This window comes from Dama dama, chromosome 9, assembly GCF_033118175.1.
Source record: "Dama dama isolate Ldn47 chromosome 9, ASM3311817v1, whole genome shotgun sequence".
NCBI lineage: Eukaryota > Metazoa > Chordata > Mammalia > Artiodactyla > Cervidae > Dama > Dama dama.
The window spans coordinates 50,164,883-50,453,240 of NC_083689.1; the positions used below are offsets into that span (position 1 = coordinate 50,164,883).

General features: G+C 42.5%; 3 protein-coding genes and 1 long non-coding RNA gene across 7 annotated transcripts; 2 read left to right on the forward strand and 2 right to left on the reverse strand.

The window, feature by feature from the left end:
* The first annotated feature begins 4,597 nt into the window (after positions 1 to 4,597).
* On the forward strand, positions 4,598 to 61,076 carry SMAD5 (SMAD family member 5). 4 transcript variants are annotated; one of them, XM_061151349.1, is made up of 8 exons: positions 4,653 to 4,751; positions 6,370 to 6,567; positions 29,541 to 30,112; positions 40,541 to 40,792; positions 44,881 to 45,000; positions 51,987 to 52,208; positions 54,306 to 54,562; positions 56,012 to 61,076. In XM_061151349.1, the coding sequence occupies exons 3-8, from the start codon at positions 29,710 to 29,712 to the stop codon at positions 56,153 to 56,155; spliced, it is 1,398 nt and encodes a 465-aa protein (XP_061007332.1). In that variant the 5' UTR covers positions 4,653 to 4,751; positions 6,370 to 6,567; positions 29,541 to 29,709; the 3' UTR covers positions 56,156 to 61,076. The 4 variants fall into 4 exon arrangements, with proteins under 4 accessions (XP_061007330.1, XP_061007333.1, XP_061007331.1 ...); XM_061151347.1 differs by lacking the exon at positions 6,370 to 6,567 and having other exon boundaries at positions 4,598 to 4,751; XM_061151348.1 differs by lacking the exon at positions 6,370 to 6,567 and having other exon boundaries at positions 4,613 to 4,755.
* Positions 61,077 to 65,296: 4,220 nt separating this feature from the next.
* Positions 65,297 to 72,280, reverse strand: SMIM32 (small integral membrane protein 32). The gene has a single exon (XM_061151352.1). The coding sequence runs from the start codon at positions 72,138 to 72,140 to the stop codon at positions 71,829 to 71,831; it is 312 nt and encodes a 103-aa protein (XP_061007335.1). The 5' UTR covers positions 72,141 to 72,280; the 3' UTR covers positions 65,297 to 71,828.
* An 86-nt stretch (positions 72,281 to 72,366) lies between these two features.
* On the forward strand, positions 72,367 to 93,249 carry LOC133062408 (uncharacterized). Its single transcript, XR_009694161.1, has 7 exons — positions 72,367 to 72,498; positions 73,023 to 73,273; positions 74,314 to 74,432; positions 74,578 to 74,676; positions 76,311 to 84,651; positions 92,421 to 92,516; positions 93,235 to 93,249. It is a non-coding gene; the product is annotated as an uncharacterized LOC133062408 (long non-coding RNA).
* On the reverse strand, positions 92,526 to 233,087 carry TRPC7 (transient receptor potential cation channel subfamily C member 7). Its single transcript, XM_061151351.1, has 12 exons — positions 232,806 to 233,087; positions 223,772 to 224,549; positions 188,727 to 188,909; positions 155,247 to 155,411; positions 146,541 to 146,757; positions 133,789 to 134,022; positions 124,732 to 124,996; positions 108,543 to 108,738; positions 103,029 to 103,250; positions 102,313 to 102,393; positions 95,332 to 95,407; positions 92,526 to 93,374 (listed from the first exon to the last, which is right to left on the reverse strand). Coding segments are annotated over exons 1-12 (2,589 nt in total). The 5' UTR covers positions 232,808 to 233,087; the 3' UTR covers positions 92,526 to 93,204.
* Between the last annotated feature and the right edge of the window lie 55,271 nt (positions 233,088 to 288,358).

The window sequence follows — 288,358 nt, forward strand, 5'->3', positions numbered from 1 at the left end:
TTAAAGAGCATTTGGGAGAAGAAGTTTCTGTCTCCTTCCCCTTTCCCCAGTTCCATAACACTTCCAGATTTTCACCTGCTGCTCTGGATTTGTGGCCGAGTGCACATGTGGTTTGGCTCATCTGAGACTATGTGTCTGAGGATGAAAACTGAGACTGTAGAACCGGGGAGGTCAGTTGAGTTAACTCAGAGGGCGTTTGCCATCAAGAGGAACAGATGCTGTTTAAGTCAGGAAGAAATGAGCGTTCACTCCAAGCCTCACTTTAGAAAGCCTCTTTGTTTTATGACTCTGGGTGCAGGCAACCCTTTTAATTTTGTGTTTTGGATTCCAGCCATAGGAGGCCTTCTTTAATGTAGCAGATGGCTGGAGACAGGCGAGCCTGGTTTCTACTCTCTGCATGAAGCAGCCTTCCCTAGAGAGGAATCTCCCAATTATGTTGCTCTGAAAAAAGAGAAGAAGAAAAGATAACTTAAAATGGACACATTAAATTTACACCACACATAAAATAACCACTGCTTTAGGCATCTGCAAACATTTGGAGATCAGGAAACCTTTTGAGAATCTGATGAAAGCTACAGACCTTTGCTGCAGAAGATTTGTATATAGTTATCTACACAGAAACGTGCATATTCATTCCACGGGGCTCATGGAGTCTCTGATATCCATTCCTGGAGCTTAAAAGTCTCTGGCAGCAAGATTCCTTTGCTTCCAGCAGAGGCAGCTATTACTCTTTTACTTTCCTTTTCTTTTTTTCAATACATTTTGTATTGATTCTCAATTTTGTGTTGTGATAATAAAGGGTCTGTGGAATATTAAGGGCTCATTTCACACAAGAACACTCAAATTTTACTGGAAAAAAATCCTTTCAAAATTTGGGTAAAGTCATTTTAGTGTATTCTCTGGTTGGCACAGAACCTTGGCTTGCTCTGTTAAACACTAATGTGAAGTTTCTTTTGAAAATTGTAACATGATGTTTTTTTCTCTGTGGGATCTTGGGGTATGTCTCTGCACATTTCTTTAGAACTTCACTCTTCTCAGCACTTTTCCCAGTTTATCTCTGCCTGCTGTATTGTTTCCAATATTAAGGATGGAGGGTAGGGCTAATTTGTCCATTGAAGAGCATACAATTTTCAGAACTTGGAAAGATAGCTTTATTGTCTCCCAGACACTGTCCAGAGGGGTCACACAAACTTAGACATTTCTTCCTTTGATGTCCACTTGCCATGGCTGTGTGACAAAGTGAGATGTCTCTGAGGTGGCTACCAGATCTGTTTATGGATTTCTGTGATATCATTCATTGATCCCTCTACACTGGGCAACTCCTTGGAACATTACCACATTTTTCCAATTCTACTGGAGGTCCACTGATCATTTAGGGAGAACCTTCTGAGCTATAGCAAAGGGTCAAATTGAGATATATATTAAATATATTGAAACCAAACCCAATTTGCCTCAATTACCACATATTTAAAAATAAAAGTTTAAAAATATGGAAAGACTGAGTTAAGTATTCCAGTTCTTCTTGTTCCATATATGCTCTCACATTTCCTAAAAATTACCTCCTTATAAAATTCAGGATGTGAGTATGTCACTGACCAAATATTTAAGCTGGTTCTTTACATCAAATGAATAATTAACACAGTTATTGGAAAAGTTCAAAGAAAGGGCTCATTTTCTCCCCAAGCATCAACAGAGCTAGAAGGAAACTGTTTGGGACTTAAATCAGGGTTGTGAATTTCAGCATGATTGATATTTTGCGCTACATAATTCTTTCTTCGTTTCTTTCCTTCTGGCTGCTCTGAGTCCTCGCTGCTATGCGTGTTTTTTTCCCCTAATTGTGTTGGGCTGAGGCTACTCCTTGCAGCAGTGCTTGGGCTTCTCACTGCAGTGGCTTCTCTCGTTGTGGAGCACAAGCTTCAGGAGTCGTGGTGCGTCGGTCAGTAGTCGGCGCCCGTGGGCTCCAGCGCGCTGGCTCTGTAGTTGTGTCCCATGGGCTTAGTCATTCTGTGGCATGTGGGATCTTAGTTTTTGGACCAGGGATTGAACCTGTGTCCCCTGCATTGGCAGGTGGATTTTAACCACTGGACCATCAGGGAAGTCCTGGGCCAGATAAGTCTTGGTAGAAGAAAACTGTCCTGTGTATCACAGAATGTTTAGATCCCTGGCCTCTACAGAGTAGATGTCACCAGTACCACCTTCCTAGATGTGACAACCAAGATTATTTTCAAATATTGTCAAATGTTCCCTTGGGGCCTTCGGCACCCCCTGCTTGAGAAGGACTGGTGTGAGTTTTCCAGTGTTAAGCTTCTCTATAAGTAATACAAAATTGAATATTGAAGCTGCTTCAGTTTGACCTTTCTGGTCAGGTGAACGCTAAACTGAAAAGGCAGTTTGTCTCTTTTGATGCCCCACCAACTATTCTATCTGTTCAGATCGTCCTGTTCTGCATTTGCTTTTAGTCCCTGTCCCCAAAACAGGGACTTCCTTATTCCTTTCCTATGGCTCTGACAGTCCTGTTCATTTGCCATCTGATAGTCATTTTGACTATATAGATCTTTAATGATCTGATTTTTTTTATACCCTTTGAATGCTGGGTACTGTCTTGTTCTTTGGGAGGAGTTTCTCTTCCTGTATTCTATGTTATCATCTCTTTCAATTTAAGACCTAAGCTGAGCCTACACAACAATTTGGAGAAGTTTGAGTCTCTGGTTGATTTGATCAGTATTTGGACACACAGATCAGGAAGCAAAACTGTTGGCTTTGAGATTAACCTGAGATTGTGAAAGGAATCCTGTAATCACAAATTGTTCTTTACATATGTGCAGTGACTACGAGACAGCAAATTGTTTTGGGAAGGATTTTACTGCCTGTTTGAGGGCAGGAGTGGCTGAAGGGTACAAAATATTTAAACCACGTTTTTATGTCTTATAATGTTCAACAAACCTCTCTGCAAACATCAGTTCTGGGGGGAAAAAAAAAGGATCCTCCAACGCAGGGTTATGGGCACTTTGGGGAGTTGTAAAGCCATGCAGGCTCCAGAAATATGTGCCTTCCAAGGGCTGGAAACTTCTGAATTAACAGCAAATAATCAGTGAGTGTGACAAAGAGTTAAAGCACACAGACTTTACTTTCACAAACTTTATGATGTAGTAAAGAGTTTTAAGACATAGACCTGAGATTGCAAACTGATGGCCAGCAGGCTAAATCAGGACCATGGATTTGTTTTACTTGGCTTGTACAGGGTTGGCCTCCTGAATGTCCAAGAAAGAAAAAAATAAAGAATGAAAAAAAAGTTGCTACATACATAAAACTGACATTTTGTATTAAAGTCCAGATTTCCAGCTGTTTTTGAAAAATCAGAAGCTCTACCAAAACTGGGTCCTTATTTCCACATTTCCCCATGGTGACAGTTGGCTAGAGTGAATGAAATAGCAGCTGCCCCCTTTGAACAGAGGAGGCTCTCTCTGGTTCTGCACCCAGGCCTCTGTCCACATTTGAGATGACTATTCTTAATGCAGAGACTTGGACAACATTCACCATGCCTCTTTCCTGTGGAGAAGATGACTGAAGCCTGGAGCAAAACAGCTGCTTCTCACTCCATGCAGGTGAGATGACCCTGCCTCAGGGCACCACTGCTGGCCATAGAGGCAGTGAGCAGTGGTCAGATTTGGGATGTATTTTGAAGGGAAGATTTCGTGATGGTTTGGTTTAGAGAATGAGAGAGAGGATTTGAAAATGACTCCAATTTTGATTTCCATTTATTTTTAAAAGTAAACCTATAGCGGAATATTGGAAAGTCAGTATTGAATTTTTAAAATAAAAACAAAATTATTTACAAGTTTTTCTTCACTAGTACTCTCCAAATTGCATGCCCTAGATGGTACTACTATCATTTTCTGGGAAATGCCGACGCTCTGGGGAATTGGGAAGGGGGAGAACATTGAGAAGAGCCCCAGTAACTAAGAAAAGAGATTTCGGCTCCTGCCACGACATGGAGCATAGGGACCTCAGTCTTTGGATTGCCTCTGTGCACCTCTGTGTCCCCATGTGCAGGACGGTGTATCTTAAACTACAGGGGTGTCAGTACATGTGCAGCACCACTTCAGGGGCTACAAGGGCTGTCACTGCCAGACACAATAGTCTCCAGGAGTTCCACACGGGAGGGGTTTTAGGGCTGCATCCAGTAAGAAGATATTCGGAAGCTTGCTTTGAGGCTACTTTTTCACAGAAAGAGGACTCTCTTTTCTCAGATTTCTATTACAAATCACTAAAAGTAGCAAAGTTATATCCGACGATGTTTTTATTTACACTTTATACAGGACTGGGAAAATCGCCAACTGTCCATGTCGAAAACAATTATTTTATTTTATTATAATATGGGTTGATTTGGTTAGTGGAGACTACCAGTGGCTATCGTGGTGGTGGGAACTAGCCGACTGCCAGTCCTGGGCCCGGCCATGGACGCGAGATGCCTCTGGCAGATCGGAAGCCGGAGTTTGCGGGCGCCGAGCCAAGCGCGGAGGCTTCCTCCAACCGCGGGAGCCAGGCGGCCCTTCCCTCGGTCTGTCCCGCAGCGGTCACTCGGCCGCTTGCGCGCATGCGCCGACCCCGCGGCGTCCTCCCCGGCTCCTTCCCTCCTTCATCCGGGTCCTGGGCGAGCGGGCGCCGTGCGCGTGTCCCGCTGCCGAGCTGCTAATAAAGTTGCGCTGAGGAGAAGCGCCGCGACGGCGCCGGGAGAGCGCGCGCCGCCGGTCCGTGAGTGAATGTGGGGCCCCGGGACGGGCGGGCCAGTGAGTGGGACCGTGGGCTGCAGGCTTTGCCCGGACGCGGTTCTGCCCTAGCGGCCGGACTCGGGCCCAGGCGGGGGCGGGCGGAGCGGAAATCACCCGGGCCTGCGGGGCGGGAGGTAGGCCGAGACCCGGCCTGCCAGGGTCCAGGCGGGCGGCGATGGTGCGGCCAGTCCGGCTGGAGGCCTTGCCTGCCCCGGGGGCGTCCCGAGGCGGGGCCAAGGCTGGCCCTCGTCCGGGCTCCGCCGTTACCACCCGGACTGTGGCGGGAGGCGTTCAGGACGCCCTCGCGGGGATCCCCAGCCCCACTTCTGTCTTGGGGAGCGGTTTGCCCTCCCTTATGCGAGCGCCACCCTCAACACACACCCCTGGTGGGACTGCCGAGCTCGGCCTAGTAGCTTGGTCGGCTACATTGCAAAACCGTCCAGTGACTTGATGAATCCGTGCCGCCGCCGTCGCTTTGTGTTTCAAAGATAAGGATCCACTCTTATCGGTGGGAATTACACCCCGGTCAGTTGTGACCTGCTCCTGCACTCAGCTGGTAGTTAGACCCGGTTTCTGCCACTTGCCATGCCAGTTTCCACCATTGCAAAGATTTCTACTTTGTGTAAACTTTTGCTGCAAGGAAAACGACAAGCAGTATCTGTTTGCCTTCATCATATTCAACCCCTGCTGGGGTCTTTCACTCTAGTGTCAGGGCTCAGATTCATGTTCGGTCTGCCCCCTCCCCACGCCCTCCCTCTTTCCTCTCTTCCCCTTTCAGCTGCTGTTATTACGTGGAGTTTGGAGCCTAAGCTTTGAAAACTCCCATGTGGCGCCTGTCTTAAGTCGGAGCATGCTCAGTAGCCAAAACAGATTTTGGTTGCAAAAAAGAACTGGGGCGAGGATAGTCGGGTATTTGGACGTTCGCCCACTTCCTAACAAAATGTTCCAATTCTGGTTTGGATGGCATTGGAGACTGGAGCTGTAGGCCAGCCCAGAGGTGAGGAATGCCTGAACACCCCGGGCCAGATCTCTATCTTGATTGTAGAGACATTGTTTCCTGACCAGCTGGAGGTCTAGAGAGAGACCGGGGGAAAAGCATTCCTGGCTGCCCGTGTATTTACATGGGTGTGGTACTAAGTGTATCTTGTTTACCTTATCTTTCGGTGGAAAAAGGTTTGAAGTTTGGTCGGGTATGTCACATCATGCCCGTTGCCTAGTACCCCCCAAACTGTTCTTATTTAGCAAAAAGGCTGAATAGGTGGGAGGTTGTGGCTTGGCCTCACAGAAGTTGAGAGGAAGGGATACTGAAGTTGCTGTTTTCAAATTCTTTCGAAAATTCTGTTACTAAACTTGAGTAGTTAAATTTCCTTAAATTAGAGTACCTAAACTGTCCGCAGTGAATTAGTTTTTAAACTTTCATTTGAAAGCTAAATGGTTGAAAACCTTGGTCCCAATAAATTAGTAACGTTCCAAGCAGTTTAAAATTGTTCCTAGGTGCCAGTGTTGTGGAAGACAAAACCTAGACACAATGTGAACATTATTGATCTGAATATTTTTATGAGTGTGTTCCCAATAAGGAATTTTTTTTTTTTTATAGTTCTAAGGGCTTTCCTGGTGGCTCAGATGGTAAGGAATCTGCCTGCAATGTGGGAGACCCGGGTTTGATTCCTGGGTCAGGAAGATCTCCTGGAGAAGGGAATGGCTACGCACTCCAGTATTCTTGCCTGGAGAATTCCATGGACAGAGGAGCCTGGTGGGCTACAGTCCATGAGTTTGCAAAGAGTTGGACATGACTGTATGTGCAACTAACACACATATGTATATAGATCTAAACAAATTATTTTATATTTTGCCTCTTATTGGTACTTTGGTAACTTTTACCCCCTTCTAAGATGAATCCAAGATTACAGAAATACAAAACAGTTAAGAAACAAGTTTAAAAAGTTTAACTTTCATGAGAGTTGTGTTTATTATGTTTAGATTTTTAAAATTTAACTTTTGCATGATTGTCTCCATAGTATCCTCCTTTCTTCCCTCTCTACCTTGCTGCTCCCTCAGTGTGCCTTTCCTTTCACATAGCTGCTTTTATCACATAAACTGTACCTTTTTATTTTTGTTAATAAAATCCATCTGTCATTTATGCCTCCATTTTTTCAGATCACAGTTGAAAGAGACTCTAAAAGTTAGATGAACCTTCCCAACTGACTTTCTTCCTTTTTTCTTTTTTCTTCTTAAATTCATCCAATGATATAGTTTAGTTAAGAGAACAGTGAACTGGAAAAGAAAAGAATAAAATATTTTTGTAGGTTCTGTGCAGATTTGGTGGAATTATCTACTTGTCTGGTTCACAGGGTTAGGCGCCACAAAAATGGGTAGATTGGTATGTGCTACATTTCTTTCCCCTCTGGCAAAGTCAGTTTTAATTTCAGTGGGAGACTGTGGCAGAATGTTGTTACTAATGAGGTTTGAATCAGATTGTTTACTGGTTATGTAACATGTTGCTGGGAGTATTATTAAAAGTTGCCTTCTGTATCAAGGTAGAGGCAAGTAAATTCTGCTTACCCTCTTCACTGGGTTTTAATTCTTGGCTGAACCTGAAGCACATTAGACTATAACCATAATTATACCTGGGTAGCCTGTCTGTTTCCTGTTTGCATCATGAACCCAAACATTATGATTTGCAGTGATGGTCTTTTTTGTGCCTTGCGTTAAACGAGGCAGTATGTTTTCTCTTACTTCTGAAAAGAGATTTGTAACTTGGTCAAGTTAAAGGTACTAGCTTCTTGTCTTTTGAAGACTAGGCAGTAAAATATGAAACTTTTAAAAATTTCTTGGTAACTTGAAATACTATTCTTAAAAATCTATTTAATACATATTGTTTGAGTCTTTTTATGTAAATTTTAATGTTACCAGTAGTATGTAGAGTCTGAATAAGAAAGCCCTTTTTGTTTATGACTTATCAGTGTTTATTATTACCAGATGTATATGTTGACTTAGCTGACTTGAGAACTCTTTAGGATATAGCTGCCTTTATTCCCTTCATTATCGGTTTTCCCTGTTCTCTTTATTTCTAGAGTGACTGTATTCCTAGTCTGTTCGTGAGTTTCATACTAGCACAAAGAAGAAACTGAAATAGTTTATTTCTTCAAATGTTACAGCTCCCTTAGATCCTATAGGTTTGCTGGTATACTAATAAGGTCAAAAACAGTGGAGAAAACTTCCTTTTATAAGGGACAGTCTTATAAAAGCCTGAAGGATGATTCTTATTTCTACCAGTCTGGATATTTTGGAGAAAAGATTATTTGGGGGTAAGACCCAAGAAGACTGCACAGAGGTAGAATGTTTTTCCCACCAAAGATGATGATGAATGTCCTCACAAAGCCTGTCCATGTCTTTTTACACTTTGATTTTCTGCTTCCAAAGTTAATGGAACAATAGTAGTTGAAACTCTCAGTGCTGGCTTATCCAATTCATTGCCATTACCTAGAACTCTAAATTTGAGAGGTACATGTGCTATTTGGAAGGTTAAGATATAAAATTCTTTTTGAAAAATTATTAAAAGCTAGATTGTTGTTAGGACCAACTAGTTTTTCAGTCTTATATTCTAACATCTTTCAGTGTTTCACAACTTTGAAAAGATGGGGTAATTACACAGTTACTATTTTTTCATAAATAATCAGCTAGTTCTTCACTCTGCAGTTTTATACTTTTTTGCCCTGGGCACCTAGGTGGGGAGATTTTTGGCCTCTTTCTATTAGAGAAGTGGTATCATTGACTTTTCTTTCTGCTTTTATTGTATTCCTAACTTGGTTGTGACAGTATTTTAGAAGAAAGTATTCTTTATTAGATGGTTCCACGTGTGCGATACTGTAATTGTAATTCATTTTTGGAAGTGAGTTGTTAAAGTGCCTTTTGTAAATAGGATTTGCTTTTGAATTCTTTGGTACACCAGTCTCTGCTTATAATGTGTATATATATAAATTACAGAAGGGTATACTCTGGAAATTTGAAAATGGCCTAGTGAGGTTTAACTGGATTTTTCCTTTTTGATGTCCATATATGTTGTTTTGTTATTATTGAAAATAATATTAATAGTAAGAAAAAGACTGGTGTCACTTTCCTACCTTTCTTTGAACATAGTAGCTGGAGTCCTGTAAACAGTCTTACACTTTTTAAATTTAACTATGATCTCAGAATATGGCTGGTACTTTTTCAAGGCAAGCTTTGTTTTGATCACTTGTTTTCATGATATGTTAGGATCTGCTTAGCATCCTATCTGGTAGACTATAACTTGAGATCTAGTTATTCTGGTTTGTGTGTTTCTAGGAAAAGAGGGGCACTACAGAACTTTTTCAAAGCTAGTCTTTCATTTTCTTTGTCTTCTTCACATCTTTCTGCCCACTCAAGTGAGTAGATGAGCTTATCTGGAAAATGTCTTCATAAAGATTTGAAATATATGTGGTGTACACAAGTTAGCACTTTGTACTCCAGAGAGACATTTTGTAACGTACTGATTTGGTATCTGCTCTTGGTGATTTTATTATTTAAAGGAAAGCGCTGTAAAGATTGACCAGCTCTGTGTCTGTTCCTGTGCCTGCAAGCCTATGCAGGTATTCTCAGACACATCTGGTAGCAATGTCAGAAATCTTGCAGGCTCTGTGGGGGTGAGTGATACATCTAGATCAGGCCTAGCTTAATTAGAGGACTTAGAGAAGCAGGTGAGGTTTAAAGAGTGATTAGAAACTGGGAAACAGAAGTCTGGATGTGGGAGATAAAGACTCGTATGGGCACAAAGAGAGCCCAGGTGAGAGTGTTAGCTGTGAGAAGTGTCAGCCGTCATGTGTTCAGCTCCTGAACGGCTCTGAAATCACTATGAGAGCTTTGGATGTCTTTGGAAATTTGGGAAGCATAATTGGGAAAAGTGGTGATTTAAGTGTTTCTCTAGGAAAATGATTTTGATGCCTGTGTATTTCCTCTTCTTTCTAGATGATCTAGTAAGGAGTAGGTTCTCTGAATCTAGGAGACCTGGGGGGCCAGCTTGTTCCTGGTTTCTTTCTCTTATCTTCTTGCAGTCAGGGATGTGGCTTACGCATTTTATAGTGATTATATACCTAGGTCTAGGATTGGTTTGATAGTGATGACGGGTGTCCACTTTTGCTAATACTTGGTGACTAAAGATCTTAGAACCACAGTGGTAAGACATTTTTAAAGCTATACCCCCACCAACCAGGAAAAAGTTAACCTCTGAATGTGTATAGGCAAGTGACTTTCTCCCATTGCGGATGGTCCTGAGGGTCTTGGTTCTCAAATCTACTGCAGAATCTGGGAGGTAGGGCCCTGCTGTCAATGAATCTGAATTTTTGTGGAATGGTTATGAAGGATTTGTTTCTTTAAAACCCCCATCTGTAATTCTTCTGTATAGGTTTGGTTGAAGTGATGGTGGCTTTGACCCATATGCACATTTATTTGCGAGGGTTGATGTGGTCAGATTTCCTTTTGGCTAACGGTGTTGGGTGAAATTTTTGGGTTGGTTTGCTTGCCTTTTATTTTGGATTGAAGCAGTTAGAGAGACGTTAGAGCAGAAGGTGAAGGCACTGTTTCTTTGACTTTTCCTTTGACTCTGTGCCTGAGCAGTGTGTGTCTGTATGTCTGTCTGTCTGGGGCAGGTTTGTGTGTATGTGTTTATGGCAGGTCAGGAGGTTCTACTTAGGTAACTTGAAGTCAGAACAAGACTTGGTTTCTTGACATTAATAACAGTTCATTTGAATGGAAACCTGGCTAAGTGTAACAACATTTTCTTCATACATTCATTTTATGTAAAATCATCCTTTAGCTTCCCTATCAGCCTCCCCTAAATCAATCCCATTCTGGTAGCCCAGGTTGACACCTTGGAGTCCTTGGAGTTTTTGACTCCTCCATTCTCACATTCCCCTTATCTCTTCCATCAGGAAACCTTTTGTCTCCCAAAACATGTGAAATTGTTTATTTCTCACCACTGTGCTGCTATCATCCTGGTCTGAGCCACCGTCATCTCTTACTTAAATTGCTGCAACACTGAACTGATCTTGGTCTCCCTGCTTTCTACCTCCATCCCCACCCCCTCCCCATTCTGAACATGTGGGCCAGAGTGATTTTTTAATAATATAAGTCTGAAAATGTCATATCTTCACTCAGAGCTCTCAAGTGGGTCTACATGTCACTTATAGTAAAGGGCAAAAGTCCTTATGTTACTGCATGGCCCTTACCTGTTTGACTCCATTCTTTGTTTTTCCCCTTCTTGTTCACTATTATCAGTCTTCATGGTCTTGTGGTTACTTGAATGTGCCAGACATGCTCCCACTTTGGAATTTTCACATTACCCGTTGCCTTTGCTTGTACTAGTTTTCCCTGCCTGGCTCACTGTTTGGTGCCTTCTCAGTGAGGCTCAGCCCAGCCACCGTGTTTAAAATTACACTTCTTTCATAGCACTCCTGATCCACCTTCCTCTGTTTTAGTTTTCTCCATAGCATTTTTCACCTAACAGCTATCCTGTATCACTCATTTATTGTACTTTGTCTGTCTCCCTCCACTGGAATGCAAGCTTTATGAGGACAAGGATTTTGGTCCCCTTTTATTCACTTCTATATTCTCAGCACCTATACTGCTCAGTTCAGTCACTCAGTCGTGTCTTTGTGACTCTTTGTGACCCCATGAACTGCAGCACGCCAGGCTTCCCTGTCCATTACCAACTCCCAGAGCTTACTGAAACTCATGTCCATTGAGTCAGTGATGCCATCCAATCATTTCATCCTCTGTCATCCCCTTCTCCTTTCGCCATTAGTCTTTCCCAACATCAGGGTCTTTTCCAGTGAGTCAGTTCTTCTCATCAGATGGCCAAAGTATGGAGCTTCAGCATCAGTCCTTCCAGTGAATATTCAGGACTGATTTCCTTTAGGATTGACTGGTTAGTTGGATTTCCTTGCAGTCCAACGGACTCTCAAGAGTCTTCTCCAACACCACCACAGTTCAAAAGCATAAATTCTTTGGTGCTCAGCATTCTTTATCGTCCAACTCTCACATCCATACATGACTACTGGAAAAACCATAGCTTTGACTAGACGGACCTTTCTTGGCGAAGTAATGCCTCTGCTTTTTAATATGCTGTCTAGGTTGGTCATAGCTTTTCTTCCAGGGAGTAAGTGTCTTCTAATTTCATGGCTGCAGCCACCATCTGCAGTGATTTTGGAGCCCAAGAAAATAAAGTCACTGTTTCCATGGTTTCCCCATCTATTTGCATGAAGTGATGGGACTGGATGCCATGATCTTAGTTTTCTGAATTTTGGGTTTTAAGCCAACTTTTTCACTCTCCTCTTTCACTTTCATCAAAAGGATCTTTAGTTCTTCACTTTTGGTCATAAGGGTGGTGTCATCTGCAAATCTGAGGTTATTGATATTTCTCCCAGCAATCTTGATTTCAGCTTGTGCTTCATCCAGCCCGGCATTTCACATGATGTACTCTGCATATAAGTTAAATAAGCAGGGTGACCGTATACAGCCTTGACATACTCCTTTCCCGATTTGGAACCAGTCTGTTGTTCCATGTCCAGTTCTAAATGTTGCTTCTTGACCTGCCTATGGATTTCTCAGGAGGCAGGTCAGGTGGTCTGGTATTCCCATCTCTTTCAGAATTTTCCACAATTTGTTGTGATCCACACAGTAAAAGGTTTTGGTGTAGTCAACAAAGCAGAAGTAGATGTTTTTCTGGAACTCTCTTGCTTTTTCGATGATCCAGCGGATGTTGGCAATTTGATCTCTGGTTCCTCTGCCTTTTTAAAATCCAGCTTGAACATCTGGAACTTCACAGTTCATGTACTGTTGAAGCCTGGCTTGGAGAATTTTGAGCATTACTTTGCTAGCATGTGAGATGAGTGCAACGCGCGGTAGTTTGAGCATTCTTTGGCATTGCCTTTCTTTGGGATTGGAATGAAAACCGACCTTTTCCAGTCCTGTGGCCACTGCTGAGTTTTCCAAATTTGCTGGCATATTGAGTGCAGTACTTTCACAGCATCATCTTTTAGGATTTGAAATAGCTCAACTGGAATTCCATCACCTCCACTAGCTTTGTTCATAGTGATGCTTCCTAAGGCCCACTTGACTTCACACTTAAGAATGTCTGGCTCTAGGTGAGTGATTACACCATCGTGGTTATCTGGGTCATGAAGATCTTTTTTGTATAGTTCTTCTGTATATTCTTGCCACCTCTTAATATCTTCTGCTTCTGTTAGGTCTATACCATTTCTATCCTTTATTGTGCCCATCTTTGCATGAAATGTTCCTGTAATGCACCTCAATAGTTTTGGATGAATAACTTGAATGAATTTAAGAAGTTCTCTGAATATGCTTAGTACTGTTTTGTTTTGTTTTGTTTTTAGTACTGTTTTTTAAAGATTACATTCTAGTGGGAGAGTCGAAAATCAAGAAAACTAACACATACTTACAAATTGGTAGTACAGTGAAGGAAATTGACATAGTTTTAGATTAGAGATTGGGGAAAACCTACTTTATATAGAGATAATGGGTTGATCAGGGAAGGTGTCGGGGATGATAGCTAAAGCTGAAACCTTGGAGAGCTAGTTGGGGCTTGAAAAAAGTGGTCCAGACAAAGAATAGCATTTGTAAAATCTGTGAGGTACAGAAAATATTCTAGTACAGGAAGATAAATGCTTTTGAAAAATGAATTCTTACTCTTATTTATTGGAAGCCGAAAGTATTTGGCCCTATCTTTGATGGATTTTTCTTAAATTTCAGCCTCCAAATTTGTATAACTCTAAAATTACTGGAGAGAATTCTTTTGAAGTAAAAATGACTTTTATAAATCCTCTTTAGTAAGAATTTTAATATGGTTGAGATACATCTGCATTTCCATTTTAAAGTTGGTTTTCCCTGGTAACTATACAAGAAATTCATGTTTATTTTAAGATGTGCAGAATTGCATGAAGCAGAAAGTAAAAAGTATCCTGAATCCCTTTCCACCCCATGGCTAATTCCTTTCAAAAGCTTTGTATTCACATTCTCTTTGATTCATTGGACAAATACTTATTGAGCACATATATCATTCAGCTTACAGTGATGAGCAAAAACGGATACGGCTCCTCTCATTTACATTCTTGCCAAGTTGGACTGGTAAATATAAAAACATAGCTATGTTAAGTGCTGCAAAATAGAGATACGTGACAGAATAAGTGTGTATAATAGCGGAGTTTCACCTAGGCAAGGCAGTCTGGGAAGGCTTCTGTGAAGAAGGGATGCTTGAACTAAAATAGAAGTATGATGTGTGTGTGTGTGTGTGTTTTGTAATGTGATAGATTCTTTTGTAATGCATGATATCTCTTAATTTTATTGCTGAGGTGCTACTGTATTCTTTGGATTTACAAGGTACTGCTCTGTATTGTTTTTGTGTGGTTGATAGCTGCAGTTTTTCAGAAGAATTTCAGGGAACCTGACATACACAATGATTTCTGAAGCTCATAAGTAAATCCCAGTTTTCTTTCTAGCTGTCTGAAATGACAATACCCATCAACGAAAGAATCAGCTATTGGGTTGGTGCAAACGTAATTGTGGTTTCAGACTGTGAATTTTAAATCATTATAACTAGGCTCAAACACATCTTTATTAGTCAAAATAGGAACCATTATAATCGATGCATTTTTGCCAGTGAGAAATAAGTTTATTCCTGTAGCATAAAAATTCATGCCTCAAGATTCGACGAACTCTTGGAAAGCATTTTCTGTGTCCTGCTGGTTGTGGAAGCTTTTTCCCTGCAGAAAGTTGTTGAGATGCTTGAAGAAGTGGTAGTTGGTTGGCAAGAGGTCAAGTGAATATGGCAGATGAGGCAAAATTTCGTTGCCCGTTTCTTTCAACTTCTGAAGCAATGGTTGTGTGACATACAGTTGAGTGGTGTTGTGGAGACAAATTGGGCCCTTTCTGTTGACCAGTGCTGGCTGCAGGTGTTGCAGTTTTTGGTGCATCTCACTGATTGACGTCTCAGATGTAATGGTTTCACTGAGATTCAGAAAGCAAGTTTGGCTTTGGGAAGTGCTTTGGAGCTCCTTCTCAGTCCAACCACTGAGCCGGCTATTGCCAGTTGTATAAAATCCACTTTTCATCACATGTGACAATCCAATCGAGAAATTGTTGTTGCATAAAATAAGAAATGACACTTCAAAGCAGTGATTTTTTTAAATTTTCATTCAGTTCACGAGGCACCTACTTATCAAACCTTTTCACCTTTCCAGTTTACTTCAAATGCTGAACTACCATAGAATGATTGACATTGAGTTCTTTGGCAACTTCTTGTGTAGCTGTAAGAGGATCAGGCTTTTCAGGTGGCACTAGTGGTAAAGAACCTGCCTGCCAATGCAAGAGACATAAGAGATGTATTCCAATATCAAATGGCAAAGTTCAACAGTGCAAAACCGCAGTTACTTTTGCACCAACTTAATAGTCAGGTCTTTGTAAACCAGAGGTAAACTATAAAAAAGCCAAAGTAATAGCAGATAATGCGTTCACAGTTATTAAGTCCCTCCAAGTTGTAAGAAGTAGTACACATTCCTATCTACTCTTACTGGCCTTCTGTGCCTGCTGTATATATTCTTTATTCTGTTTTAATACTGCATCTCTGTTGACTTACCATATGAAAATCCAGAGGAAAGCTAAGTGATATGGGGCTTCCTTTATGGTCCAGTGGTTGAGTCTGCTTTGCAATGCAGGGGACAGATTTGATCCCTTGTCCAGGAGGATCGAATACGCTGCAGGGCAGCTGAGCCTGTGTGCCCTGGCTGTTGAGCCCAGGCTCTGGACCCTGCGAGCCACAGCTACTGAGCCCATGCACCACAAGTGCGGAAGCCTGCGTGTCCTAGAGCCTGTGCTCCACGACAAGAGAAGCCACTGCAATGAGGAGCCTGCACGCTGCAAATAGAGAGTAGTCAACGTTCACTGCAACTAGAGAGACCTTGCGCAGTAACAAGAGACCCAACATAGCCAAAACCAAATAAATACATTAAAAAAAACACCACTAAGTGATGTTCTGAACAGCACATGAAGCTCTTCATAGAATCTTCTCTTTTTTCTGTTTACTGTTTATGCTCTTTGAGAGTACAGATAGTGTCTTTTAAGACTTAGTTCCTAGTACAGAGTATTCCTGGCTTATTAGGTACCTGATAAATTTGTCTTAATCAAATTCAAATCTGACTGTTTGTATCATCCTCCAAATTTGTATATTTATTCCTTCTCTCTTGAGCTCTAATTACACATCTGCTTGGACCAGTACTTGCTTTCTTATACCCCTCCCCCTCCCCCATCACCTTTTTACCTCGTCTTGGCTGTAACCAGAATCCCCTTTTGGGGTGAGTGGTGTCTAATTCTTTCAGCTTTTAAACCTGTGCCTTCCTTAGATGGCCCTGTTTCTCTTCTCGGTGGTCAGCGCGTCCCGTGGGTGGGTTGTCTGTAGTGTCCCTCACATCTCTTCCGCACCTACCCCCTGGTCTGCGTACCGCCATCCTGGAGTGCCTTCCTCTCAGAGTGGGGTTACTAACACATTTTCAGTTTATGCTCTCTGCCCCTCCTGGTTAAGCCTTTACTTGTCTGTGTGCTGTTGCCGTTTTTGTCTTCCTGAAATGCCTCTTTGAACGTATCTTTCTGCTTAGATAGAACTGTACCCTGCACATAGGATTACTTCTAGCAGCCTGACCCCTTTGCTTTTGTGTTCAGTCTTTCCTTGTTTAGCTTTCATTCTGTGGTGGTGTCTTTCCCTTTAGCTTCACAGTCTAGCTGATTGTCTCCTCCCAGTCTCTTCTGCCTCATTTGGTTTAATGATACATGGGTTTTCCTTATTTCTGTCCTTTATTACCAACTGGGCCATGAGTTACAGATTGTCATATTCCTTTTTGGATCTTGTGATAGACATTACTAAAATTTGTGATGATATCATGAACTGTTATCCACACCTCATCTTTAAAACTTTCTTTTTTCACTTAGGTGGTGTGTGTGTGTGTGTGTGTGTGTGTGTGTGTGTGATAGACATTACTAAAATTTGTGCTGATTTCATGAACTGTTATCCACACCTCATCTTTAAAACTTTCTTTTTTCACTTAGGTGGTGTGTGTGTGTGTGTGTGATAGACATTACTAAAATTTGTGCTGATATCATGAACTGTTATCCACACCTCATCTTTAAAACTTTGCTTTTTCACTTAGGTGGTGTGTGTGTGTGTGTGTGTGTGTGTGTGTGTGTGTGTGTGTGTGTGTTTAGGTGGGGGAAACAGGGATCCTGGTTACTCTCATAGCTCAGTTGATAAAGAATCCGCTTGCAGTGCAGGAGACCCTGGTTGATTCCTCGGTTGGATTCCTGGGTTGGGAAGATCTGCTGGAGAAGGGATAGGCTACCCACTCCAGTATTCTTGGGCTTCCCTTCTGGCTCAGCTGGTAAAGAATCTGCCTGCAGTGCCAGAGACCTGGGTTCAATCCCTGGGTTGGGAAGATCCCCTGGAGAAGGGAAAGGCTGCCCACTGCAGTATTCTAGCCTGGAGAATTTCATGGACTGGATAGTCCATGGGGTCAGAAAGAGTCAGACACAACTGAGCGACTTTCATTTCACTAATTCCTTCTTAAGCAATCTTATTTATAACTGTGTAATCTTTCCACCTTTTCCTCCCCAATTTCCACTTATCTGGCGTAATTCCGCTTCCTTTCTGTTCATTTTAAGGTTCCCCTAAATAGAAGTTTGAAAGTGTTTGATCACTAGATTTCATTATATTCAAACTGAAATATTGATGAGATTTAATCCCTGGATTGAGAAGATCCCCTGGAGGAGGGGATGGCAACCCACTCCAGTATTTGTGCCTGGAGAATCCCACGGACAGAGGAGCCTGACAGGCTATGGTCCATAAGGTCGCAAAGAGCTGGACATGACTGAAGTGACTTAGCACACATGCAAGATTTACCTTACTCAGATTATCGTATGTATTTCCTAATGGAATGTTAGATTTGGGGGGATTCTGTGGGTTTTAAGGTAGAACTAGAAGTTCCCTGAAAGATATCTTAGGCTTATTCAATTTTTTGTTGGGGCAGTTTATTTGTTTTATTAACTTCTTTGTTAGTCTGCCATCTATTATTGTAAGAAGACTTGGCTTTTCAGGAGAAGGCTCAGTTTGATATTTAACATTCAAAAAGGCTGGGTTAGTGTGACTTCAGAAGGGCATAAAAGAGAAAACAGAGTTTGTCTTCTATCCCTGCTTATGCTATTGAAATGTCACTTTAACATTTACTAATAATAACTGTTTTTGAAAGAGCTTCTCCTTTTTGTTTTTGTTTTTTTTTGCAAAAGAAAATAATTCCATGATTTAAGTTCCATGATTTTGGTTTTCATAGGAACTAATTAAACCACATTTAAGGAGTAGTAATGGATATGTTGGGGGCTTCCCTAGTGGCTCAGACGGTAAAGCGTCTGCCTACAATGCAGGAGACCCGGGTTCAATCCCTGGGTTGGAAAGATCCCCTGGAGAAGGAAATGGCAGCCCACTCCAGTATTCTTGCCTGGAAAATCCCATGGACCACGGAGCTTGGTAGGCTATGGTCCATGGCGTCGCAAAGAGTTGGACACGACTGAGCGACTTCACTCACTCACTCACTCACTCAATAGATATGTTATTCCCAATGATGTACCTTAGGGTAGCTTTAATGTGTTAGGTGGCCCAGCATGACAGAGGCACACAGGATTTGCTCAGAAGCGAGTTTTCATGTGAATCTTTGTCTTATGTATCTGGGTTATCAAATACATCTTCTCTTCTCCTTAGAAGAAAACTCGGAGGTGAGCAAGCCCTGGTGCACATGAATATACCAAAGATACGAAATACAGACTCTCTGCTGAGTAGGTCCTTTGGGAGTTAGAAGAAACATTTATTTTCCTTAGATAGTTTATGCATCATTAGGCAGTAGCCAAGCTTCTCCAGAATCAACTGAGGAATGTGAGAGAAGCTTTGAGGATTGGCGAAAGGGGAGGCAGGAAAGGAGAATGAGCACAAGAGAGAAAAAGAGTAGTAGATGCTGGTGGGAAGTGATGGGGGAACATCCCAAAGTGCTGTGGGAAAGGGGGAAAGAAAAGGCTGCCTTATTTCTTCTAAGTTGTGTATTATTTTCACCTCATAACATCTCTGAAATTGGGATCTGTCTAATACCTTTGGCGTCGGAATATTGCTTTTCACTAGGTGGCAGTTTTGATGTTGTTGTCATTGCACATGCACGAAATCTGCCTCTGCTGTTTTATTGCTGTCATTTCTTTTATTTACACCCTCTGGGAAGATCAAACAAGGACCAGTATCAAAACTTGCAGGGTAGGTGTCAGTGGTTTGAACTATAATCCAGGAGTAATATTGGAACCTTCTTCAAACCTGCAGTATTGATGGCAGAAAGATGATATTATGAAGAAAAAACTAAGTGATGAGAAAACATGGTGTGACAGTTTAATTTACAACTTTCTTTTCCTTCAGGGTTCATAAAATAACGGTAGATTGACTTTGTATGTTTGATGAAATTAAGTAGCCCAACTGTGTATTTAAAAATCCTGATCCTGATGTAAAAAGAATTTCATGATTATTAGAACAGCAATGACTAGTTTCCCTTTGCTGAATATGTACTATGCCAGGCACTGAGTTAAGTGTTTATCTCATTTAATTATCAGGACTGATAGTCATTATACAAAATAGAAATAAATGGAGGTTTAGGTGTGTTAGATCCAGAATTTGAACCCCAGTTCATTAGACCTCAGATCTAGTGTTTTTGTGTGTTACAATACATATATTAATATCAATATTCCTGTGTTGGTTAGCCTTATTGTATATTTCTAGCCAGTTTTCTTGTTCTGCCACCTATGTTCCAGCAAACTGAGCTGTAATATTTTCCCGTCCTGGTAGATAAAGTCTGATTTTATGTCTTTACGGGAATAGCATTTATGCCTAAGATACAGCTACTTCATGCTTTTGTCTTCCTCCATTCCCTTCCCCCAAAGGCCATCCCCTGAATTTCTTTAACATCCTGTTCGCCCTAAGGATATCTGCCCTTCTCCATGGTGTATTGCAGAGAGGGATGGGCACTTTTAGTTGATTATTAACTTGTAATTCTTTACAGTTAAGTTCTGGGCCTGATATATCTTTTAGCCATTTAGCATCTAGTTTAGTGGCTTGCCCTTTTTAGGTATGCTTTAGTAAATAGCAGCAGCAGCAGTAAACATGTATTGGATAAGTAAGAGTATAAATCTGAGGTTAAGTGTAGCACGTTATTTGTGCCTTAGTTGACCCGGAAAACATTGTAGAAAGGGAGCACAGAAGACCAGATTTAACTACCCCACAATCTGTAACCCCTAAAGACTTAAGTTACTGAATGTAGCCTTTTTGAATTTTTCTCTATTACTTTGATAAGTTTAGCAATAGTATTAAAGAGTATTGTGGATGACTGTGAATACAATCAGCTGATTGAATTGAGGATGGGTGTTCTCAGTGTTTCTAAATTCATTTTATTTAGTGAAAGGTGAAGGGAGTGTGGAAAATTGAACTAACTTTTCTTTTTTTTTTGGCTTATGTAATTTTTTTTTCCATTTATTTTTATTAGTTGGAGGCTAATTACTTTACAATATTGTAGTGGTTTTTGCCATACATATACATGAACTAACTTTTCAATGAGAGATTTAAAATTAAACCTTTTGGGTACTAGAAAACCTAATCATACTCTAATTTTCAAAGGTATTGCAAGTTCACTTGGGGTTCATATTGCATATGCTAGAATATGCAAATCAAAAATTGTTATTTTAGTTTATTTTTGTATACATAATGAAAAAATTATTTCATAATGGAGGATTTTTGTGAGGATAGAGAATAAATCTATTGCTGTATCACAAGCACTCTGATACTTTTATTTCAGTTTATAAGCCAGTATGTTACTTTTAAATACATATTTTACAGAAAAGATGACAAGAGAAAATTGCTCTGTTACATGGATATCATAAACAGTTTCACCCACAGTATAACAATTTTCACTTAGAAATACAAATGCTAAGTATTAAGAAAGTGAATATGTGAAATACAGTTGGGCATATTCTTAGAGTGTTAAATGGAGAGTGCGGAATACCAAGCAGTGCTGTGTTAAACCTCAGTCACGGCCAGAAGTTGGGGAGACTAATATATATGCAGAGAAAAAAGGAAGTAAGTATACCAAATGTTAATGTAGTGATGTGGGTAAGTATATTTTATAATTAGAACATTTGTATTTAGAATAAAATGTTTTAAATGTAGTACCTTATTCCATCATTTCTAAGATAATTATGTTCTTGTGATAAATGTGGCAGAAATGTCCTAATGATAATTTAAAAGGCTTTGGATTAAGTCCGCTATAATAAATGTAAATTTTATACAATAGTAACAAATAGTAACTTAGATAGTCCTTTCCTACCTCAAGAGTGACTGAGTTCAACAGAGAGAAGAGTGAGTTAAAGTAGACTAAGAAGCTTAAGAAGCGGGGGAATTTGCTGTGTGACTCGGGGAACTGATGCTCTGTGACAATCCAGAAGGACGGGGTGGGAGGGAGATGGGAGGGAGGTTCCAGAGAGAGGGGACATGGGTGTACCTGTGGCTGAATCTTGTTGATGTTTGACAGAAAACTGCAAAATTCTGTAAAGCAATTATCCTTCCATTAAAAAATAAATAATGTGGCAAAAAAGAAAAATGGAAAGAAAATCACCAGGCCCTATACTAATGTATTTGCATGTGTGTATTAAAATGCACAGTTACGTGAATGCAAAAAAAAAAAAAAAAAAGTTGATGAGCTATGTTAAGTGGTATAAAAAAGTCAGTTTGAAAATGAACACATTGGATTATCCTTGGTTTCTGAAACTGTGTGGTCTTATTTTTTGATAACATGTAATGATTTGAATGTTTTGGAGAAGTCTAGGAGTTGTGGGAGGTATTAATAGTAGATCTTGAAGGGGAGAGCATTTCTTTGCAGGAGGCTTAGTGGGCAGTGTGTGCAGTCTTTAGGAACATAGGTTCTGGAGCTGGGCTGCTGGGGTTCAGTTCCTGACTTTGTTTCTTCCTATCTTTGTAAATAAACATCTAATTTATGTAAGTTACATCTAATTTCCTTTCACCTATTCTCTTATCTGTTAAATGAGAATTATGGAATTTACCTTATATGACTGTTTTGAGATTTGAATGATTTTCAGTTTATAGATGCTCCATAGTGCTTGGCATAGTGAAGTTTCAATAAATGTTAGTGGTATTATTCTTCTTATCAGAGGAATATTATTATCTGCTTTAGCAATTGCTTTTGTAGAAAGGAAACTGTTCACATTCTTAAAATAGCTGTATTCTTTCAAGAAAGTTAAATGTCTAAAAGTCTGCCTCTGTGGGTAACTTTTTAAGATCACTCATGCGCTTTTGTCTTTTCATCTGTAGCAGCGCAGCCCACAGTCTACACTTCCCTTAGAGGGTTTTTAGCATGACAGAGGTTCATAATAATAACTAAGTCATTAAGAAAAGCTTATGCTATATTTAGGTCTTCATGAGCCAATGATATTTGGTTCAGGAACGCACTCATTCAAAATGAAACCACTTTAAATACAGACCAGTATTTCATAGTGGATTGTGAATAAAAGGTCTTATTGGGACTTTATTTTAAAAAAACTAAAAATTTGGGAAATCATTAGGTTATAATTGTAAACATGCATTAAATCTTACAATAAAGAGTGAATTGAATGTAGGCCTAATTTTTCTCATAAAATAATTTAGTCGCATAATATGACATCCTTCATGCTTGACATTTGTGATACTAATATTAAGAGCATTTTTATTGTTGTGAAAATACTTGTAAAAATATGTATCGGTTTCCCCAGGGACTTCTGTTAATCTGTTTATAGTGAAGTTATTGTTTCCGTACAGAGAATAGACTTGCTTACTGATCACTATAAAAGTGGTGCACTTCCCAGGCTCACTGTTCATCACCAGTGCAAACCACTGGAGTACTAATGAAGTTGTTATGGACATGTACTTGCCTTTTGGTTGACATAGCACTTGTTTCAGTTGGATACATACCTAGGAATGGAATTGCTGGGTCATAGGGATCCATGTTTAGCATTAGTAGATGTTGTCAAACAGTCTCCCAAAGTGGTTGGGCTAATTTAATTTATGTTTCTGTTGGGCTAACAGAATATGTGAGAGTTGTTTTGATTATCACGAACATCTGCTTTTTTTTTTTTTTTTTTTAATTTTAGCCATTCTGGTGAATGTAGAGTGATACTTCACTGTTTTTTTAAAATTTTTAAAAAATTTCTTTGCTGACTAATGCTGTTGAACCCATTTTATCATCTAATGGCAGTTTTGATACCTTTTGTGAAAGTTCCTGATCAGGCCTTTTACTTATTCACTAGTGGATTTTTATGATCAATTTTGCTCCTTTTTTAACTTTGTAAGTTGAAACTTACAAAACAAGTACTTGGATTACTTGCGGCCCACACCAGTTATACAGTTTGGAAAGTTATAAAACATTTTTAAAAAGAATTCTGTTAAACGTTTAGTTTTTAATCATTCCAAATTTAAAGAGGTGAGTGCAAAGTTTGTCCCTTCCCCTTTCCCGGTGGTAGAGATTCATGTGTGAATAGCAGATTTCAGTTTATAAAACATCTATTACATGTATGTTTAAGTGTGTTTTTAGTACTTTAGGCACACATTATTTTATTACTTCAACATTTCAATGACTTAGGAACCATCATCCCTATTTTATAGAAAAATCAGTGGAGTTAGAAAGAGTGATACCTCATCATGGTCATATACCTAGTAAAGAATAGAATCTGATTCTCTTCTATTTTCATTATGATACTTAAAAAATTAAAATAGTGCATTTTTGAGTTATAAAATATTTGTACACATAGAAAAATGGAGAAAATAATATGCTGATGATTTGTCAGATTTTCTTCTAATGTAGTTTTAAAAGAAACACAGCTAAAGCTTTCCCATTCTTTCTTCAGCCTTCTTTCCCTGAAAGTAATCGATATTCAGTATCCTGAGATTGGTATATGTCATTTTCATGCATACTTTTATTCTCATCTGTGCATGTCTGTAAAGAACTATTTTTTTTTTTGTTTTAAATTTTATGCTGTTGCTCTTATAACGGTATTTTATGTTTTTTTGAATTGCTTTTTTTAAACTCTCTACTCATTCATTTAATAAACAAGCACTGTCCTTAGGTTCAGGGTTATATGATGATGGATAAGAAAGACAAGGCTACCTGCCTACTAACATTTTTGTGAGGAAGACATGTAGTTAATAAGTAAAATCAATATCATTATTATGAATGCCATGAGAGAAAATTGAGCTGGATCAAGGTATAGAGAATGATGTGGGAGTCAGATGTATGCTATTTTCGATAAAATAGCCAGGGACCTCCTTTTCAGGAGGTGACAGCTGAGCAGCTAAATTAATTGAGAGAGAAAGCCATGTTAAAAATCCGAGAGAGGAGAATTCCATAGGAGGGAACATCAAGTGCAAAGGCCTTGAGGTAAAAATGACTTCAGAGCATTTGAGAAATGAACAGCTTCAGGTGTGGTTAAGTACAAAGTTAGCTAAGAGAATGCTAAGAAATGAGATTGGAGGAGAAGCCACAGGCTCAATCGTGTAGGTCCTATAAAGCAACGTTAAATAATCTGGATATTGAGTGTAATGGGAAACAGCTGGATGATTTTTGAGCCGAAAGATGACATGGTTGATACACTGCCTTTAGCTTTTCTTTTTTTGGCTGTGGCTTTGCAGCATGTGGGAGCTTAATTCCTTGACCAGGGATCGAATTCATACCCACTACATTGGAAGCCCGGAGTCTTAACCACTAGATTGCCAGGGAAGTACAGTTTGATACACTTTTAAGATTACTGTTATACTGGAATTCTGTATATTAGAAAATAATATGAAAGCTCTGTAGAGATATGGAAAGATCTTGAGGATAACATTGTTTATACATTTTTCTGTGCCTTTTTTCAACATACCACTATTTATGTAAAAAAGGTTGTGATTATTTATATATCTGTATTTGTGTAGAATTTCTCTGAAAAGACGTAAAAGAGGGATTCCCTGTGAGAAGGGGAACTGAAGATGGGAGAAAAATAGGAAGGAAGCTGACCACTCTATACTTAAAATGACTGGAAAATACTTAAAATTGTAACAGAAATCATAGACATCTTCAGTATTCAGTCAGCCAAATTTTCACAGTGACTCTCGCATAAAATCACTCAGAGGGAAATGAAGAGCTTTGCCAGGATGGCAGAAACCCTCAAGTTTCCTTCTAGTCAGTGACTGCAGCTTTCCTTTTAAAGGGTAACCACCATCCTGAGTTCTCATAGTATGCGTTACTTTCACCTGTTTGTTTTTTTTTGTTTTGTACTGGCACTCTTAACTCCATTCTGTTCTATAGTACATAATAGGTTATCAACTATTTGTATTTTAGCATTGGGATTTTTGCAGAAACTAATACCTGTAGCCAACGATTTGTTATGTAAGTGAATATTGAAACACTCTGGTCAATAATGTTCAGGTAGCAAAAGAAGTATTAATACATCCCTGGTCTATAAGTTGTTAAAAGGTTAAAACAATACAGAAGCATATAGAACAAATCACGCAGGACCCCCTTTCTATTGCTTGTCTCCCATTTCATGCCTCTCCCTAGAGGTAACTGCAGTTGGTAATTTAGTGTGTAGCCTTTTAGTCCTTGTTCTGGGTTTATATACACAAATAACTTTCTCCCCTTTTTTTCTTGTTGGTAAATAATATGGTTAGTATTTAATAGTAATAGAGATGCTAGATTAGTAGTTAACATTTATTAAGCATGTTCTAGTGGTCTTCAAGCTCCTCTGCTTTTGTTTCCCTCTTCTTCAACGTAGCATTGCTTCGTACATGCTGTCTCTCATATACATGCACTACTGTAGATTGCCAGGAGAAATATCAGTAACCTCACATATGCAGATGACACCATCCTTATGGCATAAAGTGAAGAGGGACTAAAGAGCCTCTTGATGAAGGTGAAAGAGGAGAGTGAAAAAGCTGGCTTAAAACTCAATATTCAAAAAACTAAGATCATGGTATCTGGTCCCATCAGTTCAGTTCAATTCAGTCACTCAGTTGTGTCCGACTCTTTGCAACCCCATGGACTGCAGCACGCCAGGCTTCCCTGTTCATCACCAACTCCCAGAGCTTGCTCAAACTTATATCTGTCTAGTTGGTGATGCCATCCAACCATCTCGTCCTCTGTCATCCCCTTCTGTCATCCCTTTCTGATCCCATCACGTCATGGCAAATAGATGGGGAAACAATGGGAACAGTGACAGACTTTATTTTCCTGGGCTTCCAAATCACTGTGGATGGTGACTGCAGCCATGAAATTAAAATACGCTTGCTCCTTGGAAGAAAAGCAATGACAAACCTAGACAGCATATTAAAAAGCAGAGACGTTACTTGGCCTACAAAGGTCTGTATAGTCAAAGCTATGGTTTTTCCAGTAGTCATATATGGATGTGAGACTTGGATCATAAAGAAGGCTGAGCCCCAAAGAATTGATGCTTGGTATTGGAGAAGACTCTTGAGAGTCCCTTGGACTGCAAGGCAGATCAAACCAGTCAATCCAAAGGAAATCAGTCCTGAGTATTCATTGGAAGGACTGATGCTGAAGCTGGGGCTCCAATACTTTGGCCACCTGATGCAAAGAGCCGACTCATTTGAAAAGACCCTGATGCTGGGAAAGATGGAAGGCAGGATGAGAAGGGGGCGGCAGAGGATGAGATGGTTGGGTGGTATCACTGACTCAATGGACATGAGTTTGAGTAAACTCCAGGAGATGGTGAAGGACAGGGAAGCCTTGCGGCTGCAATCCATGAGGTCACAAAGAGTGGGATGTGACTGACTGAACAACAACACTGTCTAGCTTCTGTTATATTCTAGCATTAAGGAATTAAGATCTTAACCAGCCAGGCCTGTCTACTCTTTATCCTGGGAATGCCCTATTCATACCTGCCCATGTATTTTTTTATGTCCCCCTTTCCTTTGAAATTTCCCTTCTCATCTCAGACAACCAAATCATGCCTTTACTTTCTGACCCAGATGGCTTTTATCCTGTATCCTTAATGCTTCTACAACTGAAGTAAGCCTTTTTATACAGCTCGTTTAACTCGTAACACTTTACACTCTGTGACCTGTTCCTGAAACCTGCTTTGTTTTCTTGTTATATTTCCCTGGTTCAATGTAGGCAGTTTTGTTTTCCTGATGAAAATTATCCTATGAAGGGTTGGGAAAGACATACTGCCTAGGCTTGGGCATATCCATTCATGCATAAGGAGTATACCTTCACTTCCCTGGGGCATCCTTCCTCATATGGTTCTGGCACGCGGTCTTTATAGCCGCTGCTGAGCATGTCTCTCACTTCCCAGTGACACCAAATTACTTGGTGGGATTTGAATTTAGTGAAATGAGGTATAAGTTTTTCTCTGCACTCTGTGTGGTCTGGCCTTGCAAGTAGGGAGGAGTCAACCTAATTGAAGATTGTGCAGTTCCTAGTGACAGGTGCCAAGAGGTTATGATACACGTTTCTTGCGTGTGGTGTACAGTGAATAAATGCTTGCAGCTCTTGGCCCTTTTTTGATCACTGGAGCACTTTTTAATTAATATTTTTATTTCTAGAGGAAGAACTGTAGTTTTCTATAGCTCTACAACCCTTTTCTTCTAAAGAGGACTCAGTGCTCCTCTTTTTTTCCTTTTCTGGATCAACACCTAGAACAGTGCCTGGCACTTAATAGGCTCTTAGTAGGCACATGTTGAAAGAATAAACCAGTTGGTTCTTAACATGAAACTATTTGATACTATTTTTTTTTCAAGTACCATTATAACTATTCATAGTACATGGCACGTAACAAGCAATCAGTTCTCATTTGTTGAATTTAACTCTGTTTTATTTTGTTTACTCAGACTGTAAGTATCTGCCTGCAATGTGGGAGACCTGGGTTTGATCCCCAGCTTGGGAAGATCCCCTGGAGAAGGAAATGGCCACCCACTCCAGTATTCTTGCCTGGGAAATCCCATGGACAGAGGAGCCTGGTGGGCTATAGTTCATGGGGTTGCAAAGAGTTGGACATGACTGAGCAACTAACACTTTGACTTTATTGGACTGACTTATTGTATTTTTTGGCTGTGCTGGGTCTTGGTTGCTGCGTGGGCTTTTCTCTAGTTGTGGTGCAGGGGCCTCTCACCGCGGTGGCTTCTCTTGTTGTGGAGCACAGGCTCTAGGACACGCAGGCTCAGTAGCGGGAACTCCCGGTCTCTAGAGCACAGGCTCAGTAGTTGCGTCGCACAGGCTTAGTTGCTCTGTGGCATGTGGGATCTTCCCGAATCAGGGAACAAACCTGTGTCTCCTGCATTGGCAGGCAGATTCTTTACCTGTTAGCCACCAGGGAAGCCCTACTGGGGTTTTAACTGAGCACATATATTCTTTTCTGGGCAGATCACCCCAATCCAGAATAAGCTTGATGCTAGAATGTTCTGTTATTTGTCCAAGACAGAGTTGCAGCATTATTTATCAATTTTAGGTATAAGAAAGGAAGCATCTTTTGTTACTGACATCCTTCCAAGCATTACTCCTGCTGTTTCACTAGTAACTAATTGTGTGTGTGGTTGACTGTAGTAACCACAGGAGATTGTACCCACTCTTATCAGTAGAGTGCCGCTACATATCACTGCTTCAGGGTATACAATGGTGTTGTGCCTGGAGCAGTTTCAGTAACTTAACATACTTAAAATATCGGAGAAGGCAATAGGAATTATGAAATGATAAACTATTTTGGGGGGATTAAACTTTGGGTTTATTCTTTTTAAATCTAACTTTCTTCATTTTAAAAGTAGATACTTCCCATTTTTCTGCCAGTTGAGTGTGTTATGATTTATTTGAGGGCTTGGTATGTCTTATGACAACTTCTAATAAAATTTGCATCTAATAATGTGACTTGAGTAATACTGTGACTTTTGTGCAAACCTTACAAGTCTGTGAAACATTTTAAAGAAAGTAATGATCCTAGGGAAGTGCTAGGTTTCTCTTAAGACCTTTGTTCAAATCAGGATACTATTATGTTCAAAATTGACACAGCATATAACATGGATTTCAGTGAAAAAAAACTACCATCTTGGGGGCTGCTGATGGAAGGAAATAAAGGTCTAGGGCTGTTTTTTGTGGGGTGATAATGTGAATTGACTCATTGGAAAAGACCTTGATGCTGGGAGGGATTGGGGGCAGGAGGAGAAGGGGACGACAGAGGATGAGATGGCTGGATGGCATCACCGACTCGATGGACATGAGTTTGAGTAAACTCCGGGAGTTGGTGATGGACAGGGAGGCCTGGCATGCTGCAGTTCGTGGGGTCGCAAAGAGTCGGACACGACTGAGCGACTGAAATGAATGTGTAGAAAGTAGAGCACCCTACTTTGCTTTTGGTTATCATTTGACATTGCCAATGAGATTCATATTGTGAAGAAGGAAGTGAGTGGTCACAGGACTTAAGAGAAAATTTTTCTATCTAGACTTAGGTTTTTTGTTTTACTTGGTAAGGCTTTTCTGCTCTTATTTGAAAGTAACATACTTTTCAAATTATATTGGTTTAAATGTATGTAAATTGTATTTATTTAAACTAGGGATCTTATCCTTTTCACCTTTTCTCTTTCAGGGCTTGAACCAATGAAAGAAACTTATGGCACTTATGAAGATAAATGTCACTCCTTCCTTTTAAATTGCAACTTTTGCTTAGGGCCTGTATATGACTTTCCACCTGTGATCTGTATGTTCAGTAGACACTGACTTTGAATTGCAGAAAGGTTTCTGAAGATTTAAATCAAATGACGTCAATGGCCAGCTTGTTTTCTTTTACTAGTCCAGCAGTAAAACGATTGTTGGGCTGGAAGCAAGGTGATGAAGAGGAGAAATGGGCAGAAAAGGCAGTCGATGCTTTGGTGAAAAAATTAAAAAAGAAAAAAGGTGCCATGGAGGAACTGGAGAAAGCCTTGAGCAGTCCAGGACAGCCAAGCAAATGTGTCACTATCCCCAGATCTTTAGATGGACGCCTGCAGGTTTCTCACAGAAAAGGCTTACCCCATGTTATATACTGTCGTGTTTGGCGCTGGCCTGATCTGCAGAGTCATCATGAGCTAAAGCCATTGGATATTTGTGAATTTCCTTTTGGATCTAAGCAAAAAGAAGTTTGTATCAACCCATACCACTATAAGAGAGTGGAGAGTCCAGGTAGGTTTTAATTCCCCTGGGAAGAATTATAAAAACTTCTGCCTTCCTGATTTGCATTTGACTGAATTTAGTAATTAATAGGTTATTTTAGCTTTATGCTTCCTTCTTAAAGATTTTAATCTTGGAAGGAATACTGGACTTTGTATTTAGCTTAATATACAGGTGATACAGCTCCCAAGTGGCTTATTCTAATTCACTGTCCTCTGTAAGCAGCCAGTCGTATGTACTCTGCCATTCCTCTATTTTATTTAAAGTCTGAGTTCCATATGTGTACTGCATCCCACTCCTTTTTGTTTATTCAAGAACTTTGCTTCCACAGTTATTACCCTCTTCCCAGCATTTTATTTTCCTTCTCTGCTAGACTTTTTCTGAAAGCATCAAGCATGCTGTTATACTGCCCAACCTCAAATAAAAGTTAAGAAAGAATTTCTGTCCTGACCTCAGCCATGTGACCCCACCTCCAACCTACTTTGTATAGGAGTCTCCGTCTATATTATCTCTATATTACTGTTCTTCCTGTTCTTTGTTGACACCCACTCTTGTTAGTCTTTCTTTCCTACCTTTTGACTGGTCAAATTCACTAATGACTGCCTTCTTACAGATAGAGGGATCAGTCATTCTTAGTCCTCATCTTATTTGCACTGTCAGCATTATTTGATACAGTTGCTCTCCTTTCCTCCCACTCAAACTTTATCATATTGGCTTCTGAAGCACAGCACTCTTATAATTCTCCTCCCTCGCTACCTGTTTTTGTGTAGTCTCTTTGTTGGCTATTTTCCTGTTTTCACAGGACTTGGTCCCTTGACTTTTTCTCCATCTATATTTTTCCTGTAGGTACTCTTATGTTATCACATGTCTTAAAACCATCTCTAAATTCATGCTCACATTTTAAACTCCAGAGTCAGCGTCTCCTGACTCTATCCAGTTGCCTACATAACATCTCCACCTGAATGTCTAATAAACATACAAGGTTTAATGTCAGAATAGGACTGTGGATTTGTTTTTTCCCACCAAGTCATTTCTTCCTCCAGTTTTCCCTGTTGTAGTCAATGGCAGTAGCATTCACATAACTGCTCCCTAGAAGTCATCTTTTATTTCTCTCTGAAGTTCTGTGCTTAAGCCATGAGGAAATGCTGTTTGCTATACCTTCAAAATGTACTTTGATCATATCATCTCTCACCATCTCTAACACCACTACTCTAGTACAGACCATCATCATCTTTTACTTTAAGTAGTCTCCTAATTGGTCTCTCTGCCTCTTCTCTTTCCCCCAGCCCATTCTGTTTTCTGTTATAGCAGCCAGAGTGAGTGTTAGGAAGTATATATATCAAATCATGTCAGTCCCTGCCCAGAACACTTAAAGGCTTTCTGCCACACTTAGAACAGATTTCTACAAGGGTCTACATGACCTGTCCTCAAGCTTCCTCTGTTCCCTGGACTTGCCATACTCCTGCATCCAGGCTTTTTTCTCATGCTCTTTCCTCTACTTAGAGTACTCTCCCCCCAGCATCTTTTCATGTCACATTTTCTCATTTCATTCTGTCCTTGCTTAAATGCCTTGTCACTACTTGACTGTTAGGTATTCATTTTGTTTATTGACTGATGTGAGAAGGACCTTCCTCTGTCTCATTCTGTACTGCATTCCCAGTGCCTAGAATAGTTTTATTACCTGGAACTTAGGAGTGAGTACTCAGTAAATATTTTTTTTTTTGTATTGAATGAATTATATAAGCTGAGATACTAGTTGGGTGCATTACTTACCTATTGCTACATAACAAAGTGTCACAAGCTAAGGGGCTAACACACGTTAATTATCTCACAGTTTCTGTCAGTCAGGAGGCCAGGCATGGCTTTAGTTGGATCCTTTGCAAGGCTGTAAACTAGGTATTGGTCAGGCTTGGGTCTACATTGGAGGCTCAACTGAGAAAGGGTCTGCTTCCCAGCTCATGTGATTATTATCAGGATTCGGTTCCTTTCAGGCGGTTGGGGTTCTGGCTGGTTGTTGACTTCTTCATTTGCTTACCATGTGACCATCTCTGTAGATAGCTCACATTCATGGCTGCTTATTTCTTCAAACCCAGGAAGAAAGGGTTTTCTTGCTAGAAGAGGCATTGTGTTCTGGTGGAATGTTCGTATACATGTTCTGTTACTTTTGCCATATTCTGTTGCTTAGGAGCAAGTCACAGGTAATATACTCAGATGGAAGGGATCAAACAGGGTAAACACCCAGAGGCAGGAGTCATGACAGCCACCTCAGTCTGCTGGCCACACTAGATTCCACCTGGAGATAGTATATGCTGATGTGGTTAAAAACAGACAGACAGACAAACAAACAAACAAAACTGTAGCAATAACATTAGATGTGGAAACTAGCAAAAAAGAAAAAAAATAGGAGTAATGGTGCTGTCAGGAAAAGTTTGTTTTAAGGGCTTTAGAGCTGCCGGTTGGTATTTGAGGTGATTCTTAATTTCTTATTGAATCCAAGGAGAGCTGTAGCCAGAGGAATTGATGAGGAAAGGAAAATATGAGGATTTAAAAGAGAAGTATAGTCTGAAAATCCCAGGCTTGATATTTGCTAGAAGTTGTTGGCAAGAAAGAGAATTTAGTATAGTCCCTCATAACCAGGGTGTGTCTGATAGTCAATAGAAATGTCTTTTGTTATCTGTTTTCCTCAGCTGTGATTCATTCTGTAGAAAGGATTGGGGCTTAGGCCTGGTATGCTTAAGCAAGTTAAACAGCTGTGACACGGGATGGATTACTTTATAGTACCAGTATTGATAAAGTCATAATAATTAACATCATTGAGCATGTAAGGACTGGATACCCTTCATGAATCCCTGCTTTGTCGGGGCTGAGGGGCTTGCATAACCAGTGAAGCTGTGAACCGTGCTGTGCAGGGCCACCCAGAACATGACGAGTTCTAGCAAACGTGGTCCACTGGAGGAGGAAGGGCAGCCCACGCCATTGTTCTTGCTATGAGAACTCCGTGAACAGTACGAAAATGCAAAAAGATGTGACACAGAAAGATGAGCCCCCTTCGTCAGAAGGTGTCCAGTATGCTACTAGGAAAGTGTTAGTGTTAGTTGCTCAGTTGTGTCCAACTCCTTGCGACCCTGTGGATTGTAGCCCATCAGGCTCCTCCGTCCTTGGAATTCTCCAGGCAAGAGTACTGGAGTGGGTAGCTATTCCCTTCTCCAGGGATCTTCCAACCCAAGGATCAAACCCCGGTCTTCTGCATTGCAGGCAGATTCTTTACCATCTAAGCCACCAGGGAAGCAAAAATGCTGCTGGGGAAGTAGTGGTAGTGATTTAGTCACTAAATTGTGTCCAGCTCTTGCAATCCCTTGGACTTTAGCTTGTCAGGCTCCTCTGTCCATGGGATTTCCCAGGCAGGAATACTGGAATAGGTTGTCATTTCCTTCTCCAGGGGATCTTCCTGACCCAGGGGTCAAACCCATGTCTCCTGCATGGCAGGCGGATTCTTTACCACTGAGCCACCAGAGTCACAGAGAGCAATTACTAATAGCTCCAGAAAGAAGGAAGCAGCTGGGCCAAAGTGGAAACAGTGCTCAGTTGTGGATGTATCTGGTGGTGAAAGTAAAGTCTGATGCTGCAAAGAACAGTATTCCATAGGAACCTGGAATGTTAGGTCCATAAATCAACGTAAATTGGATGTGGTCAAGCAGGAGATGGCAAGTGTGAACATTGACGTCTTAGGAATCAGTGAACTAAAATGGACGGGAATGGGAAAATTTAATTCAGATGACCATATATCTACTACTGTGGGCAAGAATCCCTTAGAAGAAATGGAGTAGCCCTCACAGGTCTCAAGAGTCTGATATGCAGTATTTGGGTGCAACCTCAAAAATGATAGCATGACCTTGATTCGTTTCCAAGGCAAACCATGGAAACAAGTAATCCAAGTCTGTGCCCTAACCACTGATGCTGAAGAAGCTGAAGTTGAATGGTGCTATGAAGACCTATAGCACTTTCTAGAACTAACCAAAAAAGATGTCCTTTTTATCACAGGGGATTGAAATGCAAAAGTAGGAAGTCAAGAGATACCTGAAATAACAGGCAAGTTTGGCCTTGGAGTACAAAATGAAGCAGGGCAAAGGCTAACAGTTTTGTCAAGAAAACATGCTGGTCATAGCGAACGCCCTTTTCCAGCAACCCAAGATACGACTCTACACATGGACATCACCAAATGGTCAATACTGAAATCAGATTGATTATATTCTTTGCAGTTGAAGATGAAGAAACTCTATACAGTTAGCTAAAATAAGGCCTGGAACTGATTTTGGCTCAGATCATGAACTTCTTATTGAAAAATTTAGGCTTAAATTGAAGAAAATAAAGAAAACCACTAGGCTATTCAGGTATGACCTAGATCAGATCCCTCATAATTATTCAGTGAAAGTGATGAATAGATGTAAGGGATTAGATCTGATGGAGTGCCTGCAGAACTATGGATGGGAGTTTGTAACATTGTACAGGAGGCAGTGACCAAAACCATTCCAAAGAAAAACTGCAAAAGGCAAAGTGGTTTTCTGAGGAGGCTTTACAAATAACTGAGTAAAGAAGAAAAGCGAAAGGCAAGGGAGAAAGGGAAAGATGTACCCAGCTGAATGCAGAGTTCCAGAGAATAGCAAAGAGAGATAGAAGGCCTTCTTAAATGAACAATGCCAAGGAATAGAGGAAGACAGTAGAATGGGAAAGACTAGAGATCTCTTCAGGAAAATCGGAGCTATCAAGGAAAGATCTTGTGCAAGGATGTGCATGATAAAGGACAGAAACGGTAAGGACCTAACAGAAGCAGAAGAGATTAAAAAGAGGTGGTAAAAATACACGAAGAACTATACAAAAAAGGTCTTAATGACCTGGATAGCCACAATGGTGAGGTCACTCACCTAGAGCCAGACATCTTAGAGTGTGAAGCTGAGTGGGCGTTAAGAACCGTGAACTGTGAACAGAGCTATTGGAGGTGGTGGAATTCCAGCTGAGCTGTTTAAAATCTTGAAAGATGATGCTGGTGAAGTGCTGCACCCAGCGTTTCAGCACATTTGAAAAACTCGGCAGTGGGACAGGACTGGAAAAGGTCAGTTTTCATTCCAGTCCCAAAGACAATGCCAAAGAATGTTCCAACTACTAGACTGTTTTGCTCATTTCACATGCTAGTAAGGTTATGCTCAAAATCCATCAAGTTAGGCTTCAGTAGTATGTGAACGGAGAACTTCCAGATGTACAAGCTGGGTTTCAAAGCGGCAGAGGAACCAGAGATCAAATTGCCAACATTCGTTGAATCGTGGAGAAAGCAAGGGAATTCCAGAAAAACATCTACTTCGGCTTCATTGATTATGCTAAAGCCTTTGACTCTGTGGATCAGAACAAACTGGAAAATTTTAAAGAGATGGGAGTACCAGACCACCTTACCTATCTCCTTAAAAACCTATATTCAGGTCAAGAACAGTTAGAACCAGACATGCAACAATGAACTGGTTCCAAATTTGGAAAGGAGTATGACAAGGCTGTATATTATCACCCTGCTTATTTAACTTCTCTGCAGAGTACATCATGTGAAATGCCGGCTGGATGAATCACAAGCTAGAATCAAGATTGCTGGGAGAAATATCAACACTTCAGATATGTGGATAATACCATTCTAGTTGCAGAAAGCAAAGAGGAACTAATGAGCCTATTGATGAGAGTGAAAGAGGAGAGTAAAAAGCTGGCTTAAAACTCAACATTAAAAAAAATATATATATATATATATATATAAGATCATGGCATCTGGTCCTATCACTTCATGGCCAGTAGAAGGGGAAAAAATGGAAACAGTGACAAATTTTATTTTCTTGGGTTCCATAATCACCACAAATGGTGACTGCAGCCATGAAATTAAAAGATGTTTGCTCCTTGGGAGGAAAGCTATGACCGACCTAGACAGCATATTAAAAAGCAGAAACATCACTTTGCCTACAAAGGTCCATATAATCAAAACTATGGTTTTTCCAGTAGTTGTGTATGGATGTGAGAGTTGGACCATAAAGAAGGCTGAGTGCCAAAGAATTGATATTTTGGAACTGTGGTGCTGGAGAAGACTCTTGAGAGTCCTTTGGACTGCAAGGAGATCAAACCAGTCAATCCTAAAGGAAATCAACCCTGAACATTCATTGAAAGGACTGAAGCTGAAGCTCCAATACTTCGGCCCCTTGCTGCAAAGAGCTGACTCACTTGAAAAGACCCTGATGCTGGGAAAGATTGAAGGCAAAAGGAGAAGAGGGTAGCAGAAGATGAGATGGTTAGATAGCATCACCAGCTCAGTGGACTTGAATTTGAACAAACTCTGGGAGATATAGTGGAGGGCAGAGGAGCCTGATGTACTGAGGTCCATAGTGTCGCAAAACTTCAGAGAGGACTTAGCGACTGAACAATGACAAGCAAGGACTAAACACTTTCCTAATCCTATGAGGTTATTCCTTCATGGGGTTTGAAAATGGTATGAACATTTTATGATACTCTTAAGTTTACCCGTAAGTTACAGATAAGGAAACCAAAAATTAATAAAAAAGTAACTTATAAAAGGGGCTTCCCTGATGGCTCGGTGGTAAAGAATCTGCCTGCCAATTCAGGAAACATAGGTTCAATCCCTGGGTTGGGAAGATCCCCTGGAGAGGGAAATGGCAACCCACTTCAGTATTTTTGCCTAGGAAATTCTATGAACAGAGGAGCCTGACAGGCTATATAGTCCATGGGGTCGCAAAAAGAGTCAGACACAATGTGGTAACTAAAAAACAACAACTTATAAAAGATCACGTAGTTAATATGTAGTGGAGCCAGAAAATATTGCAAAATTGGAAAAAAAAGAGTAGAAAATAGTTGAAAAGTGATAAAAGAAATATAGAGAGCCAGCCTAAGTGATTCAACACTTAATAGTGTTATCCATTGGTTAAGATTACTTTCTTGAACCAGATTCTCTGGATTTGGATACTGACTTCACCAGTACTATCAAAATGACCATAGGCAAATTAATTAACCTGTCTGTGACTTTGTTTCCTCATCTGTAAAATGGGAATAATAATACTTACGTCAGGAGAGTTATGAGAATTAGATGAGTTAATGTGTGAAAAGTGTTTAGATAAAACATTAACTGGCTCAGGATAAGTTTCAAATTAAACATTTCTATAAAATAATACATTCTTGAAGCATTGGAGATAATGGGAAAGAGAAAATTATGAAAGAAATACTATTAGAACAGTTCCCAGAACTGAAAATTGAATGGGCCCAATGATTGAGTAACCAGAAAAAGAGAAAAAAGACCCATACATGAAATTTTAGCATATCATGGATAAAAAGATTTTTAGAGCTCCCAGAGTAAAAAAGATAGGGCACATAGAAAAGACTGGAAATGAGAACACTGGATTTTTCAATGCAGTTTTGGATTCTAGAAAAAAATAAAGTGGTGCCCCATACATTCAGAGAGAAAAAGGTTATTCTGGAATTTGTCTGTAGATAAACATAAGACAGGTTACTTTCATATAGCAAAGACTCAAAATTTATCTTCCTTACATCCTTCTTTAGTAAACTAATAGAGAAAGAGGTCCAGGAAATGGGATCCAACTGGAGAGAAAAGAAGAGGAAGTCTAAAGACCTTGAATTTGTAGGGGACTTAAATAGCAAACTATGGAGGATCCAGGGGAGAAAACTGAACCAATAGATTGTTTATTTGTGGCACCTGAAAAATAGTATTGGTAGGAATTTATTAGATCTGTTGGACTTTGGGAAATTAGTGGTACAAACTTAAGATTAAGCAAATGAAAGACCAAGGCAATAATTAATAAAAAAACATTGTTCAAGAGAAAATATAATACAAATTTGGCTTTAGCAATGAATTGTATTTATGTAGTTTACAAAATATATAAACTATCATAAACACAGGATATTGAGTTAACCAAATTTTTATGTGACTTTATTAGGAAGAGAATGGGGAATAGAATGATTTAAGAAATCTACTTCATTTGCCATAAAAGTAAGTCTAGAGATAATGTCTTGACAAAACAGTAACAGCACTGTAAGCATTATTATTTAGTAGGGCACAAAGTGTATGTTAGAGGAAATGGATGAGAGTTTAAATTTGTTGTTTCTGGAAGCAGTTTGGTAGGAGGCTTAGAAATTGTTCTTTTTGTTTATAATCTCTTGTAGCATCTATCTTTTTAAACTATCAGTGTATTATTATTAATTTTGAATGAAAGTAATTTCTTAAAAAAAGTATGTGTATAGATAATATACAAGTTAAAGAGAAATTAGTGATTTTAGTTCTGTCCCAAAAAAATCCTTACTGGAGTGAATTCCTAAATGGTTATTTCACTAAATCTTTCAGATTGCTAGAGAGCTGAACATAGACATTCTCAGTGTCTCATGTCCTACTGTCCAGTGGCAGCTGCCCATCATTTTGTAAGGGAAACAGCAGTTAGTAATACATAGAAAAAAGCAGTCATATTCAGATATTAACTACATAGTCACAATACTAATTCAGTAAAATGAAAAGAGGTAAAAAACAATAAAAATTACAGAGCTTCCTTAGCTTCATCCCTACTTCAGGGAAGAGAGATACAGCCTAGTTAATTTTAAAACAGTTTAATTTTGTCTTTTGTCACTGCTGACTTGGGAAGATCCCCTGGAGAAGGGAAAGGCTACCCACTCCAGTATTCTGGCTTGGAGAATTCTGTGGACTGTATAGGGGTCTCAAAGAGTTGGACATGACTGAGCGACTTTCACTAAACAGTTTTAGTGAAACTAAATGTTTCACTAAACATTTCACTAGATGTTTTACTCTTTAACTCTGACTAGATGTTAGAGTCAAAGGGAAATTTTTGAAAGTGAAATTACACTGATAAATACAAAAAAATTATGAAAGAGATGAGTAAGTACCTTAAGAGTTTAGAGAAATGAGATTTTACAGTTTCCTCTTGGGAAAGGTGATCAGATGTTATTGATCACTTGAGGTTTTAGAGAAATTGAATGTTTGAATAAAGTGGATCTGTTAAAAAAAATGTGTCTTTAAAACTGTTAAGTGAAAGTCGCTCAGTTGTGTCTGACTCTTTGTGACCCATGGACTATACAGTCCATGGAACTCTCCAGGCCAGAATACTAGAGTTGGTAGCCTTTCCCTTCTCCAGGGGATCTTCCCAGCCCAGGGATTGAACCCAGGTCTCCTGCATTGCAGGTGGATTCTTTACCAGCTGAGCCACAAGGGAAGCCCAGTTTAAAACTGTTTATACTTGTGTATATTTTTGTTAACGGTTGTGTTTAGAAAAAATCATTTTGAGTGGAAGACTTCTATCTAGGAATTGTTACTGTTTTCAATTGGGGAAACTTTACTGAAGAACATAAAATACAAGATCTCTCAAATAAAGAAAGAAGAAATGTTCAAAATTGGAAACATGGAGGCTTTCAGGACCTATACATAGCTGATTTCAACTTTATTCTCTACTCTTACCTCCCAGTTTAGTGCTTAGCCCTCTGACTGTCCTTTCTTGTATCTTTCCAGCTCCTGCTCTACACCCTTGACACTCTCCACCCTTAGCACTTGCATGTGAAATGCTTCCTGTTCTTTAAGGTCCAATCAGATGTTGTCTTTTCCACAGTATTTTGTTTGACTCCTTGCTAGCTGGGAATACTTACCCCTGTTGAACTCTCAGTGCATTAAATTCTCTATATTATGGCTGTTTTCGTCTATTTTTCAATTAAAAATTTTAAAGTTATATTAGCCCACTATTTTATTTCAGATTCATATGAGTACCTTATGAAAATTACAGTCTTGGACGGTAAAGAGCAAAACATGAAGAGAAGTAGAAACAGCTATCTGGACTGCACACTAAGGGATGAGATACTTTGGCCCACGTGGTTTAGGATGTGTTCCCTGTTTCATACAGATAAAGCGAGACCAACAGCAGTAACATCTAAGGAGATGATGGCATATTTGCCTTTTTTTTCTTTTCTTTTCTTTTTTTTTTGGTATCATTGACATATAATATTATATTAAGTTTCAGGTGTACAATATGGTGATTCATAGTTTTTAAAGGGTTAGGGTTATATACCAATTGTAGTTTTTGTAAAACATTGGCTTTATTCCCTTTGTTGTAATTATGGTTGCTCTTAAATATGCTTACTCTCTTAGAGAATAAGAGGGATATCTTCTCTGCTTGGGTATTCTGTCTTCTAGAGTATTTTATATAGGCTGAATGCTTAGAGAATGTTTGGTTTAATTATTATGTAAATACAGATTCAGGGTTCTACAAAGCAGCCCTTCCTAAAAGTAAACTGTTTTAATAGGTTTACACTCTTCCCTTAATCCTTTCTTATCTGTCCCTTCTATGAGTTGTTTTAGTCGTTGCTGACAGAAAACTTTTGATTTTTGTCTTTCAGTCTTACCTCCAGTATTAGTGCCTCGTCATAATGAATTCAATCCACAACACAGCCTTCTGGTTCAGTTTAGAAACTTAAGCCACAATGAACCGCACATGCCACAAAATGCAACGTTTCCTGATTCTTTCCATCAGCCCAACAACACTCCTTTTCCCTTATCTCCAAATAGTCCCTACCCTCCTTCCCCTGCTAGCAGCACATATCCCAACTCCCCAGCAAGTTCTGGACCAGGAAGTCCATTTCAGCTCCCAGGTAAGAATTTATTTTATTGATACAAAAAATAACTCCTAAGAATTAGCATTTGTTCTAATACTGCTGATCCTCTGGGTCAACTGTTAATATGCCAGGAACTAACTATTTTTGACTATTCTTTGGTAATTGTTTGATTTCCAGAAGAGTTTTGAATTTTATTTTGCCAAGCGCCATATGTTTAAAAATGCAAGTAGGTATATTTTTCACAAAATATAATAGTCCTAAAATGTGTATGGAACCACAAATGACCCAGAATAGCCAAAGCAGTTTTCAGAAAGAAGGGCAAAGCTGAAGGCATCATACTCCCTGTTTTCAAACTGTATTACAAAGCTGTAATAATAAAAGTAATGTAATATTGGCATACAAACAAACACATAGATCATGGAACAGAGTGTCGAGAAATAAACTCATGCAAAAATTGTCAAGTAATTTACAACAGAGGAGCCATGAATGTACAAGGAGGAAGGACAGTCTCTTCCATAAATATGTTGGTAAAACTGGACAGCCACATGCAAAAGGATGAAATTGGACCATTGTCTTACACCACACACAAAAATTAACTCAGATAGAGTTTAATGTAAGACCTCAAATCATAAAACTCCTAGAAGAAAATATATGTAGTAAGCTCCTTAACCTAGGTCTTGCTGATGATTTTTTAAAAATCTGACACTAAAAGCAAAAGCAACAAAAGCAAAAATAAAGAAGTGAAACTACATCAGACTAAAGCGTTTCTGCACAGCAAGGGAAACCATGAATAAAATAAAAGGGCAGCCTACTGAATGAAAGAAAATTTTTGCAAATGATGTATCTGATAAGGGGCTAATATCCAGAATTTATAGGAAGAACTCATAGGACACAGTGGGGAAAAAAAAATCTGTTAAAAAATGGGTGGAAGAGCTGGATAGATAATTATCCAAAGAAGACATACTGTTGGCCAATAGATACATGAAAAGATGCTCTACATCATTAATTGTCAGGGAAATGCAGGTCGAAACCACAGTGAGAGATGACCTTACCCTCATTTGTGTTGTAAGCTGAAAAGAATGAGAGTCGGAGAGTAGATGTGCAGCAGTCTCTTCTGAGGATAGCAAGGAAAGTAGACGTTTCAGCGGTGCCTCTGGATTCGCAGTCTGGTGTGGACATTTGGAAACAAATGTCCCCAGGTCATTCACCTTAAAACCTAAATAAACAAGCAATCGGCCAGAGGTGTAGAATCGTTATAGAATTCAAAGACTCAAGAGGCAGTTTCCTGTAACAGGTTAACCTGGGGTATCCTGTAATGCACATTATTGAAGTCTCTTTTATGTACAGTTGGGAAGGTCCCCTGGAGGAGGAAATGGCAACCCACTCCAGTATTTTTGCCTAGAGAATCCCGTGGACAGAGGAGCCTGGTGGGCTACAAGTCCGTGAGGTCGCAAAGAGTCAGACAAGACTGAGCGCCTAAGACTAATACTTTATTACAGTGACTGTTTATCAGAAAGGTGGAAATAACAAGTGTTGGAGAGGATTTGGAGGAATGGGAATTCTTATGCACTATTAGAATGAAAATTAGTGTGGCCAGTTTTGAAAACAGTATAGAATTTCCTCAAAAAATAAAAAATAGAACTGCCATGTGCTTCTGTAACTCTACTTTTAGATACTTATCCAAAGAAAACTAACTCAGGAAGATATCACCCCTCTCATGTTTATTGTGACTTTATTTATAGTTGCCATGATTTGGAAGCAGCCTAAGTGTTCGTTTATGGATAAAGAAGATATGATAAACACACACACACACACACACAAATATTATCCAGCCACAGAAAAGAATGAGATCTTGCCATCTGTGACAACATGGATGAATCTTGACAGCTTTATGCTAAGTGAAATAAGACTGAGAAAGACAAATACGTTATGATCTCCGTTACATGTGGACTTAAAAAAAACAGCTAGGCTCATAGATACAGAGGACAGCCACCTCTGGTGTTTGCCAGAGGTGGTGAAAAACCAGTTGAGGAAAGTGGGTGAACTGTTTTTATTTTTTCAGTTTACATAAATGGAAGTTTTTAAAAAAGCAAACACAATTTGGGGGAGATTGGCGATTACCCTTTAAGAACAGTGACAATAAGGTAGATAAAATTTAAAAGTTGCACTCACTTCTCCAACCCACCTTCCCTATCTCATTGCTTGATCTTTCTCTATGGCATGTATTACAGTCCAGTGTAGTATATTTTGTCTTTACTTATAATCTGCCTCTTCCCCCTCCCATCTTGTCTGTAAACTCCATGAAAAAAGGGATTTCATAGCATCTTTTGTTTATTGCTACATCTCCAGTACCTATGTCAGAGTCTAATATGTAGTAGATCCTCCAGTAAATATTTGTTAAATAAATAGATGAAATTACAGCAACGTATAAATACATTTACTGCTAACTATGTAGATATACCTATATGTTAAGTGGTTACCAGTGCAGATGGAGAGTTTGAAGCCCAATGGTGTTAACTTGAATGATTTCATAGAGAGGAGTCCTATATACAGTAAAGGCAGAATGTAGTAAAAACTTACCAAATACAGAAAGACAGAAAATGACTCTGTCTGATGAATGTGAAGGAAAGTAGATAATCTGGAAACAAAGTGTTGTTAGATATCAGTTGGCCGTGTATTGGACCAAATGACTAAATCTATGTATGCCACTAGGCATTACAATTAAGTTCTATCAAAGCAACAAAGGAAGTAGCTATATATTTGACTTAAGTTAAATATTTTCATAAAGATTTTACTACCGAATACCATTTATCAAGTGCCTTTTGTATAACTAATACTGTGATGAAAGATATCACATTAAACTTAATCTTCAGAACACTCATGTGAGATAGATATTATTGTTATTTTACAGATGGAAAATGAAACTGGTATTAACCCCAAGAGTTTAAGTACCTTGCTTAAGGTCACATAGCTAATAAGTGGGGGTCAGGCCCAGGTTTCTCTGACTCTAAAGTCTGTGCTGTTTTAACTTTGCTACATTGCTTGTCAAATCATTTTATACTTTGGTAGGTTAAAATGAACTCCAGTTATCTTTAATTAGACAACTGATGTACTGATTTGCCTGGAGAAGGATCATAAGCAGATTTTTAAAGTGGCTAAATTTTATTAATGGCATGCATGTCTTGAATGGTTAAATCATTAGAAATACTGGAATGCCTACTATTGCAGGCAGTCATATGTAAATGTATACTTAGTGGTTTCTCTATTGCAGTGAAGTGCCAATTGATGAAGTTTTGTTTTTTGAAAAGAATTTAAGTTCCAACTGTTTAATTTGCTGTTAGGTGTCTTTTCAAAAACTAATTTTCATCCTTTGTACTACAGTCAGTGCTGGTTGGTAGCTCTGTCTCAAAATACATCTTGTACAAACCTTGAGGTAAAAGACAAGTTGTATATTCAGATATATGTTCAGTATTTATTGTTACTGAGACAAAGAAGTATAGCTATAGCTTTTGTAAAGGTTTGCAGCCAGAAATGTTTTAACTCAAAAGATTTTGTAGTTCACTTTGTTTCCTTAGAGCCATTTAATAGGACATAATGCCATTGTAAAACCTCGCAAAAGAATTAGATAGCTGCTGTTAGTGTTGTTGGCAAATTTTGAAAGAGCATGGTTTTATTTTCCAGTTTTAAATAACAATACAGTGTGTGATGATCTTGATAATTTAAGAATGTCTCTAGATATCCGAATGAGGATAATCTACGCCCCTCAGATTGACTTGCAGTAGTTGCAGTTTCTCTGAGCATGTGATTCTAAGCAAATAAAGGCAAAATTCATGACCTTAAATTCTATTGTAGTGAATTTTAGCAGTGATGTTACTGTGCTGGATTGGACCAAATTCATGTGGACTTGTAGTAGGTTTCTGGTGGCTAAGGGGTATGCTGTCTTTTCTCCTTTTGCCTTTCCCTAAGGTAGTGTCCAGCATTTTTGTGTGTCTGTGATTTTCAGTAACGAATACTACTGGCAATCTTTTAAGAATTTTCTGATGCATTTAGATTTAATTTTGAGCAAGGTGAAGATTTTAACTATTCTTTTGGGACTCTAACTTGTCTTATTTTCTTCCTGTTAGCTGATACTCCTCCTCCTGCCTATATGCCACCGGATGATCAGATGGGTCAAGATAATTCCCAGCCCATGGATACAAGCAATAATATGATTCCTCAGATTATGCCCAGTATATCCAGCAGAGGTAAGAAGTACAATGCTTATTTTGTTGTTTTTGCTTTTTTTTAAAAAAAAAAAACAAAAAAACTTCTCATCCACTTTTAGAAGCCAGCTTTATTGAGTTGTAGTTTATATGCCATTAATTTATCCATTTTAAGTATATGATTCAATGATTTTTAAAAAGTGTATAAAATTTTACACTGTTACCATGATCTAGTTTTAGAACAGTTTTACAATGCTTTAAAAATATCCCATATGCCTGTTTGCAATCTATTCTGTCATACCCCCAGCTCCAGAAATCTTCTAATCTGTTTTTTGTACCTGTAGATTTGCCTTCTCTCATTTCATATAAATAGAATCACAGAATGTGTAGTCTTCAAGATTCATCAATTTTGTACCATGTATCAATACTTTATTCTTTTTCACTGCTGAATGTGGTGTATGGATACACCACATTTGGTTTACCCATTTATCAGTTGATAAACATTTGAATTGTTTGTAGTTTTTTGCTAGCATGAGCAATGCTGTTATGAATGTTTGCAAATACTAAGTCTTTGTTTTTATTTTTCTGAGTCATATGGTAAATTTAAGTATTTAAGAGAAACTGCCAGACAACTATAAATGGTAGTACCATTTTTACCAGTACCATGTGAGTGTGCTAGTTTCTCCTACCCTTCTGACACTTGTTATTGTTTATCTTTTTGATTGTAGTTATTCTCTTGGGTATAAAGTGGTGTCTCCTTTGTTTTAATTTGCATTTCCCTACTGAGGAATGATTTTGAACATTTTCAATGTACCTAGCCATTCATATATCTTCTTTGGTTTATTTAAATCTTTTGCCTTTTTTTTAAGTTGAGTTGTTTGTCTTATTATTGAGTTGTAAGAGTTCTGTATATATTTTGGACAGAAGTCCTTTATCAGACATATGATTTGCAAATATTTTCTCTCACTCTTTGGATTGTCTTTTCATCTTATTAATGGTGTCCTCTGAAGCACAGAAGTTTTTCATTTTGATGAAATTATCGTTTTTTTTTTTTTTCCCCTGGATTATGCTTTTGGTGTTGCATCTAAAAAACCTTTGTCCCAGGGTCATAAAAATTACTCTTCTGTGTTTTCTCCCAGCAGTTCTTTAGCTCTTATATTTAGGTCTGTGATTCATTTTGAGTTAAGCTTTTTGTATGGTAATGGTCTGAAGTCATCTTTGTTCAAGTAGATACCGAGTTGATTCTAGCACTGTTTGTTGATAAGAGTATCATGTTGGCTTCTCTTTTAGGAATCAGTTGACTATAAATATAAGGATTTATTTCAGGATGCTAAATTTTGTTATTGATCTGTATATCTTTCCCTTACAGTCTTGATTACTAAAATTTTACAGTAAGTTTTGAAAACAGGAAGTGTTAGTCCTCCAATTTTGTTCTTTTTGAAAATTGTTTAGCAATTCTACATTCTTTGCCTGTTTCCATATCATTTTAGTATCAATTTTTCAATTTCTGTCCCCCTCAAAAAAATTCCTCCTTGGATTTTGATAGAGGTCACTTTGAATCTTTAAATCAATTTGGGGAGATATGCCATCATCTTCTAGTATACGGACATGGATTGTACTCTGTACTCTCCATTTGTTTAGGCCTTCAACTTCAGTATAAGTCTTTTACTTATTTTCTTTTTAAATTTATTCCTCAGTGAGTGGAATTTTTTTAAATTTTGCATTTGGATTCTTCATTGATAGAAATAAAATTGACTGGATGAAGGCTGTCAAAAGGGACAAACTTCCAGCTATAAGATAAATAAGTACAAGTGACATAATGTACAACATGATAAATGTAATTAACACTTCTGTGTGTTATATATGAAGTTGTAAAGAGAGTAAATCCTAAGAGGTCTCATCACAAGGAAAATGTTTTTTTTTCCTGCTTCTTTAATTTTGTGTCTATATGAGTTGATGGAGGACCTGCCTGCCGGTGCAGGAGGCGCAGGAGACCACAGATTTGATCCCTGGGTCAGGAAGATTCCCTGGAAAAGGAAATGGCAAACCCACTCCAGTATTTTTGCCTGGGAAATCCCATGGACAGAGGAGCCTGGTGGGCTACAGTCTATGCGGTCGCAGAGAGTCAGACACGACTGAGCACACATGCATGATTTGATGGATGTTCATTAAATTTATTGTGATAATCATTTCAGGATGTATATACGGCAAATCATTATGTTGTGTATCTTAAACTTAACAGTGCTGATGTCATTTGTATCTCAAGAAAACTGATGAAAAAGACTTATTTTTTTTTTTTAATTAAAAACTACAGTTGTCTGCATTGACAGGCAGATTCTTTACCCCTGAGCCACCTGTCTTCTGAATTTGCTTATTCTAGCGACTGCATCTTAAGTGGAATCATATAATGTTTGTCCCTTTGAGTCTAGCATATTTCACTTAGCATAATGTTTTTAAGGTTTATCCAGGTTGTAGCATGTATTAGAATTTCATTCCTCTTTAAGGCTGAGAAGTATTCTGTTGTAAGCATATACCATGTTTTGTTTATCCAATTATCAGTTCATGAACATTTGGTTTGTTTACACCTTTTGACTATTCTGAACAATACTGCTAAAAACATTGATATACACGTTTCTGTTTGAGTCTCTGTTTTTTAATTCATTTGGTATTATATACCTGGGAGTAGAATTGCTAGATTTTATGGTAATTCTGTTTAGCTTTTTTGAGGAACTGCCAAACTGTTTTCCACAGTGGCTACATCATTACATTTTCACCAGCAATGCAGTGGATTTCCAATTAAATCTACTCCATATTTTTGCCAACATTTGTTATTTTCTTTTTTCTTTTGATAACAGTATCCTAATGGGTATGAAGTGGTATCTCAATTATGGTTTTTAAAGTCATTTTGTTTTGAGACCTTAAACTTATTAATTTGTCACAAGTTTACATGAAGTAAGGTACTGCCACTTTAGTTTCTTGAAAGAATGGTGTCCTTGTGTGTATTGTATAGTGTTTGTGATGATATGGGATGACTGTATGTCCCATAAGCCCCGCATTCCTAAGAATAAATTTCAGGCCCCCTAATAATAATCTTGTTAATGTTTAAATAATACCTTGGCTTTTTCAGGATTAGAATTTATCTAGGAATTTTGTCATATTAATTTGCTTAATATTCATAGTATCTACCTTCATTTAGAGCAAACTGTCTCAGAACATGAATTTCTGGATTTGAATTCCTGCATCTCTACTTATTTGCTTTGCAGCTTAGAGTGGCTTTTAAAATATATCTAAGCCTAAATCTCTCCCTTTGTAAAATAAAGAGATAATAAATACATAGGAGTTATTAGTATGTTGATTGAATTTGACTGTATTTATGATGATCTTAGTATACAGCATCAGGTAATTCCCCCAAAATGGTATTATCATCTTCTTTCTAAAAATTTGGAGTACGTTTACCCCATCTATCATTTTCCTTCTTTCTTTTGATTCTCCAGAGATCAGAGAGTGCAGTTTAGTAGTGATGTATGTTAAATATTTCTTGGATTATAGTTTCTTAGCCAAACAACTGAGTCCCTTTAGAAGAACCTGGCACTCAAGTCTTCCCACCCTCCTAGATGTTTTTTTTCACCAGAGTTTCTTCTCACTTGGGAAATTAGAGTTAAATTGCAATGCCATGAATCACCAGTTAACAAGATGTCCTTTGCCTTGAGCAGAGTCGCAGAGCTTTTGATTTTCTTCTTTTCATTCTAACCAAAATTGTCTTTTTTGTTTTGCTTATCTTGGCTCTAGTCTTTCATGACACTGTTATAACTTACTGCTACTCATCTATATATGTGTTTGATTATGAGTCCCTCCTTGTTCCATCTTTCATATAAATTTCTTTAAAATCTGAGCTCTTAGAACTTTGCTTTATAGGTCCTCTTTTTTTTTTTTTTTTTCCTGTACCTCCTCATCTGAATTCTTTGCAGTTGAATAATTAAAACTGAGTTTTAAAAGTCAACCAACTCTTTTGTGGTGTCTACATAGTCAGTGTGACTTACTCTTAACGTTTTTCTTGGACGTTTTAAAAAATTTCTGCCTTTCTTGAAAGAAAGCTGACAATTCATGACTTCTCTTTCTGATATCAGCTCCAAGACAGACACTCTAATAGTGCTGGATGCAGAGCTTCCATGTCTCTCTTCCATCCATTGCGTCCATTAGGAATTATTGATTTTTAATACTGATAAGAATTTGGCCAGTGTTTTATATTTTATACAAAGCTTTTTCCGTACACTGTTCTGGCACTTAAAGCTTCAAATGTGTACCACCTTTTACCCAAAGGACACTCATTTGGTCGTGTTTTTTCTTTCCTTCCTTTTTTTTTAAAACTATTTTTTAGATTCACAGCAAATTTGAGTGAAAAGTACAGAGTTCCCACATACCCTTTCCCCCTACACACATACAGCTTCCCCCACTACCTGCACCAGAGTGATACATTTATTACAATCTATGAACCTACATTGATACATCACTATCACCCCAAATGTATAATTTACATTAGGATTCATTCCTGGTATTATACATTCCTTGAGTTGTAACAAATGAATAATGGCATGTAGCCATCCTTTATAGTATCATATAGAATAATTTCACTGCTTTAAAAATCCTCTGTGCTCTGCCTGTTCATTCTCCCTCTTTCCTAACCCCTGGTAACCACTGATCTTTTTATTGTCTCTGTAGTTTTGCCTTTTCCAGACTGTCTTATAATTGGAATCTTATAGTATGTAGCCTTTTCTTCACTTAGTCATATGCACCTAAGTCCCTCCCCTCCATGTCTTTTCATGGCTTGATAGTGCATTTCTTTTTCGTGCTGAATAATATTTGGTTGTCTGGTGTACTACAGTTTATTTATCCATTCACATATTGAAGGATATCTTGGTTGCTTCCAAGTTGCTGCCATTATAAATAGCTTCTGTAAACATCTCTCTGAAGTTTTTGTGTGGACCTAAGTTTTTTACTCCTTCAGGCAAATAGTGCGAAACACATTTGCTGGATTAAGAGTTTGTTGCTTTGTAAGAAGTCAACAAATTGTCTTCCAAAGTGGCTGTACCATTTTACATTCTCGCCAGCAGTGAATGAGAGTTTCTATTGCTCCCCATCTTCACCAGTATTTGGGATTGTCAGTGTTTTGGATTTGGCAATTCTAAAGGTTTTGGTAATTCTAATGCAGTAGTATCTCCTTGCTATTTTGATTTGCATTTCCCTGGTGACATACAGTGTGGAGCATCTTTTTATATGCTTATTTGCTTTTATGTATATCTTCTTCAGTGAGGTGTCTGTTCATATCTTTGACCAGTTTTTCTCATTGGCTTGTTCATTTTCTTATTGAGTTTTAAGAGTTCTTTGTATTTGTGCAACAGTCCTTTACTAGGACTTGTCTTTTGCAAATATATTCTCCTGTTCTGTGGCTTGTCTTCTCATTCTGTTGACAGTGTCTTGAAGAGTAGAAGTTTTTAATTTTTAATGAAATCTAGCTTTATCAATTATTTCTTCAATGATCGTGCCTTGGTATTGTATCTAAAAAGTCATTACCATATTCAAGGTCATCTATATTTTCTCCTCTGTTTTCTTGAGTTTTATAGTTTTATATCATATCTCTGTGATCTATTTTTGAGATGATTTTAATAGAGTGTCTACTATAGTTTTATAGCCAGTTTTTAAGTTGGATGGTGTTAGTCTTCTTGGTTTGGTTTTCAGTATTGTGTTGGCTCTTCTGGGTCTTTTGCCTTTCCATGTAAACTTCAGGATCAGTTTACAAGATGATTTGCTGAAGTTTTTATTGGGATTTCATTCACTCTTAAGTCATGGTGGGGAGAACTGAGGCTTCCTGCACATGATCATAGACTGTCTCTCTATTTATTTAGTTCCTTCTTTGAATTCTTTATTTAGAATTTCATAGTTTCAATATATATATCTTACCTGTTTTGTTTGTTTTTTACGTAAATATTTCATTGTTTGAGTGCTGCTATGAATGATAATGAATTTTATTTCAAATGCTACTCGCTTATTGCTGGTATAGAAAAGTGATTGACTTTTGTATATTAACCTTATATTCTACAACTTTCCTATAATTGCTTATCAGTTCTAGGAGGTTTTCTGTCAATCATCTCAGATTTTTTGCATAGATAATCTTGTCACTTGTGAACAAAGACAGTTTTATGTCTTCCTTCTCAATCCATATAACTTTTATTTTCTTTTCTCTTACTGCATTAGCTGGGATTTCCAATATGCTGTTGAAAGGGAGTGGTGAGCACATCTTTGCCTTGTTACTGATCTTAGCAGAAAAACTTCTAGTTTTTCACACTTAAGTATAACATTAGCTGGAAGTTTTTTTGTAAATGTTCTTTATATCAAGTTGAAGAAATTACCCTCTATTCCTAGTTTGCTAATAGCCTTAATTTTTTAGTCCAAATTTTTGTTTAAAATAATTTTACAAATGCTGGTATAGTTGTCTTTCAGTTTGTTGAAACAGAGCTTTTATCATCTCAACTTTAAACCTGGATTCGATTCTGCTTGAAAAGCAACTTAAAATGCGATGTTGCCCATCCTTGTATATGTATAATTTTTAAAAAACTTTTATGGTCAAAGCATTTCTGGGGAATTTCCTGGCAGTCCAGTGGTTAAGATTTCACCTTCTGATGCAGGGAGGGTGGGTTCGATCCCTGGTCAGGGAGCTAAGACCCCATATGCCCCCTGGCCAAAAATCAAAACATAAAAGCAACAGAAGCAACAAATTCAATAAAAATTTCATTGTAACAAATGCAATAAAGACTTTTAAAATGGTCCATATCAAAAAAATCTTTTTAAAAAAAGGCACGTCTGTTGTTTGTTTTTTTGATACAGACCGAAAGCCAGCAATGAGACGTCAGTGAAATATCTGAAAATTTTCTTTTTAATATAGTGCTTGAGTTGGGTTAAAGGAAACACCAAAATAGTTTTGAGTTTCTGGTGATCATTAAACATTGTTTTTGTGTCTGGTTTGTTCACAGATGTTCAGCCTGTCGCCTATGAAGAGCCCAAACATTGGTGTTCAATTGTCTATTATGAATTAAACAATCGTGTTGGGGAAGCTTTTCATGCATCTTCTACTAGTGTGTTAGTAGATGGATTCACAGATCCTTCGAATAACAAAAGTAGATTCTGCTTGGGATTGTTGTCAAATGTTAATCGTAATTCAACAATTGAAAACACTAGGCGACATATCGGAAAAGGTAATTTTGTCATTTTCCTACATTCAGTTGAATTCAGTTGTTTGTTGTGCTTGCTATGTACCCTGCATTATGTAAGGGCATACAAAGAAGCTTAAGGCATGGTCTTGCCCCAGGTTGCAGATACAGAAGAATGTATTAAGTAGAGATGTACTCAGACTTATTTTGTTTATCCTGCCTATTTTTCTTCATAGTACTTAGGATCTGAAGTCATACTATTCTATGTTTTTTCATTTTCAGTCTTAACTGAAATACAAGCTAGACAGAAATTTGCATTGTTCATAACAGTATCTTTAGTAATTAGAACAATGCCTGGCTCATAGTATATACACAAGAAATATTTGTAAAATATATGAATGCTAGTGAAGGATTAAAATTTTTGAATTATGATCTTTGTGGAATATTTTGGGTTGAGATGACTTGTAAGAATTTCCATTATGATGGAGAAACAGGGTTACTGGTAGGAAATCCAGTTTGAATGACGTAAGTCTTCAGTGGCTTCGCTACCACTCTGCCCACCTTTTAAATTCAGGTAACAGGGTTCTATTTATAATTCATCCTCCAAGACAGTTGCCACAACAAACAAGGAACTTTTCACATTGCATTGAAATTGTCTCATGCCTTAAGTGGTCAGAGAGGAAACCTGTCCCAGGAAGGGCTGTTTGCCTATCTTTGAAGTTTTGTTTTTACTACTTTCCACTTTTTGCTTCTTTGACCTGAGAAGGTCTTAGGAACAGAAGGTAAATAACTTTAATTGTAATGTGATTTCTTACAGAAGAGACTCAGAAAAATACTGTGTCCAAAAATAAATTGGAAAGAAAGTTTCCATTCTTTTCTGACTGAACTATTAACTTGCTATGATTTTTTAGGTAAAAATGCCCCACTTCTATGCATTGATTTTTCATTCTACAGTAGGATAATTTAAGAGAAAGCTTGGTGAATTCTTAAATGCTAGACTCATTTTACCCTTTTTTTCCCCAGTATATAGTTCTAGGAGCCTTTCTTCCAGGGGTCATTTTTATTTGCTCAGAAACAGAACATACTTTTTAATGTCATAGCCTGATACCAGTCTGTGAATCACACATATGTACTACAATGGTCTTTTTACTACATGCAGTAGTGAAAAGTTGGGAACAACTTAAGCTTTAGCTATATAGTTTGAACTTTTAAATAGTGAACATTCATATATTATATATTTTTTAAAATAGCAAAAACATTTTTTAAAGGAAAATAAAGTAAATCTGCCATTTAAAGACTCTTCCTATAACCTGAAATTCTATGACTTAGCTTGCTTTCTTTTTTTTGTCAATGGTGCAAACCCTTCCATTAGCAAAAAGAGTGCAAAACTCTTTTGCCAACCAACTATTCATGGTAGTTGATAGCACTGAACATTTCTTTGAAAGGATTCATCATAAGGTGCCTTCTTGGGGGATTTTTTTGGTCATTGTTTCTCTCATAGAGATAATGAAAGATTGTTGGAAAAGGGGGAAAAAAAGAACTCTGAGAACTGATAACCTAATATGCTGCCAACCTGAGACTTAATCATTTTAGATTTAAGCAGACACTCAGTTCAGTTCAGTCGCTCAGTCGTGTCAGACTGTTTGCGACAGTCCTTCCCTGTTTAAGTCTTAAGTCTTAGATATTTGAGGATCATTTTAGATTTAGGCAGACACTCAGTTCAGTTCAGTCGCTCAGTCGTGTCGGACTGTTTGCGACAGGCTTCCCTGTCTATCACCAACTCCTAGAGCCTGCTCAGACTCATGTCCATCGAGTTGGTGATGCCATCCGACCATCTCATCCCCTGTCATCTCCTTCTCCTCCTGCCTTCAGTCTTTCCCAGTGTCAGGGTCTTTTTCAATGAGTCAGATCTTCACATCGGGTGGCCAAAGTGTTGGAATTTCAGCTTCAGCATTAGTCCTTCACATGAACATTCAGGCAGACATTAGCCTCGACTATCTTCAGCAACATAAGGCCATCTAGTGGTAGTTTCTGTTTGAAGACTTGCTCTATAGTAGCTATTTTGTCTGTACCTCATGCACCCTCTTCAGTTTTATTATACTGCTTTGTTAAGTTGACTCTTGTAATTCCTGTATTTTTAAGGTGTTCATCTGTACTATGTTGGTGGAGAGGTATATGCAGAGTGCCTCAGTGACAGCAGCATATTTGTTCAGAGTAGGAACTGCAACTTTCATCATGGCTTTCATCCTACCACTGTCTGTAAGATTCCCAGCAGCTGCAGCCTCAAAATTTTTAACAATCAGGAGTTTGCTCAGCTTCTGGCTCAGTCTGTCAACCATGGATTTGAGGCAGTATATGAGCTCACCAAAATGTGTACCATTCGAATGAGTTTTGTCAAGGTGAGTGGGTTGAGACCTGTAGCTTAATTTGAGTCACTGTAACATGTAACAGATGTATTATATGTCTGTAGGTTATAATTTTTAAAAGTCTGTGTTAAATGAAATATAGTAATTACTTCTGACCTGATTCAACTGGTTTCTAAAGAAAATTCTTAACTTTATAACTTAAACCACATGATTGGTTTGTGATTTTATTTTATAATTCAGACATTATAATAAAATGCTTGATATTGGTATTGAATAGGGGCTGAGTTTATAAAGAATTTCAGTTAAATTTTAGCTAAATTGCTAAGAAGTATTTAATATTAAAACTGCTTTTTAAGTTCCTTTACTTTCAGCAATTTCAATTATTACTAGATCCCTTAGGTTGACTTAAAGAATTCATCACCATAATAAAATTATTTTTCCTTGTTTTAAGCTCTGTTATTAAGGATTTGCAAAATTGAAAGAACTTTTCGAATTTATCATTTGCTCTTGGCCTGATTTTATTGGCATTGCAAATGATCATTCATGAGCAAAATTTAGAAAGAGTTTTAGTGATCTCTTTTAGCAACCTGTAATGTATCCACTTGTTCCTTAAGGATTTAGCCAAAGAAGAGTAATTGTCAAATGCTCTGTGTAGGATTTTTACTTTCTGGCCCACAGTCCCACAGCCCAGTGTTCCTTGCTGCTTGTTATAGGCCTTTTTGTTGCAGCAGTTTATCAGTAGCCCTGAAGGCATTTCCCTTCCCTGTTATAGAAACATGGCTTTGCATATTTAATCTAGTTCCCCACTCCATCCTCATCACACCCCACTTGATTTTCCTAGGCAAGGACTACTGTAAGCAGTAAAGTAGAGAACTTAATACATCCAGCAAATAAAAGTGAAAATTTCTGTTTTATTCTTTGGAGTTTTAGGCTACAGTGGTGCAGTTCAGTTCATCCCAGTAGTGTCCCATCTTAAAGGATGATGATATATCACTGCCACTTTAACTGCGTGTGCATGCATTGATCAGTTTTACAGTGCCTTATCTGATGTTTTTAAAAAAACCTAAAAATTAAAATTTTTTGTTAACAAAATCTGATGTGAACTTACATGAGGCTACATATGGGTTTTATTTATCCATTAGAGAGAGCCTATAGCTCATTGCAGAATTGTTAATGTTTTAATTATGAGATATTGCACCATTACTAACTTTCTAAAAATTAAAAAAAAAAAAAAAGAATTCTGGAACGTGTCTTGCCTCCAGGATTTCTGTTAAGGGATTATATGTTGTTATGATGATGCAGCTGTTGTTTTGCTTTTAATTCCATGGTGAATACTAAGATTGGTTTTGAGAGTTTTCCTTTCAGGTTACATTCTGTATATCTCTAATGTTAAAGTTTATTTTTTGTTAGCGTGTGAAAATTGGTTTAGACTGGTTAATGATTTAAAAAATGGCTTGTTGTTTTATCTGTTCATTTTCATAGGGCTGGGGAGCAGAGTATCACCGGCAAGATGTTACCAGCACCCCATGTTGGATTGAGATTCATCTTCATGGGCCTCTTCAGTGGCTAGATAAAGTCCTCACTCAGATGGGCTCCCCCCTAAACCCCATTTCTTCTGTTTCATAGTGCAGAACTATTCTTTCTCAGTTATATTATTAGTGGACTTGTTTTAATTTTAGGGAAACTTCCAGTACAGATACTGTGAGCTTACATGGAAAACAGATTTTACAGCTTATTCTTTTTCTACATAATTGTGACCAATACATTTGTTTTTATGATGAATCAACATTTGTTTGTATTCATGTTCATGTGATTAACTCTCAAAAGTGTTGTGAAAGGTGCAGAGTAAGTATTGTGCCCTGGTTTAAAAGTTTGGCATTGATCTTAAACTGGAACATACTTTTGCCTTATTGTCCCAACAGTTTTTTTATTTGTGAAATTTTTTTTGGAAAAGTAATGCATCACATGATAAAGAATTTTAATAGTATAAGATGGTGTCCAATGAAAGTCTTCCGTTTTAGCCTTGATTCTGAAGAACCGTGCTTTTACCAGTTTCTTAGTCCCACCAACTTTAAAAAAGTATATATCATTGTTTTATAAAAGCATATGGTAGGGACTTGAAACTATAAAAAGTCTTTTATTTGAAGGAACACTATGCACTGCTCTAACAAGTAGTGTTCAATAAAAGCCGAGTGATAATTTTCTAAATGACATCATAAAATTTACATTTAATACAGCTAAATGTCGTCAGTGTGTTGTGACTCCACTCAGTATATCTTTTGTAAAACTTTTCCTTTTTTAAAAAAAGTTACTGCGAACAGCAGATCTCCATTATATGTCATTTACTCACGTCGGTTGTGAGTTCTGCTTCATAGCTGGTGACAGTGTGCGCATGGCCTTGTTCAGCTGTGTTTGCTGCTTTTGGCCAACATTGCAAGAACTCTAATTTTGACATGCATTAATCTTTTATTTTGCACTTTGATGGGTGACAGTTTTTAGTGTAACCTTTGTGAAACACACTCTAGTGACTTGGACTTAAGTGCTCATCCTTGCTTCCTTGGTACCCCTTTTGTATTAAACACTGCAATTTATAGATTACAGTTATAGAAAGTTATTCTTTTTCTAGCTTTTGTTGTATTTTCAACCTAGATTATTAGACTGTTATCCTGTAGCTCCAATTTAAGGTTTCTTTTTAATTCCCTGCAGTTTTATGGATGATATTAATATTGGAAAATCTACTTAATCCCATTGCTGTTAACTTACATCAGTCTCCCATGCAGGAACCTGTGTCTTATAACCATAGGAGCCTCTTCAGTCTGGCCCCAACAATGAGGCCACCTATCTGATGTATGAATCAGTCAGCAGTGGTTATTGAGCTAGCTGGTTTGAAAACATTCACATATCAAAGAATACAGACTGTTCTCTCAGTTACCATGCATGCTCTTCCATTTTTTTAAGAACCTATGTGGATGCTAGTCTCAACAATCCTTAGGGAGGAAAGACACAAAAACTCTAAAATATTCTTTTAATCAGCCATACGTAAGGGCTTTGAGTGAAGGACTCATAACCTCTTTTCCTAAGAAACAGTACAGTGGACACTTAGTTATGGCATGAAGAACAAAGATGTTACTTTGGGGAGGAAAATCACCTAATTTACTTACTAGAAGAAGCTTATTTTCCAGTGTCTTTTAAAAATACGTGGAGCCATGTTCATCTTCTTTTTAAAATGTTAGTTTCATTAGACTTTCTTCTTTGCCCTTTCTGCTTTTATGAGGAAAAAAATGCATTTTTGAGGAAAGGAGAATGCAGTTTTTTGTTTTCCATAACATTATTTACTGCTTTTATAAAGTGCAGCCAACGGATGGTTTAGTTTTCTCAGATGCAGTGCCATTCACGTTTCAGCTCTCAGTCCTTTGCTAAGTGAAAATCTCTTGACAGTAACCTGAGCCTTAAACATCAGTTTTATATGACGCGCATTCTCAGTCTTCCAGAACTGTGTCAGCCACACAAAAGAGGATTATTTGCTTAGTGATAGAACTTAGCCATTTACATCATTGTAAACTTAGCCAGGTTCATGGCACAATCTTTGAAACACATTTGTAGAAAAACCACCTAGGGTGACTGGCATATGCATGTAATCAGCATCAGTGGGCCTGAACTGATGGAAACTGTTGTTTTTATTGATGCTTTCAACTGAGTTAATTAAAAATTGTTTTTATTCATATAGCAACCTTTAGAGTTAGCAAGATTTTATGTGATTGGCTTTTTCTGTGTTTTCTCTAAGGCGTTGTGTCTCATGAATGACAGTACTGAAGCTATTAACTGATAAGAGTTTCATGGAAAAGTATCAGCCTGTTGTATTTCCTAAAAGCTGTTAACTCCACACCCCTGGGTTTTACATGAAAACTTCATTCAGTCCAGCTGATCCTGTAATTCTTGAGGATGCTCAGTACAGGAATGGATGGAAAATAAAAATTAGCCAGTGAGATTAAAAAAACTAAAATTTTACCAATGAGAAAAGTACCTCTGAAAGAAACCATTTCATAAAATTACAATTTTAAGTTTTTATTTAATCTCCAGAATGGTTTATAGTCAAATTTATGAAAGCATCATCACACCCAGAATAATCTTATTTTATAGCATTACAACATATAAATATATGCCAACTGAAAAGACAGAGTCTGGGAATAATAAAACTACAACCAGTTTGGTAAATGCAAAAAAGAGGAATAGAATCAAAATTAATCTCAGTAATGTATTAAAGCAACAAAAATATACTGACTGGAAAAAAAATGACAGAATTAAGAGGTGCATTTGACTACTATATCTCTACATAATTACCTGGCTTAAGTTATGGAATATAAACTAGTAGGTATGTTATTGATCTACTGAAGTGAACTTTTTTTCTTTAGAGAAAATTTAAAGAAAACATCGATCTAAATGTCAAATGTTTACAACAGAGTATAAATCATTTTTTCCATTCTCTTGTTATATAAGTAAACTATGATAATAGAATTGGCTGGGTTTCTGAGGTGAAATCCACAGTAAGATTACTAGATAGTTCAGTAAGTTATACCTAACAGTATGAAAAGAGAGTATAGCTATTTTATACTTTTCATAACATTTGAGAGTAAGACATTCTTTTAGGATGGAAAATGATCAGTAAGTATTTAGATCTGAAGTCTATTGTCAAGATAAGGACTGGGGCTCACGTTATATAACCTTCAGTATTATCTTAGAGTACCTGGAAGAAACAGTTCCCCTGTCATAGTGTTCTTTTAAAGGAGAAAGTTTATGCAAAAGTGAAATCATGCCAGTAACAGAGAACCTCTAAATTCAAGTTTGATAGTACCTGTTTGAGTGTTGTACTTGCGTTGCAGAGAGCATCTAATATTCCGGTTTAGATCCATTTCTTTATACTTTGTCTGGTTGCTTGCTTAATGTTACTTTAGGTCATTATAACTCTCCCACTTAAAATATATTAATATCTTTTATATTTTCTGAAGAACGAAACATCTTTTTATAATTGTTAAATTTAACTTCTAGTGATAATTAAAATTTTGGACCTACTAACTTAGAAGAGGCTCAGAGCTTTTCCTTATTATAATAGATTCTTACTTAAATCTCTCTGGTAGGAATTATGAATGTGTCCTCGTTATAACCCATCAAATAAGCAAGAATCTTTTAAGATAGTAGACAGCCTGATGGTTTTAGAAGTTTTTGGTGATTTTTATTGGCGGGAGTTTTCCTAAGTATTGGTTTATGGACATTTCTTCAGATACTAACACAGCATTTCTTGGGTGGTAATCTCGGGTTTGATGCCTGTCACCCTCAGAGAGTAGCATTTTCCTCACTAACACAGGTGGGACCCTGAGGAGGTTTTCTTCTCATAGAAGATGCATGTGTGGAGAGAGAATCTGAGGCATTTCTTCTGCGTAAACAGTTCTACCTGCTAAACGGAAAGGTGGACAGTTCTTTGCAGTTCACTGGATTACAGTTTAGCATGTCCTAATTACAAGAGGTAAGAGTATTTGTCAAGCCTTTGTTATATTGGATTTTTCATAATAGAAACTTCTCTTTTAAAATGAATTATTGTAATTGAATTGTTACTTTAAAATTGGATGATTTACAGAAACCAGTGAGAAGGATTAAGTATCAGTTTTTTTTTTTTTTTTAAAGAAGAGCTTATGCTGTAATATTTGCTGGTAGTAATTGCTGTAAAACAAGTGATGAGTTGTTTTACTGAAAAGATCCAGGCTCAGAGCAGGATTCTTCTGTTATTTATGACAGAGTGAAAAAGGTCTGTTTGGTTCTCATCCAAATAATTCAGTTCTTAAAATTCTTAAAATTTTAAATTGTTGTAAACCATGGTCCTTTAAGGATTTATTTGAGGATACTGTTTTTTAAAAGTTTGAATTTTTGTGTAGAGGTAGTTTTTTTTGTTTGTTTTTACCCCATTGATAGATAGTGCCTTCTTAATACTAGCTGGTGTTAGCTATAACAAAACTCCAGTGAGGCCAAACAATCCCAAATAAAGAAGAAATCTTTTATTAGAGTCAGAAATCTTTTATGATAGTCTAATACCATTGAAGATGATGTTGCTTTGATTTATTCATAAAGTATTTTAACTGTAGGGACTCTTGAAGATAATAGTTGGGCAAGTGCTTTTCTTTTCAACATGGTTGGTTAAAGTTGCATTTTGAAAATCGCTTATATTAAAATTGAGTAGGATTGTAATCATGAGAAGTGGGTATATATATATGTAATCCTGCCAGTGTTCTCTTAAAAAGATACTTCATATGAGGATAATAAAGACCAAACCAATGGCTGCACTATAGGTCTGCTTCTTACTTGTCCTTGTTCTCCTTCTGTTTATGTTGTAGAAAATGAAATTATAGCAACATGCTTCAATTCTGTTATCATTTTGATACTTAAAAATATGTATTAGGTTTTACTATATTGCGCTTTTCAAAGCCATAACTCTTTTAAGAACTTTGTTTTTGCATATTGTTTGCTAATACTTTATTTTAATAAATCTCAAAATCTGCTTAATGTGTGTTTTTGTTTGTTTCGGGGGGCGCTTCTCTTTTGATTTGACATTGTTTTGTTGAGTGGAGTCTTAGAAACAATGAGACTCAGTTTCTGTGACCAGCTGTGTTATCCGTGTTTGTGCACTAGTGATAGAAAATGAATATACAAACCTTTCCAGCCAGCTTGAGGTTTGCTCGGAGTAATCAGTATGTTTTATTCTGTTTATAAGAAAGTTGATGTGTTTTTCTTTGTTGGTTTAGTTTTGTTTTGTTTTGAAAAGGGATTTGAATCTAGAGTCTGGGATTTTTTAGTTTAACCACTAATTTCCCTTCTCTCGCCCTATCTAAAATTAAAGGTCTTGACCAGATGATTGAGAGAGAGAATAGCTCTTAGCTTTGGAGTCTGCCTGCCTGCATTTGAGCCCTGGGCCTCAGAGCTTTTTTAACTCTGTGCGCTTAGGCAGGTTGCTTAACCACTCTGTGCCTCAGTTTCCTGATCTGTAAAGTAGGATTTGGAGGAAGATTAAATAAAATAATACAAATAAAGTTTTTAAAACAGTGCCTGCCACATAGGTACAGTTTTATCATCATCGTCATCATCATCATCTCTTAAATTTCTGCTACTTCTTTGAATCAGAGGAATTATTTCTGATGCTACTTGACCTTAGTATTGGACAGGCCAAAAAATTCATTTGGTTTTATTCTGTAAGATGGCTCTAGTAGTGCCTGTCTTTAACGTCATTCAAAACAATTTTGTTAGATTGTATTGTGAAAACTGTCATATCAGCATGCATTTTAAAAAACTACTTGTAGGATTTGGAGGAAGATTAAATAAAATAATACAAATAAAGTTTTTAAAACAGTGCCTGCCACATAGGTACAGTTTTATCATCATCGTCATCATCATCATCTCTTAAATTTCTGCTACTTCTTTGAATCAGAGGAATTATTTCTGATGCTACTTGACCTTAGTATTGGACAGGCCAAAAAATTCATTTGGTTTTATTCTGTAAGATGGCTCTAGTAGTGCCTGTCTTTAACGTCATTCAAAACAATTTTGTTAGATTGTATTGTGAAAACTGTCATATCAGCATGCATTTTAAAAAACTTACCAAAATTGGTAAGATTTTGTGTGAAGTGAAGGTCACTTAGTCGTGTCTGACTCTTTGCAACCCCAGGGACTATACACAGTCCATGGAATTCCTCAGGCCAGAATACTGGAGTGGGTAGCCTTTCCCTTCTCCAAGTGATCTTCCCAACCCAGGGATCAAACCCACGTCTCCCACATTGCAGGCGGATTCTTTACCAACTGAGCTACCAGGGATGCTGAAGTTTTTGTGTAGCTATTTTAATATTGAAAATGGATGGGGAAAAGCAATGTTTTCAGTGTATTATGCTTTATTATTTCAAGAAAGGTAACTTGAAAATGCAACTGAAACACACACAAAAAATAATAATTTGTGCAGTGTATGGAGAAGGTACTGTGACTGATTGCACTTCTCAAAAGTGGTTTGTGAAGTTTCGTGCTAGAGATTTCTTGCTGGATGATGCTCCATAGTTGAGTGGACCAGGTGGAGTTGATAGAGATCAAGTTGAGACATTAGTTGAGAACAGTCAGTGTTATACCACCCGGGAGACAGCCTACATACTCAAAATATCCCAGTCAAGCATTGAAAATCATTTGTACCAGCTTGGTTATGTTAATCACTTTGCTGTTTGGGTTCCACATAAACGGGAAAACAAACAAACAAACTTGACTTTATTTCTGCATGGCAATTCTCTACTTAAAGGAAAATGTTCATTTTGAAAACCATTTGTGATGGGCCATGAAAAGTGGATACTGTACAGTAATGTGAAATGGAAAGAGATAGTGAGGCAAGTGAAATAAACCACCACCAACCACACCAAAGTATGGTCTTCATCTATAGAGGTGATGTTGTGTATATGTAGGATTGGAAGGGAGTCCTCTCCTGTGAACTTCCAGAAAACCAAGTGATTCATTCCAACAAATACTGCGCCCAGTTAGACCAACTGAAAGCAGTGCTCATGAAAAGCATCCAGATCAAGTAAAAAGAAAACATAATCTCCCATGAGGATCACACAAGACCATGTGTTTCAAGGATGACCAGGCAAAAGCTGTGCAGCTTGGTCAGCAAGTTCTGATCCATCTGCCATATTCACCAGACATTGAAACTTCCGTTATTTCAGTCTTTACAAAATTTTCTCAATGGAAAAAATTTCCATTTCTTAGAAGACTGTAAAGGGCATCTGGAACAGGTCTTTGCTCAAAAAGATAAAAAGTTTTGGGAAAATGGAATTACAAAGTTGCCTGAAAAATGGCAGAATATAGTGGAACAAAACTGAATATGTTGTTCAATAAAGTTCTTGGTGAAAATGAAAAAGATGTCTTTTCTTTTTACTTGAAGAAGTGTTTCGGCCAGCCTAACAGATTCATTCTGATTTCCCACTTTGTGAATTAGCCTTTTCTTTTTCCTTAATTTTCTCCTTTGGAAAGAAATTCAGAATCACAGATTAGTTTTGTCATCCCCACCAAGTGCCTACTTTTTAACCACCTTCTGTATTGTGTATACAAGAAATATAAATTCATTCTAATTAGAAAGGGATAGTGAAAATCCATGTGTCCCCACTAGAAAAGCCCAAACTAAATGTTTTAACCCAAAGGTATAAATATAAAAGCTCTTATTATTCTCTTTAGAGAAAAGCCTTCATCAAAAGAATCCATATCTGCAAATCAATTTCTTCTTTTTTAAAATTTTAAGTGTAAGGCATTAGTAAGGTATTTATTAGCAACTTCAGTGGCTGTTTTAGAAGCATATTTTGAAAACACTTCTTCTGGCAAAAAATAGTGAGAGGTGCTGGCATCTCTCAGATTTAAGATAATTTTCAAATTGCCATAGCTAAAACAGTTTAGGTGACAGAGGGATCAGTTGTGACATCTACTTCAATTTTCTTTTAGACACTAGACTCAAGGACTAACTATTGCTATTCTATATTACAGTAGTTTTGACGCAATTCATATTTTATAAATATTTATAAGGCAATCAGTGGGCTTTAAGAAAGTAACTTCCCACCATTTAACATTTTAAATATTACTGTTTTTTGTTGTTAAATTTGTAAGCCTATTTTTATTAAACTGACTTGTTAAAAAAATTGTGTTCTTTTTATCTAAATCACTTTTTGTGGTTGTATTTTAAAGGGTATGGGGCTATAGGGGAAATATAAAGAAGAGTTTTTAGCAACTGGCTTAACCATCTTAAAATTGCATGGGAGTGGACGGAGAATTTAGGTTGGTGGTTAAGATTATTATCCATATTGTTCCAAAAGGATGTGTGTATACTTCCCATGAGAGGTGTTTCTTGAGGCAGTTTTTTGATTTGGGGATGGATTTTGAAAGCCTTCTTACACTTTTTCTTAATCTCTTACCCTTTTCCTATCACCTGCTATTTCATTTAAATAATACTTTTATCTGAGATAAATGCTGAGTATTTCAACAGTACAGAAAAGTATGAACTAAAAATCCTAAACCAGTAGTAAACCACTAAACATCTATTCGTGTATCCTTGCAACCTATTCAGGTAGTCATTCTATATCAGTCCTGTCCTTTTCTTTGACAGAAGTTTAGTTGATTGTGGGTGACACTCTAGCTCCTTCTTGGAAAGAGTTCTCAGAGAAACTGATTTGGCTCCAAAGTTTTTCTTGAATTCTGTATCCCCAAGAGAGCATTGTCCTCTGAGCTATCTCTTATTTTGTTGAATGGCAGAGCTTTCCAAAACGTATTACATCAAGCTTAACTCTCCAGATATTTTAATGAAACTGCTGAAGTGACAGAAAAAGCCAATTGGGATTAATCTGGGAATACTTTCAAGAAGGAAAATAAAGACTTTGTAAGAAAAGGAGAAAGAAAAAAATCTTTTTTCATTCTCCATCGCATTTATCACCATCTAACATCCTACATGTTTTATTTTCTTACCCTGTTTATAGACTGTGTCATCTCATGGGAATGTAAGCTGCAGCCAGACATGTGTTCCCACTGCTAGGACAGTTTTTGATATATCACAAGCACTCGAATATTTGTTGAATGAATGATAGTACTGAAACCAGATGTGATTTTTTTTAATACTAGAATTTAGCTTTAAATTATATAATAAGACAACACTTAATTGAATGCACTGGAGCTCAGCACTTTATTAGATCTCTTTATTACACACCTCATAGGAGAAGAAAGGGGGAAGCTCAACTAAGAACACTCCTATCTGTTCTTTCTCTTTGAGCTTTTGGACCTTTGCCCCAAAGTTATCAGGTTCCTGGATTGTTGCTTAGAGAACCTACAAAATTAACAGTCAACTTGGGGCTTTAACATGTTGACATTTAATATTTTCCCAGAGAATCGAAAGGGCACAGTTTCCTTGATGTATTTGACAAGAGAAAACAATGACAAGAAAAGTATACTTTTTAGTTCATAATTTTATAGGGTGGCAGTGTTAAGAACCCTGTAGTTTGATTTTAGTGCCCTGGTTTAGAGTCTATAATATCACCCCTAACTGTTGGACCTAAAGGTCAGGCCTGTAATTGCTTTCAGGTGGGGCACCCCCAAGCAGTGCCTTTGAGAGACAGAACATAGTGATCTGTGTTTGTACTTCAGAATAAAAGATTAATTTTGCTGAGGAGAGTGCATGTGTGATTCTGGAGGCGGGTGGGGGTGGGGGACAGAGGAGGGTTTGAAGCACTGTGCAAACATTAGTTAAGATTAATAGTAAATGTTCCTTCATTGTCTTCTCTTTACATAACATTCTGTGAATTTTACAGAATTTGTTTAGGCCAAATTAATGATGGCAGTAAAGGCAAAGGTAATGAATGCAAACACAAACTTGTTATGTATAAACGCAAGCCTGCGAAGGGGATCTTCATGTGAAAAGAAAGGTGCTTTCCTTTTACTGTCTGTTTAATGAACTGCTAGAAGTTTACCATACCCATTTTCTCTCTCCTTAATCATTGAACACCTCTGTCCAGCTGCTTACCATGTTCCCCAGCTCCCTTTCAGCTGTAGATGGTCATGCAGCTAAGTTCTGACTATTAGCATATGAGCAGAAATCATACATGTCATATTGGCATAATGCCCCACAGAGGAACACTCGCCCTTTCCCCCTTCCCTGTGGCTAGAATGTAGATACGATGGTAGGAACTAGAGTCATATCAAAGTGGACATGGGAGCCAAGGGGTGAGGGTGATAGAATTGTGCTACTCTTGGAAGGTTATGTGAAAAAGACATTGGATGGATATGGGGAGTATTCTTTGTTGTAACAGTGCAGGCTGTAACCTGGCTAATCCTTACTTGCTCCTTCACTTAGTCTCACCAGACCTTTATTTTGTGCTCACTGCAAGTCAGGCTTTATGCTAAGCAGCAGAGCTGTCACAGGGAGTCATTCCTGTTCTCACGGAAAGCGAAACTATAACATAGTTCAGTGGTTTCAGTCTCTATCTAGTTAGGGTTATTTGATCAGCTTTAGAGGGTGCAGGAGGGGCAGAAATGGAGAATCAAGAAGAACTTTAGACTGTTCTTGTTTTTCTGAATACCTGGATTTTCTCTGGTCCTGAGAAGTATCAAGATTGTTCATTTGTTCAACTAATATTTGAGGGTCTATTAGATGTCAGACTGAGGACAAACTACATAAAAATACATTCAAGCATCTTCATTGTGGTTGATACAGACACATAATGAGATAAATATAGGATAGTGGTAAGTTCTAAGGAGAAAAAGTAGGAAAGGAAGATAAGAAATGTCAGGGGTGGGAGAAGGAAGGTGGCTGATGGTTTTGATCCAGAAACCAGAGAAGATCTCATTAAGAAGGAAATCTTTGATCAAAGTCCAAGAAGAGGTGAGGGAGTCAGGGGTAGTGACTTAGTTGTTATTTAGTTGCTTCTTAGTCAAGGCAATTCAGGAAGCATGTGAATGATATGGTAAAGATCTCAGATTCCCTGCAGGAGAAGGAGTAATTCAAGCAGAAATAGCTAAAGGTACAAACTTTTAAATTGCATGTTCTTTAGTCTCTGCAGGAGCTACAATAATAACTGAGGTGTTACACAGATGGAGACAAGAAATGTCAGTTGCTAACAACTTTGTGGATTACCACCTCCAGGAAATGGGCCACTTGGAGGACCGATCAATAGGGAGAGTTCAACTCAATATTTCATCTAATACAAGTTTAGTTTACGGCAGAAAATCAAAGGTGAACTGTTCGGATGAAGAACCTACAGGCAAATTTACCTTAATGTCTAGCTCTGTCTCTGTTATATTCCATTCAACAAATACTTATTCAGTGTCTGTTTTGTGCTTAACACTGTGCTGGGCATTGGGAAGGCAGCCGTGAGCAGGCAGATGTTGTCCCTGACATCCAGCTTATATGTTAGTAGGGGGAGAGAATTTAGGCCATGAATTAAACAGTTATTTAATAGCTCTGACAAGGGAGTTGATCAGGGGCTGTGGATGAATATAACGGATGGCTGATCTCCTTTGAGAACTCAGGCAAATCCATTTTGAGGAAGAGGTATTCAGACCTGATGGATAGGAAGGCATTAGCTGGACGAGGGAAGGGAGACAAACACCTTAGGCAGAGAGGCCCTAAGGATTGAAAGGCCACTATATCTCAAGCATGGAGTACAAGAGAAGTGTGAAGAATTGAGGCAGGAGAGGTGGATGGGGATCAGAAGAGGCTGCATCTTGGAAGCCAGCGTTAGAGTTTTTTTTTTTTTTTAATCCCGAGAACAGGGAGACACTATTGGGGTGGAAGCTGGGGCTGGAGGCAGATACTGGGATCAGATGTGTGCATTGATTGGAGAGAGGCAAGTGAAGGCTAGACTTTGTATTCAGGTGATATTGGTGGAGATGGCTGGGGAGTAGATGGAGTAGAGTGGTGTCTAGGAGGTGATGGATTACATATGGGAAGATGAAGAAGAGTTTCGGGTCAGGAATGAGTGTCAGTGTGCATTTTACTTCAGGCAACCAGATGATGGCGCAGTTTACAGAGATGGAGAAAACTGGAGGAAGATGTAATTTATCTGAAAAGGTAGAGTTAGTCATGAGGGAAAGCAGTTTCTATTTTTGCTGTTGCAAACACTTCTGAACTGGTCATCCTGGTTAATAATAACGATAGCTCACATTAAGACCACCTACTACATATTAAACATGAGCTGAACACTTTACCTGCAGTGTTTCCCACAATGTTGAAAATCCCATGAGCCAGGTACTATTATCATCTCCGTTTTACAGATGAGGAAGCAGGTTTTCAGAAATCCAGAAGCATGATTGTGGCATAGAGCGGATGGTCAAGGTCAGGTTACTTGGCTCCAGGATTCTTACATTTATGCTGCTTCACCCTAGCTCCTGACATCTGCAACCACTTTCCCTAATTTCCATCTTACCCACCCTCTTACCCCCCATCAGAGATGTGTTCTTAACCCTCTTGCCTGCTCCCAGTGACTGGTTATGGCACAGCTGCCCAAACACCTGTGTCATGAATCTCATTCCTCTTTTCACCCTGCCAGGCCCAGTTCTCCAAAGATAGGTCAAAGGCATCATGGGCTTGGTAGACGAACAAAGGGCAGGAGGATGTGTGTATATAGACCAGCCTTCCTGATACCATCTACATGTTCAATTACCACATTATAGTCCACTTAACTTGCATATCAGCAGAAGAAAGACATGAACTCAGCCACATCCTTTCCAGGGGAGAATCTAGGGTTAGGTTCCCCATGACAAAGGACCCATTACTGCCCAAATAGGCAAACACTAGCCTCGAGATAGGTATGAAATTATTTAGGGTCCCAGTGCTGGCAAAAGGCAGAACTCAAGTCCAGTTCCTCTTACTGATCCTGCTTGATTTCTAGATTCCAGCTCTACATAGGTCCAATTAGTTAGGGCTTTCTTCCAGAAGTATCTATTCAACCCTGTAGATACATCAGAAAGATGGCTTCCAAATTGTCTCCATCTTAGCATTTTTCAGCTTTAACTTCTTGATGCCTTGGGACAGTATTTTATTAAGGCATCCCAATAGCCTCCTGGATCACTCTGGCTTCAACTGATTCTGGTCCAGGAACTTCAGGCGGCCTCTAAGCCAGCTGACAGTGCCCCTAACCCTGGCATCTTTTGTGAGTCAGCTTCTCCCTTAGGCAGTGCTGCCTCAAGCCTTAGGCTCATTTACAATACAACTAACACTTGAGTGCTAGCATGTTAACACTGGTTATGTCATTTGACAGTCAACCCTGTAGGGCTAGGTGATATAATCCCTTTTCACAGTTGAGGAAACAGACCAGTACAGATTAAGTAATTTGCAGTGTCACACAGTCAGTGAGCAGTAGAACTGGGATTTAAGGCCAGACAGACTCCAGAGCTGAGCACTCTGCATGCTGCCTTGAGATCTCTCCATGGGGAGATGTAGAGGAGGAATATACTAGGCTGCCTCTGTGTTAGTCTCCTATCCCCTCAGCCCCCAGATTAAAGCTGAAAGATCCCCCATATCAGCAGTGTGTGATTCCATTATGCCAGTCAGGGCTCTCATACCCTCCTTAACATTTATTCCATTTAGTCTTCTCCATAGCCAAGGGTCACACAGATTAGCTGAGTTACCATTACTGTAAGTTAGAAAGGTTTAGCTGCATTTCCAAAAACCAAACTGTTGTATGAGGCTATTGTAGAATTAGCTCCATTAGGGCTTGGTTGGTATTAGCTCTCTAAGATATGGAAGTCTAGCCCAAGATGAACTGTCAGATGCTCATCTCTGCTGCTTCATGGGATAGGAGCAGGAAGAATCTTGGGCACTTCCAAGGATCCTTCCTTGGGAGTGATGAAGGAGGAGAAATGGTGGTAGGGAGCTCTGGCCTAAGCCTGGAGCTCTAATAAGTCTTTTCTAAGCCTCAGCTTAGATCCTTACATAAGCTTCAGTGTCCGACAACCCTCACAAAAAGTTTGTAGAATTGTGTGCCCGTATGCATTCGCCAGACAAGCATCCTTAGCATTCTTCAGAGTCTCAAAAATCTGAGTGACCCCTACATGGCTTAGAACTACTTGATTAAATAATCTACCAAATCTCCTTTTAGTCAAATGTTCTCTAAGCTCTAGTGCCCTAATGAGCTAGGTAACTTCTGAAACTATTTTAAGCTGCCACAAAGAGACTCCCTAGAATTAGGTTAACTTTGAAAATGGTCAAGGTTATTACAATTCTTTCTATTCCCTCCCAGGTTCTTTGAAATCAGCTCCTCCAAGCTAGGCTTATTCATCCATTGCTTTCCTGCCGTGTTCTCCAGAGCTGGCCTCTTGTCTACTTTGGGAAGAGATACTAAACAGCTGCCCCCATCACCTGACCCTCAGGCCCCTGCTTCACAAGTTGGTTCTGGTCCAGAAATGACTCCTGGAAGGGCTTAGGCCCAGAGAGCCTCTAAGAGCCATAGAGTGGACGCCTGGTGGGAACGACTGCCCCACAGGGAAGGTCTCCATAGAGCCCTGTTACAGGGAATTTTTTTTTTTTTTTTCCCAGCAGATGAGGCAGCAATTCTTCTCTGAGGTCGGCTCTGAAAACAACTGATTGACTCTGGGGAAAGGTGAAGCTGCTGCTGCTGCTGCTAAGTCACTTCAGTTGTGTCCGACTCTGTGCGACCCCAGAGATGGCAGCCCACCAGGCTCCCCTTTCCCTGGGATTCTCCAGGGAAGAACACTGGAGTGGGTTGCCATTTCCTTCTCCAATGCATGAAAGTGAAAAATGAAACTGAAGTCGCTCAGTCGTGCCCGACTCTTAGCAACCCCATGGACTGCAGCCTACCAGGCTCCTCCATCCATGGGATTTTCCAGGCAAGAGTACTGGAGTGGGGTGCCATTGCCTTCTCAAGGTGAAGCTGGAGAGGAGCAAATGTCCGTTAAAACTGACCTGGGCCACTTGGAGGTGGGAGGAGGGCTGTGCTTAGGTCAGCCTGCTCAGGCTCCCCTTTTATGCCCCTTTCCCAAGTGGCGCAACCAATGACCAGAGCATCCTCAGTACTGGGTCTAATTCGGCGAGGTTTTATTGTAGAAATGCGGCCCCTGTTGACCCAGGACACCCTGATCACAGAGTGCTGCAGGTGGGACCCCACCTCTAGACCAGCTTCCCCTTCCTGCGTGCGGGCAAAGAAAACTGGGTCCTCGGACCTGGGCGGGACCTATTTAAACTCTGCGTCCCCTCACTTCCCACCCCAGGGACGAAGCCTCGGAGAGCCATCATTCCTAAGTCCAGCTGAGTTCACACTCGGATCCTAGTGGGACTCTCTAGTGCCAAAGAGTGGGAGAGGCGGTAGCAGCCGCAAGAAGACGGCCACAGGGCCAAGGAGTCCGGACAGGCAGCTCAAACCTAGCTGCGCTCGGCTAGCTGCACGCTCCTCTTGCCTGCCCCTTGGGCAAAGTAAGGAAGTCAGCTGGCGGCGAGGAAGGCTCCCTGGTCCCGGCGGATGCGCTGTCTTCAGGAAGGCACCCCGGCTGGTCCCGCTGCCCACGGAAGAAAACCTCCACCAGAGCAGCAGCACAGTTCCCCGTGACCAGGAGGATGGGGACCCTCTGCAGCCTTCTAACGCCTCCGACTCCCTTGATGCACACGGTGCTGCTCGAGGGCGGGAAGGGTGTGTGTGTGTGTGGGGTGGGGGGTCAAAGTGCAGTGTTCCCAGGGGCATCAGGTGCACCCTGTCCAGTTCATACCTACTGCTGGTGGCGAGACCGAGACCCGGTGCAGCTACACCGGCCGCATCTTCCAGGGCGCGCGCGCGTCCCGCAGAGAGCGGTCGTGGGGCAGAGCGGCGAAGGCCGAGTGGCGCAGCTGGCAGCCGATGAAGAGGATGACGAGCGCCACGGACAGCAGCAGCAGGAAGAAGAGCAGCAGGTAGGTGGGCAGGTCGGGCTTGGCGGCCGCGCCGTCCCGCATCCCGCGCGCGGTGGCCAGCTCCAGCGGCAAAGCGCCCTCCGCCTTGACCGTGGCTGCCAGCGCCAGGGCGCCGCCTACCGCCGCCTCGGGGCTGCCCGTGGTGTTGAACACGTCGCCGTACATGGCCCGCGGGGCTGCCGACCCCCGGCCGCCTCACTTCGCTTCCATGGTGCGCCCTGCCTGCTCCTCTACGCGCGACCGACCGCAAGCCAGGTGCCTGCGGGACCGCCGGGACTGCGAAGCCCTGGACTGCTTCCTCGCCACCCCACTCAGTTGCCCTCTCCGCGGGGTGGTGGACCCCAGCGCTCCGAGCTGGACGGCTCGGCACCCGCGATCCCCGGACTTTTCAGGTCTGTCACCGTCGCCACCCACGGTCCTGAATCGGTCACCTGGGTTTACGGCCGTCCTTTCAGTTCAGACCCCAGCTCCGGCGAGCTCCGGGCTCCAGGACACCCCTGGGCTACGGCGGCGGCGGAGCGAGGTGAGTGGTGCGTGCGGCCGCAGCGCGGGGTTCCTGCTCTGCACCTCCAGACACCAGTGCACCGAGGGCTCAGTCCGGGAGTCCCCCGCGGCCTCCCGCTGCCGAGTCTCAGAGCAGTTCTGCAGCCTTGAATCCCCGCAGAGACACCTGGTGTGCGGCGAGCCTGTCCCCGCTGGCTCCAGCTGCTGCGCTCCAGTCGAGAGCAGGAGACTGAGCTCCGAGGCGGCCCCCCGAGCTCCGGTCCCGGGCGGTGGGGGGCGGGTCTGGTGGCGATTGTCCCCGGGGAGCGGCTGCGAACCAATGAGAGCGAGAGAGGACAGGGCTGCGCCTGCCCCCGGCCCGGCCTCACATCACTCACGGAAGGAGGGACACACAGGAAGGGAGGGAGGAAAAACACAGGGTCACGGAAAGACAGATGGATGAAGAGCCGATTACAGACCTATGAACAGAGCCACGCAAAACAGACAAGATGGACAGCAAACCGATTCTCTCTCTCGTCCTTCTCATGGACATTCTCCCTCCAGGCACAGCCCGGCTGGCTCCGAGCCCCAAGACTGAGTAGTTCTGGGAGGCCCAAGAGGCTGAGCGCAAGGGCAGAGGGTCCCAGAGGAGCTCAGGCTGCTTCCTGGGGACGCGCTCCTCCGCAGTGGAGGGCACCTGTGAGCTCACCTTTTCAGCGCACCTGAGCTGCAGTGTTCTGACACAGAGGGCCGGAGGGAGATGTGGCCCACCTGCCTGTAGCAGCCCTGGCAAACGCTTGCTGGCCAGGACAGAGGTGAGGGGTCAGCAGGACCAAGGGGGTGTCCCCTTTCCAGAAGCCCACACTGTTCACCTCCTTTGGAAGTTTTCCAAGCCTCCCAGATTAGAATGGGAACCAGCACCAGCCACCATGGCCCCTGGGTTCTTCAGAAGCACTGACTGCCCTGGGCTGTCATGGTCTGGCGCGGAACGGAAGGAGGCACTTGCCCCCAAGATTCTGAAGGAGGCACTCCCTTACCAGCCAGGGGTGATGGTGCTTCCTTCGCTTTCGCACCCAGGCATCTCACTTCTCACCTGAACCCCAGCTCTGAGACCCCCACAGGGTGAGCCAAGGGCACAGCTCTGTCTCCCCCATACCTTCTTCCCCCATCAAGGGGTACGGGACATGGGAGAGCTTGGTGAGAGCTGGCTGCAGGAACCGGTGGGAAGATGAGTTTATTATTCCCCTCTCCCCAGCTGCACCTCACACCTGCCCACAGGCTTAATTAACAAGAACTAGTAAGGTGTGCAAGGCTGCCCTTGGCCAGCACTCATTCCCTTAAAGCCCAGCTCAGCTCAGGAGAAACACCTCTGCAAGCTCTTTGCCTAACATGAAAATTTGTGAGCCTAAGCCCTGACCCTACAGAGAGTCTGACTGCTTGCTCTGTGAGATGCAGCTCCAGTGCCCCTCTTCAGTGTTTGCCTATAGTTGCATAGATGGGCCTGTGGGGTGCTTCCCTGGGCGCAGAGGGGGATTGTGTGTGGCGTGGGGAGGAGTGGAAACTGGCGGGACTCAGCATGATCCCATCTGCCCATTACGGTCCTGGGGCACTGCCCAGAGTGCTCCAAGGGCATAGGACTTCAAGCCGCTGTGCCTGGCTTCTGCTTAGCCCAACTTCTCATTTTCCAGATGGGAAAGCTGGCTCTGAGAGGGGCAAGACTTTGTTCATGTTAGCACAGGGCAGCCTCCACATAACAGTGTGCAGCAGCCGTGGATGTGGGCTACTCAGGAGAGGGGCAGAGTCCCTTTCTCTGAAGGCCTGAGCTATTTGAGACAGCATTCTATTCGGCCAGCAGGATCCTAGGGATCATATGTGAAACCTGGACAAGCCTCCTCAGGGCCACTGTCAGCCACGGGGAGAGTCAGCGTGTGGATTAACAGAGAGGGGTTTATCCAGGTGAAGCCCCTGCTGTCGGTAAGTCCCTGGGTTCTTTGCTTGCTTTTTAAGGTATAACAAAATTATTTTTAGTTGAATATTAATAAATTCTTTTTCATTAAAGATTGTGCCCATCTGAAATATATACAATGAAGGAAAACATCGAAATGTTTTTGCTTTGTAGCCTCAATTTGTGGTTTGGCCTGGAATTTCCTTCATGTGTTTGGGGAATCATGGTGGCCCTGCTGACCCCGCGTCCTCTCTGCTCTGCCCCCAAGGTCAGGTAAGACACTAGGCAGTGGTGGGAAGGCTGGGTGGCTTAGTTGGGAGGGCCTCAGCAGAATCAGGGACAGGCCTCTGTCCTGTATATAAAATAAGGGTTTATGGTAGGTGATTTCTGGCTCTGAAGTAGTGCTGTGTTCCCCCAAGAAGTGAGCACAGAGCAGGGGGTGTCTGCAAGAGGGTTTGGTGTGGATAGAGAGTTCCCACGGCTCCATTGCTTATGGTAGGAGCCGAGAAATCTCTAGAAATGCTCATTTGTCCTCAGAGCTGGGGCTTTTCATCATCATATTGCATTTTGCAGAAGTAACACATGCAAGGCCTTGCAGCCTGTGATTGGAGGAGCTGGGACTTGAACCTGGACAGTGGGCTTCTGTGTCCACACACTGAACCAGGACTGTGGGCCACCTCCGATTTAGACCAGTCCCAGCAGCCATGGTTCACAGACCTCCTCTTTCCCCAGGCCAAGCACTTGCTCCTCACAGCAACCTGTGAGATGGACATGCTAGCACCTCCATTTCTCCAAGGAGCAGGCTGCAACCTCGAGAAGCGGTGTCACCTTCCAAGGTCACATGGCTGGGTCTGGGCGCCAAGGAGCCTCAGACTTGGCAGCTTGAGCTCATCCACTCAGTTTTTTTTTTTTTTTTTTTTTAATGGACTTAGAGTCTGTACTCATTTTGTTTTAATAATTGTATTTATTTATTTTTGGCTGTGCTGGGTCTTCACTGCTGCACGGGTTTTTCTCTAGCTGCAGAGAGTTGGAACCACCCTCTAGTTGTGGTGTACAGGCTTCTCACTGCGGTGGCTTCTCTGGTCGCCTGCGCTTCAGTGGTTGCAGCACTCGGCCTCGGTAGTCGCTGCTCCCAGGCTCTAGAGCACAGGCTCGGTAGTAGTTGTGGTGGAGGGCTTTGTTGTTCTGTGGCATGTGGGATCTTCCCATCTCAGGAATCAAACCCATGTCTCCTGCACTGACAGGCAGATTCTTTACAACTGAGTCCCCAGGGAAGTCCCCACTCAGTCTTAAGCTGCTTTTTCTACTGAGAAACTTAGCAAAGAGGGTATGGTCAAACTGCCTTTCCTTTTGGTAAAGTTGGAGGAGGTCTTTTGCCCTTTTGGGTGGGGAGGGGGGGTCCTTTGGTCCAAAAGTGGGCACTGTTTCTTTTTGGAAAGTTGCTCAGAGCCCTGGGAGGGCGGTCAGGTTCCCTGAATATTCCCCAGCAGGAAATGAAACAAGACTGGTGCTGGGTAAATGCAGAGGTGAAGTTTACACAGCTTTTTACACAGGCCAGAGCGACCTTCCATTAGGGAGCTTTGTGTGTACCCATACATCTAAGTCGGGAAAGATTACGAAGGGGCTCGGAAGTAGGCTTTGACAGGCAGAGGCCGCAGGGCTGGGACCCCGGCAGGACCTCTTCCCCATTATGTGGTCACTGAGGGACACAGGCTCCCTCCCCGCTGGCCTGTCTGCCAAGAGACCAAGAGGCGATGGTGCCTTTCCTGCCGCGCTGGGGCTATTTGCTAGCTGTTTAATGGAAACTGGGGAGAATGCAAAGCATTGCAGCCCCAGGATTTCATAAACTGTGCCTCTCCGGCCCTCTGTGCCTGGTGAAGCTGTCTTTTTTTTCTTCCTCTTGCTAGGCGAATTATTATTAAAGCACTCAGCATCACCAAGAGGCTGGGGTGAAGATCAAGGCTGAAATGTTGCCGTCTTAAGTTGGAGTTCATTGCTGCCGGTGTGGGTCTCCCTGTGAATACTGCGTGTATTCAACTGCTGTGGACTGGCCTCCGCATCCTCCGTGAATGCTGGTGAAGCTGTTGCTCACAGACCTCTAATTCTAACTATCACCCCGGCAACGTTTGGTTTTGCTGTTTTGGTTTTGTTTTTGAGATGACTTTGGCAACTGTTGTGGTTGGTAACTGAGGTTGCTTTTTAGAACGTCCATTTTAGGAACTAAATAACAAGTAGGCCAAGCCCAAGCTCTGAAATGAAGTGATTTTTCCCAATGGAAACAGGCAGCAGTGGGCTTGGAGAATGGTCAGGTCAGGCCTTGTGAGGGCTTGCAGTCTGGTTTGTGGAGCGGGAAAACTGGAGAAAGGATGGGGAATGAGGGAGAGATGACTCTGGAAGGAGAGAGCTCACTGAAGGGATCGGATCCCAGAAAAGGGCATCTCTACCTCTGTCCTCTGGTCCCACGGGCCTGCCAGTCTCTCAGGATCAGAGGGTGGGATGGAGAGTCAGTGAAGCAATCCCTGGGCTGCCTGGGACCTGACGTGCAGGCTGGGGGTGCTGTCTCTGACTCTGGTGGTGGGATGTCTCTGGATGTTTTTTGGACAGCCTCACTGGTTAGTCGGAGAAGGCACTGGCTCCGCTCTCCAGTACTCTTGCCTGGAAAATCCCATGGATGGAGGAGTCTGGTAGGCTGCAGTCCATGCGGTCGCTAGGAGTCGGACATGACTAAGTGACTTCACTTTCACTTTTCACTTTCATGCATTGGAGAAGGAAATGGCAAACCACTCCAGTGTTCTTGCCTGGAGAATCCCAGGGACGGGGGAGCCTGGTGGGCTGCCGTCTCTGGGGTCGCACAGAGTCGGACATGACGAAGTGACTTAGTGGCAGCAGCACTGGTTGGTGCCTCAACATCCTTCTCTTTGGTCTCAGTGACATGTGACCTCACCTGCCTTTCTGGGTCCCTGGGTAGCCTCCAGCCAAGCGGGTTCCAGTGACATAAGACTTGCAGGTTACTGGGACATGTTGCCATCCCTGGGGCCCCATCACCTAGACTCCTCTGGGAAGGTCAGGGGTTTGCCTGAAGGTGAAACTGAACTCCTGCTGCTGCCTGGCCTAGCTGGATGTTGGGTGGAGTCACCAGTTGGGTCACTGCATGCTAAGGAAAGACCACTGCTCTGGTCAAGGATGGGAAGCAGGCTGAAGCCAAGTTGGAGCCAGCATATGCCGAGAGGGACAAGACTGTTGTTTGAAATCAGTAACCAGACTCAGGGACACCTGGGCTGGTGGGGTCCCATGGTCCCTGTTCCGGTATCATGGCATGGGGTACTTGGCCTGTGAGGTTACACTTGGAGGGACACTGGGGCCCAGAAGTTGTGACAGGCAGCAAGGCTGGGTGGGTGTATGTTCAGTTAATGAAGAGGCACCCCAACCCACCCCACCTGTGGCACGTTGGAGAACTACTTCATGGACGGGTCTGGAACTTGGTGAGGCCAGGGCAAACGAACTCGGTCAGGAAGGGCTGGCTGCTTTTTAATCGCATGTCCTAAGGTTTAGGACGCACTCGTCAAGTGGGGTGCAGGATTATGTTAGATAGCACAGGGGTGTGGTATTAAACAGCATTGAATCACACGATGCAAAAATTACTGTCTTGTAATCACCTTTAATTATTCTGATGATGGCAAGAAGAAACATTGATTTTGGTCCTGGGTCAGTTCGGATCCTCTGAGAAGCACGTGCAAGAGATTTATGGGTAGAAATGCCTGTGATGGAGAAAAGGCATGGGAGCTGGAGTTGCTGGAAGAGCTTTAGGTATCAGTGCAGGTCTGACACCTCTAAGAGGAGAGGGGGAAGGAAGGACTTGGTAAGAAGCACCTCTAACTAAAAATGTCTCATCCAGGCCAGTGGGGCGGTGGTGGTGGGGAGCATTGTCAGAAGAGCCCCTTCAGGCAAGATGTGTGCAGATGTGTGCGCAGCGCTGGGCTCAGAGGATGGTTAAAGGGTCATCTGTCTGGGGCTGGGGCTGGTGACCCTTTACACAGGGCTCCTGAGGCCTGGAGGAAGGGGCAGCTGCCAGGGTTGAAGTCCACAGCAGACTCATCTCTCCTTGGAAGACCCCTGCCTAACCCCCAGCCCTAGCTAACTCTTTCCCTCCGGGCTTTCTCCTGGGTGGGTGAGACCAGGCAGCCTCCAGCTGTTTTCTGATGGCTTTGATGGGTGCCTCAGATTCAGTCTTCCAAGGATGAGAGTTACACCCTCCGAGTCTGGGCCAAGGTCAGAGCCCAGGGTCTCAGCCAGACCCCCTTGAAGCCAGTGCTTTGTGTGGTTTTTGGTATCAGTTTATGCATGTCCTGGGCAGCCTATTGTGGCAGGATCTTTTCTCTCTAGTTGTCTTTGGACAACAGTTGTCTCTGTCTAGTTTCCACAGGAGTTCCTACTACCCCATGCTATCTTCTGTGGTCCATCCTTAGGGGCAGATCCAGGTTTTGTGGAGCCTGCAGCTGTTACATCTTAGGGGCCCTCTCTGAGAACAACAGCACAAAATTAGATTTTAAAGTAAATATTTATTTAGAATGAGAAACTGAATCAAAAGAAATTTTAAAAAGCTGACCAAGATCTAAAAATACAAGAAAACAATCCAGACTGGCTTCTGGGGCCATACCCTTCCATCCTCACATTCCTTGGTACCTGGTGTGGGGTGACAGCTCCATACAGGGTCCCCTCTCTGATCCTGCACCTTTGGGTCTAGACTCCAGTGAGCTGAGGCGGTGGGAGTGTTCCTGAGATCCCCAGTGGAGAGGGCTGACAGTACCTTGCTTCCAAAGTAACTGGCAACCCCTTAGTTACATGCGCTAACACTTGGAGGAAATGTATTTCTAATTCAGCCTCCTCTTGGCTGGATCACCCAAATTTCCATGGTTTCTTCAGCACCACACCACCCGAGGAAAAATGTAACTGGGGAATTTGGAGGGGAAAACAATAGTCTTAGCTGTCGCTTTTGCAAACTTTATAAACACACAACAGGTCAGCATGAGCTGGGCGGGGGCCTGAAGCTTAAGCTTCATAGCCTCATGGTAAACCCAGCTGAAGCCATCCTGAATGTGTCCCTTGCCAGAGGCGACCCGTTATCCTTAGATCTTGCCTGAGTCAGTGACGTACAGTGGCTCCTACTGAGCTTTTTGAAATAAAACTCATTCCCCTTAATTTTTATTCTGGTTGTAAAAGTAGTATTTGGGCATTACTGAGAAAATACAGACAAGGGTAAAGGAGACAGTGAAAGTCATCCTGGAATAAAACCAGTTGGCAAACAGTAACAATTTAGAATTTCACTCTTCTCCCAGCCCCTCCCAGGGGTTTGACATGACATTGATGTTGACAGGTTGGAACATCCAGACATCAGCATGTCATGGGCTTGCATTAAGTTCCTCCTTTCGGTCTGACTGGTTGCTCTAGAACATTCTTGATTGCCAGACTCCATTATTTTTCCTACCCAAAGCCCTTTAAGGCTCAGATGAGGGCCTGACCAGAAGTTGTGGCACAGCTGGGGGTCTTGATGAGCTAGATGCCTATTTTGGCTGCAGCACATTTGAGAGGGTGGGAAGGGGTCTCTGCTTGTTCACAGACCCAGATCTGTGAGCTGAAGGCTGGTCCTGCTTCCAACTCTGTCTCAGATACCTGGTATAGGGTGTGGGCAACAGTAGGGGCAGGGGATTTACCACTAAGAAGAACTGGGAAGGGTCATTAGGCATAACCTTAGGGTTCAGGTGTGGCTGAGCCTTTGCCTGGAAGGTATAAGGGATGGCTCAGGTGATCTGTAACCCCACCCATGGCCGAGGGCAGCACTAGCTAGAAAGACTTGGTCTGAGTCAGCAAGAAACTCTGGGTTTGGGGCCTGCAGGGAGGCATGTCTCCAACTCCTATCATCAGTATATCCTTTTCTCGGCTTCCCCAGAGTAAGCCTCCTGGGCAACCTGCAGGGAGGCTGGGCTGGGGCTGGGGAGCTTCAGCTCACTGTGCCTCCAGATTCTGCTCCAGAGCTGGGGTCCCAGGTGGGCACTGAGGGGCTGACTGTCCTCTTAGGGGTTGAGTCCCAGCTCTGCGTGGACAGGCATGCCTCCCTACTACCCTCCCATCTCAAGGGCCAGGCTGCAGACCTGGTTCTCTTCTAGAGGAGACTCTTCCATGGTGGCGGGACCCTGGCAGCTGGTCCGGGCTTCCCACAGACCCTGTCTTCATGGACACAGATCCTGAAGCCACTTCTTAAGCTGACAGGAGGTGGGAAAGAAGAGACATCCTCTGACAACTTTTTCCATCCCTGACTAGAATGAGGCAGAAAATCCAGGTTTACACAATTTTGAAGAGTACTCTTTCAGAAATAATTAGAAAATTATTTCTAAAAGATTATTCCTAATTTCCATAAAAGATAATTATGTTTTCATTTTTTTCTTCCAAAGTTTTAACAAAACAAAACAAAAAAAACAACTAGGTTTCTCTCTCATGAAAGTCCTGGGGATCCCAGTTATCTTAATTTTGGAAAAGTCCCTCCCTACCGCCAGTCACTCCCGTTCTACAGCTGCCCCTCAGGCAGGACCCAGGGGATGTGGGAGATGGCTTTCATTTCTCCCCTGTCCTTCCACCTCTGGGCGGTGTCATCTTGTCCAAGATTCTGGTCAGAGACTATGGGCAGAAGGAACCAAGGATGTGGGGTCAGGCCAGAGAAAGGGCCCCTGCCTGAAGAAACAGCACATTGGTCAGGAAGAAATCTGAGAGAATGTCCTTGACGGCGAGGGAGGGATGAATATGTCCATCGCCTGATTCATGAGGAAATGTGATTATTTTAAAAAAAAGTTTTAAGTGAGAGAACTGACGCTGTCCTTTAAGTGGCATTTTAAAACCTAAATTAGAAACTACATTAGCATTGCCATTTGATGCTGAGGCGCAAGAAATTTGACCTGTTCCTTCCCTGGGGCTCAGGCTCCCAGGTCAGAAGTTAGGGGGTCTCCATCTGGGAAGGTTTCTCCTAGGGAGTCATGTGTGGTCCCTATACCCCAGTGCTCCTGGGGAAGGGGCTTCTCCCACCACTCCTTAAGGAGGCAGCCTGCGGGCTCTCTGCGAGATGGGAGACGTGGGCTGGATGACTGGGCATCATCTGGCCCCTCTTTGAGAAAGCCTTTGAAAATGACACCCCCCAAGATACAGTGTTGAGTGGGTTTTCTCAACTGGAACCAAAGAGAGAAAACAGGAAGATGCATGGGAGTGTTAAGGGCACTTGAGATACGCCAGTCCCCTGTCCAGCCTGGCTGGGTCTCGAGTTCATCCGCCCAGGCAAGACTGGCAGTGTCCCGCGCCGCCCATAAGCATTGCTGAGCTGTGCGGTGGTGTTCTCGAGAGACCCACTCTATTTCTCCTCATGGTACCCCTTCTCCCCAAACCCTTCTGAATCACCTGGGAGCTTTAAAAATGCAGGTCCTGGCCTCAACCCCAGAGATCTGAATCTAGCCTTTGGAGCTGGGAGTGTGTGTGTGGGTGCACGCGCATGTGTGTTTGTGTGTGTGTGTGTGTGTGGGAGAGAGAGAGATGTCCTCAAGCGCTGACCAAGGCGCCCCCCTGCGTGTCCTGACACCGGTGATCCTTGTGAGGCAGATGGCAGTCAGACTGTCCAACATGAACTGCCTCAGGGAGTGCTTGACAGATTTAACAAAGGAATCAAATGATCGGCTTTTGGGTTTCAGAAGTCGAGGCCTGGTTAGGTTTGGAGTAAGACATGATGAGGAAGGGGAAGGCTGGGGCCAGCACGCATGGTGCCTTTGGGTGAACTGTAAAGAGGTGTCTTTCTTCTTGGCAGGGCAAGGGCAGATTTTAGCCTCTGAGAGAGCCCTCACCCGCAGCAGGCCACACACATACACACACACACTGCTCTGCCATATGGGGTATTCCTGTGCAAAGGCAGATTTCCCCATCCCTGAAATTGAGAGATCTCCTTGATCTTGGGGCAGGGTCTGGTCAGAGGTGAGGCGAGCAGAGCTGGTGGGGAGATGAGGTGCTTAGATGTTTGGTGGGTCCCTGGGAGGGGGCACGGGGCCACTCTGCTTTGGAACAGAGAACAGAAACCCAGATAGTTTTGGGGAGCAGAGGGAGAGACCAGATAGCTTTCTTAGGTAGAGCTCTAGGGAAGAGGCAGAGGCCCCAGGATGCGGACGGCTCCCCAGCCCCACCGGGAGTGAGGCAGCAGAATGGCTCCTGAGAGCTCACCTTAGCACCCTGTGGAGGAGCCGGGGGTGGAGTGTGGGGCACAGCTCACTTCCTCCGGCTCCGCAGTGGTTTGGAGACTGAAGGAGGGCTTGCGTGCCCATGCTCTGAGAAGGCCACGAGAGTGGCAGGAGGTATCTGAGGCCGGCTTTTGGATGGGAATGAGGGTCTGTGGAGCAGGGACTTGCAGGACTGACCTTTCAGAAGCAGAGAGAACGGTGGCGGTGGACAGAGGACCACCCACCTTCAGCTGCAGAACTGAGCGCCAGGACCGTAGGTGTGGGGACTCAGGACTGAGACTTCTGTCACTTCAGGGGACAGAGCCTCGCAGAGATCAACTAATGGGAAAATAGCATGACATTCTAACCCACTTGAGTTTGTGGATTAAGAATGATAGACTATGCAAAGAAAATCATAAGTAAATACCTCCTAATAATGATCTCTCCATGGTAGGACTAAGGGCAATTTTCATTTTCCTCTTTTTGAGTGCTGCAGCTTTGAAAATTTCTCCAGTGACCGTGTTTGCTTTTTAAATGAGAATAATAATTTTTTTGAAAACACTAACTTGCTTTTTTCCCTCTCTCTCTTCTCTGGGGTTCTCATTCCTTAAGTGCCTCATCCATCATGCTTACTTCCACCCGTCTGACCTCCCCTCCTTGCCTGGGCCTGGTAGACAGTGGCTGAAGGTGGGGCTGGAGTCTAGGAAGGCAGTGGTTCTAGTCAGGAGTCCTAGAGTCATGATGACACTGATGATATCACCACCAAGGACACTTTTCCGTCCTCTCTGCAACCATTTAAGAGGGTAGCGGCCAGGGATGTGGGGGGAGAGATGCTCTCCGCATTTTTCTGCCTCGGAGAGACTGTCTCTCCATCCCCTAGGCAGGTTCAGGCTGAGCTCTGCTGAGCCAGACAGTGTGGGCTGGGCCTCTGCACTGTCCAAGCTCCCAAGTAGCACTCTGTCCCAAAAATCTGCTCCTCAGGCCCCTCCAAGCCCTTGCTCAGAGTCTCACTCTGAAACTGCAGGCAGAAAAGGCCCACGCAGGCCAATCAGGCCACTTCAAGAGAAAGGGAGATGATGACAAGCCAGTGGGGCCGGTTAAGGCATCCCCGCCTGGGAGGGGGGCGTGGATGAAAATAGAACGGAGGCAGGAGAGGGGGTGGCTTAGTGAGCTGGAGGGCGAAACATGCTGATTATTAAAGAGCGAATTACCTGGGTCTAATTACGAGTGCACTTAAACATCACATTGCCTCCTGATACACAACGGAAGTGGCTCAGATTCTATCACGAAGAGTCAGAAAGGGTGATAAAAATAAAAGATGGATCTCAGCCCTGTGTCCTTCCCCTCTCTTCCTTCCTGCCCGTCATTAGTTGTGGTAGGAAGAGGAATGCCCACCCCCCAGCTGACTTGCTCAGCCTGGTGGGAGCTTGGAGCTTTCTCCCTGTCCTCTGTTGGCAGAAACTGCCTACATAGGGATGGCAGAGATGGCACGATGAGGCGTCCGTCTCAGGTGGTCCAATGCCAGGACATCCAGGAAGCTTGCTGTCCTCACTGGGGCGGGTTGTGAGCTCAGAGTTCTGCTCTCTTATACCGGGTGGACCCTGACGTCCCAGGACAGAAAGGGAAGGGACCCTGCCTGTGGCCCTGTGCAAGCATGACGTTTCCTCACTTCCAGGAAACTGGAGACCAAATCCAAATGAGGCCATCCCTGGAGAAGGTTATTACTCCATCCCTTGTCAGTGTTTCTGGTCCCTTGATTGAGTTTTCACTTTGTAATAATGCTGTTTAATAATGGTTATGCAGCAGAAGATAGAGTGGTGTTGAGTTCCTCATCCCTACTCTTTTTCTTAGTGCCTGCAATGTTTTATCCCCCATCTTCTCTACATGTCCAAATCTTACACATCTTCCAAAGCTGGATCAGCCCCGCCTCCTTGGTGCAGACCAGAGAGCTAGCAAGAACACTGGATCATGTGTCCCGGCCCCATTCCTACTGCCCATCATTCAGGTAACTTGATAACCATGTTGTCTGGCAAGGGGATTTCTGTGACAGTGTCCTTCACACTCGGCCATCAGAGTCACCCAGGAGCATCTTAAAATACAGATTCCTAGGCTCCACTCCCTGTCTGTCCATCTACATTATCAGCGAGTATCCTGGGGGATGCTGAGGCAGGGGTCCTAGAACTGCACTGAGAAATGCCCTGCAAATTGTGTCCTTCCCACCCCAGGCTGCCTCCAAGGACAGGGCTTCCACACGCGTTGTCCAGCTGAAGGGCGCCCCTCCCATTCACCTGTGTTCATGGGCACCCACTCTGTACCCAGTCCCATTCACTGGGCTCGGGGCCCCCCTGCGGTTAAACTTCCACTCAAGGGGGCCCTTGCATTACATAAGCTCTTTCTAAGCAAATAGGGTAACAAATCCTGCCCTGCCCACCTGGCTGGATTGTTGTTTTAATTAAGTGAGACCAGGGATGTGAAAGTGCTCTGAGAGCTATAAGATTGGGAATCAAAGGCAGAGTTATCTATGCCCACTAGGCAATGATTCACTGACTGCCTTGTGACATTTCCTCTGCACAGGCCACCACACTTATTAAAAATCTCACAAATCTACTTAACTGCTCCCAGCTGAAGGCTTGGCTTTGTTGAGTGGCTGCATTCAGCTTGTTCAGCAAAGCCTGCCTCCTTCCTCAAGATGGCCAGGGCTGTTTTCTAGGTTTTCTATTGGTGGATAGAAACAGGATTTCATCCCAGGAGGGGCAAAAGTAATCCTGGTAGTTGGGAATCCTTGCTGTGGCTTCATTAACACCTGCTGACTTTCATTCTTGGGCGGTTTACTGAGGCCCCAGGAGTAAGTCATCCTCTTGAGATGGATGGGTACGGTTCCTCTCCTCTGGTGAGGGGTCCAGGCTGCAGTACCTCTGAGTTATCTGTTGCTTGGGTGAGACGCCGTCTCAAAACTCAGAGTCGTAAGGCAACACTTTATTGTTTCCCGTGATTCTGTGGTTGACAGGCTTCAGCTGGGCGGTTCTGCTCCCCGGGGCTGACCCCCTCCCCTCCAGCTGGGCGCTTGACCCCAGTGGAGAGGCCCAGAGGCCTCTTGTTCTCTGGGCTTCTGAGCTGTGCAGCCGAGCTTCTCTGCGAGGGCAAACCTGTGAGCACGGGCTTATGGAGCCACGGCTGGGGTGGAACTGGCTGCCCCGAGTCACAGGACCAAGCCTGGCGTCCACACGGGAGGCAGGTAAGGAAAGGCAGGCGTCCCCAGAGGCGTGTGTCCTGGGGGCCCTGATTGCTCATTCTCCACAACCTCACTTTCTTTCTTGGGAAGTCACCCCAATACGTGGTGGAGCAGGGCAGCAGCCAGGCCTGGGTTCACCTGCCCTCTTTCCACCGGCATCAGTGCTGCTGGGCTTGGAGGCCTGGGGTGTGACTTGGGGGAGGTTACGGACTCCCGCTCCTGTGGTCTGTGTCAACGGTATCTTCTGTCCCTGGGCGACCACAGCCTGCAGGGAGGAGCTTCAGAGGCCTGGCAGGTAAGCAGTGTCTCGGAACCTTCCCCGCTGCAGTAGCGCAGCTTCACACACGTGGCCTCTTTCTGGGTGTAGCCTACAGAGGGGCCTCTGGGAGCCCAGCACAGGTTCCCAGGCGCCATGAAGATGGAGCCAGACACACGGTCGCTCTCCACATCTGCTTGTGTTGCCTCAGGTCTCCACTGCCAGGGGACCCATGTGGCAGTATGCGTGGGGCTCTGCCTCTGCCTCCTCTGGCCAGAGTACTAGGGGCTTGGGCCCAGACCATTCTCCCCTCCAGATACCTCTCATCATGTCTCTGACTGAGTGGTGGGCCTCAGGGATGACCAGTGGAGGTCTTGGCATGCCTTGGGTCACTTCAGAGTTGTAGGTGTCTGGCCGGAACCCTGTGGGTAGACGCGTACCGGGGCTGTGTAGGGGCTGAGCGCTCCCTTGGTTTCCTCATTTTCTGTGCTTTTGTCTTAAACCAGCAGCTCTGTTTTCTGGAAGAGGTCCCTTCTGTTTCACCTCAGGCTGACTCTTTCATGTCATATGTATGCAGGGAGAGGACAGATGGGAAGGTCTTTAAGAATCAGCAAAATGGCATTTCTACCCTTTGGGAGAAAAACTGAGGATGTGTCCAGAGTGACTAGAATACTGATCCGTGCCAACCTTCCCCTTGCAGCCTCAGCACGGTGGGAGTCGTTCAGCTCTGAGCTGGTGCCCGGGGACCTGGAGGCTCAGAAGTGGAGGGGGTCGTCACAAGACACTCTGGCCCCCAGACCCAGGGCCTTTGCCGAGGCCCCAAATGCATATTCTGTTCACGGTGCTGGTGACAGACAGTGATGATGCTGGGAGCGCCTTTACGTGAAGACGCGTCTGAAAAAGCAACTAGGTGTGTGTGTGTGTGTGTGTGTGTGTGTTTCCCCCAGAATATTCACCTTCAGCCAGGCTGCACAGGATTTGGGGGCTTCTAATTTAGTTTGGCAGGCTGGGGAGCCACCAGAGACTCTACTTTGCTGGAGTGGCTGTCTTGTGATTGATTCGAGCTGAGAATGAAACCCTGCGGCTCTGCTCTGTTCTCTCACTGAAATGATCAGGAGTTACTTCCTCCCTTAAGGAGACTGACCCAGCTGGGGTCTGGGGTGGCCACTGCTCCCCTGGCACCACCGGTCCAAAAGATCTCACCGGTACAGATGCTGGGCTTCATGCTACTCTCCATGATCTAAGCTCACTGAAAGCAGGGCCGGTCCCCCACATCCAATATTCAGTGGTATTGATGCCTATGTCATTTGAGTGTCCACTTCACCAGCCTGTACCTACAAATAAAGCTACATTTCCTATTTACAGCAGGAACCTCGTCAGCTACAAATTGGTCATCCTCAAACTGTTTGCTGGTTATTTGCGGGCCTGAGTGGTAACTGCCTCCTAGACAAGGGTGATAACTGTAGTCACCATCTCTTCTCCCTTGTCTCCCTTTCTGCTTTGCCCTCCCCTCTTGGCCTCCCCACTATGCACTTCTGGCAAAGCTGTTGAGAGGCGCCCCACTGGGGCCACTGTCCACCACAGAAGTGCCCAGGGTATCAATTCTGGATCCTTCCAGAGTGAAGCCTGGGCAGAGCAGAGAAATGGGTCCTCTCCCAGTCCTGAGTTGCACCCATCTCCTGGTCACCAGAGCAGCCAGTAGGTCCAGCGTCTTGGGGTTTCACTCTTGAAGAGTTTAGCCAACCTGATGCCATCACCCACTGTCCAGAGCCTCACAGAGTCTCAACAGAAACAATCCTGGTAGTTTCTGGCCCTTGCTCCTCTAACTGCAGAATTGCAAAACAGCCCTGGGGGGAGGGTGGGACAACTACATACTAGAGTTCTTTCTGTGTTTATCAGGATTCTGAGGATGTAAATAACACCCAGAAACCCAATGCAAACTGGCCTCAACAAAAATGGGACTATATACGGCACCAAAGGGCTCAGGTGGTAAAGTGTCTACCTGTAATGCAAGAGACCCAGGTTGGATCCCTGGGTCGGGAAGAGCCCCTAGAGTAGGAAATGGCAACCCACTCTAGTATTCTTCCACAGAGAATCTCATGGACAGAGGAGCCTAGAGAGTTACAGTCCATAAAGTCGCAGAGAGTTGGACATGACTGAGCGACTAACCACCCATGCACAAAGCTGAGAAGGCTCCTGGAACAGGCCCCCAGGTGTCGGAAAAGCTACAGGAAGAGGGCATCAGGGCGAGAATGTGGCACAGCTCCACTCTCCACCTTTCCTCTCTTCCCTTCCCTCTTTTTTTCTCTTCTCTCCCACCTCCCTCTGACCTCTGCTTCTTCCATCTCCTTAATTTCTCATCTCTGGCCTTGCCGGCAGACAGCCTGTCTCTGTGTGGGGGGAGAAGTGTCTACCGGAGTCCCAGATTCACATTCTCCTGTTCAGCAACCTTACTGGGAAAAAGGAGCTCTCCTTCCCAGTGTGCACACGGATAGCCATCTCAGGGCAGGCATGTGATCGCCTTGCTCAGGGCTGTTTTGGATTCAGGGGCACGGGGTCCTCTGGTGGGTTGGGTTGAGGTTAGGGTGAGATCTGCTTCCAGCCAAAGAGGGGGTCACAGCCAGTACGAAGCCTGCATGACCCTGCCCTCCCCTACCCTGCATCTGCCTGCCCCTCTTCCTCACCCTTACCCGCCAGCACATGGGGCCCTGGAGGTGATTATGTGGAAGGGGCTCAGTTAGAAGCTGCGTGTACTGTGAGTGCTGAGTCTGCACCCAGACGCCTGAATGGGTCCTGGCATGCTTGTCTTTGGATATATGAGGGCTTCTTTGGCCTTCTGCTTCTCCAGTGCACTGCAGGGATAGGCAGACCATTGGCCTGGGGATGTGTAGGATCAGTGCCGTGGGACCACGGCCTCCCCTGTCAGCGAGCACAGCTGATGGGCTGCTGGGTCCAGTTATACCTGATGCAGATGCTCTGAGGCTGTGGAATCCACACTTTTTAATCATACTATAGTGAGAGTGCCCTCCTCCCTGTCTTGCTTGCCCAGGGGAGCCCCGTCCTTGCCCCTCCTCCTCTTGCCTCCCTGGATGCCCAGGTGGGGCAGGTGGGCAAGGACATGGCCTTCCGGCTGTGGTCCCATCTCTACGGCCAACTTGTCCTCCACAGACAGGGCCAAGCTGCCTCAGCCTCTCAGCTCTCAGACCCTCCCCTCCGTCCCTCTCACGACCCTTCTGGATGGGGAAGAGTCCTGACTCCTCAAATACCACTTCTTTCAAATTTTTTATTCTTCCTTCAATCCTCTCCTTTCTTTAAAGACTCAGGCCTTTGGGAGCCCAAGCCCTGGACACCTTTCTTTTTTTTTCTCCTGTCATTTTCTCCCTAAAATGCAGGTCATGGGCCATCCCTGTGGCTTGACTGTGGTGGGGAAGCTGAGGGAGAAAGCTGGGGCATTTCTCCAGGAAGAGCCAGCGAGGCAGCCTCTGCTCCCAGGCAGGGAGGAGGCCGGGGACCTGGGGAGCTTGCTGTGTCTGCAGGGAGGGTGGAAGGGGCTTTGCTCTTTGGTTAAGCAGCCTGGGCTGATTGACATCCAGGTGCTCCTCCTAGAGTCCCTTCCATCTACTAGTTCACCCTTCAAGGGATGAGGGGACAAGATGGGATAAACATAGAACGGGGCGTGGCCTCCCTGCCCCAGTGGAATCAGAACTCCTGTCAGCCTCCAGGAGCCTGAGCTCTACCCTTTACATAAGCATTAATGAACACTTTGAGGAGTGACAGGCTCTGGGGCTGCTGCTTATTTTTAACCAGACACCGAGTGGGACAAGGTGTCTCAGCCTCCCCCAGGCAAGCAGACCTGAAGGTGTCTTGTGAGGGGCTCCCCAAGCCCGGGGCTGCTAGGAGCAACTTCTGCAGAGTCACACCCGTGTTAGGGAGTCTCCCCGGGCCTGAGCTCTACTGGCCAGTTTTTCATCTCCGGGGCCTCAGTGGGACGGGGGGAGATGCTCTGTGATGGGCAGAGGGGGCCGGCTGTGCTTTCTCAAGTGTGTGAGCTCTCATCCTTCAGGAATAGCTTTGGACACTAATTGCGGGTTTTTGCCCAGGAAATGTTACTAGGATCTGTCACGTCCTACTAGCAACCATCAGATGGTGACAAGTCGCTGGAGAACTTGCTGCTTAACCACTGGTTACCCGGAAGCCTGGACAGGGCTACGTCTCCCAAGTCCCACATGCTCAGGTTACAAGCATACACTAAAGTCACAGAAATCTGAAGTCACAACTGACGGAAGTGCAGCGGGCTGCACGGGGACGGGTCGGGCACTTTGGGAAGGGTGAGTCTAGGGGCTTTTGGTTTCTTTCTTCTCCTCTCTGTCCCTGTGCCCTTCTCAGACTCCATTCTTCTGCCTCCTGTTTCATTTTTCCAAGAGCTGCTTCTCCTGCCTGGCTAGCTCCATAGGAGCCAAGGAACTGGGGGAAAGTGAGGGAAGTTGTCAGTGCCTGGAAAACCACTGCACGCCTGCACCTGGCTCCGGGTTGATGGCTCCGCCAGCCCTTGGTTCCCAGGCCTCCCCAACAGCCTTCCATGTAAGAGATGGCCCTCCCCCAACCCCTCGCCCCTACGAATCCGTTGGGTCCATTGAATCCTCTCCTCTGGCAGCCACAAATCTGTTCCTGGATTACCATCACCCCCAGACGTGGCAGCCAAAGCCTAACGGGTGCTGCTAGTTTTCCTTCCCAGTTTTCAATTACTCAGTGGGGCTTGTTTTCCTTTTATCTCCCGAAGGGGCACATTGGAGACTTAGGTTTGATAGGAAAAGGGCATCCCAGGATTTGAAAATGGGGTTGCTGGCTGTTGCTGGTAGAAGGCAGATAGGGAAATTGCATAATGCATCTTAAAATGTTGATTAGCATTTTGAAGTCAATCCGCGCAGTATCTGAAAGGAAATCGTCCCTGAAAGTGTTGGTCATTTGTACCCACAGTTGGGAGGCTGATGTGCTTTGTGGGAAGAGTAATTTATGTATCCTCCTCTGGACACACACATGCCCCATCCTTGGTACTTGTCTGGGGACTTGGGAAATTCTACTGAAGGGATTCAGTCCTCATCTGCAGGCTCTGAGGGCTAGGGATGAGCATTTGAGAAAAACCTCAGGTATTCTCTCCATAACGACACACATCACAAAGACAAGCTCCTGATTTGATGGGAACTTCAGGACTGGCAGGTTCTTTGAAGTCCATTCACGGACCTCACATGGCCCCCAGGTAGAAAACTCCTGGAGCAGAGTTTATGTCTGTAAGGGCCCCTGCACACACAGATAACCCTGGTCCCTGTTGGGTGCCTGTGTATCCTTCTTGCTGAGGGTTTTCTTGCCTGGAAGGCCTGGGTTGGAGTCACATTTCAGGACAGCTTCTCTAGTCACCCATGTTGGCTGCCAAGGTGCAACAAATGTAACCTTTCTCTCCCCCCATCCCCCAGCCCCTTAGAAATGGGGACGATTTAGCAAAACTGGGCCTGTTATTCCTTATGGCAACAATTAGCTGGGCTGGGTGTCCACGCCCACTTGAGGTAGGCTGTGGCTGTCTGGCTTGTCACAGCCTCTCCCTGACACCTCAATGCTGGAACTATTTCAGTTCTCTCTATCACACCATTTGGTCTGCATTGTTTTTAGAGCAGGAATAAGTAAACAATTTATCTCTGAAGATATACTGCATATCACAGAACACAGGCCCCTCATACGTATACATATAGGAAACATTCATAGTCACACACGTATACACACACCCTGGGTATCTGCAAGGCATCTGAATTTGAGACCTTGATCCTCTTCCTCTTCATAGGGTTGTTGTGAGGGTTCAGAGGACGGATGCCTGCAGAGTCCTCAGCAAGTGCCTGGTACTCAGCAAGTGCTCACTCAATACAACCAGCTGGTGTTATTAGTAAGTGATTCTTCCGGCCCAGCGGCATCTTCTCCAGCCAGCTCAGACTGGGCGTTGCTCAGGACCGGGGCGCCCTCTGGTGGCTACTGTCTTTACACACACACATCAGGTCCCTTTAGAAAGATTTGGGCTCCTTTCACCCAGATCCCCTCCCCTGCCACTCAAGGGGAGAGGATGAGAGGTAGGGTGGGGGAGATTGTTCCACTTTCCTCACTTCCTTTGTCTCCTTCCTGACCTCGGCGAGCTTGGAGGTCACTAGGTCTGGGGACAGGAAGAGATGCTTGGCGGTGGGGGTTCCTGGCTGCCTGACTCCCCTGGGATTGCCCCCCTCTCACCTGCTCATTCTCCTTCCAGGGCAGCCTCGCTCTGTGGACGCCCAAGGCCGCCTCCAGAGAGGACGCCAGACAGCGGGAGGGCAGTGCATCCAGAGTCTCCCCGGGCTATTATGAGGTAATTTTATTTCTTTCCATTTCAGGTAAAAATAGTAAATACAAGATAATTTTCATAAAGGTAAAAATACATCATTTGGATTTTGTTGTTGTTCTCTGAACAGTGCTACCTACAGTACAATTTTTGATTTAGGATTTTTAAACTTTTTTTTTTTTTTAATATAAACAAATAGAACTATTTTGCTAGTAGGCTATCTGTGTTCTCATCTGGCACTTAAGAATAGATCACAGGTGACCGCCCGGTTCTTCTGGGTGTGTGGGTCAGGGGAGGGAGTGAGCAGGGGTGTGTGGGGTGAGGTGGTTTGTCTTCTTGCACGCAGACAGCACGGCGGTCTGTGTGCGGTGGGAGGGCACGAGTGTGCATCCGAGATGGCCTTTTCCTGCGCTGGCCATTGGGACATATGCCCCATGACTGGACTGAAGGTGTCCCCACGTGTCAGGGGGCCACTTCCTCCATTCTTCCTGTGGTCGAGTTTCTCACCCAACAGCCTAGATTCACGATCATTCTGGGTCCAGGCAGGCCACTGGGCTGCAGATGCCAGCAAGGCTGGTCAGGACAGAGCCAGTGGGTCCCCTAAGAGTCCTAGAGGAGTGGGCCAGGACCCCTCCCTACCAGGGCTGGTGGCCAGGGCATCCCACCTGGCCTTGGAATGCTGGTAGAAGTCACAGGTGCCGATGGATGCAGGCTGCTAAATGTCTTTGCCCTTGTTCACCCGCAGGTGGTCTTTGTTTAAGTTCTTCCCAAACTTCTCACTGAGTTGTTGGATGAGGTCGGCCAGCTCTCCGGTAGCTTGAGATTTCTCTTCAAGGAGCTCGTAGCGCAGGCTGGAGATATCTTGCTTGATTTCCTTCAGTTCGCCTGCAAGGACAGAGGAAATTTCGGTGAGTATGAGCCTGCAGAAGGGGCTCACCCTAGAGGCATTTGAGGCTTGCCTTCTTCCAGCAGAATGTCAGGCTACTGATCCAGCCCCCCAGGGTGGAGGTGAGGCGACGGGAGGTCTGTTTCCACCTAAATCCCACCCAGTTCCTCCCACTAAAGGACATATTTGTCCGCTGAAGACCCTTCTCCCATTTCTGGTCAAGCTCTCCCTGAAGGGTTTGAGGTAGACAGAGGAATCAAGATCAGGGTGAACTGCTTGCACCTATTTTATCTTGATAGAACGTTGGTCTTGGAGCCATTAAAGGCAGATTTTAAGACTCTGAGCGGCACCCTTGTTAATTTTAACATTTCTTTCTCATCATGCTTCATGTTTTGTCTTGTCATCATTATTTGCAGGGAGGAGGAACTCCCAGGCATCTGAGGGAATCAGCTCGGCTGATCAGTGGCCATGGCTATGGAGCCAGGCAGCCTCGCAGCACCAGGGTCTGCCCAGATCACGCAAGCAGCATGCCTCACTGGAGCACCGCGGCAGGCCTGACGCCGCCTCCTTCTATGGTGCGGGGCCACTAGGTAGGGTTTTCCACTCATTTCCACAGTGAGCCACGTGGTTAAAGGTCCACATGGGCCTGGGCTGTGGGAATCTTCTCATTCGCCACAAAGTGGGGTTGAAAGGTTCTTGCCTGGTTTGGGAGATACTGGACTTAACTCTTGACTCAAGTGGGAGTCCACTGCCGGGGGACACATTAGCCATACCTATTTTCCAAGTATGCCTGACACACAGAAGATGCAGAAGTCTTAAAGCTATAGTCTGGCCAGTTTTGACAAAGGCATACAGCTCTTGTTTTCATGGGGGCTTCACTAAGCCCTAGTTTCATGCTGTGATCCCCATGGCATGAAACCTGGACAGCCCCACCTTCTCTAATCAGTTACATTCCTGTCAGTCACATTACACACTTCAGAGGGCTGGCTGCCATGGTACCTGGCTGTGTTGTATTTGAGACCCAACAGTAGGGTGGACACATGGGCTGCTGCTCAGCTCCTAGACAGTGTCAGCCCAGGGGTTGTTCGGTCATTGCTGATCTTGAGGCTGCACAGTGATGTCCCAGGATGAAGCAGAGGGACACTAAATGACTAGGCTCCTTCCAGAGGCCCCTGGGACCCTGGCAAGGGAAAGACTTGGTACCTTCACTCTTGGAAGGTAGCAAATATTTGTCCCAGGTGTCTCATGAAGATTAATTACCTGGTGTATGGTAATTCGCTTTTCACTTAAGAGTAGCTGCTTAAAATAGACTGGAAAATAACCCAAACAGTGAAAATAATGTAGTTGGCAAACTTCAGCGTGCGTCAGAATTAATGCCTGGTACTAGAATGCCTGGTACTTGTATCACAGGCAGACGCCCAGGCCATGCTGATTTATTAGGGGGGCAGGGGAGCTCTGGATCCGCTTTTATAGCAAGCACTTCTGAGGGGGTGGAAGGAATTCTTTGAGAAACTGCTGGTTGGTAGCTTCTGAGAGCCAGGATGCGAGATAGGATGGAGCCAGCCAGAACAGGGGCTGTCTAGGTCTGCCTGTCGGTGCGCTCTGGGGATGAGGAGCTCAGGGCTGTCCTGAGCTCAAGGGACAGGAGGTGACTTGTGTCAGCCGTGACTGGGGAGGCAGAACCATTCTGTGATTAGGGCTCCATGTCCTGGTGCTGGTGCTGAGGTGGAGGGCTCTGTGGTCAGAGCTAAGGGCAGCCCCAGCTGGCGACCAGCCAGGGAACAGAGACCCCAGTCTTGCAACTGTGTTCCCCTGCATTATTCTGCCAACACCTCCAGTGAGTCTCTCCAGGGTCTCCAGCCAGGGACTGAGCCCTGCCGCCGATACCTTGACTTTGCAGGCTCGGTGAGACCACATCTGGCTTCCGCCCTCCAGGAAGCAGATCCAGTCACTTACCTTCATTGACTTCATCATTTTCTCTGTCCACCTGGGCCTTCAGGACGTATCTTTTTATGAGCCGTTTCATGATTTTCTGAAACATGAACACAGGGAGGGATCAAACCAGCCCAGCCAAGCACAGAAGCAGCTTGCATCCTGTAGGCGTGACTTCTCCCTCCTGCAGAGTGCCTGGCAGAGTTGGGGACCCTCCCTTGCCTGATGCCTCGCTCTTGAGGAGTGACCTGACTAATGGGGAGGTTCCAGTCTCTCTGGATTCAGTAGCACCTGAGCCTGAATGTAAGAACGGGATACTCGCAGTGGCAGGAGGTCCAGCCACGAAGAGAGACAGAAACACCTGAGATCCACGTGCACTGTTTGAGGGTCCTCAGCCTGACTTTTCCCTGCCCCTTGTGACCTTAGCCCATCATGCCCTCTTCTCTGGGCCTGATTTCAACAACCGATGCAAACTGGGGGAGTAAGAAAGTCCTAGCTGGCCAGCCCAGGTAGAACTGTCTCCCATGGAGCTGCTATGCAGGAGAAGAGGTTCACTGAGCCCATAGTCAGGAACAGGCATGGAGGACCAGTCCACTGTACTTTGGAAAATTCCTACCAGAGGCAGAGACAGATACAGCCGAGCCTTGGGAGGTTTTGCCAAGATCCCGCTTCCCTGAAATCTCACCGCCCCCCCAACAGTCGGGAGTCACACTGGAGGTCCTACTTATTATGCAGATACCAGATCCTTTCAGCAAAGGAGGCAGGAACAAACACTGAAGAGCCACCGAGAATAGAGCCAAGTGTAAGAAAGACCGCAGGAGGTGAACTTTGGATTCTGCCAGCTAGTCGTTCCAGGGTTACTGCGAAATTGCAGGATTTAAAAATATTCTTGTGGCCGAGCCGTCTGAATCTGTAGGAGCCCAGCAGCACCGCAGAGGGGGATTCCCAGCTCCTCAGTATCCCTTCCGCTTACCTGCTCACCCTGAGGACTGAGGGGATAGAGTTGGCACTTGCTAGGCTGAAGGGCCCCGCATTCTGTCCTCGGCTTTGCTGTGTGAGGTCAAGCAGGGGGTTAAGTCCTCTCTGACATGGGCTCAGGAAAAAGCTGCTTGCAAGTAAAAGAGAAGTGAGCTTCCAGGATGCAGAGAGCTGGGGGATGGAATGCAGTAATATTATCACCAACTGGTGGCGCCTACAGGGCCTTTAAAGGTAGTGACCTCGCCAAGGGGGCATCTCTAGCTGTGATGCCATGGTTCACTCGGCCCCAGGAAAGGCTGTTCCCACTGAGCTCTGAGAGCTCATGGGGGCCCCTCCTATCCCCCCACTGGAGGTCTGCTGGGCGCTGTGGTTTGAGTCAGCCTCTAATTTCAGGCTGCACAGTTATAGAGTAAGTTGCCTTCATGCTGCTCCTTCTCTGAGAGGCCTGGGTCTTGCCCTGATGGTGGTTCAACTGCAATGCCAGATCGCTCACTGACACTCTTGTAGTCAATGAGGCAGGTTACCTGAGTTTTAAGAATCTATGCCTTTCGTGGGAGTCAGTGATGCTCTTTTCACTTTGAATTGGAGCAACAGAAACAAAATAAACTTTGTCCTGAACCAAGTTCTCATCGGGGGATAAAACCAACAAACCAGACACCCAAGTATCTAACACTCTTACTGAATAAGGAATTTGGAAATATTCTACTGCAGACTTTCAGGCTTACACAAGACCAGGGGATCTATCCATAGTTAAAGTTTGTTGTCATTTTAAAGAAAAAACATCAAGAACTTGAGACCCTTCCATTTCTGAATCTGTCAGTTAAAGAGACTATTTATTTACAATGTAAGATTATAAGCCAGAGATGGAAGTGAAGAGCTCCCTTTTCTGGGATGGAGCTGAGTGGAACGCGTTCATAGCTATGACGGTAACCAACTTCCTGGCTTCATGTGCACACTGTTTTAGTGCAACATGATTAAGCTGATCATTTAAAAATTTCATAGTATGTATTTATTATAAATACAAATGTATTGAGTCTCCTACAGTCCAGAAGCTGTGTTGGCCTCCTTGACAAAATGACCTCATGGAACCCTCCCAGAAACCAGAGGAGATGGGGGTTGTCATCTCTTTGTACAGAGGAGGTCACGAGGCTCAGAGAGAGAGGTGACTTCTCCAAGCTCATACAGCTGGGAAGTGGCAGATCTGGGATTTACCAAAATGGAAACTAAAGTTGGGGCTTTGTTCAAGCTTCAGGAAAAGACTAAATACATAATGGTTTCAGAGATGAGTTGCAGGAGACAGGCTCCCATTGGTCTCATGGGGTTTGGACCACTTCTCGGTGCCAGTTTATCCTTTAACAAGGCACAGAGTCTTTTGAGCAAGAAGAGGCCTCAGCTAGTTTTCAGAGAATGGATCACTGTCCCACAGAAGAGAGTGACTGGTAAAGCATCGTCCTGAATGCCCACGGCCCAGGCATGAACCCTGGGAGACTTGATCTGAACTGTGGTTTCTGCAGACCTGCATCTCCAAGGGGAGAGCAGCAAGGGTTTGCTTCTAAGCCTCTCATTACAGACGAGGATGTTAGAGGTTTAACGTGGAAGCAGGATTACATGAGCATGGCAGACATGCCCAGACCCTTTAACCTTCCTCTGCCGCCCAGTTCACTCCAGGAGTGACAGGCACCTTCGGGGACACCAGTGTGACCACCTTTCAGGTGCTAAGAGACTTCATGCCCTGATGAGGACCTAGCCTCCCCTCTGGCATATGTGTGTTAGACAACCTGGAATCTGCAGCAGTCTCATCCCCAGGAAGTCTGAAATGGTTAGAAAAAAGCCCAAAGTTCTCTTTAACATGGCTGCTACAGAGGATCTCTGTCTGCAGAAAAGATGGACATCAGGAGCCTCCCCTCTTTCACTATGTGGGGGAAAAGCATGGTCCTCTGGCATGAGTTTCTGCTCCCTCCTGCTTACCTTCTGAGGAGTTTTCACTTCGCAGAGATAATAAACCTTCCCCACACTAATATGTCCCTGTCGATGCCAGCTTGACCTGCTCTGCCCTGATGCACTTAGCAAGGACTGGAGATGACTGTATTTAGTGATCTTATTCAGGCAAAATAACTAATACTGAGGTACCTAGTGGATAAGAATGGTTGTGACATCGAGGCCCACGTCCCAGAAGAGAGGCACACAGTTCTCTGGCTCAGAGTCCGAGAGCCAGGTGGCCACTGCTGGTGTCCAGGGAGTGGGAGGGACCGCTCGGTGCAGCCAGGGAAGCTGAGGACAGAGACAAGGAAGAGGACATGCACGCAGAAGGTGTCAAGCCCAGCAGCAGCCAGAGAGGAGAAGTAATGCTGCTGCTCAGGAGCAGAGGAATTGAGGAACATTTGGAAGAAAGTGGACAAAATGGATCGCAGGACAAGTCATGCGTTAAACTGGGGTTTAGGAGACCCCAGGAGAGAAGAAATCAGCATTGGCAAGCTGTCTAACCTGTTGGCTTTGATCTCTGCAGAAAAGGTCATCTAGAAGGCAAGAAGGAGGATGCCCACTGGGTTTCAGGGGGAAGGGATTGCATCATAAAGAATTATTTCAGTGATGGACTGTGCCTGGATTTTACAGTTTGGTTGGGACACGGTTTATTTGCTTTGCCCCTGAAGGAGATACACCCTCAGAGAGTGAGGATATGAAGTGTACATACCCCAACAAGGGGATACATGTTAATCAGGTCAAATGTAGCTATGATAGGAAACATATTTTGGCCATTTTGCTGGCATCATGGTTTTGTTCCATTGTTTGGTCTCATGTCCACAGAACCCAGATTGGGAAAAAAGATTACAAAAACAAGGAACCAATTTGGCAAAAAATAACAATTCAGACCCCTGGAAGCCTAAGAAAAGCAAAGCACAGAGAACCTCTGAGATCTGGAGGAACTGTCTTCCCTTATAATGGAGAACCCTGAAAAGCTGAAGTGTTGGGAAGCTTAAACATCCAACATCTTGGACTGCAAGGAGAGTAAATCAGTCAATCCTAAAGGAAATCAATTCTGACTACTCACTAGAAGGGCTGATGCTGAAGAAGCTCCAATGCTTTGGCCACCTGATGCAAAGAGCCAATTCTTTAGAAAAGACCCCGATGCTGGGAAAGATTGAAGGCAGAAGGAGAAGGGAACAACAGAGGATGAGATGGTTGGGTGGCATCACTGACTCAATGGACATGAGTTTGAGCAAGCTCTGGGAGATGGTGAAGGACAGGGAAGCCTGGCACGCTGCAGTCCATGGGGTTGCAAAGAGTCAGACACAACTGAGCGACTGAACAACAAATTTTAAGTTTGAGCAACCAAGCAGATCCACTAGAGACACAAGGGAAACAAGCTTAACAACTAACATGCATATCAGTAATAGGGCTTTTATCTTGTTGGGATTGCTCCAGAATGTCTCAGCACCTCGACAATGAGAGGCTGATAGCATATGTGCTCCATGAGAAGGAGGCTCTGGGTATAGCCTGCATGGTGCGAAAAAGGGAGTGAATTGGGCTTCTCACAATTTCTTGGCATTTTTGAAAGATGCTTTGGGAGGAAAGCAGTGCAGCGTGGAAGGCCACCAGTGGGCTCAAGAAAAAGGCTGAGCTATTTTTAGATCCCTGCCCAATCCTTCCTTCTGTGATGGTTGCTGCCCTGTGATAGCAAAAGCGCCTTCTGTTCCTCACTTCCTTCCCCCAGGCTCAGACAGACCTCTTCCCCGGGCCTGTCAGACAGAGACAGGGCAGGTTCCAGGGAGGCCTGGGTGTGACGCTACAAAGAGCGCCAAGGGGCTCCTGCCGGGCTGCGTGGCGCGGTGCAGACAGACCTCACTTTAACCCGCCGGGTGACTGAGGTCCCTTGTGTGTCCAGTGGGGTTACAGGTCCTGCCTGTCTCACAGGCATGTGTGAGATTATACGTGCTCTCATGTCTAGTCTGCTCCCAGCTGTCCGCCTGTGCTGGCTCAAGGTTTACTCCTATTTGAGCAGATGTTGGCGCAGGAAGATGCCCAGACCTGACCTTGAAGGGCTGAGCAAAGTGCAAATGTACAAATGCTCCGTCTGCTCTCCTCTCAGCCCACTCCCTCTGATGCCCACGGGCCCAGTTTTTCTGTCTTCCAGTTTCTCTGTCTTCTTTTGGGTGACAACGATCTGAGTAAGTTGCCCCAGGCTTTTCTTGATGGATTCGAAAGGTAGAGGGTGGACCTGCTTTCCCAGACTGTCAGTTAGCCTGAAGCTGCAAACCGGCTAATCCAATCCGTATCATCACAGCAGGAAGCTCTGGGGGAGACAAGGTTGCAGGGACTTGGCCAGTAATGATGGAAGACAGAATAGGGATTGCTCAAGACCACCGTGGAGCATGGTTCCCTTCACAAATCATCTGGCTGTAGGACATTGACCACAGCAGCTGTCTTCCTTGATTGCAGCTGCTGATTGTGCTCAAAACCCAGGAGACATCTGCCCCTAACCCATTATGGTTTTCTATCTTTTCCGTGGCACAGATAATCTCTACTTCTCTCTAAGAAGCAAAGAAATATAAATCCTTTCCCTGACTGAAGGATTTGTCCTATAAAATAAACTCAAAGCTGATCACGCTGGGCAGGTCCAATTTAGCACACAATTAAATCAATACAAGATTTGCCCTTTGCCAATTTTTTAGTCCATGTCATCCGATAAAACTATAAGTACTACGAGGGATGAGCCATTCCTTAATTGTACACTTAACTCCTCCTAACTGCAGAGTTAGCTTCTGAAATACGGATGGAGATTCAATTAGAGACCTGGGTCTGGAAGATGCTGAGTCTGTAATGGCTCCCTTGGGGGATGCTGGCACCAGGGACATATCACCTTGGCCCCAAGGAACACTCAGGACAGCGTCAGATTTAGATCTGATAGGAAAGGTCAGTGTGGATAAAACCACTGGTCATCAGGGGCGGGAAAGCAGGAAGAGGATGGCCTGCACTTTTATAATCAATAACCTGTAGTGACTATTTATCACTGACTGATTCAAACTGATACAGAGATTGCATTAATTTCTAAAGCAAAGTGAGATCTGCAGGCATAAAAGACCTCCTAATTTTTATAATGACCGTGTGCAGGCTGGCAGTCTAAGGTCAAGTGCCTACTGAAGACATCGATGCCCACCTGGGAGCCGCCGCGGTGCCTGCCTCTCCCTACCCCATGCCTATTGGTTTGCATCCTGTCCCTTTGGCAATCCATCCAGAATGTATACTGAGCCAGTCAGCCTTTCTCCATCACCCTTCTTATGTTTCAAGTCACCAGTCTCTTGTGCCTGGACCATATCTTCCTCCCTGGTCTCCTTGCTTCCACTCTTGTCCCCACTGGTCTCTTCTCATTATAGCAGATAGGTAGTCTTCTTAAAGCATAAATAAAATTGTATCATCTTCTCCCTCCCCCAAGTTAAACTCCTCCCACTGCCTTCCTAGATACCTCAGAGTAAAACCCACACCCTGACCTTGCTTTGGTCCGGATTTGAACTCTGACCTCATGGCCTTCCCCTCCTCCACTGCTCATTGAGCTCCAGCGGCTCCCAGCGGCTCTGCTCTGGACCTGCCAGGCCTCTCCCCTCTGGCCTTGGCTTGCGCTTTTCCTCTGCCTGAAGGCCCCCTGTGGTTGCCTCCTTCTCATCTACCGGGTCTTAGCTAGCTGTCCTCTCCTTAAAGACGCAACTTCTAACCACATGGAAGCAGGGGCTCCCTGGTTTTCTCCATTTTTGCACCTGAGTTTTTTCATCTTGACACTTTGATCAATTTGAAGTTACATATTTAATTGCATGTTTACTGATCCATAGTGTCTCTCCCTCTATGTCTGGAAGTGCCACTGAGATAGGAACCTTGTCTGTATCCTCAGGAAGCAGCACGGTGCCTGGCATATAAATAAATGTTGACTGCAGGAAGGAATGAAGCTGTGTTCTAGAGGGAATGACTCAGCCCTTTGACGATACTGGTGTCTTAATGGAGTCCACTTCTGCCTGTACCTGGGAAAGGGGTGCTTACCTGGTATCTGGTGGGCTTGCTGTAAGTGTTATTTGCTGTCAGGCTTTCAGAATTCCTCATGCCAGCCTGGTATCGAGTCTTCTGGGAAAAAAAAAAAACCAATATACATAGTATGTGATACATATTACATAATACTTAATACATACCTACACGGTAAGACTCAAATAGCACCTGCATAGGGGGCTACCTCTAAAATGAGGACCCCCAGGAGGTCCCTGTATCCACTGTGGCTTGGCTTCCTGGAACATATTTCCTGGGGCCTCTGGCTCTGCAGGTTGTCTGTGGGTTACAGAATTACTGTTTGGTCAGCTTTGTTTGGAGAGCACTCAGTTAGAGTGACTGCCCAGGGATTTTTAATATGCTAACAATTGAGGATCTCCAGGAGGGGGAGATAATGGACTGGGAGCCTCCCTTCCCAGGTGTCCCAAAGGACAATCCAGCTACTTTCTGGGGAGAGCTATCTGCTTTCGAGTCCACTAAGGAGTCTCTCCGTGGGGTCCCAGCTCAGTCCAACAGGCAGAGGGGCCCTGAGGCCGGTTAGCGGCCCCTGCTGGTGCTGCAGCTGTGCTGAAGTGCCAGCTGACTAAAAAGCACGGGGTCCCTCCTCGGAGCTCCTGACTTGCCTGGTTTCAGGGGCATCCTGTGAATCAAAGACACACAGCTCCCCTCTCCCCCATCTGCTGCCCCTCCAGCCCCTCCAGCCCCACGCTACCTACCCTGAATTTAGAATTCAGCATGCCCATTTCAAGGTCATTTTCACAGCTTTTGGCCTTAGATTTGCAGAGTTTTATGAGGCACATCTTGATTCTCATTATGAGATAATAAAATGATTTAGGACTTGGCACTAGATTAAAAGGAGCAGGTAGAGTTCTTCCTTCATCAAAATAAGACAGCCAGAGCTTCGCTCGGGCAAACTTCCACTCCACGTCTGCATCTTCCTACAGGGCGAGGAAAACAACAGCACACCATCAGAGGCAGCGCCCGCCAGCAGACCCATCCCATCAGCCACAGAGGTGGACCCTGTGGGGGCATTTAAATGTTCTAGGAGTCATATAAAATGAAACAAGTGAAATTAATTTCAGTGATGTATTTTACTTAATGCAGTAGACCCAAAATGTTATCATTTTAGCATGTAATCATTAGAGAAATGATTCATGAGATAGTTTATATTTTCTTTGCATACCAAGTCTTCAAAATTGGCATGCCATCTATACTCACAGCACATCTCACTGTGGACTGGCCACGTTTCGAGTGCTCAGTACATGTGGTTTTGTGGCTACCATATTAGACATCACTGTGTATTTCCTACTAGAAAGTGGAATAGAGTGCTGCCAACAATGTTAAGAGGTCTAGCATAGGTCTAGAGAGCTGAAGAATTGATGCTTTTGAACTATGGTGCTGGAGAGGACTCTTGAGAGTCCTTTGGACAGCAAGGAGATGAAACCAGTCAGTCCTAATGGAAATCAACCCTGAATACTCATTGGAAGAACTGATGCTGAAGGTGAACCTTCAGTACGTTGGCTACTTGATGCAAGCAGCCGACTCACTGGAAAAGAACTTGATGCTGGGAAAGACTGAAGGTGAAAGAAGCGGGCGACAGAGGATGAGATGGTTGGATGGCATCACCGATTCAATGGACTAGAACTTGGGCAGACTCCAGGAGATAGTGAGGGGCAGGGAGGCCTGGTGTGCTGCAGTCCATGGGGTCATGAAGAGTCAGACATGACTTAGAGGCTGAACAACAACAGCTAGCGTATGTAATTCAAGGGCAAACCTGAATGTAGCTGGCAAGAGGCAGTCTGCTCGTCCCTGGTGGTGGCGGTAGACTTAAAGCCCAGATCTGTTACTTCGGACTTGGTGTCAATGCCAGAATGCTGAGTGGGTGCCCTGAGAGCTAGCGGGGGTGTGTTCTCTATAGGTGGCCTGGCTCCATGGGCCCCTGTCCTAAGAGGGCAGCCTGAGGCTAGGGGTTTGGAATCACCTGGACTGTTACCGGCTGTGTGATGTAGGTAGTAGCCTTGGGCTTCCTCCTCTGCTCATGGTGATCACACTGCCGGCCTCCCATGGCCCTGGGGTTGGCATTGATTACGTGTTCCGTGAGCAGTGGGTACACTTCAAGGGGTTGTGAGCCTAGCCAGGTCCCACCTGAGGCTGCTGGCATGCCAGGAGAGCATTAAGGTCACCACCAGCGAGCTTGACCAATTTGTCTGCTTTTGCTGAGACCCCATCAGCCCCTGGCCTGGTCTATGCGGACATGCTGAACAGGCCTTTTAGACCGGAAGCTCTGTGAGGGCAGGGTCATTTCTGATCTCTGCCATACGACAGAGAGGTGTAGGTGGGACACCCGACCTGAGAGGAAGGGTGATATGGTGGTGGGAGCACAGGCTCCCAAGCCTGCCTGGGTTCAAATCCTGCCTCTGTTCCTTACTAGCTGTGTCCCCATAGCAGGAGACTTCACTGCTCTGGGCCTCAATTTCCTCATCTATAAAATGAGGACAGTAACACCTACTTCACAGGCTGTTATGGGAATTAAAGAATGCATGAATTCAATGCATGAAAAACAATGTCGGATATTAGTACTTAGTAAACTCTCAGTAAATATTATTTGTGTCTCCATAGCTTAACCCAGTGCCTGGTGTTCAACCTTTAGTCACTCAGCCAACCTCCTCCTATGTGCCGACCTACAGTTCACCTACTGTATGCCTGGCCTGTGCTAGGGAAGCACTGGGTTTGGCAAACATGACCTCCTGGGACACAGAGCCTGGCCAGTGACATGAGTGTGTTAACTCATCAGCTGTTTGTATCTAGAACTGGGCTGACAGCTGGGGGAGATGCTGGGTAGGGGGGTCTGCCCCTGGGGGTCAGGGAGGGCTGCCCCAAAGGCTAGTGTTTCTGCTGAGATCCAAAGGGTGAGGAGTTCTCAACCAGGTCAAGTGTGGGTGTGCTGGGGTGGAGAAGAGTAGCAGTTAATTAGTGGAGAGGCAGTGAGAAGCATAAACAGCTCTTTGTGGGCAATAAAGAGCAGGAGAGAAAGAGGTTGAGAGCTGCAAAGTGAGGTGGAGGGAGGATTGTTTGTAGTTACTTTTTTTATTTTCAAGATCAAGAGATGCATTTAGATGCTGACAGGAAGGATTAGATAGAGAAAGCGAGGGTGAGGATGCAGGCGGGGAGGGCTGCTCCTGAGGAGGGGATGGCTGGGGGCCCAGGGACATGGGAGGCGCTGCTCAGGGGGAGAAGGCGTGTCTGCCCACTGGAGGGCCATGGCGGGGGTGGAAGCAGGCTCAGAGGCAGGCGCGTCTGTGCATTCAGATGTAGATGCTCAAGAGCTATTGAATAAATAAGTTCTCCTGCAGGGATTTACAGATTTACAGTGGTTTACTCCACCAGAGTTCAGTGTGACCACGAACACCCCGAGCACATCCCGGCTGCAGTCCTCAGGGCCCTTGTACAGGAGTCAGCGGTGAGCGGGTGGGGACTGTGCGCCCCCGCCCCACAAGGAGAAGCCCAGTGCCCAAGGGGAGGATGGGCTGCAGTCCACTCTCCCTGTCCCCTGGCACCACCCTATGGTGGATAACTTGACATCACGAGCCATGGGCTTGCTCACTCCTGTCCCCAACTAGTGGATATCCCCCTTGCCAGTCACGTGACTTCCCATGCCATATTCATTTGGACCAACACACCATGTGCTCCATAGGATGGGGCAGAAACCTGGGGCGGGTGCTCTAGAGACCCACGTATGTCAGGCACCATCTGGGGTCTCTGACACGTGGGGAAGCTGAGGCCCAAGAAGGTTAGTTAGCAATAGCTCATTATCCACATAGGTGACCAAGTGTGTAAAACACTTAGGTATATATGTTGTTTGTCTGCTGATGCAGTGCTGCCTTTTCCTGTAGGTGGCTGGGGTGTTAGAGCTGGGGGCTAAGACTAAGGCTTCACGCAGGTTCACCTCTTCCTCTCTCCTCTTGTCTTTTTTCCTTCTTCAGTCTACACTCTTGAGCGCGGAGCCAAGTATTACAGGCATGCTCAGTCGTGTCTGACTCTGTGCAACCCCAAGGACCGTAGCCCGCCAGGCTCTTCTGTCCACGGGATTTCCCAGGCAAGAATATATAGTGGAGTGGGTTGCCACTTCCTACTCCAGGGGATCTTCCCGACCCCAGGATCAAACCTGCATCTCTTGCATCCCCTACATTGACAGGCAAAATTCTTTACCACTGTGCCACCTGGGAAGCCTAATGTCAAGTATACCACATTGTTTGACCCTCTCTGCCTTGGTACATGCTGTTCCTACTGTATAGAATATTGTTTTTTGGAGGAGTTTTATGGACCAAAGCTTCCCTCTAAGATCCATATGTTGAAGCCCTAAGCACCAGTATCTTAGAATGTGATTGTATTTGGAAAGGGAGTCTTTAAAGAGGTAATTAAGGTTAAATGACACTGTAATGGTGGCGTCCCAATCCATCATGACTGGTGTCATCGTAAGTAGAAGAGACTAATGGAGGAAGGGCCCTGAGAGGACGTAGCAGGAAGGCCGTCATCTGAAAGCTGAAGAGAGGCCTCAGAAGAAACCAAGCCAGTAGCTTGACCTGGACCTTCTAGCCTCCAGGGCTCTGAGGGAATAACTTTGTGTTATTTAAGCGACCCAGTCTGTAATATTTTGTTGTGGGAGCCCTAGCAAACTAATACATGACAATCAATTATTTTCTATACACGAATAATTGTTTCTTATAAGAGATTTAAGTACCGAGGTATACCAAGCAAATGTGAAAGTCCCCCTTGAAAACTCCTTTCTTGTTTCACTCCCTTCCTCAAAGGGTACCATTTCCTACCTTTGCTTTCTGCATAGGCATATTTGTATTATTATGTAAATGATATTTGCCCAAGGATATTTTTCTACAGCTTGCGTTTTTCTCATTTCACAATATCACAGAGATTTACTCTGTCAGCACAAAAAAAGTCATATTGTTTATAAACAGCATTTTAACGTCTGTGCTATCTCAGTTTATTTAAACAAGTTGATGGGCTATTTCCAAGGTTTTCTTTTAATGAACATCTATGCAAAATCATATTTCTGCATAGAATTGTTGTATCAAAAGCATCAGTGCATTTTATTTTGTTTTAATGTTGAGTTTATTCATTTAACTTTTAATAGGTAAACAGTGATATGATTTTAAGCATGAAAGGGTTTAAAGAAAAAGCGTTTACAGCTATCCTGTCCTCCAACCCCCACCTCTCAACAGTACTCCCCTTCTTGTGCACACTTTCAGCTTATTTATCTTTTTCAAATGATTTTACAATCAAAAAGAAATATGTTTTCCTTCTTCTTCCTCTCTACGTAAAGAGAGTTCAATATATACATTGTTCTGAAGCTTGATTTTTTTCTACTTACCATTATAATTGGAGGTCTTTCTACATCAGAATATGGAGCAGGTCCTCATCTTTTATAAAAGCTGCACAGTATCCCATGGTTCAGATGCATCATAATCTACTTAACTAGATTCCTATTAACGCTCAGTTAGTTTGTTTTTTATTTCTTGCTGTTCCAAACAAGGCTGCAATCAATAGCTCACGGTTCATGCATTTTAGATTTTGATAAATTGCCTCTCGATATACTTTTGATGCCTTTGTCTGTCTAGCAAAATCAGTCTTTGAATGGCTTCTGCAAGCTTCCTCCCCACACAGTCGCTCACTCTCTGCCCTGCACCTCCTACACCTGCTAGGACTTCTCTGGGTGCACTGGCCCCGCTGCACGGTCGTGTGGTGGTTGGTGTGTACGTTTTTCCTGACTGTACCGAGTGGAAACCTCTTCAAGGGCAGAGATCGTGTCTTGGTCATCTCTGTATCACCAGGGCCAAGCACAGGCTCAGCATATAGTAGGTACTTAATAAATAACATAGGAGAGGCAGAAGTGAATGTGGGTAGAAATAAATAGTCATTCCGATTTGCCATGGGTCACCTGCATGCTCTCCTGAGGGGGTATGTGTAAAAGAGCAAAGATTCATGACCCCGACTCTTCTGCCCTCGTTGGGCCATTACAGATGTAGTGCAGCCATGCCTTGTGGCTGGTTGACTGGAAGTGCTGCTTGGAGCAATCCAAGAAGAATGCCTGTTGTTTGCCCTGGCTTCACATTTAAGAACACATGGGTTTCTAACATCATTACCCTCATCATCCCTCAAACAGGGATACAGATTAAACCCAGGGGGAGAGAGCATTTTCAATTAACTGGTCTTACCTCAATTTCCTGATACGAGTTGTTGATCATGGCTATTAGCATATTGAGCAGCACGACCACCATGGTGACATTATAAACACCGTAGAGAACGTAGCCGATGTTCTCGATGAATTTGTGGTCATATTTCAGCACCACCGAGATCACTTCTGACAAGCCAAAGATGGACCAAAATAAGGTTTTGAAGCTTTCTTCAACCCTAGAAGGAAACAGACTGTCCTCTTAGGCAGTTTGCATCAACTGGCAACTCTCACCGGAGAGTTGCCACCATCCAGACATCAGTGGTTACTCTGGAGTGGGGCTGGGGCTGCTGGCTGGTGCCTGATTCTCAAACCATGAGATATTCAGGTCCCTAAGAAAACTGAAAGGACACAGTAAAGGGCAGGCTCTTCTTTCCCGTTCAGTCCTTTTATTGGGGCTCTTGGCTACAGCAGCAGTTCTTATCTTGTTGCAATTACTTTAACATTTAAAATTAACTACCAGGGCAAATGTTTGTCCTTGTAGGTTATTAGCCTCAGAAAGCACACTCTTCCTTCAATAGCCTCTTGAGTGTCTCTTCTCAAACTATCCAGCCCCACAGGAAAGAGGATGGTGTTTGTGAATGGAGCCAGCATCATTGGTGACTAGGGCTTGCTGGTCACTGTCACTCTTAAGCCTCATGACCACCTCTTCAATGGGCTGGCTTATTACCTCCATTTGACAGATGGAAGGAGTGATTACAAGAGCTTTCCCTGCCTTTCCCAGGAGCACTCAGCTGGCAAGTGTGGGTACGAATCCAGGCCTGAGATTTTCAAAAGTAGGGCCTTCAAACCACTAAGCTTTACCTCGACCCTGGCTCTGGGTAATGAGGCCAGCCTCATATATTGGGTGCTCTAATCTAGGGATGAGTGTTTGGGAATGAGAGTTATGAGTCTGATGTGTCCATATTGATCAGATTCACCAGCTAACGGCCTAAACCTCCCCCTGCAGCTCAAGAGGCTGCTCGTGCTGTGAGGGCAGCCCAGGGGAGAGCTGGCTTTTAGGACACTGCTCTTTGATGCTTCTGAGATAACCAAGTTATCAAAATACCTTGGTTTTAAGAGTAGGGTTCAAGCCCATTTCATAGTCTATACTTTGTGGTCTGACCCTATATCAGGTTTGTGACACGTAATTCAATTTAAAAGCTGGGTTTTGGTTGGGTGCTTTAGAGAATGCATGTGTGTGATATCTGAAGGGTTAAGTGCAGGTATTTTAGTTTGCATCCAGATTTTGGGTACTATTATGAGAAAGCACTTTCTTTTTTCTCTTTAACATTTCAGACTTTTAGCACTCACCCACAAATGGCCAGGATTAGCTAGGTCTTGGGGAAAAAAACAGCATTTTTTAGAGGATTGGTATTTATTTGACAAGATGTACAAAAATACTAGTATTCGTCACTTGGGCTAAAAATCCAACACTGACTTGCATGAATTTTCAGCTTTCCTGTGTGTGTGTATGTTTGTGTGTGTGTGTGAGAGAGAGAGAAGGAGTGTGTGTGTGTGTGTGTGTGTGTGTGTGTGTGTGTGTGGCTGGGTGTGTGGGTGTACATGTTGGTGTGTCTAGCCAGCTGTTTGCTCATTCCCCGTGAATCCCAGAGTCTGAAGCCTGAACACTGAACTGAGTTTTTGTTGCCATTATCTGTTTCTGGTTTCTTTGAAATCTGTGAGTTTGGAATATTTAACTTAACTTGGTTTTAGTAAGAAGGAGTTTAGGGGTTCATCAATAACGACTGGGTATCGAGGGCTCATGTCAGAGCTCCAGCGCCTGATGCTAATTCTCCTCACATGAGACACAGCATCCGTTTTCTGTGAAAAAGATGCCGTTCAGCGTGTGGGCATGATTCACCGCAGGTGTTGCCTTCCATTAAGAAGCAATCTTTCGGTGATCGCCCTCGTGGAAGGGAACAGTGGCAGAGAGAATCTAAAACCACTGAATGAGCCACAAATCAAAATGGAAGGAGATGGCAGGATCTGATTTCTCTGACACTTGGTCCCTGCCTAACAGGGTCTGGTGGAAACCAGAGGACATGTTCTCCAAGGGAGGGGGGCTGGGCAGACAGGTACTGGTCCAGGGTAACGCACTTACTGGGAACAACTGAAGAAATGGATGATGCGTTTAACTGAGAGACACTTTACAGAAATTAATTTTCCCTTTCTTACCTTGAAAACCCCACCAACCTTTGGCTGTCATAAATGAAGTAGGCCATTCTGGAACACATCTGGGGAAAACCTTATGCATTTTGATTGGGAAAATGGCCTAGATTCGGCATGCATTTTGTTCTCATTTGCTTCTTGCTGTGAATTTTGTTACTAAGCTGTGATTTACCCCTGGTACCTTCACTTAGGCATTCTATGTTAATAATCTGGAGGAGGAAGAGATTGCTCACTAAGCAGTATGTGTTCCAGTAAGAGAAGAATATTTACAGATCCCTAAACCTCTGCCTTGGTCCCTTCTCTAACACCTCACCCCCCACCCCCAAGGCTTAGAATGCTGATCTGTTCAATTTGTTGTCTGGCTGTCAGACAGTCTTTACACCAGTTTCATTTCTATTCTACAGCTTTAGAAGTTGCCTCTGGACTTGAACTTGGCCATGACCTCCAGGAGAATCTAATTATAAGTGGCCTAGACTCAATGGGACTGCCAGAGTGGAAATGCACCCCTCCAAAGCAGTAAGCCTTAACGTTGGGCTGGGCAGGAAGGGATCTTAGCCAGACTATGCATTTTTAACACATTCTTCTAAGTTCTTTAGAGAGTGTCTGTAGCCCTTGCTTCCTTTCATCATGGAGCAGAAGGTGTTGCAGTAATAAGGATTTCCATTAAGGAAAAGCTGGGCCCATTGTCTCAATCATCTATAACGGCTAGATTCATTACTGGGGTCTCTTGAGTCTTTTATTTGTACTCATGGCCTGTGACGTGAACATTTGGTGGACTAACTGGATAGATTGTTTTTGCTGTTGTTGTTTCTCAGACGGGATCTTATGGGCTGAGTTTATGCCCAATTAGCTGGGTTAAGTGGTAAATGGTAAGCAATATAATATGTTGTCCATACATATAACTAAATTCTAAGTGGAACTGAACCATTTAATGTTTAAAAATTACATAGTCAAAAAGCCAGAATAAGATATTAATATTTATATAATCTTGGTCTGGGAGAAGTTTAAGAAACTAAAAAGGGAAAGATGGAAAGGCATGCAAACATAAAGCTTGACTTGTACATGTTGAAAACATATTAAGTAAAATTATAAGGCAAAAGACTGAGGAAAGGATTTGCGGCACATATGACAACGGCTGATGTCTTTCTGACATAAAGAGCTCTTATAAATTGATATGAAATGACAGACATCCTTGCTGGAAAATAAATGGGGGACACAATCTTCCATGAAAACTTGATGCTTTTTGTGGTGACAATAGCTCCACAAGTAACTTAATAGATCAGGTTAGTGGCATCTTCTGGTTTAATATGTAGTAGGCAACAAATGAAACTTGTCCTCCCTGCCCTGTGTTACCTTGACCTTGGAAACCCATAATAATGTATTCTTAGAGAGAAGGCCCCAAGATCTTGGGCATTGGAGCTAGCCCCAATGTCATGTGCGGTTATGATACTCTCTGAGTCATGTACCAATCATCACTCGTAATTTTCAGGAGCTATGGGGTACAGGGCATGGGGCAGAAGACCAGTCACTGCAGAGGTCTGGGGCTGTCTTTCAAGAAGAAAGTATCTTGTGGTTGATTTAGTTGATATTCACCATGAGGCCACTCCTTTCACAAAAAGCCCCCACTCTCAGATGGCTGGTCTCTAGGCTAAATTTGAGGTTCTTTACTGATAGGGGTGGGAGCTGCTAGTTCTTTATTTGCTCCCACCCACCCTGGCTATTTACCAAGCTCGCCACAGTTTCTTGCAGTTGGGTCAGTCACGGGACTCTTCACAGAGATGGCTGGAGGAGTGAGAAAGCAAAGATGCATGCCTGGCTTCGAATCCCAGCCCTGTTATGCACTGCCTGTAAGAACTTGAGCATGTTACAAAACCTGCTTGAGCCTCAGTTTCCTGTGCTATGAAAGGGATAGTGATGCTATATTATTAAGTTGCTGTAAGATTAAATGGAACAACCCACGTAAAGTGTATAGTAAGGGTCCAATAAATGGTATCTATTATTTTTATCCATGTGTTTATTTGCTGAACATTCACTGAACTCTGCTTACTTGCCAGCCACCCTACAGAGCGGGATGCATGATGCACAGAACTGGTTTGTTTTGTGGAGGTTCCAGGCTAAAGCAAGCCCCCTGGTGTGAGCAAGTGCTACAAGGCTGTGGGCAAGGATACTTTGGCCACCTTGCCCTACACAGGAACAACACGTACAAGTCCATCAACCCTCAGGGGCTTCCACACGCGGCTGAATGGAGTTAATCCAGCAGCATATTGACTTTTCTGAACAAGGTTCATTTTACTTGCTGTCTGCAAAGATCATCACCAACCCTTGATTTCATGCAAATGCTCCTTCTGATTTCTCCACCCTGTGCTGTCTTTGACTGTTTGACTCCTGCCTTGCTGTAGAAGGGGCTGAGGTTTCATCAATAGGTCACCCTAGCATAAAAAGTGCTTCTAACGAAGTCAGAGAGGAAGAGTGCCTGGGGGTGATATTGAGTAGACCCTGATTCACCCTTTTACTGGGCGGGGTGTGTGTGGGGGAAGGTTGGGGCTGACTTGTCATGCAGAAGGCAGGGAGGAGATAATCCGCTCTCTACCAGGCTGTCTCGCCTGGATAATAGGAATTTAATAATAGGTTGCCTGAAGAGGCAGTTGTGTCAGGGCCTCAGAGAACAAACAAGGCGAAGATTTGGGGTGATTGTTATGGAAATCACTGCTGCTTCAGAATACCACAAGGCCTTTCCCCCCAGTGTCATGGAACTCTGTTCCCCAACCCCAAACAGTTCAGTTTGGCTACCTACCCAAGTCTGCACGTGCATGCATGCGTGCATGCTAAGTCACTTCATCTGTGTTCAACTCTGTGTGACCCTATGGACTGTAGCCCGCTGGGCTCCTCTGTCCATGGGATTAAAAGCAACTTCAAATTAAGCAGGAGTTTCAACTCCTGAAAGGCTGTTTCTCAAGTTGGAAGACAATAGCTGGCCTTGAGCTAGAGTTCTGCTGAAGCAGGAACAATACTCACCTGCCTCCCAGTGGGGGCTGTGAGGTGCTTGGAATCCAGAAAGACACCACACGAGGGCTATGCCTCTCCAATGACAAGCTCTTGCACCAGGCTTGAGGGTGGTCAGGGCAGGAGAGTTCAGTGCCTGAGGAAGTCTGGACTGCACCCCTGCCATGCCCTCTGATTCACCTCTTGGTTTATCCTGGGCCCTGAATGAGGAGTGATTTAGATGGTCCAGTAGTTGAGGAGTCTGGCCCCAGAATCAGGGCTGAGGAACTGGGGTGCACAGAGCCTGGGTTGATTCATGCTGAGGGTCCACCTCTCTCCCTGGGAGCCTGGTTGCCCCTTGAGGGCAGAGCTTCCTTAAAGTCTTCCTTAAAGTCCCAGACCTAGTACAGAACTTGGTACAATGAAGGTACTCAATAAACTCAGGGTCCTTTGAATGAATGAGTCCCCGTTGCACATTCCGATTTCCTGCTCCTGATCCCAGTGTTGTAGGGAGGCTCTGGTGAAGCAGTCAGAGTGCAGGTTCTGTGTCTGACTGTGAGCTTTTGGCTAAATAATGTAGCCTCTCTGTGCCTCATTTTTTCTAGCTTCAGAATGGGAAAACAATCTCTACCTCATAGGGTTGTGGAGAAGGCAATGGCAACCCACTCCAGTATTCTTGCCTGGAGAATCCCAGGGACAGAGGAGCCTGGTGGGCTGCCGTCTATGGGGCTGCACAGAGTTGGACACGACTGAAGTGACTTAGCAGCAGCAGCATAGGGTTGTGGTGAGGATTAAATGAGTTAATGGAATGCTTGTGAGGTGAACAAAATACTGCTTGGCACATAACAAATATGCAATAAATGTGGCTACTGTTAGCATGGTCCCCCCTCTCCCCCAACCCTTAGCTGCAAAGGCTCCAGCATCACGTTGACTCTTGTACCCTACAATCAATTTTCAGAATAATCCTTTGAAACTATGAATCAGATCCTGCCTGTTTTCCTTAACAGCTTCCCATAGGCTAACAACTAGTCACTCAGCTGGGGCTCCCCTGACCTCATGCTGGCTCGCCCCTCACTCAGGGTCCTGTGTCCTTGTCCCTCTGCCAGGATCACCCTTCCCCTTCCTCCCCACATGGCTGTCCCCCTCATTCTTCTCAGCCCTTAAACTGTAACCTTAATTGTCACCTGGTCAGGTCAGCCTTCTCTGATCATATCTGAAGGAGGTCCTTTCCTGATTATTATCTCAGATGATAAAGAATCTGTCTGCAATGCAGGAGACCTGGGCTCAATCCCTGTCAGGGAAGATCCCATGGAAAAAGAAATGGCTACCCACTCCAGTATTCTTGCCTGGAGAATCCCATGGACAGAGGAGCCTGGCAGGCTATAGTCCATGGGGTCACAAGACACAACTGAGGGACTAACACTTTTGTTGCAGGAAAGAGGACCCCCTTCCAGGGTCCGAAACTGGGCTCTTGTCTAACACTCGGAAAAGAATTGTCCGAGGAGACACGTGCTGACAAAGCAAGAGATTTTATTGGGAAAGGGCACCCGGGTGGAGAGCAGGAGGGTAAGGGAACCCAGGAGAACTGCTCTGCCGCGTGGCTCGCAGTCTTGGGTTTTATGGTGATGGGATTAGTTTCCGGGTGGTCTTTGGCCAATCATTCTAATTCAGAGTCTTTCCTGGTGGCGCACGCATCGCTCAGCCAAGATGGATGCTAGCAAGAGGGATTCTGGGACGTGGACGGACAGGTAGTGTCTCCTCTCGATCTTTCCCGAACTCTTCCGGCTGGTGGTGGCCTATTAGTTCCGTATTCCTTATCAGGATCTCCTGCCATAAAACAACTCATGCAAATGGTTACTATGGTACCTGACCAGGGTGGGCGGTTTCAATCAGTGTGCTTCCCCTAACACTTTCACTTTCACGATGTTTCTACTTCCTTCCTAGCTCTTCACACTTAATTTAAAATGTTCTGGGACTTCTCTGGTGCTCCAGTGGTTAAGTCTCTGCCCTTCCGATGCAAGAGGTATGGATTTGATCCCTGTTTGGGGGACAAAGATCCCACACGCCATGTGGCATGGCCAAAAATGTTCTCATTTGTCTTTTTGTTTATGTTTTATCACCATCAACATCATTTTCCCTCTTTTCCCATTCACAGAGCATTGTGACCTGCAGGTGGTCATGACTTGCACACGGCTCTTCCACCAATGCCCAGAACAGGGGGGTCTCAGGAGACATCTTTCATCAATGAATGACTGAAGCTGGGAAACCGAGGCATGCTGTGATTTGTCTTAGCCAGCTTGCCTCAGACTCACCTCATAGCTAGCTGTTTTTCTGTTAATATTCTAGAGCGAGCCCTGGACAGTCCAGTTTTCTGTCACTCTGTCACTTTGAAGAATGACAGGTACACCTTATTTCCATCTTAGAGTTGCATTTTGGTGAATAAAAGGTTGAAATTTCCTTATTTAAGATGTTGCAAGTCAGTCTGAGAATAAGATAGAGGAGTGCCCGCAAATACGCTCTGAAGGCGTCATCCAAAAAAGCACATTTCCTGTGTTCCGTCAAGTCTCTTTCCTCACAACTTTGCAGGCTCTTGGCCTGTTCCAGGAGCTCAAACGTAGCAGGCTTTAAGAATTCATGTCATGAATAAACATGAGGAGAGGGTATAAGTAAACATTATACGATAGCAGAATGTCTGCTGTCATAGGTATAATAGAATAGAATAGAATAATATAGAATATATAGAATACAATAATATATAGAATATAATAGAATAATAGGTATAATCATTCTTCTAAAGCTCAGGGAAAGATATATATTTTTATCACTTCTTGGAGGATTATGTGAAGATAAGTTATATTAGGCCCAAATTATTAATTTTTTTGACACATAAAGGTTATTCTCAGATGCCCAACCTTTCTGAGTCTGACCTGAGCCTCAGCATTGACCACTGCCATCTCCTCCATCAAGTCTTCAATCTCTCTGGGCTAGTTTCCCCTATGAAAATGGGTACAATGAGCTCTCTCATTCCCCCCAAACCCTTAAGCCTAACTTGAATGTATAAGATGAAAGATGAGATGATAACTTTCAAATATGATACAGAATGATAACACTTCCATACTGGGGATGCCCATATTGCAACATAGACCCGGCACCCTGGGAAAACCTCTCCTCCGTAGAGCCCAGGAGGCTGACCCCACTCCACGTTCCCACCTGCAAACTCACTCAGCATGCTCGGTACAAGGAACATGGCAGAGGCCACAGTCCCATGATGCTGTTCTGATTTCTCCTGACTGGCTGCTGGTTACAGTGAGTTGCATGAGGGCAGACAATGCCATTCAACCTCAGCTGCCCAGCAGGTCCTCCTCTACTGGCAGGCCCTTCTTGCAGATGTGGCCCTTTGCTCTCAGTAGGCCCCTCTGGCTCATCACTCCCTTCTGAATGTTTCTGGGTCTATATGGCTCACCCGACCATCTCCTTTTCCTCCCTTCCTCGGATCAGGGAAGTCTCAGGCTCTTCTGTTTACAAAGCACAATGTGACATTTATAGCTCAAGAGCCCTTTTCACCCCTTCAGCAGGTCTCTGCTTGTCCCTTGGTACTGAGGATGGGCCCTCCTCAAGGCCCCCATTGCTCCTCTAGTCCTTCAGTGGTCCATGCATGGACCACTTCATGCATGCTTCTGGAAGATAGTTTGGAGTGTCTGACTTCAGCTCTGCTGGGTGTGGGTTCTGGGAAAGGCCAAACAAAGCCCCTATTCCTTTCTCCAGGCGCTGGGCACTTACCCTCTTCCCCATGATACCCTCTTGATTCTCTTTCTACATCCTTCTAGGGCCTAATCAACATCAGAACCCGAGAACATCCTCCTTTCCCCCCACCCACACACCCTGACATGCAGGCAGCCGCCATGACTCATCCACTCTAACCTCCTTCTCCATTGCCTGTTCTCCGTCCTGGCTGCCACCCCTTAGCGCGGACTTGCGTCCTCTCATATTGTGGTTCCTGCCACGGCCTCTTTATGCATCCATCGGCTTCCTTCAGAGCTGCATTTCTTCCAGAACATTTGCTCCGTTGCAGATATGCCCTTATTCCTATGACTGTTTGACTAATATCGGTCTTCCCAACCAGTCTGCAAGTTCCATGAGTATTTCTGCTCATTATAAAACCTCCTTTGGAGAAGGAGCCTGGTGGGCTACAGTCCATGGGGTCGTAGAGTCGGACACGATTCTGCGACTAACTTTGGAGAAGAAAGTGGCAACCCACTCCAGTATCTTGCCTGGAAAACCCCATGGATGGAGGAGCCTGGTGGGCTACAGTCCATGGGGTTGCAAAGAGTCGGACACGACTAAGCAACTAACACATTCCCAACCAGTCTGCAAGTTCCATGAGTATTTCTGCTCGTTATAAAACCCCCAGCACCAAGCTCAGGCCCTTCCTCTGCCTTCCAACCCACCCTTTACACTATTGTCACAGCCTCTTGCTGGAAGCAGATAAAACCAGCTTCCTCTTTTTAAAAAGGCCTTAGAGACGCTAACACCCTATTGGGACTTACTTCTAAAGACCATCACAGTCTAGCTCCTGCTGGATTATCTGATTGAATTTTCAACCATTTCCCCAAACTCTCACCTACTTGCCTACTTTCTTTTCACAAAGTTTACTCTTCAATGTACCACAGGCTCTAAGACAACACTTAGCATTCTAACTATAGGCTGCAACAGATGTTATGGCAGGGGATCCAGATGTTTAAACAGGAAAGGAATAGAGATCACCATTGCCTCAGGCATGGGGAAGAGCTAACCTTTGGGCAGATTTCTTAATTGCTCCTTGACCATGGGGCTCTCCCCTCAGTCTTTGTTTTTAGCTTCTAGAATTTCTTCTGCTTCTCTTTCTGTTTCTGCATAAATGCCTTATCTCACCCATCCCCTTGGCCTGTTTCTTGGGCTGCTTCAGGGGCTTCTTCTTGCCACCTTTTGTGGCTGAACGTGCTATTTGTTGTCCCTTCCCCAGACCTTGCCACTGGAAGCAGCTTTTGCTATTGTTAAGAAAATTCTCATATATTATGAGGCATTGAAACATCTGAACAAATCCAAATCAGGGGAATGAGGCAGCTGCTTTCTCCACTTAAAAAAAGTGCTCAGCTCCTTTACCTCAAACAGGCCTCCACAGTCCTCTGTTTAGGGTCACCCCCCTCCATGAATCCTTCCCTCACCCTGCCAGGCAGATTTCAGTGCTTCCTCCTCAATGGGCTTCCTGAGTACCCTTTGATCATGTGGTGTAAATAACTGATGCCCCCACCGTTTGTTGAAATTCCCTACTTGTCTATGAGTTCCTCAAGGATGGGAAGATTGTATTATTAATCTTTATAACCTCAGGGCCAAACATAGAACTTGGCATGGAGTAGCTGCTCCATAACATTTGTCAAATGAATAAGCACGGTTTGGAATAGAAACATGCTTTACCCGGGGACAATCACAGGCTGCTTATTGAGAGTGGAGATATATAGAATCATCAAGCTCCTAAGGACAATCAAAACCTGAATTTAATATGCCATTCTTTAGTATTTAGTGTCATAGGAAAGTGACCCAACTTTTAAAGACACTTAGCTTCTACCTTGGAGCACAGGCCCTGGTGTGGGAGTGGGGGAATTTTAGGTCAAAAGGTGGAGGACAGGCCTGAAGCCATGCAGATCTGGGTCCAAACCCTCTTCTTGGTTCTGTGGTCCTGGGCAAGTCCAGTATCTCACTGAGCCTCAGTTTCTCGGTAGTGGTGCTGGTGTTATTCCACTGTTGTGTGGATTAAATGAGAGGGCAGATCATGTGTCTGTTATGAGCTGTTCAGCCGCAGGGTGGTGCGGTGGCCCTGGGGTGCGGTATGTGTGGGCAGAGTCTCAGCGAGTCTCTTCCTCAGCCCCAGGGCTCACCTCCTGGCTGGCTGGAGGGAGGAGCTGGCTTTCCTGCAGCCCCGCTGAGGTGGCTGGAGCTGACTCGGTGCCTTCTGCCTCTGGTGTGCATATGAGTTTCTGTACATAGAGTATGGAAACTTTCCATGACTATCAGAGAAAACAGAAGCTTCTAATTTTGCCCAGCACTGCTGAAGTTCCTTTTGTTAAAATGATTCCTCAGAAATGGAATAACCTTAAGAGAGGTATTTTTTTAATTAGAAATGTCTCAACCCAGCTCTGCTATGAAGTTGACTCCACGACAGCCTGCAGAAAAGATTGGCTGGGATCCCTTTTGAGGGTCAGGGCCTACATTTAATCTCCAGTCAAAACTAAGTGGGGGAGGCCAAGTTCACCCAAAGAGAAGACCAGGAGCCCATCCTGAGTCATGTCAGAGAGCCCTTCGCTTTCCTGCTCTGGGACCCCTCGTTGCCCCCAGCTCCTTCTATTCTTCTTTGGGTACCTGTCCTACCACAGTCACCAGTTGGAGTATAGGGAAACCCACCCTTTCCCTTGGCATTCTCACCAAGCTGTATGTCACTAGTAAGCCAAGGATTTTTGTCTCTCTTTTTCCAACACTGTAACTAGAGCGCTGGACCCCAAGGTCTCCATATGATCTCTAAGCAGAAAAGCTTTGCCTTATGGAATATGTGCGTTCCAACAAAGGGGGCTGCAAAAGAAAACTCCAGGAAGCAAATCCTATGCGTCTACTAATTTTCATGATAACATCAAAGATATGTTCCCAATAAGAACACAATCTCTCACAGTTGGAATTGAGAACTTTAAGACTTTTTGAAAGAAAATGCATTTTCAGGCGATTTCACTTCCACTTCCTTACCCTTATCCTTGTCTCAGGACACTTGGGTTTCATACTCTGAGAGCATAAAGCTGGTCTGCACACCTTCTCCTCCTCCCCTCTGGCTGTCTGCAGTATCGAACAGAAATGACTCAGAGACTGAGCTGCCAGAGGTGCCTGTCTGTCATGGGCAGACAAGCCCAGCCCACTGCCCAGTGGCCTGTGCACACACGTCCCTGTTCTTACGCCTCCCTGAATGCCAGCTCCTGACACTGAAGCCACTGTGAAATGTAAGCAGACCTTTGGTTCTGAAGGGAAAGGAAGCAGGAAAGTTGGGAACTGCTCCTAGGATTTGACTGCTGACCGTGCTCTCTGCTGGGAATGGCTACCTATTCTGACTGCAGAGGGCTTGAAATTCTCTCAGTAAGACTCTCACTTGGTTCAACAAGGGCTTTGCTGGTGGCTCAGACAGTTAAGAATCTGCCTGAAATGCAGGAGATCTGGGTTTGATCCCAGGTTTGGGAAGATCCCATGGAGAAGGGAATGGCTACCCTCTCCAGTATTCTTGCCTGGAGAATCCCATGGACAGAGGAGCCTGGTGAACTATAGTCCACTGGTGGGCCAAAGGGAGGATTCTGAGCTGGGCAGAGTGGCCTGGGTATGGGCTGCTATGAAGCATTCACCAAGGGAGTCATTCAGCTTTATTGTCAGTCTTGCAGGCACTCAGAGTAGCTCTGAGTCCCCCAAATCATGAGAATCCTTTATCCTCATGTGGCTCTTTGCATATCAAGAAGATCTCAGGTGGGGGGGGGGGGGGGCGGTTAGTGATATGCTCCAGAGAGCAGTCAAAAGGTAAGAGATGACATTTACAAAAATCCATTCTTTCCTCTCCACTTCACTGCTCTATTGACTGTTTCCCTGTTCAATCAAATCCTATTCACAGTTCCACATCCCCATTCAGGGGCTGCCAAGGCGATAAATATCCTGTCCTTTCTTTACCATGCTTGCCGCTGCCATGCCTTTTTCTCTCCCTTGCCCATCCTGGAGGGCCTGGATCCTTTCTGCTTGGGTCTCTCATGTCTACAGAGTCTCTACTCAGTTCCCAGCACCTGGGACAAACCAAGCGCTTTGGCCCCTCCTGCTGCTTTCACCTTTCCCCATGACTCTTCCCAATGCCGAAGACTCCTCCCTAGACTGGCTGTGTGTGTCCAGCTGAGAATCGTCGGCCCATCAGCCCTACTCTTGCACCTTCCCTGGTAGCTCAGTTGGTAAAGAATCCGCCTGCAATGCAGGAGACCCTGGTTTGATCCCTGGGTCGGGAAGATCCTCTAGAGAAGGGATAGGCTACCCACTCTAGTATTCTTGGGCTTCCCTGGTGGCTCAGCTGGTAAAGAATCCGCCTGCAATGCAGGAGACCCTGGTTTGATTCCTGGATTGGGAAGATCCCCTGGAGAAGGGAAAAGCTACCCACTCCAGTATTCTGGCCTGGAGAATTCCATGGACTGTAGAGTCCATGCGGTCTCAAAGAGTTGGACATGACCAAGCAACTTTCACTCACAACCCTACTGTTAAGTTATGACCTTGTTCATGTCCCAGGTGTCATGGTGCTGACTTTTGGAGGAACCGTGAGCTAACAGTACAGCTTCCTTGTAGGGGGAGCAAAGGGGGATTGCACAGAACACCCAGGGCAGGAGAAAGGAGACAGAGGTCCTCATGCTCACGTTCCCCATTGATTGCTTACTCTACTGCTCTGAATTTGTCTTTGCTTTCTCCTGTGGGTTCCCTCATGCTTGTTTATGAAGGATTTAGTGAGCAATGCTGTGTACAAGGCGTCATCCTAGACTGAAAACACAGGAAGAACATCAGGGCCTGACCACAGAGGGTCAGAGCCCTTGTGTCAAGACTGACGTCTTGACTTGATGTCAGTAAACAGTGCATCCCACCCTGGGTGCATACAGTTAGCTTTGCCTCTAGCAGATCCAGAGCAAAATTTGCTTTTGGGTGATTCAAGCTTATTTCACCCCTTCAACAGCTCATCACATAGTGTTGGAGTGCTATAAAATAGTCCACCTGACTCACTAATACATTTGGCCTGATCTGGTGAATAGCTGGTAGGCGAGGTCCCTGTCCAGAAAGGGTCCTAGGAACAGTCAGTACCCAGGTGTCCTTTCTTGTAGCTCAATCCACACCCTCTTCCTCCTTATCCACCATCTCCAGTATTATCACTGACTGAAGGCTCATTATATGCCAAGCACTGTATTCAATTTCTTCATTTTGGATCCTTACAATAATCCTGTGAAGATGGCCATCTTGATGTTGTCATTTCAGAGCTGGGGACATGAATGCCCTGGGGCCGGGGTGGGGTGGGGAATGAAGCACTTGCCCAGGACCACAGAACCAGTAGAGAAGAGCTCAGACTGTCAGACTGAAACCTAGCCTGTCTGAGCCGGGGGTGCGGTGGGCTGAGACACACAGCCAGCCACCCTCGGGTACCTTTCTCAGCACTGGGCCAGGCCCCGGCTCTCTGTGAACACACACTGATTCTTTGCCTCAGACAGTAACAGCTTCTGTGCTTCAGTAGCTCCAGAGGCCCACCCTTCTAGGCAGTTCCACTTGGGCTCAGCAGTGCAGTCTACAATTCAGAGCTGAGGGGCATGGGGCCCATTGCACTCGGTCTGGGTTCTTCAAGTCATGGACCTTCCCTTGAAGGGTGATTTCTCTGGGAGAAGGGTCAAGTGGAGGTCCTACTGCAAGGTGGGACCTGCTCAGGGAGTCTGCACGGTGTGGCTCCACCCTTGTCACTGGTTGGAAAAAACTTCCAGCCCCCTTGGGGCTTCTTGGGGACCCGTGTCAGCAAGAGTTTAGCCCTGTTGGTCCCAGCTGCCATGCTTGTGGCTGAAGACCTGACTGTCCTTCCGTCCAGACTCTGGATGGAAGCCTTGAAGGCTGGGAGCAATTCTGGGACGAGGTGAGCCTGGGGCGGGGCCTGGACTGGAAATGCTTCTGGGCTTCATGCACTTTATAGAACCGCTTCGTTTATTCATGAAGGTATTTATCAACCTTATTATGAGGTTTTTATGAACCTTATTTCCATTTTACCAGTGAGGACACAGAGGCTCAGACCAATCTAGTGACCTGTCTTAAGGTTATTGGCTACTAAATGCCCACGCCAGGATGTAAACTCAGATTTGCCAGATTCTTCTACTAGACTACTGCTCAGTGCTACCGAGGGTCCTCCAGGAGACCACCCAGCATCCCCCGGGGGGAGGAGCTCCAGGTCTTTGTGGACATGGGCTTGGTGAGCTCTGTCCCCACCCCGGGGAGGGATTAGGGTGGGGGGAGGCCAAGGCTTTGCTCACTCTGCCTGCAGCAGCTCCTTCTGGTCCCCGAGGTTAGTTGGCTTGACAAGTACCTTGTCTCAGGTCACTCCACCTCCTCTTGTCTCCCCTTCCAGGGCCTTCTGTGCTGCTGAGGCATGTGATGCTGCAGAACTTGCTCGCTGCCTGTATACAACGCTGGTCTGCCCAGCCAGGCATGGAGAGCTGCTGAGCTGTGCCCACAGGCAGACTTGTGCGGATATGGTTTCCCCAGGGGCTAACCTGGAAGTGTTAGGTACGTAAATGTCCTGTTGAGTGAATTTGACTAATGAGAGAAAGCAGGTGGGAAAGATGTGGCTGATAAATTCTCTAATTCTATCCTGATGGGCTATTCTGCAGTTCAGGACTGTATGTCTCACTGTAGAAGTCTGTCATGACCAAGTTGTGGGTCTTGGTAGATGGTGGCCCGATCAGCAACATGTATGTGCTTTCCCTCCTCCTACATGCCATTTTCTTTTTTCCTTCGATCTTATTTCATTTGGATTGCAACTTCTCTCCAATGAAATGTTGGCATGCAAGACTCGCCCAGGGTTTTGCTTTCTAGGTAACACAGATTAAGCTAATTGTAATAGTAATAATTCCATTTATTTTACTATGTGGCAGCTAAATCACCTTATTGAATCCTCACACTATCCCTATTAAGCAGGTATTATTAGTTGACTAATTTTAAAGATGAGGAAACTAAGACTCAAAGAAGTTAAGGAACATGCTCATGGCCACATAGCATGTAAGATTTAAGTGAAGGTTTAATGTAGCTCTTCTGTTCTTCCAACACCAGAACCTGAACTTGAAACCACCCTCGACTAAAGTCGCCTTTAACCTTTAGAAATGCCAAGGAAACCTGAGTCTCCTGCAAGGAACCACCTGCAAGAGGCTGCCAAGGATGCCTGGGGAGCCGGGGCGCTCCTCAGGAGAGGGCTCTGGGATACTCACGTTGTAAATGCTGGGTTGTACTTTGCACCTCGGTAGTAGGAGTACAGATTGAACATCCCAATCATGAAGGCCACAAATACCATGATGAAAATGACCATGAACTTGAAGATATCTTTCACGGTTCTTCCCAGGGAGATCTGCAGAGGCCCAAAACTCTCGTTGGCTGGCAGGATGTATGCGATGCGAGAGAAGCTCAGCACGACAGCTATCGCGTATAGCCCTTCTGATATGATCTGAGGGTCTGAAGGCCACCACTTGTCCCTGGCTGAAAGAAAACAAGCTGGGTGACTCACCGGGCCACAGGATCTGCTCTGGAAGAGAAACCAGTTAGGCATCTGTAGAGGCCTCTGACCTCATCACTTGTCTGCCTGCCCTTGTCTTTCATCCCAATACATTGAAGGTGCCACCCTCCCTCTTGGCATATGCTGGCTCATCTGTCTAGAGCACCCTCCCCTTACTTCAATCCCAGCCTTCCTTTAAGACCCTGCTCTAGTGTCAGCTCTTTTGGGACGTCCTCTGTGCCCCCCTTCACCCCCCACCCCCTGCCTTCTGGGCAGCCTCCCTGCCCCTCTCTGCTCCCATGGTGGCCTGTGTACGCTCCCGTCATGGCCCTGACCAGGCTGCTTGCTCTCCTGTCTTCCTTCCCAGGGTCTGAGCTCTATAAGCAGGGGTTGTCCCATCACAAGAAGGTGGTGGTGCGGAGCATAGACCTAGGTGTCAGGAAGGCCTGAGGTTGAAAGTGGCCTTTCTAGACAGTGGCTAACATTTTTTTTTTTTTTCCTGTGAAATCTTTTATTGTCACTTAAAATTTTTTTTAAATATTTTAATTTTATTGGCGTATAGTTGATTTATAATGTTGTGTTAGTCTCAAATATCCAGCAACGTGATTCAGTCATACACATTTTTTTTTAATATTCTTTTCTCATATAGGTTATCACAGAATATTGGATGGAGTTCCCTCTGCTGTGCAGTAGGTCCCTATAGATCATCTACCTTATATATGGTGGTGTGTGTTTTCATTCCAAGCCCCTGATCTGTCCCTTTCCTCTTTGGTAACCATAAGTTTGCATTTGATATCTGTAAGTCTGCTTCCATTTTGTAAATAAGTTGATTTGTATCTTTAAAAAAATTAGATTCCACATATGAGTGTTATATGATATTTGTCTTTCTCTGACTTACTTAGTGTAATAACCTCTAGATCCATCTGTATTGAAGTAAAAGGCATTATTTCATTTTTTATGACTCAGTAACAGTCCACTGTGTATATGTACCACAACTTCTTTATTCATTCCTCTGTCAATGGACATTTACGTTGCTTCCATGTCATGGCTATTGTGAATCGTGCTGCAATGAACATTGGGGTGCATATATCTTTTCAAATTATGGTTTTCTCCATGTATGTGACCAGGAGTGGGGTTGCTGGATTATATGGTAGTTCTAATTTTTTAAAAATTACATTTATTTTTAATTGGAGGATAATTGCATTACAATATTGTGTTGGTTTCTGCCATATAACAGCATGAATCGGTCATAGGTATACATATGTCCCCTCCCTCTTGAAAACCTCCCTCTGCCTCCCACCCACCCCCTGCTCTAGGTTGTTACAGAGCGCCTGACTTGAGCTCCCTGTGTCATATAGCAGGTTTCCAAGGCTATCTAATTTTGCACATGGATACGTATATGTTTCAATGCTACTCTCACAATTTGTCCACTCTCTCCTTCCCCCACTGTGTCCACAAATCGGTTCTCTGTGTCTGTGTCTATATTGTTGCCCTGAAAATAGGTTCATCAGTGCCATCTTTCTAGATTCCCTATGTATGCATTAATATATCATATTTGTTTTTCTTTTTTTTTTAAGTTTTTTTTCCCATTTATTTTTATTAGTTGAAAGCTAATTACTTTACAATATTGTAGTGGTTTTTGCCATACATTGACATGAATCAGCCATGGATTTACATGTGTTCCCCATCCCGATCCCCCCTCCCGCCTCCCTCCCCAATATTTGTTTTTCTGACTTCACTCCATATGATAGGCTCTAGGTTCATCTACTTCATTAGAACTGACTCAAATGCATTCCTTTTTATGGCTGAGTAATATTCCATTGTATCTGTGTACTACAAATTCTTTATTCATTCATCTGTTGATGGACATTTAGGTGGCTTCCATGTCCTAGCTATTGTAAATAGTGCTGCAGTGAACACTGGGGTACATGTGTCTTTTTCAATTATGGTTTCTTCAGGGTATATGCCCAGTAGTGGGATTGTTGGGTCATGTGGTAGTTTTATTCCTAGTTAGTGATTATACCAATTTATATTCCCACTATCAATGTAGGTGGGTTCCCTTTTTTTCCTACTCTCTCCAGCATTTGTTGTTTACAGACCTTTGATGATGGCCATTCTGATTGGGAAAGGTCAGTTTTCATTTCAATCCCAAAGAAAGGCAGTGCCAAAGAATGTTCAAACTACCACACAATCCTACTCATTTCACATGCTAGCAAAGTAATGCTCAAAATTCTCCAAGCTAGGTTTCAACAGTACAGGAACCAAGAACTTCCAGATGTTCAAGCTAAATTTAGGAAAGGCACAGGAACCAGAGATCAACTGGCTAACATTCATTGGATCATAGAAAAAGCAAGAGAATTCCAGAAAAACATCTAATTTTGCTTCATTGACTATGCTAAAGCCTTTGACTGTGTGGATCACAACAAACTGGATAACAACAAACACAGACAACAAACTGGAAAATTTTAAAGAGACAGGAGTACCAGACCACCTGACCTGCCTCCTGAGTGACCTGTATGCAGGCCAAGAAGCAACAGTTAGAACCAGACATGGAACAATGGACTGGTTCCAATTTGGGAAAAGAGTGTGTCAAGACTATATATTGTCACCTTGCTTATTTAACTTATATGCAGAGTACATCATGTGAAATGCTGGGCTGGATGAAGCATAAGCTGGAATCAAGATTGCAGGGAGATATATATCAATAACCTCAGATATGAGGATGACACCACCCTTATGGTAGAAGGTGAAGAAGAACTAAAGAGCCTCTTGATGAAGGTCAAAGAGGAGAGTGAAAAAGCTGGCTTAAAACTAAGCCAGCTTAAAACTCAAAAAACTAAGATCGTGGCATCTGGTCCCATCACTTCATGGCAAATAGATGGGGAAACCATGGAAACAGTGAGAGACTTTTTCTTGGGCTCCAAAATCACTGCAGGTGGTGACTGCAGCCATGAAATTAAAAGACACTTGCTCCTTGGAAGAAAAGCTATGACCAACCTAGACAGCATATTATAAAGCAGAGACATTACTTTGCCAACAGAGGTCCATCTAGTCAATGCGATGGTTTTCCAGTAGTCATGTATGGATGTGAGACTTGGACCATAAAGAAAGCTGAGTGCCAAAGAACTGATGCTTTTGAGCTGTGGTGCTGGAGAAGACTCTTGAGAGTCCCTTGGACTGCAAGGAGATCAAACCAGTCAATCCTAAAGGAAATCAATCCTGAATATTCATTGGAAGGATTGAGGCTGAAGCTAAAACTCCAATACTTTGGCCATCTGATGCAAAGACCCAACTCACTGGAAAAGACGCTGATGCTGGAAAAGATTGAAGGCAGGAGGAGAAGGGGACAACAGAGGATGAGATGGTTGGATGGCATTACTGACTCAATGGACATGAGTTTGAGCAGGCTCTGGGAGATGGTGAAGGACAGGGAAGCCTGGCATGCTGATGTCCATGGGGTCGCAAAGAGTCGGACACGACTGAGTGACTGAACAACAACAAAATTCTGACTGGTGTGAGGTAATACCTCATTGTGGTTTTGATTTGTATTTCTCTGATAATCAGTGATGTTGAGCATCTTTTCATGTGCTTTTTGGCCATCTGTATTTTTTCTCTGGAGAACTGTCCACTTAGATCTTCGTCCAGTTTTTGATTGGGTTGTTATTATGAGATAGAGCTGCATGAGCTTTTGTATATTTTGGAGATTAATCCCTTGTCATTTGCATTATTTGCAAATATTTTCTCCCATTCTGTGGGTTGTGTTTTCATGTTGTTGATGGTTCCCTTTGCTGTGCAGAAGCTTTTAAGTTGAATTGGGTCCCATTTGCTTATTTATATTTTTATTTTCATTACTCTAGGAGGTGGATCAAAAAAAGATATTGCTATAATTTATGTCAAAGAATGTTCTGCCCATGTTTTCCTCCAAGGGTTTTATGGTACCCAGCCTTACATTTAAGTCTTTGATCCATTTTGAGTTTATTTTTGTGTATAGTGTTAGAGAATGTTCTAATTTCATTCTTTGACATGTAGCTGTCCAGTTTACCCAGCACCATTTATTGAAGAGGCTATCCAGTGACTTTGTAAGCTTCATTTTCCCCATCTGCAAACTGGGGATAATATCATCAGCTTTACAGAACTGTGATGAGGATGAAATAAAATCATATATGTAAAGTGCTTAGCTGGAAAACAAATTGCAGACGACTCGGGGCTCCTTGGGGACAAGGGTCTGGCATATAGCAGGTGCTGATAAATACTTGTTAAATGATTGAATGAAATCCTAACCACAAGTTTAGCCATAAATCAGAACAAATGAGCTCACAGGGGGGCCAGGAAGGGGCTTCCCTGGTGGCTCAGCGGGTAAATAATTTGCCTGCAATGCAGGAGTCACAGGAGACGTGGGTTTGATCCCTGGGTCGGGAAGATCCCCTGGAGGAGTGCATGACAACCTACTCCAGTATTCTTGCCTGGAGAATCCCCATGGACAGAGGAGCCTGGCGGCTACAGTCCATAGGATCACAAAGAGTCAGACAGGACTGAAGTGACAGCACACACAGGGGCCAGGAATCTGAAGGTTCTTGCCTGAGAAGATGCTCCTGGGTTTTGTTTCCCAGACAGTGTGTGTCTGGGAGTTGCTCCTTGGTGGAGCTAAGGACCCAAAAGTGGTGACCAGTCATCCAGGCTTGCTATGGCATCCCTGTTCCTTGTGGCAAGAGTCCTGGGACCTGTCCTGTGCTGGGGAGATTCTGCTTGTGGTCACTGGTGAGGGTCTACACCACCCTGTGTGTAGTCCTACACCAGAGCAAACCTGTACAGTATTCCTACTGTAGTTCTGATGGTGCGGAGAGCAGCAGCTTTCTTTAATAAGCTGCCTACTACGTCAAGACATAAAACAGTGATTTTCAAGGGACACCTTCCTCCTAGGGTGGTATGTGTTGGGGGGCATCCCTGGTCATCACAGTGACTGAGTAGGAGTATTATTGGGATGCTAATATCCTGCAGTGTTCCAGACAGACCAGCCATGAGGACTGCCCTGCTGAACAAGTCAATTGAGTCCCTGTTGAGAAATACTAAGTGAAACTTAAATGAAGCAACATAGAGAAACCTAAATTAGCCCTTATACTTACATTAGCTGTAATTTTCACAACAGCCCTGTAGAGTAGGTACTATTATTGCCATTCTAAAGATTGGATTTGGGGTATGGGGTCCTTTTCAGAGCCAGATGAATGCAAATAGTAAGGATATTACATGGTGATTTTTGGTCCCCAAGGGAGATGGAAGAGGAAGGGTTTTGTTCTTTATTTGCATAGACTCTGTTAAACAATTACAATAATAAAGGGTGGTAAGAGATTTTTAGTAAGGGAAGCCAGGCCTCTACTTGCCAGAGTTTAATGTAGTGCATTCTAAATTATAAATGGAGATATATAAATTTATGGACTTTGTGTCCTCATCAATGTCATAACTCAGAAAGAGAAGTAGGGGACCAAATGATATTTTTCCAATACATCTGTTGCCCTCTCCATATATAAATAGCACATTTAGATAGCATAAAAGAGGACTCAGATTCTTCAAAACAGACCCCAAAAGGAATTTTGTTTTTATCTCTCCCTATAATTTATTATTTTAAACCTCAGCTGTAATAATAAAAGCTACTCTTGTAACCTGTTAAGATACCTGTTATCTATTAAGATAATCTATTAAGTAAAATACTCTATTAAGATAGCTTTTATCAGATCCTAGTGACCCAGTCAGAAGTTTTAGTGAAAAGTATTCAAAAACATCTACTTTATTGACTATGCCAAAGCCTTTGACTGTGTGGATCACAATAAACTGTGGAAAATTCTGAAAGAGATTGGAATGCCAGACCACCCGACCTGCCTCTTGAGAAACCTGTATGCAGGTCAGGAAGCAACAGTTAGAATTGGACATGGAACAACAGACTGGTTCCAAATTGGGAAAGAGTATGTCAAGGCTGTATCTTGTCACCCTGCTTATTTAACTTATATGCAGAGTACTTCATAAGAAATGCTTGACTGGATGAAGCACAAGCTGGAATCAAGATTGCCGGGAGAAATATCAATGACCTCAGATATGCAGATGCCATCACCCTTATGGCAGAAAGCAAACTAAAGAGCCTCTTGATGAAAGTGAAAGAGGAGAGTGAAAAAGTTGGCTTAAAACTCAACATTCAGAAAACTAAGATCATGGCATCTGGTCCCATCACTTCTTGGCAAATAGATGGGGAAACCATGGAAACAGTGAGAGACTTTTATTTTGGGGGGGCTCCAAAATCACTGCAGATGATGACTGCAGCCATGAAATTATAAGACACTTGCTCCTTGGAAGAAAAGTTATGACCATCCTAGATGGCATATTAAAAAGCAGAGACATTACATTGCCATTAAAGGTCCATCTAGTGAAAGCTATGGTTTTTCCAGTAGTCATGTATGGACATGAGAGTTGGACTATAAAGGAAGCTGAGTGCCAAAGAATTGATGCTTTTTAACTGTGGTTAAAAAACACAAGAAGACTCTTGAGAGTTCTTTGGACAGCAAGGAGATCCAACCAGTCCATCTGAAAGGAAATCAGTCCCGAATATTCATTGGAAGGACTGATGCTGAAGCTAAAACTCCAGTACTTTAACCACCTGATGCGAAGAACTGACTCATTTGAAAAGACTCTGATGCTGGGAAAGACTAAAGATGGGAGGAGAAGGGGATGACAGAGGATGAAATGGTGATGGGATCACCAACTCAGTGGACATGAGTTTGAGTAAACTCTGGGAGTTGGTGATGGACAGGGAGGCCTGGTGTGCTGCAGTCCATGGGGTCACAAAAAGTTGAACACGACTGAGCAAATTTACTGAACTGATTCAACTTTGATTGGCTTTTAAGAGTTTTGATGGTTGTAAAAGCAAATAGCACTTTGACAATTCAGACAAAGGGATTTTCTTCCTCTTGTAGCTGTTTTTAGGTAAAAAATTGCAACCTGAAAAACACCTGCCTACTTGGTGCTCTGTAAGTTGGAAGGAACCACTGCTTAGATGACCACTAGAGGGCACCCTGCCTCCACAACTGGGGCACAAACCAAGCCTTTGAGATGAGAAAGATTTCAAGGGCACAGGGTGAACCACAACGCAAGGGCAATAAAGTGCAAAGCTTTGGGCTGGGTGCGACTCTAATACAATCCATAAAAGGAATAGAAGTCACCAGTGAACAATACTGTGGCTTGAATCACAGCCCTAAGAAAAGTATTCAATGCAGTATCAAGATTCTCTCATCTTTCCTTAACAAACCCTGAGCAGCATAGAAGAGAAAGTATATAAGCCCATGCTTTTAAAATGTCTGGATTTGCTAAACCAACAAATGAAGAGGGGATGATTTGTAATTCTACAAGACTCCATTTCTTAATTTGGGGGGGGGGGTCCCACATTTATATTTAACGTAATCTGCCTACCTCAATCTACATTGAATATGGGCAACAACTCAACTTTTATGTTAAGGGGCCACCCTTCTGCAGATCATTGCTGCACTGGATCATGAAGATTCTGTGATCACAAGCACCATGTGGCTTTCATATAACAGGGACATTTGACACTCAAACCTTCATGATGTAGGGGCTGCCACTGTAATGTCCAGCTAATTGGTAACAACAGATATCTATTGTTTCTTCTCCCCCACTCATCTTTCTCCTTTAGTACAGAAGATATAATGAGTGAGCAAGAAAATGACCCCAGAGGTAGTAGTGATAATAACTGTTACTACCAGTGAGCATTTAATATTTCAGAACACAGTGCAAAATTCTTCATGTGTACTATCTTATTTAACCCTCAACACAAACTTTCTGACATATGCATTATCCCACTTTTACATATAGGAAAATTGAGGGTCAGAAAAATTAAGCAAACAAGTCCTTACAGTAAGCTACAGAAGTAGGATTTGAGTCCAGGTCTCTCTAACTCCAAAGCCTGGGAACATAAAGGCTATGCCAATCTGCATTGTTTTCATTTCATGTTGAACAAGAATCCCTTGCTATCCAAGGCAATCCTGTATTTCTGGGAACATTATAAACCATGCCATGAAAACCTATTTCTTCATCAATAAAATAGGAACAACAAAAATAACCTTTCCATGGGGCTGTTGCAAGGAATGAAGTTTATAGTGTAAAATGTCTATACAGTTCCTGACATCTAAGTGGGTCCTCGATAAATGCTATAACTCTTACTATTATTACTAAAAATTCAATCTAGTACCTAACATTGGCCTTGTGATTTGAAAGAACTAAGGCCCCTTCTAAGAACATATCTTATTATGAGAAAATAATTTTTGAATTGGGAAAGCAAGACTTATTCTTGCACAGAATACAGGGATCCAGTAAGGTAGGAAAAACTCCGGGATCCACATAAAAAATGAGATTTCTTAAAAAAAAAAAACCCCAAAACAACAACAACAACAAAAAAAAAAAACAAAAAAAGAAAAGAATCCCACAGAGGGTCCAAGGGTCTTTCCAAAACAAATCCATCCTTTCCAACACAAATTGATACATTTCTCATAGTCATTAATTCCACATTCTATTGCTAGTTTATTGCAGGGACCACGACTTCCTTGGGAGATGGTGAGGAGGGTCTGCTTTGACATTAGAAAAAACCAAAGTGGGCCACAGCCAAGTTATAAACCACCAACTGCGGAACACCCAAGCTCCTGGCCACACCCTGCAAACAAGCCAATCAATGCGCAGCAGAACACCTGCAGACTCATCTTCACCGCAACTTCCGACTCACCGTAGGTGAAGTAGGCCACTTCCGGCGGAAGTGAGACGTTGTGCAGTGTGTCGTCCTGCACGTGCTGGTCCACGTACAACTGGGCCTCACTGGCCTTCAGGAACGCCATGAACCTCGCGGTGAAGGAGGCCACGAAGATGGACAGCATCCCGAAATCCAAGAGGTTCCACAGGTGCAGCACGTACTCCCGCGGCCCCTCCTCCCAGATTTCCTTGCATTCGGACCAGATCATTCCTGCGGGAGAGTGAGAAAGTCAGGCTCACTGTTCTCAGTTCTCAGGGTGTGTGCGACCATAGGGACCACGGAGGGAACCAGGGTGCAGGTGTAAATGTAATAAGCTCTTTGGAGCTTGGAATGTTGAGAGCCAGCAGCGCACAAAAATATGCTTTCAAAGGCAGATGTAGACTTAGGAAATTCTCAGGCTGCAAGAACTCGTGCCACCTGTCCTGCTTACAGATAAATCATCTCCAGGTGTGAGGAGAGAATTCTCATCTGTTGATAGATTCCTGGAGGTAATATATGAGAAGTATAACGGCTGACATTTGTATATTTTAAGAACTGGAAGGTTATAAGTAATCATACAGTTCTAAACTAAGTGTAATGAAACTGACGTCCGGGAATGGGAAAGGGTTTTCCCAGTTATGATCTAGAACCCAGTTCCCCTAATTCCCTGATTAGCTCGCTTTCCTTCGTATTTCTGTGAATATTTCAGGTTCCTTCTGCCTCTCCTGCAACTGTTTGTTTTGGTTATTAGTTTTGTTTTTTCCTTACTCTTTTATAACTTACTGGATTTTAAAGACTTGTTTCTTCATTGTTACATAGTAAGCAATGTAGAAATCAACAGGATGTTGCTAGTTCCCCCACCCCGCCTCCAAGTCAGTCTCATGAGGTAGCCTAGACGAATAACTCGAGTATGTATACCTGCACTATTCAATATGGTAGCCACCAGTCACATGTGGCTACTGAGCACTCCAAATGCAGCCAGTTAAATTGAGGGATGCTACATATATAAGTATAGAATACACGCCAAATTTCAAAGACTTTACACAAAAAATGTAAAATATTTCAACAGTTTAAAATTTCAATCACATGTTGAAATACTAATATTTTAGATATATTGGGTTAGATAAAATCTATTATTAATTTCAGCTTTTATAATGTAGCTATCAGAAAATTTAAAATTAAATTGTGGCTTATGATGTGTCTTGCCTTATATTCGTATTGAATAGTGCTTTTCTCTACTGTTATCTTCACTGATTATTAAAAGTAAATTGGTTTATATGATTAAAAATAAATCACTCAGTAACATTTTGATAATAAACATTTTATAATACACATATTTATTATCATATATACATACTGTGTCATATTCTATATATATGTATTAACTCCCTCAAATCTTTACCATAACCTTATGAAGTGCATTCTGTTATTATCCCAGTTTTACAGTTAACATATTCTTAGCCAAAGTGAGGATATTCTCCAGACAGGAGGCAGGAGATCTGAAATTTGAGTCTGGAAGGTCTTGCCCAAGAGTCCATGCTCTTGACCACTGTGGTCTTTGCTCCTCCAGGAAATAGAATTGGGTTGAAAGCAGCTAATGAAGGAAAAGGTTTCCCTGGTGGCTCAGATGGTAAAGAATCTGCCTTACAACGCAGGAGACCTGGGTTCAATCCCTGGGTTGGGAAGATCTCCTGGAGACAAGAATGGCTACCTACTCCACTATTCTTACTTGGGAAATCCCATGGACAGAGGAGCCTGGTATTCTACAGCCTGTGGGGTCACAAAGATTCAGTCGGACACGACTGAGCAGCTAACACTTAATGAAGGAAAAATACTCTTGAATGTTTTCTAATTAGCATCGAAGAGTTTATAGCTACTCAGACATAGGAAAGATTTGATGCAGAACTAGCCCATTCTATATCATGTTACACTTCACCTGCTTACTTAGGAGGTTAATGTGGTAAAAGAATCACTAACTGGTTGGTTAGTGAGACAGTTCCAGCTCACTGACCACATGTTCCCTAAAGGTTAACACCGCCAGCCTCTTGGCACCCTCCTGGTTCCTGAGCATCAAATATGGATGACCTCTCTTCTCCGATTCCTCCTGCCTCTCCCACAGCTGTTTAGAAAAGTTGTGGCTTTGTTTAATGAAACAGATTCTAAGAGCTGCATATTTGTATCAAATTGGAGTCTCTGCAAAAGGAAATGTCCCAAAACATTGAAAATCATTTTACAAGACTCCCACCACCACACACACCTTGTTGTTCCCTGGTTTTTGTCTTCACAAAGCCATACTTCCAAAGCTTACACTTTGAAAATTTTTGTGGTAATTCAGTGAAGTAAAATTTCTCTAACACTGAAATGTACTTTCATTTGTGCCTGTTCAAATAGGTTTTTAAAGTATGTTACGGGAAAAACCATTACAGGCTGGAAAAAATAATGTTTGTTGCTTTCCTCTATGCACCTGCCCCCTCCCCCTGATAATTAAAATTCCTGATGTCTTGGTGGACTGCTTTTAGCTGAGCACTAGGAGAATTACAGGCTATCAATTACCTTAATTCAGGAAGCCCTTGGTTCAATTCTACCTTGGTCACTTACTGGGTGTGTGACCTTGGATAAGTTCCTTGATTTTCTTGAAATTTTGATGTAATTTCCAGCACTAAAAGTTCTGTAAATCTGAAATGCAAATTATTTACAGTAAACTGACTTTTCTGACCAACATAGAGGCACCTCATTGGGGATTGCAAATCATTTCCTCCATGGTCCAGCGCCCACGTCAGTCTTCCCAGATTTACATATCAACTTACCCAGACTAATTTAAATTATTCCAAGGCCATGAGTAAGAGTAGCATGGGCCCAAGGGTTTGAGTAACAGGAATGCTTAACGAAAAAAGAAATGTGTGAAATTAAGTACTTTAGTGATTGAAATCAGGTTTCCTGCTTCCAAGGTACGAGGGTAGTTCAGAATTTTATATCCAAGCTGAGCCCCCTGGACTCCTGCCCCTAGCATGTCAATCCACTGAGTATATGGAGCCCAGGGGCTTAGAGGGTAAGGATGTTGGGCACTAGAGCCTCCTTCAGGCAACCCCTTCACTCAGGGATGTCTGGAGCCCAGGAGCCCAGAGAGCAAGGTCACTGGTAATTAATGGGGATGACTGGCAGGGGAACAGATTGGGATATGCTGGGAAGCCTTGAGGGAAATGAGTAGCTTTTCATTCAGGCAGGTTCTAAGTAAGGCCTGCAGGCTGCTGAGATGGGGCTTGACAGTTCAAAAGGCTGTTCACCCTGATCCCTGCCTCAGATGCTTTTCAGAAGGGAATCCCCCTTCAGATTCCTGTGAGGCTTAACTGTGTGAACTCCTTAAATGGCCATAGCCCCTTCCTCTACATAGGGTTTCTCTACACTGTCCCCGGACTCCCAGACCACCTCCTGGGAGGCTTGTCTGTTCTTCTGGGTTACCTTCTGACTATTGAGTCGGGGCTCAGGCATTCTGTTAACTCACAGGTGGGAGAATATGCCAAGAAGCCCTCAACCTTCAAGCCCTAACATCCAAACTCCAGCTCAATGGCAGGTCCTTTGCAACAGATCTGGGTCTCAGGCTCATTTAAGGTTCATTTGTTTTCCGGGCAAGGAGATGATATTAATAGATTCAAAAATTTTCTAACAAAGCTCATCTTCTCCCCTGACTTTTAGTAGCTAATCATTGTTAAGCACCCTCTAGGTGCCAGGCCCTGTGGTAGGCCCTTTTCCAACTCTAAAACTTCCTTACAGCCTGGTAGGTGCCTCCTCTAATTATCTCCACTTTACAGATGGACAGACTCGTGTACAAAGATGACAAGTAAATTATCCAGAGTCTCAGGGAGTTCAGGACCCTCTTTCCACTGCACTGTCGCCCGCCTCCCCAGCCCCCCGCATGCTCTCTACTAGGCGCAGACTTACTGTCACTGTTCAGGAACTCATTCACCACTTAATGGACAGTGTTGAGCTCCGACTTTGTGCCAGGGACCATTCTAGGGGTACAGCAGCCAAGAAGATGCTGTCCCTTCCCCCCAAACATGGTCTAGTGCTGGAGACAGGTGTGTCTACAAACAGTAGTGCTACAAGGTGACAGATGCTGTAATAAGAATGTCCAGGAGACTGTGTGTGGACACACAGGGATAAGAGCAGTCAGTATTATAGTCAAGAGACCCAGCACAGTGCCTGTAATAACATACTTCTGACTGAATGAAGTAGGTGACTCCTGGCATGAGGAGTTAGCTGGGGGAAGGAGCAGGGGCTGAAAGGCCGTGGCCATGAGGGAGAACAGGCTATTCTAGGAAACTGCAGGAGGCTCAGTATGGCTTAAGGGTTAGTAGGGATAAGGGGCTAGAGATTGGCATCAGAGAAGGTTAGTGAAGGCCCAGTAGATCCTGAAACGCCCTCCTTCAGACCTTGAGGGGGAGACGAGGCAGCTCGATATCTAGATAGTCACCCTGAGCAGCCAGATAGCTCCTCAAGGTGATGAATGGATCAGTAATGTGGTCTGATTTGCTGGGAGAAATTTTGGCAGTTTGGTTGAAGTAGTCTGTTTGGAAATCTTACCTAAATCAATGAAGAAACCATCAAAGGAATGACTTAGGTGAGAAACACAGCTCATTTTCTTTGGCAGTTTTATTCTTGGTCAAACTTACATGTATGATTCTGCAGCTAAGGCTTAGCACTGCCCTCAGAGAGTTTGTAATCTGTGGTGGGTAGGCCGAGGGAGCAACTTGATCCTCACATTTTACACACATGAGAGCTGAAATTTAGCGAGGCAGAGCCACCAAGGAGGAGGGGACACAGTCAGGCCTGGGTCTCTTGATAACCGGTCTCAAGCTCTTTCCTCCTCTCCTCCTTAAGTGTGTTTTCCTACTTTGCTAGACATTTACATCTCCATCAATTGGGCTTTCAACTGGGGTGGCTGTTTAAGAAAACACTGCTGGGTTCGCTGTAAGAGTTGGGTCAAGAGAGTCTTCATGACATAATTCTCTTCCTAGATGGAGAAGGGACATGCATAGTGGAGAGGCTTCCTGCCCTCCAAGCTCCATGGCTTTCTGCAGACCACAGATGTTATAGTCCTCTGGTGAGCACTGGTATAGCCACAGTCTCTAACTCACATGATGGATTATCAGCTCTTTCCTCTACCCCAGAGTGACTGCTAATGACTGCTAATGAGATAGGCAAGAAAGATATGTTCCTATGGTATAAACTGATGTCGGAGATTCTCCAGGCCGAGGGTCTATGATTTCTGGTTTACTTGGTTGTTCCCAAAGCAGGTCATCTTACAGCTCTAGAAAACACACATGTCTACTAGCAAATTCGTCTCTCCTTCCTATGTCATGCTCTTCTCATGTCTTTCTTGATACCGTGCCCTGGTTTTCCTTCTATCTTTGCATGTAGTCTTAATCTCCTTGTGGCTTCCATCTGCTCTGCCCTTACTTTAAATCTCCTGGATTTATAATCCAGAAGTGTCTCAAAACTCTGCTGATAATCAAGTAAAGCACCTGGAGTTCAGGAAGAATATATTTCTGATTGGGTTTGACCCTTCCATAGAATTGTACAGCAGAAGAACAACCCACATGCCCAGTAGAGATTTGGAGAAGCAATAGATCATTGACACGCTATGTGGCCATTGAAAGAGGTAATTGGGAATACCAGATATCCACATGGAGTGAGAGCTAACAGAAGATGAAAAGAGCTACAATTTGTTTGATTACAGAAATGCTAATATTAATTGGGGCTTCCAGGTAGCACAGTGGTAAAGAATCTGTCTGCCAATGCAGGAGATGCAAGAGACACAGATTCAATCCCTGGGTCAGGCAGATACCGTGGAGAAGGAAATGGCAACCCACTCCAATCCACTCTAGTATTCTTGTCTGGAAAATCCCATGGACAGAGGAGCCTGGTAAGAAACAAAGGAAAGCATGTAGAAAAAGAGAAGGGGGACTAGGAGGGCAGTGAGTCGGGGAGGACCTTGCATTTTTAAATAGGTCAGTTAAAAAAAGGCTTCACTTAGAAAAGGATACTTTTGAACACAGACCTGAGGAGGAGAGGAAGTGAGCCATGGCACTGCCCTTGGGGGAAACCCTTAGGCAGAGGGACCAACCTAAGTCAAGGTTCTGAGGCAGAAACAGTTTGAAGCAAGGAGGCAGGTGGGGCTAAGAGAGAGCAAGAGAGGTGGGAGGTGGTGGGAGATGAGGGCACGGAGGTGGAGGGCTGAGTCCTTTACAGGGACAGTGGCTCTCATGCTGGGGGAGATGGGATGGCCTTAAAGAGTCTGGAGGCCAAGGAACACAATCTGATTACGTTTTCAGTGGATCTTTAGCTCCTGTGCTGAGCATCTGCCGAGGCACGGGGGTGATAAGGGCAGAAGCAGGGACACCTGGACAAGGCCCCTCAGCTGTTAGTGATCAGCCCCTCTCTCCATCTCTGCGGGAGCCAGTTGAACTTGTTAGGGTCCTAAAGTCCTGTCCAGCCCTGGTCGAGAGGGAGTCATGGTTTGGGTGTTTGTATAGCCAGTCTGTCCGAAGGACCACATTCCTGAGTCTCGGGGGAAGAGAACCATGTGTTGTGTTTCTGTGTTTCTCCTGGCAGCGCCTGGGAGTAGTGTTTGAGGCCTTTTTCAGTGAGGGCCTGCTGCCAGTTCAAGCCTCTCCAAGTCTGAGCAGAGGTCAGATCAGATGGTGGACCTTAGGGTCTGCCCGCCCGAAGAGAGCAGTGAACGCGGTGCTCAGTGTCTTTCTAAGGCTGTTCGTAGCAGTAGTAATACTGAATAATTAAAGAACTCCAGGAAGTATTTAGAGTCAAGATAATATTCGTCTTATTTTTAGAGCTGCTTCCCTGTTATCTGGCACAGTGCCTGGTATATAATATAATGCTTAACAACTAGAATGGATTTGTGGAGGAAAAAATTGAGAAAATGGAAACAATGCTAACAGAAAACTTACATGTGCAAGTGCATTTACCACTGCACTTAGCAGGCTACCTACTCTGTGCCCTCAGTGCCACCTTCCTCCTGGTACAGTAGAGGAAGCTTCCGCACTCCTGCTAAGGGCTAGCCCTCCACTGGCCTGCTGGGTCCCATCCCCTCTCGCTGCTCAGGAACTTTGCTTCTGAAGTCGGTGGTCAATCCTCAGGCCTCCTGTCACCTGATCTGTTGGCACCATTCTATATAAGTGATCAGTCCGTGGGTCCTGACACAGTGACTTGGTTGGCTTCTCGGACACCACTCTTTTACTTCAGTCTCCTTTGCTGGATAAGATTCTTCTTGTTTCCCCATCCTTTAACTACTACTGTGCCAGAGGGCTTGGTTCTCACTTCATCTGTTCACATTCACAGTTGAGGTATTGCATATAATTTACTTTTAATAGACTGACATGCCCAAATAATGTTTCCCACCCCAGCCTCTCTGAACTTCAGCATGTATATCCAGTTTGCTACTTGACATTTCCACTTGGAGATCTAATAGATAATCTCAACTGAACTCTTGATTTCCATGTCTCTCTTCAAACTGCTCCTTCCCTGGTCTTTCCTGCGTTAGTTGTTGTTCAGTCACTCAGTTGTGTCCGACTCTTTGCGACCCCATGGACTGCAGCATGCCAGCTTCCCTTTCCTTCACTATCTCCGAGAGTTTACTCAAACTCATGTCCATTGACTTGAGATGCCATCCAACCATCTCATCCTCTGTCACCCTCTTCTCCTCCTGCCCTCAATCTTTCCCAGCATCAGGTTCTTTTCCAGTCAGTCAACTCTTTGCATCAGGTGACCAACGTATGGGAACTTCAACTTCAGCATCAGTCCTTCCAATGAATATTTAGGGTTGATTTCCTTTAGGATTGACTGGTTTGATCTCCTTGCTGTCCTAGGGACTCTCAAGAGTCTTATGCAGCACCACAGTTTGAAAGCATCAGTTCTTCCACACTCAGCCTTCTTTATGGTCCAACTCTCACATCCTCACATGACTACTGGAAAAATCATAGCTTTGACTTGCCAGACCTTTGTCAGCAAAGTAACGTCTCTGCTTTTAAATACGCTGTCTTGGTTTGTCATAGCTTTTCTTCCAAGGAAACTTCCTGCCTTAGAGGAAATCTCTATTATACCTTACTTGAACTAAAACACTTGGAATTTTCTTTGACCACCTTCTTTCTCTTACATCCCACAGACAATCCAGTAGCAATTACTATTATTGATTTTACCTCCAAAATATAACCTACTCTACTGCCTCCTCAAAATCAGCCATTTTCCACCTGAATTACTGCAGTGGCCTCCTAACTGGTTTCCCTGTTTCTGCTCTTGTCCCAGAATCATCTGTTCTCTACCCAGCAGCCTACAATCCACTAGAAAATGAAGTTGTGGGATGTCACTTCTCTGGTCAGAACCATCCAGTCATTTTCAGTCATCTCAGCTCTGCACCATGGCCTCCTTGGCCTTGTGTGATTGGCCCTGCCTGTCCTTGTGACCTCTTCTCTGCCATCTCTCCCTTATTGATTCTGCTGCAGCCACACTAGTTTCTTTGCTGTTCCTCAGACATCGCCAGCTTGCTCCTGAATCTAAGCCTTCAACACATACTGAACTGTCTTTCTGGAATGCTTTTCACCCAGATGCCTGCAAAGGCCGCTTTCTCTCTTCCTTCAGGTCTCTGTTCACATTTCATCTCATCAAAGGGGGCAGGTGAGAGAGCTTCCTCTTACCAGCTCAACTCCTCTGATAAGATAAAATGTGAACAGAGACCTGAAGGAGGAGAGAAAGGAAGCTAGGCAGATATTTATTCAATTTATCTTCTCAAAGAAATTTGAATACTGACTGGGTATTTGAAAATAGATTATGCATTTTCTTTTATGTTTGTAGTTCTGTTTTAGAAAAAGAATCCCAATTTCTATTATCTGTCATGGTGAAGCAGTAAACTGGGGAAAAAAAGAAACTATTTTCAGATGTTGGAAATAGCACAGCTCTGTGATCCTTAGTGAAGAGAAGCAAGAAAGATAAGTCACATGATAGCCCTGTCTTTTTTTTTTTTTAATTAGAGGCACATTTCAATGTGCAGGATGTAGAGAGGGATCCTAGAAGCATAGCAGCAGTCCCAATGAATTGAAGAGACAGAGATTGGAGTTCAGGAAGTTTGAAGTGGTTAGATGTTATATGGCAGGGTTCCAGAGAGAAAGGTACTATGCAGAACCAAAAACCCAAAACCAAACACAAACAAAACTAGTCCAGAAATTTACATAAGTAAATTACATAAGTAAAATCCTTTTGAATGTTCCCTTAATATTAAGTCACGAATGCATAGAGTAAAACTATACAAACAACCACCAGAGAGCTGTAAGGAGAATCATTTCTAAGGCTCAGAAACTGTTCACCCAGAGTGGAGAGATGTTTGAGCTCTGCCCCTTCAGAATTGAGAGCCTTTGTTGATTATTGAGGCCATTTAGTAGTGACCCCAGATGTGTGTCTCTAGTACAGCGATAATCAATCCTATTGTAAAGCTTCTCCAGATCCACTCTGAGAAAGTCTGAAAAGGACCAAACTCATCTGTAAGAATTTAACAACCTGTCAGAAGAAAACAAAATATCTCTTTGAAGACAATAAAATCTAGATGCTAAGCAATATAGCATATGATGTGTCCATCATTCAATCAGAAATTACTAACTCACCAAGATAATAGGAAAAAATGATCCATGTCCGGAGAAAGTTTAGTCAGTAACCCAAAAATGATAGAAATGATGAAATTAGGACTTTATAACAGTTCTTACTATAAATACATACATTATGTTCAAGGATTTAAAGGAAAACACAAACACCACAAAGAAGGAAATAAAAGTTATAAGAGAGAACCAAGTGGAACTTAAAGGGTTGAAAAATACAATATTTGAAATGAAAAATTCATTGGTTGAAGATCAAAATCACAGATGATTCAGAAAAAATGTCAGTGAACTTGCAGCACATAAAGATTAGCAAAAAGTAAAAGAGAAATTTTCTTTTAGTATACACACAATATGTTTGTAAATGAAATTTTATGAAACCTAGGATTTGGCTCAAAATTTTACAGAGTTGGGAGAAGGGAAGTAGGATGAAGCAAAGATTAGCTTTGATTTGCTAATTGTTGAAGATGTGAGATTGGCCCAAAGGGTTTATTATAATCTTCTTTTGATATTTCCAATACTTAAAATTATTTACAATAAAAGTTTGAAAAATATAATCTAGTAAGAAAAAGTAGTTAGAATCTTTCTTTTGTCTCAAATCTAATAGAAAGTAGGTCAATGAAAAATAAGCCTTCCCCTTCATAATACTAAGGATGTAACAGTCTTGAAAACTCAGCTTTGCTTTGATGGGTAGAAGCTGGAAGCTGGGACCTCTGTAGCTAGAGATGCTTCCCTCTTATTGTGATAATGCCCTGATACCCAGGAAGAGAAATATGGAATCAGGAAGAGGTCATGGCCTAGTAGGAGAATCATGGTAACATATGATAGGATACCCACTTAAGGGGGAATATGCTTGCACTTACTAGTCTTATACCTGCTGTCCAGGTGGGGTTATGAGATGAGTGAGTGAATGGTGCTGTAAATCCTTTGTTTTATTCATTAACTCAACATATGAGTTTTTGTTTGTTTTTTTTTAAGAAGACGATGTCTTAATTTGGGTTGCTGTAACAAAGTTGCGCAGACTAAGTGTCTTATGAACAGAAATTTATTTCTCACAGTCCTGGAGGCTGTAAGTCCAAGATTGTGGTGCCAGAATGTTTCAGGTTGCAGATTGCTTGCTGTATCCTCACGTGGAAGAGTTAGGGTAAGAGCATGCTCTGGGGTCTCTTTTAAAGGACACTAATCCTGTTCATGAGGGCTCCACGCTCATGACCTAAGCACCTCCCAGAGGCCCCACTTCTAGTACCATCACATTGGAATTAGGGTCTTAACATAGGAATTTGGAGGGCACGAACATTCAGACCATTGCAAAGTACCTAGTGTTAAAGTGCTTAATTTAGTTAAATTGGAGGTAGGGGCGTTATACTAGGGAGAATGGGGATAGACACGGAGCTGTGGAAGGCCACAGAACTCACTCTACAACAGGCTCTACTGTTCCTTTTCAGCTTGAGTGCCTGCAACTCCACTAAGTGAGCCTTTGGTTGCAGGCTTGCCAGTTGATTAAAAGCTCCTGGGAAGCATGGCATGCTTTCCTGCCTCTGCCCTTTGGGTCAAACCATTCTTCTCCTCATTACCTTGTTCTGATTGAGAGATGCAGCTTGAAGGCCATACTCCCAGTTGGTCTTAGTTTGGGGGTCCATGGGATCTTCAGTGGTTCAGCTCTTGTGGTGCTCTTAGGCCAGAAGGGCTGAACCTGTGGCACTGTGCAGTCATGTGATTAGCACAGGGCAGGTGTTAGGCTGTCTTTTCAAGTATTTCTTCTTCTGTGAATTTGTTGATTGGTAGTATGGACACTTTGACCCTGAATACGTTTTGACTCAATGTTTGTGAACATAAACATGACGAATGCTATGCCTATATTGAATTGTTGTTAAGAAAGGCAATTAGGGGCGGGCGGGGGAGTGGTGGTGGCAAATACTATTAGGACAGTTTAATTAATTGACCAAATCTTGACATTGCATACATTTTTTTGGTTTAGTTTTACTCAAAACATTCTTATCAAGTTCAAATCTTTTTGATGTAAATCTTATAATTTATTGATCAAGTTTTGGTTATATACAATATCACTGGTTGTAACTTTTGTAGTTTTTCATTGTTTCTTACAAAGTCTGATTTTTTTTTTTTAACCAATCAATTCAGTGTTAGAAAAATCTGTAGCACATTTGACCATGTACAGTTTTAGTCATTGTCTGTTTTATTTTATCTTGCTAATTTATACTAGTAATAGTTCTTGGAAGTTAGGGAAAAGGAGATACCCTTTCTTGGCTAGTCATTGAGACACCTCGGAATAATTTCCTTGGCAATTCTAGTGGCAGACCTTGGCAACACAAAATATCACCGCAAAGAGGAATTTCACAGCTTCATTATGTTCATTAACACAAATAATGAGAACATGTTAGTCCCCTAACTTTTTAGATTTTTATATTATTGGTATTTTACTATGTATCAGTATTCGGTGGTAACAAAAAATATCTTTTAAACTATGCAGTCTTATACTTTTTTCCTAAGGCTACTAGTGTTAGTTGCTCAGTCATGTCTGACTCTTTGGGACCCCATGGACTGTAACCCACCAGGCTCCTCTGTCCGTGGAATTCTCCAGGCAAGAATACCGGAATGGGTAGCCATTCCCTTCTCTAGGGGATTGTTCTGACTCAGGGAATGAACCCAGGTCTCCTGCATTGCAGGTGGATTCTTTACCATCTGAGCCACTAGGCTTCTAGTAGACTATATTTATTTATTTATTTTTGTTTATTTTTGTTTTTTTTTAGTAGACTATATTTACATGAGTAAGCCCACATGTTCTCCCCCACCCCCACAGACACTTTATAGTCACTTTCAATACATATATAATAAAAAGTATGGAATGAATTCCCCCCAAACAAGTCCTTTCAAAATTGGGATTTATATTACAGGTCTGTGCATCTTTTATACCAGCACAGACAGAAGTTGACTTTGGTTTCCATGCTGGTCATCTCACCATTTTGTCTGCCAAGAGTGCATTCAAGAGAAGAAGAGCTTCTGAAGTCAGAGTTTAATAAGGTCCTACCTAATATAACTAGAGGAGGAGAGAATAAAAGACAGTGACTTGCTTACCCAGTACCCACTTCATGATGAGCATTTCTGTCCAGGAGAATTGTGTAGTTTTCACTCTGAAGATCTGTTTTGGGTAGTCTGTGAAGGTTTCGTTGGGCAGGGTTTTCACGCCTTCAAAGCGGTCTGATGCGTTCACAACTAACAATCCCAAGAAGATTGTGAAAGAAACTGCATGGGCTACAAATTTCATGAAAGGGCTCCTCAGTGTTCGTCCTAGCTGGAAACAAAATGTGTATAAGACACGTTAATCTGGCAGCTTCAGGCAGGCACAGGGCTCTCTTTAAAAGGCTTTTGCTGAAAGTTGAACCAGAGAATTCCTCATTTTGGACAGAAGCTGCTCACCAAACCCAGACATTTTCTATAGTTTTTACGTGAGAGGCTGTTTGACTGAATTTGTTTTCTACTGATTTTAATTTTTCCTGTTCAGAAAATTCAATGGGAGTGGTAAGAGAAAGGAGTGGAACACACTGATGTAACATCATGTTACAGTCTGACTGCATAGCTACCCCCAACCACATGGATATTAATTTTATGCTTTTTGAACCTAGAAAAAAAAATCTGTTTCAATAGAGTTCAGAATTTTTTTTTTTTAATTACACTTTGAATATGCTCTGTTGCTCTTTGGTCTATTTTCTTGGATTTTAGGTGAGATGATTTATTTTCAGCATTTCTTCTATCCTGGTAAATTTATTTAAAGCCATACAGTTTGCATTAGGTTCTGCTTTAGCTATGTTCTGTACATTTTGACTTGTAGTGTTTTCCTTGATACTCAGTTATGAATATTTTATAATTTCCCTTTTTATTTCATTTTAAGTCAGAGGTTATTTAGATTTTAGACACACAGGACTTTCCCCCCTTGCTTTAAAAAATCCTAATTTTATTGCAGTATGTTCAGATCATAGCCTCTATTATACTACTCTAAAACTTACTGAGATTTTCTTTGTGGTCGAGAATGTGATTAATTTGTGCAGTTCCATGTAAACCTGAAGTGATCCAAAAGATGCCTTGTTAGGGAGCAGGTATTGGTCACATCTTCTTATCCATGGATTGCCATGCAAAGGCCACTTGGATCTCTGAGATGTAACTTGGGGGCTGCATAGGGGGTCTTTGCTGGCTCTCGTGAATGAATCCACTTGGGTCTCTTCCAGGTCACTGCTGTCACCCTCACCTAATCTGACCCCTCAGCCAGGGGTACTAATAAGACAAGAGCAAAGAGTGGTACCTTTTCTGGAACACAGTTCCTTCTCCAGGGCAAATGTTCAGTTATAGTCGGTGACCAGTTAATGTTCATGGTCTGCGTCATTCAGGAGTCCCATAGTGAAATGTCAGCCAGCATATAGAGTATTGGTTCAGCAGAAGATCAACTATAGGGTTTCTCCTGGTGAAACTTCCCTAACTCTGACTATATTTAGCATAACATTTATAAATCAGATAGCTTGATAATGTTTTTCAATATGCTTCAGTGTGATAATCATCCACTTTAACAGTGCTAGTTATTACTGTAACATTCTAATGCTATAGAACCCATCTGTTGAAATTAAAAATGATAGTTTTTTAAAAAAATAATTAAAAAAAACCTGCATTTTAAGTCTGAACATTGGGAATCCCTGCTTGTACTGGAAAGAACTTGTTTGGAATCAGCTGCCTTATCAGATTGTCATATGGCACTAGAATAACTTCAGAAGTAGACAAAGTGGTTTACCTAAAAACCATGTGGCCCACAAATGTCCTACACATGACATTTCTCTGTAAAGTTTAACCTTGTTATTTACAAGGTAGGGACTGTAGATAATTTTTAGCCATAGGTAGATGTACTAAATTCAGGATGCAGAGATTCAAAATAAGGACAAATAAAATACCTCATATTTAGTGGAAAAAAACCGGAATCTAACCATGTTTCATGTTGACTTATGAATGTGACATCAAAAACCTACTTTGAATTTTTCAGCATTTTATCTGACTGAGTTGGCATTTTGGATCCCATTTCCCAACCAACAAGTTGGGATACTTTGCTGTAGACAGGAGACATTCTTACATAGTCACCGCATGGTTTCCTGTCACTGTGTCCTTGCTGGGGTTGTGGAGAGAGGGGAGGGAAGTTGGAGAATGACTGCAGAGTGGGGAGAGGAAGGGTTGAGAGGGCAAGGGATACCAGGTCTGCCTGTCCCAGCAGGGTCCCAGAGATGCCAGACAAAGGTGGAGAAGATGGAGATAGACACAGCTGTTAACAGGGTTGCCAGCCAAGTTTCCCGACTCCTTAATCACTGGGCTCTAAGTAACATCTCCCAGTGACTACCTGGATGAGGACATGGGGACACCGCTCCATCTTCTTATCGAGGCAAGTACCTGACTGCAAGGATCTGCCATGCAGGTGCACCCTTGCTGGCCCTGGGATTCCCCACAGGAGCTGCTTTGAGAAATTTAATGTTCTCTTTGTGCCCTCCTTCCAATAGTTGTCTTCTGGCAGAAAATGCACCTGTCAGAGTTACTGTATTTATTGCAGACCATAAGGAAAATCCCTGATAAGGCCCTTCAGTGTTGTGGAAGGTTACCCTGAACTCAGTCCCACTTGATTTAAGCCACAGGGAGGAAAAGCGAGGTTAGTAATTCATGCATTTTTCCTATTTTTCTTCTGGTCTTGAAAGCATCTTTTTAACCGGTAAACATTGATAAAGGTCAGATGAGATCAAATCATTTCAGTGATTTCCTTTTTCTTTTTTTGGTGACATTTCCTATTTGTCTCAATTTTTTGAAGCAAATTATGCTTGGGAAAAATTTCCTCCTTTCATAAGACCACCAGGTGAACCAAAAGAAAGGAAAAAAGTTAACCAATATATACCTGCTGCTCTTAGTATTGGAGTCATTAAAGGGGTCAGATAACAGTGTTAGGTGTAGAAAGAGATGGAAGGGCTTCAGAAGACCTAGGCCTTGGTGTGCTCTGCTAGAAGAGCACATCTGGTGAGTTTGAAACATGGGCTCAGGCAGCTGCATCATTACTTGGCCCTGATGAGCTGACAACATATCAGGAAACCCAAGCTTGAAGCACCAAGTCTCTGGCTCAGCCCAGACTTTCTGGGTGCTATTCTTTTACTCTGGAAAACAGATGAATATGAGAATAACTGAGTGGTTCTCCTGAATTAGCTCCAAATGAACTTCATTCTCCAGCCCTCAGGGTGGGCACCTGCTTTTACTTGTCGACACCCCTCTGTGTTTAGTGGCACTGGGCTCTTAGCCCACAAGCGGAAGCACTTAATGGGGACCTCGCAGCCACAAGGCCATGAGGTAGGCCATGACTGCAGGAGAGCATGCAGAGAATGTTGCCAGCATCTCTCCTCACTCAGAACCCCCAGTCCTTCTCATCAAGTGCCACCCTCACTCGCTGCCTGCTGCCAGTGGCCACAAGCAAGGGCTTAGCGTACAAGCTGTGCAAAGCTGAATGGAGGCAGACTTTGGATCAAGCATTTTCAAAAAGAAACATACAAGGCTGGAGTGGTTCTCAAATTTTTGAATGACCTTGACTAAGTTTGTGGCAGATTACTCAGAATGTTCCCTCAAAAATTCTTTTTTAAAAATATCTAACCCAGGGCTCAGGAACCTTCTTTCTTTGAAGTGGGGAGTATATGTTCACTCAGTGCACGGTGTCTCTGATCATTGTGTTTTCACATTACTGTATGATTCTAACTCTTTGTCCTGGGGGCTGAAGAGGTGCTGAGTAATAAATAGTGGGTTATAAAAGTAGGGCTTCTAAGGAAAGAAGAGAAATGAGTAGTTAATCACATGGTGATTTTGACTCCTCCCTTCTAGAAAAGCCCTGCTAACTATAAAGCTCTGAATCAGATTCATTCAAAGGTCAGTAGTCAGCAGCTAAGATCTTTAAATCCAGCACTGAAGGCTGTGATGCTGCCGATGTAACTGGGTGATTGGGAATGCTGGGATGTGCATGTGTACACGGACAGTGGCTCAGGCCAGGTCTCTGCAGCAGAGACCCTGGATTTAAATCACAACTCTATAGTTTTTGGCAAGTTTCTTAATCCCTTTGTGTCTCAGGGAATGCACCTGTAAGATGGGGATAAAATAGTACTTATTGCATAGGGTTGATGTAGGGAATGAATTATTTAACATGTGCAGTGCATCACAGCTACTGGCCTATAGGAAATACTCAGTATGTGACACCAGAGAGCCTTAGGCAGTTCTCCTAAGGGGAAACTTAAAGTCAACTGACTCTAAAAAAAAAAAAAGACAAAAAAAATCGACTGACTCTTGAAAAGCTTGTGTGCAAGGATTCACAGAAGGACTATAGCGCTCTTATGTATTTATGCTACGAGCCCTTTTGGGGAACTGTCTATGCACAAGTTGATGCTGGACACTGCAGGTGATGGAGCTAAAACAAGCTGTCAGAGTTGGGTCTTCCCTTCAAAGTGGCTGATTTTCTAGTGGAGACAGAAACAAGCAAAACCCTGGTAGGAAATGGGTGGAGAGACGGGAAGAGAATTTTGCAGGGCTCAGACTTGGCTAAGGATGAGGTGGTCAGCCCTCTGGCACTTGTAAGTCCTCTCCCAGCAGGGTGACATGTGATGGCCCCTCTGTCTGGATTTGAGGGCCACAGCTATTAGAACAGAAGAGCAGAAAATGCTCTATTTCCTGGCACAGATTTCCCCTCTGTGGCAATGCTTTAAACATTGCATAAGGATTTTTATTTAATCGTGTGTCACTCCAGTATTCTGGCCTGGAGAATTCCACGGACTGTATTAGTCAACGGGGTCACAAAGAGTCGGACACATCTGAGTGACTGTCACGTCACTTTCAGCTCTTTGGTAGCTACAAATGGGGAGGATACAAAGACCTGTGGAGGCACTGTCCTCTCTCTGTCCTGTCTCTGGATGACATTTCAGCTTTGGCAAGGCTGGGCCTTCAAAAGCTGCAGTCTCTCATGCCTTTCTCACTAGATGATTTTGTTTGGGATGAGGCTAAGGAGATTTAGGGCAATGATTAACATTTTAATATTTCTACATGCAAGAGTTATGAACTGTTAGATTGCACAGTGCGAAGATATCAGGTAGGAGTCTAAAGTTGTTTACGGCTCTCGCTGCCCAAGTGTGGGGACTAATTTATAAGGACAGCTGGACCACAAGGGTTAACAGGTAACAGAGGCAGACAGCTTCCCCTCTTGTTCTTGTATAACTAGAACTTGTGCAGTTCCTCAGCACTCCCGAAGCTGACTTCTCCCATCCACCTGCTGCAGAGAGACCATTTGAGCCCTTGAGGATGATGGATATTTTTTCAGCTCTCAGATTTTAACAGACACACAACCTAAATTATGAATCAGAATGGGAAATCAAAGGGTGGAAAACAGTGCAATCAGTCAGAAAAGCCCTTTGGCATGGCAGCCCTTGTTTAGAGGATAAAGAGCTCCCTGGGAAGCGATTTACCTGAGAGCATCCACGTGAACAAGAACTCACCGACCCTTCACTGAGCTGCTTCACCTCACCCAGGTTTGGGGATTACAGTGAGAAGCGATTAAAAAATCACTGTTCTCTTTATTGACCCTGACAAACCAGTGCCATGCTCTAGACCTGCAGTTATCACCGTATGTACGCGTCTGTGACTCGGTTACCCTCTCTAGTCTCCATATTAGTAAGCTCAACTCCTGTTGACACTCTTCACCTATTTCATCTCCTTACTCAGCTGTCTTTTTAGGGGCCCTCAGAAGCTTATGTAAAAATATAATGGACAGCCTTGGGAATTCAATAGGAAAGATATGATGAGGTTATTCTGGCAGGCTCAGAAATTTTGGTCCCTGATAGTTGTTAAATTTGGACAGCAACTATTGGGAAGTAAATGCCCCATTAAGTTGGAAACAGAGATCTCAACATTTGCTAGACATGGATGGACATTAGCAGATTGATGAGGTTTAGCAGTGACGTTTTATGAATACATTTACAAAAGCATCAAAGGTCTAATTTCTTTGAGGGAGGTATAGTAAAGCTCTTAGCACATAGAATTGCTAGAATGACTGGCTTTTCTATAGAATTACTGGACTGATATAAAGGCACAACCCGAAGGGTGGAGAGACACCAGCACCTTAACAGAGTCCCCCACCATGCTGCTCCTCTGGGGGACCAGGGGCCTTTAGAGAGGGCTGGTTTCTTCACACAGAAGATGTGACTTCTTTGTAATCCTCAGAAATGTAATGTCTCTGCCAAACTTGGAAAGACTTCTTTCTAAATGGTGAAAGAAAAGACTAAAAATATCTTGACTGTTTTATCTGTCCTTTGGCTGCCTCAGAGTGAGTTTGACAAGTTCTCTAATGAGGAATCTTTCCTTGGAATGAGCATTGCCACCAAAAATTATCTCATGCTGTGGAATAATGCTTGTCACTTAGCTATGAACACACCCTCCACTACACTGAGCTCAGAGTTGGAGCCCAGAAAGTGCAAAAAACCACAAGTGGCTTAATGGCAACCTCATGTTTATCTCAAGTGCTGTTTTTGTTTTTTGTCTTGTTGGACATTTCAGGAACACAAAATGTTGATCAGACAAGTATCTGAACAGAGCAGGGGAAGCTCCAGCCATGGGCCCAAACTTTGCTGTAATCATTACTTCTAAAATATTCCAGAAGACTAGTATAAATCTGACCCCTGTGTTCTATAGTGACATCTGTCTCTTGAATTTACTGGGTTACTGGATCCACAGAAAGTCCAGGATTTCTCTCACTTCCACCATCCCCCCTTTTTTTGGCATCACATCTGCATGATATTGACTAGGATTCTTCTCAGATCTACTGAAAACATAAAAAATGTAGTCATCAGCTGGCAGATCTTCTCTTCCTGAATGTTTCCCCAAGTAGGTCGAGGCAAGACAGTTTGCTGGTGTTGCTTAGTCCTAGTTCCCTGGAAACTGTCACGTGTAGCTTTATGACAAAAGTCAGGGTTGGCAGTTTGGCTGTAATTTTAATGACTGATGTCCTAGAATTAGTTGGGGGCTTAGGGAATGTAAAGGCAAAGTCCCCATCCATCTCTAGATGAAAGCAGTGATCTAACTTGCAGTACAGACTAGATAATACCAATAAGAAAACAAGTGCCTAAAATCAATGACCAGCGCTGATCCAGTTTTAAATCTGGCTAGTCTTTTTTCATTCACTGTGCTTTTTCCAGCTCATGATAAAGGACAGAAAAGATTGTTTGCCCATCCGTATGAATCACTTGGGGAGTACTGATTTAGCAGTCTGTGCCATGGTAGAGGCGCAGGCATAGAAACACAGTCCTCAATAGATATAAGATTGGACACCACACATACTCAGCATGAGGACTTTTATTTTTAATACTATTCTACAGGAGAAGGAGTCTGAGTCCTCATTACATTCTCTGATACCCCTCCTACTCTAAGGCAGTCACTCCATTGCCCCCTTTTTAGGCGGCCTCATTAGCAGATCTGAAGTCTTGGGCCCATCTTCCTGGCAGGGGTTTTCTCTTGGTGGAGCTGACAAGAGGATCCATTCACTGATGACACTTTTATTAACTGCATTAGCTGACCAGATTCCCCGTGGAACTAATCTCCCTGTAGTCATATTTCTACCGAATGTTGATTACTTAAGCTTAATTCTTTATGTAATAAATCAGAGAGTAAATGCAGCTTTGGAACCTCTGATGACCATGTAACCCACGAAACATATTTCAGAATTTCCGCATGATTCGTCTTTATAGGCACTCGCTCTTGCCGGAAGCTGGAGTGACCACTGGTGCCTTCTGTGGCTTTGAATCAGAAGGGCTGCAGGGATGGTGGAGCAGGAGGCGTGGCAGCTTAGCACCTGCAGGTCTCACTTCTTCGGTTACAGGCAGGAACCAGACAGCTCCCTTTCTAAAGCAAAGAACCTAGCATGGCACCTTTCCAGCTCTCCTTTTTCCTTTGGCTGTTTTCCTTCTCATGACCTAATTAGCTGCCCATGTGGGCCAGAACCCAGACAAGGAAGCTGGGAAACAGGAAGGTGTTGAGGCGGGTCTGCACTGCCCCAGTATGAGAAGCCTTTGATTCTCAGCAAGTAGTCATTTCTCTTTTCTGAATCTGCTTGTAAAGTGTATGCATCCTAATTGAGAGAGTGAAGTGAGATGTTCCATGAATGGGGCTTAGCAAAAAGAAAGTACTGGCTGTCCATTCTCTGATAGCCCTCCTGCTTGAAGGCAGTCAGTTCATTGTCTGCCTGGCTAGGCGGCCTCATTAGCAGACCCAAAGTCTCTGGCTCATCGTCCTGGCATGAGTTTTCTCTTGGTGGATCTGACAAGAGGATCCATTCATTGATGACACTTCTATTGACTGTATTAGCTTAACAAATTCCCCATGGAACTAATTCCTGTCATCATTATTATAATTATTATTACTATGGGTTTTGAGGGTGTGTTTAGGACATTGCATAATTAGAAAAGGAAAAGTGCCTTTATTCCCCCTCTATTCTGTTATTGATAAGATTATGTCTCATGCATATAAAAGTTTCCATGTTATCACTCTTCTGGCTTTTAAGAAAATGATTTAAAAAAGCAAACCTTAGCATTTTCCCTCTTAAGTGGTTTTCTACTTTTGTTGGGTATCTCAGGGCTATTTTCTTCAAATGTGGGAAATGATCAGCTGCATATTTGGACAAAATGGACTTCAGGTTATGCTAAGTAGAGAGAAGAAATAACCGCAAAGACATGCACCTTAAGCAGTCTGTACCTTGCTGCACGGAGCAATCCAATAGGCTATGGCGAGAAAAGGGAGGCCTAGGGAGACTCCAAAGACAGCCAGGAATTTCACAGCGATAGACTGTTGACGTAAGCCTGAGAGATTTTCATACCACATGGTAAGCAATTGCTGTTGACAGTTAGGATGAGCAACGAACTGTAAAAACAAAACAAAAACAAAAAGAAAACGCAAACAGGAAAATGGCATCGGTAGCACTTGAACAGTATATGGCCTTTGAGTAGCTCAGGGCTGACAGGTTCTCCTGGGGTGGGGGTGGCCTGCGTGTTGGAGAGGGAGCAGCTGGGTCAGGTACCTACTGGGCCCCTCTGACTTGGGGATGCTGGGGCCTTTGTGCTGTGGCCAGAGCTCTCACAGGACTGGCTGCATCAGGGCTTGGCAAACCAAAGTCCCTGAGAAGTCTCAGGCACAGAAAACAATAGCCAGCTTCTGGGCAAATGCTTGTCTCCAATCCCAGGAGACTTATCTCTGGGCAGAATTCATATGGGAGTCAACATGTTGGAATGGGTGGGGCCTGCATGGGGTTTTAGAGTCAACGTGAGTTTGAATTTTGTTTCTATCATTTACTAGCCAGGTGGCCTTGGGCCAGCAACTTAACCTCTCTGAGCTTCAATATTGTCCTGTGCAAAACAGAGTCTGTCACTTTGTTCTGTAAGATTACATGAGATATTGTAGAAAAGTTGCTGTCTCATTTCCTGTGTTGTCTAATAAAAAGTCCTTGTATGTTTCCAGATGATACGTTAACCCTCCTCAGTGTTTCTCCCTGGATTTCGGTGGTGTTAGGCTTGGGTCCATGTTGCTTGTTGTGGCATGCGGGAGCACTGACACATTGTGTCCCTACACAGTGGCTTCTCCCTGCCGCCTCCCTTCTCTTGGAACTGCCTTGCCCTAATGGCCGGGTTACAAGATGGGACTTTTGTGGACATTGTGTATTGTGTTGATCTTACCCCTCTTGACAGATGTTGGACCAAGGGTAAAACCCAGACTTAAACTGGATCCATTGGGTTTTCTCATCTGTGTATTTGAGCCTGTGATCAAGAGAGGCAGTCTTTTTACTTACTGAGGAGTTAATGTGTGGCCTTGAGAAATCTGGGCAGCTATCTTCCACTGTGTGGACTAAGTAGCAAAACAAGCCAGTTAAAGAAGAATGAAGTTGTCTAGAAAGATGTTCCTACCCGCTCTGAGGCCCAGCTTCACTTTGCCCACATGGTCCACGAGACACCTGTAGATTCAAATATAGCATCTTCCTTTTTCTGCTTGTATCAGCAGGTTGACTTGAGTTGCTGCAACCAAATATCCTTTACCTACAAATATTTGGTGCTACTTGGCCATTTGTTCATTTGATTCTGTCTTGGCCAGTAGAAACTGGCAATAGGAAACATTTAAGTAACATTTATGGGAATAAAGTATACAGTTGAGAAAATCATGCTCCTTAACTTATTTCCTCCCTTTGACAAAGGTGAGCCAGTACTTGCTTTTGGCAGCCCTGCTCTTTGGCCCCATCAGAATAGCCATGTGCCATTAGAGCTGAGACCAGAGCAGATAGACTGAACATTTTTCAAAAAGAGTGACTTTTCAGTGGATCATAACGTCCCAATTTTTATCCCGTTTGCCTCACTGGGTATTAAGAGGGCATATACAGCAATTTCTGGGAAATGCAAAACATTCCCTTTTCATTATAAGAACAATAAAAATAGAGCTATTTAAAAAATTCTCAACGCAGATGGCAACCACTGCTTGTTTCCAGTTTCTGGGAACTCACAGTAGCGGCCAAATGATTTGTGAGGATGCTATCAAAGCTTTATTTGGCCCTGCAGCAGCCCCTGGTGATACTATTACTCAATCATTAGCTGCAAATGAGGCTTTTTGGGAGGTAGCATTATTAGATTCATTGCAACCGTTGTGGTTTTTCCCTTCAACAACCAGAGCAACAGATTCTCCTCAACCCAGGTAGGAACCCTCAGGTCATGCTATGGTTTCCTGTGCCCTTGCTGGATCACCACAAAGTGGAACAAACGACAGAACGTCCTACACGTGTTTTGGTAATTCTCAGAGCCTGGTCACAACACGGTCCCGTCACAGGTCGACTTGCGGACATGAGGGTCAGCTCTGTTTTCCAGCAGTTAACCTTCCCTGGGTGCTGACGCGGCCCTGCTCGGGAGTCGTGCACAGTGCCGTGAAGTAGCGGGGACCGCTTGGCTCACCCTGGCTCCCTGCACCGTGGCTGCTCTGGGAGGACCCTCGTCCTGACCCCCACCATGGGCCTCTCTGTCTTTATCTCGGGAGGGCCCTTCCATGCACTTTCTGCTGCCTCCTGCAGACAAATCAGCACAACAGATTGGGCAGCAGTGCACGAAGGGGAGAAATTCTGAGAGAGGACAAAGTGGGAACCATTCCCACTCGCCCTCACCTACTGCAGAGGAGGCCAGTGGACCCAATTTAAACAAGGGAGGCTTTCTTGAGACTCTGTTCTCCTCTGATTAGGCTTTTGTTAATTTCCACAGTGTCATTTCTTCCTCCATAATAAAGCAACCTAGCTCCAAACATGCTATTTATTTGTAGACAGACTTTATAACATAATGCTCCCAAAAAGCTGATGGTAGCTGATAGCCAAAGCCCAAATTGTTATTTGTCTTTACATGGGCACTTTTCTGTATTTGTAGCAGGACTTAGAAGACAACCTCATGACAAATAATTCAGTGTGTATCAGAGATTTTTTTCCCACTGTGCTTTTGAAGCACAGAGAAACGTTCCTAATCCAAGGGAGATGAGAGTAACATAAAGCACACTATCAAGACACAACAAACACCCTAAGCAGAAGAGCATTCAGCCAGGGAACAAAGGCAGGAGCAGGGGGAGAATTTTCAAAAGCAGCGTCAGAGAGAAACAGAGAAGAAAAGCCCACAGCTAGATACGATAGAATGGGAACTCAGAAAATCAGTGTAGTCTTGGCCAGCTTTCTTTGCCAGTTGGCCCACAAGAGGGTGGACTGATCAAAGGATGGATTGCCCAGGCCATTCCTGCCCCTCAACCATTCTGGATTGAGAGTATGCTACGCGGTTATGAAAGTTCTTCAAGGGAAGAACTGGTTTGACCACCTCAGCTTTCCCATCTATGTGATTCATACTCTTCCTCACAGGGAGTAATGACCTGGAGCCGAAAATATGTTTAGGTAGGCTTCTGTGGAGTGGAGCAGCCTGTCAAGAGAATATATGTCAGACTGTACCCACGACTGGGATGGGTTGTTTCAGAGAACTGGGCTGAGGTCGGGAGCTAAGTAATTAAACTGGAAAGAGAAATAGAGGGAAGCTCTGACACAGAATTCCCCGTACTGGTAAAGGAGACTGGGAAACAGGACCTGAAGGCCGGGAAGGGACTAGAATTCATGTTGCTTCCGGTTTTTGAGTCCATCTCAAGCCAGTTATTGTGGTGGCATGTTTGACCAGCCTTCATGTTTAGTATAATATTTATACCCAAAGCTAGTTTTCTGTAAATATCTCACCTAAACTTCCTATTCCTCCCAGCCCCTGGTGACTTTCTAGTGAGAATACAGTACTGGCATTGGGAACTCTTGGGCATATTGGCCAAATCCTGGCTCTTAATTTGCTTTCAGTTGATCCATTCATTGTTATTTTTCTTTCATAGCCTGAAGGAAGAGTATTCCCTTCACTCTTTTCCCTGCTTTATATTCATTTACAAGGAAATATCTGATATTTTAAGAATAAATAGTTAGTTGAAGACTATCAACATTCCTTAACTAACTATTGAGTGTTTTTCAGGCTGTTTCATGAAATGTTAACACCCTTGGGGCATGTATTCCTATTACAACAGACTTTCCTGATGGGGGTGTGTTTAAGTGTGTGGATTGGAGCAAGGCTGCCCGGGATCAAGTTCAGGTCCTGCCACACACTGACCACATGATCTTAGATCATTGACGCTTTCCATGTTTAGTTTCTTTTTTCTGTAAAATGAGGCTAATAATGAAGATTCAGTGAGTCAGTATTTATAAAGTGTTATACTTGGCAAATAGTAAGTGCTGTAGTGGTATTTAGTAAATAAAATCAAGCCCATGATTCTCCTTTCTGAAATTTCCCATTTTTTCCCCACCCTTCCTCCTCTTGTTTCTCTGTTCTCCTCCTCTCTGGCTGCGGTTCTACTCCACCCTCCTATTTTCATTCTGTTCTCCACATGGTTTCAGTGGAGTTTCTTAAAGTGTTGCTTTTGGAAAGGTTCAAGTAGCTTAGCAGATGAGTGAGGCCACTCCTTCTCTAGCCTATGCCTCCCTCCTCATCCTCCAATGAAAGCACAGTTTAGTTGATGCAGGCAATTAGCTGAAAATGAGCTGATCTCCACGAGGGCCTTCAGGATCACCGGCAGGTCTGTTCAGCTCCATGCTGACACTCCCCCCCCAACCATGGACTGCAGCATGCCAGGCCTCCCTGCCCCTCACCATCTCGCAAAGTTTGCCCAAGTTCATGTCCATTGCATCAGTGATGCCACCTTAAAGACTGTTAAATCTTGCATTTGCCTCTTTTAGGGGTAGGGGAAAAGGGCTACATTTGAGCCCAGAGGCTTTGAGGCTGTGTGATCTCCGTATCCATTAAACCCAGAGTTTTCTGACACTAGGTCTCATTTACAGAATAATGAGATGTGGCAATGCATGATTTGATAAGCTGAAGAATAACTTAGCTAGAGAAAAAAATTTATGAAATTCATTGTTGATAGAGAAAATGACTTTATTTTCTGCAGAAAAACCATCAAAGGCTGATGTCCAATGTGACTGTGATCAGGATTTTTCACTTAGCTCATCACTAGCCTTTCCTTATAGAAATCTTTTTACCCCCCTGCCCTGGAAACTGTCTACATAGGCAAAGAGAGACAGGTACTATACTAGTCAAGTGGCTTTTTTTAGTGTGGACAGTAAAATGGAATTAGAATAACTCTGTGTTGCCAGTGCCTATTTGAATCTTCTCATGGGAGTGGACATCTCATTGGACGGGGAAGCCTGGTGTGCTGCAGTCCATGGGGTTGCAAAGAGTCGGACAAGACTGAGCAACTGAACAACAACAAAGACAGTAGGAGTGGATCCAGTGGTGCTAATGTTCCTCTGTCCCATTTTTGTCTTGGCAAAGTTCTCAAGTCCTAGATTGAGGAGGGAAGAAGAGAAGTGGAAATGTCGGTTGTTGACTAGTTTAGCTTGTTGGCTCGTCTGTTCATTCAATCATTTCTGTACACTTCTGCCCACTGCCACCTCTTAACAGCTGCCATGTTCAGCAGTGGGAATAAGGAGCACTCGCAGTCCTTGTCCACAGGGAGCTCTTGGCTCTGTGACCCTGTGAGTGGAGTAGGGCTTAGCGGGAACACCACAACTTCCGAGTAGGCCTTCCGTGAGTAAGCAAACACGGAACGCTCATCCCATCAGTGTGCCTTCTCCTGGATTTCTCCCTTCTGTGAGACCTACTATCGAGAGTCCCATGTCCGTGGCACAGCTAGTTGCTTTGCCTACATAGATAACTTAACCTTCACTCTGTTCTCTGTGCAAGCAGTTAGCAGAGTGGTTACGTGCTCAAGCTCTGAGGTTGGACCATCCTGGTTCAAATCCAGATACGACACTTTCTAGTTGTGTGACCTTGAGCAAGCCCCTTCACTGCTTCTAGCTTCGTGGTTTGTGAGAGAGGAGAGTGTGTGTTGGGTACTCAGTACATGGCCTGGTGCTTTGGATTTAAGGTGGGCATTGGTGTTCCTGCTGTTCCTGCTACCCCTTTTGCTCCCCCTCCAGGGCCTTCAGTAGTTCTCTTTGCTCTTCCCTTTGCTGAGTTTACCCATCATCAGAGTTTTGAGTGACCATGGTGATTTTAGAGTTAAACATTCCTGAGGAAACTTAGTATGTTTGATTACAATAAAAAAGAAAGCAGAAGTTGTCATTGTTTTATTAAGTTTTAAACCATGGAGCATTCTAGTATGGAGTCAACACCATCACCATGTTCACTGAACCTATTTATTTAGCCACGCAGCTCTTGAATGGCCACTACAGGAGGATAATCTGTGATAGTTCTAAATGATGGTGGAGAGTGACAAGGAAAAGGTGTGGGGCTTGGAGCTTTGGGAAGGGAGCCTCAAAAGTAATACCTCTTTCAAGGAGCCTCTAAGCATGGGCACTATCAGTGGAAGGACTGATGCTGAAGCTGAAACTTCAATACTTTGGCCACCTGATGTGAAGAACTGACTCATTGGAAAAGACCTTGATGCTGGGAAAGATTGAAGGCAGGAGGAGAAGGATGATGACAGAGGATGAGATGGTTGGATGGCATCACTGACTCAATGGACATGAGTTTGAGCAAGCTCCAGGAGTTGCTGATGGACAGGGAAGCCTGGCGTGCTGCAGTGCATGGGGCTGCAAAGAGTCAGACACGACTGAGTGACTAAACTAAACTGAACTGAACTGAAGCTTGGGCACTAGACAGTAAAATGTTTTAAAATCACAGCTTGAGTGTTTTTACAGTTAATAATTGAGGACCTAGTATATGAAGGAACGTTGGTTATGTTATCTGTAATCTTCACAATAACCCTCCCAAAATGGATGTATTATCTATATCCTCATATACAAATGAGGATGTGTTATCAACCCCATCCTTCAGTTGAGGAAACTGAGGTGTGGTCAGTTCAGGTTGCCCACAGTTCAACAGCTGGAGAATGGTGTAGTCAGAGTTGTAACTCAGGTCTGTCTGATTCCAAAACCTTGGGGTCTTTTCATGTGTAAGCTCCCTCTGGAATTTTCTTGATTTGGTTGGCTTGGATTGTAGTCTTTCCTGGTCTTAGTTCTTTGTCACAAGTAAAACAATAAAAAGCAGACATGTACTGAGCACTCATAAGGATCAGGCCCTGTGCTGAGCACTTGTGAACATTCTCTCATTTAATTCAGTATGCCCATTATAAAGCTGACGGTGCTGTGACTATCAGATCTGACTCCAGTGTGAACATTTCTTAACCACCTTATGCTGCCTTTCTCAAGTGAAGTTTCCTGCATCTTTTCTGGGTCAAATCCCTGTCAGATTCTATCTGCCAAGCAGAAGGGCCTCTCTGTGAGCCTACAGATTTCATATGTGCTGAAGAAATGCTTATATAGTTTTCCAGCCAGAGTTCTGGGTGTCTCCTTTCACCCTGAGGCAGTGGGCTGCATCCTCTTGGAAAGGACGATTGACCTCTGACTCTCTTCTCTAGAGCAGTAGACGCTCTATGCTAATCCCCCACCCATTCCATTTGCATTGTTTGGGTTGGATGGAAGGATGGAAGGTTAGGGTTAGATGGAGGGCATTTGGGCTGAGGAGAAAGGAAGCAAGTGAAAGAGAAGGAAAAAGAAGAACAGAGCAAACGAAGGGAGAGTCAGAGAGTTAAAAACCTGACTTTCAGCTGCGGTTCCCTCTTCTCTTTTCCTTCCCATTTCCGGTCTCTGGCCAAACTCTGGCAAAGCTGTTGTCAGAGCCTTCCCAGAATCAACCATCTCTGAGCTCTGCTGAAGGTGTCTCTGCTTGCTGGAGTGCTTCCCTTCTCATCTCCACACAACCAGGTTTCGTCCAGCTCAGTAACCATCTCTTCCATGAGTTTGCCCTTCTCAAGTGAGAATCTCTTGTTCTCTCCTCTCAAGTAAGTCATGGTCTCTCTCTTTAATCATAGTTGATATGCCTGTATAATCCTCTCCTGGAGAGAAGGCCCCTTCTGGACTCTTCATGGCACTCACTGCTTCGGTGTTCAGGCAGTGTTATTTATGAGTGAGTGTGCAGCTAGAAGTTCAGGCTGCAAACCGGTGCCATGTGCAGGACCAGAGCGGCCTTCCTCACATGGTCCCTGTGGTGCAGCAGAGTCTAGCACCTCTGGCCATGTCACCACATCTGGAAGAGACACATGGGAACAAGAGGCTGGAAGTTTGCTTGCCCTCCAGGAGACACGATGAGTTGATGGATGACTGAGTTCACATCCCCACTGAAGTTATTTTCACTACAGAAGTTCCAGGAGATTGGAAGACAGTGATGAGAGCACTGTCAACAGCAACAAAACTTCATTCTCAAAGGTAACTGCACTATGAGTTTAAAGATCTTACCAGGAGAAAACTGGAGGAGGTGCCCAAGAACTGAGCCAAGGAGTCAGATGGGGATTGGAATCAGCTCAGGGGAGTTTTGCCTCTTTGTTTCATATGTGTTGTTTCTGCACACTGCCTCTGGCCCCTCACTTTTTGCAGCACTGTCTTCAAAATTCTCCATTTGCTAACCAAACAAGTGTGTTTTAAACACTCCGCTCACTGCTGGGAGATTCCCTTTGGATGCATGAACAGATGTCTCTCGCTCGATTCCAGCTTCCCCTACCTCCTCTTCCACTTGTGCACCTGCTAGCCCAGTCAGCCCTGGCATCCTTTTAGTCACGTCCACAGCTGAGGGTCCAGACAGGCAGCTGCTGATTGGATGATTTGAGAAGTTTGCAGGGCAGCAAGAGGAGACGGGTGCTTCTGAAGGCTCTTGGCCTCCTACTGAGATTTGATATCATACCTTCAGTTGAGCAGCTTTCTTGTTGTTTCCAGAGATAATTTCTCTGTTCCTGTTTGCCAGGGACAGCAGGACATGAAAAATTCTTCAACCTCAAATTAATCAGACCTTGAAATTTCCGGATCAATAGAGATTACTTACACAAATGCCCCAGGTTGGTAGGTTCTCAGGACAGTACCTTGACTTAGCCCCATCTCTCTTGCCAGGGAAAGAATGATTTTGGACTTTTCCCAGGATGAGCCAGTTCTTGAGTGCAAACACAGTGGCAGTGGGCCTTGGCTGGCCCTCCTGGAGATAAATGCTGACTGTGATTTTTCAGTGCTCCTGGGAGTACTCCCACAGCTCTGAGCCCAGAGGGTCCCGATGAGCTGACTTGGTTTCTAGTCTGGCTATGTTGTGGATTCAGTGAACTTCTAGCTGGCTCCAGATGCTGGCCTCTGCTCTTTCACAAGTGTTACAAAGAGGCCATTCTCCATACCTGGGCAGTGACTGTCTCCACCCCACTTACGGCTATGCTGTAGGCTAAAGAGAAATGGGAGCAGCTTCTAGCAAACCTTCTTAGATTATCTTCAACTACTCACATTCCTGAGCCCTCCCCTGAGCCAAACTGTCCTGCGTACTGTTCCCAGACATGGCCTATGTTGCCCTCCTGCCTGTTTCAAGGAGGTACATCTTGCTCCTCTGTGGTTCAGTTCCTAATTAACCTTCAACATCCAACCTTATCTTCACTTTTAAGTGCTTCCAAGTCCCTCAACCCCCTGAGATACCTTGGACTCCTGGGTCTTGTACAGCCCACTCAGGTGACAGTCATGGTCTTGGGTCAAGTTATGAATAGCGGGACTATTGTGTTTACATCTGAGCTCTTCTGCTATTTTAAGCTCTTTGAGGGAACCTGCCTTTGTATCCTCAGGAGTATACAGCCTTATGTTTTGCACATAGCCAGTACTCAGTAAACATATGTTGAATGATAAATTGTACTCTTCTGAAGCCTCTAAGATCTGCTACATCATTTTTTCTGACTCATAATCCTAGAATGATTTCTAAATATAACACATCCTTTCTTACTCAGGATCTGATGAACACTAAACTGTCTTCACATCTTTAGTAGAGGGCAGACAGGGAGAGGTGATGAAAACTAAACCAGCCTCGTACCTTCTTGTGCTGGAGAAGATTGAAATGAGAGGCTAAAATAGGGTGTGAGGATTCCCTTTTGGATTGAATGAGGATTGTTTAATTTCAGTGGTCTGCCATTACCACTGCAAACACATCAATCTGGCAAATATTTATATAATATAGTAATTTCTGTTATTATAAAGAATAGCTAATGTTTATTGATTATTTATTCTTTGTCAGACTCTTTGCTTAACAACTGCGATGTTATTTAACCCTCACATCAATTCCTTGAAATACACATTGTTATATCCCTATTTTAAATATGGCAGCATGAGACACAGGGAAATTAAGTAACTTGCCTATAAACACAAAGGTGATTATTGCAGAGTATGGACTTGAAGCCAAAGACAATTATCTTGTATTTCCTGTATCCTGTATTTCCTGTATCCTGTATTTCCTGTATCCTGTATTTCCACAAGGTAGATTTCAAACAGGCAGACATGCCAAAGCATGAGGATCCACAGTAATTTCTCCAAGCTTACAGAGGCCAGGGGACCTCACAATTCAAGTTGTCAAAACTCTCATCTCTCTGTGCTTCTGCCTGTGGGATAGCAGAGTCCCAGTAGAGATGAAAAAATCAGTCATACGCAAATGGGAAAGGCTTGAAGCCAGTTTCCTCGACAACTTCATCTTGTTAAAAGGAGCGAGTCATTGTGCTAAAGAACTCCTGGGCTCGCTCTCCTGCATGCAGACAAGAGCAGCAGCAACTGATTCAGCTGTGGCTCAGCTGCCTGGTTACCACTCTGCAAGGACAGGTTAATGTGGAGGTCACCCAAGTCCACATTTACAGCCTTGAAATGTAAAGACTCCAGCCAAAAACTTGCTTTGGACCTAGAAGGTCCTTCTAGAATCTTTGTCCTCTTGCCAAATCTTACCTGATGATGACACTTCACTAGGAAAAGCTGTAGTTTCAGATAATTCTTTGAGCCTGGGATCTTCATAATATTCCCAAGTTGGATCCATTACTCTTGTCCCTTAGTGCAAGGTCAGAGTGTACACAGGCTCTGAAGTCAGCCTGCCTGGCTGCCAGTCTTGGTTTTACCACTGATTATTGAAGACAGGGTAGATTCAGTTTTCAGACCTCAGTTTTTCCATTTATAAGCATGACTAACTCAAAGCAGTTTTCAAGGCTTCAGAAAATACAGTCCTGTGTTTTGGTTCAGTGGTTTAATGGCAACCCACTCCAGTATTCTTGCCTGGAGAATTCCATGAACAGTGGAGCCTGGTGGGCTGCAGTCCATGGGATTGCAAAGAGTCAGACATGACTGAGCGACTAACATACACAATACTGTTTTTTTGTTATTGGTGTTGGTATAATATTGTATTTCTGTAATAAAAGTCAGACATGTAAATCATTATAATCTTAAGCCCTGTCTGAAGAGTTCTGTCTTGCATTAAAGTTTTTAATAAATCAAAAGTATGCTCACTTACAGAGTTTTCCGCTCTATATTTTTTAATGGTTCTTAATGAGAGAAATAAGTTCGATTGTCTGTAAAAACAAAGTTTTCTTGCAAGAATAATTCTACCTTCAGTTCAGAGATTTTATCAAATAGGAGAACATACATCCAAAGGTGGTGGTGGTTGTTCAGTCACTCAGTCGTGCCTGACTCTTTGTGACCTCATGGACTGCAGCACGCCAGGCTTCCCTGTCCTTCACTATCTCCCAGAGTTTGCTCAGACTCATGTCCATTGAGTTGATGATGCCATCCAACCATCTCATGTAGTCCCCTTTTCCTCCTGACCTCAATCTTTCCCAGCATCAAGGTCTTTTCCAGTGAGTCAGCTCTTCTCATCAGGTGGCCAAAGAATTGGAGCTTCAGCTTCAGAATCAATCTTTCCAATGAGTATTCAGGGCTGATTTTCTTTAGTATTGGCTGGCTTTTTATCTTTGCAGTCCAAGGGACTCTCAAGAGTCTTCTCTAATACTACAGTTTGAAAGCATCAATTCTTTGGTGCTCAGCCTTCTTTATGGTCCAACTCTCGTATCTGTATATGACTACTGGAAAAACCATAGCTTTGACTATATGGACCTTTGTAGGGAAAGTGATGTCTCTTTTTTAATATGCTGTCTAGGTTTGTCATAGTTTTCTTTCTAAGGAGCAAATGTATTTTTAATTTCATGGCTGCAGTCACCGTCGCTAGTGATTTTGGAGCCCAAGAAAATAAAGTTTGTCACTGTTTCCATTGTTTCCCCATTTATTTTCCCTGAAGTGATGGAACCAGATGCCATGATCTTAGTTTTTTGAATGTTGAGTTTTAAGGTCAGCTTTTTCACTCTCCTCTTTCATCTTCAAGAAGCTGTTTAGTTCCTCTTTGCCTTTAGAGTGGTGTCATCTGCATATCTGAGGTTATTGATCTTTTTCCCGGAAATCTTGATTCCAGGAGAAATATCATCCAAAGGTATTGATAGTGATATAGGAAATCAACATTTATATTTAACTAAGCAGAAGAAGGCAAATATAGACTAGATTGCTTTCTTGAAATATAAAACACAGCTTTCAGCCAATAAAAAATTATAGTCCTAGGTTGATGGAGCTAGTAGTAAGTGGTAAGGTGAAGTGATCCTACATTCTTCAAGAAGATTTTCTTCTCCAATTATCAAAAGTATTAGGTCAGTTGCAGATGAAGGAATCAGAGGGAGATGTCTTGAGTTTATCTGTAACTTTTTGGTCTGATTTCCAAATTTCCAGGATTCTCTTGCAGAGAAATATACATATAATTCTGCAGTGATTTATTTGATACACTTTACTTTTTAAAGTCACACTTCGCGTTTTACTCTTATGTAATTATTTAAAAATAAGCATTCAAAGTTAATTTCTCTTCTACAAATATATTGCTGATATATGTGTAACATGTATTTTGTCCATATATTTGTTTTACTTGATACTTTTATTTGTATGTAATTTTATATTTGAAACATACTTAGGATTTTGTCACTTTTTTAAATTTGAAATTTTGAATTCTTGACACTTACAGAACGTTTGGGTTACCAGTATTTTGATGATAATGAGAAATGCTGAAATAATGACATAGCCATTGGTTCAAGAATTAGAAATAGCATGTTTGTAACCCCTATGTTCCAGATCTTGGCAGCTGGTGAGTGCAAACCTAGCTGCAATAGTAAGCGTGCTTGCATCGTCCCACCAAACAGATAGTAAGTGCTGACTAATCTATGCATTTTCAGACACGGAGAACACAACAGTGAGCGGTATGGTCAAGGCCTTCGCCTTTGGGGAACTTGTTAATTCCCATTTCTTTAGCTACAGCTCAATCTGTAGCCCTTTCAAGCTAGATGGCAGGGATTTTTTTTTTTTTTTTATGATCACCTCTTCCTATGTATTTCTGTTGGATTCAAGTATTCTACACAAGTCACACTACCTGTCACTAAATGTGTTCTGAACTATCCCTCGGTGACTGGTCCAGTGCACAGGCACCGCGGCCCTGGGCCTCTGGAGCCTGCTCTGGCTGCCCCACCCGCAGCTCTCTGGGCTCTTGTTCTGCTCGCATGGACACCTCCTGGCTGGTCCATGCCTCTGAAGAGTGAGTCTGTCCTTCTGTTCTCTGCTGTGCTCTCAGGGGCTGACTTTCTCCTGTAGTTCTACTGCTGGGCTCCCATGGGGTGGTGGGTGCTAAATTCTTGGGACCTGGGATGTCTCCTTCTCATGTGAGGCATCTGCTTTCTCGGCAGAGAAAGATCTCCATCTTTTGACCTCAGAAATGGCTGTCTCTTTTCATCTTTTCTAAGGTCAGCACTCCAACAGAGCCTTTGAAAAATGATACCTGAGGTGCAGTAACGCCTTCCATTCTGTAGTTTCTCCTTCTCGGTGTTCAGGCCTGCATGACTCTGCTTCTGATGACTCTTACGTGGAGGATTCTTTCATTCATTTGTGTTTATGCTTAGTCATGTCCAACTCTTTGTGACCCCATGGACTGTAGCCTGCCAGGCTCCTCCATCCATAGAATTCACCAGGCAAGAATAATTGAGTGGGTTGCCATTTCCTTCTCCAGGGGATCTTCCCCATCCAGGGGTTGAACCTGGATCTTCTGTGTCTCCTGCATTGCAGTCAGAGTCTACCCACTGAGCCATTCAGAAAGAAGTGGAGGATTACTTGTTATATTTCTTTTCATCTCCATTTGACTTTGTGAATTAGCCTTCTGAAAGCTGGATGGAGAGAGGTGTTAAATCCTGAGCCAGTACTCTTTGCTCCCTACACACAGTTCATCTTGGCTTTTGGGGAGGCCAGGGGAGATCCAAGGACCACCATCTGCTGAGCCCTGATCTCCTGCTTATCCCTCACATTCAGTCTTGCCCAGACTTCTCCCTTCTAGGAAGTTTTCTTTCAGACTTTCCTTAAAAATTTCCTTCTACTCTTCCACCTTCTAGCACCAACCTGACTAACAAAGTTAAACCCTGTGTAGACATTCTTCAGGTTCTTTTTCATATGGTTCTGGGCCCTATGCAAACAATAGGGTGTGTCTATTATGAGCACCCCCTCTCCAACAACCACCATAATTTTTCCCATCTAGAGCACACATTAAACTTTTAAAGGGTGTCTCCTAATCTCATGTGTCATACTGCTTATTTCTACCCTCTGATACTTGAAAGGACATTCATACATAGACGAAGAGCCTGGCACATACCTTTGCTAGATAATTAGTCAATGTTGGTTTCTTTTCTCTTGGTCTCTGCTGTCACCCAAGACTTCCAGCCTTGCTGCTTTCACTTTGCTCAAAAATGTGAATATTCATCACACCCCAAACACTGGGAAACACGCAGCATTTATTTCTGGCAGAAGCACAGTCTGGTTAGGCAGGTGATTGCTGGCTCTCTGTTCTTAGATGTCACTGATTCAGTTATCAGTGCAAAGGTTCCCTTAGTGAGAGGAATGAATATTCAGCAACAAATACACAGGTCCCCTCGACACATGTGCTTGGTATTTGAAGAGGCAGTGGTCTCCTTTGTCATTCAGGGGCTCATGATACATATAGAAAATTTCTTGATGGGTTGAGTTAATTTTGATCACACTGGTTTTTATCACCCTCTGACAAATAAAATCTCTCTTTAACTATGTTCATATTCTTCAGAAATGGAAACTGAATCTCATAAATTATCATGATCTATTTAAGGTTATATCTGTGTATACATAAATTTATGTTCATCCATTCATCCATCCTTTCATTCATCCAGAAAATACCTACTGAGCCAGATACCAGGAACACACAGTTTGCAAATAATGTCTATCAATGTTGTTCTCATGACTCTCAATGTCTACATTGGGAAACAGGTTAGCAGGAAATTCAGTGTAGTTCAATCAGTGCCATGACAGGGTTAACCCTTAATGCTGTGAAATAGCAGAGAAGAGGCACCCAACCCAGGAGGGGATGTGGAAGGATAATGAAAAAAGGCTTTCTGGAGGAGTGATTCTTCAGCTGAGCCATGAAGGCCATAACCAGGCCACTGAGAGGGTCAGGAAGGGCATGCTGAGGAGAAGTAGCAGCAAAGAGATTGGGCTTGAGGTTTAGATAGATCTTGATTTAGAGCTCAACTCTACCTCTGAACTGAATCTGTTTCATATGTAAATGGAGATGACAGTATTAATGGTTTAAACTGAATGAATGTATTCAAAACACTTGACATGGTGAAGGGAACAGATTAAGCACTTAACAAAATATTGCTGTTGTTGTTATTATTATTAGTGATGCCTTAGTGCCTGGTGTGTCAGGAGAGGTGTAGGCATCTCAGGGTAAATGGACCATTGGGGCGTGATGGGAAATGGGTGCTCCTGAAGGGGTCTTGCATCATACTAAGATGGAAACTGAAAATGACTTGGAAAAGCAGAGTACTTTGGGAGCTAGAGAGAGTTGTAATAGACTTTCACTATTAGATATTTGGGCCAGGTGCCTATAGTGTAGATTGTATGTACACACACACTTGCCCCCACTTCCGCCTGTGCTGTCCTCTCATTTACCAAAGAGCAAAAACAACATCATTTAAATTACATCATCGGACAGTCTCAGAAGGCTCCGGGGCACCTGATTCATGGAACCTGCCCAGTAGACAATGATAATTTATTGCAGTGTCCAGGATTCATTTTGCAACCTCTTCAAATGTTAATGATCAATAATGTAATTATGATGGGGAAAGTTCCTGGGCCAGTTGTGGGTTTAATTTAATTTACAAAGCCATCTGGAGCTATGCAGGAGACTTTTTACATTTTTTCCATGCCAGATTTGAATAACTTTGAGTCACTGTAATGTCAAATGTATAGCCAAGACACTAGCCCTAAGCTCTGAGGGTCTAGAAAGGGAGCCCAGAGACTTGGGTAAAAGGATAGGAAGGGACTGAGTGGTAAGCAGAGGAAAGTCTCTGGTCAGGGCAGTTACAGAAAACTTTGGTGTGTTTCAGGAAGAATGAGACTGCCAGTGGGCTGGATCACAGTGAACCAAGAGGAGAGAGGCAGGATGTGAAGTAGGCAAGAACAGATTATCAGAAGTCCGATAGACATGGAAAGAAATGTGATGTCTTTCTAAGCAGAGTGGGCACCACTGATCTGGCCTCTTGTTCAGCTGAGGGAAGCTCAGTTCTGAGCAGAAATCCATCTTTTTGAGCCAAATAATGCCCCTTCCTTGCTCTTGGGGAGATGGTAGAGGAGAGGTTACAGAATCCACCATCATTCTCGAACACTCTATCTCATCCCCAGGTCACTGAGCTGTTGGACAAGAGCTCCCTCCTTGGTCCTCACTCTTCTCTGCCTTGATGCTCATCCTACACTCCCGTTCTCACTCTTCTCTGCCATGATGCTTATCCTACACTCCCATCCTTCTCTGAGGAAGAAGCATCCCATCTAATCTCAGCTGGCTCCCACCTCTGTTCTTGATCTTCCCCATGGCTCCCTGACCATCTGAAGCCTGGCTCCTGAACCCTACTGAAATGGTTGTCTCAGAATTTCTTTTGATTGTCAGACCCACGAGTCTCTTCTATGTCTTCCTTCCCGCTGATGGTTCTATAACCCAGGTGCTGCCTGCTGAACCTTCTCTCTTAACCCCCTCTGTACCACTGGGTACCACTGACTAACCTGCTTGGGAGAGGAGCCTGTCTTGTTTTGTTGGCTAAAGGCTTATCACAGGAGAATGAGTGGTGGTTTGCCTTCTACCTTCTGTGGATATGGCCAGCAAGGCTCTGGAAGAGCCAAGTAGTCCTGGCTCAGGAGGAAGTTCACAGTTTCTTGGGGCTTTAGGAATGGTTCTGAAGCTCCTATCCTGACCTTTTTCTCAGAACAAGGCCCAGTGAAGCAGAGGGGAGGGTACCTGGTGGTGAAGAAATATTTCCTGAGTCCAGGAGAGGAAAGTGGGCTTTGGGAATTTTCTGTGGGGTGTAGATATCAGAGTCTGCATGAACTGTCTGCACTGGAGGCAGAAGGACCCCCAAATAGGGACTACCAGAGTGCTATGCGTACTGACCCAGGCCAAGGGGCTTCTTTATGGGAGTTCAGGAGAGGGTTCTGGCGCCATTCTGGCCTAGCAATCTTGCTTTACTGGAACCTCCATGAAGGCAGAGATTCTTGTATGTTTTGTTTTTATTATTGTATTCCCAGTACTGGCTATAGCATCCAGGATACAATGCTCAAAAAACAAAGTATTGAATGAATAAGATTGAGTCACAGCTTGTGGATAGATGGAGATGGTCAGTGGGCGTTAGGTGTTTCAGGGGTGTCCACACAAAGAAGGGCACAGGCCAAGAGCCCTCTTTGGGTATACAGGTGCGTCTTCAGGACTGTGATGTGACATAGGGGAAGATGCCCTGGACTGACTGAGGCAGGATCTCCTGGCAACCTGGGAAGGAGATGTGTGTGCATGCTCAGTTGCTAAGTTGGGTCCGACTCTTTGTGACCCCACGGACTGTAGCCCACCAGGCTCCTCTGTTCATGGCATTTCCCAGGAGAGAATACTGGAGTGGGTTGCCATTTCCTTCCCCAGGGGATCTTCCCAATGCAGGGATTGAACACCAGTCTCCTGCATCTCTTTCATTGGTAGGGGGATTCTTTACCACTGAGCCACCTGGGAAGCCCTGGTAGGAGACACTGGCTTAGATTTGACATGTTTTAGAAAAATTTAAAAATGATAAAAGCCAATATTTATTGAGCATTTATGATGTACCAAACATTTAAAAATGATTAATATTCACAGTAATCCTATGACATAGATATAATGATTAACTTTCTTTTTTTTTTCAAATGAGGAAACAGGCATGAGAGAGGCTAAGTGACTTGTCTAAGATCACACAGCCGGGACGTGATGCGCTCAGGCACTCTCACTCCAGAGCTTCATCTGTACCAAGTAGCAGTTAAGATGAGAGAGTCATGAAGCAAATTCATACTAGTTATACGTGCTTCTTTACTAGTTACATGCTTAACATTGTTTATACATACATGTATAATATGTAACATTTTAATAATATAATAAAATAATAATTCTGTCAGAACAGATTATAGTTAGATAACTTTTTTTCTAGTAATCATATATAACAACTTGGAGTGAGTTGTGCCTTGCCTGCTAACCACGTAATATGCAGCCAGTTCCTCACTACTAGTACCTGCTATAGATCAGAGTAACTCCTGAAAGATAACATTTGTAATGTGCTAGTGGCCCACATTTATCTGATGCTTATTATGTACTGGAAATTTGTAAGCAAGTATTATTACTGTGCTTTACAGATGAAGGAAAAACAAGCTTAAGTGATTTGCCCAGGCTCACCCCAGCTGTCTCACGCCACAGCTCATGACTCTAACTGCTACCCCACACAAAATATTTTTTCCATGTCATGTGGAAAGGTCTGGTTTTCAGTGCTTTATCTGAAAGGGAGTAAGTTATTTCAGGAAGAAGTCTTTAACAACCATGTAACATATCCTTTAGGATACAGGTGTACTGTTTATGAGTATACAAGTATAATAGAACATTACACATGTGTATATGTATGGGTCTCCCACCCTCATGTCAATTTTCTCTGGGCAGTAGTCTATTATCAGCTAAAGACCTATAACTAGTGCTAATGGATTTGGTTGTTGGAACTTTGTTTTTATAAATCCTCCCTAATGGGTCCTAATTTTACTAAATTTCAGCCTGATGGTCACTAAAAGCAGCTTCTGAATGAGTAAACATTAAAAAATTTCCTTTTTGTCCATTGAATGAGGGTCCTTCCTCAGAAAATTAAGTGTTATTGTGCATCCCCTGAAAATAATCTGAGGAAACTGGATAGGAGGGGGTAGCTGAGGATCTGGAAAGAGGGTGAGTATCCCTGAAGAGCTTGGCCACATTAGCTTATATAGCCAGACCCCTCCTCCAGTGTCTCGTGCTGCTCTGCCTTCATGCACATGGCATGTGGACTTGAGCAAGGGTGTCCAGTTCTTTGGGTTTACTGTCTCCCTTGTCTTCCTCTTTGGGGAACCCACTCACAGCCTCCTAGGCCAAGAGAGCTGGTCTTAGTCCTGCGGGTCCCAGCACACTGTGGTAGTTAAGAGCACAGGCTTTGGGACCAGGGGTGTAAGTTGAACTCCCTGCCTGCTGCTTACCAGTTGCCTAATTTTCAGTGACTTATTATCCCTCTCTGGGCCTTGTTTCCTTCGTCATTAAAATACGAAAAAGATGACTGAGACTGCTATGAGGATGCAGCATGCAAATGGTGAGTGGGAACAGGACCGGCACTCAATGTGAGAGAGCGTCTCTAAGCTGTTCTACGTGCCTTCTTTCTGAGTATCTTCTCTCCTTGCCTTCTGGATCCTGGTTCTTCTTTCCTTGTCCTCTGCCCAGTCTTCCCTCCATCCATGTTGGCTCTGAGCTATTCCATCCTTCTGCAGAGTCCTCCAAGCTCCTGAATAGCCTCCAGTTCCATCCCTCACCTAAATGAAGTCTCTGTTAGGGCAACTTAGAATCTGAGTAAAGCAATTTATCCTTTGGTAGGCCAGCCTCCCACAGAAGCTTCTAGGCTGAGCTTGTGCCATGGATTACAAAGTCCTGTTTTTTACCTCCAAAGTAACTGTTGTACAGATTCTGTCTTTATAGATCATAGCTACTGCCTCGTTATATTTAGGCCCTCATCACCTCCCCTGGAGCCCCTGGACTCCTCCAGAAGCATCTTAGCTAGTCCTTGTTCTCATATACACATCATCGTGCTACTCGAACTGTCTTATGGAAGCAAGACTACCTACAGTCCTGACATACCATTGACTTGGCCACAAATGTGTAAAAAGTTCTATATTGCACAGGAGCCATCCACATCAATGCGGAAAAGCTCAAGGGTTCAGTATGGAAATACTAAAGGATATTGGTGGTGTGGTGTAATGAGTGCACAGGGGGAATTCACATAGAAAATGCTCATCTGCCTAGTGACCAGAAGAATGAATTTTAAAATTTGCATAAGATAGTACTTTACATCTCTTAGAGGAAAAATCCTAATGATACTTAATGCTTGCAAAGTGTTGATGAAGCCAGTTTAGCTGTAGAATATTGTTGGCATTGAAAAATGGTGTAGCCCTCCGGGAAAATAATTTTGCAGTGTGGTTTCACAAATATCTGTGACACAATAGCCTCACTGTCAGAAACCCAGTTTTCAGAAATAACAGAAAAGAAGGAAAGAAAGTGATATATATGGAGATGATAGTAAAATATAAATATATAAAAAGTGAATGTTTACCAATAGGGAAGATTGAAACAATGATATATCAATCTTGTGCTGACATAAACATAATAATTAAATAAAAAATAGAAAAATATTTATTTTCTAATGCTAGGTAAATTCAATCACAAGATTATTTACCCTATAGCTATAAGTATGTAAATACATGCCTACTCTGGGAAAGAATGGGAAAGATGTAAACAAATAAAAGCAATTGATATATGGGGCATGTAACTGTAGACTTTTCTTTTCCTTTTAAATATTCTTCTTATTGTTAAAATGCTATTTGTATAATAAGTAAAATTGTGAAGGTAAACTGTGAAGACAACTCGAAGATCCCCTTCCCATTACAGAATGAAGCACGACTTCTTCACAGCCCATCAGAGGTGGCCCTGCTTCCCCAGTGGGTTGTACTTCCTTCCACTCCTAACTTCCCCCTGCCGCCCAGCCCCCGCTTCGGTCCCCTCTACCACAGCCTCTCTTCCCGTGTGCCCTTACCCGACCACCTCTGATTCTGCAGACATTATCACAGCTTTGTCCTCTGCCCCACTGTTTTCTCCATCTGGAATCCCTCTGACACACCTTCCAAGGTCTGACTAAGCATCTACCTCCTCTGCCTCTGTGAGGATTTCCCACAACACTTTTGGCCTGAATGAATCTTTGCTTTTCTCATTAGACAAAGGACTGGAGTCAGAAGTGTGGAGCCCTTGAGGATGTAAGCTTCTGATGACAGGGACTGGGGTCTTGGCTTTTTAATGTCTACAGATTTAGCTGATAATAGGTGTCACATGATTATTCCCTCCTTCAGGCTCACAAGTCTGCCTTGTGAGTTCAGGAAGAGCTAACACCTTACCAGAGAGGGAGCAAGCAAAGCAGTCAGATGATGATATATCGGGTGGTTTTATTATGGAATACTAAGTATAAAAAGATTAATTGATTTGTAATTTCTTCAGGATGCAGCTTGCTGGCCAAATTACTACTAACTGTATTAATCAAACAATGGTATTTTGTATTTAAATGACCTTTCTTTCTTTTCATCCTTAAATAAAATAAGGCCATTAATCATGCTGTTGAGTTGCCGTGGACTCTGTGCCCATAGTTGTAGGAGTTTAGGAATGAAACAAATAATGCCTAATGTATAACAGGTCATCATGGGCTCATTTCCTGTTCATCTCATTTTATTTCTCAAGAGAATCCTGAGAATTTCCTACACAGCTTTTAGGAATGTATCTCACCTTAAACATGGGGTTTTGCTATATTTGAGAAAACTAAAAACTGGAGGAAAACTCAGTCAATCACTTATTCAGTAAATATTTTTGAGAATATTCTACCTGCCTGGGTTTGCTCCAGGCTAGGAATACAGTGGAGAGCTGCCACCATCGAGCTCACCATGGTGAGGGAAATAGACAGTAAACAAGTAAACAAATGACAAATGATATTTACTCTAAGAGCGGGCATGGAGCTGGAGAGTGACTGATGAGAGGAGGACTCACACGGCAGCACGCCTGTAGTGCTCTTCAGGGAGGCTTCCCTGAGACCATACCTCAGCCTGGCTGCTCCTGCCATGGACTCCTGCCTTTCATTGCAGGCTTCTCACTCACTTGCACAGGGACCCTTGTCTCCACCTCTGCTTCTGGAAGTGATGCCTGTTAGACTCACAGCTCCCTGGAGGCAGGGACTGTGCCTTTCTTGTTCACTTTTAGATGGAAGATTTAAGTGGGGACTGATGAGATCTATTTTAGAAAGTTCTCTGACTGTTGCTTCTGTGTGTTGGTGAGGAGAAGGGGAGGGTGAGGGCAGAGGCAGGTGGTCAGCTGAGGCTGCTGTAGTAATCCAGACAAGATAGGACTAAGGCTTGGAGTATATAAATCAAAGCATCTCTATTAAGCAAAGATTTTTATTCACAGTTATACTCACAAAACCCCCTTCCATCAAGAAATTTGCAAGTGACCTTAGGCAGATGAATGTTAATAAAAGAGTAATGCATTATGGTACATAATGGGAGGAATATATAACAGATCAAATGCTCATTAAGACTCTGAATCCATATATGAGCATTTAGTACAGAAATGATGAGACAGAAATGTGTAGTTGGTCTTTAGCTTGATTACTCGAGTTAGTTACAGGTCCTTGGAGGAGGGGGGGGCAATGACTAATTTCTAAGATCTATTAGACTCTGGGATAAAAGTGACAGTTTGAAAATGGCTTTTGTCCTTTCCACAAGACAAGCTGGTTAGTAAATGGATCTGGTTTGCATCTATTTCTTGGAGGCAGTGGGGATTTATATTCCTTCCTTGAGTGCTCCTCAAATTCCTCTCTTCTTGTTAGCCCCTAAATCAGAATGTAATAAATAATCAGCTTCTGAATACCTTCACAGATGCAGTTCATGATGGGTATAAGGAAAGGCACACAAGCTATGGTTACATGGCACCGAGAAGAAGAAAAATGCTTAACAGGATTATCCTTTCATGCAAATATTTATACATTCAAAGAGCTGAACAAAAGGCAGCAAAATAGCCAAAAAGACAGTAGTTTCTTGTCTGGTTGTGTGGACTTGGAGGAACTGAAATCTCTTTTGCAAATGTGCAGTAGTATTTGCTCTCTAGAGAAAGCTGTGTGAAAGATCGCAGCAGGCCTGAGGAAGGGCAGAGAGGACGCATTGCGTGCTCTGCTTGTTCCTCCCAAAGCTGAGCCAGGCACGGTGTGGGGCCAGGTCTGAAACTCAGGCCGGGGAGCAGAGGAGCACTCCTCAGACCCAGTCTGGAGCTCTTCAGTGATCTGAGCTCCCCTATGGAGGACAGAGGCCCCGCTGCCTCTCCCTGACATGCGGGGCCACCCTAAAGCCACCCACCACTCATCTCCATCCCTGAGACTGCCAGGCCATGAACCATTGTGAGGGCTTCTCTGCAGAGTCAGAGCTCTAATCCAGAGTTACAAACCCAGATGGGACCCAGGTGAGCAGTGGAGGCAATAGGATGAGGGCCCCATATTCTCAGGCCAGCCTGGAACATCAGCTGAATTCTGTTGTATTGATTTTTTTGGTCCTCAGGGGAATTACAGATGTATGGAGTGCAGTAAGACCTGTGTGTTCACACTTTACTCCCATCTATCTATTCATCTGCTCACCACAGAGCCTGCACATTATTATGTGCAGAGGGAGTACTAGTTCCTGTCTTCAGAGACCAAGATGAATGAGGAGAGGTTCCACCTACCAGGAACTCAGTCTTTACAAAATTTAGAATCATTAGAGAGTCTTTCGAAAAACACAATCTCTGGGCTCCCACCCAGGAGAACTGGATTAGAAGCTCTGTGGCTGGGGCACTGACTTTGCTGTTTTTTACAAAGTAGCCAGGTGGTTCCTTTGTGCAGCTAAGTAGGAGAACTTAGTTTGTTCCAGAGAGATACACTGCATTTGATTTTGATCTATTTGGTCTATAGATGCCGTGCATCCTCAGAGAACTGCAGTCCCTGTCCTCAGTGGTTTACAGTGAAGGGGTTAGAGCCTTGATCCCAAAACCATCCCAGAGATTCTCAACAGGGAATGATTTTGTCTCCACACCTTCCCCCAGGGATTTTAGAGACCATGTCTTGGAGACATTTTTGGTTGACACAACTTGCGAGGAGGGTGCTACTGGCACCTAAGATAGAGGCCAGGGATGTTGCTAAATATCCTGAAATACACAAGACAGTGCCCACGGTGAAGAGTCATCTGGCCCCAAATGTCAATAGTGCTGAGGTTGAGAGAAACTGGTTTTGTCCTATGGATAGGTTCTGCTTTTAAGAACAACATGGCATATAGTTTCTATTAGCTAACATTATGTACTGTGTTCTAACTATATTCAGTTCAGTTCAGTTCAGTCATTCAGTCGTGTCTGACCCTGCAACCCCATGGACTGCAGCATGCCAGGCTTCCCTGTCCATTACCAACTCCTGGAGCTTGCTTGAACTCAAGCCCATTGAGTCAGTGATGCCATCCAGCCATCTTATCCTCTGTTGTCCCCTTCTCCACCGGCCTTCAATCTTTCCCAGCATCGGGGTCTTTTCCAGTGAGTCAGTTCTTTGCATCAGGTGTCCAAAGTAATGGAGTTTTAGCTTCAGTATCAGTCCTTCCAATGAATATTTAGGACTGATTTCCTTTAGGATTGACTGGTTTGTTCTCCTTGCAGTCCAAGGGACTCTCAAGAGTCTTCTCCAACACCACAGTTCAAAAGCATCAATTCTTTGGCACTCAGCTTTCTTTATAGTCCAACTCTCATATCCATACGTGACTACTGGAAAAAGCATAATTTTGACTAGATGGAGCTTTGTTGACAAAGTAATGTCTCTGCTTTTTAATATGCTGTCTAGGTTGTCATAGCTTTTCTTTCGAGCAAGCGTCTTTTAATTTCATGGCTGCAGTCACCATCTGCAGTGATTTTGGAGCCCCCCCAAAATAAAGCTATATTATGGGTTAATAAACATAGATTATTATTTAATAGGTACTGTTATTTGTTCCCATTGTATGGAATAGAAAACTGAGCCCCAGAGATGAAATATCTAAGGCCACCTGTCTGGTAAATGAAGGACTTGGGATTTGCGGTCCCACATATGTGGTCAGGTTTCCAGCCACAACAGTAAGCTGCTGCCCAACAGCATTTATTTTTCTTCTCTCAAGAGTTTTTCCAGGAAGAAAAGGGGTACACACATACTTGCATTAGTCCTTCTTAAGGTTGCTGCTTGAGAAAAACAAAACTACTTTTCCATGGCCAGAGATAACCCCTCTGAGCCAAGAGATGAATGGATGTTGGTCGTTTTTGCACCGTGTGACCAGGCTAGGACCTCAAAAGTTCTGAGAAGAATCCCCAGAGAGGACGCTGATTGATGTTTTCGATACCAGTGGATTCCAGTAGTGTTTGACAGCTCCTGGGCATCCTGCAGCACAGTCTGGGGTGGTGTCTGACCAGCCAGACTGTGTTTGTGACAGTTCTGGTCTTCTTAACTCTGAGCATCTGTTCACAATGATGCCTCAGCAGGAAAACACAGCGGGAGAAAGTCTGCTCAGAGCATTTGAGTGTCTGATTGGCCTCTCAGACGTCCTTTAGAAAGCCCTGGTGTCCGCACATTCCCTGTGCTCTCTGCAGACAGAAGAAATGGTTCTGAACCTCAGTAGAGGTCAGCTGCCCTCTCTGGTGTCCCTGCCTGTGGTCACCACACTAGGGGGAGGGGTTTCAGCCAGTTGTGCATCTACTGCAGGGCCTCATGGTCTCTCCCAGCACAGATTTAGGCCAGGAGGCTCTTGAGGGTTGGAGGAGCATCGGCCTTATCCACAGGGCTCCTGCCAGCCAGCTGATCAAGTACCTTTTAGTTCCTAAAGCCATGTATTTAGTAAGTGGAGAATGTGAGCAGGCACACTCCTGGCCACTATAAATTGCTATGCAACAGTTTCTGTCATCTCCTCATGGGATTTTTTTCCAGGTAGAATAATTGGCCAACTTACGACTATAAAATGTGCACAAGATGGTGAATTTTTGAAGAAAGAAGCAAAAGGGACTTCTGCTGTTGTTAGAGGCCCTGGCCCAACTTTAGACAGGGCGGTGATGTGGGTGGGATGTCCCCCCATGCCTCTCCCCTCTGAGCTTGCCCCTCCCACCTTGGCGTTCTCTGAGGGAACCTGTGTGCTGTGCCATTTGGGCACATTTTGTGTACTTCTGGGCTCCATGTCCATGAAACAATCTTGAAGTTCACAGCAGGGAACTGAGGCTCATGGAGGACATTGACTGCATATGTTTCCATCTTTATGTAGAGATTTTGCATTTTTTTTTTTTTTAAGAACACAGGCTGTTGCCAAAAAATTTATACTCTCTAATGTTGGCGGGACTGTTGGCTCTGCTGTTCAGCTCTCTCTCCCATCTCCTACAGAATTTTCCCCAAACTCTTCTGAAGACTTTTTTTTCAATGTGGACCATTTCTTTCAGTCTTTATTGAATTTGTTACAGTATTGCTTCTGTTTTATGTTTTTTGGTTTTTTGGCTACAAGGCATATGAGATCTTAGCTGCCCGAGCAGGGATTGAACCCACACCCTCTGCATTGGAAGACAAAGTCTTAACCACTGGACTACCAGAGAATTCCCTTCCCAAACCTTAAAAAGAATTTTTTTTTCCAGGCTGCCTTCTACTTCAGAGGGTGATTCTGCTTCCTATTTACGGAGGTGAAGATCCTCTTAATATGAATTTCCTCAAATTTTTTCCTGTTGGTGGTCATTAGTGCTATTTACCAAATAGCTCCTTTTTTTTTTTTTTTTCTTCTTTCAAATGCATGACAAGACTATTCAATGCTTTCTGGCCCTGCTTATGGCAGGGGGGTTATGTGACTAATTGTTGTCTATGAGTTGTAAGCAGAAGCACTGTGTGTCCCTTCCAGGTGGAAGTGTTTAATTGCTGATATGAGACCCTCCAGGGTTGGATTTCCCTTTGGCAGGGTGGAAATATTTGAGGTGGTGGCTATTCTATCATTTTGGGTTCCTGAGTGAATTCCTCTTGCAAGATGGAAATAGGATGAGTGATTATTGTTGTTGTTCAGTCACTCAATGTGTCTGACTCTTTGCGACCCTGTGGCCTGTAGCACTCCAGGTCTCCCTGTCCATCACCAACTCTCGGAGCTTGCTCAAACTCATGTCCATCAAGTCAGTGAGGCCATCCCACCATCTCATCCTCTGTCACTCCCTTCTCCTCCTGCCTTCAATCTTTCCCAGCATCAGGGTCTTTTCCAGTGAGTCAATTCTTTGCATCAGGTGGCCAAAGTATTGGAGTTTCAGCTTCAGCATCAGTTCTTCCAATGAATATTCAGGGTTGATTTCCTTTAGGATTGACTGGTTTGATCTCCAATGATGAGTGCTAAATAAACCTTTTTTTTTTTTTTTTTTGGTTGACAGCTGATACAGCTTTGGTTTTGCTTGTTAACACAGCATAACTTCACCTGCCTTGATTAATAGTCTGTCCCTTTTGCTCAACAATTATGTTGCATCCACACCTACCCTTTTTGCCTTCCAGCATTTCTCAGAGGCTTTCTGTCCTAATCTTTACAACCACCTTGATTAATATCCTCCAATGGATTCCTATTATTCCTAAAAAAGGAACAAAAACAAAATCCTTTTGCATGGTCTACAAGCCTCTGCCTGGTCTGGTTCCTGTCTGCCTTTCTAGACTCACCCCACTCCCCGTTCTTCCTCATGCCTCTGAGTCTGTCACATTCACATTCTTTCAGTTCCTTTTACATGCTGTATTTCTTCTCACCACAGGGCCTTTGTGCATGCTCTGAACAGCTTTGAATGTGTTCTTTCTGCCAGAAATACCCTCACCACCTCTGGTTAACTTTTCTCATGAGTTCCTCCAAGAAGTCTTTATTGACTTCCCCAATTAGGTTGTATCTGTCTTTAGAAGTTGTAAAGTCATGTTTTTCTGTTTTGTAACACTATTTCAGTTGGAATACTACAATTTTTCACTGTGCTGTTTTGACTAATACCTGTCTTCCTCACAATGGTTAGCTTCATGTCAGTTTCAGTCACTATACCACATCCTCAGTGATTAGCACAGCATGCTTTATAGTCACTCAGTGAAAGCTTGTTGACTGCATGAATGAGGATATACCATCATACTGTCTAGTTCGGTAACCACTGGTAGCAATTACCTATTGAAATTTTAATTAATTAATGAAAAATTAAGAATTCTGTTTCATAATTACCTTAACCACATTTCAAGTGCTAAGTAGCCATATGTGGTAGTGGCTACCATATTAGACAGCAGGAAACAAAACATTTCCATCGTCATAGAAAATTCTGTAGGATAGTGCTGGCAGGATAAGGGCCAAGCTTGTACATGGTGTGTAATACCCTCGAGGATCTGCTTCTGACAAGCTTTCCAGTTTGTCCCGTTCCCACAGTAGTACAGCCTCAGTCACATCCTCCTATAAACATGTTTCTTTCCTAAATGTGCCACTCTTTCTTAGGTGTCTGTGGCTTTTTTACTTTAACCTCTCTCTACCTAAATTTCCATCCCATCTAGCACCTCTCATCCTTTAAGCCCCACCTCAAGCATTTCCACTTCTGGGAAACTTCTCCTGATATCCAGACTGAGCTGGTCACTGCTTCCTCTGACCCCTATGCCCCCCCTTCTTAATCCTGTGTACCTTGCTCAGACAGGATGGTGACCCTTGGTTCACACATCTCTATCTATAGCTACCATGTACCCCTCAAGGGAAAGATTTGGGGCTTCTCAGTCTCTAGTGCTGAACACAGAGCTGGTGATGTGGTAGACATCGGTAGATGCTAATGAAATGATGAGTGAGCCAGTGAATGCAGATCAGGGGATACTATTTCCTTAGTATAGCGTGCTATGTGAAGCAAAAGGGAAAGTGTTACTAAGTGGGGCTAGTGAGGGTTCCACCTGAGGTTTTCTCCATCTCCCATACTCCTATCCTAGGTCTTTATTTTATGTGATTTCTGGGCTAAGAATCACCCAGGAGCTTGGCAGAGTCCGGGGGTGGGGGTACCTCTGAAGTTCTGGGATCTGGAAGCTCGGCTGAGTGGAGCTGCTTCTAGAGGAGAGTGGGTGGGTCTCATAAGTTGGAAGGACTGTGATTACATCCTCCAAATCAAGCCTTGTGTCAAGAGCCTAGAACTGAGGGCCACCTGGAAGTCTGAAAAAGGTAACTGCTATGAACTGTACTTTGCTCAGCTAGCTGAGTACAGAGGCTATTGCTTTTATGGTCATAGCATATCTATCTGTACCTTACCCACTACACTGATAGCTCCTTAAGGGCAAGACTGTGTCTTCCTTTCCTTAGGATCCTTGGCAGGCTTATCAGTGTCTATAAGGCTCATAGACTGGGGCTAAAACAACTTGTCAGGTTAAATGAACCACCCTTATTGGTGATATTGCCTAATAATAGACATGCTTTCTGCAATGACACTAATATAATTTTGGACAAAATATTCATGTGTTTCTATTTTTTTTGGTAGCAGTCTTTTGCTTAATTATATCCAAGGAGGCCTGCATCTCTTCTACAGGTGGAGTTAAGGTCTCTCTTGTGCATAGTAGGACCTTCTGGGTCTCTTGTCTTACTCTCCTTGGGCACTTTGAACCTGGAAGACCCATGCCTACAAAGTTCTTAGAGTGAGTAGAGATTTACCTGATCTTCATCAAGGCAGACCTGAAGTCAGGAAGAAAGGAAAGATGACACAGGGGGAAGTAAGGAAAATAGCATCCCTGTTAAGTCTAGAAATGAAGCGATAAAGAGGAAAGATGGGTGGGGGATAAGAATGAAGGACCCAGATGTGAGTCTTCAGTTGGACATGTTAAAAGGAGCACTAAGGATTGTATCTCAGTCTCTGTGACGAGTCACTCAGCAGTGACCATGTTCCAGACAATGGGCTTTCTTTATGGATGTAGCCTGGGCCCAAGTGAACCTGAATGCATTCAGAGACTGATTAGGTCCTTCCAGATGGTGAGGCTCAGAGTCCCTAAGCATTTATTTAGAGTTGCTCTGCAAGGGGAGAGGACAGCCTTTAAGAAGGACATTTATACATAGTTCCCTGGGGTCAAAGATAGAAATGGAGGAGACAGCCAGATTGACTGTGGGGGAGAAGACGAAGGCCTGTATGTATACTGTACATGTATATTGCATAACCTAAGTGACCCCATTAATGAGTGGTTGGACAGTGATTAACCTATAAGGGTACCCACTTAGCCACTTCTCCAACATTGCCTTTCTAACACAGTGGGGTTGCTGAGTCCCTCTATTAAGGCAGAAGTCATGGAGAACAACCATATCCTCACAAGGCCTTTTGGTCTTTGGGAGAGGAGTTTTAGGTTATAGGGATGATGTCCTTTCCCAGGGGGACATTTCTAACATTCTAGAAGATAGAATGGGCTTCCCTAGTGGTTCAGACGGTAAAGCATCTGCCTGCAGTGCTGGAGACCTGGGTTTGATCCCTGGGTCGGTAAGATCCCCTGGAGAAGGAAATGACAAACCACTCCAGTACTCTTGCCTGGAAAATCCCATGGACAGAGGAGCCTGGTAGGCTACTGTCCATGGGGTCACAAAGAGTCAGGGAGATAACAAAGGACAAGCTAGAGAATGTTTCTGGGGATAAAAGAACCCCTCCAGTTCCAAAGAAGGGTGAGCATCGCTGAATGACAACGATGATGCTTCCCTGAGTAGCTGTAGAGACCTTTTCAGTTTACAGAGCAATTCTTCTTATATCAGTTCCTTTGAAAGTTCAGAGAAAATCCTGTGAAGCAAAAGCTTATACACCTATTTTTCAGAAGGGGAATGAGGCCCAAAGAGCTTCAAGGACTTAGCCAAGACTGCGTGGCCATTAAATGTAAGAATCATGCTAGAAATCTCCTGAGACTCTCTTCATCCTTCTTTCCTAAGTGGTCCCTTGTGTCATAGTGGGATAATTGTCTTTATCTCATGGAGGCTGACATTATGGTCGAGGCAGCCAGAGGACCAGACATTAGGGTGATGCCTGAGGATAGGCAAACATTCAGATGAAGGATGTGATCTGGGGTGCAGTACCAGCCACAGAGCAGCACCCATTTCACTCAGATTTATGCGTTTCATAAATATTGAGGCTGTTACATGGAAAACTAGTCTTACCAGAAGCTCCATGAGAAAGAGAGTATTGCGGTCCAGTAATACCTATTGTACTCTTCTTCTTTTAGCGTAGCAGTGCATGATCAAGGCTCTATAATGTCTTTAAGCAAAGAAATCTCTTTGACTCTGCATAACTCAAGGTCTCTAAATTTATTTGAACATAAAGCCTTTTTTTTTTTTTTTTTTTAAAGTCAGACCTATTAGCAGCTCATGGAACTGCCAAAAATAACTAGCTTGTTTTAATCACTGAATTAATGGTTTGCTTTGATATATGGCAAGTTCTAGGATTTTTTTTTTGTGTGTGTGTGGTTTTATATTCTAGCCTGAAGACTCATATGTATGTCAGGTGTAAATAGGCCTTGGTGTTGGTCGTTTCATAATTTAAAGACCCAGGGTTAGACCGTGCCCATGCAAGCATGCTGAAGTTCATAAATTAAAAATGAAATCTCATTACAATATTAATAAGATTTTAAAATATTAGATATTTTTGCTGGTAATTCACAACAGAATAAATGTCAAGGAAAACTCTGAGTCTGTCTATGTAGCATGATGGCATATGTGATTTGAGAGAATTTACCTATCGGAGATTTTTGAAGGGAGCAAGGTTGATGTTTTATGCAGGTCATTTATTGTCTTCCTACCTATGGATTGCAGTAGACTCTTGACATTCATGATGGGTATTTCTTGAGACCTCTATGACTCTCCTAATATCACTAGAGTAAATAATCTCCCTCACAAAACCTTTTTATTCTGACCAAAACTCTCACATTTATAGTGTTTCACTTTTTCTTCTCAGTCATCACCAGCACCATTTTGTACTTGATAGTTGACAATGAGGAGGAATATTAAAGGCTCTGAAGTGGTGGCCATACTGTGGACTAGCTCAGTGACTGGTTTGCTAAGAGATTTGGATTTATGTTTCAGAAATATGGTGAATGCTTGCATTTCCTGGGCTGTTGGGATTGTTTGTGAAGAGCCAAAACTGTGAATGCTAATCTACAAATATCAAGCATCTTCTTTTCTTTGGCGTGTCAAATACATCTTCCCCTTTCACTCTGTGCTAGAAGACAGGAGAATACCATGGCTTGGGGAAGAAAGGAAATGCTAGAAACTTAAGCCTATTACCACCATAACATGCAGTCTCTACAGCAGGGTGTCTCTGAACTCCAAGACCATGAATATCTCAGCACCTTTAGGAAACGTTTGCTTGCTGTACTTTGGTGAACAGTCTCAGCGAGCTCTTGAGATAAGCTAAAACGTGAGTCCCCCTACACTCGGTCAGTAGGATTGTACATATCTGAAACTGCAGCCTGACTCCTCCCCTCCCATAGCTCTATGGTTTTGAATATTTATCTAAGGCTACCTTTCCCATGGCTTATCAATTTTATCTTCAGGACTCACAGTCTTTGAAAAAAGCTATTTTTCCTAGAATTTTTTATTATTATTAAATTTAAAAGGATAGGAAGATTTTTTTATCACACTTAGAAGCTCTCTCTAGATGAATACCATATACTGTTGTTGAAGAATGGTTCACGTCACACAAATTAAGATAAGCAGACAAGAAGAAAAATGCCAAGAAGCCCATCTGGAGGTATTGGGAATACCCCCAGTAGTCACCCTGTAAAATAGATGGGAAAAAACAACCCTTAAAGACCGATCAGCCATTTTGCTTCTTTGGAAAGCACAGTTGGTACTGAAGCACATGGATCTTTGGAGCTCTGCGGTTTTCATCAGGATGAATGATGCCAACTAATATAAGAGCAGATTCTATATAATCCAGAGTACATCCAGAGTGGAACTATAATTGAATCTTGCTCCTTAGGACCTCAGTCTGACCAGTCACTGTGGGTGTGAGGGCTCCTGGGTGCCAGTGGCCATTAAAGACACCTTGAGGTTGATTGAGGAGGTAGGACTTACTCTTTTGGAAGTCTAATCATGCTTCCTATTAAAGCCTTTCATAAGCCTTGAGAGGGAAATTCCTCTAAGCCACCCAGAACCATGGATCCCACAAAGCCTCTGCACTAAGATGTTTTCTACACAAGTCCCCAGGCACACAGAGAAAGCTCAATAAGTGCTGTTGAAAGAACTGAGTGGTATGTTTTCTCATGAAAACTTGAGAATTGGCCTGCTAGCTGATGGCAGCATTCACTGTAACCCTGTCCTCGCCAGTAGTTTGGAGGCTGAACATCTCCTCTTTTATTCTCCAGGCTCGAAGCCTGTTCATAGAATGACTGTCATCATCTCTCTCTCCTGGTGGGCTGGGGGTGGAGGAGGGAGCTCTGAGCAGTCGTGCAAGGCTGGAGGTTCCCCTGTCTAGAGGTGAGTCGGGTAATTGCTATTGTCTCCATCCTCTTGTGGGAACAAAATATGTGTGAGCACAAAGGTCGGCCAGCAACCCTGGAGGTAGAAAGGCCAGGAGAGGTGGGGAAGCTTACCTTCTTGACTTCGTACTTAATGGCGAGTTTGATCCGGCTCAGACTTGGACGGTGGTGGTCGGACCAGACTTGGAAGTTCACATCACCATTTAAAATCGCTTCCACCTCTTCTGTGTCTCGGCATAGGTCCAGCACGCCCACCACAAAATCCTTGCATTGCATAGATAACTTCCTGTAATCGTTCTAACAGAATAAAGAGAAATCAGGGGTGTGTCACACCGAACCCCACAGATGGACTTGCCTAGCTCAGCAGTGTCGATCAGCAACTGTCCACCAAGTGTGAGCTTAATAGAGCACTCTGGAACCAGGGAATGTGCTGGAACCAGAAGGCAGGGCTGTTTCTCTTGCTACAGTAGTCTAGAGGACATCTTCTCTAAGCCAGGATTTGTCAGGCTGTGTTCCATGGCCACCTGCATCAGTGGTGGATGTGCTTGTAACTGTGATGTACCTTGGATGTGCTATAACTGTGATTCCCAGGCCCCACTGCAGACCTACAGACTCAGAATTCCTGGGGATGAGACCCAGGAAGCTGTCTTTAACCTGTCTTTTAATCTTAAAATGTTAATCTTTTAACCTTGTTCTCTGAGTGATTCTGATGCCTGCCAAAGCCCACCCTGGGTTCTTTGAAAGCAGCAATTACCATTGCCTGATCTGAGGGAGGAGTGATAAGGAGATGCACTTTTAAGGCTGATGGGAATATCACTTTACTCATTTACCACCAATCTGTGATGGTAACTGTTCTACGCAGGAAGTTTGCTGGAAAGATATGGCTGATATACTAAATTTGGAGGGAAAAAATGTACACAGGTGTGCTTTGTTTTAATGTGCTGGAAAATCTGCTTATAAATTTAAAAATCAAATGTAATTTAAATCTAACTATCCTTTCCTTAGCACAGATCCTTTTGTACAGCAAATCATGGCAAGTTAAATTACTTGCCTGTTGAATAATCATTTTCAGACCTTGACCTCTTTTTTTTTGTTTGTTTAATGAATTGCCTGTGGGTTTCTCTCTTCTCCTCCCGAGGCACACCTTTCTGAATTATCTTGAGAGGCTGACTGCCTTTCCTTGTGACGTGCCAATTTCTCTCTCCCCTAAAACACACTGCTTCAATTCCAGATAATGATCCAAAATGTTGGACAGAAGAATGTTTCATGTCACCCTCAAACCACTCCTCCCCAAAAATATTTTCCCCTATAGGGTTTCTTATTGGTTTCTTAGTTGAAATGAGTCTATTTGAAAGCAGCACAAGAGCCAAATGTCACTTTCACTGTTACTCAATGTCAGAAGCCCTGAGAGTGATAAATAGTAGTTGGTAAACAAGAGTGTGGTTTTGCTTTTCCAGACCCTGGATTCCTCAGCAAATAGATGGGAGCCTGGCAAACTGTAGGAACACCACCATTTTTCTAAATTAATGATTTGTTTCTCCTTGCAGCACTGTTGCATCAAAATGTCCTTTTGTATTAGAGAAAGAAGCAAGTGACTGTTAGCTAAGAAAAGGAAAAGGATCAAGAAAATGTTTTCCTACAAGAGTGGCTGCTTTTCATTTTCATATATAATTTAGGGATAAGGAGGGTGTTTGGGAAATGTTGGGTAGAAAGATGACTGCTCCAGCAGACTGTCACGGGCAACTGAGATTGTGCCGTCTCAGAGCCTCTGTGCATTTCTGGGTTCGGTGCAGTTCAGGATGGAAGGTACCATTACATTAGAGACTTTCACTTCCCTGGGCTTTTTACTAGCTGGGCCATAAAAAAAAAGGGAGAAGCGCCAGGGCAGCCAAAACAGTTTGCTTTTGCCTTCTGAATTAGACGGTCTGGAAGGCAGCGCACCTTGTGCCTGCATGTGGGTGGAAGAGACAAAACCAGCCTGCCAGAAAGATGGAGATGACATGGGTGTGGATAGCTGCAGACTTGAGGCTCATGCCAGGCCCAGCCTCCCACAGAGAGGGAGAGCCATGGGCGCACATCTGGGGGATTTTGATGATTATGAAAAGTGGGATAGCCCTGAGCTCAGTAAACCTTTCAGCCACACTTTTTACCTTTGGTCAGAGAGATGCGACATATTCCCAAGACTTCACAGATGCCCTTTTAAGTAATCCCACATCCCAGCATACTGAAGTCTGCCAGGTCCACTGGGTGAGAGGTGTTCTGCCTGCATCATCTTACTCAGGCCTTACAAAATACTCACGTGAGAAGGCCTGTCAGCATTTCCAACTCATGAGGGAGAAAACCGAGACTCAGGGAGATAAATTAACAGGTTGAACCCACTTTTCCTTATACTGGTCACTGACTCATCTCTCTGATTACTTTCTCGCTTTCCTTGAAGATTTTGCCTCCTGTCTCACTGTCACTCACCCAACTGCTGCTGTTCTCGGTGGTTTCAGTATCGAAGAAGATGTCCCTCCCATTACCCTGCCCTCTCATTTCCATGATAACATTTTCTTTAGTGATGTTATCCTCAGTGCCAACTCGGCCATTCATTCTCTTAGTTATTCCCAATAACTGAAGCTCCTCCATGCCCCCAACTTTCGGTCTCCTTCTCTCTGACCACTACCCCCTATATGTCCAGCTGTCTCCATCTGGAGCCCCAATTCTGGAAATCCTTTGGTTTCACCAAACCTGCAAGCCATTGACCTTACCATGTGTTCACCCCTGTCAGGTCCCTGTCTCCCTCCTTGCAGAGCTCCCGTTTTGTGGGTAATCTTTACTATCATCCTCGCACCCATCAGTTCTCTTGCCTCCTCTTGTTTTGTTCCCATCACTGGATTAAAGCCCGACTTTGGTTGGGTCTGACTCTCCACTGCTCTGCTCCCGCCTCTGCACAGTGAACGTGGCTGGAGAACACACACCTGCACTGAGCCGGCGTGCTGTAGACTCAGCCCCTCCGACCTCAAGGAGTCCCCAGTGCTCCTGTCCCAAACGAGCGTTTCAGACCTCTCCTACCCTGTTGTCCAACCTCCTCCCGCTCCTGGTTTCCTTTTAACTTGGAGAATAGAACGCATCAGAAGAGAAGCTCCACATGCTCACAGCATCACCGTCATCTGCTTTCATACATCAGTGCTCATGGACTCTTTCCCCTCTTCCTACTCTGGGTGAACTGCCCCTGCTCCTGTCTAGGGCCAGCTCCTCCTCCCAACATCAGTCCCGTGTACTGCTCTCTGTTTCTCTTTCCTGCATTGTTAATCTCTCCCTTTCTCTGCTGGCTTAGTATGCAAACATGTTGCTGTTCTCTTGTCTTAATAAGAAATGCCTCTTGACTCCATTTCCCTCTCCAATTCCTACTCTAGTTTTCTGTTCCATCTTGTAGGAAAACTCATTAGACTTGTGTACACTCATAGTTTCCCTCCTTACATATTTCTTACCCTGTTCAGCAAAACTTTCACACTCTAGCCATTGCTTCCACTGAGACTGTTCTTGTCAAGGTCACACATGCCTTTCATGTTGCTAAATCCAGTGGTTGGTTCTCAGTCCTCATCTTACATGACCTGTTAGGTGCTTTGACAGAGCTGATCCCTTCCTCTTCCTTGATATACATTCTTCACTTGGCTTCCAGCATAACATACTGTTCTGTGATTTTTCTTCCTTAATGAGTACTTTTTGCATCTTTGTTGGTTAATTCTCATGTCCCTGATGCCTTAGTTTTAGAATGTCCTATAGATGTGCCCAATCCTTTGAATTCTCCTGTCTTTTTACACTCATTGCCTTAGTGATCCTATCTAAGATCATTAGATACTATCTATATGCTGATGACTTTAAATTTTATATCTTTAGCTCAGGCTTCTCTCCTGAACTTGAGTCTTATAGCCAATTGCCATCTGGTATTTCCACTTGAATGCCAAATAGGCATTTCAGAGTCAATGAAACTAACTCTGGACCTAGTCTTCTCTGCCTTACTAATATTTCCCAACCTATCAGTTGTCCAGGACAAAAAACCTTGAATTTATCCTTGGTTCCTCCCTTCCTCTTAAACCTGACATACAATTTAGTAGCAGATTCCACCAGCAATACCTTCTACATATATATTGATCTAAACCATCAATTTTTGCTTAGACTAACCAAGAGACTCTTAACTGACTTCCTTCATTCTGTGCTGGTCTTCTATGGTCTATTTTCTATACATCAGTCAGAAAGATATTTAGAAAAAGCAGTCAGTTCATGGCACTGGTCTGCTCAAACCCTCCCATAGCTCTCCATCCCCTCGAAGTAAAAGTAGACTTATTATACCGCCCTGTAAGGACATACATTGCCTAGCCTCTCCATTCTCTCACTGATTTGCTGTGGTTCTCTCTCTCCCTCAGTCTATTCAAGCCACCTGACCCCCCGCTGTTCTTCAAACACACTTCAAAGGACATGGACTAGACCTTTGTACTGGCTATTCTCTTCTTATAATGCTCTCTCCCCAGGTAATCTACATGAACAGATTTCTCAACTTCTTCAAGTCTTTGCTCATCACTTTCTCAGAAGACTTCCTTGAGTATCTTTTAAAAACATTGTAACTCTTTTCCATTTGCATTCACCATTTCCTTTTTGTTTTGTTTTCTTCACAATACTTATGACTCTATGACATCTATACCTGTTATTTATTATATTTATTGTCCATATATTTCATTAGGATATAAGCTTCTTGAGGTCAGGAATCTTTGCTGTTTTGTTCACAGATATATCATTAGAGCCTAGAACATTTCCTGGAGCATGACAGGCACTGAGTAAATGCTTGTTGAATCTGTTGGAGCAGTGTACTTGCCTAAGATGACATAGCGACTTAAGTGGTACAGCCAAGATTCAAGACAGATCAGTCTGACCCCAATCCTGTCCTCTTCCCTCTCACCATGTTGCCTCTTGGTGAGCAGCATGTTCCCTGCTGCTTAGCACACTAAAAACTAGAGGCTTAGTTGGGGCTGACACTCAATTAATTTGGAGAAATAAAGGGTGAGCTGGGATATGGATATCTGAATACTCAACAGAATCTGTACTGTACTAGATGAGCGCACAAGTTTTGAAGTCAGAAAAGCCTGGAGTTTGAATTTCTTTCTTTCTTTCTTTCTTTTTTTACTACTTGTCAGTTGTGGGAAATACAACAAGCCATGTAACTCTTCTGTATCTGTTTTTAACCCGTAATACTATACATATCATTTAATGATTGGGGGAATCAATACCAAAACAACGTAAAATGCTTAATATAGTTAACAGTAAATAACACAAATAGAAAAATAAATAAAAAACTACATAAATAAGAAGTTAGAATAAAAATAAAGCCTGTAAATGGCAATTTTAATTAGTTAACACCTTAATTTGACCATCGATTTCAAACTCTTGACCTCTTGCTTTTTTATGGTTTTTAATTATTGAATTGGGAGCAAGACTGCCTTATGGAGTGGTGAACACAGAATGCTCCAGAAACCTTTGATTCTTCTTCTCTCACTTGCATATAATCCATACGTTAAAAAGATACTCTGGATTTCTTAACTTCTTTTCGTCTCTGGTGATTATACCAACCCTTCCCAGGGTAACACCTCCAGTTATCACACACAGGTTCACAGTATTAAACTTGATTAAATCTGTAGTCTTGCCTGTCCGCAAACCAGTCTGAATGATGTTCACCTTGTGGATAGTATCACCATCATGGCTTACCAAATGAGGTATCTTTTTTTGTACCCATAAAGCTTTTTCTCATTTTGTACAACTTACATTTGGCTTCTCTAGGAGTAATACAGTGAACCAGCTAAGTGACCCTTGGTGTCACAGTCAGATGGAAATTCTCCCTAGTCTTGTCAATGTTGATGATACCCAAAAAGCCAGTGGTGTAGGTTATATCAGTGTAGACGTTGCCATCTGTTTCCGTGAACTGCTGTATGCACATCTTCATTACTTAATCTCCTGCTGGGGCATACTCAGGTCTGTTCTTAAAGAAAGAAACAAGAGACAGCCATTCTTAGCTCATGGATGGGCAAAGAGTTAGCACAACAGTCAGTTTGTCCAGATTCAGTGTTTTGAAGCTGCTGCAAGTGCAGTGTTTCTTGGGACCATGAGCTGTAGCTGTGCTGGGCATGGGATGAAGAGGCCCCAGAGTCCTGCCTTTTCCCGAATGTCATATAAGTGGAATCATACAGTATATAATCTTTATAGAGACTGGCTACTCTCACTCAGTATAATTCCTTTGAGATTCATCCATAGTGTTGTGTGTATTAATAGTTCATTTCTTTTAACTTCAGATCTACTGCATGCATGTATCAGTTTATCTGTTCACTCAATGAAGGAGTTGGTTGTTCACATTTTTGGCAGTTACGAATAAAGCTTCTGTAAATATTAATGTATAGGTTCTTGTATGAAGATAAAATTTTAGTTCTTCAGGGTAAATATATAGGTGTGGAATTGCTGAGTATATGATAACTATACATTGAACTTTATTGTCGTTATTGTTCAGTCGCTAAGTAGTGTCCCACTCTTTGTGACCCCATGGACAGCAGCACACCAGGCTCCTCTGTCCACTATCCCCTGGAGTTTGCTCAGATTCATGCCCATGGAGTTGGTGATGCTATCTAACCATCTCTCCTCTGCCGCCCCCTTCTTCTTTTGCCTATTTTTCCCAGCATCAGAGTCTTTCCCAGTGAGTCAGCTCCTTGCATCAGGTGGCCAAAGTATTTTAGCTTCAACTTCAGCAACAGTCTTTCCAGTGAATATTCAGGGTTGATTTCCTTTAGGATTGACTGGTTTGATTTCCTTGCTGTCCAAGGGACTATCAAGAGTTTTCTCTAATACCACAATTCAAAAACATCCATTCTTCAATGTTCAGCCTTCTTTATTGTCCAGCTCTCACATTTGTACACTGGAAAAGCCATAGCTTTGACTATATGGATCTTTGTTGGCAAAGTGATGTCTTTGCTTTTTAATATGCTGTTTAGCTTAGTTATAGCTTTCCTTCTAAGGAGCAAGTGTCTTTTAATGTCATGGCTGCAGTCAGTGTCCACAGTGATTTTGGAGCCCAAGAAAATAAAATCTCACTATTTCCATTTTTTCCCTTCCTATTTGCCATGAAGTGATGGGACTAGATGCCATGATCTTAGTTTTTTGGATGCTGAGTTTAAAAGGCAGCTTTTTCACTCTCCTCTTTCATCCCCATCAAGAGGCTCTTTAGTTCCTCTTCACTTTCTGCCATTAGAGTGGCATCATCTGCATATCTGAGGTTGTTGATATTTCTCCTGGCAACCTTGATTCCAGCCTGTGATTCACCCCGCCCTGCATTTCACGTGATGTACTCTGCATGTAAGTTAAACAAGTAGGGTGACAGTATACAGCCTTGTCATACTCCTTCCCCAATTTTGAACCAGTTAATTGTTCCATGTCCAATTGTGCCTGTTTTCTTGACCTGCATATAAATTTCTCAGGAGACAGGAAAGGTGGTCTGATATTGCCATCTCTTTCATAATTTTCCAGTTTGTTGTGATCCACGTAGTCAAAGACTTCAGCATAGTCAATGACACAGAAGTAGATGTTTTTTTCTGGCATTCCTTTGCTTTCTCTATGATCCAACGAATGTTGGCAGTTTAATCTCCAGTTCCTTTGCTTTTTCCAAACCCAAGCCTTGTACATCTGGAGGTTTTATATTTAGGTCCATGAGCCATTTTGTGTTAACTTTTACATAAGGTATAAGGCATAAGTCAAGGTTCCTTTTATAGCACATGGATCCTCATTTGTTCCAACCTCGTTTGTTGAAATATTATTCTTACTCCATGATGTTGATTTGTATAGCTGTCAAGAATTGTTAACCACATTTGTATGGATTTAATTCTGTGCTTTCTGTTCTCTTTCCTTGATCTCTTTGTCTGTTTTTCACTAATACCAACTATCTTTGTTTTTGTAGCTTTATATTAAGTCTTAAGATGAGGTACTTTGAATCCTCCAACTTTGCCATTCTTTTTCATATTCATTTTTAAATAAGCTTGCTCATGTATTTAAGAAATTCAGCTATGAATTTTATTGGAATTATGTTATGTCTATAGATGGTTTGGGGAGAACTGACATCCTAGTTATGTTGAATCTTCCAAACCATGAACATGGTATATCTCTTCATTATTTAGATCTTATTTGATTTCTTGCATCAGTGTTTTACAACTTTCAGCCTGTAGAGTCTACATATGTTTTTTAAGACTTATGTATAAGTATTTCCATTTTTTAGCTATTGTAAATATTTTAAAAATAATGTCTACTCACTCATTATTGTATATAGAAATATGATTCATTTTTATATGTTAACCTTATATCCTATGACCTGGCTGAAGTCATGCTTTGTAGATTCTTTGGAATTTTCTACATAGACAAGGGTGTTGTTTGAAAATAAGGATTATTTACTCTTGAACCCGTAGCTTAGATGTATTTATTAATATGACAAATAAGATGGTCAATTAGATGCTCTTACACTGGTTTGAAGATTTACAAGTTTTCTTTCTAGGAACAAAATATTACCAGCAAGTTTTTTCCAGCTTTCAATCCAAAATTACTGGCTCAGAGTGTTTTATTTAGTCAATGTACTGAACAGCTTTCAGAGAATTCATTTGCCATTATTTTTTGTGTTCTGCTCAACAGAGATATTAATAGAGATCCTTTGATTTTTTTATTGGCCCAGAATTTTTTTCTTTTCCCTTTGGCCCATAAATTTCACAAACTCATTTATTATTGAGATGGATCTCTGGCTTTAACATAGAGGAGGACAAACCAAAACGATATAATATGGTATTCTGATACCTTGAATTTTGGGTGCTGAAGCTATTGTTTTGACAGCACCAATTATAGGAAATTATTATTTTGTTTGACTTTGGTTAAAAACACCAACTCTCAAATCTTTTCAAAGTTATGGATAAACTTAAATCAGGAGAAAGAGAGAAGCTCATTATTCTGATGGGTCAGAAGTTAAATGAATCTCTCAGATTGATGCTGTGGAGACATGCATACCATACAGGATAATCAACATTCATTCCCCCATGGAGACCTTAGAAATTAGATTAAAAAAGTGTGGGTCTTGAATCCATGGCCCCCTCTCTTCCTGTCAGAGACCCAGTTGTGAGGAAGGAGTGTTTATTGAGAGCTCCAACTGAAATACAAATGGAGATAAATCAACATGTGCATGCTGTAAACCTGGGAGGTTCTCTGCCTTTGACATTTAGACTGAGTTTTTAAGATATAATTGCAGTAAAAGTTTCCTAAACATTTTAATATTTCACTAAATGATCACCTTATAAAATTGGTAGTATTATTTTCCCCAAATATAATAAGAGGAGGATGGAGAATTGATCATTGGATATAGCAACTTGGAGGCCATTGGTCTCCTTGATGGGAGCAGTTTTGAGTGAAGGGTGTAACTGGTGAGGATCAAGGAATGGAAAGAGAGCGATTTGAAGACTTCCATCTATATTACTGGGGCTTCCCTCATAGCTCAGCTGGTAAAGAATCCACCTGCAATGCAGGGGACCCCGGTTCGATTCCTGGGTCAGGAAGATCCCGTGGAGAAGGGATAGGCTACCCACTCCAGTATTCTTGGGCTTCCCTGGTGGCTCAGATGGTAGAGTATCTGCCTGCAATGTGGGAGACCTGGGTTTGATCCCTGGGTTGGGAAGATCCCCTGGAGGAAGGCATGGCAAGCCACTTCCGTATGCTTGCCTAGAGAATCCCCATGGACAGAGGAGCCTGGCGGGCTACAGTCCATGCAATTGCTAAGAGTTGGCCATGACTGAGAGACTAAGCAGTACCCACCCCCCCCCCAACACCTGTATTATTATAGACAGCCCTTGTGAGGAGTGTTGTTACACAGGAGGGCACAGAAAGTAGCTGGTGTGAGAAGTGGGGTAAAAACAGAAGCTTCCTCTTTTCTTTCACTGTTCCTCCCTTCCTGTCTCCTTGACTTCCTCCTTTCCTCCCTTCTTTCCCTCCTTCTCCTTATGGGAGAAACCACAATATTTTGTAGGTTGATGGGAATTTTCCAGTAGATAATTATGTTGATCATTATATATGATATCAGTATATCATTTTATGAATCCCTTAATTCAACAGCATATATGACAGAAGATTGGGTGTAGCATATAAATAGAGGAATGAACTTGAATCACATTCATTTTATCTGTAGTGGGAGGGAAGGTCAAATATGTGGGTGAGGGTAGTAGTAGATGGATGCATTGGTGTTGGGCTCTGTAGACATTTTCTTTCTGTTGCTTCAATTTTTTTTTCTAGTGAAATAGAAAAATTACTAGCTGTGAGTAAGAACTGGGGAGAAGGTGCTGGAAGTTTGAGACGAGGAGGTCTGAAATAGACTTTAGGTCAATTAAAGAGTGAATAGATTAGGGAGACAGGGTATTATTGCTAAAGAACAGTAAAAGCCCATTTGAGAGTCATGGTTAGAAATTGAAAATGAGACCAGCTAGGGACTTCCCTGGTGGCTCAGTGGTAAAAGAATCCACCTGCTAGTTCCCTGGTTTGGGAAGATCCCACATTCTACAGAGCAAGTTAGCCCATGTGCCACAACTATTGAAACTATGCTCCAGAGCCTGGAAACTACAACTAATGAGCCCACGTGCCGCAAATACTGAGGCCTGCATGTTCTAGAGCCCGTGCTCCACAAGAGAAGCTATTTCAATGAGAAGCCCGTGTGCCATAACTAGAGAAGAGCCCTGGCTCACCATGCTAGAGGAAAAAAAACCCCACACAGCAGTGAAGACCCAGCACAGCCAGAAATAAATAAATAAAATTATTTTAAGATGAGCCCAGCTAGTATGGTTGACTCTTTGTAACCACATTCATCTCTCCGGATGCCAGCATGAGTAGGTGGACAATTAGATTTTACCAGGATTGTATTTTTTGCCAAAAACTATAAGAAGTCAGGGGAGATTATGATAGTCCATGAATTGTGGCTAGCATGAAGGGAGACAGGACTTCCATTTTAAATATAAAGTTGATGATTTCTTACAAAATGAAACATACTTTTACCGTGATACAACAATCACGATCCTTGGTATTTGCCCAAAGGAGTCAAAAGCTACGTCTACATAGAAACTTGCATATGAATGTTTATTTATAAATGCCCAAACTTAGAAGCAACCAAGATGTCATTCAGTAGGTGAATGAATAAGTAAACTTTTGTACATCCAGACAGTGGGATAATATTCAGTGCTAAAAAGAAATGAGCTATCAAGCCATGAAAAGACATGGGGGAGCCTTAAATGCATGTAACTAAGTGAAAGAAGCCAATCTGAAAAGGCCACAAGATGCTGTGTGATTCCAACTGTATAACACTCTGGAAAAGGTAAAACTGGGGAGATAGTGAAGGTGAAAGTCTCTCAGTCGTGTCCGACTCTTTGCGACCCCATGGACTATACAGTCCATGGAATTCCCCAGGCCAGAATACTGGAGTGGATAGCCATTCCCTTCTCCAGGGGATCTTTCCAACCCAGGGATTGAACCTAGGTCTCCCACATTTCAGGCAGATTCTTTACCAGTTGGGCCACACACACACACACACAAAATCATAGTTGCCAGGGGTTGGGGAGTGGGAAGGATGAATAGTGGAGCAGAGGATTTTTAGGGCAGTGAAACTACTCTGCATGATACCACAATGGTAGATATCTGTCATTATACATTTGTCCAAATTCACAAAATGTATGAAGACGGGAGTGAGCCTTGATTTGAAGTATGGACTTGGCTGATGATGATGTGTCAGTGCAGGTTCATCAGTTGTAACAAGTGCTCCATTCTGATGGGGGAGGCTATGCATGTGTGGGGGCAGGGGGTTTGGTAACACTCTGTACCTCCTGTTAAGTATTGCTGTGAACCTAAAACTGCTCTAAAAATAAAGCCTATTAAAAAAAATACGGTGGTTAGGTTAGTGAGTTGGAAGTCGTGGGAGTGGGCAGAAGATTGACAGAGCTGGGACATTTGAGGGAGATATAAAAATTTGAGCTAGTAGTCAGAGACTGTGATGTGTGATGCTCAGATTATGGAGAGTTTGCATTTATTGATCATGAGACGTGTAGTGATCATGAGATGTGTAGGCTAGACAGCTCATAAAACTCAGTAAAGGTGTTAAAATGATGGTCTGTGTGTAAAGTGTCAGGAATTTAAACAGCAGGAACTAAAACCATGGAGAAATGGCAGGGGGTGCCCCATTGTTGCAAGCTCCAATGATGTGGAATAATGGGTGATGTAATCTGATGAAAGCTGGTTCAGAGCTCGGTGTTCCCAGGGAGGAGAGAAGGAGAAAGGTATGGGAGTGGTAAGGACCAATAAGAGAGAGGTGCGCTCCCTCCCCCAGTTCTCTCAGCCCAGGGGTGAGAGGACTGGGGAGCAGAGCCAGCCCCACTGGAGAGGACAGCAGGGGAAGTGGGTCCTTAGGAGAGCCGGTCTTAAGGAAGAGCAAGAGGGTGAGGCGTCTCTAAGAGCAGGGGGCAGCGACACGGGATTTTGCTGAGGACAGACGATGACTTTGGGAGAGTGAAGTGGGAGGGTATCTGGAGATGAGGAAGCTGGGTGCAAGGACAGAATGGGGCATGCAAGGGGCCTTGTGGAGAATCAGGTTCAGGTTCTGAGGGGTGACCTGCGAGGCAGGGATGACATAAGGGGAATGAAAACACTTACTGAGATTACATTGTGAGGGTTTAGTGAGGTAAGGCAGGTGAAGCACAAGGCATGGTGTTGGGCACGCAGGTCTGGATCAGTACCTTTTTTGCTAAGAAAGGACTTCAGAGCCTCATCCTGCCCTCCAGCACAACCTTCTGCACACCCTCCACTAGCTGACGGATGAGAAAACGGAATGTTAAGATTTAACACACATGGCTGAGTCTTTATTAATTGTAACTGTAGTCACTGAAAAAATTAATGGATGTGAAATACAGGGTAAGAACCTGAGCCTAGTGCTCATTATTGCAGATGAAAATTGAAAAGTTTCAACCCATGTTTTAGCTTCCATGCATACCACTTAGTCGTTTCATTAACCGTCACCTTGCAAATAAGCTCATGCTCTGGCAGATCATATTAGTAAAAGGCAAATATCCTCCAGCATTTAATTTACACTTAGGAACTCAGGTCCAAGAAAGGTGGTACATGAGTCCGTCAAGTCCAGTATGTGAGTCAAAGAACCAGCATTTGTTGCCTTGTCTTTCCCAGGGGATGTAGACAGCCTCGAGTTCCTCAGAATTCAGGGTTCAGGGTTGGGTGGGTCAGGCTGGCTCCCTGCTCCAGTGAGCCTCTCAAAGGTGTGACTCAGACTGTGCCACTGGTCACCCACTGCCCACTTGATTTTATCATCTGCTCTCGGCAGGAGGCCTTCTTTTATTCATCCCAGACTTACTCCCTGCATTTCCTAATGGGTTATCTGTGTCCTAGGTGTTTAAGAATTTGGGAAAGATAACTGTTTATGAACCACTGGTGATCTTAGAATTTCTTGGGACAGGCCTGTTGAGTCTTTGCATGAGAGAGATGACTGGGTAGTTAGTGCTTCATTGGCTCTAGAATCGGAGTATCTGAGGTCAGATCCCAGCTCTGCTGTATGCAGTCAATGGGATGTTGAGTGTTTAACTTAACCTTTCTCTGTGTTCTAGCTTAATCTGTATAATGGGAATGATACTGTTTTTTTTTTTTTTTTTTTTTTAACCTTATGGGTAAGGAGAAAGCTAAATAAGGTAATCTATATAAGTTGCTTAATATGATATGTGACAAGTATAAATGGTAACCCACTCCAGTATTCCTGCCTGGAAAAATCCCAGGACAGAGGAGCCTGGTGGACTACGGTTCAGGGGGTCACAGAGTTGGACAGGACTGAGCAACTGAACACACAGGGCGTAAACTAAATAAGATAATCCATATAAGTTGCTTAACACCTTATGTGATGAGTATTAGCCAATATTATGACATCTGTGGCTTGTAGCTTAGCAGAGAGTGTAAACATGGGCAATTTGTCTCTTTTGGGGTCTTGGCCTTCAAGCACCTTTCTAACAAAGCAGAGGCACCCGTCAATGGCTTCACTCTTGCAGCTTCATCTGTGTCAGTCCTCAGGTGGAAGGCGCAGGGAGCAGGACAGAAGCTAGGCTGGGTTTGGACCAGAGTCCTTGATGATTCACAGAGGAGGTGTAGGCCCTGGGTGCTGAACTGTATCTGCAGATGACTGCACCACTTTCCTTAGCCAAGCTGTGTTGACAGTGCCTTTGTTGATACTTTGGTTTCCATCCTGATTTTGGGTTTACTTAATTGGCAGGTACTGACATCATAAGGGGCTCCTTAAGCCATCACCATGACATTGTGAAGTCCCAGAAGGAATGGATTGCTCTGCTTGTTGATTTTACAACAAGTCCCCTCTGATGATAAGACAACCCTCTGATTCAGAGGCTGTCTTTCAAGGAAACACATGAGCAACTCGCGTTGCTGTTCAGTCACTCAGTCGTGTCCGACTCTTTGCAATCCCATAGACTGCAGCACTCTAGGCTTCCATGTCCTTCACTATCTCCCAGAGTTTGCTCAAACGCACATCCACTGAGTCAGTGGAGCCATCCAACCATTCCATTCTCTGTTGCCCCCTTCTTCTGCACTCAGTCTTTTTCCCAGCAACAGGGTCTTTTCCAGTGAGCCAGCTCTTCGCATCAGGTGGCCAAAGTATTGGAGCCTCAGCTTCAGCATCAGTCCTTCCAATGAATATTCAGGGTTGATTTCCTTTAGGATTGACTGGTTTGATCTCCTTGCTGTTCAAGGGACTCTCAAGAATCTTCCCCATCAACACTATTTGAAAGCATCAATTCTTTGGGGCTCAGCCTTCTTTATGGTCCAACTCTCACCTCCATACAGCAACTCGAGTATTTTACTCTAATTCAGCAGGTATATTTGAGCACTCACTATGTGCCAGGCACTAGGGATGGAGACTGAAATAAAATACAGTCTTTGAAGAACTCAGGGTCTTGCTAGAGAGCATGCATGACAAGTGACCAGGTAAGGACCTGGTCTTGGGTCTTGAAACGTGCTGCCCAGCTGCAGATGTGGGGGACTTCCAAGAGGAGGTGGGATATGAGCCCTGAGGATGAGTAGAAGCTAGGAGGGATGAAGACATTCCAGAAAGAAGGGATGGCAGGGTAAAGGCCCAGAGGGCAGAGAGCATTCACCAGCAGGAGGACTGTGGTGGCTGTCAGCTACTTCAACCACAGATGGGTACATGCATAAGTTATGCACATTTCCAATGTTTTATGTAACTTATTATTGAATAGACATGAATGCTCTCATGTATCCAGAGAGGAGTTCATGTACACTCTCTGTGCATCCTCGTTCAGATTAAGGGTGCTGTTGGTTCTCTTTCACTGAACTCCCAGAAGAGCTTTTCCTAGGCTTTCTGTTTTTATTTCTTTCCTGCTCTGACCACAGGGAACAGACACAGGAGGGCAGACGTGCCTGTGTGAGCCTTGCCCCACCTCCACACCTCACAGCTCCAGGCCTCCCTGGAGGCCCCAGGCCCCTCCTCCCTGTCTCTGTCTCCTTCTCCTTTCCCTTTCTCTTGCTCTCGCACATTACCCTATCAACCATAGGTCAGGGCTCCATAGTGGAATGATTGCTCAAAGCTGCGACTCAGGTGATCAGTCAGGAGGTATGAGTTGAAAGAGAAGAGGGCCCCTCAGGAAGCCCCGTGGTTCACTCACACAGAAGCAGCCCCTCCTTTCCCCTGCATCCCTGCCCAGCCCCCGTGTCAGGTCGGCCTAAGCATGATTGGTTGGTCTTTGTACCCACTAGGATGGGACAGTGTTAAAGGAGGTGACTGGTACAGATTTTACCACTATTATTTATCATTTTTACTGAATGCTTACTATATGCCAGGCCCTGGGTTGAATGCTTTACATATTTAGCTCATTGAATTCTCATGACAAACCAAGGAAGTAGGTACAATTATCATTCCTCTTTACAGAAAGGGGAACTGAGGCCCAGAGACTTCAGTGGCAGCTGTGATTTGAATCTGAGTTTGAAAAAAGTAGTGAAAGTGTCAGTCGCTCAGTCATGTGTGACTCTTTGTGACCCCATGGACTGTAGCCCACTAGGCTCCTCTCTCTGTCCATGGAATTCCCCAGGCAAGAATACTGGAGTGGGAGTATAGCTGACTCCAAATTCCATAATACTAACACTGAGAAGTACTCATCTGACAAAAATACCAACTGCCCTGGCATGTGCTCCAAAACCATGAGCACCACCGTGAAGGGGCAGGTTCAGCGTCTTTCCTGATGAAGATGGAGAGAGAGAGGAGGGCCTGTTGGTAAGAGGCAAAGGTGCTAAAACTGTGTGAGGCAGTACCCTGTGCGTCCCAGGGGCAGGCTGGGAGTAAGACAGCTGAGCTCAGGCAGCTGAGGGTCCCCCGTGTTCTAAGTTACCAGCAGGTGCGTTGGCATCAGAAAGTCATCATCAGTGGGGAAGGAAGTGTGCTCATCTCAAGGAGCCGGGGAAGCGGGGAGGAAACACCGGCTGAGCAAGGAACTCCTCCTACACAGTGTTCACCTCATGATAACTATCTTTCCAGTTGCTTGAACCAAAAACTTCATTCATCCTTCCCTTTTTCTTGATATCCATCAATAAATTCTCTCAGCTCTATCTTCCAAAGATATCCAGAATTCTATATTTCTCCCCCACCTTGACCATTTATCTTTCTGGTCGAAGGCCACCTTCATCTCTCCCCTGGGTAATTGGAACCACCTCTCACTTGGTCCTCAGGCTTCTTCTCTTTCCCCTTACAATTCATCACATCCCAACAGCCAGCATGATCCTCTTCAAGCACACATCAAATCTGCCAACTCCACTTCCCGAAACCCTCCAATGACTCTCTATCTCCCCAGAAAAAAAGCCTGTTAGGGTTCTGACCACCTGTCCCCTGCAGTTCCTCTGGTCTCACCTCTTCCTGTTCTCCTCACCCACTCTGCCCCAGTGACTGGCCTCCATCCTCAAAACACCAGATGCTCTCCTTCTTCTGCTTTGCACTTTTCTTTCTCTTTGTACTGGTGACCCTCTACCTGGAGACCTCCTCTCTCATATATCCACATAGCTAGCTCCCTTGTTAACTCACACATCCATTCATGACCACCAGAAAAACCATAGTTTTGACTAGATGGACCTTTGTTGGCAAAGTAATGTCTCTACTTTTGAACATGCTGTCTAGGTTGGTCATAGCTTTTCTCCTAAAGAGCAAGCGTTGTTTAATTTCATGGCTGCAGTCCCCATCTGCAGTGATTTGGGAGCCCCCCAAATAAAGTCAGCCACTGTTTCCATTGTTTCCCCATCTTTTTGCCATGAAGTGATGGGACCAGATGCCATGATCTTAGTTTTCTGAATGTTGAGTTTTAAGCCAGCTTTTTCACTCTCCTCTTCCATGTTCATCAAGAGGCTCTTTAGTTCTTCTTCACTTTCTGCCATAAAGGTGGTGTCATCTGCATATCTGAGGTTATTGATATTTCTTCCGGCAGTCTTGATTCCAGCTTGTGCCTCATCCAGCCCAGCATTTCTCATGATATACTCTGCATATAAGTTAAATAGTGGGGTGACAATATACAACCTTGACGTATTCCTTTTCCTATTTGGAAACAGTCTGTTGTTCCATGCCCAGCTCTAACCGTTGCCTTCTGACCTGTGTACAGATTTCTCAGGAGGCACGTCAGGTGGTCTGGTATTCCCATCTCTTTAAGAATTTTCCAGAGTTTGTTATGGTTCACACAGTCAGAGACTTTGGCATAGTCCATAAAGCAGAAGTAGATATTTTTCTGAAACTATCTTGCTTTTTCGATGATCCAACAGATGTTGGCAATTTGATCTCTGGTTCCTCTGCCTTTTCTGAATCCAGCTTGAACATCTGGAACTTCACAGTTCATGTACTATTGAAGCCTGGCTTAGAGAATTTTGAGCATTACTCTACTAGCGTGTGAGATGAATGCAATTGTGCAGTAGTTTGAGCATTTTTAGGCATTGCTTTTCTTTGGGATTGGAATGAAAACTGATCTTTTCCAGTCCTGTGGCCACTGCTGAGTTTTCCAAATTTGCTGGCATATTGAGTGCAGCACTTTCAGACCATCATCTTTCAGGATTTGAAATACCTCAACTGGAATTCCATCACCTCCACTAGCTTTGTTGGTAGTGATGCTTCCTAAGGCCCACTTGACTTCACATTTCAGGATGTCTGGCTGCAGGTTGGTGATCACACCATCTTGATTATCTGGGTCATGAAGATCTTTTTTGTATAGTTCTTCTGTGTATACTTGCTGTCTCTTCTTAATATCTTCTTCTTCTGTTAGGTCCATACCATTTCTGTCCTTAATTGTGCCCATCTTTGCATGAAATGTTCCCTTGGTATCTCTAATTTTCTTGAAGAGATCTCTAGACTTTCCCATTCTATTTTGTTTTCCTCTATTTCTTTGCACTGATTGCTGAGGAAGGCTTTCTTATCTCTCCTTGCTCTTCTTTGGAACTCTGCATTCAAATGGGTATATCTTTCCTTTTTCTCCTTTGCCTTTTGCTTCTCTTCTTTTCACAGCTACTTATAAGGCCTCTTCAGACAATCATTTTGCCTTTTTGCATTTCTTTTTCTTGGGGATGGTCTTGTTCCCTATACAATGTCATGAACCTCCATCCATAGTTCTTCAGGCACTCTATCAGATCTAATCCCTTGAATCTATTTGTCACTTTCACTGTATAATCGTAAGAGATTTGATTTAGGTCATACCTGAATGGTTTAGTGGTTTTCCCTACTTTCTTCAATTTAAGTCTGAATTTGGCAATAAGGAGTTCATGATCTAAGCCACAGTCAACGCCCAGCCTTGTTTCTGCTGAGTGTATAGAGCTTTTCCATCTTTGGCTGCAAAGAGTATAATCAGTCTGATTTTTGTGTTGACCATCTGGTGATGTCCATGTGTAGAATCTTTTCCTTTGTTGTTGGAAGAGGGTGTTTGCCATGACCAGGGCATTCTCTTGGCAAAAGTCTATTAGCCTTTGCCCTGCTTCATTCTGTACTCCAAGGCCAAATTTGCCTGTTACCCCAGGTATTTCTTGACTCTCTACTTTTGCATTCCAGTACCCTGTAATGAAAAGGACATCTTTTTTGGGTGTTAGTTCTAGAAGGACTTGTAGGTCATCATAGTGTTGTTCAACTTCAGCTTCTTCAGCTTTACTGGTCGGGGCATAGACTTGGATTACCATGATATTGAATGGTTTGCCTTGGAAACAAACAGAGATCTTTCTGTCATTTTTGAGATTGCATCCAAGTACTGCATTTCAGACTCTTTCATTGACCATGATGGCTAGCTACTCCATTTCTTCTAAGGGATTCTTGCCCACAGTAGTAGATATAATGGTCATCTGAGTTAAATTTATGCATTCCAGTTCATTTTAGTTCGCTGATTCCTAAAATGTCGACATTCACTCTTGCCATCTCCTGTTTGACAAATTCCGATTTGCCTTGATTCATGGACCTAACATTCCATGTTCCTATGCAATATTGTTCTTTACAGCATCAGACTTTACTTCCATTACCAGTCACATCCACAACTGGGTGTTGTTTGTAAGCAAAACAATGTTTGAGTGAGTAATGATGTTTCAACCTGCCTGTTTTCCTTTGGGTGAATCAGCTAAACACTTAAATCTCAGTGATGGAGACAGGTATGTATCCACCCTTGGTGCTGTCTTGGCCAGGACTGCAGTCTTCTCTACTTGATATCTAATAACTTTGTTTATTTTAAGCTCACATTAAAAGAAGATCTGAAATGAGATTCAGAGTAAATATGACCTTAAATATGCATCTTATTTGTGCTTACTGTATATTGTGAAAGCATTTCAGAGAAACACTAATAAAGAATTGGCATCACCAGATAACATACCCTTCCAGAGGATTATGTCATGACTCCCCTGATTATGGATTCAGAATAGTAAATGTTCAGGAAACTTTTTTTTCTTTTTTTTTTTTTTTTTAGGAAACTTTTTTTTCAAAGAATAATTATAGTATAGCATATGTATAGAAGTGAGTTTTTAAAAATTGCTTGTGATTGCTGAAAAATGCTATTGATTAAGAGGGGCTAATGACTAGATGACACAGTAGCAATTAAAAAGTGTAGAGCCCTGCCAATTATAAAGGGAAAACCCCCAAACCAAATTAGGGAAATCAGTACTTATGATTTCTGTGATCAGAAGAGCATACACCATTCTCTTCACCTTGGCACCTTTGTCCATTGTGTCCCCAAGCCTAGACTTATGCCCCTCTTTTCTTCCTGTAAGAACTTCTATCTTTCTTAAGACCAGCTCACAGCTAACTCCAGGATGGCTCTCCTGATAGCTCTGAGGAACTCCGCTGTTTCAGGCTTGGGCACCCACTGCATTTTATTCTCAGAGTCCAATAGCTCCATCAAAGTGCTCTCTGTAGTTCTGACATTTTCATACTTGACTAATGAAGTTGATTTGTATATCTCAGTCCAGGGCATGCTACATTGTAAGACATAATAAATATTGCATACAATGACCATGCATCTCCTCTGATTTGAGAATTTTATTTATGGGAAGCTGGGTACTGGTGTGTGGCTACGAGGGAACAGATCCAGGAGCAACCAGGTTGGGTATACTTGGCCCTAAGAGATGGTCTTGGAGCCAAGCCTGCCTGTTAAAGGCTCATTATCTTGTGTATAGAAAACTGCACTGAATTTCTAAAAGTCCTGTAGGGCATGAGTAAAAGATTAGTAAGTGATTGCATTTAAATAAGTTCAAATGTAATCAAGAAAATAAGATTCTAGTTTTTTGGCTGATTTATCCAAAGAATGACTGAATAAAGCTTGAAAGTAGGACTTAAAGTTGTTATGTAAAAAAAAAAGAGAGAGAGACTGGGGCTTGGACATGATTTCATTTATCTCTGCAACTTCCACTGTTACCTGTGTGCTGATGACCATATGCTTTTACCTCCTACACCAACCTGTATTCTAAGAAGCTGATTTAAATCTTCAGCTGCCAGGTGTTCATCTACACTGGTAAGTCCCGCGGACTCTTCAAGCTCTGCATGCCCCAAACTGAACATATGGGTCTTCCAAACATTCAAACTTGATCTTTTGCTTTCTGCTTCAGGAAATAGAGTCCCTATCCATTCAGCCTTCTGAGCTAGAAGTCCTGGGTTCATCTTTGTCTTTGTCAGTTAGTTACCAAGATCTCTGGATTCTGATGTAAAGAATCCCTACTGCCCACACTCACACTCGTGAGATCTTAATTCACTGTCTAGACTTTTGAATTAGCTTCCTCTTGGACTGTTTGCCAACAACAGTTCCTTCTGCCTGGTTGCCAAGTCCCTAACCCCTTGGTTTTAAAAGCTGTAGTGTAAAATCCATGCATTTTTATCACATATTTCAATATCCCTCTCACAGATTAGCCCCTTTCCTGTAACTCCAGCCTCCATTGTCCAGCAAGCACACTGGGCTCTTTGTGCCCCTGTACATGCTCGTTTGTCTGCCTTACTCTGTTCTTTCGAAATCTTCTTCATTTGCCAAACTCACCCTTCAAGAACCACTTCAGAATATCGTCTCTTCCAAGAATCCTTCTCTCATATCACCAGGCAGTTTGCTGCACTCTTCTTTGTGATCCCATAGTGTGCTGCTCCTTCTCTACTGCGCTGTATTTATCTCTTAGCACTCCAGTCTCTCCCATTGCTTTGAGGACAGAGCTCGGTTCTCTCCCACATTTGTAGACCTAGTACCTAGTACCGTATCTGGCACACGGTAGAAAGAAGACCACCATTTGCAGAAAATCATTTAACCACTCAGTCTGTTTCCTCATCTGTAAAATGGGAATAATGATCTCCTCTTAAATATCAACTTAGATGTCCTTCATGAAAATGCTCTATAGGAATGAGAAGCAGAAGGAGCTGGAAAAGTGGAGACTCAACAAGGGACTGTTAGTAGAAGTACCTGGCTTTATGTGTGAGGAAGATGAACTGCAGAAAAGTAAGCTGACTGAGCCAAGGTCACATGTCAGTTCCTGGGGGAACCCTGGGTCCCCTCACTCAGTGGCCCATTGTCCCAGAGGACTGTCTTTTATGGCAGCAAATCACATGTGCCATAGGCCACCTCCTGGGCAGAGTATGACCATGGGGCTCCAAGCTGTTTGGTTCCCTCAAGTTGTCTCTGAAATCTGACTACCATGAGCACATTCCTCACATATTTGCTTTAGGTGAAGATCCAGCTTTGTGTTTATAAAGTCTGGTTTCTACATTTGTAATCCTAGAAGAGATACTATTTGGGGAATAAACTCTTGCTTCTAGTTTGTTTCAGTCGAAATAAGTATTTCCCCCAAATTTCTTGGAGCTTATCTCCATGCTTATGTTAAAACATCAGGTTTAAGCACATAAAACATCAAGTTTCTGATGCGCTGTGGGAAGGTATTAGATGAATTCTTTTAACTATAAACTTTAAGCAAAATGAATAGTCACCAGAGAGGAGAACTTGTCATCAGAAAGATTCTTGGGCTACTGTTTTCAAAGTATATATAGGAGAGGCTGGAGAGCTATTACCAGGCAAAGCCCTGGTTTTCCACATGCATAAGATTAGGTGGTGTTTTTCCACAAAATGCAAACAAGAGTTCTGATTCCCCTAGGTCCTAGCAGCTGTATTATTGTAAATAGGAAGTATATTTCCATGGTGTATGTGTGTGTGTGTGTGAGAGAGAGAGAGAGAGAGAGAAGGGGAAGAGGAGAGAGAAACAGAAGTAGCATTTGAGCATGTGTGTGTCCCTTTGTGCTCAGTTGCTCAGTCGTTTGACTCTTTGCAACCCCATGGACTATATAGCCCGTGAGGCTCCTCTGTCCATGGGATTATCCAGGCGAGAATACTGGAGCAGGTTGCCATGCCCTCCTCCAGGATATCTTCCTGACCCAGGAATTGAACCCGTGTCTCTTGTGTCTCCTGCATTGACAGGCAGATTCTTTACCACTGTGCCACCTGGGAAGCTCAATTTATCATTATCCCTCTTAATTTTCAAAGCACTAACCTATCCATCAGTAATTAGCAAACCTGCCCTGGAGCCCAAAAAAAACAGGTCATTGTTATTAATTTCTGTTGTGGGAAGTGGAAAGATCATCATAATATGAAATGTAATCATGCTACCAAGCATTTGGGGAGACTTCATCTGTTTGAGAATTATTAGTATTTAGAAAATTTTAGCCTCAATCATTCTTACATTGCTGTAATTTTAGGACTAGGTATACAAGTTTTGTTTCTTTATTTTTCCTGGCTCTTATACCATTCTCCATCTGCAGTGACCAGAGCCTGTATTCTAACTTCTCCAGGTTCCTAGGGCTGGCAGGAGTACAGATGGTACCATACTACTAAATCTGTCTTCTTGAGAGCTGGTAGCAAAGTCCATGGCCTCCTGGTGCTAGGGTAATACACATTTTGAAAGGAAGCCTGTGCCAAGATATTAAAAGAGTGTTTATTATAGAGTGTTTATAATCCCTACACTGTATTTGAGTGTATAACACTTGTGGTAGGTACCGATCACATAGTTTATAAATGAGAAAGGAGAGAGAGAGGAACACAGTTCGTCAATGCCACGTGAGATTTCTGAATGATGGAAACTTTTTCCCATTTGCAATCAAATGTAGTTCTCTCTCTTTTCTACTCTACCTGGAATCCAGAGCTGCAGTGATATTTGCCAGCTCCTACAGTTCATGGGCTTGAAAGGTCACAGAATCTGCCACCCTGAAATATGCCACTTTGTCACAAGAAATCTTCAAGTTAAAGGCAATTAAGAAGAAACAGGTACAAGAAAAACCCTCTGTCCTCCTCCATTTGGCCAAAAGCAGAACATAAATTTGTAAAAGATGTCCCTCCTCTGCTCTTTACCAAGGGAAACAGAAGTTAATCATCAGAGACAGCACCAGCAAAATCACACAACAGCCTTGTTCAAACCAGCTCTAAGCTACTGTTCGGTTCCCCATATATTTACCTTCTACAATTTGGTTCCCTGGAAGATCAAAGTTCTTTTTTGTTGTCTTTTCATGCGTCTAAAAATTTATTCTTTTGTTAAGATGTTATATAAGTCCAAGTCCTAACCACCCGTTATTCACCTCTGGGTTCTCTCATGTGTTTGCATGATACACTTTAAAAAAAAAAAAAAAAGAAAGCAAACGTAGAAAGAGACTTTATCTGAATGCCCCTTATCTGCCTCAAGACAGATCCTCCAAAAGGAACTTGATGGCCATAAATCCCTTCCCTTGGAGCTTCTTGAACCAGGAAGATGGGCTCTTATCACAGGAGAAGGGGTACTATATATATCCAGATAGGCTTTGTCACAAGCTATCATGCCTCTCCTCTGTTGTAAGTGCCCATTCACGTTTCCTGAAAATCAGTTACTGTCTCCTAAAAGGCCTCCACCCTCCATCCTTCGTACCTTTCCCTATTAAGATGGTATTTAATCCTGAATATTAAGCCACCTCAGAGAGTTACTCATTTTTCCCCTGGGTATTCTCATATATACAAGAAGTATTACATACTTCTATACTTCTGTTTGTTTTTCTTTTGTTAATCTTTTTTACAGGGGTCTCAGCTATGAACTCAGAAGGGTGGAGAGAAAATTCCTCCCCTACATAAGCCTGTCTGTCTCTCCTGTGGCAGGGCTCAGTCACCCTGCCCGCCCTTAATTTCTGGTGCTCATTCTTACCATATAATGGTTCACAGGAATTCTGTGGTGGGGCTTAGAGATTTAGTTTTCATGATTATGTGTAGCAACTGTCAAAATCATCAAAGTGGCATGAAGATTATTTTAAGTTAAAAACATCCAAACAAGCAGCAGTTAAACTTCTTTTGCTGACACAAGCAGAGCCTCCCCAAAATACAGTTGCTATAAATTCCCTCAGTGGGGACTTGGGGGCACGGATTACAGCTAGAAACGAGACTGACCCCGCCCCCCCCACCCCCCCATGAGAACAAACATCACAGACTCTCAAGCCTTCCATTTGTTTCCCTAAAACCCTTGTGTTTCCTAAATGTCCTCTTTTTCCTTAAAACTCTTTCTTCCTCTTCCTTTTCTTGCTAGGTTAGTATATAAATCCTTGTCTTTAGCTCTTGAGGGAGCCAGCCACTTCTTTCATGCACTTCTGTGTGCATATGAATAAACCCCGTCTTTTCTCCTGTTAATCTGTCTTTTGTTAGTCAAGTCACAGGCCACCCAACCATTTGCAACCTAAGATGGTAATGGTAAAGTTTTCCTTCCAACACATGACACTAACATTTTCTAGGAACTGTTGCTATCACATGGGGAAATGCTGTAAGTACATTAAATATTATTGAAGTCTGTGATTTTTTTGGGGGGGATGGGGGAGGATAGAAATGAGGATAAAGTATGAAGGGAGAGAAAAATAAGATGGTAAGGATCCATCAACTAAGTCATAGTATTAATTCAATTTTTCTACTTGGGGATAGAAGAGGTACTGAGAGGAAACATACCAAAATATAAGTTACTCTTAGATGGTAGAATGAATTTTGACCCATTTGTTCACTCTAATTTTCTGTATTTTCTGAACACTTATAATCAATTTGTTTTATTTTCATTATCCCCAAAAGCAACACTTGAAAACGTTTTTCTACTACTTGATAGAGGTCATGCCCCAGTACTGTTTCCCCAATTGCTTCTGTCAGTTGCCTCCCACTTCTTACCCCCCTGTCTCTCCTGGACACACACACACACACACACACACACACACACACACACACACTTCTGTCAGCTGCCTCCCACTTCTTACCCCCCTGTCTCTCCTGGACACACACACACACACACACACACATTCTGTCAGCTGCCTCCCACTTCTTACCCCCCTGTCTCTCCTGGACACACACACACACACACACACACACACACACACACACATACTTCTGTCAGCTGTCTCCCACTTCTTACCCCCCTGTCTCTCCTGGACACACACACACACACACACACACACACACACACACACGCACACGCGCGCGCTTGCTTTTACAGAATTCCTATCTGTATCTCAGCTTGTGCCTGGGTCAGTAGAAAGCATCAGTTGTCTCTCTTCTTTCTTCCAGAATGACCTTCTAGTTTTAGGGCTGTCTTTGGCTTTCCTGAATAACTAACCCCTGCCCTTTTATCTTGCCCTGCTCTGTGGGTCTGCCTGGGTTCCTGGTATCAGCCTTCCTCAGTTTCTCAACCTGATGCTGCCCCATGGTATAGGGTGGAGTAGTGTATCCACCAAGTTCATGTCCTTCCTAGAACTTCAGAATGGTATCTTATTTGGAAATAGATTTTGCAGTTATAATTAAAGTCCTACTGGAATAGAACGGGCTCTTAATATAAAATGACTGGTCTTTAATCCTAAGGGAAATCAATCCTGAATATTCATTGGAAGGACTTATGCTGAAGCTGAAGCTCTGATACTTTGGCCACCTTAACATGAAGAGCCAACTCATTGGAAAAGACCCTGATGCTGGGAAAGATTGAAGGGAAGAGAAGGGGGCAACAGAGGATGAGAGGGTTGAATGGCGTCACTTACTCAATGGACATAACTTTGAGCAAATTGGAGATAATGAAGGACAGGGAAGCCTGGTTTGCTGAAGTCCATGGGGTCGCAAAGAGTCAGACACGACTGAGTGACTGAACAACAAAAATGTCCTTAGAAGAAGAGGATAAGAGGCACAGAAACACACAGGGAAATCACTCTGTGACCACATAGGCAGAGGTTGGAGTGACGTGTCTGTCAGCCAAGGTTTGCCAAGGAAGCACCTGTTCTACCCTGGAGCCTTCAGAGTGAGCAGGGACCCTGCCAACACCTTGATTTTGGACTTCTAGCCTCCAGCACTGTGAGAAAATAAATTTCCATTGTTTTTAAGTTACCACATTTGTGGTGCTTTGTTTCCGCAGCCCTGGGAGACTAATATATCCACCTAGACTGAACTGGGAGTTCGCCAGGGAAGGTTTCTCATCTGCAGGGAGGTCTCATCTCTGCCCGGCATCCTCCTGGCCTGGTAATTCCAACATCCAGAGCCGTGGAGGACGACGGGGGAGGCCTCCTTGGAGGAGAAATGGAGAGCAGGCTGTGTTCTCCTCCCCTCCCCATGTCTCTCCAGAGAGCAGAAAGGTCCCAGGGACAGAAGAAGTTCCTGGGAGCTCCTAGGCAAGAAAACAGTCCTGGAAACAGCCAGGAGCCATCACCTTCTCCGACCGTGCTGTCAGTCCAGCTCTGGTGAGTCACCTGCAGGCTGAGATGTGCTGGTCCCTCCGCCACTCCCCCCTCACCCCCTCCCTGGGAGGACTGCCCCTTCCTGCCACAGTTGTCCAACCCCTTCCAGTCTTGTCCCCTCCAAGCCATTTGGCATACTGGTGCACCAGGCAGAGTGTACGAAATGGCTCTTCCCAAGCTGAGTTACTCACTCACCTGTGGAAATGTTCACATAGCTCCCCACTCACCCTACAGTGAATTGAAGTCCAGCTTCTTACCAAGGCTGCCAAGTGCGAAGGCCATGGCCAAGGGTTTCTTTGGCACCTCTGTACACTTGCCACCTCTTGTGTTTCCTCCCCGTGATAGGCAGCTACTCAGAGTTCTCTCCACAGGCCTCTCTTTTCCCTGTCTGCTCTGGGCTTTTTCATGTACAGTTGCTGTGCCTGGAACCATCTCCCCCCTTCCCTGCTGTCTGTTTATCTCTCCCGTACCCTCCATTTTCATTTAAATATTGTCATCTCTGAGAAATCTTTAAGCACGAGCACACCCGCACACAGAGTCTGCTGTCCCACTAAGCCAACGCTTTGCAAATTGCTCTTTTACTGCTTAGCACTCAGCATGATTTGTAAAGCTCTGTTTGTGTGAGTACATGAAGAATGCCTGTCTCCTCTGCTAGACTATGAGGTCCTGAGGGCAGGAACTTCATCTTTTCATCATTGCATCCCAGCACCCAACCCAGAGCCTGGCTCATACTAGAGGCTTAATTAAGTATTTGCTGCATGAATGCTGAATTTTCAGATAGCTCTGTCAATCGGGTCTATCCAGTTCTGCCATTCTGTGGGTCTACAGGCCTTATTTTCATCCACCTTCCTGACATAAGAGTTTTCACATTTAATCTGCATGTGAATTTGCTGGTAGAAAAACACATGCCTCCCTGTTGATGGTGTGTGCAGCACCCTTGATTGGTTTTGCCCTAGCGTGTTTAATTTATATACAGAATTTAACTTTTTTTTTTCAGAGAAAAGCCCTACATTTTCATCATTTCCTTTTGATGCAATTTGTGCTACTGCTCATTGACTGATATCCTCCAAGAACTGCCTTCATTTTTTCTGTATCTCTGATATTTCAGACTGATAGTTGCACTTGTATAGGAAATGACTTTTTCCCAGTTTTTTTTTCCTTCGTGTGTGTGTAATGATGAATCTTTTCCACAGAGATATTTTTCAAAAAACAATCTCTGTCTTCTGTACTTGGCAGGAGCTCTGCCTGCCCATTTCCTCCCTTCCCCTCCTTTGCAGCCTCTGTCTTTTCTGCGCACATTGCTTCTTTTTACAGCATTACTTTAGCAGCGTGCCGGGCGTCTTCAATTTCAGTGGTCTGCATTTTTCCAATTGGATGATACTCTCTTGCCCTATTTTTAATCATAGAGCTCACACAGACAGCTTGTACTCTGGGCTTGGGGAGGGAGGCTTAGCAGAAATCAGGAAGACCCTCTGAATAGAGGAGGTGTTGAAGCTTAAGTTGTGTTTATTGGGAAGAAAAGTTGCAGTGCTGAAAATCCAGTGGGCTTTGAGGAACAATGAGGGATTGCCCACTGCCATGTGGGGAAAATTATGTACTTACTATGGGTCAGGTCCTCTGCAAAGAGTTTTATATTCTTCATCTCATTTAATCTTCACCAGCTCCGTTGGAGGTCATTAGTCATTAGTTCACTCACTGACTCTATTTATTTGTTTACTGAACTAATATTTACTGAGTACCTGATACATGCCAGGAACTCCTGGAGGCTGAGTGGGATGAGGCATTGAAAGCTCTTAATAATGGGATGAGTCAAGATGTCATTTACAGAGATTAGGGTAAGGACAAGTGTTGGGATCGGGAAGACATTTCATTTTGGATATGTTGTAATTCTTCCCTAATACCTGTTCCCTCCCCCCACCCTCATTTTCAAATAAGAATGCTAACTAACTTCTAATAAATGCCCAAGATTGCATGGTTGCTAGGAGGCGACTCTGACCTGGAACCCAGGGCATTCTGATTCCAGAGCCATGCTCTGTGCTCTTCTTTCATAGCCTTAAGTAAATGAAGCATGACTTTGCTGGGTGCTCACCCAAAGCCTGTCCCCTGTCCTTGTCCTGTCTTCATCTAGCAGGGTGGCCTCCTGTATCCCATCTGAATACCAGTCACCCTGCTGACTCTGTCTCCCTGTATTTTAGAGGCTAATACTCTTGGCATAATGAGTAGAAGAGGAAAGTTGTGACCAATGGAAACTTGTCATTAAAGGACACATTAATTAGTTCGTTTTCCTGTGATGACTCATTAATGAATGCTCTGGTGAAAGTGCTCCTCCAAACACTTAGATAGAAAAAATAGACAAAGACAAAGCTGACATGGGCAGAATCATCTCTGTCTGTCCTCCTGAAATAAGTCAATCCCTGGATCTTTCTCTCAGGTATGGAGACCAACAACATATGCTCCGACCGCATTTTACCTGCATGTGTGTATGAGGGGCTGTTCCATAGATGTTCCTCACCTGACATCTGTGATCTGTCTCTTCTCTGCTTACATTCCGCATCCTCAGCTGCTCAAGCAGAGGGCTGGGGTGGCACAGTCACATCCCTGAGGGTCTTTTGGATGATATGTAAGTGACCGCTTTGAGGGGTTTCTGCCTGATGCTCTTCAACAACAATGACAACCACTTGCTTTTAAGACCCGTAGCTTTCACAGCTTAAAAATATTTTCCCAAAGGAAAAGGAAACAATTTTCAAGTCATTTCCTGCCTGTTAAGCAGGAATTTGTTTATACTACCAGCCAAGCTTTCAGGCTTCAAGGAAATGTATTTTCCTAGGATGTTGGTCTATAAAATTTAAAAATATTAGAAACATTCAAAGCGCATGAGAAACAGATTCTACCGTAGGCTGGGGGCAGTGGATTTGTTCACCTTTCAGTACTGCCTCAGATCTAGAGTAGGTCTTTACTCCAGCTCCCTGGCTCCAGACTCCAGGGTCCAAATGTGTTCCACAATATCAATTCACTCCTTCCCCTCCTCTTCCCTCTTCCATTTCGATAGGTTTGCAAGCAGATTGCAAACTGTCATCTCAACATCTTTACCTTCCACAATGGATCTCACTAGAGATTGTAGCAGGTGGCAAATTGGTCCGATTTATCATTATTTGCATTTTTAATCTGTGGTATTTTAGGCCCGAAGAGGTTTTTTTATGGGTCTTAAAATGGCAACACAAACATTGATACATAATTCATTATCTATTTCTCATAATACATGTCGTTAACAACCCATCAACAAACAGAAAAATCATCAATGCTTTAAGCAAGATGAAATTACAGCTTTAGCTTTTTTGTCCCCCTACTCTTCTCCTCTGTGGTCTCTGAGAATAAACTGCTTGTCACTGAAGCAAAGTTTACAGCCTTGAAAAGCCTTCTCAGTTGGAGAAGGATGACCAAATCTTAAATACCTAGGGTAAAGTGTTTGTTGGGCTTCCACAGTTTCTTGACTTGTGAACATTGAGTACTTTTCCAATTTAAGCAAAAGGTGAGAAAACAAGAGGAATATCTCTAGTCCCCATTCTGCTTTCTCTTTCCTTCCAAAGCCCTAAACATCCCTCTACACTATTACCTAGGATGTTGGTCTATAAAATTTGTAGCACTTTATAGCACTTTACTTGTAGCACTTTGTAGCATTTTGCTTCCTCACCCCCTTCCTATCCCCACTAGATGTTGCTGTGGGCATGACTCTTAAACTGGAAGAAAGGGGAACATCTGTAATCCGTTTGAAACAACATCTCTGTGTATAAACAACTCATATAGACAATGCCCATGAATTTGACTGAAAAGACACCAGCATAATATAGGAGACCCTGAGCATTTTTGTTAGGGTGATAATCCAAGCAGGAAAAAACCAACAAGGTTAAGTCAAGAGCAGTGTAAAGACCTTGGTGGCAGAAGCTGTAACTCAGCTGAGATAGGCAAATCTCTTATTACTCCATGCTAATCCAGGTACCTCTACACAGAGGCACTTCCATCAGGATGAAATACCTCTGAAAAGCCCATCCGATAGATTTCCCCTTCGTTTGTCTCCTACCATGTAGATAAATCAGTGAACCAAAATGTCATTTGTGGGTTGTGCCTCCCAGATGCCACATGTTCTGTACTGTGTGGATAAAACCAGGAAAACACTCTCTGCCCTCCAGGAGTTTCGTGGTCACTGACACCAGATGGTGCAGCCTAGGATTGGTCTTCGGTTATTTAATGTGTTAAGTTTTATCCTTTCAGCCACCTTGGAGCCTTTAGAGCATCCCCATTTCTCCAGGTCCATCAGATACCTCTGTGAAATCTATAGGTGTTGGAAGAGTTTAAATCATTGACAAAAGTAATCACTTGCTTCATTGGTGAAATGATTATCCTTTTAGGGTTTCCTTTATTCAAATATTTATGGAGTGCTTTACTAGACCCTGATGCTGGGAGGGATTGGGGGCAGGAGGAGAAGGGGACGACAGAGGATTAGATGGTTGGATGGCATCACTGACTCGATGGGCATGAGTTTGAGTAAACTCTGGGAGTTGGTGATGGACAGGGAGGCCTGGTGTGCTGCGATTCATGGGGTCGCAAAGAGTCGGACACGACTGAGTGACTGAACTGAACTTACTAGATTACTAGGCACCATTCATGGCATTAGGAAGGCCTCACTGGCCATGTCAAGTTTTGGTATCTTTCTAGACCCAAGAAGATTAGAAAGATATAAGAAAATATGTGCATAATTCCTACACTAAAAATATTGGCTTGCAGGCAGACATCTGACTCCAGCCAGAATTTACTGGAGACCTTGACATTGGCTATACTTCTTGCTAATGACTAAACTTTCTTCTGGTGATAAATTAAAAAGACTCTAGAAACAATAGCTTGGGCAACCAGATCCAGGTTTTCATGCATGCTATTTTCTAGTCAGGAAGAGTGACTCTTCCTGAGTGTTTTAGAGGATCTGGAGGATGACTTATGATATCTCCAGTGAGAACCTGAGAGCTTTTTCAAACCGTTGATGGCTTTGGGTCATCTCCATAACACATGGCCTCAGTCATCAGTGTATGGTCCGTCTAAAACGGAAGAGACTCCTGAAGAGTGCATTTTAGAACACATCAGTTGCTCTTTTTTCTTTTTTTTGTGATTTGATTTCCCTCTTACTAATAAGCTGCTCTTTTCTCTGAGAGGATTCATGATGTCAGGAATGCATATACAAGGATAGCTGAATAAGTAATAAAGTTCTAAAGGAACGCTTATGTTAATTTATAAGGCACCATTTGTTGACAATCTGAAAGACATTATTTCAAACAAAGGTAACTTGGGGGATGTTAATAGCCATCAAATGTATTTATGATTGCTCTTATTCATTGCATTGTAGAAAAGATTTTTCATCATGTTAGTCATGTTCTTAATTGTACATGATTTTCACAATTTACTTGTTAAATCAAAATATCATAGTAGATGCTTTCAACAAACTTCCAGTTTTAGATATTGAATATACTAAAATATGCCAGACTTTGGGTTTTAGTAAAGAAAACAAATGGCTCAGATGTACTTCCAAGTGTTAGTCTAGCATCATTTTATTTAGTAAAGCTGGCATGCTCCCAGATTCCAGATAAGCAGAGAATTGTGGCATTATCCATATAATCTGACCCCAAAAATTGAATTGTTTTTTTTTCTTGGGCAGAAAAATCTAAGTTAATTGTCTTAGCCATTTCTTTTAAATGCTTGTGTGAATTTAGTCTGAAGCCTAGGGAACAAGCAAAACTCCACTAAGCTTCCTTGGGACATCACTGACCTTATTGCTGGTAGATGGTTTATTGTACAGGAACAAGGATTTGAGAGGCAATAACTGCATTCCTTGGGAGCTTCTTCGGTTAATTTCCACATCTACATCCACCAAGTCTCTCTAGATGAGGCTATGTATGTTACAGGATTTATGGAAGTGGCTCCAGTTCAGTAGATGGATCCAAGATAATGGGACAGATGGAGTAAAATTAGTTTAATTACAGGATTTTTCATCTATTCATAATTTGCAGTGCCCCGCAGCTTCCTGTAGGCCTGGTTCTTCTGTGCCTGACTGTGAGTGATCCCGTTCCTACAGAGAGGCTTCACTGGCCTCATGCATGCACAACTAAATTGTCCTTCTCTTCAGTCTCCGTGTCTCATACCCCAGATCCTCTAACTCACGTTACCCACCAGTCAAGTAAACGTCCAAAACCCTAGCTTTCATTTCAGTCTCCCAATCACAAACTTTCAGCGGCTCACCATTTCTAAGAGGATAATATCCAAACTGCTCAGCTTGACACACAGAGCCCTCTGAGATATGCCCACTCATCTCTTCAGCCTTCCTTCTGTGTGCCCCTAGAGGAAGTCTTTATTGTCATTACATGGAGCTTCTCATCGGTCCCCTGCCTGCTATGGGCCATTCTGGACCTTACCTCCACTTTCCTCCTCTGAATGCCTGTATGTCTCTTAGCACTGACTCAGTTCTTCCTGTTCATTAAAGCCCAGCTCAGTTCTGTTTCTTTTGAGATCTCTCTTAACAACATGGTCCATGGGGCCTCCTTTGCTGTGAGTAGGTTACCCACCCTTGGCCACCTAATTGCGTCCCAGGCAGGGGCAGCTCTTGCACTGACATCCTGTATGGACAATGAACTTTTTTTCCTGCCAATGCCATCTTGTGCCAGCTTCATCGTCCGCCCCACATGTGGCACTTTTCTGCTTGCTCCATGGCACCATAGGCTTTGACTGAATGACAGGATGAGAAATCTCTTTCAGTCACACCTCTGCATTGGAAGGTATCTTTCAGGTAGAAACAAATGAAACTCTGAGAAACACAATGTATGAACAAGGGCTTTGACTCATAACTTCCCGGAACAGCTAAAAGCTGGTTCTGGGGTCTAAGTACCTAGATTAGAACAATGGTTTTACCATTTATCTGCTTTATGATATGTCTCTACCTCTGTGCCCTCATATAAAATGGGCACAATAATGGTACCCATACCAATGGTCGTTGAGGGGATTAAACAACATCATATAGGTAAGGAAGTTAGTGCTTGGCGCATAGTATGTGTCCACTAAATATTCACTCTTAATTTATTAGTAAACTGTTAAAAGAATTAGGTCCCAGTTTTCTCTTTCAGGAGGAGTGTCCATTGACAGTAAAAGTGCAGGACCACTATTGAATAATGAACTTTGGAGATGGGTCTCCATCCCTTGGGCTGACCTGGTAGTTCTAAGTAGTCTCAGGGGGCTTGTCAAGGGCCCACCTACTGAGATGACAAGTCCAACTTTACAGAGAGAGTTTCACTTTCATTTTGGTGTACTGCCTCCTCAGCCCTTTGAGATAACTGTAAGCCTTTTTCAATTCAGCAAGCTATTGCTATTGACTCTAGGATCAACACAGTCCAGGATGGGTTAGAGATATGAACAAGACAAATGAAAACTGACAAATGTAAACTTGGTGAGACAATCAAGAAGTCCAAGACCTGGACTAGGAAACAATGAAAAGTATTGTGGACATTCCCTTTCCGAGCTGCCTGGGACAGAGCTGGGGCATTTACACCAGAACCACAGTGTAACCCTCCCTGCGCCCTGCATGTCTCTTCACTGTATGGATTTATGTTTGTCAATATGTCACCTAATGGGGCTGCTTTTCCATCGGGCCTATAACTGCCACAGGTTGAGGACGTTCCCTTCCTCCCCAGGAGCCTGAACAGGCAAGACCCTGAGTTAGATCGGAAGACAGCCCACGTGGCTCCTGGACACACCCGGAAGAGCCCACCGGGCCATCTGCTGGCAGGGTGGGAAGTGGGAGAGTTACCTTGAATTCAGTCTCAATGTTGGCTAGTCTGGCTAGCTCGTTGCTGAGCTCCAGGGCGGTGAGGACTGGGTCTTCGCTGGACAGGGACAAGTACGCAGCACTTGCCAGTCCCTTGTAGGCGTTCATGCGAGAGCGCGAGTGGCTGAAGGAGTCCTTCCGCTGCTTCTCGGTGCACTCATTGCACTTGCAGAAGTAGTCATGGGGCCGCTCGATGCGGGCGCCCTTGAGCAGGAGGATGTGCACGATCTCGTACTCCTGGCAGTGGGCTGCCAGGATGATGGGTGTGATGTCGTGGGAAAAGCGCGTGCCGTCCTCATCGTAAGCGTAGAAGTCGTCGTCGCGCAGCTCCTGCTCCAGCGGGCTGAGCGTCAGGCGCTGGCCCTGCGCGAAGGCTGGGTGGTTGAGGATGGCCTCCACGATGCGCACGTAGCCCTTGCTGATGGCCAGCAGCAGCGCGTCCCCCACCCGCGCCAGGTTCTCCTTCTTGAGCAGCAGCTCCGTGACCTCCAGGTGCTCGTTGCCCACGGCCAGCTGCAGCGCGTTCTGCCCCATGTAGTCCACGCAGTTGAAGTTGAGGGTCTTGGACTCCTCCAGCATTTTCCTGACCACCGGGATGTTGCCATACTCGGCTGAGTCCAGGAAGCGCTCCTCCTCCGGCGTCAGGCTGGTGCCCTTCTCATTAAACATGTAGGCAGGACCCCTGATGGCCTGGCGGCGGCCCTTTTCCCTCAGTGTTGTGTGCCGGCGCTGCATGTTTTTGAAGGTGCTGCTCCCCAACCTGTGGGGTGACAAGGCAGAGATGCTAGTTACTCTCCTAGGATCCTACAGTTCCCCAGGGAGCAGAGAAAACAAACATCCTGGAGATGAAAAAGAATGTCACAATTGGAATATTTTGAGAAGTTATGAAATGTTATTAGAAAGTATTGTCTTAGCACAGAGATGAACACAAACTGAATAACCTGAACTGTTCTTATACTAATGGAAGAGTATTGGCTTAGTCACCCAGAAGTCTATCCTCCTTCGGTGGAGAAGTGTCTAAAGAGCTGAAATGTGGGTTCAGGGCAAGCTAAGGGTGGAGGTGGAGAGGGTGGGGTCATGATGTGGCTGAAACAGGCTAACAATGGTTTTATTTCCATCTGAGCAAAATTGAGAATGTCACTTCACTTCTCTGTGCTTTAGTGCAGTGCATTTCTGTGCTTTTACCAATATAATGTGGATGACTGTGTGTGTGCCAAAAAGTCGACAGGAGGATTAAGTGCGGTAGCATGCTTGTAGAAAGTACTCAGTCCATGTTGGTCCCCTTCCACCTGTTGGTGTGCCCACTTCTTCAGGGGTTCTGCCATAGCAATGGCCACCATGGATACTAAGGCCTTTGCTTCAGGTGTGTTACCCCAGCTGAGCTCCTGCGCCATGACAAAACTGCAGCAACACACAGGCGTGGCCACACCTCTGTTTCAGCCCAGTACTATATTGGGATGTGCTTTCTTCTCATCCCCATGAAGCCTGAGCACCTACCAAAGGTCATGGTGTTGCACAGAGCGGGCCTAGACTCATTGCCGCTTACTGATGCCACTGATGCAGCCTGCCTGAGGAAATTCGGCTATAGTTTCTGGATTTTTATATGGATGGAGAAGCAGCTCAATTTATATGCTGGGTTTATTTCTAACGTGTTGTTCTTTCCCATGGTGGCATAGTGTAGACGTTAATGCAATGCTATTAGTAGTAGCCAACATTTATTAAGCCCTTCTGATGTGCCAGGAACTGTACTGCTGCTGCTCAGTCACTTCAGTCGTGTCCGACTCTGTGCGACCCCATAGACGGCAGCCCACCAGGCTCCTCCGTCCCTGGGATTCTCCAGGCAAGAACACTGGAGTGGGTTGCCATTTCCTTCTCCAAGAACTGTACTAAGAGGTTTATATATTTCATATATACTGCCTGTGGAATTTTTGTATAAACCCTATGATGTAGGTACTATTATTATCCTTACCTTGGATGACGATCTGGAGACAAGTGAGGCTGAGAGATAGGCTTTCAAGTTATGAATAGGCATCCTGGCTCCACCTTTTGCCAGCCTTATGACTCTGAACAAGTTACCTACTCTTTAGTTTGTCAGGGTTTTAAAATGGCAGACTGGAGAAAATAATAGCTGGATATCCCATCTCTAGTTCACCTTGGCTGCTTGAGCAGGTCCCCAGTTCAAGATGCTTTAACTGTTAAATAGAGCGTCTAGACCAGGTGTTCCCTAACTCTCTACAAACCTGAACCTCTCAAACTATTCTCCAGTTGGCCCTACCCATATTTTTTTGTCTTCTCCCACTCATATTATTCAAATAATATTAGCATGGTTTGCATTTCAATAAGAAAGTTTCTGTTCTAAAGAGGACGTACTTGGGGATTGGTTTTGAACTATTTCCCATGTTCCCAATTGTCTTTTTGTTATTGGTCATGTCTCGATGCATTAAGAGTACTCAGTATTTCATTTAAGTCATCTGTAAAAGATAAAAATAATCATAGAGGATGGTTTTTAAATTATACTTAGTGTTTTGAGATTAAAAAATATATATAGTGCCATTCAGTCTTGTGATTTTTAAAAATTTGGGCTCTATTTAGTTTTCTGCTAATTTTACCTTTTGACATGCTCTAGTTTTAGCTCTTTTGGGGGCCCCAAATCTGGTGGTAAGCAGAGACTTGAGGTCAGACTGTACTCTGATCGTGCTTAGACCTGAGTGACACTTCTTGGGAGAATCTGCTAAACTATTCAGTGGAACAGCTTCTTTATCTGCAAAAAAGTGAAAGGAATAATGATGGGCCACTCCCTCAGAAGGCAACTGTGGATGATAAATCCTGATGGAGTGCTTCTTGCTTCTTTAGGAAGATCTTTCTGAATTGCCATCCACTCTTGTAAAGTGCACATTGATAAAAGATTTCTGGGGAAAAGTTTCTCAAAATTCAACTTTATGAGCTCCTTCTTAGCTCATTTCTCTCAACAGTGCCATCATCCCAGGGAGAAAGGGTGCTTATTGATGCCAAAGCTAACTGTACATTGGGAGTACAAAAGAGATCTTCAGATAAGAGAGAAGGACTCACAAATTAGGCACAGGCATTTATTATTATAAGTTTTTCAGAAGGAGAGGCAATAACTGAGTTGAAAGCTAAGCAGTCACCTCAGTTGTGTCCCCAAAGGGCCTTATTTCAGATGATATGAATTCAGTTTCAAGGTCTGTTATCTGGGGACACACACGCAGGTGGGAGTTAAGCCCACAAAAGACTAAACCTCTTTCTTGTGGGATTTCTCAGCCTGTCCTCTGATGAGGCTTCTCCCCTCTCAGGAGCACCTCGCTGGATGTGCCATCCCAACTCAACCCGAGAACGCACCCAGGAGCACCTGAGCAGTGTGTCAGAGATGTGACAGTAACTGTCTTAGAAGGAACCAGAGCTAGAGCTTGATTCCACATCACTTTTATGTTAGAAGTCTGCTCAGGTGGGAGAATAGGTCAGGCACCAAGGTCGTGAGTACCAGGAATACACAACTGTTACACAGCAACAAGCCACAGAGAGATTAATTCAAAGGAAATATAATGGTACTGAACCAGGTCAGAGCAGAGAAACATCTCACAAGGAAAACAGAAGTACCCAATCTAAATTCAGAGTCCATGTGGATGCCTACAAACCTAAAGAATGTTAAAGCATCATTTGTTAATCCCCCTCATTAAACAAACAAACATAAAAATCAAGGTATTAACATTTTCATTTTTAGGTGGAGAACCTGAGGTAGATGAAGCAAAAAGACTAAACTGTAGGGCACATAATTTCTGCACAAGAGTAGTGCATTATATAAACCCTGATGTTTCTATAATAATCATGTTTTATCAAAGGAAAAAAAATAAGTGTGGCTAGAATTTATCAGAAGTTAAAATGTCCTCTTCATTTGACATGCATTTTTCTGAATGACCTTGAAAGCAGACACTCAGATGTAGTAAGAAATAAACAAGCCTCTCCCATCCTTAAATCCCTCAGCTTTGAGATACATTTGGATGCTCAAAGAATTGTCAGTTATGCTCCTCTTCTTACAGAATCTGACATTGATGAAACGTTATGGCCCTTCAAATCATGTTTGCAGACAGGCATATAGTGGGACAGGCTACTCCATGAGATTGCTCTTAACATAAGGTTTTCATAGCAGACCCTGGAGCTCCATGAATTGATTCTCATATTGATGGAGGCCTTTTAACCTCATTGGGAGTCCTTATTAGCTCCAACTTATGGTCTTTTAAAACATTTGTTTTATTTTTTTTTCAGCTTTGTTAAGGTATAATTGATAAAACTGTAAGGTATTTAAAGTATACTTTGAGGTGATTTGGTATACATGTTTTGGTTAGAACATTTACATTCTATTCTCAGCAAATTTCGATTATATAATACAGTGTTATCAACTATAGTTACCATGTTTTTATATTAGATATTCAGACCTTTTTCATCTTGTAACTGAAGTTTGTAACCGTTTGTGTGTGTGTGTGCCTGGGTGTTTAGTCATGTCCGACTATTTGTGACCCTTTGGATTGTAGCCCACGAACATCCTCTGTCCACGGGATTTTTCAGGCAAGAATACTGGAGTAGATTGCTATTTTCTTCTCCAGAGGATCTTCTCAACCTAGGGACTGAACCTGCATCTGCTGTGGCTCCTATATAGGTAGATTCTTTACCCACTGAGCCATCAGGGAAGCCCTTTTACCAACCTCATTTCCCCCATTTAAGCATTTATATACTTATGAAAATATTTAGCCACTGGATCCTTGCCATTTAATCTTGACCTTATAGATAATCAAGCTTTGGCCATATTTTTCACATGGGTTGGAAAGAATCCACAAAAGATGGTATGTCAGAAAGATAAAGTCGTTTGATCCACAATAGCTTGTGGCCAAAGCTCACACTCATGAATCAGATGTGTTGCTCTGCTGGACTCAGAATCTTGTCAACTGAGCAAAATGATTCTCTTTAAAATGCAGTTAGCATTTGATTGCCCTTTCTTTAATATTTTTCTTAAAAATGAACTTTGAATGCAAATGTCTTTTTATTTGCATATATTATTGAGATAACAAGTGATCAAATTCATCAAACACCTCAATTAAGATACTGTGTATCTTTTTCATTTTCCATAAATGCATACATTGACATTTGATGTCATTGAGAAGGAGGATTTCAGTGGAAACAAAACCATATTTGAAAAGAGGACTGATTATTAAACTCCCCCTTGATCCCTTGGTTGCTATTTTTATCAAGCTACTCTTACAGATGCCTCAGCCAATCTGAAGGAAGCCAGATGTCAGTGATCCATAAAAAGTATGAATTCCACACCCTAAGTCCCACTGCAAAAGAGCATGACCACAGAGCCTTTTGGAGACAAGGACTGTGGTTAATTACTGATGAAGCAAAGGCCATACTTAATCAAAATGTCTTTTTAGAGATTTTTGTAAAATTGCTACATGCACCATAGGTCTTTATAAAAAGTATCCAAGCCTGAAAACAATTCAGTCTGTAACATTCCACAATTAAACGTAGCACCAAACAATATCCTGGAGTCAGGTCATTCATCCAGGAAAACCTGGCTCTGGTCTGTGCATCCTCTCAAGTGTACATATTGTGAGTTTTACTCCAAAGCAACAGTGATGAAATAGTCAAGTGATTTCAAGTTTTCTCCTAAACCTCAGTTCTCTTACCAATAGAAAAGAAGTATTAAAATCTTAACTTATATGGGCCTCAAGATGAAAGTCATGATGAAAAATGTGATTCAGATGCCCTGGATACTATAAAGCCTTATACAAATGTCCATCAAAATAATGATGAGCACTTTATATATCAGTACGCTTAAGTAAATGATTATATTGGCTTACGTTTTACTCTACACTAATATGTAAAGCTTAACTATTTTTCTAAATGACTATAAAATAGCTCGACTTAACACACATTATACATTTGCTGTGTGCCAGACATGGTGCTAACTTTAAATTCACACCAATCATATGATAAGGTTGACTATTTTCCTTAATGACTAATTGTAATGATTAACACCTATTACACATTAATGACATTGCAGGCACCATGCTGAGAACTTCACATGAATTATTGCTTTAAATCCTCATAAACTATCTGATATACTTGCTATTGTCCTTCCCATTTAACAGAAGATAAAGTGAAGCTCAGGTAAAATAACCACTTTTGCCTACACAACTTGTGACATGAGGCTATGTAACTTGTGAGTGTAGACTCTTGTTAAGAGTCTAATCTGTCTGATTTCAAAGCATGTGCTTTTAGCTGATATGTCACTGCCATCCGTCTTACTCCTGTTTTTTTTTAACCTTCCTTAGACTGTAGAATTTCCCACTAGAGTGCAGGATCCATGAGGGCAGGGGAATTACTTGTTTATATGGTATATGTACCTGGCATCCAGTACCCCTCATGCTTGATATATGATGCATGGTCAAATGCCTTAATTCTTAAATTCTTGAATTTGGGTTGGTTATTAAGGAAGATCAATAAAGCAGAGGTGTTAATGTTTACTAGTATCCTCTTCCTTGTAAATACAGGAGCTGCATAATCCTTTAACTACTATTTCCCATTTGTAACTGACAACTTTTAAAATAAAGTATGAGTTCCAAAGGAAAACTAGTTTCCAGTTAGCTCCACTATAAATAATGACCCAGAAGTTGAAAGGTGAGACTGCTAGTATCAGAGGGTATATTAAGTCTTGTGGGTAACTGAGGCATTCCCACATCTTCAAAATACTCCTAAAACTTTTAATTTATTTCCAAAAGCATGCAGTTTATTTATAAGTATCATCTTCTTTATTTTATTAAAGTTGAAGTGAGGTAGTATATATAAATTACAGTGCTTAGTAATAATTGCATAATATTAACATTTTAGTTTAATACAGTTATAATAATTTTGGATCCAAAGCATGCAAATTCCTACCTAAGCTAGTGAAAATAATTTGTAAAACACATATATTTTGAATAAAAGAGATATTCACTATTTACTCCATGAATGTATATTCATGAATGAATAAATAATGAATATCTTTTTTATTCACAAAAGAATGAATTCATATACCTTGCAATTCAGGTCCTATAGGAAAAAAGCAAAGTATCCTTATACTATTCAGTAGTGTATAAAGTACAAAGTGAAAGTCGCTCAGTTGTGTCCAACTCTTTGCGACCTCATGGACTATACAGTCCATAGAATTCTCCAGGCCAGAATACTGGGTGGGTAAGCTTTCCCTCCTCCAGGGGATCTTCTCAACCCAGGGATCGAACCCAGGTCTCCCACATTGCAGGTGGATTCTTTACCAGCTGAACTATCATTACAATACATTATATTGAGATATACTTTTTAAACACTTAAGCTAATGTGGGATTTTTTTTCTCCCATTGCATCTTGGAGTGAAAACATTATCCAGTGTTCTTGAATGTTAGTAAATGATTTTATCAGCAGTTTTCACCGAATAACATCATTTAGAAAAGCAGTTATTCTCAATATTTTCAAACTACCTTATACATTAGCCGTGCAAGTATAACTAGTGCTTTGTGTATGCTTCTTTGATTTTTCTTTTTATTTCCTTATTGGTCTATTAGGAATTAGGGAGTTGTGAAATAGCTATCTCATTGTGTATCACACCAAGTAGAGCTGAAACAATAGGTTCTAATAGTTATGTACTTTTTTTCTTCCAAAGATTTACCTTGGAATAAAATAGATATGTATATAACCTTTTAATTGTTTATTGACCTCTGTGACGAAAGAGTCTAAAATAAACATCTAGTACCACAAAAGTAAGAAGAAGCCCTTAAACCATGAAATGCAAAGCTGAGAAAAGTAACATGCTGAATATTCATCTTGGAGTGGGCAGTGCTGATTGCTTTTCCTAAGCAAGAAATCCTCTCATCCAGGATACCATGCATGTGTAATTAGTCTCAATGAGGCTTCACATAGTTTTGAATTTTTTCTGGGTTAATTACTGCCTAAAGGAGTTAGTTAGTTTATATGCCCCTAAGCTTAGGAGCAAGAGTATTTAGAAATAATTTTTTTTAAACTTCTAATCATGGCATAGAACCTTGGTAAATTGTTAAATAATTGAATCAGTGTCATTTAAAAGATCATAGAGGGTTTGAATCATATCCATAGTGAATATTCTGGATTTAATGTGAATTCATTCATAAATCTGATGTGTGCTTCGGAAATAGGACCCACCAGCAGGTGGCATTCTGAGGCAAAAATTCACTGAGTGCCACCAGACTGGGTCAATCATTATTGCCTCTTTCAAATCTACCCTAAATCCATTAAGCCTTTAAATCACAATTAATGGCAGTAGCATCCTGGTTATGTCTACTCAATCATACTTAAGTGAATTTATTATGCGACTTAAAGAGGGAGATGCTGAGTTCCAGAGTTTCAAAGCTTGTGTCAAAGCCCTGCCAGATTACATCTCTTTTATTAAAAGCATATTTGTTATATTTAGATGGATGTCAAAAGCACACATTTTCAACAAAAAAAGGGAATAATACTAATCTCCTTCTTCTCACCTATAGTTCTTTAATAGTGGCAGCTTATTAGAATGTATCTTCTTTCTCCTCTTACCCCTGTATTTATATTAAGATAACCACAACCACCAAAAAATATCAAATTAAAAAACTGTCAGTAGTGAAGTAGGAGGAGATGAGACAACACACATACTCTCTTCTGGGAATAAAACTGTACTCTAGCATAAAGAGACTGGGATACCAGGATGAGTTGCCTATTTCTAAAAGGCTTTGTAAACTTAGACTTTCAATGAAAAGTAAAAACAAACAAACAAACAACAACAACAACAACAACTCTACTAACCTAGCAAATAATAAAGACTGTAAATCCAGGTTTACATCTAAAACCACAAGCAATGCACAAGAGGGAGCGGGCTAATAAATAAAAGTTTAATTCCATATTTCAGCGAGAAAACAACCTCTACTGGAAAAATCATTATGAAAGAATCATCATAGCTGCTTACATTGAGGGTGAAATACGCAGGCTTGTCCTTTCTCTAGATGACCGGAATCCGGTGTTGAGTCGCGGGAATCTGGCTCCCCATGGGTGGTAGCCGAATAGATGCCGCTCTCCGTGGTGCTGAAGTATGAAGCTGGTCGAGTAAGTGAAGTTGTGAGGATGTGAAAGCGCACTCCTCTGTCCTTTGTGTTGCAATAGCAAAAACTCGCCTTCCGTGGCAGACCCGCTTTACTGTTCTTTTTCTAGTCTGGGGGAAATTTCCCAGGGAACATGACGGAGAAGGATCCGTGTGTGAGACAGGCATGCGGTGTGGTGATGGGTTGTTATAGTCCCCACCCCCTCTCCCAATAGCTTTGAAAGGGAGGTAGCAACTCTGCCTTCCTACCACAGCTCCTTAGGATTTCTGCGTGCCCCCACTCAAGCTCCAGAGCAGTGCATAACACACTCACACACACACACACACACACACACACACACCCCTCTCAATTATATAAGGTAGCAGATTCTGGCTCCTGAAGCAGAATATTCATCTGTTAAATGAAAAATGAGGAATGAACTGGTTTTCTACCTGTTGTGTCTATGTGTGTTTACAGAGGGAGGGAGTTGAAAAGAAAACTAAAACTAGAGGAACCTTAAGAATAACAGAATTAGTTTAATAAGCTTTAAGGTCACACTCCACTTTGTCTTCTGTGAGCAGTGCATTCTCTAACTTTAACCTTTTGCTTCATGATCTTTCAGCATTGTCTAGTATCAGAAAGAGGTCAGTGATGTAGATCAAGTCTGATGCTAGTAAAAATGCTTAAAAGGGGTTAGCTTTCATTTGTAGCTTTCCACTTTTTGAAGGGAAATTCCTAATTCAAAACCCATTTCCCCACAGTCCCCACTGTCACCAGTTGCTGTGTTAACAAATGATCTATGATTCTTAAACGCTAAGGTATTTTGATGGCCTCATTGGGGAGAAACCTCCTTAACTGAAATATTACCTGTGTAAAAGAAATACCAAGATTAGTTCCAGGATCTACCTGGGTCACTGAACAATAAATCAGAGTACTTATTCTTTGAAACCAACTCATGGTTGACAACTAACAGTCTAAATACTTAGGATTAAAGTGTTGGCTTTAATATATTTTGCACAATGTCATTCTAGGTTTATATGCAAATCAGTTACATTGGTTCATTAATGTGCTACTAGCGTTTTCTCTGCATATAACATGGTATGTGGGAAAAGACCCTGGAATTTTGATTCACTTATTAACTGTGTGACTTTCAGCATAATACTTAACCTCACTGAATCTCAGTCTTCTCATTTGTAAATGGTGGGTGAAAATGGGTAACAATGCTTTTTTTTCCAAATGTGTGCATTTAAGAGATGCATAGTAAGTTTGAATGTTCTTCCTCCCTCCTTGTTCCAGAGAAGTTAAAGTAATGATCTAGTTAAAACTCTAAAAAGCTTGACAAGAAACTAATTTGATTCCTATAAGCCTCTTCACAAACTCTTCCTTGTTAATGATTGTGGTTTATTGAATGAAATACTATTTTAAAAAGAAATTTCCTTAACATTAAGATTTTCTCTTTAAAAATTTTATGGTCTTGAAGGACAAGGGAATTTTATTTTTAATTAAAATCAGCAACAAATACATTTAATTCATTTTGAATAAAGTGTTAATGAATTAAGAGCTATTTAGTATTACACTGAAGTGTAGGGAAAAAATATGTGAAGCCAACAAAAGTGTCTTACACAACCCCAGAGTTAGATTAGCTGTGACACTGATAATATCTCTTTGATTGGGCTCCTCATCATCATGATTAGTGAAGCAATACAGAATGAAATAGTCTTAATTTTAGAATATTTTTTCAAGACTACTAGTTTTTGGCTTTTAGTAGATAATGATAGAGATGAATTCTTATTGTATTCTGTTTTTAATAAATAACCAAGAGAAATTCTGACATGAACTGTGTTGTTTCCACTCATGATGAGTTCATAAAAGAACAAACTATATTTTAAGAAATGTGCCAATAACAATACAACAGCCATATATATGGAGGAAATGAGCTAATTATTTTATAGATAAATAAGTTGAAGATAGGTCAGAATCAGCTCTTCAAAAGTGATAGGATAAGATGATGTTGTATGAAGAATTCAGCCTTCAGTATCCACATTATTTGGGAGTTTTTATCACTTCTGGAGGATATTATACACAACATTTGGTTCAATGCGTAAATACTTGTAATCTGAAAAAAGTTACATACATACCAGAGTATTCCAATATGTAAAATGCAGAAATAATTAGATTCTTACTATCCACAGCAAAAGTTCAGAAGATGATAGATTTCTGAACAACATCTTGAACTTTGATTTTTCTTAGGCTCATGATAGACTACATAGCACTTCTTGTCAAACTTGTGTTTCAGTTCCAGGTATTCTATTCCCCAATGTGTCACTTAGTTTTATCACCTATAAAATGAAGTAATAACAGCCCCTCACTGAGTTACAATGAAGATAAAGTGAGAGATCTCACATAAAGTGCTTATAGCATTGCCTGGCAGAGAGTCAGAGCTCAGCCTATGTCACCTTTCATTATTTAAAAAAAAAATTTTTTTTAGTTATAATTAACATACAATATTATAGTAGTTTCAGCTGTACAACATAGTGATTTGGTATTTTTATATAAAAGGTCACCACAAAAAGTCCAGTTACCTTTCATCACCATACAAACCTGATAAATTGTTCTTGACTGTTTTCCTTGTGCTGTGCATTATATCCCTGTGACTTACTTTATAGCTAGAAGTTTGTATCTCTCAATCCTCTTCACCCATTCCACCCATTCCTCTATCCCCATCCTCTCTGACAATCAGCAGTTTGTATCTATGAGTCTGTTTCTGTCTTGTTTGTTTTGTTTTGAATTCCACATAAGGGAAATCATATGGTATTTGTCTTTCTTTCTGACTTACTTCACCTAATAACTTGTTGGTCTCTTCATGTTGTTGCAAATGGTAAGTTTGCATTCTTTTTTATGGCTGAGTAAATACTCAACATATATATATATATAGACACACACACACACATATATGTCATCTTCATTTATTGATGACAGAATACTTTCATATTCTTGACTATTGTAAATAGTGCTACAGTGAACATAGGAATAGTGTTTTTCTTTGGATAAATTCTCAGAAGTGGACTTGCTGAACCATATGGTAGTTCATTTTTAGGTTTTTTTTTTTTTTTAAGGAAACTCTCTACTGCTTTCTATAATGACTGCACTAGCTTACATTGTGACCAACAGTGCATGACATCCTCACTAAAATTTGATGTTTCTTATCTTTTTGATAGTATCTATCCTAGAAGGTATGAGGTGATTTTTATTTGCATTTCCCTGATGACTAGTGATGTTGAGCATCCTTTCCATTTAGTAGGTTGCCTTTTCATTTTGTTGGTGGTTTCTTTCACTCTGTAGAAGTTTTTTGGTTTGATATACTTCTATCTGTTTATTTTTAGTTTTGCTGCCCTTGTCTGAGGAGACATATCCAAAAAATATTACTAAGATTGATGCCAAAGAGGTTATTGCCTGTGTTTTATTCTAGCAGTTTTATGGTTTCAGGTGTTATTTTCAAGTTATTAATCTATTTTGAGTTCACTTTTGTATATGGTGTAAGAAAGTGGTAGTTTCATTAATTTGGAAATTACTGCCCAGTTTTCCAACACCATTTATTGGAAAGACTGTCTTTTCCCCATTGCATATTATTGCCTCTGTTGTAGACTAATTGAACATATGAGCATGAGTTTATTTCTGGAGTCTCTATTCTATTCCATTGATCTTTGTATCTGTTTTTGTGCTATGTTATACTCTTTTGGTTACTGTGACTTTGTAGTATAATTTCAAGTCTAGGAGTGTAATACTTTCTCAGATTGCTGTGGCTATTTGGAGTCTTTTGTGGTTCCATACAAATTTTGGGATTATTTGTTCTAGTTCTGTGAAAAACACCACTGCTATTTTGATAGAGATTGCATTGTTATCTGTAGCTTGCTTTGGGTAGTATGGGAATTTTAATGATATTGATTCTTCCAATGCATGAATATGGTATATTTTTCAATTTATTTGTGTTAGTTTCAGTTTCCTTCCTCAGTGTCTTATAGTTTTCAGAGAAAAGGTCTTTCTCCTCCTTGGTTAACTTTATTCCTAGGAACTTTATTCTTTTTGATATAATTGTAAATGGGATTGTTTTCTTCATTTCTCTTTCTGATAGTTCATTATTAGTTTGTAGAAATGCAACAAATTTTTATATATTTTGTATCCTGCAACTTTACTGAATTTATTTATTAGTTCTTATAGTGTTTTCCTAGAGTCTTTTGAGGTTTCTATATACAGTATTGTGTTATCTGCAAATGACAATTTTACTTCTTCCTTTCCAATTTGGATGACTTTTATCTCTTTTGTTTTGCCTAACTGCTGTGGCTAGGACTTCCAAAACTTTGTTAAATAGAAGTAGTAAAAGTGGGCATCCTTATTTTGTTCCTGAACTTAGGGGAAAAGTTTTCAGCTTTTCACCATTGAATATGATGTTAGTTGTGAGTTTGCCATATATTGCCTTTATTATGTTGAGGTATTTCCCTCTATACCCACTTTGTTGGGTTTTTATCATACACAAATGTTGAATTTTGTCAGCTGCTTTTTCTGCATTTGTTGAGATGAGCATATAATTTTTATTCTTTGTTAATGTGGTATGTTATGTTGATTGGTTTATGGATGTTAAGCCATCCTTAAAGCCCTAGAATGAATTCCACTTAGTCATAGTTTATAATTATTTTTATGTAGTTTTGAATTTGGTATGCTAATATTTTTGACAGTTGTTGCATTTATGTTCATCAGGTATATAGGCCTATAATTTTCTTTTTTGTTGTTGTTGTTGTCTTTATCTGGTTTTGTTATTGGGGTAATGTTGATCTCTTGAGATGAATTTGGAGGTCTTCCTCCTTCTCCAGTTTTTTTTGGAGGAATAACTTGAGAAAGAGAGGTATTAACTCTGGTATAAATGATTGCTATATTCACCTGTGGAGCTGTCTGGAGGGATTTTTTGTGAGTTTTTTTTTTTATTACTGATTCAATTTTGTTGCTAGTAATTCATCTATTCAGAATTTCCATTTCTTCATGGAAAATTATGTATTTCTAGAAATTTATATGTTTCATCTAGGTTGTATAATTTGTTGGCATATAATCATTCATAATGTCCTCATGTGATTTTTTTTTTTGTATTTTTGTGATGTCAGTTGTAATTTCTCCTCTTTCATTTCTGATATAATTTATTTAGTCTCTCTTAATTATTTTTAAAAAGGATTAATTAATTCAATGATTTGGCTGAACTGGGTCTTAATTGCACCTTGTGGGATCTAGTTCCCTGACCGTGGCTTGAAGGCTACCTGAGTCCCTATTCTGTCTCTTAATTCTTAGTAAGTCTGGCTTATGATTTGTCGATTTTGTTTATCTTTTCAAAGAATCAACTCTTACTTTCATTGATCTTTTCTGTTGTTTTTTAGTCTCAATGCCATTTATTTCTGCTTTGATCTTTATTATTTCTTTCCTTGTACTAACTTTCATTTTTGCTTGTTCTTTTCTAATTTTTTTTTTAAAAACATACAGTTATATTGTTTATGTGAGTGTTTTCTTATTTCTTAAGGTAAACTTTTACCACTGTGAACTTCCCTCATAGGACTGCTTTCCCTGCATACTATAGATTTTGGAAAATTGTATTTTCATTTGTCTCAAAGTATTTTCTTGATTTCCTCTTTGATTTCTTCATTGATCCATTGACTGTTCAATAATGTGTTGTTCAGTCTCCACATTTGTGTTTTTTCTAGTTCTCTTCTTGTAGTTGATTTCTAGTTTCATGCTGCTATAGACTAAAAATATGCTTGATGTAATCTCAGTCTTCTTAAATTTATTGAGAATCATTTTGTGGCTTATCATGTGATGTTTCATGATGAAACTTCCATGTGCACTTGAAAAAAATGTGTGTCCTGCTGCTTTACGATGAATGTTCTACATGTATCTATTAAGTTCATCTGATCTAATGTGTCATCTAAAGCCAGTGTTTCCTTGTTGATTTTCTGTCTGAATGATCTGTTCAATGATGTAAGAGGGATATTAAAGTTCCCTACAATTATTGTATTGCTATCTTTCTCCTTGTATTTCAATTAATATTTGTTTTATATATTTAGATGCTTTTCCTCTGGGCTCATAAGTGTTTACAGATGTTCTATCCTCTTGTTGGATTGACCTCTATATCATTATGTAATGCCCTTCTTTGTCTTTTGTTACAGTCTTTGTTTTAAAGTCTATTTTGTCTGATATGAGTATTTCTAGTTTTCTTTTCTATTTACATAGGGTATCTTTTTTTGTTCCTCTACTTTTAGTCTCTTTGTTTTTATGTCTGAAGTGTCTCTTGTAGATGGTATGTAGATGGGTCTTACTTTTTTATTTATTCAGCTGCTCTCTGTCTTTTATTGGAGGAGTTAACCATTTATTATGATAATTAAATAACATTTGGAGTCATTGACAGGTAAGCTCTTACTGCAATTTTGTTAACTGTTTTCTGGTTGATTTTGTCATTCTTCTTTGTTCCTATCTTCTCTTGATTTTTTCCTTTGTTGTCTGATGGATTCTTTAGTGCTGTGTTTGGATGCCTTTCTCTTTATTTTTTGTGTACCCATTATAAATTTTTGGTTTGTGTTTCATATGTATAGACTTGTATAGATTGCTATTTTAAACTGATAGTAACTTAAATTTTAAGGCATTGTAAAAGCAGTACATTTTTACTTCCTTCTCTTTATGTTTTTGATGTAATATTTTACATCTTTTTATTTTGAATATCCTTTAATTGCTTGTTGTAGCTAGAATTGATTTTTCTACTTTTGTGTTTTTACCTTTAATCTAACTTTTTAAGTGGTGGATCCATGCCTTTTCTATATATTTGCTTTTACCAGTGAGGTTTTCTCTTATATATATTCTTATTTCTAATTGTGGCCTTTTATTTTCTACTCGAAGAAGACCTTTTAGCATTTCTTGTAATGCTGGTTTAGTGGTGATGAACTGATACAATGTGGGACTTCCTTGTTAGGGTGCTTGATCAAGGGGAACTGAAATAAAAATTGGGTAGTAGAGAGTTTATTGACTGTTTAATTATAGAATTTAACATTCTGGTGAGGATCTAGGAGATGGTAAGAAGTACCTGCCAGGCTGGTCCCTGGAAACATGGAAAAAGCAGTGGCTCACAATACCCAAAGGTGAAATGAGAATTTCCAGGGCAGAGGATGGAGAAGGGAGATAAACAGCTTGTAGGTGTGGCAATGCTGGAATTACTGTTTCCATAGAAGGCTCATGATGATTAAGTTCATGGGACCTTAGGTTAGGTTAGGGTTAGGGAGAAATATCAATAACCTCAGATATGCAGATGACACCACCCTTATGGCAGAAAGCGAAGAAGAACTAAAGAGCCTCTTGATGAAAGTGAAAGAGGAGAGTGAAAAAGTTGGCCTAAAACTCAACATTCAGAAAGCTAAGATCATGGCATCCAGTCCTATCACTTCATGGCAAATAGATGGGGAAACCATGGAAACAGTGACAAACTTTGTTTTTTTGGACTCCAAAATCACTGTAGATGATGACTGTAGCTGTGAAATTAAAAGATGCTTACTCCTTGGAAGAAAAGCTATGACCAACCTACACAGCATATTAAAAAGCAGAGACATTACTTTGCCAACAAAGGTCCGTGTAGTCAAAGCTATTTTTTTTCCAATATTCATATATGAATGTGAGAATTGGACTATAAAGAAAGCCGAGTGCCAAAGAATTGATGCATTTGAACTGTAATGTTGGAGAAACTCTTGAGAGTCTCTTGAACTGCAAGGAGATCCAACCAGTCCATCCTAAAGGAAATCAGTCCTGAATATTCATTGAAAGGACTGATGTTGAAGCTGAAACTCCAGTACTTTGGCCACCTGATGCAAAGAACTGACTCATCTGAAAAGACCCTGATGCTGGGAAAGATTGAGGGCAGGAAGAGAAGGGGACGACAGAGGATGAGATGGTTGGGTGGCATCACTAACTGGATGGACATGAATTTGAGTAAACTCTGGGAGTTGACAATGGACAGGGAGGCCTGGCATGCTGTAGTCCATGGGGTCACAGAGAGTCAGATATGACTGAGCGACTGAACTGAACTGAACTGACCTAGGGCACACATCTTATACTAAGAGCATAAGAAATGCTTTTTGAAGGAGAGCTCCAGTATTACTAAAATTTTCAGTGTGGTTCTTCTCTGTAGGTCAGGGTTAATAGTTGTTGTTTAGTCACCAAGTCATGTCTGACTCTTTGCGAGCCCATGGACTACAGTGTGCCAGGCTTCCCTCTCTTTCACCATTTCCTGGAGTTCCCTCAAACTCATATCCATTGAGTCAGTGATGGCATCTATCCATCTTATCCTCTGTCACACCCTTCTCCTCTGCCTTCAATCTTTTCCAGCTTCAGGGTCTTTGCCAATGAGTCAGCTTATTGCATCAGGTAATCAGAGTATTGGAGCTTCAGCATCAGTCCTTCTAGTGAATATTCAGAGTTGATTTCCTTTAGGTTTGACTGGTTTGATCTCCTTGCTATCCAAGAAACTCTCAAGAGTCTTCCCTAGCACCACAGTTCAAAAGCAGTAGGATAATTACTATAGAACTTGGCTCAGTAGCAGTGGTCTTAATAGATCCCTGAAACAATAGAGTTAGGTTTACTTAAACATCCTAAGCCAGACTGTTGTAATATTGTAATGACCAGAAAAACTGGATTGTCAGTCAAGAATATAACCTATAGAATTTTAGAAATTTTAATAGGAAACAGTATCTATAAAGAACAAAATAAATGGGCAGCTAACTGAGATACTATTCAGTTTGTGCCTATAGAAAAATCAAGAAAGGATGACTGGTAGGCTGAGAGTCTGTTACTTTAATAAAAAGTCATGATCCTAAAAGTATAGTACTTAATGAAAGAAGCCAATCTGGAAAGTCTATATATCATATAATTCTAATGATATGATGTTCTTGGAAAGGCAAAGCTATTTTGACAGTAAAAAAATCAGTGGTTGCCAGGGGTTAGCAGGGAGGGAGAGATGAATAGCCAGAGTACAGAAGATTTTTAGGGCAGTAAAACTATTCTTCATAATACTATAATGATGGATACTTGTCATTATACATTTGTCAAAACCCGTAGAATATACGACACTAAAAGTGAACCCTAATGTAAGCTGTAGACTTTGAGTGATAATGATGTGCCAGTGTAGGTTCATCAGTTGTAATAAATATACCACTCATTTTGGGCATGATGATTGTTGGGAACATGGTACATGTGAAGGGACAGGGGATATATGGGAACACTCTGTACTTACTGCTCAGTTTTACTATGAACTGCTAAAACTGCTTTGAAAAATATAATCTTTTTTTTTTTTTAAGTCATGATCTTGCCTAGTTCCTGGACCTGATCCCATTTTTAGACCTGGAAACCACCGATTAAAAAAGTGGGAAAGAACACCTAGGATCTTTATGATAATAATTTCTCTAGTCCTTCCCCAAAGGATCCTATGGTCATTTACTTGAACAGCTTTGCACTAGGAAAAAGAGAAAGGGGAATGTCCAGGCATTTTGAGATGCAGAGTCTGAGTTGACTTTAGAACCCAGGGCTCCAAAGCCTCATTGTGGCCCACTTGTTAGAATGGTGGTGTGCAATGACTAGCTGATAAGTGGAGTGCTGGCCAACATAGAGCTTAAAGGAGATCCAGTGTGTCCATGAATCTACCTGATGGCCAGTTCTCTGGTCCTGGAATATTAAGTGAGTTTGGCATACTTGGCAGATGTAACCTTTTCACTGGGTTCTAGTTATGTGGGGTAAGAACTGTCACGGTGGGGACGATCAAGTGAAAGGTTCTTGAGGCTATCCCTCATACCTCCTACACAGTAATGTAAAAAAGCAATAGGGCATCCTGGAGAAGAAAAGTAGTGGGGATTAATAGCACTCCCTAGGATTTAAAAAATACAGAGATATAACTCCCAAGATACTTGCATTTAATTGGTCAGCCTAGCACCTGCAGAAACCCACGGTCTGAGGGTGATAACCTGTAGATTACTGCAGGTTCAAGCATATAATAATCCCAATCATAGCCACTGTACTAGATATGGTATCTTTATTGGTGTAGATTAATAGGCCTCAAATACATCGTCAGTGTTTTGGAAAATATATTGTTTTCTCTTCCAAATCATGAGAGAGGATCAGATATTTACATTGGATGAGACAACAATATATGTCAGGTTTTGCTTAAAGATTTATATTAACTTTCCTGCTCTTTATAACAACATAGAACAAAGTAATCTGGGCTGCCTAAGCATACTGAAGACCATTATATTGATTTATTGGGTTGGTGATATTATATTTACTGGGCTAGATGAGCCACAGGTGGTCAGCACATTGGAGGTCCTGGTAAGACACATCTACTCCAGAAAGTTGAAGATGAAAACTTGAAGATTTATGGGTTTTCCTTGTTTATAATATGTTTAGGGGTCCAGGAATCAAGAGCATCTGATACATCTTATACATCCCTTCTCAAGTAAAACAAGTTACTGTGCCTTATAATCTTCTATCCAAAGAAAGAAGCACATTGACTTCTAAACCTCTTTGAATTCTGGAGGCAGCAAATTCTGTATCAGAGGATTCTGCTATAACCTATACTCCAGGATGCATAAAATATTGCCAGCTTTGAGTACATCCCAGAGCAGGAAAAAAAACTCTACAGTAGGACTAGGTTGCAGTGCCAAGTCGCCCTGCTCTTGGGGCACACACTCTAGCAGTCCAAATATGATTAGGGATTATAGTTGATGGGGAAGGATGTCATATATAGGTTTGTGTTAAACCCCAGTGAGACAATCATAATGTAAGCCTTTGGGGTTCTGGAGCATGGCCTTGCCATTTCCAGTGGAAATTTTTGTACCATTTGAAAAACAACTTCTGGCTTGCTACTGGGTCCTGGCAGAGATGGGTCATTTGACCAAACTAATTGACTATATGTCTCGAACTGCCCATTATGTTGTTGTTCAGTCACTAAGTTGAGTCTGGCTCTTTGAGACCCCATGAACTGAAGCATGCAAGGCTTCCCTGTCCTTCACTATCTCTTGGAGTTTGCTTAAACTCAGGTCCATTGCATTGGTGGTGCTGTCAAACCATCTCATCCTCTGCCACCCTCTTCTCCTTTTGTCTTCAATCTTTCCCAGCATCAGGATCTTTTACAATGAGTCATCTCTTCCAATGTTGGAGCCTACCATATCCATAAGTCAGAAAGTCAGATGAGTCCTGGAACAATTCATTGAAAACTGAAAGTGGTGTATCTAGGGTTGAGTAATATCAGGACCAGAAGATACAAGCAAAATACATGAGCATGAGCAGGTAGCTCAGATCCCCATGACACCAGTGATCCTTCCTTAGCTCATATACTCAGCTGTGTCTGACTCTCTGTGATTCTGTGGACTGTAGTCCACCAGGCTCCTCTGCCCATGGAATTTTCCAGGCAAGAATACTGGAGCGGGTTGCCATTTTCTTCTCCAGGGGTTCTTCCTCACACAGGGATTGAACCCATGTTCTTGCATCTCCTGCATTGACAGGCAGATTCTTTACCCACTGAGTCACTGCGGAAAGCCAGCAACAGAGAACAGCCATTAATCAACACTATACTATACTATCGCTGGCAGATTGTCTTCATTGAACTCATTTTATTCTGGTAGGATTAATTGTTCATTTAATGGACATATATTTAGGTATGAGTTTGCCTTTCTTATTCATTGGGCCTCAGCCAGCACTATTGTCCAAGGGCTTATAGAGGGTTTGACTGGGTTTGAGTAACCTCCGGGAGTTGGTGATGGACAGGGAGGCCTGGCGTGCTGCAGTCTATGGGGTTGCAAAGTGTCGGACACGACTGAGCAACTGAACTGAACTGGTTCACTGGCATGGGAATCCTGTGTAGTGTAACCTCAGACCAAGGGACTCCCTTTTTAGCAAAGAAGGTTCATGATTGGGTCTGTGACCATGAAATTCACTGGCCATATCATTACTCATAAACTGCTAGCCCGAAACATCACTGGAAGCTCAGAGGGAATGCCCTACAGGAGTAGATGCCATCTTTTACAATGCTTTGAACCAATGACCCTTATATGGTGTTATGTCCCCAGTAGGAAGACTCCATGAACACAGGAATCAGGGTTTGAAACAGTAGTGACTCCACGTATCACCACTCTCAATGACCTGCTGAGAGTCATTGTGTTTCTTTTCCCTACATTTTTGGGTTCTGCTGGGTTAGAAGTCTTGCTTTCCACAAGGAGCATACTTTCTTAAGGCACACAGGAAGAGCACCGATGAATCATAAATTTTAGTTTTCACTTAGGCACTTTGAGTTTCTTGTGTTAGGCATCAAAAGCAAGAAGAAGACTCCTAATCTTGGTAGGGTAGTTGATCATTTGGAGGAGATAGGGCTGCTCTTGCACAATGGAGGTAGGGAGGAGTATGGGTGGAACAGAACTGGTCCTCATGGGCCTGTATTAGTACTCCCTTGCCTAGTTGTGACTGTAAATAGGCTGGTACGGTGACCCCAGCCAAAGAGCATGGGGTCTTTATGGCTGAAGGTCTGAAGCATATTAACAGGTCAGCACCTAGGCAAACGGCTATTGTTGTTCAATCACTAAGTCGTATCCAACCCTTTGCCACCCTCTGGACTGCAGCACGCCAGGCCTCCCTGTCCTTCACTATCTCTCAGGGTTTGCTCAAATTCATGTCCGTTAAGTTGGTGATGCCATCCAACCATCTCATCCTCTGTCGTCCCCTTCTCCCCCTGCTTAATAGAATCTAAAAAATTAAGTGGAAGAGGAAAACAATGAGTATCTGTTGGGACCCTGAGAACCACCTCTACTTTCGGCACTGTAGTTATCTCACTAATATCTCTCTTCTAAGATTCTTTTGAGAAGAGAGCTACACCAGACCCCTGGAGGGGCTTCTCTTCCAACCTGTGTGCAGTAGGATTTTGGAGTAGAAAAAAGGTCAGGGTGGAAACCAGCTTCCCTATTGAGGAAAGACTTGCTGCCAGCTGAAATGATTAGAATCAGCATTTAATCTCAGCTCCATCAGAGTCTGCCTTGGCTCGGAAGCCCACCTTGCCTGAGCTCCCATCCGTGTGGAGGGCAGGGGGGCCCTATTTCTGACTAATCGAGGGGGGAATATACCAGCCATTATGGGATGGCCCAGGACTGTACTCATTTCACAGAACCCTTCCAGGCTGGCCAAAGTTTGATCAGGCCTGTCTTTTCCCTCTGCCCAATCCTACTTCCTTTTTCTTGTCACCAGTATTGATTACAAAGAAACATCTTGGACCCCAAATACTATCTCTGATCTGTTTCTAGAGAACCTACAACAGATGACTTACAGGGATAAATAAACCACGAAACAAAATTAGGGACAGTTGAAAAAGAATAGGACAATAATAAAAATAGGGACATAAACTGCTTGATTTAAGCTAACATGCAGATATCTCCCTGAGTCCTATCCATAGGTTATAGACAGATTCCATGTTTTCTAGAAGCCAGAGTGAAATAAAAAGCCAAGTAACCAGGGGAAACCATGAGATCAGGTGAAGGGCAACAATTCTTCATCCAAAGAGCAGAAAACATTTTTTTTTTTTTTTTCCTGAGAAAGGGCACCATGTAATGAAATGAACAACCTTAACAATTATAGTTGTGCTGCATGGTTAACTTGATAGTGCATCACCATTTGTTAATTTATTTTAAATGGAATTACAATCAATCACATTATCCTAAGCAGGTTTATTGTTTGTCACTCATACTCCTCAGGCTCTGGATCAGTGAGCATGTATTAGTCATTGGAACCAATTATATAAGGGTGTTGGATTAAGATAGTTTCATTGGAGATGGAGTGTGCAGAACCACAATGACTGATGTTGCCTCACACACTATTGTTATTTATTTCATCCTCCTGTGCCCCAGAATGTTTTTGCTTGAGCTGACTTGTTTACCCTTTTGATTCTCCTTCCCCAAAGTGGTGATGCTCCTCAGTGCAGTGGAGGACACTGGCATATAGGAGATGAGAGGAAAGAAGAGAAGAGAAAGGAGAAGAAATAAGTTGCACAGTGAGGGACACAGAGACTCTTACAGCTGGAGAATTCTCTCTTGAGTAATTGAATTGCAAATCAGCAAACTGTTTGATTTTGAGCCCTTGATTTTTCTAGGATATTGAACAGAGATACATTACTGATTTTCTTACAAGAAAGTGATCTTGTCTCATTGGACTAATTCTGAGAATAAATCATTCCTTCAAAAAATCAGACTATTTCTTTCTACAGCAACTAACAAACTTTCCAAACTGGGGTTCTATTTGGATTTTGCTAGATTAGGATGTATAAATAGTATAATGGGTTTGTTGAGGTATAAAATAGATTGTTAGACTCACTAAAGTTCACATTTCTAAAAGTATTGCATTAAAATATAGCCCCTAGAGAAATTTTAAATGATTAAAAAGATATTTGTGCCTCCTTTGAGTATCTAAACTCCTGTGTTCATTGTATCTGGCTTATAATTTTTCTTTTTAAATTCAATTTTAATTCTTTTAAAATGAAATTTAAATCTTTTTTATTCAGTTGCTTCCAGCTATTACTTTATTTATCACATTTTCTATCTCTTGGATGCTCCTTATTTCTATAGAACTATTTCTATTTTTTAAGTCTTTCTAGTTCCATGCCCACACTCTTGATTTCCTCAATCTTTTTTTGTTCAAAACACATGCAGTTTTCCCTTGGTATCTGTAAGAAATTTGTTCCAGGTCACCCATGGTTACCAAAATCCACATATGTTCAAGTCCCTTAGATAAAATGTTGAAGTATTTGCATATGATCTATGTATATCTTCCCATGTACTTTAAATCATCTCCAGATTACTTATACAATGTAAATGCTGGATAAATAGTTGTAAGTACAATATGAGTCCTTGTAAATAGTTACCCGAATGCCACAAATTCAAATTTTGCTTTTTGGATCTTTCTGGAATTTTCTTTTGGAGTATTTCTATTCTTGGTTGTTTGAATCTGTGATTGTGGTACCAGAGGATATGAAGGGCCAATTATATGTAATAAAAATCTCAGTGACTCAGATTAATTTTAGGAGAGATGGTTTGAACTAATAAGACTATATTACTGTCTGTCTTTAGACTCATAATGCCTTTACATTTATTTGCTGTTCTTACTGCTGAAATGGTAATAAATTATATGGTATCTTCTGGGAATTTATTTTAATGAAAAGATAAAGAACTCTTACATTTTTCACTGAGTATAGTGCTGGCCCTTTGCCAGCACTGTACTGCACAGAGAACTGCACAGAGCAGTTCTTGCCTCTCTGTTTTATTTTACGAGGGGTCCAAACCTGCAGGGTGCATTTCCCAGTCTCCAATTAGCTGACGTCCATCTGGGTTTGGCCAATCAGAACCATTGGTGGGAGATGGCAGGGCAGGAGTAAAGGGGTGTTTTACGCTTGTCTTCATGCTTAGGCAGCAAGGGCAGCTCTCAGAGGGCCTCAGATCTCACTGGACAGACTGCTGTGATTTCTGTTATTTACTTGGAGGCTGTACACCCTGGGTTTCAGGAATCTTTCCTTTTCCCTTTGATACTTTAGCACAGGGCTGATGGTGGTTTCCTGTGGTTACCAATCTGTGAGCTGTTTCATTGCCCCTGTTCGACTTCTCAGCTCATCCATCACTCATAAAATAATTCTTGGATTCCCTCTGTTTTAAAAAATATGGACTTCTAAAATAAATGGTTTGGCGACAACTGAACAGTCATTTGGAAAAAAAATTTGCTTCTATCTCGTACCAATTGCTGGAAAAAATTTCAAATGGATCACAGATCTAAATGTGAAAAATGAATCCATATAAAAATAGAGGAAAACAAAGATCATTTATCTCTTGATCTGGACATGAAGAAACTTTCAAACTAAAGTCCCAAATCTAGAAACAATAAAAGAAAAGATTGATAATATCCATTAATTAATAATAAATAATGAAATAATTTTTGCATGGCAAAACACCACATGCAAAGCCAAAAGACCAATAAAAAAATCAAAAGACTATGGTCAAAGGGTTCATTCCTCTAACAAATAATTCTTAAAAATCAAGGAAAAAACCCCACAAAATGTGATATAAAGTGGACAAAATCCTCAACAGTTCACAAAAATATAAAATGGCCCTTAAATATGATAAAATATATTCAACTTTACTCAAAATAAAATGTAAATTAGATCTTTATTGAGATGCAATTTCTCGTTTATCAGAATGGTAGGATATTTCAAAATCTAGATAACATGTTTGTCAAGGCTATGGAAACTCAGATACTTTCATACATTTCTGGTGGGAATGTAAAATAATAGCAACCCTTCTCAAGGGGATTTGATGATATCTAAGAAAATTATATGTGCATTTACCTCTTGAACCAGAAATTCCAGTTTTGGAAATTTGTCCTGAAGAAGCACCTCCACAAATATGCATATGTGTAAGGTTTTCATTCAGGAACAAGTTGTAGTAGCAAAAGTCAATCTAAATGACCACTCAAAGGAGAGTGATTGAATTAAACATAGTGCTCCAGACAATGGTATATGATGTAGCTAAAGAGGAGGAGTAAGGACGCTGTCTATTAATCCAGCATATAATGGAGTACATATAATAGGCTACCTGTCACATAAAAAAGAAGGGGAAATTCCTCATTCTTCCAAAATGAAATATCAACCAGGTATCAATGAAAATGGTATGTTGTTGCAGAGTGTGTTGGGATGGTGCAGAGGGTATAAGGATAAATGTACGATTTCTCTTAGTAGACCATTTTTATGTGGTTTCAACTTTGAACATGTGAAAATTTTAAATATTCAAAAATAAAATATGAAAAGGCAGACATTACATTTGAATATAAGCATGAAATAACCTACTGTATGTCAGATTGATAATAATCATACAGAGGAAGAATTAAGTATCTTCAACACAGAGCTTTGACTGTATACCCTAGATAAAATATATCATAACGAAGACTACCAAGAACTGGTGACATTTGCTTAGTACCTTTGTTCTTGGTGGTGGTATTTGGTGGTATAATTCTGATATTTTATTGTGTGTATAATAGGATAGAGCAATTGAGTAAATGTGTTGATGTTTTGCGGAAGAAGAGTTTTTACTTTCATAAGTGAGGACAAATAATGTAGTGTTGGATTTCAGTGAGAAGTCTCAATCTGAGCTCATTATATGATATATTATGTATTTTGATAGATAACATGGATATGTATGTACAGTTCCTGGCTCTGTTTGCTGAAAGGGATTTAAGCAAATCAGTGTTGGTAGCAATGAGTACAGCTGGCACCTAGATCTGGATTTCTAAATATCAATCACCACTAAAGTGTTTCCTAGGGAAATGGCTATTTCCAGACCCAGAGCAGGGAATTCAAAGGCAAACCTGAAAAATCTCGTATCAAAAAACAAGTGTACAAAGACTAACAGATCCACTAAAAAGAAAAGTACAAAAGTTGGCTTGGGACAAATAACACATTAAAAAGAGCCATGGTAAGTGATTATATTGTGTTGAGTACACTGAATTCTTGAGTTTCTCATGTTGAGACAAGAGAGAGAATGAGAGAAATATAAAGAGAGAAACTAAGAGAAAAGAAAAGCTTTTTTATTTAAATAAAGGAATGCTAGTGAATAAATGTAGGTGGGATAACACTATTAGGAAATAAGCATTTTCACTCCCGTGTAATCAATTATTTGGTATCAGTTAATTATTGATTACTCAAACTAAGATGATAAGTGAATGCTGAAACTTGGGTTAAAGAGCTTGAGGAATAGGATATTTATGTGGTCTCAAAGTATATGCACAGAGATTATTTGGGGTAAAAGGAAAAGCATAATTTTATAATAGACATACCTGATGTTTCACACCTTAACCAAATAATCAAACTTGGCATCTCTAAAAATGGAATAAACTTACATCATGTGCCTCTTCAACTAATGAACTGAGACATATAAAACATTTAGGTAGTATATTTGCTAAAAACGTTTAATCTAAATCTGAGTCAGTTTTGGTAAGTTGTGTTTTTTGAGGTTTGTCCATTTCATCTAAGTGATCAAAAGTTTTTTATAATATTCTCTTTTCATCCTGTTAACATTAGTAGATTTTCCTGTGATGTACTTCTTATTAATAATATTGGTAATTTGTAAAGTCCCTCTTTTTTCTTTATCACTCTTAGGAAATGCTTATCAATTTTATTTTATTTTCTCAAGTAATTTTTGATTATTAATTTTCTGTTTTAATTTTATCAATGTCTATTCATATTTATTATTTCATCCTTTCTATTGACTCTAGGTTTGACTTGTACCTTAGCTTACTGATCTGAGACCTTTCTCATTTTCTGACATAAGTATTCAAAGTTACAGATTTCCCTTTCACAGTGCTTAGCTGCATCCCACAAATTTTGAGATGTTGTATACTCAATGTTATTCAGCGTATTTTCCATTTTTTCTTAGAATTTTGATTTTGACCTATGGATTATTTAGATGTATTGCTTAATTTTAAGATATTAGAGACCTTTTGAAATAGGTCTTTTTGCTGTTAATTTCTAATTTAATTCCAGTGTGGTTAAAGGACATCCTGTGTAAGATTTCAGTCCTGTGGCATTTTTGAGACTTGTTTTATGGCCCCCACGTATGACTTGACTTTGGCAAATGTGCCATGTGTACTTGAAAAGAATGTATATTCTGCAGCTATTGAGAAACTTGAATCTAAAATGAGGAAGATAATAGACATATTTAGAATCTGGTTTATTCTACCAATAACTTGCCTGGAGTCTTTTCAAAAGTTAATCTTATAATAAGCAGCTAATTCACACACAAAAAATCTAGACTTGTCTAGATTTTAAAAGACCAAAACAGAGCTCTCGTGAATTCTCCCAGGAGCCACCGCTCTTCCTTTTCCGGTAAGCGGCCTGAGCTGACCCCTAAAAATGGTGCGCTATTCACTCGACCCAGAAAACCCCACAAAATCATGCAAATCAAGAGGTTCAAATCTTCGTGTTCACTTTAAGAACACTCGTGAAACTGCCCAGGCCATAAAGGGTATGCATATCCGAAAAGTCACCAAGTATCTGAAGGATGTCACTTTAAAGAAGCAATGTGTGCCATTCCGTCGTTACAATGGTGGAGTTGGTAGGTGTGCACAGGCCAAACAGGGGGGCTGGACACAGGGTCGGTGGCCCAAAAAGAGTGCTGAATTTTTACTACACATACTCAAAAATGCAGAGAGTAATGCTGGACTTAAGGGCTTAGATGTAGATTCTCTGGTCATTGAGCACATCCAAGTGAACAAAGCCCCCAAGGTGTAGCGCAGGACTTACAGAGCTCACGGTCGGACCAACCCCTACTTGAGCTCTCCCTGCCACATTGAGATGATCCTTACTGAAAAAGAACAGATTGTTCCTAAACCAGAAGAGGAGGTTGCACAGAAGAAAAAGATATCCCAGAAGAAACTGAAGAAACAAAAACGTATGGCTCGGGAATAAATGCCGCAGAAAATAAATGCAAATAAAAGTAAAAGTGTTGGTTGTCTTAATTAGTAAATGTATTTCAAGTGTTAACCACAATAAAATAAAATAAAATAAAATAAAAGACCAAAACAGTATCAGTTCAGTTGCTCAGTCGTGTCTGACTTTTTGCGACACCAAGGACTGCAGCACGCCAGGCTTCTCTGTTCCATCACCAACACCCGGAGGTTGTTCAAACTCATGTCCATTGAGTCAGTGATGCCATCCAACCATCTCATCCTTTGTCGTCCCCTTCTCCTCCTGCCTTCAATCTTTCCCAGCATCAGGGTCTTTTCAAATGAGTAAGTTCATTGCATCAGATGGCTAGTTTCAGCTTCAGCATCAGTCTTTCCAATGAATATTCAGGACTGATTTCCTTTAGGATTGACTGGTTTGATCTCCTTGCAGTCCAAGGGATTCTCAAGAGTCTTCTCCAACACCACAGTTCAAAAGCATCAATTCTTCGGCTCTCAGCTTTCTTTATGGCCAACTGTCACATCCATACATGACTACTGGAGAAACCATAGCTTTGACTAGATGGACCTTTGTTGGCAAAGTAATGTCTCTGCTTTTTAATATGCTGTCTAGGCTGGTCATAGCTTTTCTTCCAAGGAGCAAGCGTCTTTTAATTTCATGGCTTCAGTCACAGTCACTATCTGCAGTGATTTTGAAGCCTAAGAAAATAAAGTCTCTCGCTGTTTCCATTATTTCCCCATCTATTTGCCATGAAGTGTTGGGACCGGATGCCATGATCTTCGTATTTTGAATGTTGAATTTTAAGCCAACTTTTTCACTCTTCTCTTTCACTTTCATCAAGAGGCTCTTTAGTTCCTCTTCACTTTCTGCTATAAGGGTGGTGTCATCTGCATATCTGAGGTTATTGATATTTCTCCTGGAAATCTTGATTTCAGCTTGTGCTTCATCCAGCCCTGTATTTCACAAGATGTACTCTGCATATAAGTTAAATAAGCAGAGTGACAATATACAGCCTTGACGTACTCCTTTCCCAATTTGGAACAGGTCTGTTGTTCATGTCCAGTTCTAACTGTTGCTTCTTGACCTGAATACAGATTTCTCAGGAGGCAGATAAGAAGTCTGATATTCCCATCTCTTTAAGAATTTCCACAGTTTGTTGTGATCTACACAGCCAAAGGCTTTGGCCTAATCAATAGTTTTCCTGTAACTCTGAAACAATATCGAGTAGTATATAAATTTGAATGGATCCTGGATCAAAAATTAAAAAAAAACAGTTTGAAAATAGTTGAAAAAACTTAAATGTGAACTGAATAACATGCTATTATTGAATTTTCTAGGTGTGATAATGCATTTCAGTTATGTAAGAGAATGTTTTTATTCTCTGGAGTTGGATGCTGAAGTATTTAGGGGTGAAGTATTTAAGCATGATGTCTACAACTTATTTTCAAATAGAGTGTGTGTGTGCACACATTCACACACATGCACATACACACACACAAAGTAGAAACATTAGTGAATCTAGGTAGAGGTTGTGGTTATTCATTTGAATAAAACTTTGGGGAAAAAATCTCCCTCTGTGTAAATAATTAGGATAATTTTTCTTTATTTCTAGTTAGACCCTATTCAAAAAAGCCTTAGGTACATTGATTTAGCTCTCAGCACAAACAGCCCTATTGTTGTCATCATTGTTTTGCTGTGCCAAAGAGAAAAATGAGATTAAATAATATTTCCAGTGTTGCAGGAATAATAAAAGCAGTAAGAGGTGGCTCAAGGGCTGAAACTTGAGTCTGATGAACTCCAAAGCCTGTGCTCTAAACCTCTACCCTGTCTTTCTCTCACTTTGACATCCAAAGTGCTTAAATTCCTCATTTTATGTATTTGGTTGATGCTATTATCTTCCTTAGCATAGTAAGTGTTTTCCTCACTGAAAGTAAAAGTGAAAGTTGCTCAGTTGTGTCTGACTCTTTGCGACCCCATGGACTATACAGTCCATGGAATTCTCCAGGCCAGAATACTGGAGTGGGCAGCCTCTCCCTTCTCCAGGGCATCTTCCCAACCCAGGGATCGAACCCAAGTCTTCCACGTTGAAGGCAGATTCTTTACCATCTGAGCCACAAGGGAAACCCAAGAATACTGGAGTGGGTAGCCTATCCCATCTCCAGCGGATCTTCCCAACCCAGGAATCGAACCTGGGTCTCCTGCATTGCAGGCAGATTCTTTACCAACTGAGCAATCAGGTCTACCATTAGGTAGATCAAAGTTAAAATTCTGCCCATTCCATCCTTTGCTTATGACTGTCAAAGCAAAAATTAAGTAGGTTAAAAGAGACTTTATTCAAGGTTACTGCAGTAAGACAGACAGGCTGAAATCGAATGAGTTCTAGTCCACTGAAACAAAGGGTTGGAATGTTTTTTAAGAAGTGGGATGGTGGGTGGAGAGGATCATAGGTCACCCTTGTTTGTTAACTGACCTTATGGAAAGGAAAAGTAAACTTTTTGTATCTTCATGGCAGGAAATAGTTTTACACTTTGGAACAGGATGTCCATGGAAAGTTAGATTCCCATCCTCCCCCAGAAACTAGGAGATAAGAGAACTGTCTCCCTTGATGTTTATATTTCAAAGGGATAGCTCCTAGGTCCTTGGGAAAATTAGTACGGGGTTGTAAAAATTGGTTAAGAGGCTTTTTAAAAGATTTACATCTCAAAGAAGCAGAGAAAGGGTTGTAATTACAAATTTTCAAAAGTAAATGCTCTAAGAAAAGGGAAGCCTGTCTGAAGTTTAGTTAAGCTGAAGGAATGAGGCATTTGAGTCCTGATAGTGCACATTCAGTAAAGAATCCTGCAATGCGGGAGAGTTGGGTTACATTCCTGGGTTGGGAAGATCCCCTGGAGAAGGGCAGGACAACCCACTCCAGTATTCTTGCCTGGAGAATCTCCATGGAGAGAGGAACCCAGCAGGCTACAGTCCATGGGGTCCCGAAGAATCAGACACGACTGAGCACATTTACACAGTCAGACACACAGTGCACAGTTACAGAGTTCTGACTGAGAGCAGTGCGAGGCCATCCTTACCCAAGTTGGTATTCAGATTGCTGGCTTTCCCTTGGTCTGCTCATGACCAAGAAGTCCTGCTTTTCCTTTGAAAATGCACGAGTACTTCTCCTTCCTCTGCTCTCTTGCTTCTTCCCACCTTAGTTTGCTGGAGGATATTCCCTTTACTGTTTATTGTGATCCACACAGTCAAAGGCTTTGGCATAGTCAATAAAGCAGAAATAGATGTTTTTCTGGAACTCTATTGCTTTTTCGATGATCCAGCAGATGTTGGCAATTTAGTCTCTGGTTCCTCTGCCTTTTCTAAAACCAGCTTGAACATCTGGAAGTTCACTGTTCACATATTGCTGAAGCCTGGCTTGGAGAATTTTGAGCATTACTTTACTAGCGTGTGAGATGAGTACAATTGCGCGGTAGTTTGAGCATTCTTTGGCACTGCCTTTCTTTGGGATTGGAATGAAAACTGACCTTTTCCAGTCCTGTGGCCACTGCTGAGTTTTCCAGATTTTCTGGCATATTGAGTGCAGCACTTTCACAGCATCATCTTTCAGGATTTGAAATAGCTCAACTGAAATTCCATCACCTCTACTAGCTATGTTCGTAGTGATGCTTTCTAAGGACCACTTGACCTCATATTTGAGAATGTCTGGCTCTAGGTGAGTGATGACACCATTGTGATTATCTGGGTCATGAAGATCTTTTTTGTACAGTTCTTCTGTGTATTCCTGCCACCTCTTCTTACTATCTTCTGCTTCTGTTAGGTCCATACCATTTCTGTCCTTTATCAAACCCATCTTTGCATGAAATGTTCCCTTGGTTTCTCTGATTTTCTTGAAGAGATCTCTACTCTTTCCCATTCTATTGTTTTCCTCTTATTTCTTTGCACTGATCAATGAGGAAGGCTTTCTTATCTCTCCTTGCTATTCTCTGGAACTCTGCATTCAAATGGGAATATCTTTCCTTTTCTCCTTTGCTTTTCCCTTCTCTTCTTTTCACAGCTATTTGTAAGGCCTCCTCAGACAGCCATTTTGCTTTTTTGCATTTCTTTTCCATGGGGATGGTCTTGATCCCTGTCTCCTGTACAATGTCACGAACCTCCGTCCATAGTTTATCAGGCACTCTGTCTATCAGATCTAGTCCCTTAAATATACTTCTCACTTCCACTGTATAATCATAAGGGATTTGATTTAGGTCATACCTGAATGGTTTTTCCTACTTTCTTCAATTTAAGTCTGAATTTGGCAATAAGGAGCCTTTGACTCTGTGGATCACAATAAACTGTGGAAAATTCTGAAAGAGATGGGCATACCAGACCACCTGACCTGCCTCCTGAGAAACCTATATGCAGGTCAGGAAGCAACAGTTAGACCTGGACATGGAACAACAGGCTGGTTCCAAATAGGAAAAGGAGTACGTCAAGGCTGTATATTGTCACCCTGCTGATTTAACTTATATGCAGAGTACATCATGAGAAATGCTGGTCTGGAAGAAGCACAAGCTGGAATCAAGATTGCCGGGAGAAATATCAATAACCTCAGATATGCAGATGACACCACCCTTATGGCAGAAAGTGAAGAGGAACTAAAACGCCTCTTGATAAAAGTGAAAGAGGAGAGTGAAAAAGTTGGCTTAAAGCTCAACATTCAGAAAACTAAGATCATGGCATTTGGTCCCATCATTTCATGGGAAATAGATGGGGAAACAGTGGAAACAGCGTCAGACTTTATTTTTCTGGGCTCCAAAATCACTGCAGATGGTGATTGCAGCCATGAAATTACAAGACACTTACTCCTTGGAAGGAAAGTTATGACCAACCTAGATAGCATATTAAAAAGCAGAGACACATTACTTTGCCAACAAAGGTCCGCTTAGTCAAGGCTATGGTTTTTCCAGTGGTCATGTATGGATGTGAGAGTTGGACTGTGAAGGAAGCTGAGCGCCAAAAAATTGATCCTTTTGAATTGTGATGTTGGAGAAGACTCTTGAGAGTCCCTTGGACTGAAAGGAAATCCAACCAGTCCATCCTAGAGGAGATCTGTCCTGGGTGTTCTTTGGAAGGACTGATGTTGAAGCTGAAACTCCAATACTTTGGCCACCTCATGTGAAGAGTTGACTCATTGGAAAAACCCTGATGCTTGGAGGGATTGGGGGCAGGAGGAGAAGGGGACAACAGAGGATGAGATGGCTGGATGGCATCACCGACTCGATGGACATGAGTGTGAGTAAACTCCGGGAGTTGGTGATGGACAGGGAAGCGTGGCATGCTGCGATTCATGGGGTCGCAAATAGTCGAACACAACTGAGCAACTGAACTGAACTGAACTGATTCCCTTTAGAAGTCAGTGATCCTCTTCTCTTGCTTTCTTCCTGAACTTTTAATCCTCTTTTTTTCCTCTTCCCCTTCCTTTTTCCCAGGCGTGGGTCATCTCTTGGCTCCCTTCCAGTTCTGACTCTCTATAAATCCCTGGCTGTCTCTCAGAGTCCACTCAGGAAGAAGTAAGTAGGGTGCACCAGTGCATTAAAGAGTCTAACTCTTCTCAGATGTTCATAAAAGGCAGCATTTGAAAAGATTTTCTCCAACTAGTGCCACAGGAGTAGCAGAGTGAATTGCAGATGGTCAGGGGTTACAGAATTTGTGACATTCTGTGTAGCTTTGAGTAAGCCTAATAATTTCTCTGAACTTCACTGCATTTCTTTGCAAAATAGGACTAATGAATATAATTGACCATAAGAGTTAACTAAGGTAGCAGATATAAGTCCACAGCGTCAAGTATTGAATATTTAGTAACTTATCACTACTTCTTTGAAAAAAAACTCTTTGCCTACATAATGGTAATATTAATAACTGTGTTGAGAAGAGTCATGGTAACATTTTCTCAGGTGGAATGTGTGATAGATCTGCCCCCTAAATTAGGTGTGGTAGATTTGTTACATCAATTTAGATATAAATAAAGTCCCCAGAATTCCCATCCCTGAGTAATTCTGTATCCTTGGGCGCTGTGAGGCATTCCACAGGAGCCGTGGTGGGTGGAAGTGAAACAACAGACATGTTCTTCGTACCTGGAAGGTGAGTGCAGGGCATGAGTGCGGCCTGCTGCGTGTTGTATGCTGCAGCTGATCTACCGATTCACCTCCAGCTCCTGTTGCATTTCCGCCTTCATGTTTCTCTAACATGATTGGTTCTTTGATGAAGGATGCCAGGTTCCCCTGCAGGACGTCTCCACCATCACAGTAGGAGTGTGGAGGCAGTGAGAGACTACACGGGACACTAGTCCTTTCTGCTCATCCTCATAGCTTCCAACTTTTCCATGCTTCCAGATTTCCCATCTGTCTTCTCTTTCTAATTGTCGTGTCTGCAGATTTAGGCTCTAGTACCACAAAGAAACAGGTGGAATAGTTTCACGTCAGCTCTTTAACTTGCTCTCCCAAATTTGACATAAAGTCAAATCCCTGATTCATCTTCTAATGTATCTAATCTGTCGTTTTGCTTTTGCTTCTCTAATAGAAACTTGTCAGATGTAACAGGCAGTGAGTTTCATCAAAGACCTACATAGATCAAGCTTGATACCTCTCAGCTATTAGGGCAGTTTAGTAAAAGACTACCATTTTCCGGGGCGTAAGACATGAGGCTCTGTGCTCAGACCTTCAACTTCTCCTTGCTTATGGAGTGTGTGGAAATATATCTATTTATAGTTATAACTCCTTTGAATCAAACTAATTCTAAGATGGTGTTTTCAACTCCTTCAATGATTACAAGCTATAATGATAGCCTTTCCTAATGTGGTGACAAAATATCACATAATTTTGCAGATGTTGCTTACTTTGGAAATTTCTAATACAGGCATTGAATGATTTGTAGAAATCAGTGTATGTCAAACTGCCAATTTTCACATTTTGAACATAACATGTAAAAATAGTACCTTTTACAAGATAAGATATGCAATATAAAATATAATAATAATAATTTAAAAAAACCTGAGTGGAAATACAAGCTCAGAGAGACAGTTGGATGTAGTAGTTTAGAATGTAAAACAGTACCACACAATTTGGAGTGCTGCTTATTAGCTCTGAGCTTGCTAATTATGTGATGTTGGGTGATTACTTAGCCTGTGCTTCAGTTGCCTCATCTACTGTCCCAGGGTATGATGGGAGTGGTTCTGATAAATGTGCAGTTCTTGGAGCAGTGCATGGCACAGTGCAGGCAGAAGCTTTGGTTTGCTGGGACTGATTCTCCCTTATGAAGAAGAAACTATTTGTTTTCCCATTCCATGAGGGCAGGGTCCACATCTGGCTACCCTTGTGTCCCTTACTTGACCCACTGAAGGTGTGTGTTGTGGTGCTCCGCCCAGATCCCTCTTCAGGATGCAGGTACTTACTCTTGTGACTCCTGGGATGTCACCTCCTGAGGCCCATGACTGAGTCTGTCCCTAGGAATTGCCTTGGGTCAAAGGGAGATGGCACGATTAAGCTCCTCCCCAGGGGAAATTCATATCCAATGACTGGTGGGAGTGGGGTACAAAGGACAGGCTCCCTTGTGAGGCAACCCTGAAATGCTCCACTAGGGTCGGCTGAGTTGGAGCCTCTCTTGTGTCTACATCTCAGTTCAACGCTGCTCTTCCCTCTCTCCAGTCCTGCTGTTCTCCCTTCCTGCACAGCTGTCGTTCCCAAGAGCACTCTTGGATAATCCTACACACAGCCCTTCATTTCAAAGCCTGTTTAAAGGGGGTATACAGGGAAAACTTTTAGGGGTAATTGATGGTGGTGGTGGTTTAGTCACTAAGTCATCTCCAGCTCTTGCAGCCCCATGGACTGTAACTTGCCTGGCTCCTCTGTCCATGGGATTTCCCAGGCAAGAATACTGGAGTGGGTTGCCATCTCCTTCTCCAGGGGATCCTCCTGACCCAGGGATCTAACGGCTTTTCCTGCATCTCCTGCAAATCCTGCAGGCGGATTCTTTACTGACTGAGCCCCAGGGAAGCCACTAGGAGTAATTGAAGTGTTCATTATATTGCTTTTGCTGATGGTTAAATGCAGGGAGAAGGGGGAGAAGAGACATCAAAATTTGTCAAATTGTTCAATTTAAATATGTGTGGTTTATTGTATGTCACTTATACTTCAATAAGGAAAAAATCAGAGGGACAGTCAGAGAAAAAAATAAGTGCATTTTGGTCACATCCTACTAGTAGTACTTTTCTAATGTATTGTTTACTCTTCTGAGTATGTTCTTACCTATGAACCTTATTGTTCACCATGTCAAATTCCTCTTTGCTCCTCATATATTCTTATTCATTCTCTTGAACAGACATTCTCTGAGCACCCTCCAAGCCCAGATCTTTTTCTGTGAATAGGTACTTGGGATAAAAAGACAAATTAGGCCCAGTCTTTCTCCCCGTTGAGTCCATTGCCCCATGGAGGAGACTGAACTGGAGGCAATTCCAATGTTAACTTTGGCATTCACGACCCTCCGTAGGTTGGCTTCGGCCTGTGACAACAGAAGTAGCACATATTTATGACATAAAATATGATAGGTACAGAACAAAATAAAGAAGGAAATAATGATCACACTCTAGTACACTCACAATTATTTACTTATTTATCATTTTATCATAAGTTTTCTCCCATATCACCAAATTTTTGCAGAAATGATTTTTCACTAGGAAAATTATTTTATTCCATGACTATGTACATTATGTTTTAACTGTTCTCTCATATAACATCTGTTTTGGGGCTTTTGTTCTCATCATCACCCATGTTTCTTTGTCATTATTGTCAGAGATGTCTGGAAAAGTCCTGCAACAGATCCAGTGATCTGTGCCCACCTTTCAGGTTCCCTGGGCCCTTTCTCTTCCCCATGCTTCTACTGACTTGATTTGTGACACTTCCCACATCTTCTTGAGCTTTTTTCCAGTAAATCACTTCCTTTCCTCTCTTTCTTTCTATTTTAATTGCATGATATGAAAGGAGCACAAGTGCCCACTGGGAGCTGGGTACAGCTGTGAGGGCCAGAGGCAGGGAGAAGGAGCTGATGACCTCAACCAGTGGCTAAAAATGTCATTCATTTGCTCTCCAGAAGTGCTCACCATCTCACTGGCAAAGGAAAACTTTCCCTGTTAGACAGACTTCTTTAGGGTCACCAGGAGACCAAACGAGACGTAGCAGGATTTCTAATCCCAGTCACTTTGCTGGTAGTTCATCAGCATTTTGGGTGTTCCACAGCTCCATACTCATCCATAAAGGACTTCTGAAGGGTTTAAACGAAGAAATAACAAGGGCAATAGAGGGAAAAAGTCTAGTCCATATGTTTGGTAAAAGGTATCAAATCTGAATGATCGCTATAGATGTTTTAAATAGGGAAATTAGAAAAAGTTTCCTTGGGAGCCATGAACATCCAGAGAAACCAAGTGTGAGAAACTGGAAGCTAATTATTTTGGTTGGCTCTTCTGCTGTAATGCTGTGCTTGAGCTTTAATCAGTGGTTCAGATTTGGAAAAGGGCACCTGTGCCAGGACAGAAAACCTAAGAGAAATTCACTTTGTGATGCTGAGAAGCAAATGTTCATAAATTAATAATACCAACAATAATAACTAAACAATATAAAATAAAGCCTAAAAACATTGCAAACATGAGATATTTCTTTGTAGTCTTTATGCATATTGCTGTGTATTATCTCATTTAATCCTCATACAACCCTATGAGAAAGGCACTTTCCCTTTAAACTGTGAGGAAATAAGAGAACAGTAAGGCTGTATCACTTGCTCGAAGTTGCAGTGCTGGTGATGAGCTAGAATCCCCATTGGGGTCTGGTTGATTTCATAGTCTATATTGTTAATTCATTTTCTTTAATCTCATGGGAGAGACCATTCCTTTCTGGCTCTCTTTCCAAGAGCTTGGCTAACTGAAAAACCTATGAGAGCTGTAGGTATGGACTTTGCAAAGTTGTCCTTTTGCTATTGATTTTTAATGTTGTTGCCTTGTAGTTAAGAGAATTTGCCGTTCCATATCAATTGCTTGGTAGAAACTTCCTTTGTGGTTCAGAACATGGTCAATTTTTGTGAATTATCCATATGTAATTGAAAATAAAGCATCTACTCTATTTGTAGGGTACATCTGCTGGATCAATATTGTTTATTTTGCCGTTCAAGTCTGCCTGCTTGATCTATCAGCTTCCAAGAGAGATGAGTTGAAATACCCATGGTGATTCTTTGATCAATATCTCATCTTAAATCTATTTAGTTTTCTTTTACATTTTGAGGCTGTGTAGTTCATTTATACTAGATCTGGATTGTCCTCTTCCTGGTGAATTTTAAATTTCACCATTAAGTAAGATCCTGTTTTATCCCTAAAGATGCATTTTGCCTTGGTATAATTTGATATCACTACTATCATAGCATGTTTCTGTTAATATTTTCTTACTTTATCTTTCTTTACAAACTTTAAGAAATAATAACAGGACTTTGTGTGTCTGTGTGTGTGGTGGGGTGTTTGCTTGCTTCAGTTATTTCTGAAGTTTATACAGAGCAGCAAAAAGGCAATAATGGCTGAAACATCCCAAAGGAAAAAATATGGTGGAGGGGATTGGCGTAGCAGATATCGAGATTTATCTTAAAGCTATAAATGTAATTTAGTGAGTTATTGGTATATGGATATAAAAATAGGCCAATGAATCTGAATAGGAAATCCAGAAATAGATCTTTGTTTTCAGATAAACTGCAGCTGCAAATCAGTGGATGAAAGGATAAGGTTTTCAATAAATGATACTGGGCTCATTTACCTACTAAAATATATAATCAATTTCCTTTCTAAAATATGACAACAAATACAGATAAAAGTTTAAACCATATAACTTTAGGAGACAATATTGCAGAATGTGTTATGCCTTTAGAATAGAAAATGACTTAAAAGGTGGCAGCTTTCTCAAACTAAATGGAAAAACTGTTACACTTTACTACAGTTTATAAAAGTAAAATTACTACACTTTGCAAAAGCAAAATTAATGTTTCTGTTCATCAAAACCTAGTATAAACAAAATTAGAGAGTATTTACATATATGTACTTGACAAAGAATTGATATCTAGAATATATGAATAACTCTTCTCAAGAACTCAGTAGGAAAATGGACAAAAGATAAACTGATATATCACAGAAGAGGAGCTTTAAACTGGCCAATAAACATATGGAATGATGATCAGACTTCCCTGGCGTTCCAGTGGTTAAAGTCAGCCTGCCAATGTAGGGGACACGGATTCGATCCCTGATCCAGGAAGATCCCACATGTCATGGGGCAGTTAAACCCAAGCATCCCAACTACTGAGTCCACAAACTGCAAAAGAGGAACCCGTGCACAGCAGCTAGAGTAGCCCCCACTCTGCACCTAGAGAAAGCCCACTTGCAGCAACCAAGACCCAGAGCATCCAAAAAAATAAATAAACAAAATGATGATCAACCTAATTAGTAATCAAATAATTTCAAATTACTGGCACAATAAATACCATTTTATACCCATCAGTTAGTAAAAAGTTAAAACAATTGAAAACATCACATTTTGTAAAGAACTTAGCATACCTTATAATCCAACAATTCCACTCCTGGCATATACCCTAAAAAGACTTGTTTTTGTGCATCATGCAACTTGCATAAGGCTTTTCATAGCAGCAATGTCTGTATTCATAAAAATCAGAAATTATCCAAATGTCTGTCACTGAGAATGAGCAAATAAATTTTGGTGTAATGATATAGTAGAATACTAGATAGCGGGAATTCTTTAAATCTGTGACAGCTCTGTCCCATGGAATACTGTAACCCTATAATAGGGGGTTATGTCCGATGTGACTCTAGATTCCTAAAGGGATCTTAAAACCCCAGCTCCCAGTCCCTGGAGCCTATGTATGGTCCCACACTCCCTTAATCCACCATGACAGTACCTTCCCCTTACTGCTTTGACTGTTCATTTTTGCCCATTGGGGATTTCCTTTGGTTTCTTTGACACTGAACTTTGTGAAAGAATTTTACATTTTGTGAAGAATTTCAAACATTTCTATGATTTCCTAGAAGGAGTTTACTCTGCCTTAACAGTTTCACAAGAAGCCACTATCACCCAACTGTACTGACTCTGCCTGTCCAGGGATTCAGTGCCTTGCTAAATTGTGTTGCTTTGCCTAAGTTGAGTGGTTTTGTCTGCTAGCAGACAGGAATATGTTCTTCATGAAATCCTTTTAGAGTTCTTTCTTTTTTTTTTAATTTATATGTTTGTTTCTCTTACTCGAAAAATACATAAAAAGCCTGCAATTTAGAAATATTATTATTTCCCATTTCTTTTAGACTTAGCTCTATTATTTCCACACCAGCCTGTATGATGACTTACCACAATAAAGGCATTTTTCAAAAGCCTTTACTTATATCAGGTATCTTGGTGCACTTGAAGAACCATTTTCAGCTCTTCTAGATGGCTGAACGTAGACTTCTGAAAGGAGACCAGGAATGACAGCAGAGATATTCTTAATTTACAGTCTGTAAAATCAAGATATTAGAATGTAGTCATAAGCTTGAACATTTGCCCTGCCCTCTCCTCCCCTTTATACTTTTCCTTCACCTCCTCCCCCTTCTTCTATTTGCATTAAGATTTTTTAAATACAGTCTAAAATCTAAAACTCTTGGAAAAGGCTAGATCACAGAACACAGTAACTTGAGAAATATGTAAGTTTAGTCTTCCTTAGTGAAGCATTTTTGAGACATCATTGATATAATAAACTCCTTTTCATTTGAAATTTTATTCCAAATTTGCCGTGTCAAATGCTGAAACTCCCTCCTTTCACTATGCATGCGTGCATGCTAGGTCACTTTAGTTGTGCCCCAATCTTTGCGACCCTATGGACCATAGCCCACCAGGCTCCTCTGTCCATGGAATTCTCCAGGAAAGAATACTGGAGTGGGTTGCGATGCCCTCCTCCATGGGATCTTCCCGACCCAGGAATCGAATCTGTGTCTCTTAAGTCTCCTGCATTGGCAGGCGGATTCTTTACCACTAGCACCACCTGGAAAGCCCCTCATTTGCTTATACCCAGTCTCTAATTTTTTCTCCACTGTTACTTTTTTGTGGTATAATATCACTTGAAGATAAACTGAGATAAGTTAAAAATGTGTACTGTAAACCCCAAAGAAACCACTAAAACAGCAAAGCAAGAGTTAACAGCTAATAAGCCAACAAAGGAAATAAGACTATATTATGAAAAAAAAATCCAAAAAATTCAGTAAAAGAAGAAAAGCAAATAAAGAACAAAGAGGACAAATAGAAATAAAAAAGCAAGATAACTAACTAAAACCCAATGGATTAATTATCATATTAAATGTAGCTAGTCCAATAAAGCAAAGATTGTAAGACTGAATAAAAAGCAGGGTCCAGTAATGTACTGCTTACAAGAAATGTAAAGACACAACTAGATTAAATGAATGGGAAAATATGTATGTTAGTAGTCCAAAGGAAGCTGGAATGGCAATATTAATATCAGGGAAAATGTATTTCAAAGCAATGAATATTACCATGGATAAAGGATAAAGAAGGTAATTTCATAATGATAAGTAGGTCAATACATCAAGAAGACACAATAATCCTAAATGTTTATGTTATGCCTAACAACACAGCTTCAAAACACATGGCAAAAACTGATAAAACAGCAGTAAGAATGAATAAAAGCATAATTATTGACAGAGATTTTAGTACTCCCACTTGAACACACAGGCAAAAATTCCTCAGTGACAGTCATCTTGAACAGCACTGTCAACCAACTTAACTTGATTGGTATTTATATAGCTCTTTCAATACTGATAGCATACACATTATTTTCAAATGCATAAATAACATTTACCGAGATAGACTACTGAGCCATAAAATAAGTCTCAATAAATTTAGAAGGATTACAACATGATCTCTGATAATAATAAAATTAAATGATAAATCAGTAACATAAAGATCTATGGGAAATCATCAAATAGTTGAATGCTGAATAACATACTTCCAAATAACATGAATCAAAGAAGAAATTTAAAGAGAAATTTGAAAATGTTTTGAAATTAATTTAAAAAAAATCCCTGAGAATTTGTGGGATGCTGCTAAACAATATTTTATTTAGTGCTATTTATAGCACTAAACATCTGTATAAGAAAAAAGAAAACTCAAATCAGTGATCTTAGCTACCTTCTTAAAAACTAAAACCTAAAAAGAAGAGCAAATTAAAGTAAGAAGAAGAAAGGAAGTAATAAAGTTCAAAGCAGAAATCACTGATAAAAAACAAAAAAGAAAGAGAAGTCAAAATGAAATAAAATACATGTATTTGAAATAATCAATAGAATTAAGCCTGTAGCCAGATTAATCAGAGGAAAAGAAGGTATGTATTAATGGTATCTGGAATGAGAGAAATGACATTACTACAGATTCTACAGCTATTAAAAGGATAATATGGGAATGTTATCACCAAATTTATGCCTTTAAACCTGACAGCTTAAATGAAATGGACAAATTTCTCAAAAGACTCAAAATATTACCACTCACTCAATAAGAAACAATAAACTTGTATAATTCTACAAAAGATACTAAATTTTTACCTAAAAACTTTCTCATAAAGAAAAGTTAGTGCTTGGGTGGCTTTCTGGTGAATTCTACCAAACATTTAAGGAAAAAAGTTGTACTAATTTTTCATGAACTCTTTTGAGAAAATTGATGAGGAGGAAACACTTCTCAGCTAGTCTCTGAGGCTAGCGTTAACTGGTTAGCAAAGCAAGTTCTCTTGTTAGAGAAAGTCACAACTTTATAACTTTATTTGGAATAGTCTAGAAATGGAAACCACCCAAATGTCTATCAATAGGCAAAAGGATAAGGGTACTATGCTCTGTCTCTCCAATGGAATATTACTCAGCTGTTATGAAAATAACAAACAATGGATACACACTATTGTGACTCTCGAAATAATTACACTTGAAATAAATGCAGTTTTTACTGTATGTCATTTATGACTCAATAACAGTGTAAAAAAACAATCTGGAGAGATTATTTCCATCCTCAATATACTCATGAAGAAATTGATGTTTAGAGGTTATGTTGCTTATTGTCACATAGGGGAAAATATCTAGCTCACATGCTTTGCATATTTTAACTCAATCCTTATGTCAGCTCATGAGGATGTTTTCTTTGTTCCATTTTACAAAAGAGAGAGAGAGAGAAAGATAGAGTGTAAGTAACTTGCCCATGGTCACATGATTTGCAGTTAAACTAGACTCTGAACCCATATCCCTGATCTTCCAATGCCTGTGTCTTCTTGACGTCTTTGGGCTCTAGACATGATCCCCAAGTTATTACATTTTAAAAAGAAAGAAAAATCACCACTAAACCTTGAGAATTTCATTCCTAAGAAAAGATGCCTTAGGCTTTAGGCAAAGAGGCATGTCTGAATCCTCCCCAACACATGATGAATGTTTATGTGGGCAAGGCACTCTATTTGGTATTCCTGAGATGGTGTGCAGTTTCCCACAGCCTCACTACACCTCCAGCCTTTCTTTGTCATTCAAAAATGCATTTTAGAAGTGGGTCAGTGAGAGTGAGGCCTAGTTCATTTAACTTTTTAAAAGCAAATCATGTATAAACTTCACTAATTAAAGTAACAGCTAACATTTGTTGAATGTCAGATACTCTCAGCACTTATATATATATATATATGTATGTATGTATGTATGTATGTATGTATATAATCCTATTGTCCTACTTCTCCTCAAGACATGTAAAAGGCAGGTATTAATATTATCTTTTTAAAGAAAAAATGAAGAAACTGAAGCTCAAGGAGGTTAAGTCACTTTGCCAAGGTCATACAGCAGATCAGTGGAGAAACCTGGGATAATAGTTGAATTCCACAATGTGTTTATTATCTATGCCAAACTGCCCTCTAGTATTTTAACTCTTGCTTAGACTATTTCCCCTAAGTGATCTGAAATATTCATGACAGTAGATCATGGCAACCCAGGTCATTTGATGTCTGTCATCGAAAGAACTCTAGATGGCCCTCAAATCCCAACAGTCCTCAAATGGGACTCCACACACCTGGCAACATACTGCAGGCTCCTTAGGGGAAGGAGGTCTGGAGCATCAGTTTGATTAAGAAGACCTAACTAGCCAGGAGAGGTGGAACATCAGTGACCCCTTTGGAATCACTGACTCTATCAGTTATTAGGATGGATTCGGGGAGCAGAGCAAATGGACATCATCTCTGTAAAAGCCTGGAGAAGGATATCAGCATCTTTCTTGTCCTCTGTGTGTAAACTCCTTCAAAGTGAACAATCTAGGTCTTCAAATTGGAAAAAGGCAAGGAGAGCTGGATTGCCTCTGTCAGAATGACAGAATGCCCAGCCTCAGCTCCCTGCTGCTTCTGGAACTGAACTCAACTTCTAGAACATTAAAAAAAAAAAAAAAAAAAACCCACTACAATTAATATGCAGTCAACACATAATGAAAGTATAATAAAACCATGCCAGAAATTTTGTTTTAGAGCATTAAGAGTTAATTACCAGATGTATGATAGGAAGCTGTCTTTTTCAAACTTACGTTTTGTTTTCAGTGGTGGGACTCATTTTGAAACAAGATCACACACATTTTAAAATGGATAAAATCTTTTTATTAATACAGATTTATTTTATGTTTATACATTTATACAGTCAATCAAAGGCTTCCCATATGCCTCAGTGATAAAGAATCTGCCTGCTAGTGCAGGAGATGCAGGAGACGAGGGTTCAATCCCTGGGTTGGGAAGGTCCTCTGAAGGAGATGATAGCAACCCACTCCAGTTGCCTGGAGGATCCCAAAGATAAAGGAGCCTGGTGGACCACAGTCCACAGAGTTACCGAGCGTCGGACATGACATAGTGACTGAATAACAACAACACAACATTCAATCAATGTGGCCACTTTGATGAACATAAATATTTGAAATTGGGTATTTTGGTTGTGCTCCCAGACTCACATTTACTTCAGCCTCTTATGAACCTGGAAGCACACCTTGGGATTTTTGACATCAATGCAGAATGTTGTGCAATAGTTTGGAAGTGACAGGTTTTGACCAAAAGGGTTGAATGATCCTGAGAGGGGAGCAGTTTTCTGTGACTGGAAAATACAGAAAACACCCACAGCAGGAGTTGGTATTGGAATGAGCCTTGGAGGTGGGGAAGGGATTGTTGGTTGGAGTGTGGACTGGAGGTCCACATGGACTGTCTGCCTCTTCTCTGTCCTCTTGTACTCTGGGACCTGACGTAGGTGGGTTCTGGCAGTTGGTACTGGTTGAGCAAGAGTCTGTTGTTCATGTGCGAACTTCCTCCCTGCAGTCCCTTAGCCCCTTCAGGCCAGGGTCTGTGACTCATTCTTCTTGGTCCTGTGTTAGTGTCTATACTTCGTTAGGTACTCAGTGTTCTTACTTAACGAATAGGCTCCCAGATAAGGGAGATGGTCACAAAGCATGAAGCAAGAGTTCATTTCTCCCCAGTTTCAAAAGGATGAGTAAGTCAGGCCCAAGGGTGCCATCTTCCCTTGGCCAGCAAACAGTTTCTTGGAGCTGTGCTGTGAATTCACAGGGGCTCACTGGGACTCAGTTTCATTTGGGAGCAGCCTGGAAAATGAGCAACACATAGGCATGAACCAGCTGCTTAGACTCTGTCCATACGGACCCCCTGAAGTGGACATTTTGATCAACCGAAGTGCTGATTCTCTTTTTTGCATATTTCTTTATAATCATCCCAGAACGTTTCACAGGCACTTTGCTCTCAACTCTTCAAGTCACTACCATATCTCATCTCATTCTCCAGATGAATACACTGAACTCCTTCTTAGGTGCCGGATACTGAACTCGGTGCTTCAGGAACATCCAAAAGTTGGTGGTGTGGTGGGGACACAGGCAACAGAAAGGGATAAGACAGATCAGCATCATTGGTTTAAGTGCAGTAGGGAGCTGTGACAAGGTGCAGAATGACTAATTGCCAAGTGAATTATCCTGACAATAGATGCTCTGAGGCTTCAGAAGAGGAAGGCAGAAGTTGACAGGGAATTTACAGAGCATGCAGGAACTGAAGAGGAGTGTGGGGCCTGGGGAAGCTTTAACCACTGGCAGTACACGCGACAGGCCGATGAGAAACTTGGAAAGGCATTGCACACTCCCTATTCAACGGGCAATGGGCAAGCTAGTTTGGAAACAAACAGAAAAGGAAATCTTTATTTTTTTAAACTGGACATTAAACATCATTAACAACAACAATAACATAATGTCAGTGAACATTTATTGAATGAATGTATAGTTCTTATTCAACACTGAGCTAAACACAGTGATTCTAATCTCAGTTCATTCCTACAAAACTTTGTGAGGAAATCAGGACTCTCCTAGCCAATGCAGTAGTTTTGAGGAATGAGAAAACGGCAGACATCTCATGGGAACGTGACTTGGAGTGACTGGACAGCACTGTACGTGGTGGTAGAAAGAATCATCATGTTTGCCAGTAACCAGGAACACGCACCGTGCTGAGTGCTTCACATACACAGTAACTTTCTTACCCCTCATAACCACCCATGAAGTATGTGCTATTCATTTCCCCATTCCAGGCAATTCCACTTTGTGGGGGTTGATGCCGGTACAGTAAGTTGGAGCCGATTATGAAGGGTCTTGACTCTAGGTTTGGGAAGTAGGGACTTATTTGGTTGGCTTAGGAGGCTTTTACCCCCCGTTACTTGGTGCATTCCTTGTAAGGTTGTTCCTTTGCCTGGACCTCCGAGGCCTAGCCAGGACAGGCTCCCTCCCCCACTTACTGTATTCTTGCTGAGAGCCTGTCCACCCATGTCGTCTCTCCTGCCCGTTCTCTCTGGAGCCCACCCTTCAGCTTCCTGCTTCTCATCATCTCAGTCCCTGGCCTCACTGGGTGCCCCCACCTCAGGCTGGGGCAGAGGGCTCTTCGGACCCTGTGCACAGGAGCCCCACAAAGGCATGGGTAATGCCACTGTTTCAGCTCCCACAGCACCAGGCACAGACCTTTGGACTAACAGCAGTTGTGTAGATATTTTTTGAGGAACCCCCTTCTCTTTCCATTTTCTCAGTTTAAAGAGTACCACCTTTTCGGTTGGTCTGGCTTATGGTACTTATAGCTGCAAACTTTGAGTTCCTGCCTTACGAGTGTCCATGTGTATCAGAACCTTCACGTCCTCTTTTCCTGCTCCCTCTGGTGCTCAGCTTCTCTTGCTATTTCTTGACTGCTGTTTATCTTCCAGCACTGGCTGCCAGACCATTGGATGTAATTTGCAGAACTGTACTTTTGTTCCCTGGTTGGAATCATTGCTGGGTATCAATTGCTTTTTAGACCCCAGTCCTTCAGGCAGGAGGGATACAATTTTGGCTCCTCTTTTCCAGGAGGGCTGTACTAACCAAACTACCTGCAGAAGAGGGGCCTTGGCACTTCTCGGCCTGCGTAAGGCTTTTGTTTTAGCTGGTCCACACTTGTGTTGCCATCCTTGGGGTTATAACATTGAACTCCTTCTGTATTTACCAGTATGTAGCCACTGCTCCAAGCCCTTCATGGGCTTCCCTGCCACCCTGCTTGCCCTGGTGTGTCACCCGGTATCTCCTAAATCTCTCCCAATCCAGAAACTGAAGGGTTAATGCTCAGCACGGCAGAGCCCTAAGACTCTAAGCCCTAAGGTAAATGTTAGAACCTACAAAGTAAGGTGGATACACTTCTACCTTGTCTTCCTTGAAACAGGCACTTGGACACATCATGGACCATCATACATATGTACATCACACCTCTATAACCTTTAATTCAATTTACCAAGGGCTTATTGAACACTTACTCTAAGTCAAGGTAGAATCATATTTGTATCAGCAGAGAGAGAGAGAGTCTGAATGAATCAGATTGATGCAGATTTCCTAAAGGTTTCCAAACGATGTACTGAGTCTCTACCTCATTCAGAACTACTAAACAGTCCTAATATGTTCTGACCCAGCTTCTGGAGTACTGGCTATTTGGTTGACTCTCCATAAATATTTGTTGGATGAATGAATGTCTAGAGAAGTTGAAAAAAAAGAATTTATGAAGGAGAATGAGAAGAATAATCCAGGAGCAGAGTAATCTAAGGGCATAATAATCTGTCTCTGGGTGATGGGAGTTGGCTGAGCCTTCCTCAGTCAGGAAAGTTGTGCTCTGCAGAAAGAGTTGTCATACCTTAATATTTTCAAATGCCAGGCTGGAGGGAAGCTGAGTTCAGATGGATATAGCAGCATGTAGAAATAAAGCATGATTTTTAACGGTGATTTAGTGGCTAAGATTGTGGCTATAGGAAATGGCAGTCCTAACCTCTGTCCTGGACAGACTGCCCTTGTGATTGTAAGTCCAGTCATAGCCCGTTTCTAGGGGAGAATATCAGAGGAATATAGAAGTGGGCAGTGAGCATCTGGAAAATTCCTATGACTATTCCATAAAGGGATAAAGAATTGAAGAGTCATTTAGCTTTTAGAAGAGATTTATGGTAGAGTCGAGGATTATCTTTAGTATTTGAACTGCTTCCATGCGGAAGGGGCTCACCTCGCTCTGCATGAGCTTAGAGGGCAGAGGGAGGACCAGAAAGCAGGAATTAATCTTTGTAAGATACATAATATAATATTAATACTAAGTGGGGAAGAAGTGCCAGATCCCAAGGCAGACTCTGTTCTGGAGAGATGTACTTCTTTTAGCTGTTTTATGGCCCAGAGAAGTATGGCTTTGCAGTAGGATCAAAGGATAAAGATGTCTGAGGGGACGCTTGAAGGTGGACTGAAGACTTGCTTGCTCATGCTCAGTCACTAAGTCGCATCCGAATCTTCGTGACCCCATGGACTGTAGACCCCATGGGCAGGCTCCTGGGTCCATGGAATTTCCCAGGCAAGGATACTGGAGTGGGTTGCCCTGTCCTCCTCCAGGGGATCTTTCTGACCCAAGGATCGAATCTCTGTCTTCTGCATTGGCAGGCAGATTCTTTACCACTGAGACACCTGGGAATCCTGGAGGACATCCTTGCCAAGGGTATTAATAGCAGAGATTCTAGAGCCAGGTAGGCCTTCCTCAGAAGCCCAGCTTTACAGTTTACTTTCCTAGACCAGTGACTGAGCCTCTCCTTGACTCTGTTTCCTTATCTATAAATGGGAACAATAGTAGCACCTACCACAGTGAGTTGTTTGAGGGCTAAGTAAGTTAGTATCAGCTATCACAAAGAATGGCACTTGTACATGGTGAGCACTGTAGGAGTGCCAGCCAGTGTTATTCTCTGTATTCTCTTTATTTCTATAAGAGGAATGAGAAGCATAAACCTGTTAGCCAGGTTACCTTCTGTTGTTTCACAAGGGCATGATGCTTTACAAAGTTCTTTCACGTGTATCAACTAATTTGGTCCTCCCTGAAACCATTTGCTATAGAGTCAATATTGTTATCCCCAGAAGAGGAGGAAATAGGGTCAAGGTCATAAGTGACTTAGCAAGTGAGGCAAGAGAGTCCTAGCTTGAGCTCAAGCCTTTTGTCTGTGTTGAGTGGTGATTTCCCTGCACCACATTGCCTCCTTCTTAGTTTCCACTTGGGCAGGACCCCTGGACAGCAGGCGCTTTAGGATGAATCTGAATAAATGACCCCATTTGATTTCAGAGAGCACAGTCATCTCCACACTCCAGCCAGACTCTGAGCAACAGTGCACCTGTGATTTACATTGCAATATTTTCCCTTTAAAAGTAAATAATTAACTCATAAAGGAGGTTACCTCCTGGCACACACATTTTCCTTTCGCCATAAAATTTTCATGCCATGTATTTCAGCTGCGTTGATTGAAAGTCAAATTATGAGTCTCAGGGCAAAGGCAATATGAGGTTTCCAAGAGCCTTCCTGAAATTATTGGCAGTTTCCCTGTATTAACTTCCATGAATTTATCTCCGTACGAGGGTGGTAATACAAAACATGAGATGATAAATATGTTCCCTGATTTTTCACTTGCAGATCTAATGAGGTCAGAGCCACAGATGCTAGGAAAGATACTCATTTCCTGTAACTTCCTATGTTCTCCCTCTCACTATACCTGGACTGATAAGCCTTTGAGCTTGATGGCTATTCTGTGGGGGAAGAAGAGCCCTTTTATTTTTGTGAAAAAACTAAGCCTCAAGCACTAGGTGTTACTGCCTAGAAGATCCCGCATTCTCACTTCTAAGATAAGAGTGCCTCCTCTCACATGCATGCTCAGTTGTGGCCTATTCTTTGTGGCCCCATGGACTGTAACCCACCAGGCTTCTCTGTCCATGGGATTTCTCAGGCAAGAATACTGGAGTGGGTTGCCATTTCCTACTCAAGGGGAACTTCCCTATCCCAGGGAATGAACCTGTGTCTCTTGGGTCTCCTGCAATGCAGGCCGATTCTTCACCACTGCGTCATCTGGGAAGCCCCGGTCTTAGTCGCTTAGTCGTGTCCGACTCTTTGCGACCACACAAACTGTAGACTGCCAGGCTCCTCTGTCCATGGGATTTTCCAGGCAAAAGTACTGGAGTGGATTGCCATTCCCTTCTCCAGGGGAAGCCCCAAGATAGAGTTAAATGAGATAATATATGTAAAATATCTAACAGTGTCTGATCATATAACTGCTTAGTAAATGCTGGGGTAAAGTGTCTCTCAGAAGAGTCGAGATGATTTGTTCAGTTGGCTTTACAATTCAGCTAAAAAGAGCTTTGTTACTTCTGCATCACTTTCCCACACTTTAGTTGATAGTCCAGTATGTTGTTTATTTTCTGAAATTCCAAACACTGTGAACAGAAATAGATATATTATTTAGTCAACTAAAATTTATTGAGCACATGCTAAGTATTAGTGAAATAAATGGAATAATTGCTTTCAGAAAGAGCACTCAATTTTCTGTACAATAGAACAAATTAAGACGAGTGAGATGCTGTTTTGATGTATTTACTACTGTGTCTGGTAAGTTTTTTGCGGGGGGAGGGGTGGGGTGGGGGTTTGTCCTGTGGCACATTTCCTATTCAGACTAGATTTTGAGGCATTCTTTGCCTCAGGAAAGGATTTTTTTTTTTTTTTCTTTTGATCCTATGGCACTTCCCTATTCAAATTAGACCTTGAGGCATTCTTTGCCTCAAGGAAGGGTTTTTACATCAGAACACAGAAAGATAGCAATCAAGTCGCTTTTGAGTGTCAAAATTTGTTTGAAACATCAAGGCATAGACAGTAGTTTCAAAGGGAAGATTTGGGGCTTCCAAAAGCTTAGGAATTTGGGGTTCCAAAAACCTTCACCTTGAAAAGACTTAGAGGCTAGAAGATATAAAACCAATCAGTTTGGGACTTTTCCCCCCCTGCTCTATTAAAGATCCATATTTTCTGGTCTAAAAGAGAATGGAAAGGAATGCAGTAGAAATGGATACTGGTGCATATGGGAAACCATTCCCTTAGATGGGGTCCATGACTCTGAGGGTTGAGTTCTAGGGAGGATGGGTAAGAAAACTGTCAATATATCCAGGTGGGTTTGGGGACAACCTGGAAGGAAGGTATCTGCACTTAATTTTCTTGGTGGAGACTGGGAAGAGGACAGGACTCCTTGCATTGTTCCTTGACACTCAAGGGCACAGGGGCAGTGGAAATGGGGCCTGTGGCCTTGAGACAGCCTCTTAGGGCCCAGCATTGCATGTAGAACAGGAAAATGATTCCCTGGTGCCCAGAGGGACACAGAAGCAATCCAGTAATGCTGGATTTGGAGAGGCAGATCATGGGCCAGAGCTGAGACCCCTATAGAATGATAACAGAGGATCAGAGATGGTTTGGGCTTCACGTCAGCAGATGCCAACATGAGTTACTAATGTCAGCCTAGGTGATGATCGCAATTGAGGAGCAGATGTCTCACCCATCTCTCTCCCTACCTCACAGGTGCCTCAGCACTATATGAGACACTCAGAGCCCAAACTCAAGCTGGGGAAGTGTGGGGATTGGGAGTGGGGCCAAACTGCCTGAGAAAATCTAAAATTAGCTAATATTACCCAATGTGACTGAGATTAAGATTTGGGAGCTTGAAAGGAAATTAAGTTCAATTATCAGGCAACGGAGGAAAGGTGGGTTTTGTGTGTGTGTGTGTGTGTGTGTGTGTGTGTGTGCACGCTCGCACAATTTAGATTGTAGATTGAGATACTTACCTGCCACACAGGCCATTCTGATTCAGTGTGATACTGGCAATGATGGGAGAAGGACAAGGTCTAAGGAAGCTTATAAGAATTCACCCAACTCAGCTTGGGATGGGAAGGAGGGAGAGTCAGGGGAGACTTTCAGAGAGAGAGAGAGACAGAGTGGTGCTCGAATGAAAAGCAGTAGGAATAAGTTAGCCCAAGAAGCTAGGCAAAGGTATTCCAGGCCAAGGAGAAAGCCACACAAAGGTAGAGAAGCATGAAACATAACCATGTTCTTTCTGGAAAAATGTAATTTGTCCTGTGGAGTGAGAGTTAAAGCGTTGTGTGTCAGGGACAGGAATGGTGAAGGTCTTATGGGTTACACTAATTTGGGAAGAGAAGAGGAGGAGTCTTTTGTAGATGTTTTGAAGCTTGAGGATCTGTACCCCCACACATGGAGGCCCAGGGAGCAGTGAGTAATGAAAATATAGAGTTACCAGTTCCCAACCCACGTGAGGAGCTGGGTGCCTTAAGAAGTTATCAACCAGCATGAAGTGGACAGATACCAGTTCTGAGTGCTAACTCTGTTCCAGCCTTGTGCTAGTTTCTTTGTGGTCATTAAATCACTCAACCATTGCAGCAACTCTTTGAAGTAGGGTATACTATTTTCTCCATTTTCTAAGTGAAGAAATGAAGGTTCAGAGGAGCAACAAGAAGCAAAGCAACTTGTTTGAGGTCACGTGATCGGCACATGCCTCGCTGGAACTGGAACTTGTTTTATCTGGTTTCAAATCTCTTGTTCTTAACCATAAGCCATCCAACCTTGGGGCATCCCAGGAGAGTAAGCAAGGAGTTGGAGTGCCCACTCTGGGGGGAGAGGAGGAGGTCCTTCAGTGATTGTGTCTTAAGAGAAGCTGCTTGTGAAGACTGTTCCTATGCCTGGCGGGCTCCTCCTTGTTTTGGAGAATGATTTGACTTATCATAGACAGCAGTTTGTGGCCATCACCCCGGGGCCGAACCGTCCATTTCTAAACATACCAGGCTGAGGGGGCCAATGTCAGATGCTCATGCTACAGAGTGGTCCAGTACTGCCAGGAAAGCTCTGGGCAGAACCCTGTCAGTGTGGACCAGCAGAAGAGCAAAGGTGTCTACCACATAGGCCATGGTAGTGTGGGAAAAAACAGAGGTTGCAAGCTAGAATCATCCCTCTCAGCCCAGGACCACTGCCAGGGGCAAGTGCCCTGATGAGGCCCTTGTGGGCAATAGCCAGAGTCCAGGTGGCGCAGTGGTAAAGAATCCGCCTGCCAATGCAGGAGGCGCAAGAGATGCAGGTTCGATCCCTGGGTCAGGAAGGTCTCCTGGAGGAGGAAATGGCAACTCAAGCCTGTATTCTTGCCTGGAGAGTCCCATGAAAGAGGAGCCTGGCGGGCTACAGTCCATGGGGTCGCAGACTCAGGCACAGCTGAGCACACACACATGCAGAGACACTGAGGAAGAAAGGCAGACATGGCTCAGAGCAGAAGGATTCCAGCTGACTGCTGAGCTTGCACAACTGGCCTGATGTTCCCCAGGGGGAGCTTTGATACCGTTTCTCACCTTGGAACAGACTCATTCATTCAACTCAATTCTGTCCGAAACATTATTTGCTTGGACACTCTACAGTTCAGTCTAATGAGCTCTGAAGCATTCTTTGGCAGTTTCAAACCAGCCAAGAAGACATGGGGCAGGGGCAGTGGTGGGTCAAAGAAATGAAACATATTGTTTAGAAGTTAGAGCCACAGACTAAATGAGAAAATGGCCTTGTAGCACCTCAACTTGGCCAGGTCTTTTGGAGCAGGAGAAGGGAGACTTATAGATTCTAGAATCAGATGACCTGAGTCCTCTCCCCTGCTTTGCTACTCACTAGCTCTAGGGCCTTGACAAATATTAAAACTTTCTGTTTCTGGGTGTGAGTTTCGTATTTGTAAGAAGGGTGTATTAATAATGTTTTAGGGTTATTGTGAGGCGTATACGATATGATGAGTGTCAGTTGGTCAGTTGTTCAAAATAGCTCCCTGCACACAATAACCCCTTCAGTTAGCTCACATTTCCATGTGTGATAACCGCTACATTTGTTGTTATGTTTTTATAGTTACTGTTCTTACTGCTGATCTGTGGACACAGCTGTGGTGTTAGGTCGAGGGATCACCTTGTCCTCTGCCCTGCCTGAGCCTCTCTGAGTTGTCCTCAGAGTCAAAGGTGGTGTTCGTCTCCCAGGGAAGGAGGCCTGGCCAGAGGAGAGCAGGCTCCAGGAGCTCAGGTTTTCTTTGAGTCACTTGGCACTGAAGACAGTAGTGCTTCCCAGGGAGGCACTCTCCTGAGCCAGAGGCTGGAGCGGAGCAGACTGTTCCAGCAGAAATGGGGTGCAGCTCCCACCGTCCCAGGAGCATGTGCTAATTGTTAGGCTGCAGAGTCCTGCCTGACACTCCACCGGCCGGGCCTCAGATTTTGGGGGGACTTTGATGGGGAGACAGATCTTAGACAACCTCTTGGAGGGATAGTTCTCCAGAACTTGGTTTGGGGAATCAGGATGGCAAAAGAGCCCAGGGCATGGGCTTCAAAGCCAGGCAGACCTGGAGTTGGCTTCTGATTTTGTCACTTATCAACCATGTGATCTAGGTGAGTTACTTTCCTTTTGGAGCTTCAGTTTCCTTAGCTGTAAACAAGAGATCGTTTTAAACTGCCTGCCTTTTGGAGAGAATCATTGTGAGAATAGCGCTTGGCACACAGTAAGTACCAATTAAATGGTATTACTACTAAAATTGATAGTAATTTAACAAATTCTTATGTGATGCTTCTTATGTACCAGGCACTGTTCTAAGTACTTTGCAGATATTATCTTATTGAGTATTCTTATGAGGTAGGTAATAGTATTGTTTTTGTTTTCCAGAGGTAGAAACTGAGGCATTGAGAGGTGAAATAGTTTTTTCAAAATCCCACAAATTGTGGATTCCAACTCAGGTAGTTTGGCTCCATATCAGTCTGTGAAGCCTCACAGTTATGATGTTCCATAAAGGTCAATGACAAAGAGTCTTGAACTATTTATTAATGAACTATTAATATAATGATGCCCTTTCCCCACCCAAACAATATATTGCTAGCACTCACTATAGTGAGGTTCTGTTCCTTCAGGGACAGAATTAAGCCACATTTCTAGTGACCAAATGGATGGCCCTGTGCAGACCTGATTCCCCTGATTCCCCTCTAAGAAGCTGTTGTTCTTAAGTGTATCAGAGAATAGAGGACCAAGGGATTGGTTTGTGCATTTCACTTTGTTTTCAACCTCATATGCTTGTGAGTTGGATGGATGCAGCCTTAAAGCCTCATTCCAACTGCCACCCCCCTGCCCCGCCCCCGGCCTTGACCTCCTGCCATACTTGCACCCACCCCCCCACATAGTTCCTCTGGGTCCAAAACAGTAAGAAAGCCCCAATATGCAGGACAAGCCTGATTTGGTTCCAGCGACCAAGTTTCTGCTTTGTTCTTGAGCGTAATGCCCAACTCTGTGGATGCACACCTCCCTGTACACACATTGCCCTCCGCACGGCCCTTTTCAGAGCAGTTGGAAATGATCTGCTTATGTGAGTGAAATGAGGTGGAGAATTTTTTGCAAGAAAAGCAATCACATGAGAAAACAATCTCTCTGCTCTTCTCTGGGCCAAGAAGACTGCAGTTATGGAGTTATTGGGTCTCTGGCCTTTCTGAAATGATCCAGGAGAAAGCTTTGTTCCAGTAGCCACTTCTAGTTGGGAAATGGTGTACATGTTTAGGGAAGGGAGAAGGCAGAAGACACCTGCATTTGGGATGCCAGGAAACCTTGGGGAGGGAGCTAGGTACAAGGATGGCCCCAGAGGCTCAGCTACATTGAGGTTTAGAGGAATTTGGAGATGAGATGAGATGAAAGGGGGATTAACAAAACAGAGGAGTGTGGATAGTAAACTGGATCTCCTGTGATATGATGAGAGACATGAGTAGAAATTAGAACTGTGTTTTAATTTTAATCGAACTCATTTCTTTGAATTCGCCACTTAATGAAACAGGGTTACGCTTTGGGCCCAGGACTTGTTTTGGTTGCCCATTTGTTTTTCCCTTATGCTGTGAAATTCATTAGGGCAGGAACTGTGTTTTATCCATCTCCATACTTTTAGCCCCTAGGAGCCCAGCACAGAATAGGTGTACTTGTCGTAGGTTGAACTAGGGTAACCATCTCCTCCTGGTTTATCTGGCACCCTCCTATCATCTTTCTTCCCATGTTCTGAAGTCCTGAGTCCCAGGAAAACTGGAATGATTGACACACTAGGCTGAATCAATAAAAACTGGATCCTAATACTGACTCGTTCTCTTGCCCTTGGCTATCAAGAACTTCAGAGAGTAAGTGGAATGCCTGGGGGCAATTCAGTTCCACCTCTGGTCAGACCCTCTACTGGGGAGTATCTTGGTGGCTGTATCAGAGGGAATATTGTCTTTTTCCTGCCTGATTCATTCTTACTGGGTGGTAAGTGTACAGAGAGTCTACCCTGCTGCCCGGCCCAGCCTGGTGGGTCTCTTTTAAGGCCCTTGCTGTTTCACACAAACCCCAGCAGCTGTGGAGTGCTCATCACTGCTAGAAGTCTGCAAAAGCAATTCTTCTACTCTGAAAAAGACTGGATCCATCTCAGTGTAGAATAAACAAATTCTTTACTTGGTATCAGGGTATTAAGAAAAAAGATTACTGACTGTCCACCAATCACAGAATCTCACAGAATCGTTCTTTTCTCGAACCCACTCTGCCTCTCTGGGCTTTGCTGTAGGCTGTCTCCCTTGCCTGGCTTTTATCCTTTTCTGCACCTGCTCTCCTCAGCGTGACTCCCTCCAGGCAGCTCTCCCTAACTCCCTAACTCCCTCTTCCATGAAGATCAGCTCTCCTGCCCGATGCTTCCCAGAAGCCTGGGTTTGTCAGTTTGCGGCCTGTGCTGTCTGTCCCTGTCCTGTGAGTCCCCGAGGCCCTGGACTATGTTGGAGGTACTCTTCTCTAAGCTGGACCAGCCAAGGGCGTGGTAAAGGGAGCCCAGGTGAGTGACAGGACAACTTGTGAACATGTCACCTCTCAAATCTCTGTTGAATCTCCTGGAAATGAGTTTGCCAAGATGATTATGATTTGAGCACAAGCCTTGGCTGAGCAGGTGCTGCAAATGGATCCCGGAGATATGAAAAGAGAAGGGCCAGTTTGTCAGAGGGAGCCTAGAGTCCAGAAATCTGATTACTAAGGTCAAGTGCATAGAGATGTTTTATTATTATTTTTTTAATACAAATAACCAATACTTGGGGCTTCGCAGGTCGCTGAGTGGGTAAAGAATCTGCCTGCAATGCAGGAAATGCAGGCAGGTGCAAATTCGGTCCCCAGGTCAGGAAGATCCCCTGGAGAAGGAAATGGCAACCCACTCCAATATTCTTGCCTGGGAGAATCCTATGGACAGAGGAGCCTGGTGGGCTACAGTCCATAGGTTCACAAAGAGTCGGACAGGACTGAAGTGATGGAACACACACACACAGGAGATTAAAACTCCCCTCGTGTCTGTCTTCAGCTGGTCTGCTGTTATTCTTCCGCTTTCTGGGGATGGAAGAAGCAAGTGGTTGCTTATGAGGTCTCTGCTTGCTCCATAAACATAAAAGGTGATTTTACATCTTTCCTTCTCTAGGGATAAGCTAAAAACATGCCATGCAGTTCACCAGCTGCACAGCCAAGTCCTCGAGGATAGAAAATTGTCACATAGAAAAGTCTTCATGCATAAAGGAACACTGTGGAAAAAGCCAGTAGCCTGGGTCTTGGACCTGTCTCTGTACCATCTCATGTTACAACCTTGAGTAATCTTGTCTCTTTTGTGTTAATAATCATTGTGGGTGCTAGTCAGCTCATACTTTATCTCATTTGTTATAAAAAAAAAAGAAAATGTCTTGAGAAGTAAATCCCCACACCTGGCCCTTGTCACTTTATAGTTGATGAACCTGTGATTAAGTGACTCTAACCACGGTTTATTATACAAATAGGATGAGAAATTGGGTTCAAACCAAGTCCTTTTGACTGTACGGTTGAGCCCTTCACCAAGACACAGTGTTTCTTTTGGCCTGTTTATCTGTTAAATGAGGTCTCTTCTATTTATGTCATCAGATACATGAGGACAAACAGGCCATTCATATTTTTAGCCATACTCACAGATGGAAGCCCTGTCAGAAAAGAAAATACCACACAGGTGCCTTTTGACTTGGATGTTTCATGGAAAAAGTCTGAAGATAGCACCTTTATCTCTCCCTCTAAGCACACCAAACATTTAATTTTTGTACATGTACTCTGCCTGATGAAAACAGGAGTCAGTTCTGTATTTCTGAGATGTCTTAATGAAGTCAACGGAAAATGCCTTTTGCAACTGAAAAGGCAATGTGTGTAGGAAAATAGAGTGAAATTCTTTAAAGATGATGAAAGATCACTCCCCTCCCTGAAAAGACTGGTCTTTTGGATGAAAAAACTACTCTTCCAGTGTTTGCTGGGGATTCTCAAGGCTGTATCAATGCCAAGAATATTCCCAGGAACCTTCAGGTTGTTGATGGTATTCCACATACAGAAAAGGATTACTGTTACTCTCAAAGCCCAGTAGTGTGTGATGATTAAGTCAGGGTTGATGGAACCTGATAGATAGGGGTTCAGATTTCAGATTCTCTGTGCTGCTGGGAATCAGCTATGTCCTTCTAGGCCATGGGTAAATAATGTTGCTGCACTCCAAACCCTTCATCATCTGGTGAAGCCCATGAACTTCTGTTCAAACATTGATTTTTAAATGATTAAAATAAAAAGAAAAAGATTTCATAGTAAACCAATTATATTGGCTGCAAAACTATAAAATAATAAATTGTGGTATAGTAATAATATACTTCTTTATTAATGCTTTAAATAGTGAGATCTAGGGATGAATTGAATAGCCACTAACTTCTACATGGGATTCACTATTGAAATATATCAGCTGGTCAGTTCATGTCAGTCACTCAATCGTGTCTGACTCTTTATGACCCCATGGACCGCAGCACACTAGGCCTCCCTGTCCATCACCAACACCCAGAGTTTACCCAAACTCATGTCCATTGAGTTGGTGATGCCATCCATCAATCTCATCCTCCTTCGTCCCCTTCTCCTGCCTTTAATCTTTCCCAGCATCAGGGTCTTTTCAAATGAGTCAGCTCTTCACATCAGGTGACCAAAGTACTGGAGTCTTAGCTTCAACATCAGTCCTTCCAATGAACACTCAGGACTGATTTCCTTTAAGTTGGACTGGTTGGATCTCCTTGCAGTCCAAGGGACTCTCAAGAGTCTTCTCCAACACCACAGTTCAAAGGCATCAATTCTTCTGCGCTGAGCTTTCTTTATAGTCCAACTCTCACATCCATACATGACCACTGGAAAAACCATAGCCTTGACTAGATGGACTTTTGTTGGCAAAGTTATGTCTCTGCTTTTTAATATGCTATCAAGGTTGGTCATTAACTTTCCTTCCAAGGAGTAAACGTCTTTTAATTTCATGGCTGCAGTCACCATCTACAGTGAGTTTGGAGCCCAAAAAACTAAAATCAGCCACTGTTTCCACTGTTTCCCTGTCGATTTGCCATGAGGTGATACGACCAGATGCCATGATCTTAGTTTTCTGAATGTTGAGCTTTAAGCCAACTTTTTCACTCTCCTCTTTCACTTTCATCAAGAGGCTCTTCAGTTCTTCTTCACTTTCTGCCATAAGGGTGGTGTCATCTGCATATCTGAGGTTATTGATATTTCTCCCAGCAACCTTGATTCCAGCTTGTGCTTCATCCAGCCCAGCGTTTTTCCTGATGTACTTTGCATATAAGTTGAATAAACAGGGTAACAATATACAGTCTTGACGTACCCCTTTTCCTATTTGGAACCAGTCTGTTGTTCCATGTCCAGTTCTAACTGTTGCTTTCTAACCTGTATACAGGTTTCTCAAGAGGCAGGTCAGATGGTCTGGTATTCCCATCTCTTTAAGAATTTCCCACAGTGTATTGTGATCCACACAGTCAAAACCTTTGGCATAGTCACTAAAGCAGAAATGGATGTTTTTCTGGAACTCTCCTGCTTTTTTGATAATCCAGCAGATGTTGGCAATTTGATCTCTTGTTCCTCTGCCTTTTCTAAAACTAGCTTGAACATCTGAAAGTTCACGGTTCATGTATTGCTGAAGCCTGGCTTGGAGAATTTTGAGCATTACTTTGCTAGCGTGTGAGATCAGTGCAATTGTGCGGTAGTTTGAGCATTCTTTGGCATTGCCTTCTTTGGGACTGGAATGAAAACTGACCTTTTCCAGTCCCATGGCCACTGCTGAGTTTTCCAAATTTTCTGGCATATTGAATACAGCACTTTCACAGCATCATCTTTTAGGATTTGAAATAGCTCAACTGGAATTCCATCAACCATAATGTTATATAAATATGCCTGTGTGTTCTATAGGTAAATATATTACCATACTATCAGTTTCTTTCTGTGGATAGTTACCTGTGCTCACAGTTGAAAGATATGTTATGTTTCAGTAAGAAATTAGTGAAACTGATAAGGTACTTATTTTCTCTCATCCAGGTTTGTGGGCCCCCTGAATTCTATTCATAGGAACCTGTTTTTCTGTTCCATAGGGGTGAAAAGTCAGTAAGCGACATTTTCCAGTGAAGATCTCCTTTATTTTCTTTCAATGGGAGAATGCTTGAGTACTTAGGTGCGTGCAGGGAGAAATGGACTTCTTCATCTAGAACTGGTAGCCGTGGCATCAGCCAGTGACTGAGGAGGTCTGTGAGCTGCTGAGTTAGCTGTACTGGCAGCTCAAGGTTTAAGGGCCATGGATCAAAAAAGGATGGGCTCTGAGTGGGGGGTGGGGGTGGAGGGGCAGTTACTCCCTATAGTTTATCTTTGGATCATAGCACGAACCCCTCTTTGCTCCTCTAGCTCTCCCAACAATATTGTAATTTAAGTCATTATATTTAATCCCTCTACTTAAAATGTCTAGAGGGGCTTCTGCATTTGGATTGAATTACGACTCAAAAAACAACAACAAAAAATACATCCCAACTCTCTGTCTTACCAGTTCTGGTCCTCTGGTAAGTTAATGGATCTAGCTGGGCCTCGTCAGCCTAGTACCTATCTCACAGGTTTGTTGTCAATACCTAATGGTGCACGTGGAAAGATCTCTGACAGTACTAGCCTGGAGAAGGAAATGGCAACCCCCTCCAGTATTCTTGCCTGGAGAATCCCATGGACAGAGGAGCATAGTGGGCTACAGTCCGTGGGGTTGCAAAGAGTCAGACACAACTTAGCGACTAAACCACCACTAGCCAGGAACCTTTGACCTGATCAGCAGTATATATGTTAGGATATTTCAGAGAAAGTAGATTCACTGCCTGTAATTGATATGGAAATCATATCTACATTGAAGTAGCCCTTAAAGATAATTAAGTAGGATCATGTGTTTGTTTAAAAGGACAATGTTAAAAATTAATAAAAAGTATCATTAGAAGAAATAATGAAAACTTATCTCTGCTGTTGTTCAGTTGATTTTGCTAATCTCCAGTGTGACCCCTTGGGCAGTTAGGCTGTAACGTCCATATGAAGAAGCGGATAGGTACATACAGCCAATGCATCTTGGCTGATGACAGTAAGCATTGGATTCATTCCAGTGTGCAGACCCCCTGCTCACCAAGCAACACTATGCTATGGCATGGCTTTCCCAGGTGTCTTTGCTTGCAGAGACAGAATGGGATGATATAAGTAACATCAACAACAATAGCTGATATTTGAGTGCTTCCTATGTGCAAGGAATTGTTCTAATATATGATTTTATATTAAATAATATCTTCACAATAATCTGATAAGGAAGAAGATTTTATTAATATTTTATTAATATCTTTGTTTTATAGATGATGAAACAAAATGGAAGTTGCACCACTAGATCCTAGAGTTTGTTGGAGCTTGGGACAAGGAGAAGTGTTCCAGTTGTTTTTGTTTTCATCCACCTGTTTGTTTTCAGGTTTTGATCTCAAATTATTTTATTCTTTTTCATGCTTTAGCATGTGTGAAAACACTAAATCACCAAATTTGACAGATGAAACCTGATTTTGCTTTCTTGAAATATAGATTATGTTTCCAGTTGGCTGCTTCTGAAATCCATTTAGTCAGTGGAATTGGTGAGTGGAAGTCCATACAGCCTGTATTTTGAAACTCCCTTATCTGTAATTTCTAAAGCAAACCCAGCAGGCTTATTTTTGTCTCTAATTAAGGCTTGCTTTTATCCACTCCACATGACCTCCTCTAGCCATGTCTTATTTAGATGATGTCACCTCTTTTATGGGACAGCCTTCCATCTAGGTAGCCCAGGACCTGGTTTCTGTCACACTGCAGAGGCTTAGCTTTCTATCCGGACAGTGTTCTCAATGGAGCCCTATTATGAGAAGGGGCTTAAGCCTGGTGATTCTGAAGGTGAACAGATCAGCTCCTACCTGGTGTCCTGGTTTCCTGAAGATGCACATAATTATTGGCTGTTCACTCAGGGGCAGGCAGAGTGGGGAATTTAATGGAGCATGGATGAGGAATGATGGTGCCTATAACCAAAGCTATTTGCTATGGGCTATTTGTAAAATAGCTAGAAAGCTCAACTTAATTTTCTTGTCCATTTCCGAAGGTTAGAAATGATATTGTTCCTAGGCAATTTTAAGACTTGTTAAGCATGCCACAAATAAGCAAAGGATAACACTTTGGTTGCACAGTGATAGACCTGTCATGAGTAATGAAACCTGTCCCTCATTCTTCTGAGAAGACTGGAGTGGCTTAACAGCAAGACAAGGGAATGTGACATGGGGATGAAACAAGAGGAGCAAAGGGGATGAGAGAGAAAATACCATGTCCATCATCCTACCATGTACATGGCCTAAAGAACACTCACTCTGTCTTATCATAGTAGTAGTCCCATGATAAAAGCCTTGGAATTCCCAACAGAGTTTCTAAGTCCACTTTATTAAAGCAACTTCTATTCAGTAAAATTCCATGGCCACCAAATAACCCAAAGAGGCTTTCTGTGTCTATTGTTGTAGGATTTTATCCCTGTATAGCTGTTTCAAATAAATTGTCCACATGGGGCAAGGGGCACAACTCCTGAGGATTGGACTCAATTTTCAGACATTCAAGTCTTTTGTCTCTGTCACCTCTCTGACATGTTTTTACTGTCAGTTTGCATTTCATTGGCCTGGAAAATCTCCTCTTGTAGCTCAAAGTTAGAGACCAAGAACAAAGCAATGGAACGTTTTCTTTGGTTCTGTAGCTGCATGGGACTTCCCTGGTGGCTTAGTGGTAAAGAATCCGCTACAATTCAGGAGCCACAGGAGATGCAGGTTTGATCTCTGGGTCAGGAAGATCCTCTGGAGAAGGAAATGGCAACCCCCTCTAGTATTCTTTCCTGGAGAGCCCCATGGATAGAGGAGCCTGGTGAGCTTCAGTCCATGGGGTCACAAAGAGTTGGACACAACTGAAGTGATTTAGCATGCACACAATAGCTGCATACATCATTTCATTACATCATATGTTCATATGCATGAACATACAGCATATGTTCAT

Bases quoted from the DNA above. Each gene is read 5' to 3' on its own strand.
- SMAD5 (XM_061151347.1), top strand. From the start codon at position 29,710: ATGACGTCAATGGCCAGCTTGTTTTCTTTTACTAGTCCAGCAGTAAAA. The intron at 52,209-54,305 runs GTAATTTTGTCA...TGTATTTTTAAG, and splicing joins TAGGCGACATATCGGAAAAG to GTGTTCATCTGTACTATGTT. The intron at 54,563-56,011 runs GTGAGTGGGTTG...TCATTTTCATAG, and splicing joins TTCGAATGAGTTTTGTCAAG to GGCTGGGGAGCAGAGTATCA.
- TRPC7 (XM_061151351.1), bottom strand. The intron at 108,739-124,731 runs GTGAGTATCCCA...GTTTCCTTCTAG, and splicing joins TACAACCCAGCATTTACAAC to GGTTGAAGAAAGCTTCAAAA. The intron at 93,375-95,331 runs GTAAGTGACTGG...CTGTCCTTGCAG, and splicing joins AAATGATGAAGTCAATGAAG to GCGAACTGAAGGAAATCAAG.
- SMIM32 (XM_061151352.1), bottom strand. From the start codon at position 72,140: ATGTACGGCGACGTGTTCAACACCACGGGCAGCCCCGAGGCGGCGGTA.